General features: G+C 42.6%; 4 protein-coding genes, 1 long non-coding RNA gene and 2 pseudogenes across 15 annotated transcripts; 4 read left to right on the top strand and 3 right to left on the bottom strand.

Moving 5' to 3' along the window:
* Positions 1–37,390: 37,390 nt before the first annotated feature.
* LOC129044457 (ras-related protein Rab-1B-like) lies at positions 37,391–39,281 on the bottom strand (annotated as a pseudogene).
* A 12,456-nt stretch (positions 39,282–51,737) lies between these two features.
* FRMPD1 (FERM and PDZ domain containing 1) lies at positions 51,738–153,270 on the top strand. 2 transcript variants are annotated; one of them, XM_054500242.2, is made up of 16 exons: positions 51,738–51,878; positions 98,958–99,062; positions 113,726–113,883; positions 114,710–114,812; positions 117,650–117,695; positions 125,486–125,593; positions 130,731–130,826; positions 136,145–136,270; positions 137,399–137,518; positions 138,717–138,853; positions 139,892–140,018; positions 140,148–140,243; positions 141,968–142,150; positions 143,506–143,653; positions 146,487–147,293; positions 150,764–153,270. In XM_054500242.2, the coding sequence occupies exons 2-16, from the start codon at positions 98,962–98,964 to the stop codon at positions 153,133–153,135; spliced, it is 4,728 nt and encodes a 1,575-aa protein (XP_054356217.1). In that variant the 5' UTR covers positions 51,738–51,878; positions 98,958–98,961; the 3' UTR covers positions 153,136–153,270. The 2 variants fall into 2 exon arrangements, with proteins under 2 accessions (XP_054356217.1, XP_054356218.1); XM_054500243.2 differs by lacking the exon at positions 51,738–51,878 and adding an exon at positions 70,666–70,684.
* A 6,826-nt stretch (positions 153,271–160,096) lies between these two features.
* TRMT10B (tRNA methyltransferase 10B) lies at positions 160,097–185,527 on the top strand. Of its 4 annotated transcripts, XM_054500248.2 has the most exons (9): positions 160,122–160,162; positions 168,097–168,311; positions 168,771–168,879; positions 169,807–169,931; positions 174,260–174,412; positions 176,105–176,183; positions 176,835–176,902; positions 182,528–182,651; positions 183,853–185,527. In XM_054500248.2, the coding sequence occupies exons 2-9, from the start codon at positions 168,126–168,128 to the stop codon at positions 183,957–183,959; spliced, it is 951 nt and encodes a 316-aa protein (XP_054356223.1). In that variant the 5' UTR covers positions 160,122–160,162; positions 168,097–168,125; the 3' UTR covers positions 183,960–185,527. The 4 variants fall into 4 exon arrangements, with proteins under 4 accessions (XP_054356226.1, XP_063506219.1, XP_054356227.1 ...); XM_054500252.2 differs by lacking the exon at positions 168,771–168,879 and having other exon boundaries at positions 160,116–160,162; XM_054500251.2 differs by lacking the exons at positions 168,771–168,879; positions 169,807–169,931 and having other exon boundaries at positions 160,097–160,162.
* A 1,212-nt stretch (positions 185,528–186,739) lies between these two features.
* EXOSC3 (exosome component 3) lies at positions 186,740–192,158 on the bottom strand. Of its 2 annotated transcripts, XM_054500253.2 has the most exons (4): positions 190,992–192,158; positions 190,181–190,330; positions 188,254–188,405; positions 186,740–187,174 (listed from the first exon to the last, which is right to left on the bottom strand). In XM_054500253.2, exons 1-4 carry the CDS (start codon positions 191,313–191,315, stop codon positions 186,973–186,975), a joined length of 828 nt encoding a protein of 275 aa, XP_054356228.1. In that variant the 5' UTR covers positions 191,316–192,158; the 3' UTR covers positions 186,740–186,972. The 2 variants fall into 2 exon arrangements, with proteins under 2 accessions (XP_054356228.1, XP_054356229.1); XM_054500254.2 differs by lacking the exon at positions 188,254–188,405.
* A 3,198-nt stretch (positions 192,159–195,356) lies between these two features.
* On the bottom strand, positions 195,357–207,486 carry LOC129043585 (uncharacterized). Of its 3 annotated transcripts, none has more exons than XR_010123406.1 (4): positions 207,315–207,486; positions 206,629–206,853; positions 204,692–204,819; positions 195,357–197,546 (listed from the first exon to the last, which is right to left on the bottom strand). It is a non-coding gene; the product is annotated as an uncharacterized LOC129043585 (long non-coding RNA). The 3 variants fall into 3 exon arrangements; XR_010123407.1 differs by having other exon boundaries at positions 206,629–206,773; positions 207,315–207,477; XR_008504477.2 differs by having other exon boundaries at positions 206,629–206,760; positions 207,315–207,474.
* On the top strand, positions 206,727–274,208 carry DCAF10 (DDB1 and CUL4 associated factor 10). Of its 4 annotated transcripts, XM_054500244.2 has the most exons (7): positions 206,727–207,367; positions 224,574–224,687; positions 247,681–247,878; positions 261,305–261,507; positions 263,780–263,890; positions 266,594–266,739; positions 267,687–274,208. In XM_054500244.2, exons 1-7 carry the CDS (start codon positions 206,829–206,831, stop codon positions 268,053–268,055), a joined length of 1,680 nt encoding a protein of 559 aa, XP_054356219.1. In that variant the 5' UTR covers positions 206,727–206,828; the 3' UTR covers positions 268,056–274,208. The 4 variants fall into 4 exon arrangements, with proteins under 4 accessions (XP_054356219.1, XP_054356220.1, XP_054356221.1 ...); XM_054500245.2 differs by lacking the exon at positions 263,780–263,890 and having other exon boundaries at positions 206,729–207,367; XM_054500246.2 differs by lacking the exon at positions 247,681–247,878 and having other exon boundaries at positions 206,730–207,367.
* Positions 274,209–284,632: 10,424 nt separating this feature from the next.
* On the top strand, positions 284,633–286,047 carry LOC129044446 (bifunctional phosphoribosylaminoimidazole carboxylase/phosphoribosylaminoimidazole succinocarboxamide synthetase-like; annotated as a pseudogene).
* The last annotated feature ends 2,311 nt before the right edge of the window (positions 286,048–288,358 follow it).

Here is a 288,358-nt window from a genome sequence, read left to right as displayed (position 1 = left end):
AAAGGGACATATTGGGTCTTCCACAAGGAGCTCTGGGATTCAAAGCCAGAGACTGTTTATTCCTTACTCAGAGATTGTCCTTGAACAAGAAATGTGTGTCTGGGTTATCCATCTCTTCCCTCAGGTCTCTCGCAGTGGTGGGTGGAATTCCCTGGCCACTGCTTTAGTGCTTGTCTTTTGCACTGTGAAAGGAAGGCCAGCCGTAAGAAGTATTTAGGAGAGGTAATGCAGTTGCAGTAGAAAAAGCATGGGCTTTGGAGTGAAGGTTAGGTTTAAGTTCCACCTCCTCTATGAGGTTGTTTTGAGACCTTGTGCTAGACGCTTAACTTTTCCGGGCTTTAGTTTCTTCAACTGCAACAGAAGGATATAGTAGCTACTTCAAAGTGTTATTTAAAGAGTGAAATAAAATAATGTGCATAATGTGCCTGGCTTATGATAGACACTTTATAAATGGTAGCTACTACTAATAACAAGACATATTTTTTCAGTAGAAAAATTATGAATTGAGCATACTCCAAATGGAGCAAGTAATTTTATTTATTTATTTATTTTTAATTTTTATTTATTTATTTATTTTTACCACAACAGTATCTAAAAGGCCGGGCATGACGGCTCATGCCTGTAATCCCAGCACTTTGGGAGGCTGAGGCGGGAGGATCACTTGAGCTCAGGAGTTTGAGACCAGCCTGAGCAACAAAGTGAGACCCCATCTCTACCCAAGAAAAAAAAAATTAGTCATGGTGGTGGCGCACACCTGTGGTTCCAGCTACTCCAGAGGCTGAGGTGGGAGGATCATTTGAGCCTGGGAGATACAGGCTGCAGTGAGCCGTGGTCATGCCACCACATGCCAGCCTGAGTGACAAAGCAAGACCCTGTCAAACCCAAACCAAAAAACTCCCAGTATCTACTATCATTTGTCAGTCCCATTTGAATTATCCCTGGCCTCTGATTCACAGTAAATCTTTTTTAAAAAGTGGCAGAGCACGCACAGTGCTCTTTTCTTCACCTCTTATTTATTCTTTTTTTTTCTTTGAAATGGGGACTCTCTCTGTTGCCCAGGCTGGAGTGCAGTGGCGCGATCTCAGCTCACTGCAGCCTCCACCTCCTGGGTTCAGGCGATTCTCCTGCCTCAGCCTCCTGAGTAGCTAGGACTACAGGTGTGTGCCACCATGCCTGGCTAATTTTTGTTTTTGTTTTTTTGTTTTTGTTTCTGTTTTTGTTTTTAGTAGAGATGGGGTTTCATCATGTTGGCTAGGCTGGTTTCAAACTCCTGACCTCAAGTAATCCACCCACCTCGGCCTCTCAAAGTGCTGGGATTACAGACGTGAGCCACTATGCCTGGTCACCTCCTATTTATTCTGCAGCCTAAGGACAGGTTGGGCTTTTGGCCCCATCTGTTCTCTGAAACTCCTCCTTTGAGAGAAGTCCTTATTGCCAAATCCAGGAGATTCCTGTGGGCCTCAAACCCTCTGCAGCATTTGACACTATTCACCACATGGCCTTTTCAGGAAAGCTCTCCCCTCTTAGCCTCAGGGATACCACATTCTCTAGCTTTCTTTTCACCTCACTAGATGCTCCATAGCCTCCTTCCACACTCTTCCTTGGGTCACACTTAAATGGCAGCATTCTTTAAGGACCTCTCCTGGATCCCCTTCTCTGCTGTACCCATGGGTAATCTTGCCTGGCCTCAAATGCCATCTTTAGGCTAGTGATTTACCACATATGTCTCCAGCTCATTTCTCTCCAGAAACACAGAGGTGTATATCCAACCGACCTCCTAACTTCACTGTCTTCTCAGATGTCCCATGGGTACACACTTCACCTGTTCAAGGCAGAACCAATCCTCTTCCCATCTGTCTTAATCCATTTGGGGCTGCTATTACAGAATATCTGAGATTGGGTAATTTATGAAGAATGGAAGTTTATTTTCTCTCAGTTATAGAGACTGGGAAATCCAGGATCAAGGTGCTGGCATCTGGTCCAGTGAGGGCCTTCTTGCTGTATCCTCACATGACAGAAGGTGGGAGGGCAAGAGAATGCCCACTCCTGAAAGCCCTTTCATAAGAGCATTAATCCATTCAAGAGAGTGGAGCCCTCATGACCTAAATCTCCCATTAGACTCCACCTCCTAATACTGTTGCATTGGGGATTAAATTTTCAGCACATGAATTTTTGGTCACACATTCAAACCATAGCACTCTTCTAATCGATCTTAACTCTTATGCTGTCTAGCCCAATGACTGGTACTACCATCCAGTCATCCCTCTGGTTGTTAAAGCCAGAAATCTGGGAGTCAACTTGACTCTTGCCCCACCCATAGGCCCTACCTTGAATTAACCACTAAGTTTTGTTGATTCTATCTCCTTAATATCTCCAAAAGTCATAATATTCTTTCTGTTCCCACTACTACCACTTTTGCTCAGGCCACCCATTAATTGTTCTTCTTTATTCTGTCTTATCCTCGCTAGTGCATTTTCTACCTTGCAGCCTGAGTGATCTTTCTAAATATACATTTTATAGTGCAAAGACCCAAAGCAAAGAGTTTGGTGAGTTCAGGGAACATCCAGCAGATCAGTATATGGAGATAGAGGTGGGAGATTGAGTGGGAAAAGAGAAGAACAGAGTAAGAGTGAAGAAGAGGCAACAGGTTGAGGAAGAGAGTAAAAAGGGATGATGTTGGTGAGAAGATTGGTCTTTGCACATGAATTCTTTCTGATTAAAATTCCTTTTCCTGGCCAGGTGTGGTGGCTCACGCCTGTGATCCCGGCACTTTGGGAGGCCAAAGCGGGTGGATCACGAGGTCAGGAGATTGAGATCATCCTGGCTAACACGGTGAAACCCCATCTCTACTAAAAACACACACACACACACAAAATCCCTTTTTCTATCTCTTCATCTGGCTAATTCCTAATGTCATTCAGAGATAGCTGGGTGCAGTGGCTTATGCCTGTAATCCCAGCACTTTGGGAAGCCAAGGCAGGCGGATCACCTGAGGTCAGGAGTTCAACACCAGCCTGGCCAACAGTGAAACCCTGTCTCTACTAGAAATAGAAAAAATTAGCCTGGAGTCATAGCAGAAGCCTGTAATCCCAGCTATTGGGAGGCTGAGGCAGGAGAATTGCTTGAATCCGGGAGGCGGAAGTTGCAGTGAGCCAAGATTTCGCCACTGCACTCCAGCCTGGGCAACAAGAGCGAAACTCCGTCTCAAAAATAAATAAATAAATAAAAGAAATTACCTTAGATATCACCTTTTCCAAAAAGTCTTTACTAGTTTAGTTGATGGTTACTTGCCAGTGCTGGTTCCTTAGTTGTAACCGTGGTACCACTGTAATACAAGATGTTAATACTGGGGAGACCAGGGTGAGAAGTATGTGGAATTCTCTGCACTATCTTTGCAACTTTGCTATAAATCTTAAACTATTCTAAATAAAAAGGTCATGAAAAAAATTCCACTAGCCCTCCTGTGCTGGCTCAGCTGCTGCTTCTGTGTGCCTATGAGACCTGTGCCTACTCTTGTCCAAGCATCAAAACACTAAGCATAATATCATACCATTGTCTATGTGTTTTTCTCTTCCACCAAAATAAGGGTGGGAATCACATCTTGTCATTTTTGTATCTCTCATGCCAACACAGTGCCTAGCAAATGAGAACTGTTTGGTTATCTGCTAAGTAAATGTTTATTGTAAATAAATTTTAGGGGGCACTACCAAAGCTCTTATTACAGAGTAACCTGAAATTATAGGAAAAAAGAACCTAACAGTCTCAGATATTAGAAATGACTTGTAAGCTCTGTTTGCTTCTCAGCATGGAGGACTTGGCAGACCTGTAGTGATGGATATACTTGAACATCCTGTGCATCCCCACACACGATGTTTATGTTTCCGGGAGAGCCACGTGATCCGTGTTCCTCTGCAGGTAAAGAGTCCCTGGCCAGCTGAGCTGGGTTAGTTCACTCCAGGTGAGACTCACAGGCTGCTGCCAAATCCCAGGAGGGTGTGGACTGTGTGCGAGTGCAGGAAAGCCAACTAGGGCAGAGGGCAAAAGAACCAGTTGGAAGAAGAATGACACCACAGGGAGATGAATCTCCAGTTAAGCAATTCTAGTCCCAGCTCTTGCATTAATGAGCTGCATGACCCTGGCCAAGTGTCTATCTCTTAGTAGGCTCCAGAGTCCATATCTGTAAAATGAGGGCTTGGATTGGCTGGTCTCTACAGTCTCTTCCAGGATTGATGCTGGGATTTGGTGATCAGTGTGAAGACTGTGGACACTGGTGGAAGGAAGGAGGTAAGTGTGTGTTAGGAGCATACGGCAACTGAACCATTGGTTCAGGTTAGCAGGCATCGTGAGCAAAAAAACAAACAAAACCAAAAAAACGAGTTAGGTCAGAGATGTGTTTAAGTCATCCTGGAAGCAGAGACTTCTGGGACACAATAGTTCGACCGCTGTGTCTTAAGGATTTAACTCAGATCCATCAGAAGGAACCATTCCTAAGTACTGGAGTAGGGGAGGTGGGTGGCAGAGCAGTGGTGATTTATACTTAATAGAATGATCACATTTGGGGAGGTTTTCGTGTTTATTGGCTAATAGGTTTTTCGTTTTGTTTTGTTTTTGAGATGGAGTTTTGCTCTTGTTGTCCAGGCTGGAGTGCAATGGTGCAATCTCAGCTCACTGCAACCTCTGCCTCCTGGGTTCGAATGTCTCTCCTGCCTCAGCCTCCCAAGTAGCTGGGCTTACAGGTGTGTGCCACCACGCCCGGCTAATTTTTTGTATTTTTAGTAGAGATGGGGTTTCTCCATTTTGGCCAGGTTGGTCTTGAACTCCTGACCTCAGGTGATCCACCCACCTCAGCCTCCCAAAGTGCTGGGATTACAGGAGTGAGCCACTGCACCTGGCCTGATAGTTTTGATTATTTGCTTTTCACTGAAATTATCTGTAATTTAAGTGTTGGAGATCATGCAAAGAGTACCACCTGGAACTTGGCTGGGGCAGGCATGGCAGCAATGCAGTGTTTTTGAATGCAACTGTTAAGTGTGTGAATTAAAATTATTTGGAGTTTGAGGCTATATACTATAAAATCATAAAAATTCAGAATTTTCTTAATCTAAGTGAAAAAAAATCCAGTTTATTTCAAAGTTTACCTTTCTTGACTAGGTAGTACTGGCTTTGGTGATTATATTAAAGAAAAGTGTCTATTTGCCTAATTGAATAAATATATTGTAACCAATCATTACCAGTTAAGAAGATCTAGTACCTGGTAGAGAACTTAGGGTGAGTAGAGAAGAAAATAACAGCGTGATTGTTAAAAATCCTAAGAAGATTCTTTTTGTTCACTGGTATCAGAATTTCTGAGAGGTGGGTGGAAACACCCACTTTTGTCCCTGAAAGAACTGGAAATATGTAGTTACAAGGTATGCTTAGAAACAGGGGCTTCTGGCTCAGAGCAACTCCTTCCAAATCTGGTCCTCCTTCTGTGTGGACCAAGTTTTCTTTCCTTCTTAGAAAAATAGTTATGTAATGATTCACTTGTGTTCAGTGATGGTAGAAAATTGCTTAACCTCATAAAGATTTTGGATTTAAATCCTGATGGACAAGGCACCAGCCAAATGTTAGCGTGAAGATGTGTGTCCTTGGTCCTCAGCATTGAAGTGGGCCAAGAGCAAAGAAAAGACCCTCCTGAAAAATGAGGCAGCCAGCCAGAACCAGGGAGAATGAAGGGAAGTAGGCCAAGCATTAGGGCTGCAGGAAGAGGAGCCAAAACCCCAAAACAGTAATAGTTAGCATTATTGAGCATTTCTGCTGTGCCAAGCATGGTTCTAAATCATTGAATGTAATTCTCACATCAACCCTCTGAGGCAGGCTCTATTATTTCCACTTTACAAATGGAAAAGTCAGGCATAGAGAGGTTAAATATTCACCCAAGGATAATCAGATAGTACATTGTGGAGCTGGAATACAAACCCAGGCAGTTCCATTGTGGAGTTGTTGCTGTTAGTCACCGTGCTTCGGTGCATATATAACCTTTCAATGTTGTATATGACTTTCAGTCTGTGCTTCCAGTACCCAGCGTGGGGCTGGGAAGGTAATGGACTTTGCTGGATGTTCCTGAACTGAATGGAACCCAGCAGACTCAGCCTGTGCCCAAACCTGGTACCTGGAGTCTGTGGGAGGCTCTGTTTGGCTCAGCCCAATCCTTGGGAGAAGCAGAATGCTAGCCAGTCCCTGAGGGCTGGCAACAAAGCCCAACCCAGCCAGCTGACAGATCATGGCAGGACTCTCCGTTACTGCATTGAAAGGGGTAGGAAAAGCATGGGCACTCAAGAACCCAGAGCTGACAGAGATGAGAAAGCAGCCTGGTCATTCCATAGCACATACTGAGAACTCACTCTACACCAGCCCCTGCTCTGGGCACTAGCCACTGTCAATATAGAATTAGATTGTGTGTATTCTGTGCCCTAGAGGAGCCCTCTGCTAATGGTGAGAAAGGCCACCTATCTGATAGGACTTTGGAAATTGCCTTAGGACCTCTGTCCTGGTTTGTACAGCAGATAAGACTAATTCTAAATCATATTGTCATTCTGGTAGAATTTTATTTATTTATTTATTTATTTACTGACTGAGACAAGGTCTCACTCTGTCACCCAGGCTGGAGTGCAGTGGCATGATCATAGCTCATCACAACCTCAAATTCTTGGGCTGAAGGGATCCTCCCACCTCAGCCTCCTGAGTAGCTGGGACTACAGGTGCATGCCTGGCTAGTTTTTAAATTTTATGTAGAAGCAGGGTCTCACTTTGTTGCCCAGGCTGGTCTTGAACTCCTGGGCTCAAATGATCCTTCCACCTCAGCCTCCCACATAGCTGGGATTACAGGCATGAAGCGCTACACTCAGCCTTACAGAATTTTAAATATTCAGCTCACTGCCCACTAACCGAGATCAGGAGATGGGTTGTATAATCTGTAGACCCCTGGATGAACTTTTTGGAGCAAAGATGTAGGGCTAAGTTTATGGCAGGTCTAGGTAGACAGAATCTGCAACAGGACTCTGTAATTAAAATGGCAGTAGAGATGGTTGGATAAGAGAGGGGAGAAGGAAAGAAACCTGCTCTCGTATTCATAAAACAGTAGGGCATATTTATCCCGGTGGAAGAGGGCATTTATTCGGTGTGCTACCCATGGAACCATCTATTGGATCAAGCCTCTTGAGTGACGAAAAATTTGTTGTAGACTAGGGACTTATTTGGTGATGAAAGTGATGTCTGATTTGCTTGTTGTACTGGTGGCATTCTTTGTATTGCCTTGTTTCACTCTCAGAAGTATTCTGGGTTGGATGACAAACTTTATGGTCACACTGCCCGTGGACAAAAAGACATCTGTATTTTTCTGGTGGCCCTGAGTTCTAAATTTTAAAGCCAAAGAGAGGTTGGTGTATAAAGCACCTCTTGCTAAATAGCATTTTCTTCTGTCACCACCATGCTGAATATGCACAAAACTCTTTCCTTTTCCCTCTTAGCTTGGCTGGAAATATAAAACTAAAATTTACTTTAAAATTAATAGAAAACAAAAATGATTCCCTTTAAACCAGAAAAGTAGATACAGGATAGAAATTTCTTAAGTTCTTGCCACAGATCAGCTTGACTGGCTCAGTTCAGAATGATCAGTTCCTGGATTGTTTAGCTCTCCTCCACCTGGAGTTCTGGGACACACAGCCAGAGAGAGGCTGGATAGGGGTGTCCGCGGGGAACCATAGATGTAAGGGAGTCCTTGGCCCTTCACATGTCCTTCTGGGCTATGAGACCCTGAGGGGTTAGTCCTTGACTCCTGGGAGAAGGGAGAAGGGTTTTGCTTTTATTATTTTTTCACACGAAGCCACCGCTTGAAGCGTAGTGACAGTGAATGTAGAAATCATTAGAAACATGGTTGAGCACAGTGGCTCACACCTATAATCCCAGCACTTTGGGAGGCCGAGGCAGGTGGATCACTTGAGGTCAGGATTTCGAGACCAGCCTGGCCAACATGGAGAAATCCCGTCTCTAATAATAATACAAAAATTAGCCAAGCATGGTGGCTCGTGCCTGTAATCCCAGCTACTTGGGAGGCTGATGCAGGGAGAATCACTTGAACCCGAGAGGTGGAGGTTGCAGGGAGCCGGGATCACACCATTGCACTCAGGCCTGGGTGACAAACTGAGACTCCATCTCAAAAAAAAAAAAAAAAAAATCATTAGAAACAAAAGAATCCGGGGAAAGGAATGAAAGTGGTGTTTCATGAAGTTTAATTGAGCAATGACCTCCTCATTAGCAGCAGTCAGTTCAGTTTATGGGACCTCATTTAAGGAGAAAAAACAAGGATTCGGGGAAAAAGCACCTCCTTTGTGTTACTGTTCCTTCTCTCTCTCACTGGTACATCCATCTGTATCCTTGTGGTTGTGCTGCCATTGCTAAATTCATCAAACAAGGTCTGTGATTGTATGTGACCTTAGTCATCTATTTGTTACACAAGCATTTTTGGATTGTTTGAACCATTCAACACCTCTTTCCTTTGCATATAAATGGAGATTAGGAGGATTCTTAATAGGTAGTTATTGAGCATCAAGCCTGTCATAGGTATTAAGGAGAATTACAGGTTCAGGGATTTATAGTCAAAATTCAAAGAGATGTGAAAATAACAAGAAACCTCATGGTTTAGGTTTTGGTGTTAGAAGCTCGCTGCTTCAAAGATCTAGAAATGTGTAATAAAACCATACCAGCTCTCGTTTCTACTTCCCCAACATAAAACAGCTAAAGATCACTGAATAAATTAATAGATGATAGCAAGAGTGTGTTTCTTCAAGGGAAGTTCCTCTGAGAAGCTTGCTATTTCAGGAAGACATGGGTCGTGGCTTTTGTGAATCAGTTTTAAAAGGAGCCAGATAAACTTGTGGCCAGCGATAATATCTATAGCTATTGAAGGCGAGACGGGGTAGTCAGTTCTCATGCTTCATTCCATTTAAACCCTGTGTCACGAAGGCTACGTGAACAGGCTGGGAATGTCTTCCCCACAGAGTCCTTGCTGGTATTCAATTTCTCCTGATAAACTGCCTCATTCTCCATGTCAAACCCTTTTCAAAGCTTGACATAAATTCTGGGTTGATGAAGTAACATACTGATTATTTAAGAAACATGGCATAACTTATAAGGACTAGGATGCATGCCCAACTCTTCAAAGTTTTGAACTCTGGGGCCTAGAAACCAATTCCAAAGGCACTGCCTACTTTCTTTCTTTCTCTTCTTTCTCTTTCTCTCTTTCTTTTTTTTTCTTTCTTTCTCTCTTTCTTTCTTTCCTTCCTTTACATCCTTCCTTCTTTTCTTTTCCTTCCTTCCTTCCTTCCTTCCACTTTCTTCCTTCCTGAGATGGGGGGAGGGTAGTTGGTCTCACTATGTTGCCCAGGCTGGACTTGAACTCCTGGGCTCAAGTGATCCTCCTATCTCAGCCTCCCAAGTAGCTGGAACTATAGGCACTTGCCACTGTGCCTGGCAAGACTTAGTTTTCTTTCGCAAATCATTCCTGGGAATTGACACAGAAACAACTTATTAATCTTAAAAGCAACCATATTCATAACTTCATAGTAATGATAAAAATACTGAGAGTATTTAAATTTCAATAAGAATAATAGCTGAAATGTATTGGGGGCATATTATGTGCTAGGCCCTGTGTACACTGAAAGTTTTACATGGATTGTCTTGTTTAATCCTCCCAATAATAAGCATTATTATGTAGGTGTTATTATATTATCCCAGTTTTATAGATGAATATTATTACAGTCCAACCGTGCTCCTGAATTCCTGACCAAACATCCAACTGTCCACTCAACATCTCTGTTTGGATGTTTAATAGGCATCTCAGGCCGGGCATGGTGGCTCACGCCTGTAATCCCAGCACTTTGGGAGGCCGAGGCGGGCGGATCACCTGAGATCAGGAATTCGAGACCAGCCTGACCAACATGGAGAAACCCCGTCTCTACTAAAAATCCAAAAAATTAGCCGGGCATGGTGGCACATGCCTGTAATCCCAGCTACTTGGGAGGCTGAGGCAGGAGAATCACTTGAACCTGGGAGGCAGAGTTTGCGGTGAACCCAGATCACGCCATTGCACTCCAGCCTGGGCAACAAGAGTGAAACTGTGTCTAAAAAAAAAAAAAAAAAAGCATCTCAAGTTTAAAACGTCTAAAACTTGGCTCCTAATATTCCCTTCTCATTTCTCTGCCCCCAAGAAACTTCCTCCCCTTCAGTTTTCCTCATCTCAGGTAGTGGCAAGTCCAGCCTTCAGGTTGCTGAGGCCCAAAACCTTGGAGTCATCTTTGACTCATCTCTTTCTCTCAAACCCTGCGTCCAATCTGGTCAGCAAATCCTGTTGCTGCACCTTCATAAAGCATATCCAGAATCAGAGTACTTCTCACTCCTCCGCTGTTACTTCCCTGCTTCAAACCACCATCCTCTTTCACCCGGATGATTGCAGTAACCTTCCGGCCTCACCCCCTTCGATTCTGTTCTCATCACGGTAGCTAAAGTGCTCTTATTAAAATGCAAGTTCAAAACCTTTCAGCGGCTTCCCATCTGACTCAGAGTGGAAATCAAAGGCCTTACAATGGCTACAAAGGCTCCACAGGGGCCCGTGTCTTCTCTCACTGGCTGTCCTTCCCTCAGCCTTCCTCACTAGCTTCCACAGCTCCAGCCTCCTTGCTCTTCCTCGGGAAAGCCAAGCCCATGCAGGGCCCCAAAGTCTTGGCCCTGATTCTTCCCTCTGCCTCAACTGCTTTCCCCAACACCCTATCCACAAGCTTTGGAGCTGCCTCTCTTTCAAGTCCAATGTCACTTTCCCAGAAAGCCCTGCCCTGAAGCCCCATTTAGTTTTTACAACTCCCCCCAGCCAGCAGTCCTCATGTTTCTTCCCAACTTTAGTTTCTTCCCAGCACTTGCCACCATTGAACATACTACATAGTTTTCTTAATTTGTTGTCTCTTTCCCCACGATAGAATGTCAGCTCCATGAATGTGGAGATTTTTTTTGAATTTTGAATCATTATGGATACATAATAGTTGTACATAGTTACGGGATGCATGTGATATTTTGATGCAAGCATACAGTATATAATGATCAAATCAGAGTCATTGGGATATCCATCACCTCAAGCAAGGGCAGAGATTTTTGTCTCTTTTTTTTACTGCAGTATCCTTAGTGTCCAGAACAGTGTCTAGCACATAAGAGACACTCCATTTGTTGAATAACTGAAAATGAGGAAAGTGAGGTTTAGGACTTGCTTGACTTTATTTTATTTTATTTTTTTAGAGATGGAGTCTCGCTCTGTCAAAGAAACAACAACAACAACAAACAAATGGTATACTGTTTACACTGTCCTATATCTCTCTTTTTTCATTTATCATATCATATAGGTTAGAGATTGTGTTATATCAGTACAAGAATAACTTTCACATTCTTTTTTTTTTTTAAGACAGCATTTCTCTCTTGTTGCCCAGGCTGGAGTGCAATGGTGTGATCTCGGCTCACTGCAACCTCCGCCTCCTGGGTTCAAGAGATTCTCCTGCCTCAGCCTCCTGAGTAGCTGGGATTACAGGCATGCACCATCACACCAGGCTAATTTTGTGGATTTTTTTTTTTTTAGCAGAGTTGGGGTGTCTCCATGTTGGTCAGACTGGTCTCGAACTCCCAACCTCAGGTGATCTGCCCACCTCAGTTTCCTAAAGTGCTGGGATTACAGGCGTGAGCCACCAATCCTGGCCTCACATTCTTTTTTTAAACAAAGATACATTGTATTTTATGTATGGACATACTAAAATTTATTTAACCAGTCCCCTATTGATGGACATTTAGGTTGTTTCCAATCTTTTTCTGTAACAAATAATGCTGCAGTTAATACCTTTGTGCAAGCATCATTTCACCCATGTAAAAATACGTTTGTAGGATAACTTCCTAGAAGAGGAGATACTGGGCCAAAGGGTATGTGCATTTGTAATTTTTTTTTTTAACAAAGTCCAGCCCTCCAATCTAGCATTTGTAATTTTGATAGATATTGCCAAATTTCCCTTCTTGACCTTTGTACAAATTTGCATTCTCATCAGCAATGTATGTGAGAAGTTAGAAGCTCTTAACCTTGAGTTCACAGACCTTGAAATTGTATAAGCAATTTTTTTTGTGCTTATGCAAATCTACGTGTGCTTCTGGGGACAGCTACGGGGCTGTCACCAGATTCTCAAAGGACTAGAAATCTCCCAACAGGTTAAGAATCATTGCTTGCAGGAAGCCTTACTCTTGAAGATCTAATATAAAGAAGGGATTTCTTCAAATTACAAAATGATTTTGAAAGGATTCTGATTTTCAAAGGGAATCACTAAAAATGTTTTGTGCATTTACAATACAATGAAATTGATGAAATTAAATACATGCACTTATTTTATTTGGTAGACTCTTTTTTTGCCCAAGTGTATATTGGTTCTAAGAGGATTTGGAGCAAGTCCCACTACAATAAAAGCTATGTGTAACAAAAAGATATTTGAGCCTCCAGGTAATACACCCTTTATTTCAAATAATATTAAACCTGTATGCATAGCTTTGGGTTTATATGTTTAAGATGCTGTATTTGGAAACATTTTTGACATACCTTAGTGCACAGAGCTTAATGCAGAGCTTGGCACACGGTAAGCCTTCAATGTCTATTTTCTGTATTCTTTTTTCCCTTTACTCTTTATCTTAGAATGTGCAGCATTTCACAGATCTGGTTATAATGACATTGGACCTAAAGTGATTCTCTCAGCCTAGGAGAGAGGCCAGTGGCGATTCCCAATGGATCAGCCTGGATATAGGCTCTTGATTTCCTGAGCCCTCAGCTCAGTGGTTCTTTCCTCCACTCAGGCCCCAGCACATATGCAAAATACACTTAAGCCCTTGTCTTCTGCTTCATTTCCTCGACCATTTATAGGCCTAGAAACCCTGACCTATATCCCAGGGGTGTGATGTGGATTGACCAGTAAACCATTATTAATTGTGAAGTAAACATTCATTATTGTTAGCAGTGTTTCCGGTCTGGGTTCCTGACCTGGAGAGAGAACCTGCTTGCACAGTGGCTCTCTGTGGGAGTTCATAACACCCACAAACCTATGAGGGGTGTGTCCTCCTTTGAAGTATGCTAGGAGTACTTCAAAGTTTTTTTGTTTTTGTTTTTGAGACGGAGTCTCGCTCTATCGCCCAGGCTGGAGTGCAGTGGTGTGATCTCAGCTCACTGCAACCTCCGCTTCTCGGGTTCCAGCGATTCTCCTGCCTCAGCCTCCCAAGTAACTGGGATTACAGGCATGCACCACCATGCCCAGCTAATTTTTTTTTTTTTTTTTGAGACGGAGTCTTGCTCTGTTGCCAGGCTGGAGTGCAAGGGCACAATCTCAGCTCACTGCAACCTCTGCCTCCCGGGCTCAAGCGATTCCCCTGCCTCAGCCTCCCAAGTAGCTGGGATAATTTTTGTATTTTTGGTAGAGACAAGGTTTCACCACATTGGCCAGGCTGGTCTCGAACTCCTGACCTCAGGTGATCTGACCGCCTTGGCCTCCCAAAGTGTTGGGATTACAGGCATGAGCCACCGTGTCCAGCCTACTTCAAAGTATTTTAAAGGATTTGAGTTCACACTGGAGAGATATCCTGTTTTTAAGTGACTACGAGAACCTGGTCACTGTTCCCAATATCAGAAGGACTGCCATGGGGCAGAGGATGAGGAGTTGTCCTTCATGGGTCCAGAGGGCAGAACTAGGACCAGTTAGGGAGGTAGATGTTAACCTGAGAATGGGAAGAACTTTAATAGCTAGAGCAGGTCAACTACCACCAACTGCCTGAAAAAGCAAGAAGTTTTTTCCAGTTATGAAAACATTCAAGCAAAGGCAAGGTGATTTTTCATTTTCAAAAATAATTTATTGATTAATTACCTACCATGTGCAGGACATTGTCCTAAGTGCTAGAGGAGCCCAAATGTGAACTAGGCAAGTAATGTGCTCCTAGAGAGCTCCTGGTGTAAGAGGGAAGATAAAATTCATCTATCCATGCATCCATTCACTCAGTGAATATATACTGAGCACCTACTATGTATGTGACAGGCATCATAGCACTGCAGATAAACAGATAACGAAACAAAGATTTTTGTACCTTACAGGTGGTAGATGAGATTGACAGTAAGATTCCCTAAAGCAAGAAGTTAATGTTACCCTTTGAGAATGAAATTAGGAAAAGTTAATGTGAAATAAACCAACAAAATCAATTGGCTAACGGGAATGTAATTATAACTAAGAGAGCTTAAATACAACAAATCATATGATACTTTGCTGGCTCTTAGTGTAAAGGGGTTAGTCTGCCTGGAGCTCGAAAACAGAGAGGCAGCGGAAAAATATTTTAAAATTTGTTCCTAGCGTTATGTGAAGACAGGATAGTCAACCATGGACTGAAAACATCAGGCTGCCACAGCTCAGTGACACTGGCCACTGAGATCATTCAACTCACACTCTTTCAAGCACCTTTTCTTCTTCTCTTGGCTCCTATGTACCTTCAGGTTTAACTTAAACATAACTTTTCTGGAAAGCCTCTTCTGTACTCTCAGAGTACTATGTACCATGTACTGCTTCATGGCACTTATTACAGCCATAATTTATTAACTGTTTATTTATTTAGTGTCTGTCATCTCTCACTAGACTGGAAGCTGCATGAGGGCAGAAGCCCTGTCAGTCTTATCCACCCTTGCCTCCTACTGCCTGGCACATAGAGGCACTCAGGAAATATTTGTCAAATGACTGAATAAATAAATGAAAGACTGAATGAATCTGACTTCCCAGGAAGATTTTCTTATAAGGGAAGAATGCTGCCAGCAGAGAGGGGACTTTATTTCTGAGATTCTTGGAGACCTCTCTTATGACATCACTCTAACATAGGTAGAAAATGAACAGGAATGATCTATGGGACTTCAGAGATGGGGTAGCAATTATGGAAGTGGTTGTTGAAGAGTGGACACCTAGCCCAAGTCTTGAATCAAAAATGGGATTAGGCATGTGGGACTAAGGGGTAGAGGGAAAAGATTATTCTAGGCAGAAATGGACAACACAGGCAAAGATACCAAGTCTGGAATGCAGAGTGCATATAGGGAAGAAATGGGAAATAACATGGGGAAGGCAGGCTGGGATCCCAATGAGACAGGCAGGATGAAGAATATGGATTTATTCATATTCATCTGTTGGTAGGCTTTGCCATAGAGGGAATCCCTGCATTGCACGGGGGAGTCAGTTCCTTCTGTAGTGTTTCAAAAGGTATGGTGTGGACAATGAAATTGACTGAATGACTCCAGGGAAAGGCCAGCTGAAATGTTTCCCAAAAAACCTTCACAGTGGGGCATTACCTTAATGAAGTTACAGGGTCCAGGTTCTGGCCCTTTGCCCCTGAGGTTCAGAAGTCTAATTTGTCAGCAGTCAAGGGTGTCTAGGCTCACAAGGCTAATGTACATAACCAGGATGCTAGCTTATTTACAAGGAAAACTAGAATTGCTGAAGGTTTCAAATGTTCAAGGCCTATGACTAGAGCATTCTAGCCCAGTAAGTAGGCCACATGAGAAGTCATATAATCAGGTGTCAGTTTATTAACTCATGGTAAGAAATACAATTGCCAAGGGATGCCTAAGGCCAATGGCTAATGGATTTATTTCTTGTAGGTGGAGCTACATGAAGCTAAACTATAATTAGATTGCTTGATAAGTGTGGAATTAAAACAAGGGGAAGAAATTAAAAGAATGTTTAGAGGCATCTGGCCTAGACCTCTATAATAGGGAGATACCTGTCATCAGAATTACCCAAATCTCCTTCTTAACCAGAGCCCCTTTGCCAAGACTTGCTTGTCTGACCTTGCAGGGTTGCTACCTTTTCTAGTCTTTTCTTTCTTTTTTTTTTTTTGGTGACACAGGGGTCTCACTCTCTCACCCAGGTTGGAATGCAGTGGCGTGATCTCAGCTCTCTGCAACCTCCGCTTCCCAGGCTCAAGTGATCCTCCTATCTCAGCCTCCTGAGTAGCTGGGACCACAGGCATACCATGCCTGGCTAATTTTTTTGTATTTTTTGGTAGAAATGGGGTTTAGCTGTGTTGCCTAGGCTGGTCTCGAACTCCTGAGCTCAGGTGATCTACCCACCTCGGCCTCTCAAAGTGCTGGGATTACAGGCATGAGCCACTGCACCGGTCTCTAGCATTTTCTTAGCTCGTCAACCTCGCTTCTGATTGAGCTTTTCTTCTTTACCTGTATTAATATTTTCAATGAGATTTCATGAAGTTTTCCTGGTCTGAGAACCATTCTGTTTCTTTAAGGTGACTCAGCAAATCTCTACTCTAATACATTATGTGTTGATGTCCTATTTTAACTCTCAAGGACAATCTCATTTCTAATTCTTTCGGGATCACTCACTGTTGCCCTTAGTACTGACAACACTTTACAGCCTCAATATTTTAGGGCACCCCAAGCCCAGATGGCTTAGAGCAATCTTATTTAACATTGTCGGGATTTCCCAAACTAGATAAAACCTCAGTGATAATAACTCCTTCCATTCCATTCATGTGTTTCTTTGTAATCAAAACACATGATCACATCTGTTCTTTTTTTTTTTTTTTTTTTTTTGAGACAGAGTCTCCCTCTGTCACCCAGGCTGGAGTGCAATGGCACGATCTCAGCTCACTGCAACCTCCGTCTCCTGGATTCAAGCGATTCTTATGCCTCAGCCTCCCAAGTAGCTGAGATTACAGGCATCCACCATCATGCCCAGCTAGTTTTTTAGTGTATTTTTAGTAGAGACAGGGTTTCATCATGTTGGTCAGGCTGGTCTCGAACTCCTGACCTCAAGTGATCCACCCGCCTCGGCCTCCCAAAGTGCTGGGATTACAGGCATAAGCCACTGTGCCCAGCCCTTTTTTTTTTTTTTTTTTGACAGAGTCTTACTCTGTCGCCCAGGCTGAAGTACAGTGGTATAATCTCGGCTCACTGCAACCTCTGCCTCTGAGTTCTAGCTATTCTCCTGCTTCACCCTCTCGCGTAACTGGGATTTCAGGTGTGCACCACCACACCTGGCTAATTTTGTATTTTTAGTAAAGACGGGGTTTCACCATGTTGGCCAGGCTGGTGTCAAACTCCTAACCTCAAGTGATCCATCCACCTTGGCCTCCCAAAGTGCTGGGATTACAGGCATGAGCCACTGCTCCCAGCCCATGTCTGTTGTTTTATTCCATCATCCTAAGAACTCTTGAGGGAAAGGGCAGGGATTGGAGTCGCTCATGGTCACACAGTTAATAAGAGGTAGAGACAGAGCTCAGAGCCCAGGGCACTTTCTGTTGCATCGTGCTGTTGCACCATGAAAAAGAACAGAGTTTTCTTGTAAATTCCACCTGCACTGAGAAGAAATATCACATAATACTATTGTTAGATTTACCTACTTGAAGGTCAAGCACAGAAGTTAGATGTTGAGGCTTAGCACGAAACCATGATTGAAAAATCTAGTATCAGAAGTAGGGCTTGATTTGCAGTACTGTAGATGGGTCTAGTCCCTCTGTATCTCTAGGAGATAGAACAACAGGATTAGACAGACCCCTCAGGGCAGAGTTGGCAGGAGCAAAGACCAAATCATAGATTGGAAAGCACAACAGTGATCCCAGAGTTAGAATAAAGGGGGCTGGTGTTCCTGGGGTATATTACCACCAAGCTACAGGAAACATAGGGTTGAACGACCCCTCTTACACTCAGAAGTCTTTTCCTCTGAACACTGCTGGATGTACAAGGACCCATTCTTATGCATTGCTTGCTTTCCGCAGACTGCACACAGACCATGATAAGAGTCATTATTGAGCACCCACACCATTCCAGGCTCTGGCCTAGGTATGTGATTTTGCTCTTAATCTCTATCCTACGCCCAAGAAACTGTAACCTTTAGAGGCTAAGTAACTTGCCCAAGATCACTAATATGATGGAATTGGGTTTCTAAGCAGGTCTGTTAGGCTGCAGAACTAAGCTTTTCCCTTTACACCATGACGACAAACCTTCATATCTCAGAATGAGATGTTACAATTCAGGCCTCTTCTGTCCTCCAGTTCTGCTGGCTGGAGTGATGAGAACAAGAGACACTCTGACCTCAGAAAGGTGGGAGAGTGTTGCATTCAGTACATGCCAGAGCCAGACTGCCTGGTTTCAAATTCAGGCTCTACCACTCGCCCACTGGGATAAGTCTTACTGGCTCTGTGCCTGTTTCCTAACATGTAAAATGGAGAAATGATAGCACTCACTTTATATAATTATTGTGAGGATTAAATATGCCAATGTAGGTACAGTGCTTAGAAAAGTATCTGGCACATAGTAAATGCTCAGTAAAATTAGCCATTATTATCTTTTGATTAAATTGAGATCATGATCCCAATCCAATCTGACCACTTGACCGGATTCGGGAGACACTGTGTCCTCATTAATTCCCTAATTCTAAGCCATCTCTTGAGGTGAATTACTTTCTAAATGGATCATCTTAACCATTTTTAAAGATCCCTACTGATGTAATTATCAAACCTCATCTGGAATTCTTGTGTCACACTCTGGGTGGTCCCTACAGTTTGCCCCTGTTGTACTTTCCTTCCTACTTTCCTAAAAACGCCTGCCTAAAGTGACTCTGAGTTCACTGGACAGCTGCCCTTTTGTGGGTCCCAGCAGCCCTCTGGTCTTTAGAACTCTCCATGTGAGCCCATTCTTTGCATGCTTTGGAGCTCAGCAGCCTTCCTGAGTCTTCTCAGCTAGTGATGTTCAGATGACTGAGCTTGTAGAAAAGGGTGGGGCAGCCCTAGCTGACTCCAGAAAGGAAATGAAGTCTGTCCACATAGACAATCGCAGACCAATTAAAATGGTGCATGAGGTAATTAAGGACTGCAAATGAGGTGCCACTGCTCTGAGGTGCCACATAACTGCCAGATAATGATAGCCTTCGGCAGGGACAATACTGTGACTTGGAATCGAATGACTTTTATGACAGGATTAAAACAAAAAGGACAAGACATCTGCAAGACATAAATTCATACTTTCAAATTGAATCTTTAATACAGTTCAATCTCACAAATATTTATGAAACGGGGGGAACAGTGCTGGCTGTTACAGGGGACAAATGAATAGGTGACACTCAGCCCCTGACCCAAGAGTGGCAGTTCTCCCTCTCCACTGCTACTTCTCATCAGCAACAACAGCCTCTTTTACCTGGAATACTACGCTCATCCCGAATTGGTCTCCTTGTCTCTTTTCTCATCCACAATCCATACAAAACAACTTTGGGCACATAAATTTCCCAGCCAAAAATGCTTCCCCAAAATGAGAAGCATTTTTGAGTGGGAAATAGCCTACATATTGTCAATATCTTACAAGTACTGAAAGCCCCCACAGATTGGTCCAAATTAACCTTTCCAGGTTTTTTTCTTCCAATCATACACCTCTCCCTGACCATATACCCTATATGCCAGCCTCATTGGTTTACTGCAGTTCCCTCAAACACACTGTCTCATTCTTTCCCCCTCTTCTTGCCTTCTCTGAATCTGTTACAAAGCATCGTCTCTCTTTCGGTCTCTGACTAGAGAAATCTTGCTCACCTTTCAAAGCTCCTCTCAAATGCCACTTCTTCCCTAAAGCACTCCATGGCATTTGCCTCCTTTAGTGGGAGGAGGCAAATCTGTGTCCATGTCATCCTCTGTTGCACTTGGTTTATCCTTCTGTTGCGTAGCTTTCCTCCTGTGAGCTCCCTGCTGAGCCAGTCCTGGGACTGACTTTATCATTTTCCTCACCCACAGCACAGCCTAGCACAGGATTTATGTGGAGTGAATTATACTGAATGGAATGGAGGAGATAAACCCAGCCCCAAGTGACTAATGTAAACCGACATGCCATAAGGTTCTATGACAGAGCTCTAAAGTGGAATAGAATTCTGGTTGGAGTGGGGATGAAATTTTTTCCAAACAGGGAAAACTTGGGAATGTTTCCTTTTTTTTTTCCATGTAAACCTTTCCTGACATCTCCTCTGTGACATGCATCCCACCTGTAACTGTCCCCCTTTGTGATATTCACAACCCAGGACTATAACGGGAAAATCCTTGAGGTCAGAGATCTTTGTTATTTCCTTATACTTACTTCAGGGCTTGGCACATAGCAAGGGCCCAACAAATGTTTGTGGGAGAAGGGTAAAGAGGGTAAGAGGACGAAAAGAGAGCTGTATTAATGTAGAAATGGAGGAGGGCAAAAGCTGCAGAGAAATTGAATCAAGGCCAGTGCAGTGGCTCACGCCTGAAATCCCAGCACTTTGGGAGGCCAAGGTGGGTGGATCACCTGAGGTCAGGAGTTGGAGACCCGCCTGGCCAACACAGCAAAACCCCATCTCTACTAAAAGTACAAAAATTAGACAGGTGTGGTGGTAGGTGCCTATAATCCCAGCTACTTGGGAGGCTGCGGCAGGAGAATCAGTTGAACCCGGGAATTGGAGGTTGTGGGGAGCCAAGATTGTGCCACTGCACTCTAGCCTGGGCGACACAGCAAGACTCCATCTCAGAAAAAAAAAAAAAAGAAATTGAATCGAAAAAGGTTTAGTCACATATTATGTGGGGACCCTGCCGTATAGTCTTGGTGGATTAGCTTGATATAGTGAAGGTACTTACTAGCTATATACTGCTTTTTGTAGGTGCCAATTGACACTGAGTAGACGGGGGAAAAAAAAACCTGTATTCCCAGATTCATTTGTCCCCATCCTCCCCCACATCCTGGAGTTGGTGCTGTGATATATTCCCCAGTAGGAGATTACTGGGAGGCAGTTGGCAGCTGCGTTCCATCCTTACCCTGTAACAGAGGGTCACTGTGATAGCTAGAAGTTTCACTAACACAAAGACCAGTCCGATGCCCACTTAAGTCAAGGTGTCTCTTAAAAACACAAAAACCAAAGGCTTCCAGATGAGAACAGAATTCCATTTTACCCTTCACTTCTACACAAATAGGCAAAATTAGAAGTGGAACACTAGTGCTTATCTGCCTCCAGGTCAGAGCATCATAGCAGAGTAGAAGGAGCAGTGGCTTGGCATTGCTGAGAACCAAAAATAATGAGCAGTTTCGCCACTGACAAGGCACACAACTTGAGGCAGGTGCCTTAATTACCAAGGCTCATTTTCCTCATCTATAAAATAGGAATAAATAGCATATTCTTCACAGGGCTGCTGTGAGAATTAAATAACATGTACCATAAATCACTTAGTCCAGCACCGGGCATAGAGAAGGCCCTAAGTAAATGGTTGCTATTGATCATCATGATTTTTTTTAAAAAAATACTATCTGGGGTAATGTTCAAGGGCTTAGCATAGCAGACAGCTGTTATATTGATATTTCAGAAAGCCTGTTTGATGTTCCAGCTGTCTGGTGGAGCAGTCTTGGAGCACTGGGTTTTCCTTTCAACTCCTGTTTTTATTGTATCCTTTTCATGTGTCTGTATTTATATGCTATAGAAAGTATGGCACAGTTTTTTTTAAGCAATAATGAAATATCTTCTGGCCCTTGTTTATTTTCATCTTGTTTCCTGCTATTCCAGGCACTGTGTACTAGGAAGAGATGATAAAGCACCCTCTTTACTATAATATTTTAGTGGTGTGTATTTGCAATAGCATTTTGAAGAACCTAATTCCCAAGAGTCAGCCTTCAATGCTTTCTGTTAAAAAAAGTGCTAGGCTCATAAGATGATGTGACATCCAATATTTTCATTATTTATTGTAGTTTTAATTCTTTTCAGTTTGCATGTTACCTATTTTTGTATAGAAAATAAAAACATTTTCTCACATGTATCCAAAATGATAGCCAGAAATTGATGGAGAGGCAAGAAGGAAATAAGACAGAAGTAGTGACTGACTGATTCTTCATCACAATATTTCATATCAGGAAGGCAAAGAATGAGTAACTGTGGAGGATAAAGGAGGCAGGGGACAGGAAAGGCCTACACTAGGGTAGACCTTCATTAATTGTTTACTGAATAGATGAGTGAATTGTAACAGGGTGTTAGACTAGAAGTTTCCACAGAGAATTCAGACACAATAGCTATCAGATACCCAAAGTAATGGGACAGACCACCCAGAAGAACTTAAAACAGGATTTAGCAGAAAGTGGTTACGTGACTCTTGCACCGTCATCCTCAGCAAGGGTGGAAGGATAGAATGACTGGAAGCTTTTGAAGAGGATTTCTTTGGAGGAAGCAGCTGGTGTGCTAAGTGCCGCTGGTGGCCCCAGGGGATAAGGAAGGGGTGTGTGGGTGCCTATCTCACCTCACTTCAGCAGGACCACTCAGAGCTTGAGCTGTGTCTCCTGCAGTTGGGGCCCCAGGGGACTGGGTCTGACTCCCGCCCTGGAAATTTACAGGAAAAGAGCAGGGCTGGCTAATGCTTTGGCTGTGGAACAAGGAGGAGTAGCTGCTGCTTCGGGATTGGCCAACACTCCCAGAATTTGTTCAGGCAAAGAATGCTTCAGGGAGCAGATATGGGCCCCTATAGGGGAGAGCCAGTGTGGGAAGCACCTTAGATGCATTTACGTGGGAGTGAATAGGCCCCAGCAGATGAGAAGCTGGGTGAGGGCTGCTGGGATTTCTAGGGCCTGGGGAGAAACCTCCTGCCTGAACAGGATGCTTTTGCTCAGGTTAAGGGGTCCTCAAGCGAGGGCTCACAATAGTACCACGTAAGAGGAAGTCAGTTTGACACAACTGCTCAAATTCTCAGTCAGCTGTTCTGCTGAGAATGCATTCACACTCAGGTGTAAATCAGTTGCAGAGTTGGCTATATGATTGCTTCTGGGGACGTTTTTGCTTTAACAGTAAAAGTGCCTGAGTTCAAAGAAGTAATACTTTCATAGTGGATTATGGGCATCTGAAGCAGGCAAATGCCATGGGAGATTTCCTTAGAAGGAGCTCCCCAGCTCTCTGGGAGCCATATTGGATATGCCCCTGAGCTCTGGGCACATGGGTGGTGGCTGCTTATTTTGCCTGAGACGGTGAATGTGAATGCATGTTATAAACTATAAGGTGCTGTGCAAATGTAAGCCAGCACTGTTATCATTTTGCTTTAATAGCCGCAAAGAATTACCAATAGACATGTAAACTCTTAAAATGTTCGTTACATACACAGATGCTTCTGCCATCCTTATCAAATTATCTCATTAGAATTGGAATTTCTTGAGCATCCCAGAGGGTCAGAAGCAACCCTCACACATCAGAGAGACAAAGTTCTAAAAATCAAATATTTAGTCCCTCACAGGGCATTTCTTCTTTTTCCCTGTCTACTGCCACCTGTCCAGAAGCGTTTCTGCTTTAGATCCTATCAGTCCCACCTTGCAACTGAGGCAGAAACTCCAGCCTGGCCTGAGCTTTTTTTATGTTAGAAATGATAAGAAACAGCTGTCCTCGGATTAATGCCATCATCTCTGTTATGATTCAGCCATTCAGCTTGTGGCAGCAATTGCGTGTTAGATGAATGTCTTTCTAAATTCAATCACCCCAAAATAAATACATTGCAGTAGTCTCATTAAACAAAATTGGATGTAAGGAGAGGATGGGACTGACTGATAGGAAATGAGAAAAAAGTAGGATATTTCAAAGCTGCATGCAGCCAATTGCCCTTCAGAAACCTCTTCTAGGCCCTTGTTCAGCTTTAGCACATTTAGTTAGAAAAGAAAAAAAAAAAAAGAGAGATGCTTATTTTTGTGGTAATACTTTCTCCAAAGAGGGATCTTTTTAAAAATGACATATGATAAAATAATATATATTCATATGAAGGGATGATCATACAAAATAGGCAAATATGCAGATCTCATATGTGACATTTAGTATAGATTATCCTGCTGTTCAGTAGATCATTGGAATGTTTTAAAGTCTGACCACATGGTAGACACTGTGTTAGGTGCTGAGGGGATGCTACATTCATTGATGCATTCATTCGTGGAAGCTGTGTGTGCTGAGACCACTCTATGCTATGTCCTGTTCTCATTGTTAGGGGTACCACCATGAACGAGACAGCCTTGGGTTGGGAAAGGTGCCTGGAATGGGATATGGAAGAGGATGGACAAAGATAACTGTATGTACTGAGAAGTTCAATGTGCCAAATACCATAAGAAAGAAACACAAAGAGACTCATGAGAGTGTAGAAGAAAAAGCAGTTGTTTATCTCTTAAGGAAACAGACAGTCTTCAGGCAGGGGGCAGCCTTTTCGCTGAACCTTGAAGTCTGTGAAGAGTTTCAAAGTAAAGGCCCCTCTAGGCTAAGGAAAATGTGTGAACAAAAATGAAGATTATACATTTTGGCAAGGGGCTGGGGACTAGAGAGCACAGAAGACATAGGAGAGTCATAGATATGGCTGGACACACTGGTGAGAGCCCTGCATGCCGGGCCAAGGAGTTTGAACCCTATCCCTTACACACTTGAGAGTCATTGCAGAAATGATATGATTAGAATTGTGCACCAAGAAGCTTAATCCTGTAGCAGGCTATAGATAGAATTGATTGAAGGTAGGAGGCTTTAGAGACGGGAGTCTACTAAGACCATCACAAAAGTTCAGGCCAGGGATAAACAAGGGCCCAAGGTAGGATTATGACAGATAAGCACTGGAGAAACAAACATTAATTATTAAAAGGGAAAAAAATCAATGAATTTATGACTGTGGACATTTTAGGCTCACTATGTTCCTCAGGGTATTAGATTTATTTTTGCAGATTAGGGTGATGTGGGAGAGGTGCATATGGTTTGGGGCCCCAGCGGGAAGACAGGATCTAGCTGAGGTGGTTCAAGAGACAGTAATGAAGGCACTACTTGCAGAGGTGTGGGCCAGGTCAAGGGAACCAAGAGTAGGAAGCTGTTAACATCCGTAAGGGGAAAGGCAAGGAAGGCGTAGTACCAGTTTCTAGTGAGAGCTGGATCCATAGAGCAAGGGCCACCCAGCAGGTGCTATAGTCTAGGGAGGACAAATAAGGGAGCAGGAAAATAACTAGCCCTATGTCTCTTAGTTACTGTCCTTTATTCTCCTGCTGGTTCCTTTCACTGGTCAAACTCACCTGAAACGTGACTGCATAATGCAATTACAGAGGTGGACCTCTCAGGGCACACAGCAGGAGACAGGAGACAATGGGCAGAAATACACATGAGGGAAAGGGGAACGGGAAGCAAACGGAGACTAACCAACATAGAGTGCTACATTCTGCCATATTCTTGCTTTTATATTTCATGTCTTGGAGCTTCTTAAATCCTAAGGATTTCAAACAAAGGGGTTTCCCTCAAAACCTTATTCCAATTCACATTCTTGATAATAAAAGCTAGTAATAAAATCTAAATAATGAAGGGTAAGGGGACATAATTTAACTTTAGAATCTCAGTTTATCTGTAGAATGATAATATTAATTCCTGCTATGCCTACTCTCTATGATTATTATGAAAAGAAAATGAGATACAGGAATAAAACTTTTTAAAATTAATTTTTGGTGTGAATCACTGAAAGGATGTGAGGGATTGTTATCATCATCTGGGATCATTCCATTTTTTGCTTTGGTACTTTCCACCCTACCAGCACAGTGCCTACCCAGAGGGCTGCTCAATCAATGGTTATGGCATTGAATTAACTTGAAATGAATTCTGAACACATACACCCTTTCTCTTATAATCCAGGCATGATGTCTTTCAATCGGTTTTCTTACTGTGAGATTTTTACCTCCCTTAACATACTATACCCTCTAACAATATGTCAGAAAAAATTAAGACCACTCAGGGTTAAAGTAGTTGAGAAATATTTAACTTCTTTCATCAAAGAAAAATGTCTTCAGATATTCTTGGAGTGAGACATCATTAGTAGCTTTGACTAAGTATCCCAAGTCTGAACGTGGGATTTCTCATCTGAATGCACTAGTTTCCTTTCACAGCTTCCAACAGCTGCACACACTGTGATTTGGAGGAGGTAGCAGTTTGAAAGATAAAAAACCCTTCAAAGCTGTTTGAAATAGCTAAATCCCATGTGTGAAAAGACTCAGTTCTTGCACTGTAATTGCTTTTCTTGGTCTGATCCTCAGGGATAGGCCCTAAATGAGATATTAGGGTTGTTCCATCTCTAATACTGATGATTTTGCCTCAGAATTCAGGTCCTTGATTTTCTGAAGTCCGTTAGATGAAATGCAGGCAGAGAGCTCCCTGCCAGGAAGTCATCTGAGGGAAGTCTTCTGTGTTGCTTACTTCCTCAAGCATAGGTGGACGCGCAGGAGTGTTCCCCGTTTGCTGGTCCCAGACATCAGCACAAACAAATGAAGCCAACCAAATGACTCTGGGACCCTGGACAGTTCCTCAGTGCTTAGAGGGTCATCTGGTCATGGACCTGTCCCAGGGTCCTGTTGATATAATTGCTTTAAATTGCTTCCAAAGCCAAAGGACCTGGAAAAAATAGGTAAGGAGCTGAAGGAACTACAGGTGAAGAGCATGGAGAAGAGAGAACTGGGGTGGATGTGGGGCAGGATGCAGTTTTCACCCTGCAGCTATTTCAGGGGCTGGAGTGGTGCATCTCCTCCAAAGAGGAGCCCTCCTCCTGTCCACAGCTTTGCCCCTCCAGGCTCAGAGCGCTCCTTCCAACCTGGGTGGCTGTCTGCAGTGCCTCTCAAGGAGAGGTTTGCAGATCAGCAGCAGCTATATTACCAGGAAGCTTGTTAAAAATGTAAATGAGGGCCGGGAGCGGTGGCTCACGCCTGTAATCCCAGCACTTTGGGAGGCCATGAGACTAACCTGGCCAACGTGGTGAAACCCCGTATCTATTAAAAATACAAAAATGGCTGGGCGCAGTGGCTCATGCCTGTAATCCCAGCACTTTAAAAGCCCGAGGCAGGCGAATCACCTGAGGTTAGGAGTTCAAGATCAGCCTGGCCAACATGGTGAAACCCCGTCTCTACTAAAAAATACAAAAATTAGCTAGGCATGGTGGCACGTGCCTGTAATCCCAGCTACTTGGGAGGCTGAGGCAGTGAGAATTGCTTGAACCCCAGAGGCGGAGGTTGCAGTGAGCCGAGATTGTGCCACTGCACTCCAGCCTGTGTGACAGAGCGAGACTCTGTCTCAAAAAAATAAAAATAAAAATACAAAAATTAGCTGGGCATGGTGGCACGCATCTGTAGTCCCAGCTACTTGGGAGGCTGAGGCATGAGAATTGCTTTAACCTGAGAAGCAGAGGTTGCAGTGAGCTGAGATTGTGCCACTGCACTCCAGCCTGGATGACAGAGACTTAGTCTCAAAAAAAAAAAAAAAAATTAAATGAAGGGCTGGGCAGTTTGAGAGGCCAAGGCAGGCAGATCGCTTGAGCTCAGGAGTTTGAGACCAGCCTGGGCAACACAGCCAGACCCAGTACCTGAAAAAAAAAAAAAAAAGCTGGAGGTGGTGGCTTTCATCTGTAGTCGTAGCTACTTGGGATGCTGAGGTGAGAGGATCACCTGAGCCCGGGTGATAGAGGTTGCACTGAGCTGTGATCGGGCCACTGCATTCCAGTCTGGGCAACAGAGCGAGCCCTGTCTCAGAGAGAGACAGAGAGAGAAAAAAGTAAATTATGGGCTTTACCACATACCTACTGAATCAGAATCTTTGGGGTGTGGGGCCATGAAATATCTTTTTTAGCAGGCCCCTAGGGGATTTGTGAGCACTTTGAAGTTCGAGCAGCACTGGTTTAGAGTACACCTGCTTTGCAAATGATTGTAAGTGTGTCTTCATTCCCTTTAATGTAACAGAGCTCCACACATAATTGGGCTTTTGTAGTCATTGCCAGTTACTCCACCTTCCAGGCGATCTTTGCTGACTCAGGTTTTCCTGCATTTCCCCACAGCCATTTCTTTCGGCTCCCATGGTCCTGCAGAGGCATAATCTTTTCATGCTCCACTCTTTCAGCTCCAGTTTAAAGTCCTCTGCCTTCCATCTTTAGCCCCTAACCTCAGTTTCCCAAGTTGCAGAATTTCCCTCATCTTCCATGTTAAATCCCCAAGGCACCTACCTCTTTGCTTCCCCGTAAGTTTCATGTTTACTTTTTAATCCTCTACCTTCTTCAATTTCTGAAATAATAGCTCTCCTGACAAAATGTTATTTCTTGCTCTTTATATCTCTGGCACCTTCCTGCATCACTGTGCAAGTGAGTCTTAAGAGTTAGAGTCCTCTCCTTTCATCTCCAGTCATTGTTGGGATTATTTTATTATTTTACTTTATTTATTTTTGAGACAGGTTCTTGCTCTGTCACCCAGGCTAGAGTGTAGTGGCACAATCAGCTCACTGTAACCTCCAACTACTGGGCTCAAGGGATCCTCCTGCCACAGCCTGCTGAGTAGCTGGGCTACAGGCCCATGCCACACCATGCCCAGCTAATTTTTATTTTATTTTTTTATAGAGACAAGGTCTCACTTTGTTGCCCAGGCTATAGTTTTCATTTTAAACAGCTCAATTTTATTTTATTATGCCTTCCCCCAAGTGGGTTACAATTAATCCCTTTAGTTTTGGGATACTTGGTGGTGGAGGGTTCTTACTTAGGTGCTGTGATAAAGTTGCCAGACTTTGGTTGGGAAAATATATAGCCTATTCAGGCTACCAAGTAATGGGGAAAATGGGAGGTCCTTAATAATTGTCAGTGGGGCCTACCCAGGTTTAAATTCAACTCAATTCAACAAACATTTATTGAGCTCCTAAACAATGCAAAGGACATGTATTAGGTGCTCAGGAATAGGACCGTGACTTAAAATGGCACATTTAAAAGCAGAATAAGGCTCAGACAAAAAGGAAAACCTAGTACTGGCAGACCCCAGTTACTAGTGAGGCATGCTGTTTTGCACGTAATAGACATTTAAGAAAATCTGTGTTAAATGATAAAATTAATTTTCAGACTAACAAGTCTTTACTTGGGTATGCCTTTTCACCTAATTGCTGTGAATTTGGAATTCTGCAGAAGGCTTTCTGTAGTGCTTTATGTTGTAAGGCTGTGTGCACCAATACTTCCAGCCCTAGGTGTCTTTCTTCTGCTCCTGTGATAATGGATGAGGCAGTAGCAGGATGGAGTTTTACCGGAAAATGTGAAGGAAACACTTGGACTCAGGACAAAAGAGAACTTGTAAACATATTAGTCTTTGGGGAAATCTTACTGCAAATAGCTCTGAAGAATGTAGACAGAGAGAAAAAAGAAAAACAGAGAAAAAGAAAGGAGGAGGAGGAGGAAAGAGAAGTCAAGTTTTAAAAGCAAACAGAAATAATAGTTTTGATGGGATGGATTTGTTTTCTTAATAAGCCTAATGATCCCAGGAGTCTCATTTGATTATTAGCAACTGTATGTAAAATTTAAATATAAAACAAATTTTGTAGCTGCAAAGTGCTTATCAGACCCTAACCATGCCTCTCTGGGTTGGCAGCTAAGGGAATCTGCCTACCTGAGAGATGGCCACTTGATGTAGCATAATGAGGAGAAGGGACTTAGGCCTGACTTTACCAAAATCTTAGCGTGTGATCTTTCTCAAGCTCCTTCCTCCTTCCCTTCCTGGTGCTCCAGCGTCTTCCCTATAAAATGAATAAAGGAGATCAGGTCAGTGATTCTAAGTGTGTGGTCCCTGAAGCAGCAACATCAGCATTATCCAGGAACTTGTTAGAAATTCTACTATATCAGGCCAGGCGTGGTGGCTCACGCCTGTAATCCCAGCACTTTGGGAGGCCAAGGCAGATGGATCACCTCAGGTCAGGAGTTCAAGACCAGCCTGGTCAGTATGGTGAAACCCTGTCTCTACTAAAAATACAAAAATTAGCTGGGCGTGGTGGCACATGCCTGTGGTCCCAACTACTCAGGAGGCTGAGGCAGGAGAATAGCTTGAACTCGGGAGGTGAAGGTTGCAGTGAGCTGAGGTTGTGTCATTGCACTCCAGCCTGGGCGATAGAGTGAGACTCTGTCTCCAAAAAAAAAAAAAAAAATTTCTACTACATCAGAAACTCTGGGGTAGGGCCCAGCAATCTGACTTTTAACAAACTCTGCTGATAATTCTGATGCACACTCAAGTTTGAGACCCACTGGACAAGTCAGTCTATGTTTCTATAAATGAAGTAATTGAAGCTCACACAAAGCAGATGTAGGCAATTGAGGCAGATGTTGGTGCTGGAGGCCACTCATTCACAGCTGCTTGGTCATGGAGTGGAGTGGGGGCTGCTCTATATGGAGTGGACTGAGTTGCAGCCCCCAACCTTCCCTTCCTCCAGTACTAGATGACCCATTGTAGGCACACCGATTGCATGCTCAGGGCAGTAGCAACGCAGGGCCACCCACTAACATCATTTTGTCTGGAAAACTTTTGATACCTGACGCTTTCCTAAAAACATTTGATACCTGATGCTTTCCTAAAAACATTAAAGTAATCCTCACAGGAAATATCAGAACTTTATTGGACCTCTTTATACTTAGTTTATAGTTCAGTGCTTTTTAAAAAAATGTTGAAATTCTCTGGGAAGGAATGGGGACCTGGTGGGCCTGTATAACCTTTTCAGAGTTTAGAGTATTTAGAATTCCCTAGCCTGCTCTGCCTTCCTCCTGGCTTCTCTTTGAGGCATGCATTAAGCAACTTACTGTCTTAGTTTTTTGGGGCTGCTATAACAAAACACTGTAGACTGAGTGGCTTATCAACAATGGAAATATATTCCTGACAGCTCGGGAAGCTGGAAGTTCAATATCAGGGTGTCATCATGGTTGGGTTCTGGTGAGGACCTTTTTCTGGGATGCAGACTGCTGACATCTTGCTGTATCCTCATGGAGTGGAAGGTGCTAACTCCAGTCTCCTCAGCCCCTTCGTAAGGGCACTAAGCCTCTTTGTGAGGGCTTCACCCTCATTACCTAATCATCTGTCCTTCTAAATCCCCATCACATTGGAGTTTAGATTTCAACATGTGAATTTTGGGGGGACACCATCATTTGGTCCATAGCACTTGCCATACCTTATTGACTCTCTAAGAAGCACACCTTTTTAACCTCTGAGATTGGAATATGTCTTACAATTGATAGCGCCTTAGGTCCAATGAAATGTTGGCACTGTTGATGTTCCCTAGAAGCTATTCTATGTCAGGTTTTCTTTCTTTTTTTTTCTTTTCCTTTCTTTTTTGTTTGTTTGTTTATTTATTTATTTATTTATGAGACAGGGTTTCGCTCTGTCACCCAAGTTGGAGTGCAGTGGCCTAATCTCAGCTCACTGCAACCTCCGCCTCCTGGTTCAATTGATTCTCCTGCCTCAGCCTCCAGAGTAGCTGGGATTACAGGCATGGGCCCCCAGTCCTGGCTATTTTTTGTTATTTTTAGTAGAGACAGAGTTTCACCATGTTGATCAGGCTTGTCTTCAACTCCTGACCTCAAGTGATCCACCCACCTCGGCCTCCCAATGTGCTGAGGTGGTCAGATCACTTGAGGCCAGACTTTCACCCATAGCTTTTTCAGAAGTCTAAAACTTTCTTATGACCCCTGTGTCTGGAATTAGAGTTCACCATGGACAGTGTGCATCCTGGTTTAGGCATTCTGACAAACTCATCCAGAAGGTATTTAGTTGGTTCTTTGTAGAGCTCCCATGATTTTGGTGTCCCCTGTTATTCAGTGCAGGGATGAATAGCTTCCTTTAGATAACTTGACTTTTTCCGGGCAATGATTAATATTCTGGACAGTGTTGTGGATAGAAAAGGCCTTAGACTCATACCTTGACCTCAAGGAGCTCACATTCTAGTGACACAAATGTCAACAATTATAATGTAATGTGCTAAGTGCTGTAATAGAGGTAAATAGAAAGTCCTACAGAGGAAGGGAAAAATGAAGTCTGTCTGCACTTGTTGGGTGTCACTTCACAGAGGACGTGATGTCGCCTGAGTCTTGAAGAACAGGAGATCACTGCATGGAAAAGGAAGGGAAGAACAGCATGTTAAAAAGCACTTTGATGTTGAAAAAATGGTTAAAAGCAAGAAAATTAAAAACAAAATAACAAACTAAAAAATAATAAAGAAGCAAAAAAGCACTTACAGTATCCCTACAATGGGTGAATGGCATGGTACATAAATACAGATCTGGAAACCAGCAGGATAGGCTGTGAAGCCATGGGATTTGTTGTTATCAGTGAAACACTTGCCATCACTTAGCATTAAAAGTAACTCTGATTTTCTTGGCAGCCTGGGCAAAAAGAAATGTGTGATGAGTTAGATAGCTTTTATTAACTGATTAAGGGAAGCATGGAGGTTTGTCGAAAGAGACAAATACTTTTCTTAGCAGTAAACTCTAAAGCATTTCCAAAGTGCATCTTGATATTGGAGTCACTGAACAATACAGTTTAGAATAATAAATTCACAAATTCTATATTTCTTTCTTCTTTTCTTTTTTCAGAGATAAGGCCTTGCTCTGTCACCCAGACTAGAGTGCAGTGGCATGATCATAGCTCACTGCAGCCTCGACCTCCTGGGCTCAAGCATTCCTCCTGCCTTAGCCTCCTGAGCAGCTGGGACTGCAGGTGCATGCCACCACACCCAACTAATATTTAAATTATTTGCAGAAATAGGGTCTTGCTATGTTTCCCAGGCTGGTCTCAAATTCCTGGCCTCAAGTGATTGTTCCACCTTAACCTCTCAAAAGTGTTGGGATTATAGACATGAGCCACTGTGCCTGGCCTCCATGTTTCATTACACTAACTTGAGTAAAAGTTAAGATAATAATTTTAATGATTTTTTTCCTGATAATAGAAGTAATACATGTTCATTACAATACATATACTGGTCATAAAAAGAAGAAAAATTACTGTTCCTGCCAGTATCTAATGTTTTTATATACATAGATGGGCTATACGGCATGTACAATAATGGGATTATTTAACACATCTATTTAAACCTACATTTTTTTACTCAAAAATATATTGGGGATGTTTTTCCATGTCATTAGTTATTCTTCTACAATAAGGCATTTATTGTGCCACTTAATGGATATACCATAATTTAACAGTATCCTATTGTTGAACCTGTATTCAATTTCCTAATATTCTGTTCAATATGTTGATGAACATTCTTGTTAACAAATCACTAGGCCTATTCATGGTGTTTTCTGTATTAGCGCTCTTTAGGCTGTTAGTATCAGAAAACCAAGTCAAACTATTTTAAACAAAAATGGAATTTACTGTAGTAATACCTGAAAAATTCAGGAATACATTGGCTTCAGACATGGCTGGATTCAAGTGCTCAAGCAATGCCATCAAGTGCTATAGCTTTCTCTTTCTCTATCTCAGTTTTCCTCTCTTCTGTGTAGGCTTTATTCGCAGGCAGGCTCTCTCTCCACAAAGTGGTAAAGGTCGTCACTGGCAGCTGCAAGCTTATGTAGTCTTCATAACTCACGATTCTAGAGAAAAAACACTTTTTGTGACAGCTCCTGCGAAAGTCTGGGGGAAACACTGATTGGCCCAGCCTGGGTCACATGCCATCCTTGAACCAATCATTATAGCCACGGCTGCAGTACTCTGATTAGCCAAGACTGAGTCCTTAGTGCACCTTGTGGGTGGGGTCAGTTGCCCTCAAATCACATAGATAAACAAGATTAGTATTGAATAAGAAAGGGATGAGTTCTCAAAGGGATGGATGCTAGACAGGTTAAAAAAATCCCCACAAATTTCCTGAAGATAAATTTCTGTATATATATAATTTTTTTTCTTTTATATATATATAAATATATACATATATTTCTTTCTACATATATTATATATAAATATATACATATATTTCTTTCTACATATATTTTATATATATATATATATATTTTTCTTTTCTTTTTTTCTTAGATGGAGTTCTCGCTCTGTCACCCAGGCAGGAGTGCAGTGGCATGATTATGATCTTTGCCCACTGCAACCTATGCTCCCGGGTTCAAGCGATTCTCCTGCCTCAGCCTCCCAAGTAGCTGGGATTACAGGCACCTGCCACCACGCCTGGCTAATTTTCATATTTTTAGTAGAGACAGTGGTTTCACCATGTTGGTCAGGCTGGTCTGGAATTCTTGACCTCAAGTGATCCACCCGCCTCGGCCTTCCAAAGTGCTGGGATTACAAGCATGAGCCACTGCTCCTGGCCTATTTTTAAAATGCTTCTAATGCCTATAGTTAAATTTCTTTCTAGAAATGTGTAACAATTTTCACTTTCACTTGCAGTGTATGAGAAAGTTCTTTTTCTTAAGCCCTCATAAAAACTGGGCAATACCATCCTATTTTTTAAGTAGTTTTATTTGTATCAAAGTAATACTTCTATAAAAGAAACCAGTGAGAACCAGTGGTGTGCTGTAAACTAGGTCTCTGGGAAAGAAAAAAAGCAGCCTGGTGCAGTGGCTCACACCTAGTATTCCCAGCACTGTGGGAGGCCAAGGCAAGAGGATTGCTTGAGCCCAGGAGTTCAAGACCAGCCTGGGTAACATAGCAGGACCTTGTCTCTACAAACAAACAAACAAACAAACAAAAAAATTAGCTGGGCATGGTGGCATGCACCTGTAGTCCCAGCTGCTTGGGAGGCTGAGATGGAAGGATCATTTGAGCTTGGGAGGTTGAGGCTGCAGTGAGTCATAATCACATCACTGTACTCCAGCCTGAGTGACAGAGTGAGACCCTGTCTCTAAATACAGAAATAAATAAAAGAAAAAGCCCTGATTTGGAGTTTATTTCTGTGGTATAAATGTTCCCACCATAATAGAGGTGTTTAACAACAGTGTTTAAAAAGAAACAGCAGTCTCCTGCCCCATCTCTCTCTAACACTTTGTTCTTCTCCCCGGAGGGAACCACACTTAATTATTCTCTTTTCTATTTTATTTGCCTCCACATTTCTAAATCATATGTTTATACTATTATATATTAATTTATCAATTTTAAACATTACCTATAGAAATAATAGAAATATATTTCCTGCTATGGTAGGATGAGGTCTTAGTTCTTATACTGTCTCCCCACTCTCCACCTTCATCAATCGCCAGATTTAACTGCTTTTGTTGTTGTTGTTGTTCAGTTGATAGCCAGTGTTTACTTATTATGACTTTGCAAATTTCCTTCACTGCTATGCCAAGAAGTACATATCTTATACAACCCTTAGCTTTTCTTTTACAATCCTTAGCTTTTCTTGGTGTAATTTCTCTAGCGTTTTTTTCTCATTTGTTTAATTTTCTCTGTATTTATTACTAGTTTTCCTGAAGTGTTCCAAAATATATGTGATGTACCTATCAACATTTGGATTTCCGCTTAAACACACCAGTGGTTCTTTTCTCCCATGCAAACTTCCTTCTCATAATCCTTGTCCTTCCTGTGCTAATCTGGAATGGTTGTTTTCCAGCCCTGCTGCCATGCACAGCTCTTGTCCTGCCGCTTCCCACTTCCCTTCAACTCTCCTCTATTTTGCACTTCTGTTTTCTGAAACCCATATCTTTTTTCCTTCTTGGTTTACTCTCAATTTTTTACAGAAGCTCTTGCAGTTGTTTCCTAAGACAAGATACATGGAAGGTAAAATTTTGGAGATTTTTCTTCTTCTTTTTTTTTTTTTTTTAAAAAAAGGGATCCGTGTGCAGAACATGCAGGTGTGTTACACAGGTATACGTGTGCCATGGTGGTTTGCTGCACCTATTAACCCACCCTCTAAGTTCCCTCCCCTCACCCCCAAGCCCCCAACAGACCGTGGTGTGTGTTGTTCCCCCTCTGTGTCCATGTGTTCTTATTGTTCTGGAGATTTTTAAAGTATGAAAATATCTTGATTATGTCCTCCACTTGACCAATTGTTTGGCTGGCTATGAAATTTTAGGTGGAAAACAATTCCCTCAGAATTTTGAAGACATTGATCCATTGTCTTTTGACTCATTCTTACTCTTCAGATACTATTGAAATTGCCATTATGGCAGTGGAGAAATGAGAATTCATTTTAATTTGCATTTAAAATGAACTGCATTGTCCATGTATTGGCTGTCCTCTATGGGTAGCCTCTCTTTTAACCTTGCACCAACCTTGAAGAAAGCACTCAAAATTTCTTTATAAGTCCTCTCTAAAGAGAGCCATTTTATATACCATTAATGTTCAATCGAATTTATTTGATATTTTCTAGCGGAAACAGAGGTGGAGATTAGTATTGCCCAGAAGTTGGCATTCAATTTAATTCCTCATTAGACTTCTGACTCCCCCTTTTTTGAACTGGTTTGATGTTTTTTCTTTTTTTTTTTGTTTTCCTTGCAAAAACCCTCAGCTCACCCGAGGGCCAATGGAAATTTATGAATTTTTTTGTCCTTTTCCATCTTTCCTCAAGTGGCTTTTCCTTGAAAATTCCTGACATGACACCAGAGGGGAACCTGGGAGCGGGGGGCACCCCAAGGGGCAGCCCAGGGACTTAAATACAAGCTGGAGGGCAGGGCACAGGTGGGACAGGCAAGAGACAGCACGAGGGACATGGCTTCTCAGGGAGACCAAAGACTTGCTTTCCTGCAGGAAGCAGCTGTGCCAGAGGGCAGGGGACTAGGATCCTGGGTGCAGAGTGGGTGGGCAGAGAGGCCTCCAACCCTGGATGGAACCCACATTCCCCAGAGAAGTAGCGGCAGGCGATGAGGGCCTTCCCTGGTGGGCTCCAGAGACCGAGGGGAGAGTGAGCCAAGTGTGCTGCCTCGGGGAAAGGGAGGAGGTGTTAGCAGAGTGAGGGTTAAGGCTGGTGCCCAGCCTCTGGCACGGTGGGCCTTCCGCCTCCGCCTGACATGGGGACTGAGGGGCACGGTGGGCAGGCAGCACATGGGTCTGTCTCTGGCAGGGCAGAGGGCGGCAGCAGCAGACTCCCTCCAGGCTCAAGACACAGGCCCAGGGCCGATATCCGCCCACCTGCCCTCCTGCCCTAGATAGACTCAGACCCCACTGCAGCTGGACGGCTGGAGCTGGGAGTGTGTGAGGGGAGAGGAGGCGGTGGGGAGAGGAAAGGGTGGGCTGCTGGGCCCCTGTGGCCTCCGTGGCTGTCCTGAGGTCCAGCTCAGGGCCCTGGATCCCCTGGTCACACTCCTGGCCCTGGGCACTGACTGCAGCCAGGGCAGTAGAGGCTGGGGAGACCCTCAGCTCTTGGACAGAAGGACAGCAGGAAGAAGGGGAAGGAGAGAAACCCAGTGCAGCATACATGGGGGCGGGAGGGAGACAGACAGAAGAGTCCTTGTTCCAAAGAAAGGTGTGTAGGGGGGCATCTTGGAAAGTCACCTAGAGGCCTCAGCAGAGCAGGCCCCCGCCCTGCCTGGCCACAGGGCCTGAGTGTCCTCCCTTAGGGACCCTGACAGAATAGCAGCTCAGGGCAGCAGGCAGATGGGCCAGAGGGAGATGGGGAGCCCAGGACACCCCAAAGCCACAGACTCATATGCCCCAGGAGAGGAAGAGGGAGGCACCTCCTGCCCCCTCCAGGGACATCATCTGGAGAAGGTGCCCCCTCCTGTCCCACTCCATGTGCCCCTCCTAGCAACAACCACCTCCAGCCGGCTTTACAGGGGTGCTGTCGATCTTGAGATTGGGCCGCTGGCCCCGGAGGCTGCTCCGGGCCCCATCTGCTTTTTGATCTCAGCGGCCATGGTCACGAACGCCTGCTCGACATTGGTGGCGTTCTTGGCACTCGTCTCCAAGAAGGGGATGCCCAAAAAGTCTGCAAACTCCTTGGCTGTGGTGTTGTCCACCACCTTCTTGGTGGTGAGGTCGCTCTTCTTGCCCACCAGGAGCTTATTGACGTTCTCGCTGGCATAGCGGTCAATCTCCTGCAGCCACTGCTTCACGCTGGCCTAGGATTCCTGGTCACTGACGTCACATACCACGAGGATGCCATGAGCCCCCCGGTAGTAGCTGGAAGTGATGGTCCAGAACCGTTCCTGGCCCGCCGTGTCCCAGATCTGAAGTTTGATAGTTTTGCCATCCAGCTCGATGGTTTGGATCTTGAAGTCCACCCCGATGGTGCCGATGTAGCTCTCTGTGTACGTGTCATCAGCAAACCGCAGGAGCAGGCGTGACTTGCCCACGCCTGAGTCGCCAATCAAAAGCAGCTTAAACAGGTAGTCATATCCGGGGTTCGTGGCGGCGGCGGAGGCCCGCTCGGTCGCTCCCAGTCGGCTCTGCTCCGCCTCCCGTTCCGAGATGGTGGCCGCCGATGTTTTTTCAATTTTAGAAATTGAAGTAAAATTGCATCTAATAAAATTCACCCTTTTTAGTTCTGTGAGTTTTGATAAACATATACAGTTGTGTAACTACCACCACCACAGAGATACAGAATAGTTCCTTCAGTCCCCCAAATTCCCCCTTGCTTCTTCGTGGTCAACCCTTCCCCTAACCTCTACACTCTGGCAAGCAAGCACTAATCTGTTTTCTGTCCCTATTGTTTTGCCTTTGTTAAATAAATGGCATCATAGAGTATGTAGCTTTTGAGTCTGGCTTCTTTCGCTTAGCATAAGCATAGACTAGAAAAGTTCCAGGACCATCACTTAATCGCTCCAGTCCCAGGACTGCTCTTCTGTAAGACAGGAGCTATATCATCTGTCCTCTCTGCCTTTCAGAATGATTGTGAGGGTAAAAGGACATGCTAGGTGGGAAGGTGCATTGAGAAGTGTAAAGTGTTACACAAGGACAAATGGTTGCGTGGATAGTGAGTGAAAAAAGTGTGCAAGAGAGAAAAGAGATCACTGAGTATTAGCTTTTGAATAACACACAACAACGGTGGGATTTTAATTCTGATTTCAAAGGAAAATGGTGTATGCTTTTCTTTCTTTCTTTTTTTTGAGACGGAGTCTTGCCCTGTCGCCCAGCCTGGAGTGCACTGGCGCTATCTCGGCTCGCTGCAACCTCTGCCTCCTAGGTTCAAGTGATTCTTCTGCCTCAGCCTCCCAAGTAGCTGGGATTACAGGCATGCACCACCACGCCTGGATAATTTTTGTATTTTTAGTAGAGACAGGTTTCACCATGTTGGCCAGGCTGGTCTCGAACTCCTGACCTCAGGTGATCTGCCCGCTTCGGCCTCCCAAAGTGCTGGGAATACAGGTGTGAGCCACTGCGTCCAGCCTGGTTTATGGTTTTTAATGAAAGGACTTGCGTTATGGGTAGTCCATGTCTCTGTGGCCCGGAGAGCAGCCTGATAATGCCAGGGAGGTGGCTGCCCACCTGTCTGATTATAAAATTCTGCCCACAGATTTTCAGGAACTGATCCCATTTTAGTAAATCTTTGATGTATTAAACAACTTTTGTTTATGTATCATCCCAGAGAGAGGGGGTCTTATCTTGGGACCATGGTGCAGAAAGTCGAGGATGTCTCCTGCTTGCAACCTCATGGGAGATATTTTCTAAATTCTTTACTCTTCAAAGTTGATAAGAAAAGGAGGCCTTTTCAACTGGTGGGCTTACTAAAAATTCTGCAAGCTCCCCACTTAGTAAGATCTTGGGTGCTCCCAGGGAAGAGCCATTACAAACTGTTACAATGTGTTCTAGCACCCCTACTTTGGTAAAGCACCTGCTTCAAATGTTGGCTTTACTTCCTCCTCAAAGTCTATCCTGATCTTTACAGTTCCAGCTCTCCCCTCTCGAAGTGACTTCCTGTTATGAAATCCCTGAGAGCAGAGGTTCCCCAACTTTCTCATTTCATGGTACCCACAGTAATTTTTCGTAGCACCCCCAGGTAAAAATAAATGTGTAACAGTTCCATAGATTAAGTAGTTAGAGCCAAACAACTTAATAAGCATTGAAGTCCTAATAATTTAGTAGTTGTTTGAAAAAAGTGCACATACATTTTAAATATTATATTTTTATTTAATTTTAAAATAACCACGGTAAGTTACTAATGGGATGTGTGTGCCTCTTGGATGCTGTACAACTTCTCAAACCTTGGATCAGGTTGGACACATTTCCTGTTCCGTGTTGGGTTTTGTGCAAAAGAAGTGCTTGCTTTTTATCACAGCGACTAACAAAAACTCAGCTTTGCAAAGGTATGATGTCATAGGAATGCAACATGATCTGAGAACTGTGTGGAGCTAGCAGTTTGCACATGTCCAGTCGATTCTGGGTGTCGCCACGTTTCCCTTGAAAAATTAAATATCCCATTGTAACCCTGTGAATTTGCTGTGGCTCTGCAGGACACCTCAACCCATAGTTTGGCCCTAGAAGTTTTCTGTACCTCTGATGATAAAAAGCACATTCTACTTTCTATCACAGTTATTTGAAGACATACATTATGTCTCCTAGTAGAGCTTTTGGAAGGTCAGGACCATGTCTGATTCATCTCTGTATCCTCTGTAACACCTCTCAGTAAAAGTAACTAGCATTTTATGAGCACTTACTAAGGCCAGGATGGCCATACATCCATGGGCTGGGTGACTCCAGTGTCTATGCACTTCCCAGGACACTATTCCACCTCACTTAGCACAGTGCCTTACCCATAAGCTGGGAGCTTATGGGCTCAAGCCGTCCTCCCGCCTCAGCCACCCAAGGAACTGGGACTGCGGGCATGCACCACCAGGCCTAGCTTGCTTTTGTATTTTTTGTAGGGACTGTGTTTTGCCATGTTACCCAGGCTGGTCCTGGACTCCTGAGCTCAAGTAAAAAATAAAATTTTACTTGAATGAGTGAATAGAATTGCATATACTTAATCTAGGCCACACCTTGCAAAACAATTCATAGAACTCAGTCAGGCCAAGCAGATGCCTCTATACAGCCAGCATGAGTTTGGGGCATAGCACTGGGACTAAGCATAGCTCTGTCACTTACCTCTGGCCTCAAGCAAATGGTTTAACTGCTGGGTGTTCCTGTTTTCCTCAACTGTGAAATTGGATAACGATACCTCACTCAGGAGTATTATTATGAAGGTCAAATGAGATATTGTCTGCATAAGGGCTCCAAAGGACATCAAGGTGGTGAGTGTTAAGGGATTATGGTTCAGTGTAGGTAACACAGATACCATTAATGGCATACCCCTATTCTATGCCTGTTCCTGGTAGGGCTGAAGGAGGAGGGGGTGGTTGAACCGAGGACAGAGTTATGGGGGAAGAAGGGGTTATAAGTAGCTATTTCTGTTCCCGAAGTGACCATTCTCTAGGCACAGACTGAAATTCCCTCTGGAGCTGCACTAATGGACACATTAGTATCAATTGACAAAGTACCATATGCTCTGAAATGTTCTCCCATTAGGCTTCATAGGAGGTGGCAGGAATTCATGATCCATTGTAGGAAATCTGCCATGATTTTAGTCTTCAGTAAAGTATACTCCTAGGCTTCCTACACTCTGGAAGGTCGGGCTAGGCCTCCAACTACATAATGATGCACAAGACATTACTTATTTGAAGACAGGAAGTCTGTGAAGTAAGGTTATCTTTGTCTGTCAATAGTAGACTCATAAAATCATCCTTTATTTTTGAAAAAAAATTATGTTTTAACAATGAATTATTTTGTGAGTATTTGCTCTTTTGTTTCAGGTTAATCAGCATGTGTACTGGTCATTAATAAGGATCCAGATTATGAAAATAACACATAATGTCTTCAGTGGCATTAATAAGTACATGGTTTTTCATAAGTCACCATGTTATTTATTTATTTATTTATTTAGAGACAGGGTCTCGCTCTGTTACCCAGGGTGGAGTGCAATGGAGCCCAGTAAAATCTAGGCTCACTGCAGCCTTGACCTCCTGGGCTCAAGCCATCCTCCTGCCTCAGCTACCCAAGTAACTGGGACTGCAGACATGCACCACCAGGCCTAGCTTGCTTTTGTATTTTTTGTAGAGACTGCATTTTGCCATGTTACCCAGGCAGGTCCTGGACTCCTGAGCTCAAGTGATCTGCCCACCGCAGCCTCCCAAAGTGCTAGGATTACAGACCATGTTATTTTTATGGAAACTTCCTTTGCAAGAAGTATCATCTTTCTTAATACCAGTCAATTTGCCTAAAAAAGAATGAAGGGAAAAAAGGAAGAAAGAAAGACCCAAACTCCACCAATTTCAAAAGAAAAGGCAGACTTAAAGTGTCAAGATCTGGGAGTTTCAAAATGTATAACAATAGCTGCGATTTATTGAATGCCTGCAACACCCCAGAGCCTGTGCTAGGTGCTTTATCCTTACTAGTCAATTTAATTCTCACAACACCCTTCAAGGTCAGTATTATCTGTGTGTTAAGATGAGAAAACTGAGGGGTTACATTAGTTGTCCAAGGTCAGAAAGCTAACGAGAGCTGGCATTCAAGCTACCTCTGGCTCCACAGCCCAGATCCTTTCCAGAACATCCCCCTCTGATTCAAAGAACAGGCTGAAACAGTGTTGCAGTACACAGTACATAGTAACAAAACATGAATAAAGCCTTGTTTTTAAGAAAATCTAGATCATCCCTCCCTCTCCCTATCCTACACTGAAGATACAAGAGAAACCTTCCAAGACTTTCCCCTGCGTCTGGAGATTGTCCATGCACTGTTTCCAGAATTTAGGGAATGTTTTAGCTGGAGGGAGTCCAGGCTAGTCTAGTGCCTCCCCGACATCCCCCAGTTACTTTCATTCAGATTTACTCTGCTTATACCTGTCCTCTACAAGGGGCTTCTGTTTAGTAGGATTTGAGTTGAATATAGAGTCCTACCAAAGTTGGAAAAACACTGATACAGTCCAATTCTATGTTTTATAGGTGAAGATCTCTCAGACCCAGATCAGTCTTGACCAAAATAACCTAGAAAGGTAGGACAGGCCCTTTGCTCTTTAAAATTTTAATTTCTGGATCACTACAGCAAAACTATTGAGGTAAGAAAGACAATCACCATGGGAAATATGCTCCAAAAGCTGTTTTCACCTGTTGACAGAACAGAGGAGGGTAGCAGAACTCCCAGATTTAAATTCTGGTTCCATCACCAACACCAGCTATCTGGATGATCTTGAGCAGGTTACTTAACCATGCAGAGTCTCTTCATCTGCAAAAAAGACACATGATACTTGCTTGTTGGAGTTTTTGTATTAGTATATTAAAAATACATAGCATCTAATAGGTGTTCCTTTCCATCCTTAGAGCCTTCCCATAGGCTGTTCTCTCTGCCTGGAAGCTCTATCATCCCTCTCCCCTTCAGTAGCTGACTTGGACTTATTATTTAGTTTCTTTCACTAGATTTCTTGGATTTGAATCCAAGCTCTTACTAGTTGAGTGACCAGGGGAACATTTGGCCTTGGTTTTCTCATTTATAAAGTGGGGATATTAATATATAATTCATAGAGTTATTAAAATGAGATAAACCACTTAGAACAGTGCCTAACAAATATTAGGTCTCAATAAAATTTGGCAAGGACGATTTGTGGGATCCGTAATTCCAGAGGGTTCTTTTTCCTCCTTCGGTAAGCTATTCACATTGCCTGGAAGCTCATGACATTTACTCTTTATTCTTGGAGTTCAGAAATTTCACCAGGATATATTTTTAAATATCCATTCTGCCAATCTTTGTCTTTTAATTGGTGTATTTAGATTATTTACGTTTAATATAATTATTAAAATGTTAGCACTTAACTCTGCTATGTTGTTATTTCTTTTCTTTCTGCACAGGGGAAAGTCTTGGAAGATTTCTCTCCCATCTGTTTGTTCCCCATTTCTCACTCCTCTTTTTTCTTTTTCCTGCCTCCCTGTGGAGTACTTGGGCTTTTTAAAGAATTCTACTTTGATTTATCTAAAGTATTTTTGAGTGTATCTCTCTGTATAGTTTTTAAAGTTGTTGCTCAAGTATTAAATCATACATAAATAACTTATTACAATCTACTGCTCCTGACATTTTACCCTTTTCAGTGAAATGCCCAGGACTGGAAGTTCTAGGTGTGTGTTTTAAAATTAATACAGTGTAGAAATTAGAGTCTTTTTTACTTGATAACTCAAGTCCATACATTTTAATGTATAGGTAATTCCAGTGCATAAATTTTATCTGATAATTCAAGACTATGAGCTTAGTCATTTTTTCTATTATTTTTTGGTTATTGCTTTGCTCCTTTGTTATTTTTTTGCTCCATTTGGTACTATTATTTGCATATCTTCTAGATATTTCATCAATGTTTTAAAATCCTCTGACTCATAATTTCTATTTCTTTTTATTTTTGGCTTGGTACTGTGGGGTAGTTCTCCTTTTTCATCTTTCAGATCATTAAATCAGTTTTCAGTGGTGTTCATTATATTTTTCATTTCCACAATTGCAAATTTAAAAAATTGTGTATTTAACTTTCAAAAACAATTTTTCCTCATTTTGATCGTTTCTTTCTAGTCTCTGCTTGAATCTCCTTACATTTTTGATTTTAAAAAGTTAGTTTTTCTTCTATTAAATTGATCTCAATGTGATTCCTCTCTTTTAGTTATTTGTCTTGATTGTGCTCCTTCAAACTATTGACTCCCTTTAAATAATCTCTGATCTGCTTTGGCTTCTTATATCCACAAGTGGGCAAGTTGGGCTTTTGTGGCCTCTTGGGTACAATAGTTCAGCGATCATGAAAGGAAGGAAGGATGCTTCTCCAGTGGCCTGGTGGTGAACAAAGCTACCTGGCTGGGTCCACCAGGCTGAGGTGAGGTGGGAGAGGCTTTTAGGATCTCTGGACACTCCCAGAATTAATAGGGTGGGGTTGGGCTGCTGTGTGCCATTGTGTAGTTTGTTTATTGCAAGGGCATCTGGTAGAGAGGATTAATAGGAGCTAACATCCACTTGCTGAGCTGTGTACCCTGGTGTGGAGCTACATCGGCCCAAAGGAAGGAAGCATATTTTCTCATTTTCACAAAGGTATCTGAGAGGGTAAGCTTTTTTCTAACCCACATAAAGATGCTGTGTGGGCTAGGTGTGACCCTCAAGGGATAGTTTGGCCCACCTGTGACATTCCGTTCTATAGAGGCAGGTCGTGACAGAGTCAGGGGTCTTCCCACAGAGCTATGTGCAGGAAGTGGGCAGGGACAGTTCTTCCTCACCTGTTGAGGGGTCCTGCTCAGTTGGGGTCAGCTGGGCCCCTCAGGTAGCCCAGGATTGAAAGCCTTCATTGCAGACTCACTAGAGAGGCTGACTACTTCTCAGGCTCCTGGGCCTTTGTCCTTCTTGCAATTGTGGACGGTGTGGCAGCAACACCGCCCTTTGCCAATCCTGCACTGGGATTGTCTGTGTGGGATTGGGCTCCAGCTATAGGCAACAGTGTCCTATGCCCCATTCACTGTATGGCTCACATTTTGGGTCCCCTCAGCAGGGAGCTGGGTAAGAGAAGGGCTTGGAAGGCGGCCCCCCATCTTCAGAGAAGCCTCCTGGGTAGGCACGCTAAGGTGATTTAGGAAGTTTCTCTATAACACAGTTCTAATACAGCCATCTTTGCTCCCCCACAATAGAGCTCTGTTTCCCAAATAAACCTGAATCTGAATCCCATTTACCAGCTCTGTGATCTCATACCAGTCGCTTGAATTCTCTGAGCTTGCCTCAGTTTCATCTGTAAAGTGGGGATTGTCATGTGTGTCTTGCGGAACTCAAGCAGCTGTTGAGAGAATAAGATGAGATGATTTCTCTGTTTGGTGTTTTACAAACTGAAAAGTCTACGCAAAAGTAAAGAGATGAAGAAAATAGTGCTAGAGAGGGTGGCATCTGCCCCCGGGGGCTGTGGGGAGCACGGTGGTGGTGGGGAGTTGCAGTCACCCAGCAGATGCAAAGCAGAATGAAGCCTATGGGAAGTGGCCAGATGTAGTTGTCAAGACCAGGGTAGGGCCGCACTTGATGCTGGTCACAACCTCAAAACATGCCTTCTTCTGGGGAGCTGATCTCCCAGGAGCTGAGCCAGCAGGAAAAAAAAAAAAAAAAAAAAAGAGAGAGAGAGTTTTAAAAGGAGATAAAAAGGCAAGAGTAATAGATGCTGAACCCAGTCCTATCTTTTCAAAGCTGCCTCTCAAAACACTGAAAGATTTATCACTTAAGGAATGAGATAAAAATTCATCTGACAAGAGGCATAAAGAGCTTGAATATTTTTTAAAACTTGTGATAATCATTCCCAATTCTATACAAATATCTTATTGCCTTCCTCTGTTTCTAACTGAGTCATTATGTCTGTTACATTAGCAATAGATTCGAACACCAGTTTTATCAAGGAGCAGAGAATGCGATTACGAACAGGAAAAGAAATATAAGCAGACAAGGTTTAGATGAGAGCTAAGGAAGCAATCCAGAAATGAGACATGTTTTCCATCCTCCTGCCCTACCACTAAAGAAAAAGGTAAAAATAGATCATCTTTGGGAGAACGACTATGATAAGCAGTCAAGCAAGGTTTGGAGGGTGTTGGGAGACTGATCTCTCTTCACCAGTACACAGATAATGAACTTTCTAGCTCAACTCCCTATTCTTAGTATTACACAGTGAGTTGGACAATTCATTTTTAAGAAGTGAGCAGTGAATGTCTGCTTCTGTGTCCTAGAATCTTGGGAGTAAGAACATATTGTTTTTCTGTCAAATTTTCTCTCTGTAGAGCAACAATCTAATTGTCCCTAAGAGGTAATATAATCCTCATGATAATCACCCAATTTCTTTTGCCAACAGCAGTACTTCTCTTCATGACTGATAACATTTTAGCTTCCTTAATCTCAAAGAATCATTTGGTTTAGAGCTCAGGGAACATTGGTTGTCATCAGGTATCATTGCCTCTTCTTATAGAGGAGTAAAGTGTAGCTCAGAGAGGTGATGCGACTTTCCCATAGCCACATAGCAAGAGAGGGACAGAACTAGGGTCTAGAACTCTAGGGCACTGCTTTTCTACAAGTAGCTCAGCAGAAGTGCTGACATAGATATCAGATAGGGCTATTTTTAATAACCCTCTTGCAGTACTCCAGTAGTCCCTGAGTCTTGGCTCACCGAAGCCTTGATGTAACTGTCTCATTATATTTCTGCATAAGACCTTGAATATTAAGAACATACAATCAGTTTATGTGGTGTAATAACACTCTCTTAACCAAACCATTTCATCCCCTATCCAATGTGGATTCACTTCAGAAGGCTTAAGTCTGTAGTAGGCACTCAACAATGTTGACTGAATGAATGAATAACCACTTAGAGGCCCATTAAGGAATCATGTCGTTTTAGATCTGAAAGAGACCTGGAAGGTCATTCTGGTCCCATTCTTCCATTCTGCTGAGACTTGAAGAGTGAGGGGACTTGGTGGCAGAGCACTCCTAGAGCTCCTTTCCCCTCTGCTTCCCCTACAGTGTTCTTTCTTTCACCCATACTGCTTCTCATTAATTTGATCTGGAGGCATTAAAATTGCCAATTTACTTGTGTTCAGGTAAACAAAATAAATATTTCTAACATCGAAAACACTTAAAAACATTTAAAAACACTACTCCATAGAAAATGACAGGGTCGAGTTTTTTTTAACCATAAGGAATTTGATCATTCTGAAGAAGAACAGAAACTTGTCCTAAATCACTGCAGACAGTAAAGCTGAAATTTGAAGCAGTAAATGATTCTATTTTGGGAACAATAGATATGAAGTCAGGAAGAGTTAGGCATTCTAAGAAGGAAATTGTATAGAAAAGCTAACTATTAAGTCAGCTCTCAGAAGTATTTGAGTGCAAAGGAGATTAATACAGGTAAGGGGAAGGTATGGGCACTTAGCAGATGACAAATGGCATACTCATTGCCATAGAGAAAGCAAACTTTTAGCTGAAATGGTACTTATGGGAAATAAATTCGAATCTCAGATGTTTGAGTCAGGAAGTCTCATTAGGATGCAACACAGCTTGTCATTATGGGCTATTACATAGTGTCACTAAAAAAAGGAGAGACTCAGAGAGGGACAAGACACAATCACATAGCAATATGAGAAATTTCATTCTTGCTATATCTTGTTCTATATTAATATTAGATCACTTGATGCTACCCTCTCACCAAAAATGACTCTTCATAGTGACAAAAACAGAGATTAAAAGTAATCTAGGCCGGGCGCGGTGGCTCACGCCTGTAATCCCAGCACTTTGGGAGGTCGAGACGGGCGGATCACAAGGTCAGGAGATCAAGACCATCCTGGCTAACATGGTGAAACCCCGTCTCTACTAAAAATACAAAAAAAATTAGCCGGACATGGTGGCGGGCGCCTGTAGTCCCAGCTACTCTGGAGGCTGAGGCAGGAGAATGGAGTGAACCCAAGAGGAAGAGCTTGCAGTGAGCCGAGATCGCACCACTGCACTCCAGCCTGGGCAAAGAGCGAGACTCCGTTTCAAAAAAAAAAAAAAAAAAAAAAAAGTAATCTATATCCAAATGACAGCTGTTAGGGTAAAACTTGAAAAACATATATATTTTATTTGTTGATTTATTCATTCATTCAATAAATATTTATGGGATTATAGGAAGGCAAAAATAAATAAGACATTGTCTTTCTCAAGAAGGTCTCAAGAAGACAGACGTGTAAACAAATCATTGTAATGGGTGTGCTGGGTGCTTTATTTGCTGTATGCTGTACATAAGTATAGCAGAGGCTCAAAGCAAGGACTGGGAAGAGTTCATGGAGGACAAGATATTTTTGACCAGGATTTAAAGGAAGAAGAAAAGTTTGTCCAACAGGTTGGGTTAAAGGTTAGAAAAACAAGGAAGCAATAATAACTTCTGTAAAGTATTTAGCAGTATAGGATTTAGAATTTCATATGAATCCCAGTGCAGCTATTTTAAAGCTGTGGAATCTTGGGTAAGCGACTTTACTTCTTGGAGCCTCAGTTTCCTTCTCTGTAAAATAAGTAGGGTAATCCTCACTGCATATAATGATTAGAACCATTCCTAATAGTGCTGGCTAGCAAGTAATGAATGCTGTTTCATCTCCGGGAACTCTTATTTTTTAGAACACTCCTAGGTTGTGGGTATTCTTATTATGCTTCCTTTGCAAAGGAAAAAAACCGAGAACTGAGAGGTTATGGAACTTTTCCAAAATTACATAGGTTAAAAAGCAGCAGCATTGGGATTTGAACCTAGGCAGTTTGGCTCAAGAGTACATTTTTTTTTAACACTATGTTATGTGTCTCTTACTACATAAGGTACCCTGAGAACATAAGGTGTTTGGTGTGCAGGTGTGGGGTGAGGTAGAGATGGGGCCTCAGGGGTGATAGGATAACTGTGGATTCACGTGATGCTAAGGAGTTAAGACTTTGCTGCACGATCAAGAAGGAACAATGGAGGTGTCTTCAGCAGGAGAGTCACTGGTCAGGTCTGTGGTTGAAAAAGATCACTGGCAGTATGTGAAGGATGAAAATAGGAAAGACTGGAGGCGGTTACTACAGCCTTGGCAAGAAATGGTGACGCTCCAACGAAAGCAACGGCAGCAGGATGAGGGGGAGGAGACATGTGTAAGAGAAGTTAAGGAGACAGAGTTGATTGGACTTAGTGGCCAGTAAAGTATGAAGGCCAGGAAGAAGAAAGAGTCTAGACTGTCCCTTTGGTTTCTAGTTTAGGTGCCCAGAGGAAGGAGGTGCCACTACCAGTTGAGATAGGGAAGCAATGCAAAAGGGGTAATTTGGGGGTAAGATGTGGGTTTGGTTTTGGCTGTGTTTAGACTGGGGCACCTGAGGGACATTTAGGCGATGTCCAGCAGGCAGTCGTGTCTCTGGGTTTGGAAGACAGAAGGTTTGGCTGAAACCATGCAGCTGATAGAATTGCGCGGTGAGAGTGAAGGGAGAAAAGAGGCCGAGGAGGGACATGAAGGCAATGGCAAAGGAGGCTGAGGGGCAAGAGGGACCAGAATGAGAATCTGAGGAGAGCGGGGTCAGGGGCTGGGTCCGGCACCTAGAGAGGCTGACACTGACGCAGGTAGCTAGGCAACGGAGGGGGACAGGGCAAAATTCCATGGGGAACATTTGTACTCACTGGACAAGAGAATAGTTCTTATCTTACTTTCTGACAAGTGCTATGCTTTTTGGTGTTTAACTGCCTTGGAGAGAGTAATTTGATGATTAATCTTTATCTACAAAATAATTTTTAAAAGTAAACTTTATTTTGAGAAAATTGTAGATTCACATGCAATTGTAAGAAATAATTCAGAGAAACAGAATACTTGATTTTTAAAAAGCTTTCATTATTTCCACTATGGCTTCAGAATCTTCCACCCTTACGGTGCTTCTGTCTCCTGGGGCAGAACTTTGTATACTACAAAGACGGGTGAGGAAAGCAAAAGGCTCACTCAGCCCGTGGATCTGGGTGGCAGAGGGCTGGGGCACTGAGAGAAAAGGGAGCTTTGGGTGCAATTACGTAGGAGGTCTTTCAGCGATGGAGCCACTCAGGAGTTTCTGGACGGACTCCTGGATTTGGAAATGAAGGTCACAAAGGAGGAGCACCTGCCTTCATCCAGACGATGTTGGCTCCAAAGTGCTGCTAGTCTCCCCCCACCGCCCTTGGATGAAGGATGCACTTGTTAACATCTGCCTGTGCACCATCCCAGAATGATCTAACATCCCAATCTGATGGTGCCTCATCCCTACTCAGAACTCCTCCCATGAACCTGCCAGTGCACTGGGAACACGGTGCAAACTCCTTGACCAGGAATTGGCCCCTGCTGACTCCCCTGCTTTATGTCTCAACTCCTGCCACTCCCTCTGTGGGATCTCTCTCATCTTGGGGTCTTTGTTCCTGTGGTCTCAACCTGAAAGGCTCTCTCCACACTCCTCCCTTTCACTGGCCAATTCCACTGGCCTTTCAGGTTTCCATTTAGAGCATGCCCTCTCCAGGAGGCCTTCACTCAGTCAGTGCAGGCCTGAGTGGTGCCCTCGGCCCCGTGGGATTGGGTTATCGTTACAGGAACTGGACTGTATTTTAATAGTCCTAGACTGTACATTCCATGAGGACAGGGACTGCTTTATTAAAGGTGTATTGTATCTCCAGTGTCTAATGCACGATATGGACCTCGTAGGTGTTCAGTAGAGTTCGGCACGGAAAATAGTGCATAGACACATGCATTTGGGTATCATGGTCAGAGACGCGGTAGGACCAGAACCAGCGGAGTGGGTGAGACGGCTCAGGGGGTTAGAAAACGGCTGACTGCAGAGTCCCAGGGCGCTCCAGCATTTTAGAGTTTCTGGTTTGAGGAACCCTCAAGGAGACCGAGGGAGTAGCTGGAGAGGGCCGAGGAAAGCTAGGAGAACACAGTTTCCCAGTGCGGAAGGAGTTTGCAGAGACAGGGGAGGTGGTCCACAGGGCCTAATGTGGGCCCACGCTTTCCCTCTCCCTTCAGCCGAACACCTGCGGGGCGTGGGGGTCAGGGGGCGAGTCCCCCGGGGCTCCCCATAGCTGGGGCTCTTCCTGGGGAAAAGGAGGCGTGAGAAGGGGGTCGTTTTGGGAACTCTTCTGGGTTCCAGTTTTGGCCCAACCACCGCCGGTCTGGGTGACCTTGGGGAGTCCCTTTCCTCTCCCAGCCTCAGTCTCCCCCCTGGGTACTCAGCGGACGCTGCGTGCCCCGGCGGTGAGCTGAGGCAGGCGGCGGAGGCAGGGCCCGGGTGGGAGCGGGACCGCCCACTGCGGCGGGCCGGGACCTCGGAGCCAGCGGAGGCGGCGCGCGGGGCTCCTCCCCCGGGGCGGGGGTCGCGGCGCCGGCAGCTGGCGGCCGCGCAGCTGCAGCCTCAGCACCTGCCGCCGCCAGACGGCGCGGGCGCGGCCCGGCCCGGCCACCCCCTCCGGCTGCAGCCTCGGCGCGGGAGGCGGAGCCCGAGCCGAGCCGGAGCAGCGCTGCTTCCCCAGCCTTGGCCGCGACCGTGCCCGCCGCTGGGCGGGGCCGCCCCTCTCCGAGAGCGTCTGCCCGCTAGGTCCTTGTCCGCGCGGGCGGCACCTCCTCTGCAGGTAAGGGAGGGGTCCCGGCACCGCGAAGTTTTGGGGAGACTGTCCGCCCCCACACCCCGGGCCTGCGCCTCGGCTTCCTCCGCGCCGCCCTCCGCCTGCACCACCAGTCCCGGGTGACCCGCGCCCGCCTCCGGTCCTCGTGTCCCCAAGCCCGGCTCGGGGGCGCGTCCGTGGGCTAGCTCAGGACCTGCCATCGTGAACTGTTTGCACAGTAGCGATGTGTGCTTAAGTTTCCGAGATCTGCATGGTGTAGTGAGTGGAAAGAGCGGTAACGCGGGAGGGGGAGAGACCTGGGTTTAGGTGCGGCCGCGGCCGGCGCCAACTTTCTGAGTGACCTCAGACCAACCCTCTCTGTCGGTCCTCGATGGCCACACCTGAACCAGAAGGGGTTCGCCAGGGACGATCAGCTGCAGCGCCAATGCCTGTGTTGTCATCTTTTGAGTAGAGGGGCATCCCTGAGTGTCTCAGCTCCAGAACTCATTGCGGGTGGAGAGGAATGAGCCGCAGAAGTCAGTCTCCGGGGTCGCGTCGCTAACTTGCAGCAGCTTTGGCTGAGCTTTAGGAGGGGCGTTGAGTCAGCCTCGGGGAGCAGGGGATGCCCCTAGGGTTAGGAGTCAGGACTCTGGCTTCTGGTGGCTCCTCTGCCATACACCCACTGTCTGTGTGACCTTGGGCAAGTGCCCCCTGCTTTTGCCAGCACCTATAAAATAGGGTGGAAGTCGTGTTCACTAGTTGTTCGCTGTCTCTTTCAGCTGTAAACTCTGGAGAAGCGGAACCTCCGGATCTCTGCATTTAGTCAGTTTGGGTGGAGGCAATATTTCACCAAGAATCCATCTAGCACTTGCAAATGAGCGTTTAGAAAATAAAGGAGGCATTTGCAGTTTGCTTTGGAAATCCCAAAATAGACACGGGGAGGACTGGTGAACGCTCAGCTCGCCTTCTTCAGTGCTTTGGACCGTCATGAAATATTCAACGACATAATGATTTGTTTTCAAAGTGGCTTATAGATCAGGAAGCGTTTCTGTTTGTGAGTCGGTTATTTTTGTAAAAACCTCAGAATGGTTGTTTGGGAAAAAAAAAAATGCACTGTTCTAGGGGTCCTGACCTAGAGGCCAGCATCTACTTGTTTCTAGTCTAAGATGATGGTTGAGATGATTTCCAATCAAGGCAATTTCGGGCATCCTTTGGTCGGTGTTGAGTATGGTTACGGTTAAGGAACCAAGTTCATCTTTTCCAGGACTGGTGCATTCTCGCGCAGTCACAGCAAAACAAGCACGAGGTAGTTAACTGTGACATGCTAGAAAGCGAACTTTATTCTTTTGCCCAATATCTTGTTCCCCTTGTGCTGCAATTAGTGGCTCCCCAGTGTGTGGGTGAAACGCATTACCATGAAAGGATTCTCACAGAAGTGATTTTATGATTTTATTTCCTTCCTCGACATCCTGGTTTTAAGTTTCAAGCATTATGAAATCAGAGAGCTGGTGAGGGTGTGCTTGGTGACCAGAGCAGAGTTGTGGTACCTAAGTTTGTCTTTCCTGAATGAGACCCCATCCTTGAAGCTAATTTGTCCAGAGCCTTTTATCTCTCTGATGCATTCAAATGCCACCAGTCTTTTCCCTCTTCATTTTCTATTGGTTCATCAAGCACTTTCTCACTACTCATTTGGGAGGACACAAACATGAAAATTACCAACAGGCCCTACCCTCAAGGAGCTTAGGTTCTGATGGGGAATAAAGAGGCTTCTGCCACAGGATCTTCATTGTGGGCTTTATCGCCTGGGATTCCTGTGAACACTAAGGAGGGTGAATTCCAAGTGGAGATACTGGAGAAGGCTTTACAATGGAAGGTGGAGGAAGAAGAGGATTTCAACAGGTGGTGAGGAATAGAAAGGCCATGTGTAGGTCAAGGAGCTGGTACGAGCAAGGAACTGGTGAGAACTGGGAGAGCATGAGACAGATGAGAACAGTGAGCCTGGTGGAAGCACAGAGAAGGCAGAGCACACAGAGAAAGGGCAGCGGGAAGAGGCTCTGGAGGCTCTGAACCTGGGCTGGAATCCTCGCTGGCTGTGGAGTATTGGGCCTCCAAGCCTCACTTTTTTTATTCGTAAAACGGGAATAATAATAATTCCAAACTCACAAGATTAAATGAGATCATGTATAACAGTGTCTAATAGGATGTTTGCATGTAATAGGTGTTGGATAAAAGTCAATTCTTTTTATCAGAGGGTTCATGGGCAAGCTGAATAAGTGTTTGAAGGCACCATTGGAGTAAATAGTGCTTTTGGTTTAAGCGTGTGCATTGATTTAGAACCTCACCACCAGCATAGAGTTCTTGTGACAATGTGATGTGTACTCGAGGTGCCTCTTGATTCAAGGGGCAGGGGCTTTTTGTTATTTGGAGGGTGTTCAGATCAGATACTAACATCAACAACAGGCAATGCCCTGTAAATACTGTTAGGTGGTGGGAGGTCACAGAAGACTAATCAGAAGGCTCAATCCCTGCATCACACAAGCTTATCACTATGTACTCAAGGACCCAGATTGGTGGGGGAGGGGGGCAGATTTGACAGTCAGACACAGCTCTAAATGTATCAGCTTTGTCCATATAGCTGGGAGCGGGGTACTGGCTCCCTTCTGTCTTAGATTTGCAGTGGTCAAAGAATAGGACACAACCTGGGTAGCATAGTGAGACCCCATCTCTACAAAAAATTTACAGATTAGCTGGGTGTAGTAGGTGTGCACCTGTGGTCCCAGCTACTTGGGAGGCAGAGGTGCTGAGGTGGGAGGATCACTTGGGTCTCACTCGAGACTGCAGTGAGCTATGATCATGCCACTGTACTCCAGCCTGGTCAAAAGAGTGAGACTTCATCTCTAAAAAAAAGAAGACGGAGGGTGAAGAATAACATTGCCATACCTTATGACCCTGTGTAGCACTATGTAGCATCTATGGTACTGTCCTTCATTTTTTCAATCAATGGTTATTCATAGAACACCTGCTCTCTGCCAGAAAATTGTTCTAGGTGCCTCGAGAATACATCGGAACAAAAGGCAAGGTCTCTACCTTCCTGGAGTTTATATTCTAGTTGGAGAAAACAATGAACGAGTCATTACATAAATAAGGTAATTACAAGTTGTGCCAAAGGCTGGGAAGAAAATAAGTGGGGAAATGTGAGAGAAAGTAGTAGGAGTGGGACTCCATTGGAGGGTGGTCAGGGCAGGCCTGTCTGAGCCAGTGAGAGCCAGAGGAGAGAGGGAGTCAGTCTTGCCTGGAGCTGGGTGAGGGTCAGTGCAGCAGCTCTGTATCTGTAAGAGGTAGGGTAGTTTTGTGTATGAGATGCAGACTCGGGCCACACCACCTGGATTTGAATACTTGCCCCTTGGCTAACTAAATATACTCCACTATCAGGTTATTTAATCTTCTGAGCTTCAGTTTTTTCATCTGTAAACTAGGGATAATAACAGTACCTCCTTGAGAGGGTTGTTGGAGAACTGAATGAGTCGATACATGTAAAGTACTTAGAATAGTGCCAGTTATATAGTAAGCACCAAATAAAAGTTCAATTGAGGGTGAGAGAAGGAGGAAACTGTTCTAGGCAGAAGGAACAGCAAATGCTAAGGCCTGGAGGCCTGAAGGGGCTTGGTGCATGTACGACTAGACAGTCTGTGTGCACAGGTATTATCCTCACAGTTATCGGGGAGACTTCTGAGCAGGCTATCTGCCCCTTCAATACAGAATTATATATTTTAGGAATTTTGAATAAATGACCACCCACAGCACTTTTCACTTGCAGGATCAGGCCGAGTGGTGTGGTGAGCTGCTGCTGCTGCTGCTGCTGCTGCTACTGTTTCGGGGACATTGCACAGTAGACCCTTTTTTAGGATCTCTTTCCCTCCCTCCTTCCCTGCCCCCAGAGGTGCTCATTGATGCATAAAGGGAAAGCAGGAGTGGAGCTGAGCCCCTGGTGCCACCAGCCCTGGTACCAAAGTACTGGCTGTGCCCGCTTGCTGTGGGGTACCCTTCAGCCATCATCCCCTCCTCCTCCCAAGCTGGAAACTACAGCAGGGGAGGCTAATTGTCTGTGCCTTCTCCCTTGTTCCCTCCTTACTGAAATCTACTCAGTAAGGACCAAGTGACCTTGCCCTGTAAAGTAACAGTGACCAAGCCCTATTATTTTTACTTCCAAAATCTCTCTAATATGCCCCCATCTTTCCATTCTCTCTGAGCATCAGGCTTCGGTGCTCTGTACTGTAAAGTGTGGCTCTGATCTCATCATGCTCCTCCTCAGAGCCTTTCAGTGGGTCTTCCCTGTATGGATACCGAAGTCCCGAGTCCTCAGCCCAGCAGGCATGATGGGCTACCTCCATCCTTTCTCTCACACCCCCTCCTCTGCACCATGTCCCCACTCTTTTTTTTTTTTTTTTTTGAGATGGAGTCTTGCTCTGTTACCCAGGCTGGAGTGCAGTGGTGCGATCTCGGCTCACTGCAACCTCCGCCTCCCGGGTTCAAGCAATTGCCCTGCCTCAGCCTCATGAGTAGCTGGGACTACAGGCACCTGCCACCATGCCCAGCTAATTTTTGTATTTTTTCGTAGAGACGGGGTTTCACCATATTGACCAGGCTGGTCTCGAACTCTTGACCTTGTGATCCACCCACCTCGGCCTCCCAAAGTGCTGAGATTACAGGCATGAGTCCCCGTGCCCAGCCTCCCAACTCTTAATCCCCCTAGCCTCAGGTCTCTAGGCCTTTGCTCCCCCGTCTAGCCCCTCTGTCTAGCATGTGCTTTAGCCTTCGTGGTCCTGCCTATGCCTGAAGGCTAAGCTCAAATCCTGCCACCCCTAGGAAGCTGTCTTCCAGATCCCCTCATCCCAGGGATTTCACTATTCCCTGATACTTGGTACCTCTCATGGAGAAGTCATTACTGTCAGCCTTGAAGGATTTTGTGTGCGGTCACTTGTGTATGTGGCCACAGCTCACAGAAAGCCCTTGGGAGGGCCGGCACAATGTCCTTCTTCTTTCTACCCCACAGCGCTTTTCACAGAGCCTAGCCCTAATGCAGGCTTGATAATGGTCTATATTGGATTGACAAAAGCCTGTGATTTTCCTGATATCTGAAATGATTTGAGTCAAGCCAGAAATATGAGGCTGACGCTTAGGGGTTGCATATGCTTCTCAGCTGAACTCACTCGTGGCATTCTGATCCCTCAAGATGTAGCTCCTTCATTTGATGATGGGTTGATGCAACCTCTAAGATGAGTCTGAGTTTTGAATTTAGCTTTTCAGTGTGCCTATTTTAAAGGAATATACTATGTAAAATTTGAACCTTGAAGCTTTTGACATTGTTTATATTATAAAAGTGTTCCTTACTGTAAAAAAGATCAGTATAGAAAGCTTTCAAATGCCAAATATACCTACGCACTGAACACCAATCAATGTATAAAATTTTGGTTTATCCACAGCTATTGTAGTTGTACTTTTACTGTATCCTGAGATATACACTAAACTTAATATATGTTCATGGAAGCAGTACTAACAGTGGCTTAAATTTGTTTTGGTAATTACAGATTACATTATACAGGTTTGCAAATCTGAGACTTTTTTTTTAGTTAACTATCTGCCTGAAGGACAGTGGGAAGCCGGACTTGGTGCTTGGCAGATTGATATGAGGGCAGAAGCCATTATTTTCATTAAGTGACACAGTGTTTTCAGGAACTCACCTGATGTTTAGAGACCTTTTTTCCAGCAGTTAGAAGTGGTTTGGGCCACCAATCATTTCCCAAGCTGGCTGCTAAATGGTATGTGGCCTTAATATTAGTTGTTTTGGTGAAAAAGAAGAAAAAAACACTAATTACAAGTTGGAAAAGGTAAGATGGTAAATTTAAAAGTTCTTTTGACCTCTTTCAAGGAATGATCTGAGAATCTCAGCTGCTTCAGTAAAAGGGTGATATGGCAAAATTTCAAAATCCTGAATGGAAAGAGCTTCAGAGGAATTCATCTGGATGCAACAGTGCATCATTCTCTGAGATTTTTCACTTACGAGAAGACAGATGTGCAGGCAGCTGAGAAATGCTGTGCTTCCTGTTCTTTGAGTATCTAGAATATAGGGTGTAGGCTACAGCTTGTATTAAAACCAATGATAACAATCCCACCTCCCCTGCCAATTGAAACCCCTGTCTGATGCTGACTTGTAACTATTCACATGTGAAGCTTCTGAGTTACTGCTTTGTTGTTTTCTTTGCTCCAGTGTAGAATTCGGAAGGATGCAAAAGGAAAAACAATTATTAAAGATGAGGATGGCATTTATTTGTTCTTATAAAAATAATTTATTTGGTAGCTGCAGTCTCTGTTCTCTCTGGCTTTCCCTGGAAAAAGACACCAGTCCAGACTGTCCAGGGCTCCCCTGGTACCTGTGAATGTGCTGTTAGTTCCTGGTCTGGTTAGAAGATGATGTCTTTGTGGAGATACATACTTGGCCTCTTTCTTTCTCCCTGAGGTGAGGGACATTTTGTGTATAGGCGATGGAAGAATAGATGGTCTCTTTCTCAAGCTCATTCCTGGTTATTTTCAGTACTTAGCTCTTTGCAAAAGCTGCGTAATAAGTGTCTTAGTGAGAGTGTGCCTTGTTTATGTGCTGAAAACCTAGATTCACACATGTGTTTCCAGATATTTTAGCTACCAGTCATAGACCCTCAAACAAGACTGCCAGCTCCGGAGATGATCAAGTACAGCCTTTGTGTGGTGCAGGAATTCCCCTAGCATACCCAGCCTCCCTCTGCTTGGACCTGCCAACCCCCACCACCTTCCTATTCCATCCTCAGTTGGCTCTGGATATTACAAAGTTCTTCATTATTCCAAGCCAAAAATCTTCCTCTCGGCAATGGTTGCCCCATTGGCCCGATCCTGCCCTTTGAAGCCCCACACAAAAAAAAATCCATTTCTTCTTCCCTATGACAGCTAGTTAGGCCACTTGGACCTTCAAAGACAGGGATCAGGCCCCCACATCTTCACTTCTTCAGGCAGAATGCCCACTTTATCTGGCCCCCTGAAAAGCTAAGAATGGGACACTGCTGTGCAGGTGGGGGTCTGATCAGCCCAGACAGGAGCAAGCCCACTGCAGCCTCACTTCAGAATCTATATTTGCGTTAGCACGGCCTGAGGCCAGTTAGCTCCCAGTGGGTCCCCCTTCTGGGCCGTGCACTGGGCCACTATGGAACTGCGTGCACTTTGGCGTCAGAGAGACCCGAGTGTCCTGGCCCAGTGGTTGATGTGGGGTGGCCCCGGGTGAGTTAGCCGCCTCTCTGGGACTCATATCCCTCATCTGTCTGACTACTTCTTAGGTGCTGTGTTTTTTCCTGTCAATGTAACGAATCAGCACAATCTTGGCTTAAAACAGCAGAGCTGTGTCCTTTAACAGTTCCGGAGGCCAGAAGTACAAAATCGAGATGTTGGTAGTGCCGCTGTCCCACTGGAGTCTCCAAGGGGAATCCTTCCTTTGTCACTTCCAGCTTCTGGTGGCCGCTGGCATTTCTTGACTTGTGGTGGCATCACTCCAGTCTCTGCCTCCCTGGTCACATTGCCTCCTCCTGTCTGTTTCAAATCTTTGTTTCAGTCTTATAAGGACACTTGTCATGAGACTTAGGGTCCACCTGGATAATCCAAGGATAAGCACCTCATCTAAAGATCATTAATTTAATTATACGTGTAAAAATCCTTTTTCCAAATAAGATCACATTTACAGGTTCCTGGGATTGGGACTTGGAATTTTTTATTTATTTATTTATTTATTTTTTGAGACTGGGTTTGGCTCTGTCACCCAGGCTGGAGTGCAGTGGCATGATCAAGCTCACTGCAGTGCTGATCTCCTGGGCTCAAGTGATCCTCCCACCTCAGCCTTCTAAATTGCTGGGACTATAGGCGCACACCAGCTGGCTAATTTTTAAATTTTATTTTTAGTAGAGATGAGGCCTTGCTATGTTGCTCAGACTGATCTGGAACTCCTGAGCGTAAGCAATCCTCCTGCCCCAGCCTCCCAAAGTGCTGGGATGACAGGTGTGAGCTACTACATCCAGCCAAGACTTGGATATCTTTTTAGGGTGGCCGCCATTCAGCCATTGGCTCTCTACTTTCTCTACTTTTGCAACTCCCTTTTGTTTCGATTGTATTTGAACCCAGCTCTCTAGGGTCACTGGCCTCAGATCCTCAGGCCGCATGTCTTCTGTCTCCTCCTTCCTTCAGCATCCTGGCTGCTGCTCTGAAGGGTGCCGGGGCTGTTCTGATCACTCCTGTTGTACAGATGTGGGTGGGGCCCTCAGGGATTAGGCTGCCTAGGAGAAAGCTCAGGTCTTTCTGGTGTATACCCTCATTTCCACCAGCATGCTGTGGCGAGTCAGTGGAGGTTTTATCAGTGGGAAGGAGAAGCTGTGGCTATTAAAATATTCATTTCCGGTTCTCAGACGTAGGGAAGATCCCACAGTGAATGTGCTCTGGACAAAGAAGGGACACATAGTGGAAGACTTGTGTCCTGACATTTTCCCCCTAATTTAGACTGAGATTGGCTCACTGAATTTCAGGGAAATTATATTCTTAGTGCCCAAATACTCTAAAAAATCAGGAAATGCTCCTTGGCAACCCTGTAAGAGCGTAGTAATATCATCTTCTTGCCCTACAACTAGCCTGTTTCAGAAGTTCCATGGTCCTTTAAGTGTGATCTCCAGTCTGCTGCTGGCTTCTGGGCTCTCCAAATGCAACTCCCACTAAAATGTGCTTTTCTCCACAAAGAGAGTACGCTGCTTTGTTTGCAGTTGACTTTTCAAGCACTGAAAAAAAAAAAAAAAAGCTGAGGGGCAAGCAGAAGAGCTGCATCTGGTGAAGCTAGTAGTGGAGCTGAGAGAAAGCAGGGGGAGGGTAGTGGCCTGGGAGGGTCTGGACACTGAGCAGCTCCAGACTCTCCGCTCATTGCTGCCCCCAGGATTCCTGTCCGACAGCATCCTCTTAGATGGCTGCTCCACTCATTTCAATGTGCTTTGCTAAGAAAGGCCTGTGTGGGGATGGGGGCTGGGGAAGAGAGGCGGGGAGGGAGGAGAGAGATGGATCAGACAGTCCCTGCCCCGCCTGTGGCTGGAAGTAAGTCAGTGCTGGGCAGGGTGCTTCACTTTGCAGAGACCCTTGGGAGCCTAGCAAGGGCTGGCCATGCCTTGCAGGGAGATCTAGGAGGGCTTCTGGGAGGGACTGGCATTTGAACCGAGCCCTAATGGGTGACTAGGAGATAAAGAAGAGAAAGATGGATAGAACAGTATATCCAAAGTTGACCTCAGGTGGCCCCCTTCCTGGTCATCATCCGATGGAGCTGCACTGGAAGAAGCTCAGGTCTTACAGGGACGTTAAGGACCATCTAGTAAGGAAGATATTCAGACTGCACTGCTTAGAGATCTCCACTTCTCATTTCTGTTAAAGAACAATGATTTTAAAGTGGGTTTAAATAGTGGGTTTAAAGAACAGTGATTTTCCATTTTGACAAGGCTTGTTTGGTGTAGCCACTTCAAAATATCCCCACATCAAAATATGATGCTTTATCTGGGATATCTTTTCCAGACTTCGGGAGCCTTCCCTCCTGCCCCCTCATTTCTGCAAGACAATACTCCCCAGACTGTGTGGTCATGGGGTGTTGCTGTGTAACCTTCCCCACTTGACTGTGAGCTTCCTGGGCAGGGACTGAGCCTTGCTGCTCATTCAGTACAGAGCCCAGAAGGAGGCCTGGGGGGTACAGTGTTGACCGATGAATGAATGCATGACTATGACTACTTCCTTAGCTGCATCTGGCTCCCAGCTGCCTTCATTGGTCTCTACAGTCATCAGTAGTATCCTGGCTAAGTCAAGAACATATGTGGGCCTCTGTGTTTCTCCATCTTATATTCTCTCCCGGAGTTGGTTTGCTATATCACCCAAGTTAGTAGGGACTTGAAGGGTGGTGCCCCCTCTCTACACTTTCAGAGGATGGGGAGGTGGTGGACCTAATGTCCAGCCCCTGTTGTTCTGCGACATGGCCAGACTGACCTGGGAACTTGCTTACTCGGTCCAACTGGCTCTTCTTGGTGCCTTGTAGTCTTACTACTACAGTCACAGAGGCAGGAGGGTGCAGGGAGTAGTGCCAAGGCCTTTGACTCCATCAGGCCTGAGTTTACCAGTTGCATGATCTGAGACCCATTGTTTACTTGCTCTCTTAATTGATTATCTGTGCATGTTAAGCTTACAGAAAGAAGATACAAGGAGGATATAATGACCCCTGTTTTCTACCTACACATGGTAAATATTCAATAAATGTTAATATTCTTTTTATATTATCTGAAGGGCTGTCCTGGAAAAGAGAGATAAGATTGGTTCTGTGTGTTAGAGGCTATCCAGAACAAAGTTTAGTTTTGCCTCAAGTTCTCATCCTTTCCAAATTTCATAAAGCCCCTCAGTGTCCTAATTCCTCAAGCTTACGGCATTCCTGACATCTTTGTTTCTCATTCTCTTCCACCTGCAAACTACCACCACCTCTCTGTGTGAATTTGAAGGTTGCTTCCCCTTGTCTGAGCCTCATTTTCCTATCTGTGGGCTAGGTTATAGCCAAGGTCCTCTACAGCTTTGACACTACATTTAATTTCACAACATAGATAGATAATCCATGTCTTAGACTGTTTTGTGTTGCTCTAACAGCTTGTTTGGAGGTTCCAGCAGGGGAGCACAGCTACTCGTATACCCTTGACCAAAGACCAGTCCTCCTCTGTCGGGGATGGCTGTCCTCTTTGACCAAGCAGGCAGCTTCGGGAGGGATGCACATGGAGCGGTGAGGGAGGAAGGGGACACCTGCCTAGCCAGCCAGATCAGCTGAATCAACCCTGGTGACCAGTGGGGTGACAGATGTCACAGCCAGATCGCCCTCACATCCATGTTGCTATAACAGAATACCACAGACTGGGTATTTATAATAAATAAAGTTGTATTGGTTGTGGCTCTGGAGGCAGGGAAGTCCAAATCAAGAGGCTGGTATCTTTCATGAGCCTTCTTGCTGTGTCATCCCATGACACAAGGGCAAAGAGAGGGCAAGAGGAGTGAACCCAATCCCGCAATAATAAACCCACTCCTGCAATAACAGCATTAGTCTGTTCGTGAGGGTGGTGCTCCCATGTTCCAAACATCCCCTATTAGGCCCCACCTCCCATCACTGCCATATTGGGGATCACAGTTTCAGCACATGAACTTTGGGGGATACATTCAAACCATGGCCATTCATTATTTGGAAAGTGATGTTCTAGGCCCCAGAGCAAATACAGTTGGAGTTACAGTCCTTGGCCTTACAGAGGTCACAGCCTAGCGTGGGGACAAATAAGAAGTCAGCATCATGAATGCTGTGGTAGGGAATACAGGGCTGAGGGATCCGAACCAGAACAGGGAGAGACTAGCCACTTGGTCAATGTATGGGCCCATTGCCCTCCGGGAGGAGCCATCTAGAAATGTTTGTTACTACATAAAAACATGAATGATGGAGACCAGGTCTTCCCGGGTGGCACTAGGATTTTTTGCTTTGAATTGGAATTATCAGTATGGAAAATCCCAGCAGAGATGACCTATGTGAGGGACCTTCTTTCCTCTCTTATTCTCCTGCCTTCTTGGAAAGAAAAAAAAAAAATCCAAGTCTTCAGAATAGATTGACCTTTATGTACAGAAGCTCTTGGGACACACAGCTCAGTTTAACAAGTACTGTTTGTGTGCCTGAGAAATGTCTGGGAAGATGCAGAATTACATGCATAAAGAGAATTAATCTACCTTTTGCCATGATTGTGTTCAGAAGCTGATTTTCAAAGACAGTTTCAATTTTCCTAGCTGTCTGGGTGACAGTTAGATGCATACAACCTGTGCACACTCATCCCTCTCTTGTATTTCGTCTGCCCAATTTAATTTGTTTAGATTCCGTAGGCTTTTATTGATTGCCCCTTAGAAGTTTAGCCTAGTGTTGACAGCCTAGGGGTATGAGAGACATCAATAGCCAGAAATTTCTTTTGTAGCTGGACTAGTAAGTCTTATACCCAAGAGTCAGTGAACAGAATGATCTGTTCACTGGGGATTGCTGAGTAAATTGGTGTGAGTGCCAGGATTTCTGCCCCAGGCTGAGAGATCTGGATAGATGGATGCTGAAGATGGTTCTTCAGGAAGTCTTTTGGAGGAGTCTGCATTGGAGATGGGCCAGGTGGGGATTGCATGCCAGAGTGGAGATGCAGGGGGAGGGGGCCGATCAGCAGGTGGACTCAGGATGGGAATTAGGCTTGAGCTAACTTTTCAGTCTCATCCTCAGCCCGTTGTTCTCATGCCTTGATAATGAAAACATTTCTTCAATGCACAAGACTAGCAGGCCTCTGGATTTTTGTTCGTGCTATTTCCTTTGCTTACCCTCTCCACTGCCCCACTCCATCTACCAGTAAAACTCCTAGTTATCTTTCAATTCTAGTGTTCTTCTGCTGTTCTAACCTCATGACTTTGCCTCTCCTGGTTTCTCGTAGTGTTTTGTCTATGTAGTCATCCTGCAGTATCCCATAGGGGATTGGTTCCAGGACCCCACTGCAAATAACAAAATCCATGGGTGCTCAAGTCCTTTATATAAAATGGTGTAATGTTTGCATATAACCTATGCATATCCTCTTGTATACTTCAAATTATCTCCAGGTTACTTATAATACCTAATAGAGTGTAAATGCTATGTAAATAGTTGTTATACTGTATTGTTTAGGGAATAATGACAAGAAAAAGTCTGTACATGTTCAGTATAGACACAACCATACATCTTTTCCCCAAATATTTTCAGTTCAAGGTTCGTTGAATCCACGGATGCGGAAGCCACAGATATGAAGGGCTGATTGTACTTCTGTTTCAGTGTGGTACCTGGAGCATGACAGACGCCCAAGAGCTATCACCTGAATAAATGAATAACTGAATAAATGACTGATTATTAGGTTCTGTGTCTGACTCACCTGCTGGAACTGTGAAATGTTTCCTGAGAGATGAGTGGAGGGCACCGAGATAAAAATGTGGGTGACAGATTCAGAGCAGGGAGACCACTGGGCTGCCCTTGGTGGTGGGGTGGGGGAGATACCCTTTGGAGGGGATGTAGGACATTGACATTTATGTATGTATGTATGTATGTATGTATGTATGTATTTTTACTTTAAGTTCCAGGATACATGTGGAGAATGTGCGAGTTTGTTACATAGGTATACGTGTGCCTAGTGGTTTGCTGCACCTATCAACCCATCACCTAGGTTTTAAGCCCCACATGCATTAGCTATTTGTCCTGATGCTCTCCCTCCCCTCACCCCACCCCCACAGGCCCCGGTGTGTGTTGTTCCCCTCTCCGTGTCCATGTGTTCTCATTGTTCAACTCCCACTTATGAGTGAGAACATGCGGTGTTTGGTTTTCTGTTCCTGTGTTAGTTTGCTGAGGATGGCTTCCAGCTTCATCCAAGGACATCGACTTTTTGATGAATAGAAGCACACAGTAAAAATAGTCTCTAAGATATGCTATGGACACTAAACATTCGGGGAAAATCCTGACTCTGGAATAATCAAAGAACTACAAATAAAATCAGCAATAAAAGCAAAGAAAAGAACTGCAAACATAAGCCCCCTTATAAATCTAATAAATTAGGGGTGACTGAGTAATTGGGGGAAGTAGTTTTCCTACTGACTGAGGGAGCATAATTGGGATAGCCTTTGTGGGGGGCAATTTGGCTATATCAAAAGCATTAAAAACTTGTATAGTCTTTCACCCAGCAGTGCCATTCCTAGGAATTTATCCTAAGAGAATAATTACAGATGTATTTTCAGAGATGTTTATCTCAACATATTTGTAATACAGACATCAAAAATAAACCAAATATCCAGCAATAGGGGCTTACCTTTAAAAATGGCACTCTTATCTATAGCAAATAAACAATAATGTTGTAGAATAATAAAGACACAGGGAAATGTTTACAGTGTATTTTTCAGTTTAGAAACCACCATATATGGTAAGTTCCCAATTATGTTGAAATGTGTCTTTTCACACAAAAAGACTGGAAGAGTAATTAGCAACTTATAGCTTTTAGTGAACAATTTTTATTATCTTCTCTCTAAAAAAAAAAACTTTCAAAATTTTCTACCAGCCACATGTATTACTTTTATAAGAGGGGGGAAATAAGTGACAATTAAGAAAAAGAGATAAGCTTTTGGGGAGCATTGTTTGAGCATCACTAGGTGGAAAACTAAATGGGTACATCATTTATCTTGCAAATTCCAGACAGGTAGTGTTTTCAGAAGGAAGAGCGGTCTTAGGTTCATTTGTGTGAGTATATTTATAGAAGTGAAAGCTTTGGGGGAAGGAAATAGATTGATTTTTTTTCCCCTTGAACTTTTGAAATTATTTTTTCCACTCCATTTGTAATTGAGCCCAGGGAGCTATTCTTATTTCTTCCTTTCTTGGGCACTGCGTTAGACCTAAAAATGTTAACTGGCTTAGGATGTGGGTTTTGCTAAAATGATTCCCCTTGAAGTCTTCACTGGGCTTTCTCATGCTTAAAAGTGGGGTCCCGCAGAAGATCACTTTCTACCTAATGCACTTTGCTCCTGAATTCTTTGGCAACGTTGGGGTGGTCAGAAACCACTCCTGCCTTATGGTTCTGGACCCTATCAGCCACATGTGAGGGCTCAGCAGTATGCACCTGCGTTGGCACTGTCTGTTGGAGAGGTTTATTTAGGGGCCAATCTGGCATCACCTTATCCTGTGGACGTAACATTAGTCTGCAGAAAAAGAGATCAGAGCTGGGTAGAATCTCTTTAAATATTAAAGATAGTGATGCCTTTTGCCACACATCTCCAAAGAGCTCTGAGCATTTCAGACATTACCTCATCGTTAATTTTCACAGTGTTCTTGGGTGAGAAGCTGATGGCAAGTGTTCCCTGGTCTCCGTGTGGAGCAGAACATAGCAAATTTCAGGTAGGTAGTAGGAGTTCTCCTGACTAGATATCAATTGGTAAAAGAAAATGGGGGCGTTTTTTGGGTGTCTTCTTCACAGTTGTTCTGCATTACTCAGAAATTAAATTGCCTTCCTGCATTTTGCCCCACTAACACTTATTGAGTGTCTACTGTGAGCAAGGCACAATGCTGAGTACTGTGGCTAGGAGTGAAATGTAAATGTCCTTAGTCCCACACTTAAGGCCTTTGGTGATCTGGCTTCTTCCACCTGCCACTCCTACCCCGATACCTCCACTCTACTTCACATACCTTTTATGCCTCATCGTCCTCATGCTAAGCTGCACCTTTGGTCTTCAGGGTAGCCCAGTGCCATCTCCCTTCTGTGCACTTTATGCCCTTCCCCAGGTGTGCCCCCATTGCCTTTCTCCCTACCCCTACAGGTCTTACTCTCCTGTCCTTCATGCTCTGCTCACCTCCCGCACAAAGCCTTCCCTGATAGCTCGCTCTACTTTATCCACAGCTGGATGGGATCTCCCACCACCAAACTCCCAGGCGTCCTACTAGCCTCTCTGCACTGGTCCTTACTCTTTTTTCCTTTGTATTTCAGTGATTTATGTGCACTCTTTGATGACTTTTCAAGCTTCTTGACTGAAGAGATGTGCAAGTACTCAATGCATAAAGGAATGAAATGGGCATAATTTCAGGCTAGCAGTCACCAGTTTGTGCCTAGCTTTCTGAGGTACAGAGTCACTGATAGAACCCTACTTGGCCTCGCCTCTCCTTTGATCCTTCCTCACTGAGGCCCTTTGCTGCCTCCCAGTCGGTTCTGTCCTCACCTTGCATCAGTGCCCATACCATCTTTCAGTTCATAGCTGTGTATTAAAAAGTATTCCTCTCTTATGGTGTTCTGGGGAGACATGGGAAAAAAGAGACAATTGAAGCATGCTTTTTTTTTTTTTTTTTTTTCCTGAGACAGGGTCTTGCTGTGTCACCCAGGCTGGAGTGCAGTGGAGTGACCTTGGCTTACTGCAACTGCTGCTCCCACAGGCTCAAGCGATCCTGCCACCTCAGCTTCCCAAGCAGCTGGGACCACAGGTGTGCACCACCAAGCCCAGCTATTTTCTTGTATTTTTAGTAGAGACAGGGTCTCACCATGTTGGCCAGGCTGGTCTAGAACTCCTGACCTTAAGCGATCTGCCCGCCTCAGCCTCCCAAAGTGCTGGGGTTACAGGCATGAGCCACTGTGCCAGGCCTGAAGCAGTTTTAAGGTTACCCCTGTGCTGGCCACAATGGCTCACTGAGGCACAAGAATTGCTTGAACCCGGGAGGCAGAGGCAGAGGTTGCAATGAGATGAGATCTCGCCACTGCACTCCAGCTTGGGTGACAGAGGGAGACTCTGTCTCAAAAAAAGAAAAAAAAAAAAAAAAAGAAGGTTACCCCTGTGCTTATTTCTTTTTCAACCTCTGTAATGCAAACCACCCACATTTCATGGGATCCTAAAATTGCAAAGGGCTTTATCCAGAGTATTCTTTGTCCATGAGCTGGCACGAGGGCTGAGATCATCTCGTGCTCTACCTGTGGCAGGCTGTGTGAGGCTGGGCAAGTTATTTAATCTTCCTGTAGCGTCATTTCCCCATCTGTTAAGGGGGGATAATGTGCTTAGGGGTGACCTACCTCCCTGGGATGCTGCGAGGCTTAGTGAGCTAATGCCATTGCTATTAACTTTAACTGAACACAACTGGGCAGAACTAGCAGGAGACCAAGTATTATGTGGCACAGAATAAACTCTACGACTATAAAATGGATGCATCATGAGACCTTGGGTGTCATCTTCTGTGTTGCCCTTGGCACAGAGTAAGCCAGTTTTGCCAATCAAGGACCTCTAGGGTTTCCTTTCTCGACTGGCTCAAGTGGTTGAGGTCTTGAGGATGAGAATGCCATCTGCAGGACTCCTGTGCCTGTCGTGCTGAAAGGAGAGAAGCCAGACATGTTGAGAGGCATAGCTGCAGCTGCCCAGTATCCGCAGATGAGGAGGGTCATGGTCCTGTGAGGAGGGGGCCCGTGCCACAGAGATACCACCCAACTTTGCCCACATGGCCTGGCAGTCAGTTTTACTTGGGCTTATCGATGAGCTATGGGAAGGTCATTTGATATGCACATTCTTGTGGCCGCAATGTTGGGAATGTGGCGTTTTATGTTTAAAAATAGCTGTGTGCCGGGAGGCCCGGGAGCAGTGTCCTGGGATGGAGGGGAGGTGCCAGCAGGGGGAAGAGGTGTGGATTTCTTTCCGTGGAAGAGTCCCTTCAGCTCTGTGCCACTGGTGAGCTGGTGTTTGCTCATTCTGTAACGTGTGCTGCTTTCTCTAGACTGTTCTTGGAAAGGGGGCTGTTTTGGTTCTTCTCAATTGTGATATCTTCTCCATACCTTAAAAAACCCTGTTTCCATGGTATATTTGTTCTTGAGCACTTATCCTTTATGAAACCTGTTTGATTAAGATTCTTTCAGTGTTCATAATCGCAATTTATTTATTATGGGTCCTTCTCAAATTTAACTGGTAATTATTTCTCACATTTGTTTTGTGTTTTCAAAAGGCAGCATCCTTAATCATTTTATATATAAATAGGATAATCATTAAATACTTTTGGAACTAACTTGCCAACAGGTTTTCAAAATTGGGGGATCATAGGATGTGAGACCCCAGGCTAGAGACTTTCACACTGAATAAATCCCTGTTTCAGATGGTGCAGTGATGTCCTGAGAGGATAATGAGCGATCTTTGGTTACACAGCTAACTAGTGACAGAATCAGGACTTGGATCCAGGTCCCCTAACTTCCTTGTCCATGCCTCTCTGGTTAGCTCTGTAGAATTTAGCCTCTGAATTACAAGTGAGTGAGAAGGGGAAGAAAAAATCACTACCTAATTTAACTTTTCCGTATGTCTTAATTAAAATGAATCTTCTAGTTTTAGAAATGCCTATGCCATATACCACAGCTGATCCCTTGACCTTGACTCGCTTGATTCCTTTGATGGTCTGCATTGAGGATTCTTCAAGTGTGGTCCCCACCTGTATTCTCTGAGAGCTTGTGAGAAATATGAACTCTCAGCCCCTCCCCAGACCTAGAGAAACTCTGCGGGTGGGGCTCAGCAGCCTGTGTTTTAACAAGTCCTCCAGGTGATCTGATATGCAGTGAAGTTACAGAACCATTGCCTGCCATGGCTTAAGTCATCCTCTCCGTGTGTTTGACACCCAGGGCAGTGACTCACTTTGTTTCTTTTGTGGATTCTGAGTTTTCTTTACCGAAGAGAAAATTCTCTGTTGCTGCTGCTAGCTTTGAATAATGATTCCCTTTCTCTGCTTCTCTGCATTACTACTATACGCACACACCTAGCAGGAGTGAAAGATAGGTGGGCCAAAAATGAAAGTAAATAGGCTGGGCGCGCGGTGGCTCACTCTTGTAATCCCAGCACTTTGGGAGGCCGAGGCGGGTGGATCACCTGGGGTCGGGAGTTCGAGACCAGCCTGACCAACATGGAAAAACCCCAACTCTACTAAAAATACAAAATTAGCCGGGCGTGGTGGCGCATGCCTGTAATCCCAGCTACTCAGGAGGCTGAAGCAGGAGAATCGCTTGAACCCAGGAGGCGGAGGTTGTGGTGAGCTGAGATCACGCCATTGCACTCCAGCCTGGGCAACAAGAGCAAAACTCCGTCTCAAAAAAAAAAAAAAAAAGAGAGAAAGAAAAGAAAAGAAAAAAGAAAGTAAATAGGGGATTTCAACAGAAACAGGTTTGCAGGCAGAAAAAAACGTCTCAACCACTGAGGTATGTTTTCTGCGTTTAAAACTTGCTACTTCTCTAAGCACACTGATAAATTAGACTGTGTCTAACTGTATTATACTGGGTTTTCTATCATTTATTTGTTATTTTATTCATTCATTCTGCAGATTTTTTGTACGTTGTATTTGCATGGCTCATGTTAAATGCTGGGGGAGATGTATTCGAGTTTATCAGGAGGTAGAGAACATGTTCAAAAATAACTATAATCCAAGCTAGCCAGTGATAAATACAGGAGAATCATCTTTAGTAAAAGGGTTGTGGAAACCTAGAGATGGTAGAAAGCGTGTGTGAGGGAGGAGGACAGCAGGGAGGACTTCATGAAGACAGCAGCATTTAGACGAAGCTTAAAAGGAGGTGGAATTTGACATTGAGAGTTTGGGCGTGGGTAAATAACATTCTAGGCAAAGGTGCAAAAATATCAAAGCATGGCGGGAGGCTCAGTGCAATTTGTTAGGATGGGGGATATGTGAAGCTGATTAGAAAGAAATGAGGCCATGTAACTAGGTCAGTGTCAAAAGGAGAAGGATCTTCAAATACTCACTTAGGAGTTTGTTCTTTATCCTGAAGGCAATGGGGAATCATTGAAGGGTTTTGAATAAGGGGGAGGTATGACCAAGCTGTGCTTTCAGTAAAGTTAATCTGTCATCAGCATGTGAAGTAGATTGAAGTACGTGAGAGGGAGACTTTCGTTGTTTTTATTTTGTAACTGCTTTGCAGCAGTTTGTTGATAGATTGAAAAATTGTCTTAATGTTTAATTGGGAGGTAATTGCCTTTCTTCTGGTGATGACTGGATTTTGAAATAAGCATCCAGGGCATAGTTTATTGTCTGGGGAATGCAGCTGTAACATTATAATGGGGAATCTGCAGGAAAATAAGAATCACTTATCAGAATGGCTTTATAGGAAACTTCCAAAACTAACTTCTTCCTTCCTTCTTTTCTTTTGAACATTTTCCTTTAAACACAATGTGTTCATATTCATTTTATCCAGTAATGACCTGGTAATTCTAGATCACATAAAATCTGCAAGTATTGAACAGCTAAAGGCTATTGAACACCTAAAGGCTCTTTCTTGCCTTTTCCTACTCAGCCTCCAGAGCTGTTTTCCCTCTCACTCAAGGACTTACTTTGTTAAAGTGCCTAAATCAAACGCATTTTGCAAGGATCTGCCTTATTTCAGTGGTGGCTGTAATGGGAATAGTTGTAGGTAACTTGAATGTCATGAATATTTAAATATGTTATGACTTCTAGTATTTGCAGTATAGAGAAGACTCTGTTACTATTGATTTTTTCAGTAGGGCTGTCTTTATAGGGCCTTGGCTTTGGCTAGTTAGCACCATTGATTTTAGTCATTCAACCAGTATTTAGTGAACATCTATTAGGCACTGAAAAATCATGGTGAATCAGACAACCACGGCCCTGCTCAATGTGGAACTTATATTCTAGCAGGGGATATATACAAGTAAATAGTCAAATATAGTCTGAGAGAGGGAAAATACTGGGTACTGTGAAAGCACCAACCCAGAGTAGAGGTCAGAGAAAACTTAACAAGTGAGATATAAACTGAGACCTGAAAACTAATTGGGTGCTGGCACGGTGACTCACTCCTGTAATCTCAGCAATTTGGGAGGCCGAGACGGGTGGAACACCTGAGGTCAGGAGTTTGAGACCAACTTGGTCAACATGATGAAACCCCATCTCTACTAAAAATACAAAAGTTAGCCGGGCATGGTGGTGGGCATCTGTAATCCCAGCTACTCAGGAGGCTGAGGAAGGAGAATCACGTGAACATGGGAGGCAGAGGTTGCAGTGATCCGAGATTGCGCCACTGCACTCCAGCCTGGGTGACAGAGCAAGACTCCATCTCAAAACAACAACAGCAAAAAACAACAAGCAAGCAAACAAACAAAACGATTGGGGTAGGTTAGTTAGCCTAAGCTTGCGGGGAGACAACTAGGGGGAAATGGACTGCTAATGAGTATGAGGTTTCTTTCTTTTTGGAGTGATGAAAATGCTTCAAAATGGATTGTGGTGATGGTTGCACAACTCCATGAATATACTAAAAACCATTGACTTGTGTACTTTAAGTTGGTGAATTGTATGCGATGTGAATCATATCTCAATAAACCTATTTACAAAGTCAGTTGGAGAAGCCAGCAGCAGGAAGGGTGTACCTGGCAATGAAACAGCACATGCAAAGGCTCCATGCCGTGAACAAAAAAGGAAGGGATTCACTAGGTCTGGAACCTCCTGGGAAGTGGAGAGCAGTAAGACAGAGGAAAGTGAAGAGGCTTGAGAGGGGAGTGGGGCCTGCACAGGTAGGTCCTTGAAGTCCTGTAAATAATAACAGCAGCTACCACTTACGAAGAGCTTATCAAATGCCTGGTACTGTTGTAAGCTGTTTACATGCATTACCTCATTAATTCTCACAACAACCTTATGAGGTAGGTACTATTGTTATTGGCATCTTATAAGTGGGAAAACCAAAGCACAAAATTGTGAAGTAACCTGCCCATAGTCACAGATCTAGCAAGTGGCATGGCTGAGATATGAGCCTGTATTAGTCTGTTTTCACACTGCTGATAAAGACATACCCGGGACTGGGAAGAAAAAGAGGTTTAATTGTACTTACAGTTCCACAGGCTGGGGAGGCCTCAGAATCATGGCAGGAGGCGAGAGGCAAGAGAAAATAAGGAGGAAGCAAAAGCGGAAGTTCCCAATAAACCCGTCAGATCTCATGAGACTTATTCACTATCATGAGACTAGCATGGGAAAGACCAGCCCCCGTGATTCAATTACCTCCCCCTAGGTCCCTCCCAGAACATGTGGGAATTCTGGGAGATACAATTCAAGTTGAGATTTGAATGGGGACACAGGCAAACCATATCATTCCGCCCTTGGCCCCTCCAAATCTCATATCCTCACATTTCAAAACCAATCATGCCTTCCTAACAGTTCCCCAAAGTCTTAATTCATTTCAACATTAACCCAAAAGTCCACAATCCAAAGTCTCATCTGAGACAAGGCAAGTCCCTTCTGCCTATGAGCCTTTAAAATCAAAAGCAAGCTAGTTACTTCCTAGATACAATGGGGGTACACGTATTGGGTAAACACAGCCATTCCAAATGGAAGAAATTGGCCAAAACAAAGGTGTTACAGGGCCCATGCAAGTCCAAAATCCAGCAGAGTAGTCAAATTTTAAAGCTCCAAAATGATCTCCTTTGACTCCAGGTCTCACATGCAGGTCAAGCTGATGCAAGAGGTGGGTTCCCATGGTCTTGGGCAGCTCCGCCCCTGTGGCTTTGCAGGGTACAGCCTCCCTCCCGGCTGCTTTCATGGGCTGGCGTTGAGTGTCTGCGGCTTTTCTAGGCTCCTGGTGCAAGCTTTTGGTGGATCTACTATTCTGGGGTCTGGAGGATGGTGGCCCTCTTCTCACAGCTCCAGTAGGCAGTGCCCCAGTAGGGACTCTGTATGGGGGCTCCCACCCCACATTTCCCTTCCGCACTACCCTAGCAGAAGTTCTCCATGAGGGCCCCACCCCTGCAGCAAACTTTGCCTGGACATCCAGGCATTTCCACACATCTTCTGAAATCTAGGTGAAGGTTCCCAAACCTCAATTCTTGACTTCTGTGCACCTGCAGTCTCAACACCACGTGGAAGCTGGCAAGGTTTGGGGTTTCCACCCTCTGAAGCCACAGCCCAAGCTGTACATTGGCCCCTTTCAGCCATGGCTGGAGCAGCTGGGACACAGGGCACCAAGACCCTAGGCTGCGCACAGCAGGGGGACCCTGTGCCTGGCCTATGAAACCACTTTTTCCTCCTGAGCCTCTGTGCCTGTGATGGAAGGTGCTGCCATGAAGGTCTCTGACATGGCCTGGAGACATTTTCCCCATTGTCTTGGGGATTAACATTAGGCTCCTTGCTACTTATGCAGATTTCTGAAGCTGGCTTGAATTTCTCCCAGAAAATGGGTTTTTCTTTTCTATTGCATCATCAGGCAGCAAATTTTCTGAACTTTAATACTCTGTTTCCCTTTTAAAATGGAATGCCCTTAACAGCACCCAAGTCACATTTTGAATGCTTTGCTGCTTAAAAATTTCTTCTGCCAGATACCCTAGATCATCCCTCTCAAGTTCAGAGTTCCACAAATCTCTAGGGCGGGGGCAAAATGCTGCCAGTCTCTTTGCTAAAACATAACAAGAGTCACCTTTGTTCCAGTTCCCAATAAGTTCCTCATCTCCATCTGAGACCACCTCAGCCTGGACCTTATTGTTTATACTGCTATCAGCATTTCAGTCAAAGCCATTCAACAAGTCTCTAGGAGGTTCCAAACTTTCCCACATTTTCCTGCCTTCTTCTGAGCCCTCCAAACTGTTTCAATTTCTGTTACCCAGTTCTAAAGTCGCTTCCACATTTTGGGGTATCTTTTCAGCAGCACCCCACTCTACGGGTACCAATTTACTGTATTAGTCTGTTTTCACACTGCTGATAAAGACATACCTGAGACTGGGAAGAAAAAGAGGTTTAATTGGACTTACAGTTCCACATGGCTAGTGAGGCCTCAGAATCACGGTAGGAGGCGAAAGGCACTTCTTACCTGGTGGCGGCAAGAGCAAATGAGGAAGAAGCAAAAGTGGAAACCCCTGATAAACCCATCAGATCTTGTGAGATTTATTCACTATCACGAGAATAGCACAGGAAAGACTGGCCCCTATGATTCAGTTGCCTCTGCCTGGGTCCCTCCCAGAACATGTGGGAGTTCTGGGAGATACATTCAAGTTGAGATTTAAATGAGGACCCAGCCAAACCAAACCGTATCAGAGCCCAAGAGGTCTGGCTTTAGAATTCACACCATGGGCCCTAAAAAATGATCCTAAAAGTTATGGGGTGACACTATAGAGTTGTACACAGGAAAGTGACAAGGTCAAACTTTCATCTCTGAGAAAGATCACTCTGTGGTGTGTGGAATAGATTGGAAGAGGAGCAAGACTGAAGGTAGGGAGACCGGGTGCCACAATGATCCACATAAGAAAGAGATCATGGTGGGGTATGGTGACTCATGCCTGTAATCTCAGCACTTTGGGAGGCTGAGGTGGTTGGATCACTCTAAGTCAGGAGTTTGAGATCAGCTTGGCCAACATGGTGAAACTCCATCTCCACTAAAAATATAAAAATGAATCGGGGTGGTGGCACACACCAGTAATCCAGCTACTCAGGTGGCAGAGGCACAAGAATCAGTTGAAACTGGGAGATGGGGGTTGCAGAGAGGGGAGATCGTGCCACTGCACTCCAGCCTGGGTGACAGAGTGAGACTGTTTAAAAAAAAAAAAATACAAATCATGCCGGCCTGAATGTGTGTGATGGCGGTGGGGATAGAAAGAAGTGGAAACTTGAGAGATGTTAAGGAGGTCACATTTACAGGAGTTGGAAAGTGGTTGGATATGGGGGGAGGGTACGAAGACTCTCAGGTGGATGCCTGGGTTCTGGGCTTGGGAAGTGGGGAGAGTAGGGTGTTTAATGGTGCTCATGATGTAGGTGCCACAGGTGTGTCCCAGCATGGGCTGGTCAGTGCCTGCAGATGAGAGAATAGATTAGACCTCTGATCTGACCTCTCCACCAGTCAGAATTATGAACTTGGAGGTGGCAGGGGCCTTAGAATCCTTCTAGATCTAGAGATGGAAATGGAGGTATTAGAAGAAGAGACTTGCTGAGAGCCACACAGGGTGCAGTGCCAGGGCAAAACGAGGTGTGCACCTGCTGCTGCTCGAACTGGTGTGTGTTCACCTGTCCTGTTGCCACTCCCTGGAGAACTTTTGCTTCAACCTGTAAAGCTTTGATTCTCTTCTGAGAGATCATCTCTCTGATCCTTAAAAGAGGTATCATTGCTGTACAAACAGTAACAATGGGAATTAAAATAGAAACAAAAAGAATTGGCTGCCTAAACCCAGCATCCATCAGATCAAACTTGTTGTTTTGTGTTCTTGCCTGTCTGTGCTCCGCATCACTTTTACAGTTGTACCCAGAGCATAGATACAGCTTTATGGCCTGTGGTTTATACTCTACATTAAATCCAGAAAAGGCTTTTTCTGGAATGTTACATGGTTTCCGGTTCTCATTTTTTGGAAATTCAAGGAAGAAGACATGCTGTAACTTACCTAAGCATGCTTCTGTGGCCAGTTCTGTTTTTCATTCCTGGAGCTCGTGTCTCGGGGAGCATCTTGCTGCATAGTGTTTTCCTGTTTTCCTTAGGCAGAACTCCCAGCCCTGATCATCTCTATGTACTTTTAAAGTGGGGTGACTCAAACTGGACACTTTTCTCTACTGAGGTTAGGGACAGAGGGCAGAGTGCTTAATTAGGACTGAATTTCTGAGTTCCTGGGTCCTGCGGTTTTCGGCGATCTCTGAATCGAGTTGGCGTTCATTCACAGCTGTTGGTGCCACTCCTACTGGCTGCCACCTCCTAACAGCTGACCCGGCTCCCTGAATTGTTTGCTGTAAACTGGGCAGCTCTACAGGAGGGAGAAGAGGTTTCCGGATAGAATGCTTAATTAGGGCTTAATTAAGACAGCCAGAGTGGCCCGTTGGCCTGAACCTTTGCATAGGGTCCTGATTGGCAGGCGGCACCTGGCATTTTTGGCTGCCTGACAGCAATCAGCCGTTCCTAAGTCCCATGCAGAGATGAGCAAGACACACACTGCCCTGCTGTTGGCAGGACTCTTCCTAGACTCCTTATAGCATTTTAGACAGCCCGTTCTTATGGGCTCCGCTCTCTGCCTTATATTGGTTAGGAGTTTTCCATGTGGCTTGTCTGCTCTATAACACCATGAGCACCCGAAGGGCAAGGGCTGTGTCTGCTTAATCTTCATCTTCTCTACCACACTCAGCACAGATCCCAGAGGAAAGAGGATCTAATGCAACGAATTGCATTTACTTTTGGACCAATTCCCTTGATTTGAGATGGCTGCAGACCTGTAAAGTGGAGTCTAGAGTCCAGGGACTGGAATTGAAAAATGCAGAGTCTAGGGGCCCGCAAACCCATGGCCAGCAACAAGTCTATGAAAAGGGTGAGGATTTTCAGGGAAGGAACCTCAAAGTCAGGACAGAGTCTTGATGTCATAGTCGTGGGCAAGAGCTCTGCGGGGCATGTCCCGGGCCCAGCCCTGCAAGCCATTCTTGGTTGCTTGTGCTGTGGTGGTGGTTGTTACTGTTTATTAGTGTGATAGGTTTGTAATCCTGCCTTCCTTCCCCAGACACAGAAATGTGGAGTCAAATCTCAGCCCACCAGGGTGGCAAGCAGCTTCATATGGGCTAGAACTCTGGGAGTCTAACCTTCTGAAATGAAGAATAACATCATAGCTGCTGTCATTGAGGACTTTCTTTGTGCCATGCATTCTGGTAGAACTTCACAAATATTATCTAATTTACTGTGGGGCAGGTGAAGTCAGCCCCATTTCACACATGACAGTACAGGCTCAGGGAGGCTAAGGTAACTTGTCCAAGGATGCAAGGTTAGTGAGAGTCGGGGTTGGAACCAGGACATGACGAGGCCTGTGCTGTTGACATGAAAGGTCACTGGGGAAGAACTGTGAGTCCAGTAGTGCACTGTGAAAGCTTGGAAGGAGGAATACCATGATGTGACCACCAAACAAGATCATCTGCCCATGAGAGTGCTTTGAAAACTATAGACCACGGTTCAAAAACCTTGCAACTTAGTCTGAATTTCCCAAGTACTGTAGTTGCTGTGGGTTTTGTTTTTGGTGTGTGTGGTATCAAACATGCCCAGAGGCTGTTGAAAATTAGTTGGTGTGTAATGACATTAGATGAATCATTTGATAGTAAAAAAAACAAATCTAGACTTTGAATTCACATTCTACAATTTTGTTGAATTATGCCCAGATGGTTGTCCAGAGAATTTTAACAGATTCAGGGCATTTGTAACAACCAAAAAGCCTATGGAGAGGAAAAGAACGTCACACTGAATGGCAAAGGAGCACTAAAGACCACCAGATTTTATAACCTCTGAGCTGGAAAGGCCCTAGCAGGCTTCTAGCCCAGCTCCCAGCTACTTTGTGCGGCTGTACAGTAACAGGAGGCACCAAGGAGAATGTGTTATCTGAAGGTCCTAATTGCCAAGTCTGTGGACCCTTTTCCGATGGATCTTTTGGCCGTCTTGGCTGTATTTGACATGGTTGGTTATGTACTTTTTTATGGTAAAATACGTATAACGTTAAATTTACCCTTTTTAAACCATGTGAAAGCGTACAGATCAGTGGCATAAAGTACATTCACAATGTTGTCCAACTATTACCACTACTTAGTTCTGAAATTTTTCATCACCCCAAAAAGTAATCCCATATCTATTCATCATTCTCCATTTCCTTCTCCTCCAATCCTTGGCAACCATGAAGCTGCTTTCTGTCTTTATATAGACTTGTCTCTTCTTGATATTTCATATAAATGGAATCATGTAACATGTGACCTTTTGTGTCTGGCTTCTGTCACTCAGCATGGATGTTTTCGAGGTTCGTCCATATTGTAACATGTATCAGTATTTCATTGCACTTTATGGCTGAATAATATCCCATTGTATGGATATATCACAAGGAGTTTATCCTTTCATCTGTTGATGGATGTTTGGTTTGTTGCCACCTTTTGGCTATTGTGAATAGTGTTGCTATGAACATTAGTGTACAAGTTTTTGTTTGAACATCTGTTTTCAGTTCTTTTGGGTAGGTACCAAGAAGTGGAAAAGCTGGGTCAAAGTTATTCTACGTGTAACTTATTGAGGAGCCACCAAATGTCTACATAGTCTTCTGAACCTTTTTTTCTCCCCAGGCTTCTTTGGTTGTTCTCAGGCCTCTCTAATCATTCATTCTCAGTTTCCTTTCATGGCTTCCTAGGTTCTTCAGCCCCTAAAATCATGGTGTCACCGTCATTCCTTCCTCAGCTCTGCTCATCCTACCCTAATGGTTCTCAATGCTAGCTACACATTACAATTACCAAGAGCTCCTGTAAGAAACCCTGCCCAGGCCCCTGCCCAGGCCCCACCCCAGTTGAGTTGAATCAGTATCTGGGGGTGGGTGGGTGGAACCTGGGCATTGGTCTTATGTAAAGGGCCCCAGTTTTGATATGCAGCATCTCATAGGATAATTATTCATTCTCACAGTTACAACCTGATGACTGTCAGATTTTTATTTTTAGCTCCAACTATCTACTAGACATGATGACTGTCCTTCAGTACTGCAAATTCAGCATTTCCCAAGCAAACTCTTCAACTTACTTCTTGAACCCACTCTTCTCCTAATGTTTTCTTTCATGGTGAAAGGGACCACCATCCCCAGCCACCCAAACCAGAAACCTGAGAGTCGTCCATGCCTTTTCTCTCTCCCTCATTCCAATTTCCAGTTGGTTGGTTGATTGATTCATTCATTCAGTAATTCATTACCCAGTGGTTAGGACTGAGGGCAGCTGGAGAGAAATGCGGTTTAGGAATTGAGTTAGGAAGACAAAAAAGACAGATGAAACAGTTAAGCTTCAAGAGGATAACCTTCTGAAATGAAGAGTAACATCATAGCTGCTGTCATTGAGGACTTTCTTTGTGCCATGCATTCTGGTAGAACTTCACATATTTTATCTAATTTACTGTGGGGCAGGTGAAGTCAGCCCCATTTCACAGATGACAGTACAGGCTCAGGGAGGCTAAGGTAACTTGTCCAAGGATGCAAGGTTAGCACAAGGTTAGTGAGAGTCGGGGTTGGAACTAGGACATGACAAGGCCTGTGCTGTTGGCATGAAAGGTCACTGGGGAAGAACTGTGAGTCCAGTAGTGCACTGTGAAAGCTTGGAAGGAGGAATACCATGATGTGACCACCAAACAAGATCACCTGCCCATGAGAGTGCTTTGAAAACTATAGACCATGGTTCAAAAACCTTGCAACCTTTGCTCACACTGCTAGCAGATCACTTCCTTTCTTTTGCTTTGAATTCTGATTAGGTGTGTATGTGTCTGACTTCTCTGGTGAAATGCAGGCTCCTTGAGGGTGAGAATTGTGCCTGCTTATCTGTGTCCCCCACAGCCCCCGTACTTGGCATATTGTTGATGATCATTGAGTGTTTCTTGAATCTGTGGATATTAGCATTGATTCAGAGAGGAAGAAATGGAAATAGGACCCATGGTTACATTTGTCCAGATGTGTCGTGGCTAAGCCCTTGGCTAGAGATTTGACTCAGAGAATTGGAAAGAAAGGGCAGAACCCTAGAGTTCTCTGGAGATATGTGTGGGAGATCTCAGAGTGATTAAAATTCTGCCTACCCGTGACCTCCAGCTTCAAGGCATTGATGCTGATTCTCTCTCTTTTCCCCTCTAGTACTTACCACTTTCTTTTTTTTTTTTTTTTTTTTTTTTTATATGGAGTCTCAATCTGTTGCCCAGGCTGGAGTACAGTGGTGCAATCTCGGCTCACTGCAACCTCCACCTCCCAGGTTCAAGTGATTCTCCTTCCTCAGCCTCCCAAGTAGCTGGGATTACAGGCATGTGCCATCACGTCTGGCTAATTTTTGTATTTTTAGTAGAGACGGGGTTTCACCCTGTTGGCCAAGCTGGTCTCAAACTCCTGACCTCAAGTGATCCACCTACCTCAGCCTCTCAAAGTGCTGGGATTACAGGCACGAACCACCACACCCGGCATACTTACCACTTTCCAACAGTCTTAATTTCCTTTTTTGTTCATTGTTTCTTGTCTAGTGAGAACCTGTATTAGAATGTAAGCTCCACAAGAGTAGTGATTTTTGTCTTTTTTGCTCCTAATGACTCCCAAGACCTAGAACAGTGCCAGGCACATAGAGGATACTGAATAAATACCTATAGAATAAATGAAGGAAGTGAAGGTATCACAAGACCTGGAGTCACTGCAGAGTCAGCTGCACCTCTGCCATCAAAACACTTTCCAGGAACCTAATGTTCTGTGTGAGCCTCCCAAGTCAGGGCAGGGCCCAGAATAGCCCCAGATAGACCGCACTTGGCCTGGGCCCTTAGCTTTTCCAAGTAGGCTACACAGGCCCCATGGTCCTCATCAGCCTTTTAGGGCCCAGCACAGGTGCTTCTGGCATGGAGAAGCCTCTAATCTCGGTGCTCCCCTGACCTAGAGGTGATCTCCCTTCTTCTGAGCCCTTCCCCTCCATGCAGCCCTCTCTCACGGTCTTGCCATCTACCGTGTGTTGGAGCCCCTGGTGGGCAGACACTGTGGTTGCATCTTCCTGCTCCCCACAGACATTGGCATAGGGCCAGATGTTTGTTGGGTGAAAAACATCTTTTGAGAGAGCAGCAGTCTGCCCAAAACTGATGAGAAGTCTGGTGGCCAGAAGCATTTGGGGAACTATAGTTTGTTTAAAGAAAGTCAGAAACTTCTGGTTTGAAAGGGCTTTGAGGTCATGTTTCTAACCCCATCACTTTTCTTTTTCTCCTTTTATGGCATTTGTTTTTGTAAAACACCTTTATTGAGATATAATTCATATACCATGCAATTTACTCATTCAAAGCATACAATTCAGAGGTTTTGGTATATTCGCAGATATGTACTAACATCAGCATAGTCAACTTGAGAACATTTTCATCTCCCCTAAAAGAAGTCTTTTACTCTTTCACTATCACTCCTCCATGCCCTGATTCCCCAACCCTAAGCAACCACTAATCTCTTTTCTGTCTCTACAGAGTTCCCTACTGGACTTTCATATGAATGGGATCATAGAATATGTGGTCTTTTGTGATTGGCTCCTTTCAGGAAGCACAGTATTTTCAAATTTTATCCATGTGTAACTCTTACCTTTACAGGTAGGAAAACAGACACGGAGGGAAGGGATGTGACTTGGGTCACATGTCCAGTTGGGAGCAGAGCAGGAACCTGATTGCTGTTCTCCTGTCTCCCTGCACAGTGCTCTTTCTCTGCACCAGGGTGGAGACAAGGGGTTCAGCAGCCACAGCTGACTCAGCAATGTCATTTGCCATCCATCACTGAGGCTGCTTGAGGGTAAGCAGTAAGACAAACATGGTGATGTGAGGCCTTACAGGTCACATCAACAACACCAGTGTTGGCATTGGTGTTCGTTTCAGCCCTTTCCCACATCCTTTCTAGGGATACTGTCTATCTGGTAAAGTGGATGACTTGTGTGACCAACTTCCAGTCTTCCACTAGGAGTGGCCTGGGTCCCCATCCCCTCAGATCCCTAGCAAGAGAAAGGCACAGCCTGGATCCCCATTAGATCTGCCTGTTCCTGTTGCCACCCTGTAGCTCTCAAAGGGCCATGCAGAGACCATCTGTACTGAGCTTGATAAGAGGCTAAGCCCTTTCTAAGAGATGTCTAATCCTGTTAGGCAGATGGGAAATCTGAGGGGCATGACGATGCCCTGAACTAGTGTTCCCAAAGGCTTGTCTTTGTACCACACGACACTCAAGACTATTTTAGTGGATATGTGAATGAGTGCTTTTTGTTTAAATTGCTATATATTTATTTTAATGTGCACCAAGAAAAAAACATATCCAGCATGATCAAACCTGTGGTTGAATGAATACTATTGTCTAGGATGAAGCTAAAACGGGAGGCACTGTATTATAGAATCTGTTTTATGCAGACCATGTTTTGCAGGTGTGGTGGTCTGGCAGTTTGTTGACATGGCAAAAGTCAGGAGGGCAGTTTGAGGTCAACTGTCTTTGGGGAATGCCACCCTGGGGTGATGGGGGTCCAGGATGCTTTCCCACCTCCTGCATCTCCTTTTCATCTGGTGTGCAAGGCAAGGTGAGATGGCAGAGGATACAGGCAGCCAGAACTTCTTGACATGAATGAAAGGCTCAGAAAACCTAGAGAACCAGCTGTGAGCATTGTTTTTTCTCTGGTCCATGATAAACCGCCTTTCAGGTATTCAATGCCCTTTTCTATAATAAAAAGAGGGGAGGGGTTCCTGTTGGAGAGAGAGGCTTAAAGGAGGGAAGGGAAGATGGAGGAGGAAGAAGAATGATATGTAGTGCCATCCCAAAATAAGAAATGAAAAGAAACAATTTGGGCTGGGCATAGTGGCTCATGCCTGTAATCCCAGCACTTTGGGAAGCCAAGGCAGGTAGATCACTGGAGGCCAGGAGTTCGAGACCAGCTGGGGCAACATAACAAGACCCCTGTCTCTACTAAAAATATAAGAAAACTAGCCAGGCGTGGTGGCACGTGCCTGTAATCCCCGCTACCCTGGAGGCTGAGGTGAGAGAATCACTTGAACCCAGGAGGCAGAGGCTTCAGTGAGCCAAGATGGGGCCACTGCACTCCAGCCTGGGAGACAAAGCCAGACTCTGTCTCAAAAAAAAAAAGAAAGAAAAGAAAAAAGAAAATAAACAATTGGCTTTACCTCAGCTTCTTATGGCCACAGGTGAAATGACGTGTGAGGTTAAAATATCAGGGCCTGTGTTGCTGTGAAAGACTTGACTGAGATCCCTGAGTAGGGAAGAGAGGTTTGAAACTCCTTCCTGGGGTCCTGGTTGTAACTGCACTTTGAGGAATAATCATGTGGTCTAATAGATAAGTCCCCCTTCCTTCCTTTCTAAGAATGTCATTTTTCTGATAAAGTGTCATAGCAATCTGAATTCTTTTTAAGAAATTCATGCAGATGTGTGAGCCCGTTATCACTCACTAAGCTATGATCACGGTAATGAACCAAGGCAACATCAAATGATTGACATTAGAAATGTAATGTGAACTTCCCTAAAATATCTGCCAGTAGCTTTTCCTTTGGGCTTAGAAGGTTCCATAGTTATAGCTGCTTATTGTTCTGGGGTTCTCATCTTAGCATAGCATTTCAGACATCTGTAACTCGCCGTTATTAATTCAACAAATCTCAATTGAGCTGAAGGCATTCTGCTAGGCTCTGCAGGGATTGTAAAGAAACAGGGTACTTTTCTCCCCTACCCTCAAGGAGTTTACAATCTGAGGGACAGAAAACAAGACCTGAATCCATATGAAGTTAGAAAACACAAGACAAGAGCATAAAGGAGATGATCACAGGCTGTATGGAAGAGCAAGACTACACAGCAGCTCTGTGATTGGGGAACCTGGTGAAACATGGTAGGCGGGTGGCCAGGAACTCATCCTAAATGTGGTGGGTTTGAGCTAAGTGTTGACAGTTACATAGGATTTGAATAAGTCCCAGAAAGTGGAAGAGATCAGAACAAAGACACAAGAAGAGCTACCTAGGGGTTTTTTTTGAGAGGCAGAGAAGCTTCAGAACAGAGAATTACTTGACAGGAGAAGGATGGGCCTTGGGTTCCCCTTGGCCACTTTGAGGAAGTTTTTTAACCTCTCCAAGCCTCAATGTCTTGTCTTCCAAATGGAGTTACGGATTCCCACTATGTGGGGTTGTCATGAGGAGTGAATGAAATCTACAGGTGAAAATGTTAGTTTCCCTCCTTCCCCAAATTGGCCAAGAGAGCAGTCTTTTGGGGGCAATAGTGGGAGACAGAGTTGGACATCCAGGAAGATGTTGGATTTTAGGGATGGGGATCCCTGGAAGACTTAAGTGACAAGATAATACAATTTTACAATTGGCAGATACTTAGAAAAATGCAATGTTAAGATAAAGGGATAACCAGAGGCTTGACAACTTGTGCAATTCTAGGATTAATTAAAGGCAAAGCCAGGAAGGAAACCAGGTCTCCTGATATCTAGTTCAGTGCTCTTTTCAGCATTCCCTAGGTTTTATCTGGAGGGAGGTTAGAAATGCAAATTCTTGGGCCCTACCCTAGACCTCCTGAAGCAGAAACTCTGTGGCTCAGACATCTATGCTTTAACCAATCTTCCAGGTGCTTCTAATGCTTATAGGGTTTTACTAAGAAAAAATGGTGGAAAGATGAGAAAAACAGATTCCTTACAGAGTTGGGGTTATTACTTACTGGCAAGCAAAGGAGGACAGAAGGGTGAAGCTGGGCACCAGAAATAAACATTTTTTCTTTTCTTTTTAAAATTAAGATACAATTCACATACCATCAAATTGACCCTTTAAATTATACAATTAGTGGTTTTTAGAATATTCACAAAATTGTGCAGCTATCACCACTGTCTAATTTTAGGACATTTTTATCGCCTTAAAAAGACATCTCTCACCCATTAGCAGTCAGTTCCCATTTCCCTTCCCACTGCCTTCACAACCACTAATCAGTTTTCTATCTCTATACATTTACCTGTTCTAGACATTTCATATAAATGGAATCTGACATTTATATGAAATCATGTAGCCTTTTGTGTCTGGCTTCTTTCACTTAGCGTAATGCTTTCAAGGTTCATCCATGCCGTACCGTGCATCAGGACCTCATTCCTTTTTGTGGCACAAATAGACTTCTTCTACTTCAAACTTTTGCCACACACAAATTTGGTCACACAACTGAGCTCACACTGCCTCAGAAAAAGAGATGTTTCTTGGGCATATTTCCGTAGAACTTTATAGTTTTCAAAGCATTGTCACAGCATAATGGAATGTAAGCCTTACACCAACCCTGATTGATAGGCTGGGCAGGGGTCGTTATCATTGTTTTTGCAGATGAGAAAACAAACTGGAGAGGGGAGTGTTCTGTGCGAATCCAGTACACTACTGTGCCTGTTCATTGAAGTGCGAGTAGGAATTTGATGGGTGTGCAGGCAGGGAGTATGGACTAGGCAAAGGAACAGTATCTGCAGAGACACGAGGGCATGAGAAACCAAAGTCTTTGTGGGGAACAACAGGTAATACAGTTCTGCAGAGTGTTGTGTGAGGGAGATGAAGTTGGCGGGTAGGCAGGGCCAGATCACAAAAGGCTTTGGCTGCCATCCCAAGGCCGGGGGGAGGCAGTGGGATGGAATGGCTGAGTCCAGCTTCAGAGACAAGCAAGCTAATCTGATTTTTAATTCCAGTTCTGCCACTTCTTTTTTTTTTTTTTTTTTTTAATGGTGAAAATATTTTTAATACAAAGGTTTTATCTATGTGATTTTTTGTTTGTTTGTTTTAGTCTGTGTATGTGACGCCAAAAATTGGCCTAGCCCTGAGGGAAGAAGGGCTAGGGCGCGCAATGAGCCACCAAGGAATTCTGCCAGGGTTGGAGTTGGAAGGACAATTCGTTGGGGGCCTGAGATGAGAAGGAGGAGGAGGAGGTGATTGCCGCCAGTCTTCTGCAGTTGCTCTTTTTTTTTTTTTTTTTTAAATTTATGAAATATTTATTGATGATTCTTGGGTGTTTCTCGGAGAGGGGGATATGGGAGGGTCATAGGATAATAGTGGAGAGAAGGTCAGGAGATAAACACATGAACAAAGGTCTCTGGTTTTCCTAGGCAGAGGACCCTGCGGCCTTCTGCAGTGTTTGTGCCCCTGGGTACTTGAGATTAGGGAGTGGTGATGACTCTTAAAGAGCATGCTGCCTTCAAGCATCTGTTTAACAAAGCACATCTTGCACCGCCCTTAATCCATTTAACCCTGAGTTGACACAGCACATGTTTCAGAGAGCATGGGGCTGGGGGAAAGGCCATAGATCAACAGCATCCCAAGGCAGAAGAATTTCTCCTAGTCAGAACAAAATGGAGTCTCCTATGCCCACCTCTTTCTACACAGACACAGCAACAATCTGATCTCTCCTTCCTTTCCCCACACTTCCCCCCTCTTCTTTTCAACAAAACCGCCATTGTCCTCATGGCCCGCTCCCGATGGTCGCTGTCTCTTCGGAGCTGTTGGGTACACCTCCCAGACAGGGCAGCCGGGCAGAGGCGCTCCTCACCTCCCAGACAGGGCGGCCGGGCAGAGGCTCCTCGCTTCCCAGACGGGGCCGCCCGGGCAGAGGCGCTCCTCACCTCCCAGACAGGGCGGCCGGGCAGAGGCGCTCCTCGCTTCCCAGACGGGGCCGCCCAGGCAGAGGCGCTCCTCACTTCCTCCCAGACCGGGTGGCAGCCGGGCAGAGGCGCTCCTCACCTCCCAGACGGGGCGGCCGGGCAGAGGCGCTCCTCACTTCCCAGACGGGGCCGCCCAGGCAGAGGCGCTCCTCAATTCCTCCCAGACCGGGTGGCAGCCGGGCAGAGGCGCTCCTCACTTCCCAGACGGGGCGGCCGAGCAGAGGCGCTCCTCACTTCCCAGAGGGGGCGGCCGGGCAGAGGCGCTCCTCACTTCCCAGACCGGGCGGCCAGGCAGAGGCGCTCCTCACTTCCCAGACGGGGCGGCCGGGCAGAGACGCTCCTCACTTCCTCCCAGACGGGGTAGCGGCCAGGCAGAGGCGCTCCTCACCTCCCAGACAGGGCGGCCGGGCAGAGGCCCTCCTCACTTCCCAGACTGGGCGGCCGGGCAGAGGCGCTCCTCACCTCCTAGACGAGGTGGCCAGGCAGAGGCGCTCCTCACTTCCCAGACGGTGTGGCGGCTGGGCAGAGGTGCTCCTCCCTTCCCAGATGGGGCAGCCAGGCAGAGGCGCTCCTCACTTCCTCCCAGACGGGGTGGCAGCCAGGCAGAGGCGCTCCTCACCTCCCAGACGGGGCGGCCGGGCAGAGGTGCTCCTCACTTCCTCCCAGACGGGGTGGCGGCCAGGCAGAGGCGCTCCTCACCTCCCAGACGGGGCGGCCGGGCAGAGGTGCTCCTCACTTCCTCCCAGACGGGGTGGCGGCCGGGCAGAGGCGCTCCTCACCTCCCAGACGGGGCGGCCGGGCAGAGGTGCTCCTCATCTCCCAGACGGGGCAGCCGGGCAGAGGTGCTCCTCACTTCCTCCCAGACGGGGTGACGGCCGGGCAGAGGCACTCCTCACCTCCCAGACGGGGCGGCCGGGCAGAGGCGCTCCTCACCTCCCAGACGGAGTGGCCAGGCAGAGGCACTCCTCACTTCCCATATGGGGTGGCGGCCGGGCAGAGGCGCTCCTCACTTCCCAGATGGGGCAGCCGGGCAGAGGCGCTCCTCACTTCCTCCCAGACGGGGTGGCGGCCAGGCAGAGGCACTCCTCACCTCCCAGACGGGGCGGCCAGGCAGAGGTGCTCCTCATCTCCCAGATGGGGCAGCCGGGCATAGGTGCTCCTCACTTCCTCCCAGACGGGGTGGCAGCCAGGCAGAGGCACTTCTCACCTCCCAGACGGGGCGGCCGGGCAGAGGCGCTCCTCACTTCCCAGACGGGGTGGCCAGGCAGAGGCACTCCTCACCTCCCAGACGGGGCGGCTGGGCAGAGGCGCTCTTCACTTCCCATACGGGGTGGCAGCCGGGCAGAGGCGCTCCTCACTTCCCAGATGGGGCAGCCGGGCAGAGGCACTCCTCACTTCCTCCCAGACGGGGTGGCGGCCGGGCAGAGGCGCTCCTCACTTCCCAGACAGGGCGGCCGGGCAGAGGTGCTCCTCACTTCCTCCCAGACGGGGTGGCGGCTGGGCAGAGGCGCTCCTCACCTCCCAGACGGGGCGGCCGGGCAGAGGTGCTCCTCACTTCCTCCCAGACGGGGTGGCGGCCGGGCAGAGGCGCTCCTCACCTCCCAGACGGGGTGGCCAGGCAGAGGCGCTCCTCCCTTCCCAGACGGAGTGGCCAGGCAGAGGCGCTCCTCACCTCCCAGAGTGGGCGGCCAGGCAGAGGCGCTCCTCACTTCCCAGAGTGGGCGGCCGGGCAGAGGCACTCCTCACTTCCCATACGGGGTGGCAGCCGGGTAGAGGTGCTCCTCACTTCCCAGATGGGGCAGCTGGGCAGAGGTGCTCCTCACTTCCTCCCAGACGGGGTGGCGGCCAGGCAGAGGCGCTCCTCACTTCCCATAGTGGGTGGCAGCCGGGCAGAGGCGCTCCTCACTTCCCAGATGGGGCAGCTGGGCAGAGGTGCTCCTCACTTCCTCCCAGACGGGGTGGCGGCCAGGCAGAGGCGCTCCTCACCTCCCAGACGGGGCAGCTGGGCAGAGGCGCTCCTCACCTCCCAGACGGGGCGGCCGGGCAGAGGCACTCCTCACTTCCCAGACGGGGCGGCCGGGCAGAGGCGCTCCTCACCTCCCAGAAGGGGCGGCTGGGCAGAGGCGCTCCTCACTTCCCATATGGGGTGGCAGCCGGGCAGAGGCGCTCCTCACTTCCCAGACGGGGTGGCGGCCAGGCAGAGGCGCTCCTCGCTTCCCAGACGGGGTGGCGGTGAGGCAGAGGCGCTCCTCACTTCCCAGATGGGGCGGCCAGGCAGAGGCGCTCCTCACCTCCCAGACGGGGCGGCCGGGCAGAGGTGCTCCTCACTTCCTCCCAGACGGGGTGGCGGCCAGGCAGAGGTGCTCCTCACATCCCAGACGATGGGCGGCCGGGCAGAGGCGCTCCTCATCTCCCAGATAGGGCGGCCGGGCAGAGGGGCTCCTCACATCCCAGACCATGGGCGGCCAGGCAGAGATGCTCCTCACTTCCTAGACGGGGTGGCGGCGGGGCAGAGGCTGTAATCTTAGCACTTTAAGAGGCCAAGGCAGGAGGCTGGTAGGTGGAGGTTGCAGCGAGCCGAGATCACACCACTGCACTCCAGCCTGAGCACCATTGAGCATTGAGTTAGCGAGACTCCGTCTGCAATCCCAGCACCTCGGGAGGCCGAGGCAGGCAGATCACTCGAGGCCAGGAGCTGGAGACCAGCCCGGTCAACACGGTGAAACCCCGTCTCCACCAAAAATACAAAAAGCATTCAGGCGTGGCGGCGCGCGCCTGCAATCCCAGGCACTTGGCAGGCCGAGGCAGGAGAGTCACAGGAGCCCGAGGCAGGGAGGTTGCAGCGAGCCGAGATCGTGGCAGTACAATCCAGCTTCGATAACAGCGGGAGACCAAAAAAAGAAGGAGAGGGAGACCGAAGAAAGGGGAGGGAGGGGGAGGGGGAGGGGGAGGGGGAGGGGGAGAGGGAGAGGGAGAGGGAGTTCTGCCACTTCTTTGCTGTGTGCTCTTAGCCAGGTTACTTAACTTCTTCATGCCTCAGTTTCCTTTTTTTGTAAATGAGAATTGTTATAAGCATTAAATAAGATAACCTGTGTACATTGATTAGCTAGTGCATGGCACATAGTAAGTGGTAATATTGTTAGCATAGTTATGTTATTGATATTACTATAATTCTTGAGCTCAGACTTTATCCTAAAGATGAAGGGGAACCACTGGGGGATTTTTGAAAATAAAAGTGATGTGATTAGAATTACATTTTATATCACTCTGGCAGTCACATGGAGGACAGATTGATGAAGAGTAAGGAGACTGGCTGGGGGTTATTGTAGCACTTCAGATAGAAGGTTTGAACTCAGGCAGTAGCACTGAGAAAGGAGAGGAGATGAGAGATTAAGACAATTGGGACCAAGGTCAACAGAATTTGGTGACTGAATCAATGTGGGGCACAAAACAGGGAAAGAGTCAGTCATGATTCCCCAATTTTTTTTATTTTTGAGACAGGATCTTACTCTGTCACCCAGGCTACAGTGCAGTGGCACAATCATGGCTCACTGCAACCTCAACCTCCTGGGCTCAGGTGATCCTCCTACCTTAGCCTCCTGATTAGCTGGGATTACAGGTGTGCACTACCATGTTCAGCGAACTTTTTTTATTTTCAGTACAGACAGGATTTCACTATGTTGCCCAGGCTGGTCTCAACTCCTGGGCTTAAGCAATCCTCCCTGTTCAGCCTCCCAAAGTGCTTGGATTACAGGCATGAGCCACTGCACCCAGCCGAGATGTCTTTCAAGAACAGTGTCTCAAGTAGCACTTGTAAAACTTTTACATCTCCCAGAGAGAAAGATAATGAACTTGAGTCAATACCTGAATAATATGCTGCAAAATACGTGAACATAATCTTTCTTTTTCAAATGATCATTCTCTTTTCCTTTTTTAAAACAAGTTTTAAGGATGATTCTTTAATCTTTGCAGTTTAAAAATTTGAGTTGATATGTGAAGAGTCTTCCTTGTGGCATACCTGAGAGTGTTGTATTTTGTGTTCTTTATTTTTGAAACATATTTTTCAGCTTAATAAATTTGCCTTTCGGCTGGGCGCGGTGTGGCTCACACCTGTAATCCCAGCACTTTGGGAGGCCAAGGCGGGTGGATCACAAGGTCAGGAGATCGAGACTATCCTGGCTAACACGGTGAAACCCTGTCTCTACTAAAAATACCAAAAAAAAAAAAAAAAAAAAATTTAGCCAGGCATGGTGGCGGGCGCCTGTAGTCCCGGCTACTCGGGAGGCTGAGGCAGGAGAATGGCGTGAACCCGTGAGGTGGAGATTGCAGTGAGCCGAGATCGCGCCACTGCACTCCAGCCTAGGCGAGAAAGCAAGACTCTGTCTCAAAATAAATAAATTAATAAATAAATTTGCCTTTCATTATTTCTTTGATTACAGTTTTGTGTGCTCCTTTTCCATTTTCTCCGCTAGCCCTATTATTTGTAAGTTGAAATCTTCAATCTGATTCTGTGCCTGACAGTTTTTCTTGAAGCGCTCTCTAGTTTTATTTACAATTTCAATTTAGCGCGAGTGATTTTGGGCACTTCAGTTTCTTTTTTATCCTTTGCTGCCTCCACTGATGTTTTCATTTCTCAATAGATTGTGCTAGTTTCCTGAAGTCTTTTATTATCACATTTTGTATCCGTTTTGAAGGGTTTATAACCTTAATTGTCTGTTTGCATTTAAAATAGCTATCACCTTGACATATTTAGTCTTCTTCTCCATTTACAAAATATTTTGAGAGAGTTTGCGTTTTTATATTCACATTGTTGCAGGCAACCAGAGTTGTGTTCAATTTGAGGGTCCATGCCTTTTAAGATATTTTTCCAAGTTGATGTGTGCTCTAAAAAGATCTTACTACAAGGAACTGTTGAAGGAGCTGAGGATGTTTAATTTAGGGCAAAGGAGACTGAAAGGCTGAAAGATTTCTATGTTTGAATCCAGAAAGGGAGCTGATTTATTCTGGGTGGTGGCGGTAGGAGTGGCCAGAGGGCAGCATTGGTGTGGAGGACTGAAGCTGCAGACGAGTGGAATTCAGCTTTATGTAAAGAAACTTTCTAACAATAAGATGGGTCCAACAGGGAATGACAGAACATAAGAGGCCAGATGACTTCTTGGCAGTGGGACTGTAGAGAAGATTCAAATGTTTTGGATGATGTGGACATTTACTTCCTTCCATTAGCCCAGCAATGCAGAGGCTAACATTAAAACCATTAGCAGGTCATTCGCTTGACTTTAAACTCTCCTGCTCAGACCTTGCTGAGTCAGGGAGCACTTTTAATGGCTTGGTTGATGTAGGCATTTGTTTAGTCTTTGGGGATCCCTGGATGAAGGTACCTGCCTACCCACAGTCCAGATATATAACACAAATTAATTCTCTTAATTAGAACCATGTATGTTTATAGAAACCAATTAGCTAAATTATATTTGGCAGCAGTTTCTTAAAAAGTAACCACTGTAGTTTGAAGACCTTCAAAAGGCGTGGAAAGGCTCGATGGCCTTCAGTCCTGTGGATATGTTCGAGATCCCTGACAACTCTGCAATCATGTGGAAACTATAAGAATGTAGAGATCAGACATTGTGCCTCTTCCAGTGCTGTACTTACTTCAGGATTTCCAACTACTCTCGGTAATGTGGGGCTTTGAAGTTTGAGACAGACTGCAACAGATACCATCTTGCCTGGCTCTGAGATCTAGTGGAGACCTCAGATTGCATGAATGGAAGGAACTGTAGAAGTCATCTGTTCCATGTATTCCATGGATGTGTCCCTCTACGCCATCCTCGTGTCCCTTCTGCTATATTCATGCAGTTTATGCAGTATCCCCTGGAATACCTTCAGTGTCCAAGATCTTAACAATTCTTGAGGAAACCCATTCCATGCTTGGATCTACCAGGAACATGAATTTCTTGCCTTAGTCTGAGCTGGAGTCCCCCACACTGTGGCATTTCCCCATTAATCCTGTCTCTAAATTCCAGAATCATGTGGAATATGTGTCTTCCACTTGGTGGCCCTTAGGCTCTTTGTGAACCATGATCGTGTGGGCCACCCCCAAGTTTTTATTTAATAAACATTCTTTGATTTTTCAATGTGTTTTCATATGACTTGCTTTTAAATCTCCTTTCCTAGACCCCATAGGAAAGCGTGATGCTCAGACATAAGACAGACCAAGTTAATATCAATATCCTAGAATTTCCAATGGACTTGATCCCAGAGGGTGCCCGACTGGGGCAGTTGATATTTCAAAACAATATCCCATGGGTTTTGCTAGATATTTATTCTGCTGTCTTCTGTGTTTTGTCTCTGTTTTGTCAGGACACTATAACCTACATTCTTGATCCTCCATGGTAAGTCTCAAAGAAATATGATGTTATTTTGTGTTCTTGGCAAAGGAACATCAAATAATCCTTATTATAAAAGAGCTTTTACAAATTGGCGACAAGAAGGCAAACATTCCAGCAGAAAAATAAGGAAAAATCAGACAGTAAAGTAATAAGAAATAAATATAAATGGCCAAGAGCACATGAAAAATGTTGAGCTGTGCTAGTAATCAAATAACTTCCAATCACAGCTGTAATGAGTTCTGATCTGGAAAGATATACAGGATACATTTGCAGGTTAAAAAATACAAAGTGCAGACTGCTGAGTATAACATTCTATTTTTGTAGAAAAGATGTGTTAATATACATGATATAGGTCTCTATTAATTCAGGACAAAGATAGTATGAATACATACCAAATTGTTAACTGTGTTAACCTCTAGGGGAATGGGTTGGATGCTTGAAGTAGGATGCTTATTTTATATAATTTTCAGTGTGATGGATTTATGTGTGATATTTAATTTTTAAAATATTTTCCTATATGTACAAGAAATATATTTTTATATGGGAAACATATATACAAGTATATACATTTCCTATTTATAAATACATATTTAATTATATATAAATATATATTTAAGCCAATAATTGAATGCTGCTTTCAATCCCATTAGCAAATATTTTAAAAAATGACAATGTCTAGTTTTTATAAGAATATGGAGGATAATTTACTTTTGTCTTCTGTGTTTTTCAAAATATGAATCTTTAAGTCAATAATTTCCGTCCTATTGGCAAAGTTTTTTTAAGTGATAATATTCAAAAGGTCTGTCCTGGCAGGAGTGCAAACTGGTAACTTCTTGGAGGCAATTTGACAATATACATCCAAATTCTTAAAAGTGAACATATGTTTATGTCCAATAATTTCACTTCTAGGAATTTATCCCCCCAAAAATATCTGGGAAGTAGCCATTTGCCATGAATAAAGATTTTATTGTAAAGCTTTCATAATAGTGAAAAATTGGAAACAACCCAAATGTCCAATGATAGATTTATTAAATAAATTATGATATGATCAGAGAAAATAATACCATATAACCATTTTAAATGATGGTGTAGATGCTTAAATATTAATATGGAATGATGTTTATGAAATCGTAAGTGGGAAGGTATAATTTTAATTAAGAAACATATATACATGTGTAAGCATGAAAAATGATGAAAAATTAACTTGCTGATTGGGAGGTAGTGATTGTAGCTAATTGTAAGTGATTTTATTTTCATTATTTTTTCTGTGTATGTTATTAGAAGAATATATTACTTTGGTTTTTAAAACTAAGTTAAAAATTATTAAAAATCATTTAATAAAATAGCATTAAGGGTTTATAATAGAAATCAGCATTTCCTGCCCCACTCCTCCTCACCCTTGAATTTCTCTTCTTAGAAGCTCTTTCAACTCTTCTAGCCATTTCCTCTGGTATTTTCCTGCATATTTCTTAGAAATATGCTTGCATTCTTATTTTCTAATGTATTAATTTTGGACATTATCTAATTATTATGATAAATGAGGATTTAGCTCTTAGGCTACTACACCTGCTTCCCTTCACCATATCATTCCAATATCATTACATCACTGTTCTTGAGAAACCATTTTTCAGTGTTTACATTATCATGATAATGTAAATATTGTTCATTGTTGAGCCAAGCAGTGAACTATAATTTTATTTTCTTATACAACTTTTTATTTTCCTTGGATTTCATAATTCCCTCTGTTTTTGATCTGCTTAGTTTTTCATGTACTTATTGCTAATTCTCCCATACCCTCCAACAGCCTCTCAGTGAAATTTTCTACACAAACACATCAGACAACTTATCTATTTCTATTTCTTTTCCCTAAGACCTCTGTCTTCGTGCATCTCAACAGTTGCTCTCTAGGTCTTTTATACAGGTGTTACCTTAATGCATCCCTTCACAGTCATCTGGGATGCTTATTTTGCCTCTTATCTATATTCCATCCCTAATATCCTGAATCTCATTTCTTTTTTCCTTACTTCCTTGTTTTGGAGGAGCACATCCTCTGTCAGCATCCTGAGAAAGGATGTGTGAAAGGTAAATTTTTAGAGACCTGAACATCTAAAAATGTCTTTTGTACTTGATTGGTAGTTTGATAGGGTATCGAATTCTAGACTGAGAATGCTTTTCCCTCAAAAATTTGAGAACTTCAATGGCTCCCAGCTTCCATTGTTATTACTGAGAAGTTTAGTGCCATTTTTAATTTCATTTGTTTGTATGTAATCTTTTTTTTTTCCTCTCTGGAAGTTTAGAAGATATTTTCTGTTTCTAGTTTCTGAAATTTTACAATGTTGTTACTTGATGTGGGTCTTTTTTCATTCACTAGGGTGGGCAATCAGTATATATTCTTAATTTGCAAATTTAAGTTCTTCAGGAAATTTTTATTGAATTATTTGGCAGTTTCCTTACCTCCATTTCCTTTATTTTCTACTTCTGGAACTTCTATTAGATGAATATTACACTTCCTGGACAGATACTATACATTTATTGTCTTTTATGTTTTCTCTGTCTTTGGCTTTGGTTACTCTTCCTACAGTCTTTCATTGACTTTATTTTTCTGTTTTTATTAATAATTGAATTTTTTATTCTAGCTGCCTTATTTTTAATTTCCAAATGTTCATTCTTATTCTCTGATAGTTTATTTTTAAAAAATCCTCTTCTTGTTTCATGAATATAATACTTTATCTTTTTGAAGATTTAAGTTATAGATTGAAATTTTTTTCTTCTGTTTTCTACATTGTCTCTGTTTCTTCTGAATTTTTCTATTTGTTTTGGTCTGTTTTTTATAATGCATGCTTTCCTTAAATATTTATTCATAAGTAAGAGTAAAGCAGTAAAACAAATAATTGGAAACTTTGTATGATGGGTCTGGCTCATTGATTAATACATTTCAATGCATGGTGATCTGGCAGCAAGTTACCTTTTCCCTGCAGGGATCCTGAAAATGTCAATATCTGAAGGTCTTTTCTCTGGTGCTATTCAGTTCTCCAGAGAAGGATTCTCTAATCTTTTGCTTGGGACATGTCTTAGTCTGTTTTGTGTTGCTATATAATATCACAGACTGGGTAATTTATGAGGAAAAGAAATTTATTTCTCACAGTTCTGGAGGCTGGAAAGTCTAATATTGAGGTGCTGGCATCTGGTAAGGGCCTTCTTACTGTATCATCCCATGGAAGAAGGTGGAAGGGCAAAAGAGCACACAAGAGAGTGTGGAAAGAGGCCAAAGTTATCCTTTTATCAGGAACTCACTCCCACAGTAATGGCATTAATCCATTCATGAAGACACAGCCTTCATGACCTAATCACCTCTTATAAGTTTCACCTCTCAACCCTGTTGCAATGGAAATTAAGTTTTCAACACATGAACTTCAGGAACACATTCAAACCATAGCAGGATATAAAGTACTCGCTGACAGTATTCAGAGAACTGGGCACAGGAAGAGGTCTTGTCATTCAGTTAGAAGAGTTTTACTTACTTCTTCTGTTTTAATTCCTGTACCGTCTGTTGTGCCAAGTCTCCCCAAGCTTCTCTTGTTCGTTTTCTCCAGAAAATAAGCCTCTTGTCTTCAGTAGGATGGGAAAGAGATAGTTGTCTAGGTGGGTATTTCCATATTTTCAACCTTATGCTCATCCTTGCTTTCTCCTGTACTTACTGCCCCTAATTCCTGAGCCACTGGGCAAATCAGCACCCCTAGATTGGATCATGGTACAGAAAAAGCACATTAGTGAAAAACTGGTAAAATTTGAACATAGTCTATAGTTCAGTTAATAATATTATACCAATGTTAATTTCTTAATTTTTACAAAGGTAAAATTATTATGTAAGATGTTACTATTAGGGAAAGCTGAATGAAGGGATATGGGAACCCTATATTATCTTTGCAAGCTTTTTATACATCTAAAAGTGTTCCAAGATAATTTTTTTAAAAGAATAAGACAGTCTGGGTGTGGTGGCTCACGCCTATAATCCCAGCACTTTGGGAGGCCAAGGCGGGCAGATCACTTGAGGTCAGGAGTTCAAGACCAGCCTGGCCAACATGGTGAAACCCCATCTCTACTAAAAATACAAAAATTAGCCAGGTGCAGAGGCATGTGCCTGTAGTCCCAGCTACTCGGGAGGCTGAGGCAGGAGAATAATTTGAACCCGGGAAGTGGAGGTTGCTGTGAGCCAAGATCGTGCCACTGCACTCCAGCCTGGGTGACAGAGCGAGACTCCATCTCAAAAAAAGAAAAGAAAAGAAAAGAAAGTCTGTAAGGACAAATGGAAAACAAGAGCAGTGATTACGTATGGGCATGGGAACTGGGTGGGTAGGAGCAAGGAAGGGTATAAGACAGACTTTTCACCGTCTACATATTTTTTATTATGATAAGAACACTTGAGATCTACCCTCTTAAATTTTTAAGCACACAATACAGTAACTGTCTATCTTTTTTATAAGCTAGTGTTGAATTATGTAAGTGAAATACTTATTCAAAAATTAAATAGAAAAGATTGAACAAAAGCAGCAGCGCTCAGAGGAATCTGCACCATGTGATGAAGAATGCTTCCATGTTCATGGGGTTTCTGATGCAGGCCAAACTGAACTGCATTGTCCAGGGTTGCACACATAGTTGGGAGAGGGAAGGACGGTGTCACATGGTAAGGTGTATCTCTTCCTATGGGGCACAGTCACAAAGTTTGAGAAACGTTATCTATTTTACTCTCTCATCCTTATGTTTAACTGTTTAAGATACAAACCCAGTCTGTTTGCTGCAAGATTGAGGGTTGCTAAAGTTGTTCACTCTGTGAACACTGTTTATGTTGATTTTAGACAAAAGGAGAACACTAGTTATTCGATCAGCATGTCTTACAATGGGCAAATAAAGGAAGCATCATCCTGATTTATCAAAATCCTCTTTAGAATATTTTGGTTAGCATCTTAAGAACACTCTTCTTCCTTTTAGGTAAATGGAAGAGCTGGAGACCAGTTTATTCCAGACACGGAAAGCACATAGAATAGAACAAATGGTGGCAAGATGGCTTCGGCGCTCTCGGGACAGCTCGGCCCGGTAAGCCTCCTGGGTTTGCAGAGATTTCTATCTATAAAGGTCTGGTGTCCCAGGGGGAGGAGCTTGTGCTGGTCCTGGCCACACCTTGGGATTGCTGTCTCCGGCTTGCTTTGTTCCTACACCATATGGTGGGAGCAGTGTGAACAGGTCAGCAATTTTGCTGGAGTGCTTTTCCCTGTACCCTACCCCCAACATGTACCTACACACAGACAGACACACCCCAACTCACACACACTTACAACATTTACAAACACACTGACAGACATACACACAGAAATACACTCATACATACTCGTACACACATGCATATACACTCTCTGGAGCACACATACATACACTCTTTTGATCTCTCTCTCTCTGACACACACACAGACACACACACACACACACACACATACACACCTCTTGTCTTAGTACTTGACATGAAAGTCTGGTAATCTGCTGTTTATATTCTTTCTGTGTCTTCGTTTCCAGCAGCTGTTCCTTCCTTGCAGTCCCTATGTCATTCTAAACAAAATAAAATGAAATCAAATACAGATCTGATTTGACTGCTACAGGAGAACTTTCAAATATGTTCTGTTTCGAAGCTTTCATTTTTGCTTGGATTTCCCATCTGGCCCTGCCACAGAGATGAAATATCATGTGTCAGGTGTTTCTGAGACACACATTCTTCCAAAGGAACTGGAAACAGCTGTTCTGCTGCCGAGTAATAAACTTTGCTCAGGGCTCCACTGCCCTGTGGCCAAGTTCTCTGATCCTCACACACCGAGGTCAGATAAAATGGGGCTCCCTTTTACAGATGAAACACCTAAGGCTCACAGAGTGACTTGTTTAGGACCACTCTTACCCCATGCTCAGAAAGCTTGGATGGGTCCCCATTTATTGTAGAAGCAAGCTTAAACATTTTTGGTCTGACGTTTCAACCTGCAATCCTTTCCAGCTATTTGTCTTACTACTCTGCTTCCTTCACAATGTGCTCCAGCTAAAGGCAACACTTATTGTTCTACCACAAGCACCCTCTCTTCTCTTTCACCCCTTGGACCTGGGCTCCTGGGCCAGATCCCTTCCTGCCATCTCCATGTGGCCAGAACCCCCCGCAGCTTAAGGCTTGGCTGAAGTGCTGGGTCTTCCATGAAGCGTTCCTCTGTCTAGAGTCAGGATGAATTTCTCCATAGCACCCCATAGTATTTTATTTGTAGCATTGGCACTGTGCTCCCCCTGGTGCGTTCAACTTTTCGAGCCCATTAATTTCCTTTCTCCTAGACCTGCCTTCTGTGAGGTCAGGGAAAGTATTGGCCTCATCTCTATGGCCCAAAAGTGATTGTCTTGCATGAGTGTTGTAGGTGGTCAGGTAGTGCCTGATGAATGAATGGAAAAACTGCTAAGCACATTGTTTCCCACAGTGGGGTGTGCAAAACCTAGTCCTGTGTGATGCTGCTCCATTAAAAGAGATTCTGTGGCCATACATATTTGGGAAATGATGCATCCTGTATCCTACTGCCTCCCCCGACTTGGTGATTTATTATACACATTATGCATGTAATACAGATTAAAGGCTCTGAGAAGTCCCGCAGAAAAAGAGACCTGTTTAACTTGATGTTACCTAGATATTTGACCTTGGAACCCTCTTAACATCTTGCCTTCTCACAGACTGTAAATGAAAGGTGACAACTATCACTACTATCTAATTTTAGAATATTTTCAATACTATAAAAAGAAACCCTGTGCCCCTTAGCAGTCACTTCCTATTCTGCCCTCTGCCAGTCCCAGGTAACCACTAATTTACTTTCTTTTATTCTGTTTTGAGACAGAGTCTCACTCTGTTGCCCAGGATGGAGTGCAGTGGTGCGATCTCAGCTCACTGCAGCCTCTGCCTCCTGCCTCGTGTCTCAGCCTCCCGTGTAGCTGGGACTGCAGGCACGTGCCACCATGCTACTGTCTATCTCTATAGATTTGCCTATCCTGGATATTTCACATAAATGGAATTATACAGTATGTGTTCTTTTGTGACTGGCTTCTTTCGCTTAGCATAATATATTATTTTACTTACCATAATGTGTTCTTCTTTTGCTTATCTTCTTTTGCTTGTCATACTGACATGGATCAGTATGACATGTCATAGTGTGGATTGGTATTTCATTCTTTTTTATTGTCAAATAACATTCCATTATGGAATATTTTCTTTGTTCATTCATCAGTTGATTTAACATAAACATTTGGGTTGATATATAAAGCCAAATAAGAATGGATAGATAGATAGATATGTCTGTGATATGAACATTTGAGTTGTTTCTACTTTTGGGCCATTATGAATAATGCTGCTATGAACAATTGTGTAAAAGTTTTTGTTTGAACATATATTTTCAGTTCTCCTGAGTGTATACTTAGGAGTGGAATAGTTGGGCCACATAACAACTCTGTGTTTAGTCTTTTGAGGAACTGTCAGACTGTTTCCCAGAGTGGCCATACCATTCTACATTTCCACCAGCAGTCTATGAGAGTTCCAGTGCCTCTACATCTTTGCCAACACTTGCTGTTATCTCTTTTATTGTAGCCATCCTAGTGGGTGTGGAATGGTGTCTCATTGTGGTTTTTATCTGCATTTCCTTGGTGGTTAATGATGTTAAACATCTTCCCATGTGTCTAGGGAGTTTTGCTTTCCAAGTGCTTGAGAAAGAGAAAAACAAAGAGAGAAAGTTTCCTGTCTCTGCCCATGGAAGACGTAATTTCCATGTTTCTAGGATAAATCATTTGTAGCCTTATGTGAATTTCTTCTCATCTCTAATCCTTGGTGTCCTCAGATTACTAGAAAATGATCAATAACTGAAAAAGCTGAGTGTGGGGTAAATAATTTCATTTCCTAGGAATAGACTAAATGGTACCACCTACCACCTTGTTGCCTGGTCAAGAAACCTGAGCATCATCCTGACTCCTTGAATCCCCTGCATCCACCCCATCAGCAGCTCCTATCAGTTTGCCTTCAGAACTGTCCACCTCTCTCTCCCTGGGACCCCTGCAAGGATCACTCACTTGCTTTTTCCCTGTTCCAGCTGATTCTCTACTCTGCAGCTATAGTGGACTTTTCAAAATGTAAAATGTTCCTGTCCCATGCTAGCTCCCAGCTCTACCCCACCCCAAACCATTTCAGTGGCTCACCTGCCATTTTGCCCTGACCTGCAAGTCTCTTCACAATCTCTCACCCCAACTGTCCAGCCTCACCTTGTTCCTCTTCTTTCCTTGCTCACCGTTCTCCATTGTTTTGCCTTTTTTTTTTTTTTAATATCTAGAAGTCATCGAGCTCTTTCCTATCTCAGAGATTTTGCACTTGCTGTTCAGTTGGCCTGGAAAGTTCTTTTACTTCCTCTTTTTATGACAGGTCCTTCTTCATCAGGTTAAATTTAAACATCACCTTCTTTAAGAGGCCTTTCCTGACCACCCAAGGCACAGGGAGTCCATTCTCTTGCTTGTTTCCTCCAGGGTACTTACATGCTCATCACGCTTTATAATTATGTATATATTTATTTACCTGTTCATTATCACCTCTGCCATCATATGGCTTTTCTCCCCCAACCTTCCTCTCATATATGAGACCAGGGACCCTGACTGTTTTGTTTCACAAAGTATCCTCAGCCCTAACAGAGTCCATAGTATGTAACGGACATTCAATAAATTTTTACTGATTAAGGGCTTTTATAGTAGGGGACCGTACTATTCATTGAAATATATTTAAAATGCCCATCCCTCCTTCTTCCAAAAGGAATTTTTAATGATTACAGTTTTAAAACATGTGGGAAAATTAAAATAAGAAGTGTTAGAAATCGATTGCGAACCAATGAGACTTGCAAACCAATAAAATAGATTGCAAACCAATAAAATAAGGATTTAGCATTTGAATACTAACATTAGCCCTGAATTTCCTGGTAGCTGGGGCAAGAAATCAAGGAAGTGTATTGAAATGTCCTCTATAGTGCAGAAAGAAGAAACACAGATATGCATCTGTAGTCACATAATTTTACATGCATATTTTAGCAGTTCTGTTTTTTTCTGACTTTTAAAAACTCAGTTGTTTCAGCCAGTTGTACTTGCTTTACTTGTCTTTGGCATTTTTTTCCCATAAAATTTGAACTCTATCTGTGGCTCTAAGTGAGCTGTCTAGGAGTAAATTAGTCAAAAATAACCATTTCCATTTCCAGGCATTACTAAACAAATTGATAACTTTTATACACACAGGGTAATGTTAGAGCTTTATAGAGAATCTTAAACAGGTATTTTACTGAGGAATAGTGTCAACTTTCAAAGTTCCTGTGATTTCTTAAATTTTAGATTAATTTTCAGTAGGTGGTTATTGTTACAATCATTAGTCAAATTCAGTTGGTAGCCCTTAGTTTGAATGAGTGTCCCCGTTTGGGTAGGAGTAAACTGGTGAGACCTATAATTACAGGAATGGGAAATTGTACAGATATGATAAGGATGACTCCTCTGTTACCACTCGATTTCATATTCCAACAGAAAAATAACATTTACAGTATCAATGTTCTTTTAGAAATAGCTAACCTCGGCCAGGCGCAGTGGTTCACGCCTGTAATCCCAGCACTTTGGGAGAAATCCCGTCTCTGCTAAAAAAAACCAAAAAAAACCAAAAAAATTATCACTTTGGGTGAAATCCCGTCTCTGCTAAAAAAAACCAAAAAAATTATCCGGGCGTGGTGGCGGGCGCCTGTAGTCCCAGCTACTCAGGAGGCTGAGGCAGGAAAATGGCGTGAACCAGGGAGGCGGAGCTTGCAGTGAGCCGAGATCGCGCCACTGCACTCCAGCCTGAGTGACAGAGCAAGACTCTGTCTCAGAAAGAGAGAGAGAAAAAAAAAAAGAAATAGCTAACCTCCCAAAAGGTCTCTGTGACATGTTTTGAATTTCTGTGTAAATAACGCAATGCAAACTGCTTAATAAAAGCTACAACACAGTGACATTACATCATAAACTAATTAATTTTTAACCTTTTGTTTTCAATCAAATTGTCGTCTTCTTTATAGCTTCGTATGACTACAGAAGTGATAAAATGACAAAGACTTGATGATAGTATATTTTTCCACTTAATATTACCAATTTTTCGGCTGGGGGTGGTGGCTCACACCTGTAATCCCAGCACTTTGAGAAGCCAAGGTGGGCAGATCACAAGGTCAGGAGTTCGAGACCAGCCTGGCCAACATAGTGAAACCTCGTCTCTACTAAAAATACAAAAATTAGCTGGGCATTGTGGCGTGTGCCTCTAGTCCCAGCTACTCGGAAGGCTGAGGCAGGAGAATCTCTTGAACCTGGGAGGCAGAGGTTGTGTGAGCCAAGATCATGCCACTGCACTCCAGCCTGGGCAACGGAGTGAGACTCTGTCTTAAAAAAAATAATAATACCAATTTCTTGTTTCCAGAAGTTTCCATTTTTACATAGTTAAATGGGATTCTTTTCCTTCGCAATTTCTTTCATTGCTTCTAAGCTTACAAAAATCTTCATCCAATACAAGTTTTTCAATTCAATAGTTTAAAATGTTTACATTTAATTCGTTAAGTTGGAGTTTATTTTAGTATATGCTAGGAGATGACGATATAATTGGATTTTTTTTTCCAAATTAGTAAGTAGTCATTCATATCACCATTAACTGTGAGTGATCTTTGCCTTCTTGATTCATTCTTTACTGACCCCTCCTTAATTGTATGTGAAATTCTGGCGTCTGTGAGTGGGAGATTGGACCTGTTTCTGGGCTGGCTATTCTGTTCCATTGATCTAACTGCCTACTTTTACACAGCTGTATTAAAATTACTCACGTTACAATAGTATTATGCATCTCATTATCTTTTTTTTTTTTTTTTTTTTGAGATATAGTTTCCCTCTGTTGCCCAGGCTGGAGTGCAGTGGTGCGATCTTGGCTCACTGAAACCTCCGCCTCCTGGGTTCAAGCGATTCTCCTGCCTCAGCCGCCCGTGTAGCTGGGATTACAGGCATGCACCACCACACCTGGCTAATTTTTGTATTTTTATTTATTTATTTTTGAGATGGAGTTTCACTCTTGTTGCCCAGGCTGGGGTGCAGTGGTGCAACCTCGGCTCACCACATCCTCTGCCTTATAGGTTCAAGTGATTCTCCTGCCTCAGTCTCCCGAGTAGCTGGGGTTGCAGGCATGCACCACCACGCCCGGCTAATTTTTGTATTTTTAGTAGAGACGGGGTTTCTCCATGTTGGTCAGGCTGGTCTCGAACTCCCGACCTCAGGTGATCCACCCTCCTCGGCCTCCCAAAGTGCTGGGATTACAGGTGTGAGCCACCACACCCGGCCTAATTTTTGTATTTTTAGTAGAGGCAGTGTTTCATGTTGGCCAGGCTGGTCTCGAACTCCTGACCTCAAGTGATCCACTGGCCTCAGCCTCCCAAAATGCTGAGATTACAGGCGTGAGCCACCGTGACCAGCCTCATTACCTATTAAACTAAGCTTTTATTACTCTTCATTTTCAATGCTTTTAGTCTTACCCACCTATTCTGTCATATGAACTTTAGAATCATTTTATTATACTATTAAAACAAATAAGCATGAGATTTACTGAATTCTCTCTGTCTCTCTCTCTCTTTTTTTTTTTTTTTTTGAGATAAGGTCTTGCTCTGTTGCCCAGGCTGGAGTACAGTGTTGTGATCTTGGCTCACTGCAGCTGGCACCTCCCGGGTTCAAGTGATTCTCGTGCCTCAGCCTCCTGAGTAGCTGGAATTACAGGCATGCGCCACCACGCCTGGCTAATTTTTGTATTTTTGGAAGAGATGGGGTTTCACCATGTTGCCCAGGCTGGTCTTGAACTCCTGATCTGAAGTGATCTGCCTGCCTCAGCCTCCCAAAGTGTTAGGATTACAGGCATGAGCCACCACACCCCACCAAGATTTACTAAATTCTCTTATGCTTAATCTAGAAATGTTAGTTTTATAGAGCAAGATCTAAAGAAGCATAAAGAACTTAATGTGACATCGTGCTTTCTTCACTGCTTGGTTGTATCCTCAGGGCTTGAAAAGATGATTTCTTTTAACTTATCTTGAATGTTAATACTAATGAACATACATGCTTGTCTACACACACAATGACACAAGGCACATACATGCATACATGTGTACACACCCACGCATGTGTGCACACAGGCACACACATGCACATGTATGCACGCGCATACACACACACATACACACACACATATACACACATTTTGGCATCTTAGTGTCAGAAGCCCTTGCTGCTGGTTTTACACACTTTCCAAACTTACTTGGTTATTACAACTATAAGCAGTCTATGTACTAATTTTAAGAATGGTTTTGTTAAAACCTTTCTAATACTGTTGACCTTTCTAATACTATTAATGGTGTAGAAAGACCCTTTCAGGCACCAATTTTCTTTTATTGTGTCTTGACCCATAGGCAAAAGTAGAGAGATTTGAGGGTAGTCTGGAAGGCTCCTGGACTACATCTGCAGAGTTGCCATTATTTCCTGAATCCTGTTTTTAAAGTAATAATGGAAAAATTTCTCCTTTCAACTGTAGGAGCGCTACCCTCACAATCTCCACAGTGAATGGCCCGCTAGAAATTGTTACAACCACAAGCACATTCCTATGATTGTGATTACATGCTACATTTCCTTCTGGTACAGACTGATGCCTCTATTTCTGGTTTCTCTGAATCGTCTTTACACATTATGAAATCCAGTTTCTACCAGATTTAGCTTTTAAAATCACTCAAGTTGAACATAATAAAGTGTTTAAACATAGATTCAAAATTGTTTCTCCACATCCTGCTGGAACTCGGAGGTGAATTCTTTGTTGTTATAGGATAGAGGTAGAATATATTTTCCAACATATCAGAGAGCAGATAAAAAGCCAGAGAATATGTGAAGTGCAATCAGTATCCATCTGGTAGTTTTCCTTTTCAGTGTTATTAACCAGCTCAATATAAACTTATGAGCTATGAAAAGTAGAATTCATCTATGTGAGACTGTTTTCATGATAAATGTAACATGTTTGTTCTGGTTCTACCTTAGGGGAGATCCAGTTATCTGGAAGGAATTTCATTAGTGTAACTATAGGGCTTCTGTTCTTCCAGTGTTAAGATCACAGAAATGACCTCACATTTATGGTTTGAAACGATTACAAAGGCAGCAGAAACATGTTTTGAGATCAGTGCTTAGTTTGATATTTATAAGATGCTTCAGAGGAGGAAATGTTGTTACAGAGATCATTTCCTTTAGCTTACTGTCAATATTAAATGTTCTCTATGAGGAGAGGCCACGGTTTGGTCATGTACTTAGGTTAATCCCTTTCCAAACAAAAGCTAGAACATGGCCTTTGGGGAAAATGTCAAATCCAGACTTTGGGCCAAAGCCGCTGACACTGTCCAGGGATTAGTCAATACAGTGCAATGTCATTTGTCCACCATTGTGGAGGACCGCACTCTGCCAAATGGAAGATAACGGAGCCTACCCATTTGAAAAGCATCAAAATGGATTCTGTTGAAACCTGGTAGTAAGGTTTGTTCTTTCTTTTGTTCTTCAAACAATTATTAAGCCCTACTCTATGGCTGGTACTGAGTTCAGCACATGGGACAAGAAATACGTGGTTCTTGCTACACAAACTAGTCCAGAGAGGACAAGAGACTTTGCACTGGTCTGTAGGTGCATTTTGTAGGAGATATTTCTGCCAAAATCAGAAGACTGAGTAGGAGTTGGGCAGGTAGACAGCATGATTGGATATGTTGGGGAAATTGTGTGTGTGTGTGTGTGTGTGTGCATGTGTGCGCATGTACGTGTGTGTGTGTGTGTTTTGGAAGCAGGTGAGTTATTCTAGACAGAGGGAAGAGCTTGTCCAAAGGCCAATGTGTTTGAGGAACTTAGAGTAGGCTAGTTTGACTGGAACAAAAATATCAAAGAGAATGAATGACTTGGTCCTAGAGGCTGGAGTGATGGGCAGGAGCTGTATTAAGCCATATTCAGGATTTTGGATTATGCCATTCAGTCAGGGGAGACACATGAACAGAATTGTGTTTATAAAATCAGTCTGGCTGCTAGATGGAGAATCATTCAGGAAAGACGAGAATGGAAAGTGGGGAGACCAGTTAGCAGCCTAGTAGAAACCTGTCAGTAGGGCTGGTGATGGGGGCCTGAAACAGAATGGTGGCTGTGGAGATGGAAAGAAATGGACCCTTTTTGAGATCTTCTCGTGTTGTGAGTGATCTGAAGGATAAGAGTGGGGGAAAGTCAAGGATGACTCTGGGATTCTGGCTTGAGCAATTGTCATTATCCTTATGATACCATTTACTGAGCTCTGAGACACGGAGAAGAGAAGTTCTGATTAGGGCAATAGTCATAGGGTTGAGCTATATATCGAGTTAAGCAAACATAAAGGAAAATGACAAAGTTTCATCTCTGTTACTTATATTCAAATTGCTGTTTATTACTGGTTGTATATGCATTTTCACTTTTTGCTAATTATATTAGAGGTACAACTACATTAGCAGTAACATATTAGATATGTACAGTATTTTGCTTATTTATTTGCCCAATAAGCACTGATGCTTCCTGTGAGCAAAGATCTTCACTAGACAATGTGAGGAATACAGAGGTGGATAAAATGTGGTTCCTGTTTCCAAGGAATAAATAGTCTGTTAAGGGTAACAATATATGGAGTCAGATAACTTTAAATAAAGGTTTGGATGCTCGGGGCCATAAGAGAGGGTCAGAGCTCCAAGATGAGACAACTTACGTCTGGCTAGGAAATCAGAGAAAGAAGATGTGACCTTTGAGCTGGACCTTGACTTGGCCTCACACTTTCTGCAGAGGCAGTTGTGTGAGCTGAGGCCCAGGGGTAAAACTGTTAGAGGTAAGATCAGTCTGGAGTGAAGGCCTGGGAAGGGGAGTGGTGGGTGGATGCTGGCTAGGGACTGAAGCCTCAGGACACAGGTCCACGAAGGCAAGGTTGAGGAGTTTGGCTTTTGTTCTGTGGGTGGTGGGGAATTATTAGGAGGAGAATAATTCCAGTTCTCACTTAGGAAGGGTAAACCATAGCTTACACAGTGCTCTGGAAGGGTATTTTCTAGGTTGTGTTTCTTTGTATGTCTGAAGCTTATAGGCCCATAATACTTTTTGATGTAGAGTCTTCGAGGTCATTCTTTGTTGTGTTTGGTTTATCTATTCCCTATCGGGTTGTTTTGAGTTTTCCCACTATTCTAAATAAAGCTGAGATTGATATTTTTGAATATTTAAGAGCCAGGGTTTATTGAACTCATCCTCTGTTCTAGAACTTTACTAGGCATGGGAGACACGGAGATGAATGGGCGCCACCCTTGTCTTCTAGGAACTCATGGTCCAGGATAAATAATATGATATTTTTTCCTTTGTGGTCATCACTTCAAGGAATACCAGTCAAAATGGTAACAGAAGATCAAATTTAAAATTTAAATTCATGTTACAGTTTCACCAATGATTTCCTAGAGAGATTGAATTGCCAGTTTGTATTGTCATTCTTTAATCTCAGGACTAGTACATGTTGGGCCTTATTATTTTTATTCATATTTGGTATGACACATAATAGTACTCCATAGCCCTTTCAGTTGTGCTTCTTTAATAAGGTTGTACATTTTCTGTGTTAATTTCCAGCTTGCTTTCTTCATGTGAGAGTTGTCAATTCACATGCTTTGAGCATGTGAAATGTGGGTATCTACTATGTGTGTTTATGCCCATTCTTCATTATTTGTATTATAAGCTTTCCCCACTTCAGGATTTTTTTTTATTTACTTATTTTCAGCTGCTTTATTGATAGATAATTTACATACCATACAATTCACCCATCTGAAGTGTACAATTCAATGGTTCTTAGTGTATTCACAGATCTGCAACTGTCACAAGTCCATTTTGGAAGGTTTTCATCCCCCACAAAAGAAACCTATACCTATTAGCAGTGACTCCCAAACCTCCTAAACCTCCCTCCCTGAAGCCTTGGGCAACCACTAATCTGCTTTCTGTCTCTATAGATTAGTCTGTTCTAGATATTTCATGTTAATGGAATCATACAATACGTGGTCATTTGTGACTGGCTTTCACTTAGCCAGCTTCATCCATGTTTCATTCCTTTTTATTGCCAAATATTCTGTTGTGGAATACGGTATTTTATTTATCCATATCATTAGTTGATGGACATTCAAGTTGTTTCCACTTTTGGACATTTACAGAAAATGCCGCCATAAATATTCATGTGCAAGTTTTTGTGTAGACATTTATTTTCATTTCTCTCTGGTACATACCCAGGAGTGGAATTGCTGGATCATGTTGTACACCATGTTTAGTCTTTTAAGAAACTTCCAGACACTTAAAGGACTTTCTAGAATTTCTATTCAGTTTCATTGGTGAAAGCCACACTATGCAGTTTTGATTATTGCCTTTGTCTGAAAGGAGTGCTTACTTTTCAACTGTAACTTTTCTGAAATCTAAGTATTTCTGATAGAAATTTAGAGTTCAAATTGATATGTGCTGTAAGTGTAAAATAGACACTGGATTTCAAAGAAGAATGCAAAATCTCTCATCAATAATTTTTTGTATTAATTACAAGTTGAAATGATATTATTTTGGATATATTGAGTTAAATAAAATATATGTTATTAAAATTTATTCCACTTATTTTTTTCCTGTTTTTATGTAGCTATTAGAAAACTTAAATTTACGTATGCGGTGTGTATATTTCATTTGGACCGCACTGCTCTAGAAGCAGCGCTAGTGTGCCTATTGAAGAAAGTAGCCCCAATTTGAAACCTGCTTCCCAGCTTATGACTTTAAGCAAGTTAAAATCTCTCAGAGCAAGATTTAGTCTTTTCACCTATAAAACAGGAATAATAATTGTACCCACCTCACAAGTTTGAGGGTTGAGTGATATATATATATATATAATGTTAAATCACTCCCTAAAATATAGTTAGTATTCATAAATGTTATTATTATTGTCATTATTGCTGTGATTACCATCAATTTGTGAAGTTGTTTTTTAATCTGGAAGAATTTTTTATTTATATTACATTAAATCTCTATTTAATTTAGAACTTTTTTTTTTTTGATACTTAGTGTTTCCATCCAGGAACCCAGCATAACTTTAACCCAGTTATTGTGTTTTCCTTTATTGCTTTAAGGAAAGTTATATTATTTTCTTTAAATAAATCCTTCTTCCCCTGAATTACATTAATACACATCACTAGTTTTGTTACTTGAATCCTTTCTTGGCATTTTCTAGATATTTAGCATTCACTCATTAAGAATGCTTAACACCGAATGTACATTCAGCTAATCTGCTTTTAATGAGTTGTTTAATGCTTTTTGTGGCTGTGTTTTGTGTTTTTATCCTGCATCTCCAGTAAACTTATCTTTTGGCACTAGAAATTTTCTTTGTTCATCATTTTCTGTGTGAATGTCATCTGCTACAAAACAAAAAATAATAAGGTGGTACTTTTCCATTCCTGTGCTCATTATTCCTCTTGTAATTTTTCCTTCCCTGATAACTATGATTAGCATTTATCCTACTACATTAAATAAAACACCAAATTGTTTGTTTGTTTGTTTGTTTTTGAGATGGTCTCGCTCTGTCACCCAGGCTGGAGAGCAGTGGCGTGATCTCAGCTCACTGCAACCTCAGCCTCTTGAGTAGCTGGGACCACAGGTGTACATCACCAAGTCCTGCTATTTTTTTGTATTTTTAATAGAGACAGGGTATTGCCATGTTGCCCAGGCTGGTCTTGAGCTCTGGGACTCAAGTGATTAGCTAGCCCCAGTCTCCCAAAGTGCTGGGATTACAGGCATGAGGCACTGCACCTGTAATGTCAAATGTTGATTTTTGACTTTTAGTATAGAGTGTTATTTATTGCATTTAGAAAAACCTTTTTATAGCTTTAAATGTTTTTTAAAAAATCAGGAATAGGCTGGGTGCGGTGGCTCATGCCTGTAATTCCAGCACTTTGGGTGGCTGAGGGGCAGATCACCTGAGCTCAGAAGATTGAGAACAGCCTGGACAACATGGTGAAACCCCGTCCCTACTAAAAATACAAAAAATTAACCGGGTGTGGTAGCGCGAGCCTGTAGTCCCAGCTACTTGGGAGGCTGAGGCATGAGAACCACTTAGAACCAGTGAGCTGAGATCATGCCACTGCACTCTAGCCTGAGTGACAGAGTAAGACCCTCTCTCAAAAAAATAAATAAATAAATAAAAGAATGAAAAAAAATCGGGAAGAGCTACGGGCTTTATTTAGTGTGAATTTTCAGTTTTCTGTTTCTTCCCTCTCATTAGGTCTCTCTGCTGCTCCAGCTCGGTATTACCTGCATGCTGTCCTAGAAGAAAGACTCCCTCTGCTTCTAGGTTGTGTGGGCTGGGTCATCTATTCATACAGAGCCTAAATTTGCTCTAAGTCAGGGCCTGGGGGGGATCCTTGGTGGATAGTGTACACGAGACTTTGGACTTGTGCTTGTCACTTACATTTTGGCTCTGTGAGACAGTTTTTCATATTTCTGGATCCTTGTTGAAACTGGAGATGATTATAAATGAGAGAGAGATGATTTTCAGATAAGTGAGAGCCATTGCATTAGGCAGGGCTCCTGAAAGTGTTTGGTAAATGGATGAGAATAAATGATAGACCTTAACCGCAGAGCCCCAAGACAGCTGTTACTCCTTCACATTTCTGTTGTTTATAATGACAATAAACACCTCATCCCATCACTATTTGACCTTCCTCAGAAAGAACCACTGACTGTTAGAGGGAAAAATCATTTGCCACAGACAAATGAAGAATAGCTTGTGACTCGCTTTGTGGTTTCTCTCTTTGAGAGACAGAAAATATTACTTTCCTGCTTTTAAGGAACATACATGTTTTAAAAGTTGATATAGAGGGAGACCTTGCTATCCGAGATTTTATATTGGAAACCTTGCAGTTACAAAGCTTAAAGGGAAGCAAAATTCATCATAAAGAAACAAAGAAAAAAATCACCAAAGACAAAATCTTGCTATAAAATTATCCGTCATCAAACATCTGAACCTGACAACTCCTTGTTTCTGCTCACCGTCCATGTTTTTCCTCTCCTATACCTCTGACTCCAGCAGTACGTCCTGCCTGGGATGCCCGTCTGCCTGTTCTTCTGTCAGTCCATCCATCCATCCATCCATCCATCCATCCATCCATCCATCCATCCATCCACTGATTCACTCAGCAGCAGTTATTGAATATCTTCTGTGTGCCAGGATCTGGGCTGTATAGTTATATCCTAGACATGTCTCAGAGTGTAGCTCAAATACCACCTCTTCCAAGTACCAGATGCGTCCCTGATTCCCTATTCCCTGCCCTACAAAGGTGAAACTGCTCTCCCCCTTCTGTGTGTCCATAGCACTTCATGGGCGCTTTCTAGATATTTAGCATTAGCTCACTAAGAATGCCTGGCAATATGACTTTTCTTTTAGAGGACAGTCCTAAGTTCTGCTAGTGGCGTTTGTGTCTTATTTGTCTCAAGAGTAGAGTTGGTGTCTGCTCAGCTCTGTGTCTTTCTCCATGATGCTTAGGGCTGACCCAGTTCATGACCAACAACTAGAGTCTTCTCTTTCTCTTTTTTACATACTCCTTCTCTTCCAGGGCTAAAGTTGCTGCAGCTGATGGGCCCACCAGGAACCCAACTCAGACCCTCATCCCTGTGCGACACACAGTAAAGATAGACAAAGACACCCTCCTCCAGGACTACGGATTTCACATTTCTGAGAGCCTTCCCCTTACAGTGGTGACCGTCACAGCAGGTAGGAGGTGACTGGGAAATGAGAAAGTTGTTTAGTTTCTCAAGGGGAAATAGCCCCGAATCGCCCCAATCTCTCTATCCTATAACAAAATGCAGAAAATCCTACCTGGGAAGTTAGAAAAGGCACACCTAATTCTGTCTTGGGCTTTGCACCTTACTTTGATGCTGGGAGGGAGGAAGCCTCAAGTGCACTTGCCGCTCCAAACCCCAGGCTGCCACTGGCCTTGGCTAGGGCTTTGCCCACCCATGGCTCCCGGGGTGGTCTCAGGGGCAGTGAAAGTATTTGGCTAAGCTAGCCCTCCTCTTTGAACCCCACATGCTCCTAGCTGGGGATACTTCCTGGTCAGACAGTAATAGAAACCATTGATTTGTTTTCACTTGAACCTTGTGAAATAGAGGCTGTACCAGGGTGGAGAGGAGTAGGTGGGGAAAGTCCAGTGCTTGTTTTCATAATTGAGGTGTGTTAATCTGGGATTCATTAAAATGTATTGATTTCTATTTACATACACATACACACCAGAGTTTTTTAGAGATGAATGGAGTAGATTTACTGGCCAACTCTGTTGATTTAGAAGGTTTCTGCTAGTTTTCTTTCTCAGGACAGTCTTCTAACATCCCTGGAAGTTGGTGATACATGATAGGTACATTAGCCATGGTTTATAAACAGGATAATTAAGATCCACATGAGCCCAAGCCTGATTGAAGGCGGGGGAGTGAGCCAGTGCCGCTGGGGACTGGATCAGGTTGCCATTTAACTGTGCCGCTATTACACATAGAGTCTGGGTCCTCCCGGCATGAGCACCAATTACTTATTTTCTGTCCAACAGGAGGCTCTGCTCACGGCAAGCTTTTCCCTGGTGATCAGATCCTCCAAATGAACAACGAGCCTGCTGAAGACCTTTCCTGGGAACGAGCAGTCGATATTCTCAGGTACTAAGTGGTCTTCCATCATCTGCAGAATTGCACAGATTATCAAAGAACAAAGATGGGCAACAGGAATGGCATAACTGATCCCCTGATTTTAATAAGGCTAAGTCTCCTTTAAAGCAGCAAAAATAGCCTCGTTTTAGAGTTCCATCTATTAAAACGGCTTCTTGTTAGTGGCTGTTACAGTCCACTCTCTCTCACTTGCCTACAAAAGAGCTTGGGAGGCACAGAGTGCTGTATTTGTCAAAGCCCTGCTATGCCCAAGACACCATGCTAAGCATGCAGGGAATGTAATGATCATAAATAACCCATAGGCCCTACCCTCTAAGGATTTATAGGCACATCGTAACATATGCCAAAGATTGAACTAAATTGTTACCAAATATGTTCTTCTTTATCCCTCTTGATATATCTTCTTAAATATAATTGCAGGTGCATCTTGGTTGGCATATATGTAGTTTCATTGATGTAGCACCTCCAAACCTTCTGTCTGGTGTCATTGTGACTTATGAAAATGCCTCGCTTTTTACCTAGACAATGATTTCCTGAGACCAGGGCTCAGTGGGTGCTCAGTTAAATGAGTGAATATGGTTAGCACTGGGAACTGGCAACCCAGACTTTAAGATGGAGGAGTGCCATTGATAGGAGTGAAGAAGACAAGCAGACATTTTAAGGGCACATGAAGCTTTGGCTTTTAAATTTTTCACTCAACATTGTTCTAATGACTAGTATAAAGACAGATGAGAAGCAGAGGTAGGTGAAAGCTAACTTGAAGATACATACATAATTCAGTTTGTGCTTTTTCATGAATGGCTGATCTGGCTTTGGGGTGGTATTAATTGTTTTTTTTTCCCTTTTTTTTGAGATGGGGTCTTGCTATGTTGTCCAGGCTGGTCTCAAACTCTTGGGCTCAAGTGGTCTTCCCATCCCAGCTACTCGGGTGGCTGAGGCAGGACAATCGCTTGAACCCGGGAGGCAGAGGTTGCAATGGGCCACGATCGTACTACTGTACTCCAGCCTGGGTGACAGAGCGAGACTCCATCTCAAAAAAAAAAAGAAAAAGAAAAAAAAGAAAAGCCGAGGAAATACACTGTAAATGCTGGAGAGTCCTCCAACTTGGGCAGAAGTTGTAGGCTGACAAAACAGAGAAGGGCCCAGAAATATTTCAGTTGTGTCTTTAATGCTGGGTAAAATTTGGTCCAAAAGATGGAGGTGAAGGGTGATTCAGGCAAAGAGGCAAACAGAAGCAACCGGGTGGGAAGTAGGGGCTGCTGAGCAGTTCAGTTTGCCTGGAGAAAAGTTCTAGGAAGTGAAGTCCAGATGATAGAGGGTCTTGAATGCCAGCACAGCATGTTTCAGAGTGATTCTCCCCCTGGAAGGGCAAGCAGTTGAAGGCTTCTGAGCAGGGATGCATGACTTGAGGTGTGCTGTGCATCTGTGCCCTCTGCTGTGTTCGCATGTGAGAATCCCAGGACGCCTTACTTTTTTTAAGCTTAGTTCCCAGTGTCTAAAACCAGTATGTATTATTCAGTGTCACGTGTAAAAGGTAAAACACAAAGCAAAACAAAAAGATACAACAACAATGCCAAGAAAACATCTCAGATTCCTCCAAATAGCTGTGAGGCCAGTATGTCCTTTTAGAGCACTTGCATTTGGGTTTATTGTGATTTATCTCAGAAAAGGCCTGTTCTCATTTAAGATGGAAAAGAGGAAGTCCCTAGACACTTAGACATCTTGGGTTGAGTTTATCCATTTGAGGAAATAACACACCAGCAGCAATTGGCCTAAATGTTCATATTGCAAGAAGTCAAATGAAATTATTTTGCAAACTGCTTCTCCATGGTAGCAGTGGCAAAGAGAAAGGAAAATATGATCGATTTTCTCTGTTCTGCCCGCTAATACAAAGTAGAGGTTAAGCAGTTATCTGCTTGATTTGATCACTTTTGAAATCTAAGAGATAATGCAAGACAAAGATGTCTACTATCTTGATTATATGATTGGGCTCATTACACTGACTTTGTGTGCCCAAACACCATAAACTCTTTGGCTTTTATCTGATAAACGTTATCCACAGACATTCATTCTATTTAGTGAAATGTTTAGCCTGAGTTTTCTGAAATAGCAACCTGAGTTATCTGTGTTATTGCCATATTTTCTCCTAAAAAATTTTTTTGGGTTGGGCACGGTGGCTCACACCTGTAATCCCAGCACTTTGGGAGGCCGAGGTGGGCAGATCACGAGGTCAGGAGTTTGAGACCAGCCTGACCAACATGGTGAAATCCCATCTCTACTAAAAAATTAGCTGGGTGTGATGGCAGGTGCCTGTAGTCCCAGCTACTCGGGAAGCTGAGGCAGGAGAATTCTTTGAATCCGGGAGGCGGAGGTTGCAGTGAGCCAAGATTGCGCCATTGCATTCCAGCCTGGGCAACAGGGCAAGACTCCGTCTCAAAAAAAAAAAAAAAAAAAAAAAATTGGGAGACATAAATCTAACTAGTAGTCACTGGATGAGTTCTTCATTGTATAGGACTAAATTAAGGCTAAGTGCCTTAATTAATGTTGTGGCTGTAGATATAAACTAGATGGTGGAGGTGGACATATGAAGATTCCCTCCAGGTGGGAGGAGCTCTCTGGGTCAGCTTAAGTTCCTTTGCAGGTTGCTGCATTTCCCAATATCTTTCTCAGTTTTGCTGAGCCAAAAAAGCTAAGGCAAACGTGGCTGCTTTATACTCATTCTGCCAGTCTTTTTGACCCTAACACACATGCTCACACACGTATGCATGCACGTGCATCCATCACACAGAACGACTAAATGTTTTTGTCTTTATTCTTTGTTTTTTCAGGGAAGCAGAAGATTCTCTTTCAATCACAGTTGTTCGCTGCACGTCGGTAAATCTCTTTCTATGTCCTGTGTGTTAGTTTCACCATTCTTGGCCCTAAGACCCTGTTCCCCCAGAGGATATCCCTCATAAAGTAAGCGGGGAAGGCAAAGGGTGGAGGGTGACAGCTGCCCGGCAGTGGGTGGCCAGTCAGTCCATGTTATCTGAAGACCTCCTCCATGCAAGTACTGTGGAGGAAACAGATATGGTGCAGGCCTCAAGAATTTATGGTCCAGCTGAGGAGATAGACCTATGGCTAGGCACAGTAGGATGATGGTAAGGGCACCAAACTGGAGTTTCAAGACAGGTTTGAGTGGTATGACTTTGGGAAAATCATTTAGTTTCAGTTTTCACTTTTGTAAAATAGTGGTCATGACAATAACTGCCTTGTCTGTTTAATGGGTTGTTAGAAGGACCAAATGAGATGTTGGATATGAAAATATTTTATCAGCTCTGAGGCTCACCACATGGCAAAGTGTGGCATAGATGATGCACAGGGAGGAAGCGGCAATCCTAAACCACCACAGGCCGAGGAGCTCCTTATGTATTATTTAGGGAAAGTATATAACCAAATTTTCAAAGGAAAAACTACTAAGGAGATAGTTTTTCAAAAGTTGATAGAAAATTTTCATTGTGAGAAACTTTAATATGTACTTCTTAGCCTTGGCCACAAATAGACCAAAATGAAAAAAGAGGGGCATAGAGAATTTTAATAATGCATTTAATAATCTAATTTAATTGACCACATACCAGGCTACCAAGAAAACTCAATAAATTCCCCAAATGAAAAACCGTCCAGGTCCCTTTTTCCGAATATAATAAAATAGAAGCTAATAACTATTAAAAATTCAATTAAAAACCATATAGCCATTTGGAAATAAAAATGTAATTTCCTAAGTAAAGATTGGGTGAAATAGAAAAAGCAAAACTATCATTATAGACTATTTAGAAAATAATTGAAAATTAAAACTGTACTTCTTTTATTTTTTCTTGAGATGGAGTCTCGCTCCCGTCGTGCAGACTGGAGTGCAATGGTGTGATCTCGGTTCACTGCAACCGCCACCTCCTGGGTTCAAGTGATTCTCCTGCCTCAACTTCCCAAGTAGCTGGGATTACAAGCACCCACCACCATGCTGAGCTAATTTTTGTATTTTTAGTAGAAACAGGGTTTCGCCACATTGGCCAGGCTGGTCTTGAACTCCTGACCTCAGGTGATCCACCTGCCTCGGCTTCCCAAAGTGCTGGGATTACAGGCATGATCCACCATGCCCGGCCAGAACTGTACTTCTTAAAACTAATTATGTGCAGTTGAAGCTATACTCAGAGTAAAATTTATAGCCTTGAGTGTTTTTAGCATTTAATACAGAAGTAAGTCAATTAAATATTCAGTGCAAGAAGTTAGAAGAAAAGATTAATAAACGTAAAGCAAAATAAAGTAATAAAAATTAAAATAAAAATGATCCTCTGGAAAACAGATTGTAATGCTGTTAAGTCCAAAAGCTATTTCTTTAAAGACAAAAGTTATGTAAAATACAGAAACCTTAAGGGAAAGAGATATGGGAGTCTCATGTGGAGGAAACTAGAATATTACTGACATATATTAAAAAATAACATAAAAGGAGATACATACTATGCTCCTTGATGGGAAGACTAAGTATTATTAATATATCAGTTATTATATTAGTATATATACTTAATACAAATTCAAGCAAACTCTTATGGGACTTTCATTTGGATTTAACAAAGTATATCAAAGTGAGACTTATCAAGAAAACCTTTTTTAAAAAGGATAATGAGGATGGCCTTGATAGGCAGATTTAAAAACAAACAAAGCTACAATTATTAAAACAGTATGATATTGGTGAAATGTTGAACATGTCAATGTAATCAGATAAAAAGTTCAAGAGTAGATGCTGTATAGGAACATAGTATGTGAGGCTGGGTGCAGTGGCTCATGCCAGTAATCCCGGCATTTTGGGAGGCTGAGGGTGGCGGATAGCTTGAGCTGAGGAGTTCAAGACCAGCCTGGGCAACATGGCAAAATCCCATCTCTACAAACACAAAAACAAAAACAAAATGATTATAGCTGGCAGGGGCTTAGGTGAGAGAATTGCTTGAGCCCAGGAAGTCGAGGCTGCAGTGAGCTGAGATCGCACCACTGCACTCCAGCCTGGGTGACAAGGTGAGACCATATATATATATATGTAGAGAGAGAGAGAGAGAGAGACCATATATATAGAGAGACCATATATATATGACCATATATATATAACTATATATAGTGTGTGTGTATATATATATATATATATAGTTTGTGAAAAACAGCATTCAAAATCTGTGGGAGAAAAGGCAATTATTCAAGAAATCAAACTTGGACATTTGTTTAAGTATTTGGAAAAAATACAGTCTCAACTCTAAAAATGCAAACAATATGGATGGATGTCTGTCTGGTCATAGGCTGTAGAAAGGTTGCCTACGCATTTAGGGTGTGGAAGGAAGCACAGTGGAACAAAGGTGATTTGATTACATGAAAATATAAACCTTCTGTGGTCCAAACACTTCATAAACTAGAAAGCAGAGAAATTGTTGTCTCCTCTCTGTATTTGACAAGTGTTATCTTTTGTTTTTATTTCTTGGAAATAGAGTAGGAAAAAACCTACCTAATGAAGATGAAGATGTTTGCCATAAATATATCAGACCAAGTATTTTATGTATCGATAAATGGAAGTTCTTCTATTCTTAACAGAATTTGTCTATTAAATAATATGAAACCAATATGGAAACAGGGAAATCTAATCAGTATAAATGGTAGTGAAGGTGTTAGGATGTCCTTTTTATTTAGCTGGTTATCATCTCATTGGAGAGTATCTTAATCTTAATCAGGCAGGTTTTTTCCTGATCTGTTTCCAAGAAATGAGCAAAAGAAAATACTTAATGTAGGGAGCAAGGGCAACAGCATAGAGCTGAATCCTTTAAATAATAAAAAGTATGTGAAGGTGAAAATTGGTATGTGTCCAGTACCACTCCTGAGATTCCTACAAGATTTCCAGGAAGAGAGGAACGTGCTCTGAAGGTCTCTCAGGGAGAACTGGCATTAGCCCAGTCTGTGGCCACCAGTGCCTCTGAGAAATGCCCTAAATATTGGCTAGCCTGCTCCTGGGCCTCTCACCAGAACTGCTCCGAAGAATTCTATTTATTTTATTTATTTTATTTTATTTTATTATTTTATTTTATTTTATATTTTATTTATTTTATTTTATTTTATTTATTTTATTTTATTTTATATATTTTATTTTATTTTATTATTTTATTTTATATTTTTTATTTTATTTTATTTTATTTTATTTATTTTTGAGATGAAGTCTTGCTCTGTCACCCAGGCTGGAGTGCAGTGGCGTGATCTTGGCTCACTGCAACCTCCGCCTCCTGGGTTCAAGCAGTTCTCCCACCTCAGTCCCCTGAGTAACTGGCATTACAGGCGTGCGCCACCATGCCTGGCTAAGTTTTATATTTTTTGGTAGAGGCAGGGTTTCACCATATTGGCCAGGCTAGTCTTGAATCCCTGACCTCAAGTGATCCGTCTGCCTCGGCCTCCCAAAGTGCTGGGATTACAGGTGTGAGTCACTGCGCCTGGCCCTGAAGAATTTTAAAAACATTGCAAAATGATCATATATGTCTTGCTTTAGCAAGGAGCCTCATTGTTGTCGTGGTAGATTCTTGGAGTCCTCAGATTACTTGAAATTGATTAGGAATGATAAAATCCACAGTTGCAACATTAATTACTGCTTCCCTAGAACACAGAATTTTATGAAAAAAGTTCTGGTTTAAATTTGTAGATCTGTATTGTCTATATTCATTGTCTATAATACGTTAATTATTCGTAATAATATTAATACCAGTATTTAATGTCTTATTTAATTTGCACCAAAAGGAAATGCTAGGAGGAAGATACACTCATTATTCCCCTTTTACAGATGAGGATGCCATGGGCCTCACACGCCCATGGTCTCACATGCAGAAATCAGTGAAGCTGGGTTGTTTTCCAGGTAGACTCCGGAACCGACATTCCTTAGTGTTATGCTGTTGTACCTCTGTAAACCCTGCTGCTTTCGTGAGTGACATTGTGTAGCCCAGGGCAGAGGGTATTGCCAAAAGATACAGGAATGTTTTCCAACGTGTCCCTTTCAGTGCCCTTTTAAACATTAACTCTTAGTTCAGCGAAAAACATGCACAAAGAGATTTTATCAGCTGAGGTCTGCTGCTTTCTGATGAATTAATTTAGAAGCCAGGGAGAGCTTAGAAGTTCTAGAATAATGAGTAGCTCATAGCCTTTGAATTGTCTCTTTAAAATATTAGATGGCTGAAGTGGATGTAAGTAGGTGGTTTATAATATGCTCTAGATGCCAAAATATTCAGGCTAGCAGAGCTGATGTTCAGGTATAAAAGTACAGGAGCCACAGTGGGGCCTGTGTGTTGGGCATTTTCATGTCAGCATGTTTTTTTTCTCAAAGCAGCCAGTTTCATGGTTGGGTGGTTCCAAATGTAAGAATGGCCCTTCTTCCCCGTGATTCCCACCAAGAAGTTGAGAGCAAGTCCACTTTGTATGAAATGGCGAAGATTTGGAAGAGTGACCTTCTCTAGGCTAAACAACTGTGCCGTTGACCATTCCTCATAGATGGGTTTTTCTGAATTCTCACTTCTCTGAGAGCTTTCGGGACAAGAGTCCAATTTCATGTTGACCCTCCCAAATAGTGGCACCCAGAAAGGAACCCAGTTCCACCAGTGACCAACCAATGCTGAGTACCATGGGGAGTGGACATGCACCAAGAACGCTAGTAAAACCCAAGCTTGGGTTAACATTTTCGCAGGCTCAGTCACACCGTCGGCTTGGATGAAACTGGTGACCAACTAAATACTGAGCTGGTTTTCAAAGGAACAGCTTCCAAGCCACGTCCCTTCAATTCCATGCTTGTGCAATTGAATTGAATTCTGTGCAATTGATTTTTTGGATGCTCAACACCACACTTCACATTAATCTCTGTCGTGTTGCTTTTGCCCACTGTTCTGGCATGCTGAGATTTTACAGTCAGGGAATTGTGGGGCTGAAAGGCTTATTTGTACAGTTGACAGCTGTAGTCATTCTCCAATGACTTCCTGTCAGGGAACCTCCTCTTCCTAAGTCTACTCCAGTTCCTTCAGTTTCCTGCCAGTTGATTTTCTTGAGCATGATCCAGCTCTGGGCCTAATTCTTTCAGGATTTATCTCCCGAAGGTGAGAGACAACAGTGTTTTCTTCCTGCAGATTCCTTTTCTCTCTGCATCTCTCCTCTGTTCTGCCGCTGATTTTTTATTCCTTTGAGTCTTTGGGGGGGTGGTGGTTGTACCTGTTGCTTTGACCACTCACTTTATCTTGTTCCCTGCAGCTCTTGACAGCCCAGCTCCTTATACCCTCTTATATTTGTTTTTAGTGATTTCCTGGCCTTTGACCCATAGCTATCTCTGGTCCTTAAGTTTCTCATGTACCCTCTTTTAGATTCCCAGTTCCTTGACCTTGCCCCCCAAATTCTTGCTGCCTGATATCTGATGACACCTTGCAGCTCTGTCCTTCACAGGTTTGGCAAGTTCACTGTCTCTGGCTTCAACCAAGGCATTGCTAAATATCACTGTTGAGGATTGAGACTAAGTTACTTAGTTAGAAATCAGGACTATTTTGAGTATATATATCAACTAGTTTATGAATCCACCTAATGGCACTGCATCTGGCCTTTTCCACAGGGGAATTATAGGAGACCTTATCAAATGCTTTGCAAGAATGAAGGAATACTACTATATCCATAGAACCCTGGTATACCAATATGGACTCCTATCTTCAAAGGAAAAATGAATTTGATTGGCTCTGACTTGTTCTTGGTAACTCCATATTGGCTGTTAGTGATCACTGTCTAAAAGCTCTCTGACCATCTCTTATCTTGGATTTTGCCAAGATTATATATATATGTGTGTGTGTGTGTGTGTGTGTGTATGTATGTATATATATATATGTGTGTGTGTGTGTATGTGTGTATATATATGTGTGTGTGTGTATGTGTGTGTGTATATATATATATATATATATATTTTTTTTTTTTTTTTTAAGATGTAGTCTTGCTCTGTCATCCAGGCTGGAGTGCAGTGGTGCAATCTCAGCTCACTGCAACCTCCACCTCCTGGATTCAAGCAATTCTCCTGCCTCAGCCCCCCGAGTAGCTAGGACTAAAGGCATGCACTACCACGCTTGGCTAATTTTTGTATTTTTAATAGAGACGGGGTTTCGCCATGTCGGCCAGGCTAGTCTCGAACTCCTGGCCTCAGGTGATCTGCCTGCCTCAGCCTCCCAAAGTGCTGGGATTACAGGCAGGAGCCACTGCACCCAGCCTGATTTTGCCAAGAATTAACGGCAAACTTACCACTATGTGTTTTGCTAAATCCTCCATGTTCATTTTCCGGAAAACTTGATATTTGACCATCTTTAGTCTCCTAACATTTCTTCCATTCTCTGTTCCGTGGATGATACCAATTGTTACATATTATAGGTCCACAAGCCCCCTAGATTCAAGTGGTATGGGAGTCTTCAGCTCATTCGAAGCAATCTGATAGTCTTATCACTAATTCTGGGTTGGAACTTTTTCTTTCTCTTATTCCTCCTATCCCTTCTGTAATTTCTACAGGTGTACTTCTTCTCTGCAAACATTATTATTTCCCTGCTTTTCTACTAATTTTTTTTTGTTTTAAAGCAAATTATATATTTGAGATGTTGACTCATAGTCATGAATCCTGTCATGCCAAGGTTCTAGTTACCCATGAGAATCACATTTATCTTTTTGCATTAAAATTTCAGGGCAACTTGTTCACTTCATGTACTTCATGGCTTTGGTCTGTTGGTATTTGAGTCTACGAACACTGTTTCCAACAGTTTCCCTGAGTGTTGTTATGTATCTCTTCTCCCATCTTCACAGAACGTGGCCCAGAGTTTCATCTTGGTACTCTTACATGTGGAAACATTCTAGAGGCTGGCCTAAAGAACTCTCCACACCAAGGGAACATAGGATGTTAGGCTGGAAAATAGTGTATCAGGATTTCATCCAGGAAGGTCACAGCCTCTTGCTCTAGAAGATCACGTAAGATGCTATTCAGCAAGTGTCACAAGTTGGCCTGATACAATCTAGTCCAAAGGCTTCACCATACACTCATACCAACCTGTGATGACTCTCTTTACTTCCTTGGGAAAAGAGGGTACCTCCCAAAAGATAAGAGCAAAGTGGGGCCAAGGGCAAGTCATAAGGGTCAGAGTTTCAGGGAACCCCGTCTAACTCCTATATTGTGTAGACGGGAAGACTCTGAAGGCCAGAGAGGGGCAAGGACTGGACCAAAGTCACACAGTTATTTTGTTGTGCTTTACACACGTACCTGGTTTTCTTTCATAAGAATTTGAGTTTGAGATAGTTCTCACAACTATTGAGCAGTAAAATATGAGTTGGAATTCAGATAGTCCCATTCACAGGCCGGAACTCTTTGTCTTCATCGTATCACAGCTATTTTGCTATCATGTTGAGTGTCCAACTATTCTCAGGTACACGAGAACATTATCTGGCTTGGGATCCCTAGATTTTATGAAAATACCTATAATGGGATATCATCCTTTCCTGTGGGTTTAAATTGAATCTGCAATAGCTATCAAAGTTTCTGTTTTTAAGAAATGAGTAGATATACTTGGCTTTTATGAAAGCACTGTTCCAAAATGCATCATGTTAACGTTTTTCAGGGAGTCCCTAAATCGTCCTTCCTGACTGAGGAGAAGAGAGCCAGACTGAAGACCAACCCCGTGAAGGTGCACTTTGCTGAAGAGGTGCTCATCAGTGGACACAGCCAGGTGTGTAACTAGTCAAGGGACTGAAATTACTCTTTATGAAGCTGGTGAGCTGCCTTCTGGCACATAACTCCCTGAACCTCTGGAATTCCACAGCACAGAGAGGGTGCAGAGGAAGTGCAGTGTGTTTGCAAGAGGCTTTGTGCACCCTCCCAGTCAGATGCCTGCAGACCCTGGACTGGGATTGCTGGTGGGAGCTCTGGGCCATGGGTGGGGACTGGGAAGAAGAGCACCGGGTTTGGCCCGCTATAGTTCTGTGACTCCATTCTTCTGCCCATGAAATTTCGACAGATTCCAATAGTTAATTTCTCATTATGCATCTTCAAATTTATTATCCTCTCTGAAGGTGATCTATTGATAATCGTGCTGGTGGCGATGGGATTGCTTTTTATTTTTAAGAGTCCATCATCTATTGAACCTCTATTATGTGACCTAAACTTTGTGTGTACAGTCCTTGGACATCACAATACCCTGCAAGGGAGGTGTTTTAACAAAAGAGGAAGCAGAGACCTAGAGAGATTAAGAGACTTAATCTCTAAGATCACATGGCGAGAAAATGCAGGAGCCCAGGTCCATGTGACTTTGGTTCTTTGGTTTTTCACTATGATGTGCTGTCTAGTCCTTTTTGATATGGAGAGACCCAGGGTTGGGGGTTCAGAAGACAAATTTGTAAAGGGAAAATGTTGGCTAGAGTTTGATTTTAATGTGGAGTGTTGGATAAAAGGCTCATTTATTCATAATTTATACATTTTCCCCCAGTAGTCTATAACTATTGCCATTCTGAATTTCTTAATATTAGACTTTGAAACTTTAAAGTCGAAACTTGTCCTTTTCTGGTCTTCTCACCATAGAGACCAGCAAAGGACGGGGGAGTCAGAGGGGGTGGGGGCTAAGGCCATTTTAACAAAGGATCCAGGTGACCTGGTCCACATCTACAGAGCCCTTATTTTCTACCTGCCCTGCTACTTAATAGAGCACACCTTTAGATAGACTTGAGTGAGAAAGGTAGACTTGTTCAGGAAGGGGCCAGTGGGAGGCCTAATGCATGACTTAGAAAACACCTGTCAGTTGGCAATATTTGAGTCATGTTTGTGAAATTGGATTGAGTCTCTTTAGAAAATTAAGTTTAGATTCTTCTGGGCACGGTGGCTCACGCCTGTAATCCCAGCATTTTGGGAGGCTGAGGCAGGCAGATCTCGAGGTCAAGAGATCAAGACCGGCCGGGGGCGGTGGCTCACGCCTGTAACCCCAGCACTCTGGGAGGCCGAGGCAGGCAGATCACAAGGTCAGAAGATCGAGACCATCCTGGCTAACATGGTGAAACCCCGTACCTACTAAAAAATACAAAAAATTAGCCGGGCGTGGTGGTGGGCACCTGTAGTCCCAGCTACTTGGGAGGCTGAGGCAGGAGAATGGCGTGAACCCAGGAGGTGGAGCTTACAGTGAGCCGAGATTGCGCCACTGCACTCGAGCCTGGGCGACAGAGCGAGACTCCACCTCAAAAAAAAAAAAAAAAAAAAGAGAGATCGAGACTATCCTGGCCAACATGGTGAAACCACATCTCTACTAAAAATACAAAAATTAGCTGGGCATGGTGGTGTGTGCCTGTAGTCCCAGCTACTTGGGAGGCTGAGGCAGGAGAATGGCGTGAACCCAGGAGGTGGAGCTTGCAGTGAGCCGAGATTGCGCCACTGCCCTCGAGCCCGGGCGACAGAGCGAGACTCCATCTCAAAAAAAAAAAAAAAAAAAAAAAAGAGAGATCGAGACTATCCTGGCCAACATGGTGAAACCACATCTCTACTAAAAATACAAAAATTAGCTGGGCATGGTGGTGCGTGCCTGTAGTCCCAGCTACTTGGGAGGCTGAGGCAGGAGAATCACTTGAACCCGGGAGTCAGAGGTTGCAGTGAGCCGAGATTGCGCCACTGCACTTCAGCCTGGCGACAGAGTGAGACTCCGTCTCAAAAAAAAAAAAAATTAAGTTTCGATTCAACACATGACTCTTCATTTCAAGAGTCATGTACAGTGATGAGTCGTGAGGGTGAGAACCAGCTAGCAGGACAGGGACAGAATAAAGGCACGACAGGTGTGGACAGGGTCACCTGGTTGATTTGTTAAAATGGCCATGACCTCCCATTCACTGCTGTCTATGCTGAGGGGACCAGATAAGGACAACCTTCACCTGAACTGGCTACAAAACTGGCTCAGAGTTTTGGTGGGGTTCGGGAGTTTAAAGGAACAGGGTTCTAAAAAGGTGCCTCCAGGAAGACTTGGAAGGTTGGGGCACCTCGGGGAATCTTTGGGAGTCTGCATCAGCCACATAAGGCAGAGATAGCAAAAGAAGTAAGAGTTCATCCCTGTGACCTGTCTATTCATCCTTTCAAGTGTTTAAAAGATGATAAAATTGCCTGTTAAACTTTTCCCCTTGGAACATGATAAGACTGCCTTAGATACACAATCACTGTATTAAGAAGGATCTGAGATAGTAAACCAACATTTGAAATATGTTTGACTTTGCTCACAGTTAAACAAATACAAAGAAAAAATATTAAAAAGTAAAACTTTATACTTAGCAAATGAGCACAAATAGAGAAAAAATGTAAGCCCTGATGCTGAGAAAGTAATTACAGTCATGCACTACTGATGGCTTTATAAATTGGCTTAAACTTTTTTGAGTGGAAAAAAACAAAATTTAATGACTGCTATAAAAAATGACCCAGAGATTGCATTCCTGTTAGTCTATACAATAATTTAAATGTGAAAATCCATATATTTAAAGATATCTATAGTATCAACATTTTAAATAGCTCCCAAAATGGAAAAACATGCTCAATTGTCTAGGGCAGAGGAATTGTGAAATCAGTTCTGATATTTCAACTCAATAGAATATTATAAATCCATTAAAATTATGAACATTAAGCCCACCTAAAAATTGTATATGAAATGCATATTGGGTAGAAAATGAACATAGAATCACGCATATTAAATTATGGCAGCTCTCTAAAAACTATTTGCAGATATAGACAAAAATTGGAAAAAGCCTTAGGGAAAAGTAAGTGGTGGTAGTTATGTAATGTTGCTATGAATATATTCTTTGCAAACCTTTTAAATCACAAAGAAAGTACTAAGGAAAAAATTTCCCACTTGGGAAACCCCAAAATTAAGATTTCTAAACACTCAGAGCCAGAAAAGTAAGACGGCAGCAGAGTAAGCGGTCTGAAATCACTCATCCTGACGTAGTGTGAAGTGGCACTGGAATATGAACATCTTCCTTTTTCCTCCATAAAAATACTGTGGTTTTTTAAAACAAGTTATAGACCCAGGAGACAGAGGCTGCAGTGAACCGAGATTGTGCCTTTGCACTCCAGCCTGAGCAACAGGGTGAGACTCTGTCAAAAAAAAAAAGATGATTGTGAGTCTTGCTTAGAAGATACAAACACCTTTATATTTAGAAGATTCAATATTCTCATCTGAAAAAAGTGGAAGTTTTTTGTTTGTTTGTTTAAGATGGAGTTTTGCTCTTGTCGCCCTGGCTGGAGTGCAGTGGTGTGATCTCGGCTCACTGCAACCTCCGCCTTCCAGGTTTAAGCAATTCTTCTGTCTCAGCCTCCAGTGTAGCTGAGACTATGGGTGTGTGCCACCATGCCCGGCTAATTTTTGCATTTTTAGTAGAGACAAGGTTTCACCATGTGTAGGCTTTATACCCAAACTCTTTATAGAGATGAGTGCAGGGGGGCAATTCTAGCTCAAATCTTGGGAACTCTAAAATCTCTCTGTGCTTCTGGAGGACACCAGCCCCAAGGGCCCTTTGTATTTGCAACCAAACACTCAGAATCACTTCTTACAAGAGCTGGGAGATTCTCCAAAACCCTCTCCTGCTCCATCCCAGGAGTTCTAGCTGGCATGGGGCCACCCAACACAGACCAGTCCTGTGCCTTTTCCCCAAATAGCCCTACGAGAGTGGCAGAGTCCCTTAGGGGACCTCATGCATCTAGGGTGATAATTGGGGTGAATGTAGTGGAGAGCATCCCTCTGCCCTTTGGTGATATTTCATTACAGGGAATGCAGCAATAAAATGAGGGTAGGAGAGGCTTCCCTACCCTCTCCATCCCACCCCAATCCTACAAGTTAGAGTCTAAGAATCTCTGAAAGGCCCATGTTGAACAGTGTGCATGCTGGTCATCTGGCTTGCCAAATTGCATCCCATAAGGGTACAGCCAGCAGTAAAATGTGAGCTGATGGTCATGAGACATTGCACAGGCTCGCGCAGTGCTATCAGTATGCTCGTGGAAGGGCTCACTCTTCTCCACCATTTGTCATATCTAACAGTCCTCATGGGTATCCCTTGACAAAGCATGCCTGTGCATTGGAGAAATTCCCAAGTGCCAAGAAGGAACCCCTGACATGGTGAGGAGGTTATGGGAGGATCCTACTCTCCAAACCAGGCAGGTCCAGACAGCCAAGGATTTGTCATACCCAGGGGCAGGAAAGCTGTGACTGGGATACAACAGGCCAGGCATGGTGGCTCACGCCTATAATCCCAGTATTTTGGGAGGCCAAGTCAGGCGGATCACTTGAGGCCAGGGCTTCGAGACCAGCTGGCCAACATGGTGAAACCCTGTCTCTACTAAAAATACAAAAATTAGGCTGGGCACAGTGGCTTAAGCCTGTAATCCCAGCACTTTGGGAGGCTGAGGCAGGTGGATCACCTGAGGTCAGGAGTTCAAGACCAGTCTGGCCAACATGGTGAAACCCCATCTCTACTAAAAAAAAAATACAAAAATTAGCTGGGCGTGGTGGTGTGCGCCTGTAGTCTCAGCTACTCGGGAGGCTGAGACAGGAGAATTTGCTTGAACCAGGAGGTGGAAGTTGCAGTGAGCCGAGATTGCACCACTGCACTCCAGCCTAGGTGACAGAGTGAGATGCTGTCCAAAAAAAAAAAAAAAAAATTCGCCAGTCGTGGTGGCAGGTGCCTGTAATCCCAGCTATTTGGCAGGCTGAGGTGGGAGAAACCTGGGAGTCAGAGGTTGAGTGAGCCGAGATCGTACCACTGTTCTCCAGCCTGGGTGACAGAGTGAGACCCTGTCTCCAGAAGGAATAAAAAAAGACAGGGATACAACAGTACTCTTGTGTTTTCCAGGGTAATTCTCTGCTGTGTATGCCCAACGTGCTCAAGCTATACCTGGAGAATGGACAGACCAAAGCTTTCAAGTTTGAGGCAAACACAACCGTGAAGGTATTAAGAATAAACTTGAACTTCTTTTCCCAAGAGAATGTTCTGGCTGCTAGGACCCCCCCCCCCCCGCAGGCATCTTGCCCTGCATCTGCCTTGGTGGTCTCACAAACACCATGGTCTGAGCCCCTGTAATAATAAGCCAAGTACCATGTTATCTCATTTAGTTGCACAACCACCCAGAAAGATGGTCTTTTTACCACCATCTTAACTGGGTGGGGGTTAAGGGGTGGGAATCAGGACTTAGAGAGATGAAGTGACTTGCCCAAAGGTCAGATTAGAACTCCTAAGCCTTCACCCATAACCACCAGGCTTCCCTGCCATTTGTCTGTGACTCTACCTGCTACGCCAAACACTAGAGCAGCCGAAAACCCAGGTGAGATGTCAGGAAAGGCCCAGGCGCTACCTATTCTGTTCTTTGTTAAAGTCAATTGAACTTATACTTCACAGGTTTCCCCATATGAGATGATCTGAGAGGGGTTACTGAGCTTAGTCAGGGGTGGTCTCTATCCAGGAGCTTGCAGTCTAGTTGAGGGAGGGTGGACATTCAGGGAATGCTCGATTGTCCAAGGCAGGATGAAATAAGGGCCAAGTGCAAGGGGAAGAGTACCATCTCTTCCAGCCTGTCCAGACATCAGACAAGGCATGGGAAAGAAGCTGGACCTGTGCTGAGCTTTGGAGGACAACTAAGATTTCAACAAGGGCCGGTAGGGACAGGGCAGTTGAGGGTAGGGTACATATCAATCAGAGAGTCACGTGAACTAATGCAGAGAGCCAGAAAAATGGCAGTTGCCCAGGAAATAGCAAACCATCCAGCAGGACTGGGGCACAGGCTGTTTTGTTGTGGAAGGAGTGGCTGTGGAGGGCCTCAAATGCCAGGCAACAATAGAGCCTGAGTTTTATCCATAGATAATAGCATATGGTGGTAGCAGTTCTTGAACAAGGGAGTAAATAGTGTTAGAGTGAGGCTGCAGTGAAGAAGCAAAGTTGTTCAAACATTAAAAACCATGTAAGAGGAAACACTGAGCCCAGCTCTTCTCGTACAAGGGGAGAGCAGGTTCAGGAGGGCCAATGCAGCTATAGGGGACAAACAGTAGCCAAGACACACATGCACACACTCATCTGCACGGTACATTCACACACATGCATATCCACCTGAACGCACACATCTAGTGTTTCTCTCTGGCACCTTCATTTGGCAATTCCTACAGCTGCTCCAAATGCTCTATTCTATTTCTTCCTAAATGTGAGTTAGAAGAAGCTGGAGAAGGGCTTTCTGAACCTGGGGAACTCCAAGCCCAGAGGAGGAAGGCAAGGGAGGAATAGATTTTAAGTGTTTACTACATGCCAGGCACTCTTCCTGGGCACTTTCTTGTATACGATCTCATTTAATGCCCTAGCAACCTTGTGAAGTAACTAGTGTTATCCCCACTTTGCAGATGAGAAAACAGGCCCAAGAGGCCCAAAAGCTGTCAAGGTCAGCTAGCTCATAACTGGCTTCAAACTTGGTCTGTTTTTGAACCCTGTGCTGGATCTTGTCACTCTGCCATTCTGCAGAAAAAGGAAGCTTTGCAAATGGATTAGACAAGAGTTCAACTTTCCTCATCTTTGATCAAAGTGGACTGGAATAGAAGGGTTGATTTTTTTAAAGCAAGTCTCCCTTTGGTGGCCAAAAGGACTTTGAGGTAGTTTACAATAAAGGCCCACATTACAGGGGAATTAAACTCAAGATGATAGAGAGAGTTGGGGAAATGAACAAGGACTTAGCCAGTATAATACTGGTTAATCTTATTTATCTATAATAGCCAAATTTTTTAAAGCAAAGTCTTTAGCTGTTTACGACACAGGGAAAGGTGGATATAAATAAATCTTATGAGTGAAAAAAGGAAAAATTACTGTCAACTCATCAGTGACTTCTCTTCCCCTTTCCCTTACTAAGGGAAGAAAAGTTCTTATATTAGAAAACCCTCTTTCTGTAAATCAAGAAAAAGAATATGTCATTTGACCCAGTAAACATTTGTTGACACTTTTTGTGTGCCAGGCATTTCTGTATCACCAACAACTTGGCAATAAATTACCCAGGGGCGGGTGCAGTGGCTCATGCCTGTAATCCCGGCAGTTTAGGAGGCCGAGGTGGGTGGATCAACTGAGGTCAGGAGTTTGAGACCAGCCTGGCCAACATGGTAAAACCCCGTCTCTACTAATAATACAAAAATTAGCCAGGCATGGTGGTGCAAGCCTGTAGTCCCAGCTACTTGGGAGGCTGAGGCAGGAGAATTGCTTGAACCTGGAAGGCAGAGGTTGCAGTGAGCCGAGACCATGCCACTGCACTCCAGCCTGGGCGATGAGAGCGAAACTCCATCTCAAAAAAATAAATACAAATAAATAAATAAATAAATAAATAAATAAATAAATAAATCACCCAGGGTTATACTCTTAGGAAGCCTGAAGTCTCGGGGTGGGGCTAGGGTGAGGAGATGAGACCTGGGGACCACTCACAATGAAACGAGGTACCAGTGTGCCTAAGACCATGAAAGCGGGACAGAAGCCGTGTGGTACAGGCTCAGGGGAGAGCAAACTTCCAGCTGGGTGCCAAATAAAGGCCTCTGGGGGAGTGGAGTGGTAGCCTGTATGGTGGACTTAGAAAGATAGATTGGCTTTTGACTGGATTGGGCAAGAGTGATGTGTGAAGGCAACATCCGGGCATGGCGAACAACACCAACAAAGATCCAGAAATGGGCAAGTTTGACAAGTGTGTGGGGCTTGTGGGCAGAGTGCATTGGGATAAGCAGCAGAAGATAAAGTGGGAGAAGTGGGTTGGCACCTGATACCTTGAGAGTCTTGAATATTAAGCTAAGGAGTTTGGATTTTGGCCAGTGAGCCATCAAGAGCCACTGAATGCTCTTGAGCAAGGGAGAGCATGCCCAGTACAAGGCTTAGACAAATTCCTCTAGATCAAGAGTCAGCAAACCTTCTGTAAAGGGCCAGATAGTGAATATTTTAGGTTTTGCAGGCCACAGGGTCTCTGTCATAGTTATTCAACTCTGCCATTGTAGCAAATACGCATGGCTACATTCCCATAAAACCTTAATTACAAAAACAGGCAATGGGCTGGATTTGCTCCACAGGCTACGGTTTGCCAACCTTAGCTCTACGTGCAAGTTGGAGAACAGATGGGCGGCAGGAGGGTTCACAGGACATCCCTCTACAAAGCCAAGAAATGCATGAGCCCAAGCTGAGGTAGACATGGGAGAATGGAGAAGAAGGGACAGAGTCAAGAGACAGGCTTTCCATTGGGGCCAGCACAATGCCAGGCACACAGGCAGCACTCAATTAATGGTGTGGAGCTGCAGAAGCAAATGGACCCTTCAGGACTAGTCACTGGGTAGTTATGGGAGGTGATGAACAAGTGGAGAGAGGGTTCCAAATCAGGAGTCATGAGGAGGGAGTAGCACCTGATGGTGCGAGACTTACTACGTTTGAGGTTCTGGCAGGACATTTATGATTTTTGTTTACTAACCAAGTGAAAGTTTGTGTGCATCTATTTTGTGCCAAGCACTGGATATACTGCATAACAGAGCACAGCGCAGGCAAGGCCCACATCCTCAGAGAGTTTAACATCTAGTGGGGTGAAAGATAATAAGCAAGAAAACAGAGATTAGCAGTTGGCATGCATTGAATACTTAACCATCTGCTAGGTGCTGTTCTAAGTGCCTTCTATGGGGAAATCAATTCAATGTATGCAACAACCCTGTGAGATAGGTGCTAATATTATTCCCATTCTACAGATGAAAACACTGAGGCATAGAGAGAAGAAGCAATTATAGCTAGGAATTGGGAGTGGAGGTCTAGAACCCATTCCCTTAACTTTACGATGGCTGTTAATTGAAGAAAATAATATTAAATAATGGTGAGGGAAATAAACAGGACACTGGGACAGAGAATAACAGGGATGATTATATTTATGTATGCTGGCCAGAGAAAGCCTCTCTAAGAGGCGACATTTGGACTGAAACTCGAAGGAAGAGAAAGAAACAGACCTGGAAAGAGTAATGGGGAAAGTATACTGGGCAGAGGGAACAGCATGTGCGAATGCTTCGAGGCAGCAAAGACCTCACAGAGGGCTGCTCTAGTGAGCAAGAAGAGTGTGGCGTGGCAACCAGAATGCCTCAGCGCAGCATTCACGACCATTCCGTCCTGTCAGCCACACTCAGAATTAGGCATTATTGTCCTCTATTTGGAGAGGAAGTGACTGGGGTTCAAAAGTGTCCCTCAGTTGTGGCTGGACGTGGTGGCTCATTCCTGTAATCCCAGCACTTTGGGAGGCTGAGACTGGCAGATCACCTGAGGTCGGGAGTTCGAGACCAGTCTGGCCAACATGGTGAAACCCCATCTCTACTAAAAATACAAAAATTAGCTGGGCGTGGTGGCACACACCTGTAATCCCAGCTACTTGGGTGGCTGAGGCATGAGAACCGCTTGAACCCAGGAGGCGGCGGTTGCAGTGAGCCGAGATCGCAGCATTGCACTCCAGCCTGGGCGACAGAGCGAGATTCCGTCTCAAAAAAAAAAAAAAAAGTTTCACTCAGTTGCATAGTGAGTGGGTGGTGGGATTCTGTCTAGTAAGCAGTCAAAGATACAGACTGGGAGCCTGGCCAACGTGGCAAAACCCTGTCTGTACTAAAAATACAAAAAAACTAGCTGGGTGTGGTGGCACACGCCTATAATTCCAGCTCTTTTGGAGGCCAAGGCAGGCAGATCACTTGAGGTCAGGAGTTCAAGACCAGCCTGGCCAACATTCCAAAACCCCATCTCTACTAAAAATACAAAAATTAGCCAGGCATGGTGGCATGTGCCCATAATCCCAGCTACTCGAGAGGCTGAAGCAGGAGAATTGCTTGAACCCAGGAGGCAAGGGTTGTAGTGAGCCAAGATCACGCCACTGCACTCCAGCCTGGGTGACATCCTGGGAGACCCTCTCAAAAAAAAAAAAAAAAAAAAAAAGATAGAGACTGGGAACTCTAGAGAAAGAATAAGTCTAGGGACACAAGAGAGAGGCAGAAACCTGCACTGGATGGCTTCAGCCTTCCAAGTAAAGCAAGACAGGGTGGCTGTATGGATGGCGATGGAACTTGAGGAGAGGGCAGCTGTGCTGCAGGGCCATAAGGGGCCTGATGAGTGGGACCAGACTCTGGGCTAAGTCAGCAGTGGGCCTGTCAGTGCAGGCTTTTCTCTCCCTAGCTGCACTGAGGAATGGCAGGAAGGCCAGGGAAGTCCTCCCTGTTCCTTGAGTAACCCCTGCACCTCTCTGTGCCTGCTAGGACATCATTCTCACTGTGAAGGAGAAGCTGTCCATCCGAAGTATCGAGTACTTTGCACTGGCCCTGGAAGAGCAGTACAGCATCTCCCGGCTGCACCTGCTGCACGAAGAGGAACTCATCCAGCAGGTAGGGAGGACTGACGGCCTGTTCCTGGGAGGCATGGGCTGGGCTGGCTGCACGCCTCAGCCAGAACCTCTGGGGACAGGGCTCAGCACATCTGCAGGTTTGATGCACTTTCTCTTGCCCCAGAAGGCACAGAGCTCACTCAGCCTGGCGGTTATGGGACAAGAATCAGCCTGATTTTCATCGCTAGTATGAGGTAGGCAGGACACAGATTTAAGGTCCCCATTTTGCAGATGTGGAGACAAAGGCTTAGAGAGGTAAGGTGACTTTCTCAAGGTAACACAGCTGATAGAACCCTGATTTTTGCTTCTAGCTCTCATGATCTTCCCTTGCACCTGCTGCATTTGAGCCATTAGGGAAGCATTTGTTGCTGTGTCTAAGCCCTTCTTGTGGGACTTACCCCCGATATGGTTCCTGATGGCAGAATAGGGTAAACACAGCCAAACAGTCTATACCACTCAATCTCCCAACCATTCAATAATATGTTGTACCAACTTTTTAAAGCTAAACACAGGTTAGTTCAACAAATCTTTGTGAGTCTGTTACAAAGATGAGGAGGATTTTAACAGTTGGAAATGAGTAAGACATAACCTCATAAAAGCTACCCTGAACATTCCTCTTTGCAGATGAATTCTTACCCAATGCACTCACTGATTAGAAGGTTTACTGCTTGCAGACTTTTTAATTACTTCTATTCCATTTGCATTGGGAAAGAAAATCAAATTAAATCCCTAAGATAGTTTAAGTGAAATAAAGTAAGTTGTAGAATGGTATGTATACTATATTATTATTTGTGGAAGATAAAAGAATAGACTTATACTGAAGCATGAATATACATAAACTGTCTCTGGAAGGGGCACACAAGAAACTGAAAACAGGAGTTTCCTCTGGAAAGGGAAACTGGAAGATAGGTGAGTGGGAAATGCTGCCCTTTTGAACCTTTTACATTTTGTACCCAGGAAAAAGAAAGTCAAATTAGGAGTAAAGGTCTATGGCTGTCTTGGGAAGCACCGGAATTGAAATCTCTGGGAGCTGTCTTTCGCTGTCTGTGTTTTATAGAGTAGTTTTGTGGAATGACTGCAAGGACAAAGGCAGTTAGGAGATTAATAGTATCTCCCTTACCCATCGCAGGTGGTAGAAAGGGAGGAGTCACATGACTACCGCTGCCTCTTCAGGGTCTGTTTTGTGCCCAAGGACCCCCTGGACCTCCTGAAAGAAGACCCCGTGGCCTTTGAATACCTCTATCTGCAGGTGACTGGGTCTGTGCTTCCTAAAATAACAGTGGTTGTTCTCAAAGATGGCACACTGGGTGATTTTGAACGTGAGCTTGAGGTCATTAAACAACTCCCTGGTAGGGATTCTCTTTATCTGAAGGATAATGGGCCTGATCATCGCTCAGAATTCCCTTTTCCGTCACTGAGTTGCTGTTTTAGCAGATGTGCAATATCAGAATGAAATTCAGGCTCAGTCCTCAATGTAGATGATACATTTTCTAATACCATTTTAGGATCTTTAGAATTACAGTTTTTATTGCCAAAAGGGGCCTTAGTGCTTTAAAACCTCATTTTAGAATGATGACACTGAGTCTTGGAAAGGTCATGTGATTTGCCTGGGTCACTCACTTAGTGGCAGAGCCAAAACCTGGTTCTTGATCTGTGGCCTGGTGCTCCCCCTATTCTACCTCCTTAGATGAGAGTGATTATGTCATTTTTATTCTGATGAAAAATAATCATTTGGAGCCGGGTGCGGTAGCTCACGCCTGTAATGTCAGCACTTTAGGAGGCCGAGGCAGGTGGACCACTTGAGGTCAGGAGTTTGAGAACAGCTTGGCCAACATGGTGAAACCCCGTCTCTACCAACAAAAAATTAGCCGGGCGTGGTGGCACATACCTACAGTTCCAGCTGCTTGAGAGGCTGTGGCGGGAGAATCACTTGAACCTGGGAGGTGGTGGTTGCAGTGAGCCAAGATCATGCCACTGCACTCCAGCCTGAGTGACAGAGCGAGATTCTGTCTCCAGAAAAGAAAAAAAAAAAAAAGAAAAAGAATCATTTGGCAGATATCACCATTTTACAGATGAGATAACTCAGACTAGGTGGATTGCACTGTCCCAAGTCTTACAGAAATGGTGGTGGAAAATAATAATAATAGCAATAACAGTGCCATCAATACTTTATATTTGTATAACACTGTGTGCCTTATACCTGCTTCCATATGCATTATCTAATTTAAGTCTCACAGAAACCACGTAAGGTAGATTTTACTATCCTCATTTACCAGACACCAAATGCTCAGAGAGTCTTGGTAATTTAACCAAGGTCACACAGCCAAGAACTGTGACAGCCAGCTCTCAAAACGGAGCTCCTGGTCCTGCTGCCTTTCACCCGAAAGAACGAGGGGACACAGTATGTCTGCTTTTGTTTCCCATCTGCTCTATTTAATCTCTTCTAGAGCTGCAGCGATGTGCTCCAGGAGCGCTTTGCTGTAGAAATGAAATGTAGCTCTGCACTCCGACTCGCGGCTCTGCACATCCAGGAACGGATCTACGCCTGTGCCCAGCCACAGAAGATCTCTTTAAAGTATATAGAGTGAGTGGCAGGGGATGGCAGCTGCATTGCATTTATAACTTGCTGGCCCCTGGCCAGGAGGGCCAGATACCACAGAAAGCTGATAGTCACCCACGTACCCATCTATCTGTCTGTTGTCTTTCCATCCATTTCCCTCTGCACCCTCTCTAATCTGACCTGGCTCCCCCAGATGTCTGAACCTGGCTGCTCTCTCTGGGACAGAAGCCAACTCCAGATGGAACGACACAGGATCCCCTTGTAAATTCCCTGTTCCTGGGAAGATGTCTTGGGAAATCAGTTGCCAGCATCAGTGTTAAGCTTTTCTAGGGGTGGGAATGCCTTGGAAATTAATTTTTCCCATGGATATGAACCAGTTCCTATTGCATTATGTCTCCACTAGGGCAGTTTCAAATCCTACGATTCCGGCACCTTCTGATTCTTAGCTTAGAATTGTTCTGGACAGCATCACTCAGGTTTGCTAAGCCCCTCCCCAGATCTCAGCTCTGTCCTGCCTGAGCATCAGAATCAGATGGGGAATCATATTTTTAAAAATACAGCATATCCTTGGCCCTGCCCCTGATGTACTGAGTCCAATCTCTAGCAGCAGGGCCTGAGAATCTGTAGTTTTAGCAATTTTCTGGGGGATTTTGAAGCTGCTAGGCTGGCACCATGCTGAAGCTTAGCCTAGGGGATTCACAGGAGCTCTGCATTGCCCCATGAGAATGTCTTGTACTCTCTTGTGTGCTGTCATTATTTGCCATGTATTTTGTAGTGAAAAAGATTCAGAATTCCTGCTCTGATTGATAGATTGTCACACCACACCAAGAGTAATGAGCTCCCAGAATGATCAATGGGGTTTAGTTCCTGAATGCCTGTGGGGATTTTTGTGGAGAGTGTGTGTGTATGTGTGTGTGAGAGAGAAAAAGAGAGGAGGAGAAAGTGGCTCGTAATTGCTGTATTATGGGAATACTAAGTACTGAATCAAACGTAATTATGCTCTTCATTAGAGCCAAGTACCCTGTAGAAATGGGCCTCCTTGTCTCCAATGTCTCATGGCAGGAAAGACTGGGGAATAGAGAACTTTATATCTCCAACTCTACTCCGAAACATGAAAGGCAAAGACATCAAGAAAGCCATTAGCTTCCACATGAAGAGGAACCAGAATTTGCTGGAACCCCGACAGAAGGTAATGAAGGTGCCTCTGCCGACCCACTCAGCTGTCGTCTGTGAAACCTTAGGAAAAACATTTTCAACATTGCCTGGATTTTAGACCAATGAATAACTCTGACTTCAAGTTTTTTTTTTCTCTATTAAGCAACTTATTTCTGCTGCCCAGCTACGTTTAAATTATCTACAGATCCTCGGAGAACTCAAGACATATGGTGGAAGAATCTTTAATGCTACTTTAATGGTATGTATTAGAGAACTGTGAAATCCTACTCACGTAAGGGACCTTAGAGATCCTCTGAAAATCAATGTGTCTTTTAGCCTAAAATTCCTGAGGACTCTGTCATGTACTAGAATTTGTTTGGTAAACTAAATAGTACACCACTGGAAAATATTTATCACGCCCTTGCTTGGTGCTACCCCTGTGATAGATGCTAGGGGAAGCAGGGCTGAATAAGATGTGATTTCCATCCTCGAAGGATGAAACAAGCTACCCAACAAAATGAAGCAAAGCCGTGAGAGGTTCAGGCCTATTGCTGTGGAGTTTGGAGACAGAAGGTAGCACTGCTTGCTTCAGGGTAAGTATAGGAAGGAGAAGGGGTTAAGGAAAGAGGCAAGAGGAAGCCTGAATTTGGCCAGACTTCAGTAGAGAGGAAAAGGCATTCTGGGTCAGAAGGGGATGGTAAGCAGTTCACTCTGGAGCTTTGGGTATATGAAGGTGAAGAGGAAAATTGGAAATCATGAAAGAAAAATAAGAGTGTTTGACTGCCAAGCTGAGTCTCTGATTGTTCAGAAGGGAGGAATGAGGGGTGGGCCTGAGAAGAGAAAGGAGAAGCAGAAAAGCCCTCTGCTCTCTTCCCATTTTCCTGCCTGCTTCTTTTTTGGAGCCTAGGCCTAGAGCTTGTGCCTTTCAGCAGTCAGTGTCTCGGGGGGTGTGGTTTCAGAGAGCTTTCCTCCAGCACTGTCAGCCCCAGGACTCTGCAGCACAAAACCAATTTACCAATTAGAGTGGAGTTTTAAAAAAATATTAACCAAAGTCCTTTCAAAAGATTTGGCATACATCTCAGTCATTTACAGTGATGGGCCAATGTAATCAGATTGCTAACCTAACAATGTAGATGGAAGAAGAGAATCAGTGTTTTGAAAGAAAGGAAGAGCATCAGATAGTTAGGGGAATGGGAAACACAGATGGATTCTTTAAGTAGAAGACCCAAAAGGTGGGAAAGAGACTAGATCACAGAAAGGAAAGTTTTGAAGGTACAAGAAAAACTTCCCAATTTTTCTAAGGGCTAATTCTAGCCTCTCCCAGCTGTCCAGTTCCAGTCCCCAGTCTCCCTTTACCTTTCTTGTCTAAGGAAAGAACTGGTAGTGGGAGAAGCAACCAGCTACATGGAACAGGTTCAGGGTGCTTTCTGGGCACCGTGGGTTACAAATAGAGATAAATGCAGACTCTGTTGTCAAGAAACTTAACGTGGAAAATGAGACTTAATAAAAATAATTAAAATAAAAAGTCATAAGTGTTCAGTGCTAGTAGAGAAGTAAGAGGAAGTGGTACAGGAACAACAGAGAGGAAAGGGAGATTTCTGGCTTAAGGAGGCTGAGATCAGGCAGATGCTTTCCATAGGCAGTAGGTTTTGATGTATGCTTTTAAAGAAGGATCGGGATTTAAATGGGAAATGATGGCAGGGAAGGGATTCAAAGAGCAGGAAGATAGGTACATAGATGTGAAAATACAGATATGTTTATGGCTGTGGCTTAGGGCTGTACTGGAAAGAGTTTTGGGGAGATAAATTTACACTTTGATTTAGCTGTTGATGGGGTCCAAGTTAGGCAATAGTCTGGAGGAGTGGTGGTTAGGATCTAAAGTAGGAATCAAGGAGTTTGCAGGGAGAGGTATTATTGCTTACATGGGAAATGTATTTTCACTCGCTTGCGAATGGAGACTAATTCCCCTTCCACCCTCTGCAGTTACAGGATAGAGAATCCTACATTGCCCTTCTAGTTGGAGCCAAGTATGGGATTAGCCAGGTTATCAATAGCAAACTCAACATCATGTCCACATTGGCAGAGTTTGCAAACATCAGCCGTGTAGAGCTAACAGAAGAGTCTGAGAAAGTGAGCGTGGTCAAAGTGTATCTTCAGGACGTCAAGGTAACACAACGGGGAGATATTCTGAATTCAACTGCTGGAATTTGGGGCCAAATAGGGGCCAGGCTAGTTTATATGAATTTTAAATAATAATAAAGTCTAATGTCCAATATCTGCTTAAGAGGACGAATTGTCCATCCTGTTCTATCAAAGGGAAAGTGGTAAATGGTACATTTTCCTGAAGAGGTCCTAAAAGGTTTTTTTGCACAAACTGAGATGGACCATGTGCTTTCCTGTTGGGTTTAGAAACGTAGATGGAGAACACCAGAGGATTTTTTTTTTTTTTTTTTGAGACAGAGTCTCACTCTGTTGCCCAGGCTGGAGTGCAGTGAATGATCTTGGCTCACTGTAAGCTCTGCCTCGCGGGTTCACACCATTCTTCTGCCTCAGCCTCCCAATTAGCTGGGACTACAGGCGCCCACCACCACGACCGGCTAATGTTTTGTATTTTTTTGTAGAGGTGGGGTTTCACCGCATTAGCCAGGATGGTCTCGATCTCCTGACCTCGTGATCCACCCGCCTTGGCCTCCCAAAGTGCTGGAATTACAGGCGTGAGCCACTGCGTCTGGCCTACCAGAAGATTTTATCACATGAATGGGACCAGATTGCTGCTCAAAAGCTTTGAGTGGTGGGCATTAAAATGGGTAAATAGTGGGCCAGGTGTGGTGGCTCACACTCGTAATCCCAACTACTTGGGAGGCTGAGGCAGGAGAATCACTTAAACCCAGGAGGCAGAGGTTGCAGTGAGCAAAGATTGCACCATTGCACTCCAGCCTGGTAACAAGAGCAAAACTCTGTCTCAAAAAAAAAAAAAAAAAGGTAACTAGTGCAGGGTATCTCCTGAGCCTGTCTCGAAGGTCTTACTTTTATTCTGCCCTCCTTTGATTTAATCCCAACATACTCAATATTGGTGCTTTATTCTTCTTATCACCCTCTCCCTCATTCTCCATATGTTCTTGCTCCTTTTTCTTTTTTAAGTTCAGTCTTGCAAGTCCCTCTTGCAGGAATGAACAGGGTGGGATGGGGCAGTTTGGATATGGCGCTAGGGTAGAGGATGAGGAGCCAGAAGACACTGTATAGATTAGGTGGGAAGAACCCACTGTGTGTGTGTGAGTGTGTGTGTGTGTGAGTGTGTGTGTGTGTATGTGCACACACGTGCACGCGATGGTGTCTGTATGAGTACATGCATATCCTCATTTAAAGCCTTGCAAGTGAGGATATGGGGCACCAGGAGACCTACCTGTGGACCATGGCCGGATTTACCTGGAATCTCTTGTTGGTCCCACATGGCTTTGTTGTCAGTCTTTAGACTGTCCCTTGGTCCTTGATAAACATGAGATTTCTATTTGCTTTCAAAGGTTCTGACTTTGCTGCTGGAATCCAACAGTGCAAAAGACCTAGCCTGCCTGATTGCTGGGTACTACAGGCTGTTGGTTGACCCAGTTACCTCTATTTTCCTCTGGCCTGGAAACAAACAACAAGCACACCGGGTATCTGCAGAAGAAGGTGAGGCGCTGAGTCTTGCCCCAATAAGGACAGGCCCCTTTCGCTGGCCTTGTAGGTAAGGGCAGCCTAAAGGGAGGTGGTGAATTGAACTGAGCCGAGGCTTCAGCTCAAGTGGATGAGAGCTATTGCTCTGTTTATTTCCTAGTAAACAATTGATCTTTCATAAATACTAAACAAAGAAGCTTTCTTTGTATCTGAAATTTTCCTGAAACCAAGGAATGCTGTGGAAGAGCTCTAGTTCCCTGCAGTATTTCCTAAGATTGTCTCTCAGATCCACTGCATTTTATCATTATTTCTCAGCCAGCCATGGTGGCTTATGCCTGTAATCCCAGCACTTTGTGAAGCTGAGGCAGGTGGATCACCTGAGGCCGGGAGTTTGAGACCAGCCTGGCCAACATGGTGAAACCCCATCTCTACTAAAAATACAAAATTAGCCGAGCATGGTGGCACATGCCTGTAATCCTAGCTACTTGGGAGGCTGAGGCAATAGAATCGCTTGAACCCAGGAGGTGGAGGTTGCAGTGAGCCGAGATTGTGCCATTGCACGCCAGCCTGGGCAACAAGAGCGAAACTCCATCTAAAAAAAAAAAAAAAAAAAGATTATCATTATTTCTTATCAAAAAGAGATGTCACTTTGTCACTTATTTGTTCAGGAAGTAGATGACCTGGCTTCTCTTCCTTACCTATGCACTCTTTTGCAATCTCTTGAAGTATAAAAGAACTTCTCTGCAAGGCAGGTAAGACAGTTTCCTAGGCCAGCTCCCAGTTTCTGCCAGGCTTTTGCTTCAGCACCGTTGATGCAGCATGTCCCCAGGCTATGCTGATAAATGCTTAACAACTCCCTGCAGGGGGACAAAAAACAATTTGAAGGAATTGCCCAATTCCATGGTGTCAACATTCTCACGATGGCTAATTTCAGGCTACCACGATATGATGTCACTGAATGTGGAGATGGGCAGAGGTGATCAGTAGCACACCATTGTAGAGTGTTTCCTCTATATGGATAAAGTAGAAATCAGCTCAAGAGAATAGGTACTAATACAATAAGTAAAGCAGTTAGAAAGTGATGAGTTTGGAGTATCTGTTACCTTTGTTTTTATTTTTATTTTTTTTAGAGGCAGTCTCTCTCTGTCACCCAGGCTGGAGTGCAGTGGTGCAATCTTGGCTCACTGCAGCCTCCACCTCCTGGGTTCAAGTGATTCTCCTGCCTCAGCCTCCCGAGTACCTGAGATTACAGACACCTGCCACCACGCCCGGCTAATTTTTGTACGTTAGTAGAGATGGGGTTTCGCCATGTTGGTCACACTGGTCTCGAGCCCCTGACCTCAAATGATCTGCTCACCTTAGCCTCCCAAAGTGCTGAGATTACAGGCATGAGCCATGGCGCCCGGCCTGTTACCTTTGTTGTTACACAATGTATTTATGAACGAGGGATGACTCCTCAGAGTCTGCTCAGGGAGACAACACAGAGTGGCAACAGGGCTGTTGTGGAGGGGTTGTCGGGGGGGACTGCTGCTGCCTGTCAGAGAAAGTTCTCTAGAGGAAGAGGTATTGGAAATAGATCTTGAAGAACATGCTGGAGTTAACCAGGCACGGAAAAGGAAGACAGATCATTCAAGGCCGAGGGGGCCTGGAGGAATGACCCGAGGAAAAGGCCATGACCTGAAAGAAGCTCTCCCTATGGGTGGCTGGAACGTGGCAGGGAAGGCTGCCATTGGGGGACTGGGTGCCTGAGGAGGGGCTGGACCATATTGCGAGAGGGGAAAAGGGAGATGGTGAAAAGAGATAGGACCCCCACCATGAGAAGGGCAGCTAGACTACAGAGGAGACCTCAGCGCCATTCTATGAGGGAGACACTAGACTGAAGGGGAGGTGTCAAGACCATCCCGTCGTGGGGACTAGACTGCGGAGGAGGGTTCAGGGCCATCCTGGGAGAGGGGAAGAGCCTGCAGAGGAGGCCTTAGGGCCGTCCTTTGAGGGAAGGGAGGACTAGACTGTGCATGAGGCGCCATGCCCATCCTGTGAGAAGGGCAGCAAGGCCATACCGTGAGAGTCTGTAACTGTTGTGGGGGAGGCCAGGCTCTTCCCCGTAGGCAGGGCAGCCATCAGAGGGTTTAAGCAGGGTGTGTTGAGGTCAGAGAGAAGTTTGAGAAAGATCACTCTGGAGGCTTACAGGAATAAAGAGATTGCAACCTGGCTCAGTGCTCCCCACCCTCCTACCATTAATCCTTCCTGAGAACCTGCCGCTGGATGAGTTTTCACTGTCCTACAAAGCCCATAGCACCCATGGATCCAGAAGGCCAGGCTTTAGAATGGTCCCAGCCTAGCAGCCTTGTACTCTTCATAAAATTGCTAAAAATACAGATTCTCAGGCCCCACTTCTAGCGATCTGACTTAGTACATCAGGAGTAGGGCCAAGGATCTGTTGTATTTTTAAAATATGATTCCCCATCTGACTTTGATGCCCAGACAGGATAGAACTGAGGTCTGGGGAGGGGCTTAGCAAACCTGGGCAGTGCTGCCCACACAAAGAAGAATCAAAGTAAATACCACATTTCCATGAACAGACAGTTCTCCTTGGAGGTGGGGATGGAGTTAATCCAGCCTCCTTTAGCTCAGAGAGATGTGGGACAGGCGGTCTGATAGCATGGGGAGAACATGGAAGTTGGAGTCCCTCGGATCCCGTGTTCATCAGTATAGGACGGTCTTAGGCCGGCCACCCTCTGGCCCTCAGTTTTCTCGTCTGGCAGGCTTGGGTGGGGGTCAGGGGGCTAGAAGGACACACAGGCAGGAGAATTCTGTTGTGTAACTGTTGCTGTACCCTGTGTTGCAGGCTATGAATCCAGGGCCTGCAGTGACTCAGAGGAGTCCTCTGAGGTGGACTGCGTACTCGAACCTCTCTCTGACAGGTGCCTGGTGAAGCTGGCACCCTGCAGGTCACTCATAAAGGAGGAGCAGCCTCCTGGGAACAGCCCCACACCTGAGGTGGCTAGGAGGGGCCCCAGCACCTGCGGGGCCAGCAGCACGACAGACAGTGCCGAGTCTGAGGCGTCCGACTCAGCCAACACTGAGAGCCGCGGCTACAGGACCAGTGGCTCGAGTGAGTCCATGGACGCTCTGGAAGAGGATGACTTAGACACCTGCTCCTCCAGCAGGTCCACCTTCTTCCACTTCGGCTCGCCAGGCCTCCCAGAGAGCATTGACTCTGACAGCCAGGAGGAGAGAAGCGGGATCGAAACCAGTGGCTTCCTCTGTCTCCTGGACCTGGCCCAGAGAGCCAACCCCCAGTGCCAGAAGACAGAGTTTTCCGATAGTGCTGCTTTGGAGACATTTGGCTGGGCACCAGAACTGAGCACAGTCAGGCTGGACCCCAGGCTGTATGAAGGCAGCCACGCCGACTACTACAGCCTGTGTTCCAGTGTCTCCCCGGCCAGCTACCTGAGTGACAGTTCCGAGAGCACAGCTTCCCGGCAAGGGGGAGCCCCGCCAGCCTGGGGTCAGCAAGGCTGGACTGAGGTCCAGCCCAGTTCCATGCTGGAACCCCTGGCCCTGCACCCACCACTGGCCTTTGAGGATGGCAGCTCAGATGAGGAATACTATGATGCGGCTGATAAGCTCACTCCCCCAGGCCCCCCATCAGGTGAGCCGTCCCTTGCAGGTCTGCAGACACAGCAGGCAGCTCCTGAGTGCCTCCTGGGGGCCAAGGCCTGGGGCCAAGCTTGAGAGGAAGGCACATGAGTGAAACAGGGTCCCTGTCTACTTCTGAGGAGGTAGATGTGGATTCCATGGACCAAATTTTAAGCATTGTGGCCGGCCTGCAAGGGAGGTTTAGAGAACTGTGGCAAGCAGATGGGAGGGACTCGTCCAACAGTGGGCATCAGGGAAGGCTTCCCAGAAGAGGGGGCAAATGGGCTGGGCCTTGTGGGAGGGACAGAATTTACAAAAAAGAAAAGGGCTTGACAGGAGTGCCCGGCAGAGCGAAGTGGCTATGTCATCACTGATCCTGAGGCTGCATTAAAGGAGGCCTTGAAGCAAGAAGAACCAGACGGACAGGCCGTCTGTGGCCCTGCAAGGCCTTCTGGGGTCCAAGGGACCCTGACATCAGAAGGTAGGGGATCTGGTGGCTGTGTTTCTATCAGGTTCCTTATACATTCCTCCACCGAGAGTGTGGAGGGTCTTTCCAAGCAGAACTGAGATCCTGGCAGGACACACACACACACACACACACAGCATTCTGAAGGAAACATATTGGAAAAGAGCACATGGATGTTGGAGGTGACCTGCCAGGAGCTGGGAGAGCTGCAGCCCTTGTTCCTGTCTCGGCAGTTTCCTGCTGCTCTCTGATCCTCTATTCCCAGACCTCCTGTGCTCTCCCACTGTTCTGGAGAGAAAGGCCAGCTCCTCTGGGAGCCCTGTCAGGCCCTTTGAGGCCCTCTGTGACATGGCCTCTGCCTGTCTCTCTCCCTCCTCCTGCATTCCTGCCATACAGACCTCCTTGCCACTTTCTACAAGTGCCTGTTGTTTCCCCCTCCTCCAGCCTTTGCACATGCTGCTCTTTCTGACCAAAACACTCCTCCCTCGATCGTGGCTGATGGTGCCCATCCATCTATCAGATTCCAGTTGGAATTCACTTCCTCAGAGAACATTTCCCAGGCTTCCCAGGCCAGGGCAGGTCTCCCCATCTCTGTCACATGTTCTTGCATTACCTGGGGCTCTCCCTGTCTGGCACCTTGCACAGCCTGTAAATTACATATTTACTTGTATGATTCTGTGTTGATGTTTCTCTCCATCACTAGACTGAGAACTCCTTTGAGCGTTAGAACTGTGTGTTTCTCACTATGTCCCCCGCACACAGTGTCTAGCAATTGTTGCTAAATGAATGAATGAAGTCTCCACCATCTACACTGAGTTCAATTGACTGTGCCTCTAAGGAAAGGAGAAACCATGGCCAGACTGCTTATTGCTCCGCAAAGTACCCAGACAACCACTTTCCATGCCCCCAGCCTTGCCCTGCAGGGCCAGCCATTGTGCCGGGGGCAGGACGGAAGTGTGGCAGAAACCATCAGTCAGGGCCCTTTTATGGGAGTCTAGTCAGGAACATATGGGGTTCATACCAGACACTGTTTCTTTTTTTTTTTTTTTAGAAGGAGCCAGTGTGGTGCTGAGAAAAGAGCCAGAACTAGGATTCCTCAGCCTGGGTTCTGATTTGGCCCCTGACTGACTATTGGAGCCTCTTCGTCTTTGGGACTTAGAAACTCCTTAGTCGGTGGCTGTCAGTAGCCTAGGGCAGTCAAATGTGACTGGGCATCAGAATCACCTGAGGGACCTTGTTTAAAAACTACAGATTCAGCCGGGCACAGTGGTTCACACCTGTAATCCCAGCACTTTGGGAGGCCAAAGCAGGCAGATCACCTGAGGTTGGGAGTTTGAGACTAGCGTGGCCAACATGGCAAAACCATATCTTTACTAAAAATACAAAAATTAGCCAGGCATGGTGGCATGCACCTGTAATCCCAGCTACCCAGGAGGCTGAGGTAGGAGAATCACTGGAACCTGGGAGGCAGAGGATGCAGTGAGCTGAGATTGCACCACTGAACTCTAGCCTGGCCAACAGAGCAAGATTCTGTCTCAAAAAAAAACAAAAAACAAAAAAAACTAAACCTTATAGATTCCTAGGCCCTAGCCTCAGAGATTCTGACTCCTCAGAGATTCTGGGGAGCAGCCTAGGACTTGATAAGGTTTCTAATAGCATACAGCCAGGTTAGAAATGACTGGTCTGACTACACAAGCTCTCTGATTCTCAAGTGCTAGGCTCTGATCCTAATTCCTTCTGGCTGATTCCCAAGGGTTCTTTACAATAGTGCCTCTCCTCCCAGAAAGATCCATCCTGGGATGCACAAAACTCAATGCCTGTGACAGAGTTGTGGCCCCTTTACATTCAGACATGAAATGGCAATAACAAGAGCAGCTTCCTTTTAGTGAATACGTAATGAGGCAGAGGCCTTGTGCTGGGTGCTTTATAAAAATGCACTAATTCATTTAACCTGCACAGCAGCACTGATTGGCACCACTGGCACTAAAAGACTTGGGTTAACATCAGCACAAAGAAAAAGTGTTAGGAAGTAAGATTGTTTATAGAATTGCTGGCAAGCCTGAAGACCTGCGTTCAGAAATAGACAGCAACCAGGCTAAGAGTCTAGTTACAGGATTCCCTACCTGTATTATCAAGCTATTGTGGTTGGAAAGAATGGCTCTGCTTTTTTTTTTTTTTTTTTTTTTAATGTCCTTGGGTTTGGAATTCTGGGGAATTTGTAGCTGATTGGCTGGCGTGGACAGAGCATCTTCGTGAACAGTTCCAGCAGACTCTAACCATTGGGGAGATGTCATTCCCTAAACAGAAGTTGAGGTGCTGTGACCAAAAGACAATTAAATGGATCTTAGGCATCCAAAAATTTAATAATGTCTATCACAGCTGGGTGTGGTGGCTCAATCCTATAATCCAAGCACCTTGGGAGGCTGAGGTGGGAGGATTGCTTGAACTCGGGAGTTCAAGGCTGCCGTGAGCCGTGATCGCACCACTGCACTATAGCCTGGGGGACAGAGTGAGACCCTGTCTCAAAAAAAAAAAAAAAAAGTCGGCCAGGCGCGGTGGCTCATGCCTGTAATCCCACGCCTAGGTAGGCGGATCATTTGAGGTCAGGAGTTCGAGACCACCCTGACCAATATGGTGAAACCCCATCTCTACTAAAAATACAAAAATTAGCCAGGCATGGTGGCAGATGCCTGTAATCTCAGCTACTCCGGGGGGATGAGGCAGGAGAATTGCTTGAACCTGGGAGGCAGAGGTTGCAGTGAGCCGAGATCACGCCACTGCACTCCAGCCTGGGTGACAAAACGAGACTCCGTCTCAAAAAAATAAAAAAAAAAATCTGTCACAATTATTATCCCCATCTTTCAGATGAGGAAGTTGAGGAGATCAGGATTGAACTTGCTCAAGGTTACACAGCTTAGCCAGAATTTAAACCCAGGCAAGCCCAAAGCCTGAGCCCAAGCTCTATTAACCTCTTTTTTTTCTGCTTTTTAATGTATTTTTTCTTTCCTAACTCCCAGGGCCCAGAGATGTTTCTACTGCAGAACCCAGTGCCACAAGCTTGCAGAATAAGGCCAGCACTTCTAGCCCTGAGAACAGCCTGCCTTGTGGAAGACAGCCAAGCAGGAGGGGAGGGGTGAAGAAATATGCCAAGACCCTGAGGAAAAGAAGGTCTTTCCTACAGACCGACTACACGTCTCAGGTCTCATTTCCCCTGGTGCCATCAGCCTCCCTGGAGAGTGTAGACACCGTGTGCTACTATGACAGGGAGCCCTACCTGGCCCTTGGTGCACCCTCCCCAACTGTGTCCTCTCTGCAGGACGTGCAGGGTGAGCCTGGCCTTCTGGAGACTAAGGCCTTGGGGCTGCTAGCTCCTCTGAGGGAGACCAAGAGCACAAACCCAGCCTCCAGAGTCATGGAGATGGAGCCCGAGACCATGGAAACCAAATCAGTCATCGACTCTCGAGTGTCTTCTATTTCTGCCATTCGCTTCCGGATTGACCCCAACAATAAAGAGAATTCTGGTGTTGTCCCTGTTGCCAGCTCCTCAGCAAGCACTCCTCACTGTTCTAACCCAGGTTCATCTGGCCCAGATACTGCTCAGGCAAGGCCTTCCCAAATCTTATCTCTATCTCAAGACCTGGATGGGATTGCCCCCAAAGAACCGACCATAGAGCATGGAGACAGCTCCTTCTCCCTCTCCAGTAGTGACCCTAACCCAGACAGAGGCTGCCTGGCCAGCAACCCAGGACTAAATAATGTCTCTCAAGGAGACACACTAGAGCTCCAGTTGGAGCCCCATGTCCAGTCGGAAATGGGATTGGAATCTTTTTGTACAAATCATATACAAGAAACTGCCCGCAAATACACAGAGCCTTTGTTGTCTCCTAGAGATGAGCCTAGAAGTGATGAATGTGGAATAAATCCAGGAGAGAAGATAGCTTCTATCCCTACAAAGGAAGAGCAACAAGGACAACTATCTCTGGAAAAAGACAGAGAAGTTACAAACAAAAATGGCACCAACATATTTCAGGAGGAATCTAGGAAGGATTCAGGTGACTCCCCGGGTGATGTGTCAAATAATGTTTCACAGACTCTTGATATTAGCTCTCCAGCTGGTAAAATAGTAACCTCCCTTTCTTTAGATGCTCCTGTACCAGAGACTGAGCAGATCCCACCACATCCCCCTAGAGACCCTCAAGGACAGAGCAGAGAACCCCCAGGGCAAGCCTGCCAGGCTCAAGAACAAAAACTATTCGTAGAGTTGGATTTAGACCCTGATTTATTTCTTGGGAAGCAGACAATTTCATCAGCCGTCCCTCCAGAGGGGATCAAGGCAGAGGCACCTAACCATGTGACAGGGGAAGCTATAGCCCCTAGGGACAGCCCTGAGTGGGTCTGTTTTAATCCTGAGCCTTCCCTGCCAGAACCACTACCATGTCCACAAGAGGATCCTCACTTAGAAACTTCAAACCATTGCTTATTCTCAGAAGGCAAAAGTGACAGCTCTAGCATCTGCCTTTCTGCTGAGAAGCCTTTTCTGTGCTTTGCCCCAGAAAGCCATCCTGAAGTCTCTGCCAGTCTCAGGGTGGCCACATCTTTGGGTTTTGCAGGCATGAATGAGATGGTGGCTCCCAGGATAGGGATGGACCAGTGCAGCTGTCAGTTCTCCTATGCCACATGCTTCCGTGGCCCGCAGCCTGAGACAGAGGAAGAAGACAGGGACTTGGAAGCACACCCCACGGCCCCCCTCACCTCACCGCCCTCTGCGGGAAGCCCGGTGGTTCTGCCCTGGAGGCCCGCCCGAGCCCACAGCTGCAGCACCGCGGCCCTGTCGAGGAAAAGCCACATCTGGCCAGAGTACTGCTCCAGGGCACTGAGACAGCTGAAAGCCACCCCAGCCAGCACCCCTGAGGGCTTCATCCAACTCATGGAGAGCTTGCTGGAGCTACAAGACATTTTAGAAACTTCCTGGGGGGTTGGAAACAAACATCCCCCAGAGAAGTGCACCTGGCACTTTACCGAAAGCCGGAGCCGCCTCTGCATGGGCTCCCAGAAGCTCCTGTCGAGCTGTCAGCATGTGATCAGAGTGGACCAGTCCCCCGAAGAGATGCAGGGGGCCGTGCGTGACACCTTCCAGCACCTGGTCCAGCTGGCCGGCCTGTGCTTTCAGTTCACAGACTGTAGCCGCTGCTCTGCCCGGCACAGAGAGGCAGCAGGGAACCTGAGGGATGTGGTGTACACCTACCATCAGTTTGTAGAGGCTGCTAAATCGACCTGTGAGAGAGGCTACCACGACCCAAATGTGAAACTCCTGGCCCGTCAGTGCACGGCCCTCACGGCCGCCGTGTTCTGTTTGACCCAGAAGTTCCGGGCATCCACGGCCCTGTAAACAGGTCAACGGCCCAAGGGCCTCCTGCCCTGTCCTGCCTTGGACACTTCCCTGAGAAGCCCCTTCCACTCTCCCACCCACCCTCTTCAAATGTTTACTATATAGAGTATTCAAATAAACTGCTGCTTAATCTTGGCCTGAGTCATAGAGTTTGGGTTAAAAGCATTCACTTATATTCCTTCAACAGACATTCACTGGATACTTCCTTTGTGCCAGGCCTTGGGATTTACAGATGAGTAAGACAAGTCTCTACCCCTGGTCAGGATGCTTATAGACTCTCTAGGGCACAGATTAGTTAGATCACTATCAGCAAAGTGTTTATCATAAAAGGAGCGTACCCAAGGAGTGTAGAAGCAAAAGGAATACTCAAGAAGGCAGCGGTGAGGGAGAAAGGTGGGGGTCACTGAAAAACAGTCTTGACTTCTCATATAACACTTATTTGGCAATAACCTTTGCAAATAGGAGTGAATACCGGTGATATTTGATAGATTCGACCTTCACAAGTTATGGTTTGCAGCGCCTGCACCAGGAGGCCTGGGATTCTTGGCTGCCCCACTGCAGCAAGCATAGGTTGCCACTAGGTGGCAGGAAGTTCTTTTGTTGCAAGGCCACACGTGCTTTATCTGAAATTGATTGCATCCCTGAATCTTGCACCTTATTCCTGTTTTAAGTATATAAAAAGTCGAACATTAAAGACTTGAATTAGATTTGCTTTTTTAAGAATATTAAAGCAAAAGAAATATATTGGATACCTTTCTTACCCCAGTTGAGCCAGTTAATCCCAGTTCATCCTGGTGGACCTTAGACAAGCCACTTAACCTCTCAGTGCTTTGGTTTTCTTTTCTGCAAATTGGGATACTAATAGTGCCCATTTTATGGGATAGAAATCCAGCAAGTACTCAATCTAGTAAGTGATAAATGCTAGTAATAACCCTCAGCTCTTATGGACGTCTCTTCTAGTCTGAAACCATCCCCTGTATTTTGTTTTTAGACCCCAGGGAAACTGATTTTAAGCCTCCCTTGGGGTGCCTCTTTGCCTGTCTTCTCTGTCCAGGCCAAAGGTGGTTTAGTCACTCACCTTAGGCTATTAGAGTTCGTTAAAGGAGTCCCTTGTCCCTCTGGTGCGCCTGACCAGTTGTGAGCTCAGTGCTGCCCCTGTGGCCCTTCTCTAGGGCTCCTTTCCTCCACCCAGCAAAAGCAGGAACAGAGAGGAAAGTCTGAAGTCACACACCTCAGCTCTCTCCAAACAGAAGGAAAACAATACCTGAGAGAAGACATGAAAAGGCATCCTTCCCATCTCCTGTTACCAATAACTTATTAATAACTAAAAACCAGTTAACCAGTACTTGTGCCAGGAAAAGACATATTTTCTCAGAGGCCTGTTTCTTTTCATAGGATACTTTGAATAAAATTTAAATGAGGCTCTTGAACACAGATTGGAAGCAATTTCATGGCAATGAAAAATAGGAACTACAGGGCACCAAAATAATAAAAATTGCCTAATGTTAAACAAGACTTGAAACTTTTGCCAGCAGAAAGCTATGAAGAGGTAAATCACTCATTTATGTGAACACAACCTATGTGTTCACAAGTTTAGGGGAGGAGCTCAACAAGAATTTTTTTTTTTTTTTTTAGATGGAGTTTCACTCTTGTTGCCCAGGATGGAGTGCAATGGTGCGATCTTGGCTCACTGCAACCTCTGCCTCCCAGGTTCAAGCGATTCTCCTGCCTCAGCCTCCTGAGTAGCTGGGATCACAGGCATCTGCTGCCATGCCCAGCTAATTTTTGTATTTTTTTAGTAGAGACGGGGTTCCACCATGTTGCCCAGGCTGGTCTCGAACCCCTGACCCCAGGTGATCTGCCCACCTTGGCCTCTCAAAGTGCTAGGATTACAGGGGTGAGCCACTGCACCTGGCCTCAATCAGGATTTGAATGCTGGCTTTGGCCTGTGTTATCAGGCATTTCTCTGGGCCTCGGTTTCCCCATATGGCAAAAGGAAATAATACTCCTTTTCATTTAATGAAGGCCTAATATGTGGCAGATGTCTTATTTAGATACCTTGAATGCATTTTTCTAATACAGCCAACACCCTAGAGATTGTTGAACAATATATATTCAGCATTATTGTGAAGAATAAATAATCATGGAAGGCACAAAGAAGACTGAAGTTTCCAGCTCAGAACTCAATAAATGTTTATTTCCTTTTTCTTTGCTTCTCCTCCCCTCAAATTCATTAAGTGTCTTGAGTTGCTACTGTATGGAGCTGCTGTTTTTCTCTACAGTTCCCATGAGGAGAACTAAGTCCCAGAAGTGCTGGGAAACCTTTCACTGTTTGTTGAAAAGCTAAAGAAGCAGGGGAAATTGCACTGTTTAGCACTTTCTTTGAGTCATGCAGCCTCCAACATGAGATAGGCAGAATGGGGACTTGCTACCCTGTAATGCAAGAGTCAATTGTTCAGTGACTAAGAAACGATGGGACATTTACACCCTTCCTTCCTTTTCCCACCCACCATCACATTGGCTGATTCATTTCTTTCAACAAACACTCATGGGTTGCCCATGCCAGGTGATGCCTGATGCAGCATTATGAATGTAAATAATTGAGGAAGAATCTTACTATATTTTGAAAAGCTCCTGAGAGAGATTAGGTGACACGTGAAGATAGAGGCTTACAACATAAGGGGCGGTTCACTCAGGGCCTCCAAAGAGAACAGATAAGGTGCTGTGAGGGGTCTAAGGAGAGAGAGAAGTCACTTTGGAGTAAGGGGCAGAGCAGTAATCAGTGAAAGCTTCCTGCAGAAATCAGCATTAATTAAAACTAGCGTATCAAGAAGTATTTATTGAGTATCCACTGTGTGTCAGGTCCTGGATCTGATAGATAGAATTTGGATATGTCAAGAATGTAGAAAAAAATCATTCATTTATTCTGCCAACAAGTATATACTATGCAGTGGCACTGGGAATACAATCACGAACACGGCAGACATAGTCTCCTCAAGGAACTTATAATTGTAGGAAAGACACAGAAAAAAAAATCCATTACTGACTGAGAGGTGATACAAAGAAAAAAAAAGATGCCAAGACAGGGATAGAATGAACCAATCTTGCCAAAGTGGTCGTCAGGAAAGGCCTTTCTGAAGAGGGAATGCTGAAGCTGGGGCCTAAAGTAAAAGAAGACAGACATGGAAAAGTGAGAGGAAAGGGAATAGTGTTTGCAAAGGCTCACAGTGTGTTTGAAGCATTTCAGGATCAGCGCAGCTGGAACATAGCAAGCTGGAGGAAGAGTGATAGGAGATGAAGCTGGGAGGGGCATGCAGGAGCTGGGTTGTATAATACAAGACCTCAGGCAGGGGGTTAGCTTTTACATCAGGAGAGACACATAATCATATGGCAAACAGATGGAGTGGGGATTGGGGAAAGCAATGAGACCAGCTAGAAGGTCTTTTCCTCCCACTGGAAATGGCTATGAGCTTATTCAGAGGCAAAGGACACAAGAGCGGTGGCAGGGAGCGGGGGAAAGTGTTCAGTATGGCTCAGTGTGAGGCGCAGGGACTGGTAGGTGTGGTGTGAGCTAAAACCTGAAGGCGTCATTGAAGATCATTTAAGCCACGGTGCAAGCTCCACTGGGGCATTTCAGCAGACAGTTGGAAGCCAGGGCCATCTCCGAGCAAAGCAGAGATGTTAAAGCTGGGCTTTAGAAAAAGCCTTATGGGAGCCGGAGGGCCGGGCGCGGTGGCTCACGCCTGTAATCCCAACACTTTGGGAGGCCGAGGCGGGCGGATCACGAGGTCAGGAGATCCAGACCATCCTGGCTAACACGGTGAAACCCCGTCTAAAAAAAAAATACAAAAATTAGCCAGGCACGGTGGCGGCCTGTAGTCCCAGCTACTCGGGAGGCTGAGGCAGAATGGCGTGAACCCGGGAGGCAGAGCTTGCAGTGAGCCGAGATCGCGCCACTGCACTCCAGCCTGGGCGACAGAGCAAAACTCCGTCTCAAAAAAAAAAAAAAAAAAAAAAGAAAAAGAAAAAAGAAAAAGCCGTATGGGGCGGAGAGTTGGGGGGGTGGGAATGAATTTTTAGTGTTAGTATTTTAAAATCGCAGCCGGGCACAGTGGCTCACACCTGTAATCCCAGCAATTTGAGAGGCCGAGGCAAGCGAATCCCTTGATCCCAGGAGTTCAAGACCAGCCTGGGCAACATGGTGAAGCCCCGTCTCTATTTTTTTTTTTTTTAAGAAAAAGAAAAAAAATTGTAAAAACAAAACAAAACAAACAAACAAAAAAAAAATCGTCCTGGAAGCTGATAAAGGATGGATTGGAGCATGGATTGGGGATGGCTCGTAGGTGCTGGAGGAGCTGTGGAAAGAAAAGTCCAGAGTGGGGAACTGTTGAGCCAAGGAGGAATCCAACCAAGCTGTAGTTTCTTGAACGGGAGATATTTCCGGCTCATTCAGGTTGGAGTCTCTCTGAATGGGTGAGACCCCTAGGACTGCAGGAGTAAAGGAAGAGTGGCTGATAAAGAGGCCAAGGCTTGGGCAAGCCGCTTCGTGTCTTTGATGGAGGAAGAAGAGTGCCCAGGGGCTAGAATCATCCTGGTCAAAGCCCTGATATCTCTGTTGTAGGCTGGGGCAGTGGAGAGGAAGGTTGTGTACTCAGGAAAGGGTTGTGTCAGCTCGAGGGCTCTGCTGGCTGTGGCAAAGCCTGGGGAAGGGCAAGGCTGTGGGATGATGGGCCGTCCAAATTTGGTTTCACCTGTTAACGAAGGGGAAAAAAGGTGCTAGACTCAGTTAATCTCTTCAGAATTGGAAGGGCCTGGGAGGGGAAAGATCTAGTTAGGTTAATAGAGGTTTTTTTCCAGATGCAAATCCCTCCTGCACCCTCAACACAAAACAGCTTTGCAGGGGCCATTTCAAATTATGGCAATGAAACATATTTTGGGGTAAAAAATTTTTCTTTCTTTTTCTGTCATATTGAGAGGTGACAGCATGATGGCAGCCCTCGCTGGCTCTTGGCGCCCACTCTGGCCACGCTTGAGGAGCCCCTCAGTCTGCCACTGCACTGTGGGAGCCCCTTCCTGGGATGGCCGAGGCTAGAGCCGGCTCCCTCAGCCTGCCAGGAGGTGGGGAGGGAGAGGCACGGGGGGAACCGGGGCTGCTGGCAGGGCGCTTGCGGGCCAGCTAGAGTTCCGGGTGGGCGTGGGCTTGGCGGGCCCCGCACTCGGAGCAGCCGGCCGGCCCCGCCGGCCCCAGGCAGTGAGGGGCTTAGCACCCGGGCCAGCAGCTGCGGAGGGTGCACGGGGTCCCCCAGCAGTGCCAGCCCACCGGCGCTGCTCTTGATTTCTCGCCAGGCCTTAGCTGCCTTCCTGCGGGGCAGGGCTTGGGACCTGCAGCCTGCCATGCCTGAGCCTTCCCCCCACCCCCACCTCCACCTCCACCCCCACCCCCATCCCCATCCCCATCCCCATCCCCACCCCCACCCCCACCCCCACCCCCACCCCCACCGTGGGCTCCTGAGAGGCCTGAGCCTCCCAGACGAGCACTGCCCCCTGCTCCACTGCGCCCGGTCCCATCGACTGCCCAAGGGCTGAGGAGTGTGGGCACACGGCAGGGGACTGGCAGGCAGCTTCACCTGCGGCCCCAGTGCGTGATCCACTGGGTGAAGCCAGCTGGGCTCCTGAGTCCAGTGGGGACTTGGAGAACCTTTATGTCTATCTAAGGGATTGTGAATGCACCAGTCGGCACTCTGTATCTAGCTCAAGGTTTGTAAATGCACCAATCAGCACTCTGTGTCTAGCTCAGGGTTTGTAAATATACCAATCAACACTCTGTGTCTAGCTAATCTAGTGGGGACTTGGAGAACTTTTGTGTCTAGCTCAGGGATTGTAAACGCACCAATCAGCACCCTGTCAAAACGGACCAATCAACTCTCTGTAAAACAGACCAATCAGCAGGATGTGGGTGGGGCCAGATAGGAGAATAAAAACAGGCTGCCCCCCCCCCCCCCCCCCCCCCCCCCAGCAACCAGCGGCAACCTGCTGGGGTTTGCTTTTTAGGCCGTGGAAGCTTTGTTCTTTGGCTCTTTGCAATGAATCTTGCTGCTGTTCACGCTTTGGGTGCATACTGTATTTGTGAGCTATAACACTCATCGCGAAGATCTGCAGCTTTTTTCCTGAGGCCGGTGCGACCACGAACCCACCGGGAGCCAACAAACAATTCCACGCGTGCCGTCTTAGAGAGCTGTAACACTCACCGCGGAGGTCTGCAGCTTCACTCCTGAAGTTAGTGAGACCACGAACCTACCAGAAGGAAGAAACTCCGAACATCAGAAGGAACGAACTCCAGACACGCCGTCTTTAAGAATTGTAACACTCACCGCGATGGTCCGCGGCTTCATTCTTGAAGTCAGTGAGACCAAGAACCCACCACTTCCTGACACAATGTGATATCAGGTTGGAATTCGATATCTTAGTTCTACAAAGGTTCTGTTGTGTCAGTCCCCGTTGGGCCTAAACTCCGAAAGCAATGGGATATGATATCAGTGCATGTCCAACCGCCGCGCCCCGGCTCTCCCCGCTCCGCTCCCGCTTCCCGTGATGGCCATAACTAGTTTTTAAGGTTTCTTTAGAATTCCTTTGGCGGAGAGGGAGGTACATTCAGTTGGGTGCCGGGCTTAGAATTTTTTTGCTTCACACACCCCAGTTTCGCAATGTCCAGCCCTTGACAACCAACAGAGCACCTGCAGGAGCCCTGTGAAGTTGGTAAAGGGTTGGGGTTGTAATAGCTGTCCAGCAGATGGGGAGACCGGGGCTCAGAGAAGGTGGGTAACCACCACAGCAGGACGCAGTTCCCTACGGCCAGGGCTGGGAGTAGAAGCTGCAGCCTCCGCTCTGGCCCGGCCCCACCAGCAGCGTGCAGGTGAAAAACTACGATTTCCAGGATGCCATTCGCAGCGGGGTTAGGAAGCGGAAGCGAGACCGGAGGCGGAATCCGATGCGCGCCGCTGCCGCTGCGTGGGGGTGAGGGGATCAGGTACGCCGTCCGCTGGTTAAGGGGGCTGGCTGGGGGCTGCGGGGTCCGTCCTGGGACGACCGCCTCCCTCGCGGGTGGGGCGGACTTTGAGAAAGTAGCGTTTAGCAGTCATGTGGCCTGTGGTACTCCACCTTCCTGGTGCCTTCCCTTCCTGCTTCCACTCGCACGCTCAGCCTGTGGGCCGGGAGGGACCCGCAGGCGGGGTGCTCTCGGGCTGAATTCGATGTGCCATCACTTAGCGGCAGTGTAGGTGCCCATCAGGTGGGACTTGGGCTAGCAAAGGTCTGAGGCCTCTGCCAACCTAGGGTGGGGGTGCGGAGTGGAGGATTTATGAACTCAGCAGGTATTTATTGAGCATCTATAAGCAAACAACACTTGCCTACATTGAAGGGATGGAGGAGGTTCCGACAAGTAAAATAGGTTATGTTGGATAGTAATCTGAATGAGGGGAGGAAGGTAGTCTGTGACTGTCTTAGGGAAGAGCATTGAGAGTAAAGAGAACGGCGAATGCAAAGGCCCTTGAAGGGTATGTTTGAGGAACAGTAAATAGACCACGGAGTGCAGAGGAAACGAGAAGGTAGACCTTAATGCTCTGCATAGGTCATTGTATGGATTTGGGCTATTTACTGTCAGTGAAATGGAGAGTACTGCAAGGTTCTAAGCAGAAGAGCGGTGATTATTCAAACACTTAGGATGCTAACAGGGCTTGGTACTAAGTGTGTACAGGTGAATTCTTCCAATTCTTCCCTGGGTTTATAATCTAGTGGGGAAACAGGTAGACAGCTGTCATGCAAGGCTGGGTCAAATAATTGGAGCCCCATGAAAGCAGAACGAATGTCATCCCCAAGTCCCCAGGATGTACTATTATGTCAGGTGCTTAGTAACTTTGTTGAACGAAAGTAATGAATAGTCCCAATATTCAGCATCGGACCCATAATGGAGGCTCAGAAAAGATGTTGAATAAAGAAATGAAAAATAAATGAAATCTCACTTCTTGATACTGTTACAATGGCAATTAAGTTTCAACCTGAATGTGAGAGGGGGACAAACATTCAAACCAGAGCAGCACTCAAATTCATACAGATAGGAAATACAAAGGTGCTGCCAGGATTGGGGAATGGAGAGTTATATAAAGGTCACAGGGCCGGGTGTGGTGGCTCACACCTGTAATCCCAGCACTTTGGGAGGCCCAGACAGGTGGGTCATGAGGTCAGGAGATCGAGACCCATCCTGGCTAACATGGTGAAACTCCGTCTCTACTAAAAATACAAAAAAATTTAGCCAGGCATGGTGGCCGGCGCCTGTAGTCCCAGCTACTCGGGAGGCTGAGGCAGAGCTTGCAGTGAGTCGAGATCGCACCACTGCACTCCAGCCTGGGCGACAGAGTAAGACTCCGTCTTTTTAAAAAAAAAAAAAAAAAAAAAAAAAAAAGTTAGTTTCACTTTACGAAGATAAACAAGCTCTGGAGATGGACAGTGGTGATGGTGGCAAACAATGTGGATGCCCTTAGGTGTGTTTTTAACTGCACGTTTAAAATGGTTAAAATGGTAGTTCCTATGTCCCAAAAAAAAAAAAATGCTAAATCTGGGCATAGGTAATGTCCCACACAGATTGAGCAGATCTCTGCTTCTGTGATGTCCAACTTCACCTTTGCTTTCTGAGGAACCCTAGGTGGCAATCACCTAATCAGTATTTATTGAGCTTCCATTCTGTGCCAGGCCTTATGCCAGTCAACAGAGAAACAAAGATACAAAAGAGGTGGGCCCTGCCTTCAGGAGTGTTAGCTTGTTCTATTACTCTTCTGGTGGTGGTTGGAGTTGTTTTTATTTGATTTTTAAGATTATTGCATCCCAAGTTCCTGGTTTAAGAAACATTCTCAGGGACTGTAGATATTTGGAGAAGCATGAGGTAAAAGGAGGGGAAAAGAAAGGAAGGGAGTGGGGTGGTGGTGGTAAACTTCAGTTCAATTAAACAAAAAATAAACACTGCTGTTTTCAAGGTTCTATACTGTGAACTCTTCAGTGTTTAGGTAAATGTAGGTATAAGCCCTCCTACAAAGGAATTCAGTTTGATAGAGAAAATACCAGCACAGACTTTCCAATTTTTGAAAACAGTGGAAGTCTGTAGCTCCTAGGATCTCCTATCCTAGATCTCTTTTCTCCTCTTTAGCCAGACTTCCTCCAAAGAGATCTCTAGATCCATTGCCTCCCAGTCATTCCCCAACAGACCCCGGCATACAGTAGGAGCTCGGTGGAATGTTTATTAACTAATGAATAGTCAACACAGGTAAAAATACAAAATGCTATGAAGTTTAAAGGAGGAAGAGAACACATGACTATTAACTAGCATTTATTTAACAAATTGGTGTTGGTTTTCTCACCCTAATACAATGAAGTTGTCAGTTAAAGATTAGTTTATCTTAATGTTTTCATTTGTTATTTTCTGAATGCCTATATGCAGGAAACTGCAGATGACTCTGATGGTATAACAAAGTCTGTTCATTCATCTAAAAGAATGTCATAACAGGGGTCTAGATATCTTTTGTTAAAAAATATATGGGCTGGGTGTGGTGGCTCACTCCTGTAATCCCAGCACTTTGGGAGGCTGAGGTGGGTGGATCACTTGGGTCAGGAGTTTGAGACCAGCCTGGCCAACTTGGCGAAACCTGATCTCTACTAAAAATACGAAAAAATTAGCGTGGTGTGGTGGTGCGTGCCTGTAGACCCAGCTACTCGGGAGGCTGAGGCATGAGAATCGCTTGAACCTGGGTGGTGGAGGTTGCAATGAGTGGAGATCATGCCACTGCACTCCAGCCTGGGTGACAGAGCAAGACTCTTATCTCAAAAAAATAAATAAATAAATAAACCATATATATATATATATATATATGTGTGTGTGTGTGTGTGTGTATATATATGTGTGTATATATATACATACACACACACATATATACACACAGACACATATACACACACACACATACATATACAGGTGTGAGGTGGCTCACATCTCTACCCAGTGACTGGGAAGCTGAGGTAGGAGGATGGCCTGAGGCCAGGAGTTCGATACTGGCCTGGGCAACATAGCAAGACTTATCTCTTAACTTTTTTTTTTTTTTTAATGTGTAATCAATTTCACTGTTCATTCATGTGGAGTGCTTCTGAAATGTTTAAGAATAGCTTGGATTTTTTGTTTTGTTTTTGAAACAGGGTTTGCTGTGTCACCCAGGTTGAAGTGCAATGGCACAATCATAGCCCCACTGGAGACTTGATCTCCTGGGTTCAAGCGATCTTCTGGCTTCAGCTGTCCAAGTAGCTGGGACTACAGGTGTGCATCATCATGCTCATCTAATTTTTTGTGGAGGTGGGGTCTCACTTTGTTCCCCAGGCTGGTCTTGAATCCCTAGACTCAATTGATCCTTCCTCCTCAGCCTCCCAAAGTGCTGCAATTACAGGCATGAGCTTCTGCGCCCAGCCAGCTTGGTATTTTCCTCATTTCTCTGGAGATACACATTATGAAATTTTATGCATGCCACTAATTCTTTGTGATAGTCTGTATGTAAATACATTTAAAAATTTGTACTGGATTTTAAAGGATTTCTAAGCAGAAATAAACTTTAGCCTAGGCAGACAAATGGACACAAATTTCAAATCTATAATTTTGAAAATCTAGAAGGTAATTTACTTGGTCATCTTCAGGAATATATCTGGTGGTCACATGTTCACATAAGTAATGAATAACCAAAACTGCTCAGAAGATTTACCTTCTAATAACAACTGTAAGAACAACACTGAAGGGGTTTTGAATAGTAGTTAACAACAGCAAGTATTTCATGAGTACTTGTTTTATATCAGTAAGTGAAAGGTATCTAATTCTTGCAACAATCCTGTGAGGTCGTTTTATCCCATTTCGTGGAGAGACTCTATGGCAGAGACTTAAATCCTCTAGCTATTGTCCCATTACTCACAAGTGGCAAGCTAGGAAGTGTGTCTGAATTCTAAGAATGCTATTTTCCCGCTTAAACCTATTTAAGTGTGTCTAAACTGAAAACAAAGTTTGGCCCAATTTTGAGCATTTGATGGAGTACAAGAGAAAAGGCAATATGAACTCAACACTAGAAATGTTTCCCAAACACAGGAGTCAAAATGGAAAAGAAAACATAATTCTAGGACACTAGCCATCTCTACAGTGAATGATACTTATGGAGTTATAATAATATAAATGCAGTTTACAGCCAGGTGCAGTGGCTCACACTTGTAATCCCACCACTTTGGGAGGCTGAGGCAGGCGGATTGCTTGAGCCCAGGAATTCCAGACCAGCTTGGATAACATGGTGAAACCCTGTCTCCACTAAAAATACAAAAATCAGTTGGGCATGGTGGTGTGCACCTGTAGTCCCAGCTACTCATGAGGCTGAGGTGGGAGAATCACCCGAGCATGGGAGGTCAAGGCTGCAGTGAGCTGTGATTGCACCACTGCACCCCAGCCTGGGCAACAGAGTGAGACCCTGTCTCAAAAAATAATAGTTTACAAATTTGGTTTACACATTTTAGAAAATACCATGGGGATAGACAAAGCACTTAATTGTTTTGTCAGGGCAAAATGTAAAACCTACCTTGACCATATAAAATTAAAGGCTCAGTTGGAAAATTAAAGGGGGAACAGAGATAGAAATATAAGGGTGTTTATGTTCACAGCCTAAAGATATTGGGGAGTCAGAAATACTATAACTTGAACAAGAAATAGAAGTTTTAAAGTATTCTTAAAAGTAATAGACTCCTGGTAATTGTCATGATAGAAGGAATGGGTATTGGACTTACCTTCCTACAATAAACTATAAAACTGGACAAAGGATATGAAGAAGTTGTTTTCAGGTATTGGGCAGTAGTCACGACAAGACTGTAATCCTTGAGGGAAAAGAAACACACAAGCTAAGCCCCACAGTCACCCTGGCTTTCTACCTGAGGGTGCATAGTGACACGGAGCCCATACAGAGTACGTCTTTGTCACTGGGTGGAGGAAACAGTTGAGTTTAGGGCTGCTGAGATGGCTGGATACAGCAGGGAGGGAGTGGTGTAGCAAACATGTGTCCATAAAAACACATCTATGAAAATGTTCATAGCAGATTTATTCCCCAAGCTGGAAAAAATCTCAAATGCCCATCAACAGAATAAATTGTGATATATTCATACAATGGAATGCTACTCAGCAATAAAAAAGCAACTACTGATACATGCAGCAACATGTATAAGTCTCAAATATTTTGAGGGGAAAAAAGTCAAGTGCTAAAGAGTACATACTGTTTGCATCTATTTGTATGAAGTTGTGTAATAGATACAGCTAATCCATGGTTATAGCAAACAGAACAGTGGTTGCCTTTGGCAAGTTGTGGGAATGGGATGAAGACTGATTTGGAAAGTGGAGAAGAAAGTTAAACTTTCTGGGGGGTGAGGCTGGGTGTGGTGGCTCACGCCTGTAATCCTACCACTTTGGGAGGCCAAGGCGGGTGAATCACTTGAGGTCAGGAGTTCGAGACCAGCCTGGTCAACACGATGAAATTCATTTCTACTAAAAATACAAAAATTAGCTGGGCATGGTGGTGTGTGCCTGTAGCCCCAGCAACTTAAGAGGCTGAGGCGGGAGAATTGCTTGAACCCAGGAGGCGGAGGTTCCAGTGAGCCAAGATTATGCCACTGCATTCCAGCCTAGGCAACAGAGTGAGACTTCATCTCAAAAACAAAAACTTTCTGCAGTGATGGAAATGTTCCATATCTTGACAGGATTGTCAGTAACACAGGCCCTATACATTTGTTAAAACTCATTGAGTTAGTATATTTTACCACATAAATTCATTAAACTGTACCCTTAAAATGTTTGCCAAAAAAATGTAAAGATCAAGGTAACTTGATCTCAAATTTCAAAATCAAGGTAACTAATGAAGAATTAAAAATAATAGGCCAGGTGCGGTGGCTCACACATGTAATCCCAGCACTTTGGGACGCCAAGGTGGGCAGATCACCTGAGGTCAGGAATTCAAGACCAGCCTAGCTAACATGGTGAAACCCCGTCTCTGCTAAAAATACAAAAATTAGCTGGGCCTGGTGGCTGGCGCCTATAATCCCACTGCTGGGGAGGCTGAAGCAGGAGAATTGCTTGAACCTGGGAGGCGGAGGTTGCAGTGAGCTGAGATTCCAACACTGCACTCCAGCCTGGGTGACAGTGTGAGACTCCATCTCAAAATAAGTAATTTAAATAGGGGTTGGGTGGGTGCGATGGCTCACGCCTGTAATTCCAACACTTTGGGAGGCCGAGGTGGGAGCCCAGGAGTTGGAGACTAGCCTGGGCAACATAGGGAGACCCCTATCTCTACAGAAAATTTAAAAATTAGCGAAGCATGGTGATACATGCCTGTAGTCCTAGCTACATGGGAGGCTGAGGCGGGAGGATTGCTTGAGCAGGTTGAGGCTGTAGTGAACCATGATTGTGCCACTGCACTCAAGCTTGGGTAACAGTGAGACCCTGTCTCAAAAATAGTAATAATATGGACTGATTTAAGCGATTTTAATTCTTATGTTTCATAGGGAGTCAATACATTCAAAGCTTATGAATCATGAAATAATGATGTAAGCACATGATTTCAGTTTAAGGAGTTAATTACCAAAAGAACGAAAAACTGGTTAACAAGGGTTGCCACTAGAGGTGGAAGGGATAGGAGTGTGGATTGTTACTTTTCATTATAAATAGGTTTTTTTTTTAACCATATACATGAATCATACTACATAGACTTAACACTTTTTAAGATACATTTTTCATAAAAGTGGTTGTGTGACTACACCCAGAGGACCAGCCATAGGTAATGGTCACATCATTCGTGTTCTATGACACTTGACCATTGACTAAAGCATTTCTGACTCATATCGTTCTCAGATTTTGAACTCCACTTTGAAATTATGACATCATTTGTTAAGTGTTCTGTAAGAGTGCTTGTCTGTAGTTTTCAACTCAGCATTTCTGAGGGATATTAAACATTTTCAGTGGTGACTGTGGCTTTCTACTGCAGTGGTACTCAACTGAGTTGGAGGCAATACATAGTTTAAAAAAAAGTCTGATACATACCAACAACATAAAAGAATTCTTGGTTTCGTGTCACTCTACTATATATTTTGGTTCATTCTCCCAGGATGTTCTAGTATAGTACCTTACTTATAGTAGGTATTCAATAAATATTTGCTAAAGGAACGATTTTGAAAATAAACTGGTTGAAACATAATGGGGGAGGTGAAGTGGCTTTTGCAATCTGTCTTACCCTCAAATCATATAATGCATTTTAAAGTACACAATAAATAACTTGGTTATCTGTGTCACTGCAGCAATGGATAATCATTGATTGCTTGGAGATGTCAGGTGTTGTGCGTGTCCTCTAAGAAGCGTATCTGGGGTCAGGTGCAGTGGCTCATGCCTGTAATCCCCACACTTTAGGGGGCCGAGATGGGTAGATCACTTGAGGTCAGGAGTCCAAGACCAGCCTGGCCAACATGGTGAAACCCCATCTCTACTAAAAATACAAAAATTAGCCGGGCTTGGTGGCAGATGCCTGTAATCTCAGCTACTCAGGAGGCTGAGGCAGAAGAATCACTGGAATTCAGGAGGCAGAGATTGCAGTGAGCCGAGATCACACCATTGCACTCCAGCCTGAGTAACAAGAGCAAAACTCTGTCTCAGACACACAAAAAAAACTTCTTACTACTGAACTGTTTCTCTGCTGAATAATTTATCTGGAAGACACATGCTTTTCTCAGTCCAGTAAATCTGGTTCAGTATTTTACACACTTCTGATCTTTCAGTAACACAATAACACTTTGTCATTTGGATGTAGGGAGATACCTATGTTAGTGAAATAATGTAATAGCTCACATAATTGTGCCTTTTTCCAGTGTGGTTGAAAGGACAGAGGACTAAGTCCATGGACTGGAAATTGGAAGGGAGTACTCAGAAAGTAGAGTCACCTGTGCTGCAGGAGCAAGAAAGCATCCTAGAGGAGACAGGTGAAGATGGACTTCCTGAAGCCTTCCAGCTTCTGCAGATCGATGCGGAAGGCGAGCGCCAGGAGGGAGAGATCCTGGCCACAGGCAGTACGGCATGGTGCTCGGTGAGTGCGTGAATTGCCTGGCCATAGGCCTTGAATGATGGAATGTCTCAAGACACCCGTTTTAAAGATGGATACTGGTAGTGAAAAGAGAGACGGAATGAGTTTTGTGTATTCTGAGTGATGAATTTTCTGGTAACTGGTTTAAAGTTTTAGTTTCATTTGAGTCATAGGAAAAGTAAAGTTCAAAAGGAATTTTTGATATACCTCTGAAGGGTCAGGAAATCTAAACTCCAGGCCCTGTCACTAATGAATTTTCTGTGACCTTGACCAGGTCATGTCTCTTTCTGGGGCTCTGTTTTCTCTAAACACGATCCAGTCTAGGTTTGTTTTTAAGAGTAATTCCTTTTTCTCTCCAAACTTTATATATAAATGAGAAAAAAGCAAATGTTTCTAATGTTCATTTTCCTTTTTTGGTGCTTATGAAGTTCTCAAACAATTTTGTTTTCTGGATAATATAAGAAAAATGTCCAGAGAAAACAGACACACTGGGAAAAGATAGTTGCAGCAAAGAAGAGCAAAAGAAAGCAAGAAAAAGAACGAAGAAAAGCCAATCGTGCAGAAAATCCAGGTGACAATAAATGAGACTGTTGGTATAATCATATTTATTTTTTAGCACACATGTCTGCATGTCCCAGTGAGAGTAGGAATTTTGTATAAGTAAAAAGCATCTGGGATGTGGGACCCACTGTCCTATTTTCTTGGAAATCAAAACATCAAAGAAAGCAAAATTTGTAGCTGGGCGCGGTGGCTCACACCTGTAATCCCAGCACTTTGGGAGGCCGAGGTGGGCGGATTTGCGAGGTCAGGAGATCGAGACCGTCCTGGCTAACACGGTGAAACCCCATCTCTACTAAATAAAAAAAAAAAAAACCGGGTGTGGTGGCACGCACATGTAGTCCCAGCTATTTGGGAGACTGAGGCAGGAGAATCGCAAACCTGGGGGGTTAGAGGTTGCAGTGAGCCGAGATTGAGCCACTGCACTCCAGAGCCTGGGTGACAAAGTGAGACTCCGTCTCAAAAAAAAGCAAAATTTAAGGCTGCTTTTCAAATATAAGCTATCTAACTAACATGTGTTTATAAGCTCAGAATAGAAGGAGTGATACCAGCAACAGCTAATATTTATTCAGTATTCTGTGTTAGGTTCAGTTCTAAGAATTTTACATGGATTACCTCAATAGAGAGGAGCTGTTACTATCATTCCCATTTTGTAGGTGAAGAGACTGAGGCTTAGAGAAATTAAGTAACATAATTATGCCCAAGATAATTTAGCTAATCAATGAACGAACTGAACTTGGATTTAAACCCTGCTGTGTGCTCCAGAGCCCATATTCCTCACCACTCTATGTGTAAATCTTCTAATGAACGAATATCTTACACCAGTATCAAGTTTCTCTTTATATGCAAAATAAATACTCACCTGGCTAAGAAGATTTGTTTCTTATATAATATTCCTCTGGTTTTCCACTTTTCTTTCTTTCTGATATTTCTGCTTTAGGCATTTGCCCCCAGCACAGCAAACGTTTCCTGAGAGCTCTAACCAAAGACAAACTTTTGGAAGCCAAACACTCAGGACCAAGACTGTGTATCGATTTGAGTATGACCCACCACATGTCAAAGAAGGTAGAACATCCACTAAGCCTGGAATTCCTGCTCGCATGAGGGAGGCCCAGAAGGGTACAGCTTTCATGAAGAATATGGCCAACTCCAGCTTCTGGGATTCCTTAGTAAACTAGTAAAGTGTTTGCTTTTCTATACTGGGTTACTAAGTTCCAGGGTGGCTGTTGTAACGAACCTAGAAGAGAATATATATAGTTTGGTTTAGTTTGCAAATTTTTACCTTGTCTTCTGTTTTAAGCCCAACATCTTTGCCTCTCTGTTCATGATATCTTCAGTCTGGATGGAACCTTTCAGGTTCAGTTTTCCAGACACTAAATCTTTGGGAAGAGGAATATTTGCCTGGGAGCATGTTGCGGGAAGATTACCTGGTGGAAGAACTTTTTGCAATGTGTGTGTTTTTTGTTTTTGTTTTTTTGAGATGGAGTCTTGCTTTTGTCACCTAGGCTGGAGTACAGTGGCACAATCTCAGCTCACTGCAACCTCTGCTTCCTGGGTTCAAGCGATTCTTCTGCCTTAGCCTTCTGAGCAGCTGGGATTACAGGCGCCCGCCACCACACCCGACTAATTTTTTTTTTTTTTTTTTTTTTTTGAGACAGAGTCTCACTCTGTTGCCGGGGCTGGAGTGCAGTGGCTCAATCTTGGCTCACTGCAAGCTCCGCCTCCCGGGTTCACGCCATTCTTGTGCCTCAGCCTCCCACGTAGCTGGGACTACAGGCTCCTGCCACCATGCCCAGCTAAGGTTTTGTATTTTTAGTAGAGATGGGGTTTCACCATGTTAGCCAGGATGGTCTCGATCTCCTGACCTTGTGAGCTACCGCGCCTGGCACGCCCGGCTAATTTTTTTGTATTTTTAGTAGAGACGGGGTTTTGCCATGTTGGCCAGGCTGGTCTCAAACTCCTGACCTCAGGTGATCCACCTGCCTCGGCCTCCCAAAGTGCTGCAATTACAGACGTGAGCTACCGTGCCCAGCCTCAATGTATGTGTTTTAACTGATGCTCATTCACCCCATTGATGAGAGAGGGATTCCCACACTAGAGTTCTGGGAATGGCAGAATGCATGACACCTGACACTGGACAGATGAGATTCACAGCAGTTCATGAGTCTCATATACTTACAGCCCAGGGGAGGAAGATACTGTATACCATACAGGGCCACGTGGGGATTGTAATCAAGAACAGAATTAACAGCAAGGGGCTGTGTGAAGTGGGCTTTGTAGTATCCAGGGGTTGAGGTGCCCCCTGGTTACTATAGGAGGATGTGATTGGCTTGTTTGGAAAATTCCATGGGCTGGCAGGGAACCAAAACTCCTTAGGGATAAACAGAGACTATGCCTTGGACCCTTGATAAAAAGGATTTTTTTATTTATTATTTTTTAGGGTACATGTGCACAACGTGCAGGTTTGTTACATATGTATACGTTCGTCATGTTGGTGCTGCACCCATTAACTCGTCATTTAGCATTAGGTATATCTCCTAATGCTATCCTTCCCCCCTCCCCCCACCCCACAACAGTCCCTGGTGTGTGATGTTCCCCTTCCTGTGTCCATGTGTTCTCATTGTTCAATTCCCACCTGTGAGTGAGAACATACGGTGTTTGGTTTTTTGTCCTTGCGATAGTTTGCTGAGAATGATAGTTTCCAGCTTCATCCATGTCCCTACAAAGGACATGAACTCATCATTTTTTATGGCTGCATAGTATTCCATGGTATATATGTGCCACATTTTCTTAATCCAGTCTATCATTGTTGGACATTTGGGTTGGTTCCAAGTCTTTGCTATTGTGAATAGTGCCGCAATAAACATACGTGTGCATGTGTGTTTATAGCAGCATGATTTATAATCCTTTGGTTATATACCCAGTAATGGGATGGCTGGGTCAAATGGTATTTCTGGTTCTAGATCCCTGAGGAATTGCCACATCAACTTCCACAATGGTTGAACTAGTTTCCAGTCCCACCAACAGCGTAAAAATGTTCCTATTTCTCCACATCCTCTCCAGCACCTGTTGTTTCCTGACTTTTTAAATGATCGTCATTCTAACTGGTGTGAAATGGTATCTCATTGTGGTTTTGATTTGCATTTCTCTGATGGCCAGTGATGATGAGCATTTTTTCATGTGTTTTTTGGCTGCATAAATGTCTTCTTTTGAGAAGTGTCTGTTCATATCCTTTGCCCACTTTTTGATGGGGTTGATTTTTTCTTGTAAATTTGAGTTCATTGTAGATTCTGGTTATTAGCCCTTTGTCAGATGAGTAGATTGCAAAAATTTTCTCCCATTCTGTAGGTTGCCTGTTCACTCTGATGGTGGTTTCTTTTGCTGTGCAGAAGCTCTTTAGTTTAATTAGATCCCATTTGTCAATTTTGGCTTTCGTTGCCATTGCTTTTGGTGTTTTAGACATGAAGTCCTTGCCCATGCCTATGTCCTGAATGGTATTGCCTAGGTTTTCTTCTAGGGTTTTTATGGTTTTAGGTCTAACATTTAAGTCTTCAATCCATCTTGAATTAATTTTTGTATAAGGTCTAAGCAAGGGATCCAGTTTCAGCTTTCTACATATGGCTAGCCAGTTTTCCCAGCACCATTTATTAAACAGGGAATCCTTTCCCCATTTCTTGTTTTTGTCAGGTTTGTCAAAGATCAGATAGTTGTAGATATATGCAGCATTATTTCTGAGGGCTCTGTTCTGTTCCATTGGTCTGTATCTGTTTTGGTACCAGTACCATGCTGTTTTGGATACTGTAGCCTTGTAGTATAGTTTGAAGTCAGGTAGCATGATGTCTCCAGCTTTGTTCTTTTGGCTTAGGATTGACTTGGCAATGTGGGCTCTGTTTTGGTTCCATATGAACTTTAGTTTTTTCCAATTCTGTGAAGAAAGTCATTGGTAGCTTGATGGGGATGGCACTGAATCTATAAATTACCTTGGGTAGTATGGCCATTTTCATGATATTGATTCTTCCTACCCATGAGCATGGAATGTTCTTCCATTTGTTTGTATCCTCTTTTATTTCATTGAGCAGTGGTTTGTAGTTCTCCTTGAAGAGGTCCTTCACATCCCTTGTAAGTTGGGTTCCTAGGTATTTTATTCTCTTTGAAGCAATTGTGAATGAGAGTTCACTCATGATTTGGCTGTTTGTCTGTTATTGGTGTATAAGAATGCTTGTGATTTTTGTACATGGATTTTGTATAAAAAGAATTTTTTTTTTAAATCTAGGAGACCTTATATACGGGAGCAGAGTTGGGAGGGGAGCTTACTATTAGGCTATTTGAAGTATTCCCAGTTTTGACAGACGTCAAGGCAGTGCATAATACTGGGCCTTAATTTTAGGCCTTATATCGCAGTATGTAAATTGTAAACTCTTTTCAGACATCTGTTGTATGTGCTAGTGTTTGCATATTTTTCAGATAAGTTAAGAAAACTGCAGATCTGAGGTTCCTACCTGAAACTTCTAACTCTAGTCCTCTGAAAATGTTAACCAAGAATTTCCTACCATTAGGCTGGGCACAGTGGCGCCTGCCTATAATCCCAGCATCTTGGGAGGCCGAGGCAAGAGGATCACTTGAAGGCCAGGAGTTTGACTAGCCTAGGCAATATAGGAAGACCCTGCCTCTAAAAAATTAAAAATTAGCCAGATACGGTGGCCTGTACCTGTAGTCCCAGCTACTCAGGAGGCTGAGGTAGGAGGATCACTTGACCCCAGGAATTCTAGGCTGTAGTGAGCTATGATTGTACCACTGCACTCCAGCCTGGGTAACAGAGCCAGACCCTGTCTCCAAAAAAAAAAAAAAAAAAAAATCCATATTGTTGAATTAAGATAGCAGATTAAATCAAACCCAGAGTCTTTTTCTCCTACCCAACAAATCAAGCCAAATTGTGAAATTGCTTTTATATAAGACCATTGTCTGTGATTCAGGGTAAAAAGTTAAAACTTCCAACCCTATTGCATCTCCTGAAGTTAGGAAGAAGGTACCAAATTTATTTGATGTTCTATAAACATTTCTGTATATTAATGAAACCTCTTTAATAACTTAAATAGTATTACATAAGATTTTAGATAAAAGCTAAAATAAGAATTTCATATATTAAACATTTAACAGCAGGGCCAGCAGGAGGGCAAATTCTGTTTTATACTACCTCACTGTTTCCGGACTCGTATCATTATCTTTTGTCTGTAAGGTGTGATGCCATAAGGTATAATACACGCACACATGTACTCCTAGTACATGGGGTTTTCTGGAGTAGCGTTCAGTGAACTTATTGTAGCCATTTCTTGCTAGCTAATTTAGAGTGAGTTGGCATGTTTTTTCCCTGAGTTGTTCTTATTTCTTTGAAGGAATTAAGTAGACTGGCTGGACAGATTCGAAGGTTGTATGGTTCAAACAAAAAAGCTGACAGGCCATTTTGGATCTGCCTCACTGGATTCACAACAGACAGTCCCCTTTATGAAGAGTGTGTGAGGATGAATGATGGATTTTCTAGTTACTTGGTAAGTCTCTTTTTGCATATTATTTGAATTGTCATCTGAAAAGTTATTGTGGGTAATAGTAATTTTTTTTTACTTTTTCATATATATGTTACATTTTCAGTATTGAAGTCTAAAAAAATTCAGAACCTCTCATAAGTTCTTACATTTAAAATTTTTTCTCATCCTCCTACTGCATTGGCAAAGTACTGTTACCAGTGTCTAGGACTGTATTTTGTATCCTGTATATTTTATGCTAGACTGTATACTCCAGGAATATTTTTGGGAAATGCCATGACTCCTTTCTTGTTCTCATTAATGGTGAATTGGGAAACATGAGTTTTGGGAGAAGAGAGGGAATCCTTTATGAAGTAATGCAAATTTAAGATAAGTTTTAGGGAGTACTAAGGTACTTTTCACCTCTCTCTAGGATCTCATACATTTAGTGATACACATACATGCAAGAATCCAGATGAGTTTCTCAAATGTCACTGAAAATGCCCAGTGTGTTTGCATTGTGTAGCTGAGACTGAGCAGTTGTGGCCTTCCCCAGGAAGGTCCATAGAAGTGATGAATGTGAAGGGTGCATTGCGCAGGGCTGCACAGCCGTTTTGCTGTGACTGTCTTCACAGTCTCTGTAGTGCAGCTAGTTCCAGTTTTCTTCTGTGTAGTTGTTTTAATGATTCTTTTACATAAGCCAAACAGTCCTTTTTACAGGTCCACATAGTTCCCTTACTTTCCTGTCTTCATGCCTTTCTTAGTCCCTCAGCTTTGAGTTCTTCTCCTTTTGTCAATATTAATCTATTTTGAGGCTGGGCACGGTGGCTTATGCCTGTAATCCTAGCACTTTGGGAGGCCGAGGCAGGTGGATTGTTTGAGCTCAGGAGTTCGAGGACTAGCCTAGGCAATATGGTGAAACCCTGTCTCTACTAAAAATACAAACATTAGCTGGGTGCAGTGGTGCATGCCTGTAGTCCCAGCTACTCAGGAGGCTGAGGCAGGAGGATCACTTGAGTTTGAGAGGCAGAGGTTGCAGTGAGCCTAGATTATGCCACAGCACTTCAGCCTGGGTGACAGAGCCAGACCCTGTCTTTAAAAAAAAAAAAAATCTCCTTTCAGAAACCCAGTTCCAGCATTTCCTTCCCCAGAAGGTCATCCTGATGTTACTCACTCATCTGTAGTCCTGGAGCATGCTCCCCGTACCTCTGTCAGAACCCCATATCGCTGTCTCATTTCATAGGTTTGAATGTCTGTGTCTACTTTCCCTCCTAACTAGGTACTTTCTGAGAAGAAGCTGTCAAGCTGTCACACATGCAGTTCCTTGATAAACCTAGAGCCGTGCCTGATAGAAACGTGAAGCCCAGTAACCTAGTCATTGAATTTTGAGCTTTTTTTTTTTTTTTTTTTTTTAAAGACAGGCTGGAGTGCAGTGGCATGATCTTGGCTCTCTGCAACCTCTGCCTCCTGGGCTCAAGCCATCCTCCCACCTCACTCCTAAGTATTATAGCTGGGACTACAGGCACATGCCACCACGCCTGGCTAATTTTTTTGTATTTTTGGTAGAGACTGGGTTTCACCATGTTGCCCAGGCTGGTCTCGAACTTGGGAGCTCAAGTGATCCTTCCACCTTAGCCTCCCAAAGTGCTGGGATTACAGACGTGAGCCACTCCACCCAGCCGTGAGCTGTTTTAACATTAGACTGTTTGCATTTTCCAGTTAGACATAACAGAAGAAGACTGCTTTAGTTTATTTCCTCTGGAAACCCTTGTGTACCTGACTCCTGACTCAGAACACGGTATGTAGTTGAATGCATGGATTCGTATAGCCCATTGTTCCTGTGTTTCATTATTCCCCGTGGCAGAATTTATTAAAGCCGCTCAAGAAGGACACCCCTCCCCTCAAAAAAAAGTAATGCACATGAGCTGTGCTCCTCTTAGTGGCAGGGGCCCCGCTGGATGCTTTGATGTGTCTTACCATGGCTCACAGCTGCACAGACTTAGGGTTTCCATCCTCATCTGGGCCTTGTGTAGTGCCTGCCAGTCTTTCCCAGTGTCCTTGGTCTGCTACCCAACTAGTCCTTCTTGGATCAATGTTAGATCTATTTTTTCCTAGAAAATCATTCATTTCACATACTTTTCAAATGTATTGGTATTCAGTTGATCCTAGTATTCTCATCTAATTATTTCACATTCTTCTGCGGTCTTAATTGAGTTTCCTTTCTGAATCTAATGTTGATTTGGGTCTGCTACCCTTTTTCGTGATTAGCTATGCCAACAGTTTGTTTTATTGGCCATTTTAGAAAATTAGCTTTTGGTTTTATTGAGCAAGTTTCTTTTTGTTTTCTACTGAATTTCTACTTTTATTGTTAATAATTCTTTCATTTTGCTTTCTTTGGATTTAGAAATTATAAAACATTTGATCTCATTGACCTTCATTTTTTCATTAGCTCTTGAAGATGTTGATCTAAACAAAGTTTACATCCTCGGTGGGCTTGTGGATGAAAGCATTCAGAAGGTAAGTATACATTTCAGCCCCAACATCTGTGTTTTAAAAAGCAGTGCTTGCTTTTAGAGGCATGTGCCCTGTCATAATCTCATCTAGAGGGTCTAAGAACTTCAGGGAACAGGAAGAAAGAGCCATCCCCACCAGGTTGGCCCTCTGGCCGGTGAAGTTCCCTCTGTCCTCATGAGCAATGTCAGCGAAATCAGGAGTCAGGAACTGGACTGGGCACTGTTTGGTAATTACATAGCCATTGTTGAGTTTCTCTCTTCAGTTCTGCAAGGATAACTCTGATATTGACCAAGTGTAAGCATCAACTCAACATTCTTACTAGCTGTTTGTTCTTTGAGGGAGTAGTTTGCTCTTTCTAAGGCTGATCTCTGCTGAAACAGTCTTAGCCCAAAACCTCAAACTCCTAGGATTATCCAGATTTTTTTTACTGGAGTTTTAGAGGAATAATTGGGGTGTCACTGGAATTTTGAAATGTTATATAGCTATTTAAGATAATTGTTAATATTTACTAATTAACATATTACATAGATAAGTTTAATAAAAGTTAAAGATTAACATATAAATATAAAAGAGTAGAGTGAAAAATAAGTCTTTCCTACCTTTGTCTCCCAATTCCCCTCCCCTGAGGCAACTGATGTCAAGTTTTCTTATGTATCCTTCTTGAGACATTATATGATCACAAAGTATGTGTTTGGGTATATTTTACATATAGGCAGATGTGTTCTATGTTCCTGTATGTATTAGATGTACGTATATTTAACACAGATGATAGGCTAATTTAATTGAATTTATTTAAAAAATATTAGTGTTCCATGACTCCATAGTGATCATCTAAAATATGAGCAGGGGCTATTTACAGAAGAATGCCAGCTAATAAGGAATGCATAATAGAATTAGAAAATCATCATTTTGTCACTCCTAATACAATTGTTGACTCAACTGAAAGAGAGGTTGTGGAGGAACCGGCTATTTACATGGTCTCAAAGTATCACCCTACAGATAACAAAGGCAAAGATTTACCATTATAGTAAAGCATTCTGGTGGTCACCATCTTATCCAAACTTGATCAAACTTAGTATCACCCATACAGGTACAATCTCTGCCTCCTGAGGTGTAGTATTCTTGACAGAAAATGTTTTTTTTTTCTTCTTTTGAAGCAGGGCCTTGCTCTGTTGATGCAACCTTGATCTCCTGGGCTCAAGCAATCCTCCCACCACCTCAGCCTTCTGAGTAGCTAGGACTACAGGCCCATGCCACCATACCTAGCTAGTTTTTAATTTTATTTTTTTTTGAGACATGTTCTCACTCTGTTGCCCAGGCTGGAGTGCAGTGGTGTGATCATGGCTCACTGCAGCTGCAATCTCATGGGCTCATTCGAACCGCCCGCCTCAGCCTCCTGGGTAGCTGAGACTACAGGTGTGTGCCACCATGCCCAGCTAATTTTTATATTTTTTTGTAGAGACAGGGTCTCGCCATGTTTCCCAGGCTGGTCTTGAACTCCTGGACTCAAGCAATCTACTCACCTCAGCCTCCCAAAGTGCTGGGATTACAGGCATGAGTCACTGTGCCTGGCCTAGTTTTTAAATTTTTTTTTATAGAGACAGGCTCTCACTTTGTTGCCCAGACTAGTCTCAAACTTCTGGACTCTAGCAATCCTCCTGCCTCAGCCTCCCAAATTGCTGGGATTACAGGTGTGAACCACTGTGCCCAGCCTCATTTTTAAAATTTTTTGTAGAGACAGGGTCTCACTGTGTCCAGCCTCGAATTCTTGGACTCAAGCAATCCTCCTACCTCAGCCTCCCAGAGTGCTGGGATTATAGGCGTGAGCCCTCTCATCTGGCCCAGAAAATGTTTAAGCTAAATTTAATTGTGAGGAAACAGACAAATCAGAATGTGGGACATTCTGCAAAACAACTGGACTGGACTTAACTGAGGCAGGAGGCTGTTATAGATTAAGAGGTTCGTCCAGGCACAGTGGCTCATGTCTGTAATCCCAGCACTTAGGGAGGCCAAGGCAGGAGGATCACTTGAGGCCAGGAGTTTGAGACCAGCCTGGGCAACACATTGAGAACCTATCTCTACAAAACAATTAGGAAAAGAAAAAAAGGTTAAAAAACCATAATAGCCAAATGTAGTATGTGAGCCTTGTTTGAATTCTATATTGAGAGGAAAGCTTTATAAAAGACAGTTTGGGGAAAGTTGAGGAGATTTTAATGTAGATCGTGTATTAAGTGAAATTAAAGTTTCTTTGAAGTGAAAATGGTATTGTGGTAAGGTAGGAGAATGTCATTGTTCTTAGATGCATGCTTAAGTATTTAGTGAAGAAGTATTGTGATGTCTGTAGCTTACTTTGAAATGGTTTGGCAAATTATTTTTTATTGAGACAAGGTCTTGTTCTGTCATCCAGGCTGAGTGAGGTGGTGCGATCATAGCTCGCTGCAGCCTTGGACTTCTGGTCTCAAGCAATCCTTGCGCCTCAGCCTCCTGAGTACATAGGACTATAGGCACATGCTTCCATGGCCAGCTAATTTTTTTTTTTTCTGTATTTTTGTTAGAGATGAAGTCTCTTGATGTTGCTCAGGCTGGTCTTGAACTCCAGGCCTCAAGCAATCCTTCTACCTCAGGCTCCCAAAACACTAGGATTACAGGCATGAACCACCTCGTCCAGCCCAAAATATGTATTTATATACAGAGAGAGAAAAAGCAAAATATTAACAACTGGTGAGTCTAGATTACAGGAATGAATATTGATTGTATTATTGTTTTGAACTTTTCTTAGGTTTAAAATATTTCAAAGTAAAAAGTTAGGGCTGGGCGTGGTGGCTCACACCTATAATCCCAGCCCTTTGGGAGGCCAAGTCAGGCAGATCACAAGGTCAAGAGATCGATACCATCCTGGCTAACATGGTGAAACCCTGTCTCTACTAAAAAAATAAGAATTAGCTGGGTGTGGTGGCGTGTGCCTGTAGTCCCAGCTACTCAGGAGGCTGAGGCAGGAGAATCTCTTGAACCAGGGAGGCGGAGGCTGCAGTGAGCCGAAATCACACCACTGTAGTCCAGCCTGGTTGACAGAGCGAGACTCTGTCTCTCACACACACACACACAAAGTCTGGAGGGCTGGAGGACTACTTCAACCCAGGAGTTAGAGGCTGCAGAGAACTGTGGTCACACCACTGCACTCCAGCCTGGGTGATGCAACACAGTGAGACCCTGTCTCTAAAAAATAATAATAATTAAAAGTTTATTAGTCTTACCTGCAGCAGGGTGACAGCCCGTCACCCCCCCCCACCCCCCCAAGACAGGGCCTTGCTCTGCTGCCCAGGCTTGGAGGGCAGTGGCACAATCACAGCTCACTCCAGCCTCAACCTCCCAGGCTCAACTGTTCCCCCTATCTCAGGTTCCCAAGTAGCTGGGACTACAGGTGAGCGCTACCACGCCCAGCTAATTTTTTGTTGAGTTGGGGTTTCACCATATGGCCCATGCTGGTGTCGAACTCCTGGGCTGAAGTTACCCACCTGCCTCAACCTCCCAAAGTGCTGAGATTGCAGGCATGAGCCATGGTGCCTGGCCAACAGTCCCTTTTTCGAGGCAGTTAAGTTCAGAGGGTCAGTGAGCAGTGCATGACTTACAGATGTGCAGTTTTAACATATTATCTGTCCACCAACATTTAAACTGAAAAATAACTGGAAGATTTGTGAGATGTTTAGAACTTTTTGGTTATTGGAGCTTGGCTTCTTCACAGAAATAACTGGAAGATTTGTGAGATGTTTAGAACTTTTTGGTTATTGGAGCTTGGCTTCTTCACAGAAATAAGCTAAGAACAACATTTCTTCAAGGAGAGTCATTTTATTATGAATCATTGTGCAAAGAACATAAACTAAATTGTAAGCTCTTCTAGGGCAACACCCAAATATCCTACTAATCTTCAAAGTGATTATAAAGGAATAAGATTTTTTATAAAACAAACGTATCATATAGCTTATATATGCAAAGGAGTTTTATCCTTTCAAATAAGTCCTTGTATCGCTTAAAACATTTTTGGAAGTTCTATCTAAAATTTTGTTTTATGTGAGTGAGAGGCAGGTGTCAGCACCGAAAAAGGTACTAGGTCCACTTCACACTATTCCACCTGGTTAGACCATACTCATGATGGCCAGTCAGTTATGGGACTGTAAACAAAATGATACTGACTAGCTTAGAACAAGTTCAGAAGAACTTGTCCTGAATGATGAAGGGACTTGAAACTAACTCATAGTCAAAGAAGAGTTGACAGAACTGAGGCTACAATCTGGAGACCAGAGGATTCCTAGGGGGCATGATCACTGCCTTCAAGTTTCTGAATGGCCGTCTTTTGGAAGGGCCATCTTACTTGCATGGTCTGGCCTTGGGGGAATAGACCGAGGATGAATGAGTGGAAGTCTCAGAGAAAACAGAGAATCTTGCTCAAGATCAAGAATTTCCTATCAGCTGGGTACTATCAAAGTTGGAGTGGGTTGTCCCAGGATGCATGAACTCCCTGTCACAAGAGCTGTCCATTGAGTGGCCACATGGCCTCTTGGAGAAGTCATAGAGAACAGAAAAACAATGAATGGGTGGTTAGAGTGATATAGTTAACACTATTGAGACCCCTTCCAAGCCTTGGCATGTTAATTTTCCTAGTAATCTGAACCTTTCTCTTTAATCCTGAAGTCTTAGGTAGAAAATCTTTCCTGGGCTTCTTACAAGGCAGCAAATGTAATTTGACTGAGTCATGACTCAGTCTGAGGGACTTCATGACTGAGGAACATCTTATAAAGGGACATCAGTTTCTGTACTCCAATACTAAATGGCCTCAAGTTGATGGACTTCTTGTGACTCCTTTTTGCAGTTTTCAGAGCCCTTTTATTTTTATTTTTGAGACAGGGCCTCTGTCACCCAGGCTGCAGTGCAGTGGTGCAGTCACAGCTCATTGCAGCCTTGATATATGTCCCAGGCTCAAGTGATCATCCAACTTCAGCCTCCAGAGTAGCTGGGACTACAGGCACACACCAGCACACCCTGTTAATTTTTTTTTGTTATTTGTAGAGACAGGGTCTCCCTATGTTGCTCAGGCTGGTCTTGAACTCCTGGGATCAAGCAGTCCTCTGGCCTTGGCCTCAAAGTGTTGTGTGAGGCACTTCACCTGGCCCCTTTCTTTTAATTGGGCTCTCTCTTCTCACACCTTAATGCCACTTGTTGCAGTGGTGCAGTTGTCTTGAATCTTGTCTACCTTTTCCTCTAATTTGATGCTGCCTTTCTGTAATGAGCTGGAAGTTCCAGATATCCAGAATTGGGTCTTACTGAGTTAGGGCTCAGAATGTGCTCTGATTGATTAGACTGCTTGGGCCTTTTGATGCCTACTGTAGCTGCAGATGTGCCTCTTTTGCTTATTTCTCTCTTGGTTCTAAGTGGTAGTGAGTGAAGGACTGTGGATAAGTGGCCCCCCAAAAAGTAAGATATTGTCACATAAGCTCTTGAGACAGTTAACTCATTATTTGCAGTTTCTTCCATTCCACAATAGGCTACTTATTTTTAATGCTGTATGTATTACATTGAGAATATACTCATGTATAATTTTTATAAGAAAAATATTTAACTGTATATTTACAGAAGGTGACATTTCAAAAGGCCCGGGAATACTCTGTCAAGACCGCACGCTTGCCAATCCAGGAATACATGGTCAGAAACCAGAATGGGAAAAACTATCATTCAGAGATACTGGCCATCAATCAAGGTACGTCTTACACGGCCCCCATCCAGGGTGTGTGAGTTCTGGTGCTGCTGCTTTGCACTGTGTTTAAGTGGCCTTTGAGTCAGTCTCCTCTGTGACTAATGTGTGTGGACTTTATTGCATGTATGTCATGACATGTATTCTGGCCACTAAGAGGCATTTTTGTTTTCTTTGTCACCAACTATGTTAAAGATAGTTGAAATTGTCCCCTTGGCCAGGCACGGTGGCTCACGCCTGTAATCCTGTAATCCACTTTGGGAGGCCGAGGTGGGGCGGATCACCTGAGGTTAGGAGTTCGAAACCAGCCTGGCCAACATGGTGAAACCCCATCTCTACTAAAATACAAAAATCAGTCAGGCGTGGTGGTGCACGCCTGTAATCCCAGTTACTCCAGAGGCTGAGGCATGAGAACCGCTTGAATCTAGGAGGTGGAGGTTGCAGTGAGCCAAGATCATACCACTGCACTCCAGCCTGGGTGACAGAGTGATACTCTGTCTCAAAAACAACAAAAAAAAAGCTGGGCACAGTGGCTCACACCTGTAATCCCAGCACTTTGGGAGGCTGAGGTGGGCAGATCACCTGAGGTCGGGAGGTCGAGACCAGCCTGACCAACATGGAGAAACCCCGTCTCCACTAAAAATACAAAAATTAGCAGGGCATGGTGGCAGGCGCCTGTAATCCCAGCTTATCTGGAGGCTGAGGCAAGAGAATTACTTGAACCTGGGAGACGCAGGTTGCGGTGAGCTGAGATCGGGCCATTGCACTCCAGCCTGAGCAACAAGAGTGCAACTCTGCCTCAAAAAAAATAAAATAAAATAAAAAATAAAAAAATGTCCCCTTCATCTAGAATGCCCAGCTTTTAACCTCTCACTGACCACTGAATTCCTGTTTGATCTTCAGGGTTCAGTTCAGGAGCATCTTGGCCCTTCCCCATCCCAGGCCATGGCAGAGCCCTTCTGTGTTCCCATTTTACTGTGTTCCTTTCTGTTGCACCCTATCCATTCATAGGCCTGTATCTTTCAGGGTAGGCTGAGGTCCTTGAGAGCAAGCAGAGTCTGTGTCCTTGCCTCTCTCCCCCCAAGACCTTAGTACCACATATGGTGCAGAATAGGTTTGTTGAATGAAATATTATAGAACATCCTTTTCATTTACTCGTTCTTTTTTTCCTCTGTGGTCACTGTGTTTTCTGTTTACTCTCTAACAGTGTTTGATATCCTGTCCACTTACTTAGAGACTCACAACTGGCCTGAAGCATTGAAGAAAGGAGTTTCTTCAGGAAAAGGCTATATTCTTCGGAACTCAGTGGAATGATGGGCCTAAGATTGCAGCTGCGTGGCCAGGTGCTCACGCCGTAATGCCAACACTTTGGTAGACCAAAGTGGGCAGATCACCTGAGGTCAGGAGTTCGCGACCAGCCTGGCCAATGTGGTGAAACCCTTCTCTACTGAAAATACAAAAATCAGCCAGGTGTGGTGGCGTGCACCTGTAGTCCCAGCTACTTGAGAGGCTAAGGCAGGAGAATCACTTGAACTCGGGAGGTGAAGGCTGCAGTGAACCGAGATTTCACTAGTGCACTCCAGCCTGGGTGACAGCAAGACTCCATCTCAAAAAAAAAAAAAAAAAAAAACAGCTGCAGGCGTGAGGTGCTTAGAGGCACCTTGACCCAAAGAGCAGGGCAGAGGGTGGCAGTGGCACATAGGCACGTGTCTTTGCATGACATCTTCTCAGAGCTTCACAATAAGCTAATGTCAGGGACCACATTTAATGCTTTTTAATCTCCCATAGTGCCTGGCTCACAGGAAGTGCTCAGATATGTTAAGTAATAAAAAGTTAACATGGTGGATGCAGTGGCTCACGCCTGTAATCCCAGCACTTTGGGAGGCTGCGGTGAGTGGATCACAAGGTCAGGAGTTCCAGATCTGGCTAATATGGTGAAACCCCGTCTCTACTAAAAATACAAAAATTAGCTGGGCATAGTGGCGTGTGCCTGTAGTCTCAGCTACTCGGGAGGCTGAGGCAGGAGAATCGCTTGAACCCAGGCAGCAGAGGTTGCAGTGAGCCAAGATCGTGCCACTGTACTCTAGCCTGGGCAACAGAGCAAGACTCTTGTCTCAAGGAGAAAAAAAAAAATTATGTAACAAGGAATTAGCCTCAAAACCACATGGCTTTGGATGTGCTAATTCAACTTTTGTACATCTATTTGTGAGAGACCTCTTAAAATTGTTTAAATGGTTATATCAAGAGTTTAATATTCACTAAACTGGCATCATAAAATTGTATGACTTTCTCCAGCCTTGTCTGATCATGCTCGTCGTTGCCCAGCTTGGTAATAAACTTCGCAGGATCCAGCCTGTTCTGACCTATCCCTACTGAGTCCCCATAGCATTATGTTCCCTCCTGTGGCTCTTACCCTGTTCCTTGCAGAGTATGGGCATGGAGGGCTTCTCTTCCTAATCCTTCCTAATGTAGGATCCTAACAGGACAAATCTGTGTACTTATCTTTCTATCCTCCCTGAGCCTGGTACTAACTAGATTCTTCATATGTATTTGTAACAGATTAAATTGTAAAGCAAACACAGTATTGATAAAAGTCTGTCTTGAAAATAGCTAGAAAGTGTTAGACACATGAACAGATTAGACAACCTACTTATTACACAAATCTCATGTTCCTTATGTTCCAGTTGGACATATTTGCTTCAGTTACTCTGACGGTTTGGGTTAACTTGCTAGTTAAGCAGCTAGCAAATTCGGGAAATGTATTCAGTATCTCAAAAGAACCAATAGATTACTTCTCTGCTCTGTCCCCTCCCTTTCACAATTTAATTCCTAAGGAACTGTGTTCACCTAATAAATTATATCAGTGCCTTTCTATTTGAAAACTGGCTAGACAGTTCATCATAAAAGAGATGGGACCAACCTAAGTACCCATCAGCCAATGAATGGATAAAGTGTGGTATATGTATCCCATGGAATATTACTCAGCCATAAAAAATAACAATGTCTTTTGCAGCACCTTGGATAGCATTGGAAGCTGCTATTCTTAGTGAAGTAACTCAGGAATGGAAAACCAAATACCAAATGTTCCCACTTGTAAGTGGGAGCTAAGCTACAGGTAAGCACACAGAGTGGTATAACAGACACTGGAGACCCAGAACGGGGAAGGGGAAGAATAAAAAACTACATACTGGGCACAGTATATAGTACTCACGTGACTGGTACACCAAAATCTCAGACTTCACCTCTATACAATTCATCCATGTAATCCAAAACCACTTGTACCCCTAAAAGCTATTGAACTAAAAACTGTCCAGTCCTTAGAAAACATCATTAGAAACACACAAAGCTCCTTGATCTTTATCAATCAACAAACAATGAGTTCTATAATCTCTTTGATCCAAAAAGGACTTTCTATGGATAGGCTTCAGGGGATCTGTATCTCACGTATTCTCAGAGGTCTAGAAACCAAGGATCACTGATGCGGATCACCTGGCACACTCTTTACCTCTAAAGGTTTTGGTTAATATACTAAATAGCATAGAAGAGTTTTCTATGCTTAGCTCCTAGGAAATGATTTTAGCAAAAGAAGACTTGGCCAGATTCAGATTCAGAAATCCTCATAGTGTTATTTATATAATGATAAAACTATATCAAAAATATCCTGTAACATGAAATATGACTAAAGTTGTGAAATGTACCATGCTGTTTGAAGTAGACAAAAGCATATTACAAAGTAGCATATAAGCTATAATAATCTCAATTTGATGAACACAGAGAATGTAGGCCAAGTTAAATTCTGTGCCTCAGTTTCAATTAGGATAAGTGTCTTCTGCAGTTAGTAAGAATAAAGGAGTTAATCCATGCAAAACACAATACTTGGTAAATGAAAAACACGGTATTGTTATATACTCACCCACTGAATAATGGGACTACAAGTGACATTTCTTTGCTGCTTTATACTTACGTATTCTACATTTCCTCTGGTGAACCTGGCTTACTGTTATAATCACAAAACTATTTTACTGCTGACCTCCAGTTAATTATGGAAGCTGTAGCAATTACTAAGGGAGTTAACTCCAAATAAACCCTAATACTGTTTTTTAGTAAACTTTATTGTACCAAACAAAAAAAATATGATTTTGCAATGATTTTTCTCTCCCACAAAAGCGCAGGTGAAAACCAGTAACTTATAAAAATACTTTAGGACTCTAATTAAGATAATACGTACATTCACACCTTATCTTCTGAGTATTTAAATGGGGGGTGTTCACCTGAAAAAAACCCATAGTTTTTTGCCTCAACTGACCTGTAAAAAAGTCCACCTATATCAACTTTCTGCCAATCTGGAGAAGATCTGTTTTCTTTGATCTGACGTCATGTGTTCACAAGCTTCTAAAATGTTTGCCAAAATTAAAGTCTGCTGGATGGTTTTTGCCTTAACCCATATTCTTCCATTCATTCCAAATACTATCTCCAGTGGATAGAGTTTTCCCACTTCCTGTATGATTTCACAATCTGGAGCCAATAGCCTGGTGGGAAGAGAAAAGAAAATGAAATTTAATGAAGTGGCAAAGGTGTGTCCGGAGTCTCCTTTAGAATGTGATTCCTTTTCTGAGCAGTTCTCCATAGCTGTTCAACAAGAACAAGGTACATGATGACATTTGCTGCCTCCTTTTTTCCAAGAAGAAACTTTACACTGCTCAAAGGTATACTAGAAATCACAGGTGGGCTATGCCTTACAAAGAAATCAAACTCCCTAGGTTACCAACTTTGTAAAAGTCATTCCCCTAGATTGTCAGAGCACTTTAATTCTAGACTGGGAATCGTAACTTTTTTTATCTACAGTGTTAAGACACTTTAAACTTATTTTCCTGGCCATATTATTATCTTGTGTTAAATTCAGTACTTGGAGAGAAACACTGGCTCTTTCAAACCATAAGGGTGCTGCTTGGTTAATAACATGCTTCTCTGATGTCCAAACTTAATTCTTCAGATCTTTAGGATATGTAGCAAGGAGAGGCATACAAGATAGCTCTGAACTTCACTGGCTCTAGGAGTAAAGCCCCTGAATATGGCACAGCTTTGGGTGGGTAAAGTTCTAAACACCAAAAAGAGAATCTGCCTCAGTATGAACTATTAAACTTACCAGGACCGAGTGTCAGATGCCTTCTGTGAATGTCTACATAACCTTGAACATCATAATCTAAGCTGCGTGTGACCCCCATAATTAGAAAAAATTGGTAATTTTGTACAACTGCAGATGGTATCTGTATTCAAGTGACTCAGAATGGGAAAGGCCAGTTTTCACATTTGGGCTGAGTCAAATAAGCAACAGGCCTGGGAGGGAAGACATGAATACAGAGTAAGAGCTTAAAGCATGAAGTATTAGCCCACCAGAAACTACACAGCCAAACACATCTGAATTTGATATGTTTCCAAGAAGATAGGATTAAATTCATGAGTTTCCAAATGTGTTAAAATGGATACTGATTTCTAACTTTGAGGAGAAATTCAAATGTTACAAAGAATCTGAATCCTGAAGATTAACCAACTTTCCAAGAATGTATAATTATAAAACGCAGTCAAGCCAGCAGACATCAGGACTTACTTTCTAATTAAGCCCAGAGTCACTTTAAAAAGCAGACCATCCTGTCCAATGACACCCATTCCATTGGCTCGTCCACAGCTGTCAATACAGACCATCTCTGGTTCCATGTCTTTATTAGCAACCACAAATTGGCCATAGATGAGATCTCCAACCTACAATGATATTAAAAACTAGTTCATTTCCTCTCAGCAAACTACAGGTGCTACTATTGGTTCTTTCCCACAGGCATCAATGCCAGCCACCTACAGTTCTGTGGCTAAGGGACTGACTGCACTATAGGATTCCTACAGTCACTTTGGAGTTGAGTCTTGGGAAAAAAAGGAACACATGTATCATTCCCTTTCACCAACCAGGAAATCACAGACAAGGAGCCATCTCAAGGCCAGAGAACACCTCTAGGATTGCACTGTCCAATATGGTAGATAGCCAATTGTTTAAACTTACATTTAAATTAAAATTATATATTTAATTTCCTGAGTTGCATTAGCCACATTTCAAGTGCTCAACAGCTAGTGGCTACCATACCAATCAGTGCAGATACAAAACAGCATCACTGTAGAAAGTTATATTAGGTGGCACTACCCTAGAGAACTACAGATTCACAGAGAAAGGAAGGAACTCCGGCATGCAAATTATTCAAAGCAAAACCAAACAATAATCCACTGACACTTCTCCCTGCAAGATTTACTTATTAACCTCACAGAGCTAAACTTCAACGGGATGAAACTGAGCAAATGGAGAGTGAACTCGTTCTGTTCACTCAACAAAACGTATTAAGTACCTACTGTTTGTTGGTGACTATGTAAACTAGAAAGGAACAAAACATTCTCTGCTTTTCAGAAGCATTTGGTCTTGGAGGGCAGCGGGGAGGTACATATAAACAAACCTCAGTAGAGGCTAAATCCAGTAAGCGCTAGAGCAAAGATATGAGAAAAGTGACAACTAGAGATGGCTTTACAGAGGTGGTCATGTTTAGCCTAGGTCTCAAAGGATGAGAATGTGTTCCATAGGGTGCGAAGGGATAGTGCAATCAAGACGGAACAGCATGTGCAAATAAGGGCAGGAAATTGAGTTTAATGGCGTTTGGTGTGATTTGAGTATGGCTGTATGAAGGATATAATTAGGGATGAGGAAAGACACCTGGAGTGTAATGCCAAGGAATTCTGTAGATTTTGGAGAATCTTTTCTTTTCGAGAAAGTGACCGTGTGAGGATGTCAGCTCTCAAAACCCTGGATGGTGAGGTAAAAGCATGGAGGCAGGGATTAATGAAGAAGTGACTGAGACCAGTCAAGAGGGAGCTGAAGCCTGAACTTGCGAAGTGGAGATAAAGGGACAGACATGCCAAGGATCAGAGACAGAATCAAATAGGATCAAAATAGGATTAAGCAACTAAATTTGCATGAGAAGTGAATGAGAAGAGGCGAAAAAAATCACTAAATTTTGGGCTGGATAGACAAGAAGAGTGTGGCTATGCTACCTGAAAAGCTCAAATTGAAAACCTAAGGTAACAATATTACTCCTCTATCAGCTCCTAGGACCTACAGCCAGGATGGATGGATAGCTGATAATGTCAGTTTGTACCACCTGTCCCTCCTCTAAGCCTACAGCGGACATCCTTGTCCAGAGGATATGGACATAACAAATAATGGCGATGACAGATACAACCTTTCAACTCAGTAGAAATGAAACATCCCAAGAACAAATATGGCCAATGTAAAATAAATTGTAAATGTAAAAAAATAATAATAATAATTATGTGGCTCTGATCCTGGAGCATCTGAAGAAACTCTTGGAGCCTGGGGCAATTATATACATGCTCAGAGATCTAGGTCATGCTTTGGAGACAATTCAGATAGCCTTCTGGATATTTGAGTGTTCTAGGGAATAGATGTTTGTTTCTTTGAAACCAAAGGCTCCCATAATTACCTGCACATTTGGTCTGTTTCTTTTAGTTGCACCTTCAAATGACAAGTAAGACAAAGAAGCTGGCTCACTCCCTCCAACATCAACTTTGAATATATCTCCAGATTTAGCTGTCACTATGCCAATCACATGGTCTCCTTTTACTGGAACATACTACAAAAGGAAACAGAATGAGAAAACAGCCATAAATGACAAGATACCATTGGAAGATACTTTCAGCAAGTCCTTTGTGGTTACTTTATTGTCATTAAAGAGAAAGAAATCTGATCAAATGCCACTTTTGGTAAAAGAAAATCACTTCATAAAGTGTCGGGTGTGCAGCTTCTGGTAGTCTGTTGAGTCCAAACCCCATTATCTCTTAGGCACCCCAACCAGTAAGTCTCTAGCTTTGTGGCATAAGTCCAGTGGCAAAGGAATCCTTATAACCAAGGAAGCCCATTCCATAGACAATTTTTTCTATATGAAATTCTTACCTGTTCTAGGATAAATTAACTCACTATGACATCCACTCATTGAGCCTAGTCCTGCCCTCTGAGACGCCAAAGGGCAGGCCTGCTGTGGGGTTTTGAAGACTATAATCATGACTCACGTTCTCCAAACGTTTTTCTCTCCTGGTCGCCCTTCTCAGGCTATGTTCCTATTGTTCACGGTCCCTCTAAAAGATATGCAGAAGTGGGCACAAGACTACGGTGGCTCTAGGTTTGCCCGAACAAAAGAGGGCCTCAGGGTCCCATCTCTTCTTCTTTTGGGAGGTCTTCTCAAAGCAGGGCTACCACTCTCACTGCCGCACCACCCCTCCGGAGTCCCAGCTCACCCGCTTCTGCTGAGAGTCCACCCAGTAAACACCGCCGCCGCTGCCACTGCCGGGCTCCTTGTGACGGAGGCGGCCGCACTTGGTGACCAGCAGGCGGTCCCCACAGCGCCGAAGGCCGGGACCGCATACAACGCGCACCCGCGAGCGCGCTCCAGCATTCAGGCTCAACGGTCGCTCCACTGCACCCCCAGGGCCTTCCGCGTCCTCCTGTTCCGGCAGGAGCAGCTCCTCACCCGGGAGCACCACCTGACCTAGTACTGTGCGTGCAGCGCGCGCCCTGCTGCCCGCGAGAGATTCAGCCGCGACAGACGCAGCTTCGGCCATCGCGGGCGCCACCAAACACCGTTTCCGGTACCCGCCTTCCGCTTCCGCTCCGCTTCCAACACCCGCCCTTGAGGACTTTCCGTTTCCGGCAGTAGCGGTCCGTTGGATTCTGACCAGTTTATGAAGCTTGATGGCCGTCAGCTCACGGGTCCCTGTCCAAGGTGGCAGTGATTGTGTCTGTGGCCGGCCACCTATGTTACAGCCTGGCCGCGGGTCGGTATGAAAACTGCGCAGCTTTGTCCATCGAGAAGCCTCCACTTCCAGTGTCTTGGGTCGCGTGTTTTGTGACCGGTAGCATCGTGGGGATACGAGATACTCCCACTTAAGAGTTTCTTGGGATCTCTGGAAGTTGAGCAGAGGGGCTTTGAAAATTGGACGCCGGGGCCGGGCGCGGTGGCTCACGCCTGTAATCCCAGCAGTTTGGGAGGCCGAGGCTGGTGGATCATTTGAGGTCAGGAGTTCAAGACCAGCCTGTCCACCATGGTGAAACCCTGTCTCTACTAAAAATACAAAAATTAGCCGGGCGTGGTGGCACGCACGTGTAATCCCAGCTACTGGGGAGGCTGAGACAGGCGAATCACTTGAACCTAGGAGGCGGAGGTTGCAGTGAGCCGAGATGGTGCCACTGCACTCCAGTCTGGACGACAGAGTGAGACCCTATCAAAAAAAAAAAAAAAAAAAAAGGTGGGGGGGGCGGGAAATTGGACGCTAGGTGGATTCATAGGACCTTCTTTCCGACTCTGCCCTCAGAAGAGTGGCTGACCTTTTAACAGGAAAAGTAGTTTTTTTCAAAATAAATAAAACCTTCTTGGTTGTTAGAGATCTAGTCACATTTAGAAAACACAGAGAAAAATAAAAGAAGAAAATAAACGATGTTTTAGTCTTGCCCGTTTTTCTCCCTTGCTACACTGTAGTTCTGATTCTTTAGAGCCCAAGGTGTGGCATGAAATAGGTAATACCTGATGAATGAACGAATGTATTCCTTTGGTGTGTATTTCTCCCTAGACTTTTTCCCCCTGCAAATATACATATTTCACATGCTTCTGATAGCTCTACATGGCCTGGAATATCAGTAACTCAAATTTCCCTGGAGCACACTTAGTTGCCCACGTGAGAAGCAGTTGGATTCCAAACCCAAAGAGATTCCAATCATCTGACTTTTGGGGTTCTTATTTTAAATCACCGTTTTCTCTGTCAACTCGAACCTTCAATTAGTGCTTGATCAGATTCTCCAGCAGTGGTAGAGTTCCTAGGGTCTGGGAGGCCGTGACTGACCGATGGCATTTAGCTGCCCTCCCTTTCTACTGCTCATCTCTTTGAAGCACCTGCTTCCAACGTAATTTTTAGATTCTTTTTTTTAGACGGAGTCTCGCTCTGTCGCCCAGGCTGGACTACAGTGGCACCATCTTGGCTCACTGCAACCTCCGCTTCCCAGGTTCAAGCAATTCTCCTGCCTCAGGCTCCCGAGTAGCTAGGACTACAGGAGTGGGCCACCACACCTGGCTAATTTTTGTATTTTTAGTAGAGACAGCGTTTCACCATGCTGGCCAGGCTGCTTTTGAACGCCTGACCTCAAGTGATAGGCCCACTTTGGCCTCCTAAAGTACTGGGATTACAGGCATGAACCACCGCGCCCGGCCGAATTTTTAGATTTTTTAGGATGATTAAGACAGATCATCTCTAACACACCCTCCAAATTTGGCAAGCCATTTTCCCCTGGGTATAAAAAAAGGCCAACAAATAAAAGGAGCTCCCACCTCCAGGTTAGTTTCCCTGGCAAGAGTGGGAGCTCCTGTGGCAGGGACAGCGTAAATTGTGCTCTCTTCCCCACTCCAGAACTATTCGGTGACCACGCCTGCCTCAATCTTGGCAGGCCCAAGGCCATGGCTCAAGGGCGCTCAAGGACCTCACATTCCGGCCAGGCAAACAGGCAGGTCGGGAAATGTTGTCTGGACCGTCCTTGATACACCCCATGTAGGTAGTGAAATCTCTGGAAGAAACTCGGCCCAGATCTAGCGGAGGAGCCCTATGAGGCCCACTACTCTGTGGGGGCCGCACGTGGCGAGCGGTGTAGGTCTCTCGCGGGTCAAGGCAGATGAAACAGGGAGGCCGGGAGGAGAGTCTTCTCACGACCCGAAGGTGGTGGCTGGGCGGGGCTCCACTCCTGAACACCTACCAACCTGACACGCCCAGAGCGGGTGGGGAGCGCGGGACCGCAGCCTGCCCACCACGCCGCGCGCAGCCGAGGAGGTGTTTCGCCACCTGGCGGTCTTGAGCCCTGGCGAGAGTGAGCACCCGGTCCTGGGCGGCGGGAGCCCTAGGCCGCGAACGAGTGTCTGGAACCCGGCTTCAAGCCGTCGAGGGCGCGCGGGTCGGTTCTAGCGTCCCATGGGTCGCGGTTCGCCTTTTCGGGCAGCGCGTGCCTCCTCTCCTGGTTATAAAAGTGGGAAAAGTGCAACGATTGGGGAATGCAGAGGAGACCAGAGCCCGCTGCAGGCGGCGTGCGCGCTTTGCCCTCTGCCGGTGCGTCTGTTTCCTTGCCAATCGCGAGGTGGATTATGCCCGTTCTCTTTAGAGGGTTTCGAGCCGAAGCAGTCGAGACTGCTCACCTTTCCAGTGCCTCTGGCCTACGTCTCCCCATTCGGAGTGTAACCAGGCCCCTTCAGATTTAAGCACTCTGGCGTTTTTAGTAACTGAACTACTGAAAATTCCGTTTGGTGTTTTTTTTTTTTTCCTTCTGTTTTGCTTTGTTTTTTGTTTTTGAGGCAAAGTCTCGCTCTGCCGCCCAGACGGGAGTGCAGTGGTACGATCTCGGCTCACTGCAACCTCCACCTCCCAAGTTCAAGCGATTCTCTTGCCTCAGCCTCCCAAGTAGCTGGGATTACAGGCATGCACCACCATGACTGGCTAACTTTTGTATTTTTAGTATAGACGGGGTTTCGCCATGTTGGCCAGGCTGGTCTCGAACTCCTGACCTCAAATGATCCGCCTGCCTCGGCCTCCCAAAGTGCTGGGATTCCGGACGTTAGCCACCGCGCCCGGCCATAGTGAAAATTCTGATCAGGCCCTTGCCTGCATGCACAGAGTGAGCGCTCCCGTTTTGCCCAATATCTCTTGTTCCCACAATACAATTATAAACTGCTGTGGTCCTGTTTCTTTGTCTAGCAGGAGAGATAACCTCAGGGTCATGAAAATATTTTGCAAAAGGAATGAATGCCATTAAGGACTTTTTGACTAGCTGCTGACACCCATAAGTCTGGTTGCTCAAAGTTTTATCTGAGACTGTAGAAGCACAGACTTTTCCCCTCTGTTCCCGGAAACTCTCCCTCCCCTCATACCCTACCCCATAAAAACGCCTGCTGTCATCTCTTTGTTAAGCAACATTTGAGAGATCTCGCTCTTCCGCTTTCTCGCTTTGGCCCAATTGAACAAACCTTTCTCTATCTCCAAGCACCTGTGTCTTAGCATTCGGCTTCAGCTCTGCATCAGGTACATGAGCCTGAATTTGGGGTTACACAACGTTAGTATGACACTTGGGGAAATTGCCAAATTGACCTTTGGAAAGGTTGGACCAGAGTGTAGCTTTCTGGACTCCTCCCAGAACGTCCTCTTCATAACTAATCTTTGCTAGTTTAGAAGTTAGAAAGGTGGCTTCTCACGGTTGCTTTTCTTTACCGACTGGTGAGGTTGGGCATTTGTTCCTTTTAACCAACACTAGTTGAGCATTTGCTTTCAGCCAGGAATTGAGCTGGGGAGGCGGCTGAGTCCTGGTCCCTGCCCTTGGGGGAGTTCACTGTCTCCACATGAAGATAGCAAGTGTTAAGGTGGATGCAACAACCTGAATAGAGTGTCAGCCCTGAGGGTACAGAGGATGAAATAGTTATCTCTACATGGAAGGAAGGCAGGGGTCAGGATAGGTGTTACAAAGGAAGTGATAATTTGAGTGAACCTTTAATATTTTTTAGTTTACTAGTTTCTAAAATTATAAATGAACTGCATGCTAATTTACATACTGAAATTAACCATAAAAGTCCATGAAAGTATTGTTAACATCTTTATTCAAATACAGGATTTAATCTAAAAACATAAATGCCCACAGTTATCACTGCACAAATGAGAGACTACTTGCTACAGATATTTTTACACAAGGATCATAACTTCTCAAACAGGATTTATTGTAAAAAGTAAAAGAATACTTTTTTTTTTTTTGAGATGGAGTCTTGGTCTGTTGCCCAGGCTGGAGTGCAGTGACTTCATCTTGGCTCACTGCAACCTCCGCCTCCCAGGTTCAAGCGATTCTCCTGCCTCAGCCTCCCAAGTAGTTGGGACTACAGGCATGCACCACCACGCCCGGCTAATTTTTGTATTTTTAGTAGAGACGGGGTTTTGCCACATTGGCCAGGCTGGTCTCGAACTCCTGACCTCAGGTGATCCGCCCACCTCGGCCTCCCAAAGTACTGGGATTACAGGCGTGAGCCACCACACCTGGCCCAGAACATACTTTTTTCTTACCAACTACTGTTTTAAATGTATTAGCAATTCCATAAAATATAGTTTCCTCACCATCATTCCCCAAATCTGAACTACATTCTGTTGGCTAGATTCTTATGTGGAATAACATTCAAGTTTGGTCTTGGTGTATCACAATACAGGATTGATTTTAAATACTCAAAATTACATGGTTTTCTGGTTTCCAACAGCTTTGCCATTTATCTGCATTTCTCAAATAAGGAAACATCTTTCTAGTTCATGTTTATTTTCATTTTGTAGTGTGTGTGTGTGCCTGTGTCATGGCACCCTTTGTTAGAGAAGAGCCCCAACCTCCTAGAGAATAGCAAGAAATAACAAGACTCCAATGGAGATGACCAAGAAAGCAGGTTCACCAGCCACAACTCCATTGGTACCAATGTAGATGAGATTCGGTGGATCAGATGAAGAAATTTATTATTCAACACAGCCTACAGTAGGAGTACCAGCATGGTAGCACTGGTTGGCCTGTCCTCAAGTCTTATGGAGTAAATGCAATGGGCCTGGACAGTGGTTGCACATGCAGTGGTTTGCACCATGACTGAGGGATCCAGGGCCAAGGGCCTAGCATCTTTTGTAGCAAGTGGCAAACAAACCAGCCTCCTTCCCTGAGGGAGTGAGCTGTGTATGGTAGTTATGCTGTGGTCATCTTAACCTAGTTAAATGCCGATGTGACTAGCTAGAAATGGTTCAGTATTGGGGAAAGTTAGGCCTTGTGTTTGGCATACTTAGCAAGCACATGCAGAGATGCTCAAGGCCACAGCAAACTGCCTTTCCCAATAGAAGTCAAGGCCTGTCACCATCTGACTCTAGTTTATCTTTGCAGTGTCATCTCATGCAATTTTTTTTTTAGCGATCTAAGTTTTTTATCATTCTGGACTATTCATCAAGGCCACTTCAGCTGTTGTATTCTTCCAGCTACTGATTCTCTCCTCTTATCTCCTGCCACACAGCAAGATTCCTGAGCACAGACAATAACTACTCAATAAATGTAAGGATGAAAGGGCCTGAAATTGTGACAACCACATAAGAAAACTGTGTGTCATGATGCTATTAAGGGACTGTATTCATTGAATTCCTTCTATATACAAGGTCCAGGCATAGATGGACCCATGGAAAAGCTTAAGATATCTTCATCAGTCAAGGTCTAATCAGGAGACAAACCATGCTCATTTGAATAAAGACAGTTTAATATATAAGGAATTATTAGCTATAACAGGGTATTGGAATAATGAAGCACTGGCTAATAAGAACTAGAGAGCTTTAAAGAGTATAGCAATAGCAGATATAAGGAACAGCTGCTACTCTAATGCTGTGATAGAGTTCCCAAGGAGGAGCCTCTCGCCTCCAGCCAGGGCCGATTGAGACCCTTTTGAAGAGAGTGTGGCTATGGCTCATTAAATGGCAAGAAGTCATTGGGAATCTTCCAGTGGAACTTTCCATAAATCCCCCTCTAGAATTTTCTGGCACTTTTAGGTTGCTGAGGAAACGTATTCATGGAGAGGGGTCTCCTGGAAGCCTCTGCTATAAAACTGCCCAGTAGGGTGCTAAGGAACACTGCTGGCTGCTGAGTGTTTCTGGCCACCAATCAAAGCAGGAACAGATGCTGGAGAAGCTGCTGTGCTGCAGAAGTGTGCCAGTGAGCACAACTGGACCAGGAAGCAAGACCCATTCCTCCTGAAATGCCTCTTCAGGGCCTTCTACCTATAAAGCATAGAATCACGAAAGAGAACAAAGGAAAAAAAATTTAAGGCTCAGATCCATTTTCTCAGAGCAGTCAGTGAAGGATGAATTTGGACCTGAGAGACAATACATTGATAACTGGCACAAGGTCTCATGAGGTGGTGTATTAGTCCATTTTCATGCTGTTGATAAAGACATACCCAAGACTGGGAAGAAAAAGAGGTTTAATGGACTTACAGTTCCACATGGCAGGGGAGGCCTCACAATCATGGCGGAAGGCAAGGAGGAGCAAGTCATGGATGGTAGCAGGCAAATAGAGAGCTTGTGCAGGGAAACTCCCATTTTTAAAACCATCCGATCTTGTGAGACTTATTCACTATTCTGAGAACAGCACAGGAAAGATCTACCCCACAATTCAATCACCTCCCACCAGGTTCCTCCCATGACACATGGGAATTGTGGGAGTTACAATTCAAGATGAGATTTGTGTGGGGACACGTGTGGGGACACAGCCAAACCATATCAGGTGGTAATATCAAACTCATCAGTAATAGCAATAAGGTAGAGTCTGCCCATTCCCAGATGGCTTCACTGGTGAATTATACCAAACATTTAAATAAGAATCAATACCAGTTATCACAAACTCTTACAAAAAACAGAAGAGGAGGGAACACATCCCAATTCATTTGATGAGGCCAGTATTACCCTGATATCAAAACTAAAGACATCACAGGAAAAGGAAACTATCCTTTTCCTTTATGAGTCAATATCCTTTATGAATACAGACACAGAAATCTTCAACAAAACACTAGCAAACTGAATCCAGCAACATATAGAAAGGACTGTATACTGTGACCAAGTGGAATTAATCCCAAGTATGCAAGGTCTTTTAACATCTGAAATCAACTAATGTATTATGCCATCTCAATAGATGCAGAAAAAGCATTCGAGAATGTCTAACACCCTGTCGTGATTTAAAAACAAAAACAAAACAAAACCTCAATAAATAGGATTAGAAAAGAACCTCCTCCATTTGATAAAAGGCATCTATGAAAAACCCACAGATAACACTTAATAGTGAAAGACTGAAAGCTTTGCACTTAAGATGGGGAATAAGACGAGGAAGTCTGCTCTTGCCATTTCCATTCAACATTGTACTGGGGGTTCTGTCCAGGGTAATTTGGTAAGTAAAAGCAATAAAAGATATCTAGATAGGAAAGGAAAAATTAAAACCATCTATATTTGCATGTGATGTGATCTGGTATATAGAAAATCCTAAGGCACCCACCCACCCACACAAACACACACACACACACACACACATACACATACACAAAACCATTAGAACAAACTAACACTAACAAGTTCAGCAAGTTTGCAGGATATACAAAAATTAATTATATTTCTGTACCCTTGAAATGAACAACCCAAAAATAAAACTTGGAAAATAATTCCACTGTATAGCATCAAAGAAAAGAAAATATTTGGGAATTAATTCAACAAAAGAAATGTCAAACTTTTTTTTTTTTTAATTTGTAGAGATGGGAGTCTCACTATGTTGCTCAGTCTGATTTTGAACTTCTGGGCTCAAGCAACCCTCACATTCTGCCTCCCAAAGTGTTGGGATTACAGGCATGAGCCATTGTGCCTGGTCAGAAATGTCAAACTTAAACTCTGAAAAATCACAAAATATTGTGAAAGGAAATTAACAAAGATCTAAATAATTGAAAAGGCACCCCACCCCATTTTCATGGTTCAGATGATTTAATATTATTAATGGGAGGTCATGGGAGGACGACTGCTTGAACCCAGGAGTTCCTGACCACCCTAGGCAACAAAGTGAGACCACATCTCCACAAATAACAATAATTTAAAAAAATATTTCTAAGATAACACTATTCCCAAAATTGAAACACAGATTCAATCCAATTTTTCTCAAAATCCCAACTGCCTTCATTGCAAAAAATGACAAATTGCTCCTAAAGTTTGTATGGAAATTAAAGAGACTCGGAATAGCCAAAACAATCTTGAAGAAGAACAAAGTTCTTCTTTTGTGAGAACAAAAGAACTTATATTTCTGATTGCAAAACTTACTACAAGGCTACAGTAATCAAGACAATGTTGTATAGGTATAAGGATATAGATTAATGGAATAGAATTAAGATACAGAAATAAACCGTCATCTTCAGCTAAAAGTTGATGGGAAAAAATATTTTTAAAAAACCCTTCATGCTTACAGTCAGCTGATTTTTTACACAGGTGCCAAGACAATTCAATGGGGAAAGATAATGTTTTCAATACATGGTGTAAGCACAACTGGATATACATATGCAAAAGAATGAAGTTGGATCCCTATCTTAAACTATATAAAAACATTAAATGATTGAAAGGGCTAAATCTCAGAACTAAAATTATAAAACTCTTAGAAGAAAATGCAGAGGCAAATCTTTGTGACCTTGGATTTGACAGTGGTTTCTTAGATATTATACCACCAGAAGCACATTCAGGAAAAAATTGAAAAATCTGACTTTATCAAAATTAGAACAGATAACTCACTGAATAGGAGAAAATATTTAAAAATTATATGTCTGATAAGGGACATGTATCTAGAATATATAAAGAACTTTACTACTCAATAATAAAAAGATAGATGACCCAATTTAAAGGTGGGCCAAGGATCCAAACAGACATTTATTCAAAGAAGATATATGAACAACCAATAAGCATATGAAAAGATACTCACTATCATTAGTCATCTGGGAAATTCAAATTAAATCACAATGAGATATCACTTCACCTCCACTAGGATGGCTACAATCAAAAAGACATTATAACCAGTGTTGTTGTGGATATAGAAATTTCGGAACACTCATCTTGCTGGTAGAATTGTAAAATGGTACAGCCACTTTGAAAACTAAAAAACAGTTTTGCAGCTTCTTAAAAAGTTAAACATAAAGTTACCATATAACATAGCTATTCCAGCCAGGGGCGTGGTGGCTCATGCCTGTAATCCCAGCACTGTAGAAGGCTGGGCAGGATGATCACTTGAGCCCAAGAGTTTGAGATCAGCCTGAGTAACAGAGACCCCATCTCTGAAAAGAGAAGGGAAGGGAGGGGAAGGGAGGGGAAGAGAGGGGAATGGAGGGGGGAGAAGGAGGAGGGAAGAGAGGGGAGGGGAGGGAAGGGAAGGGAAGGGAGAAAGAAAGAAGGGCAGGCAGACAATTCTACTTCTAGGATATACCCAAGAAGATTGAAAGCTTATGTTTACACAAAAACTTAGACATGAATGTTCATAGCATAATGATTAATAATAGCCAAAAGTATAAATAATGCAAATGTCCAGCAACTGATAAATGAATAAACAAAGCATGGTATATCATATAATAGAATATTATTTAAACCTAAAAGGGACTAAATGCTAATATGTGCTACAATGTAAAGTTAATCTAGGAAATATTACACTAAGTAAAAGGCCACATATTGTATTATTCCATTTATATGAAATGCCTTCAAACCATGGAGATAGAAAGTTGATATTTAGTTGCCAGAGGCTGGAGAGACGGGTCAATGAGAGTCATTGTTTCACGGGTACAGAGTTTCAGTTTGGGAAGATGAAAAAGTTCTGGATATGGATGGTGGTGATGGATGCACGACAATGTGAATGTACCTAATATCACTGAACTGTATACCTAAAAATGATTAAAATGGTAAATTTTATGTTTATGTATATTTTACCACAATAAAGAATTATTTTCACAGAAAAAGCAGAGAGAGAGAGAGATGAATTGAATGTGGCAAAATCCTAATAATGGAATCTGGATGATGGGCATATAGTTACTTTTTTAAATACTCTTCTAATTTTGTTTGAAATTTTTTTTATAACTAAAAACATAATATGGAGACAGGCAAAATAGATGTCTTCTTGATGACAATTCAGCCTGATGGAAAAACTTGTTGCAAAACAAATAACAAACACAGCTTTGACCATGCCTTTCTCTTGCCTGAAAGCCCTCTGAGAGCATCGTATCACCTACAGGGAAAAAAGACTCTCTGTGACCCTCTCCTCTGCTCACCTTGCCACCTCATGCTGCTTATCCCTGACTTCCATTTTTTGAGCAACACCAAATCCCTTGTAAATTTCCCAAACATGCCCTGATCTGTGCCATTCTTCATGCCATGTATGCACCCTGCTTAACAATCCAGTCTCCCTCCCTCTGCTTAACCTCTCCTTAAAAACTGGCTTGATCACCAGCTCCTCCAGGGAGTATCTTCTGACCCTCTGTTGAACTGTCCCTCATCTGTGTTTCCATAGCTCACTGTCCATAATTTATCATAGCATCAAACACACCAGATTCAAACTACCAAATTTGTGCAAATGCACATACACACTCAGATCCCGAGAACCTAGAAACCGGTATATCAAAGGCATTGTGCGAACTCTGTGAAGGAGTTTCTGTACCAGGGAAAGCTCCACTAACTTTTAAACTTGCTAGGTATTTCTCCAGCTTTATGAACATTTAATGTCAGATATCCCTGCAGAGACCACTTAAAAGTTTACTTGTGCTCTAAGCTGAAAACAGTATACCTGAGGAAAAACAGTAACATGACTTACACCTTAGAAAATATCCACTTTTAGTTTTCACCTAAATAGTGCAGGTAATTTTGAGGCTACAAGGCTTCTGAAAAAGAGCAGTGGATGCCAGGTGCTTGGGAGTAGGGGTTAGAGGGTGGAAATGGGATTTCATGCCTAAGTATACGAAGTTTCAGTTTGAGAAGATGAAAAAATTCCTACCCATTGCCACCCTCCAGTTCCCATCTGAAAAGACAACCACTTTCATCTACAGCTCTTTTCTCTGCTATTTTACCTCAATGTTTAAATATTATTATATTTAACTACACTGATATTGCTTGATTTCTTAATTTTAAGAGAATGTGTTGACTTCCTGACAAGGTAGATGTGGTTTTGGCTCTTCCTATTTCCACACTCATCATCCCTCCCTCTCCACGCTTTGCTAACACACGGCATAGTTACAGCACAATTTCTGGTTAAATCAGAAGCCATTTTTTACAATATTACCAGTGCAAATATTGTTATCTGCCTTGACAGATTGTACGTTTTACGCAATCCTTTATTTTTCATGGAGTTGGTGATTGCCTCATTTCAGTCCATTGCTTGTTATTCTATATACTTTGTTAATTTCTTCCACTACTCTGGCATTGCAGTCTTTGGCCTCACCTTAATAGATTCCAACATTCCATTTCCATTTTTCCTCTGGAGACTTCCCACTCTGTGCTCCTCCCACTTTGGTGGGGGCTGCTCTTCAGGACTGCTGCACAGCTGTCTTTTCATTAATTGTGGTAAAATATGCATAACAAAATTTATCATCTTAACCATTTTTACATGTACATTCAGTACATACATAGTGTTAAGTATATTCATACTGTTGTGCAACCATCCATCTCCAGAACTCTTCTCATCTTGCAAAACTGAAATTCTGTACCCATGAAACAATACCTCCCCATCCCCACCTTACCCTAGTCCCCGGCATCCACCATTCTTCTTTCTGTCTCTGTGAATTTGACGACTCTAGGTACTGCATAGAAGTGGAAACATACAGTATATATATCCTTTTGTGACTGGCTGATTTCACTTGGCATAATGTTCTCAAGGTTCATACATGTTGTAGCATGCATCATATTTCCCTCCCTTTTTGTACACCTGTCTTTTATACCTTCCTGCACTGCTCTCCTTCTTAGATCCACTTAGATCACTTTTATTCCACTTTCTTGCTTTACCTGTCCATTTTGCTAGAGGTCCATAACCTCCGGTATCTTCTTAAATAAAGAGAATATGAGGCTGGGCACAGTGGCTCATGCCTGTAGAACAGAGTGACTGTCTTTTCTCAAAGATCTACTGATGGCCACACAAGGCATCTCCTTGCTGTGTTAGGTATATCGTCCTACGTCCTATTTCTTGTGGCATCATTGAGCCCACAGCAGGCCTCATTTTGAACTTCCACATGTGGCATTTTTTGAAAAATCTGTAGCTGTGGCAATACTGAGCTTGCATTTCCTCATAGTTGCCAAGTTATGGCTGCCCCCAGTAAAGGGAAATTTAGAGACAATGCTTGCAAAGCTCCTACCAATAAGCCTGGTGAAGCACTTACTCAACAAACGGAAGTTGTTCTTTTTCATGGGATTACAGTTATTCAAAGGTTCAGAATTTAAAAGTGTTCAGAATAAAAGGGGAGCCAGACCTGATATTTGTAGATTGGCTTGGATTTGGAGGTTTTTAAAAAATACTATTGAGTTGCCATCCTTGGCAAGGAGCTTGTATGTACAGCGATAGCTGTAGATCCAAGCCAATCTACAAATGTGTGTGTAGCACCTGGTTATGAGCATGGAACCTGGAGCTAGATTGCCTGGATTTGAATCCTGGCTTTACCACTCTCAGGCTGACTTTTCTTTTTTGTGTCTGTGTTTTCTCATCTCTAAAATGGGGATAATAATCGTGCCAACATACCTTGAGTTTTGAGTTAATATATATGAACCAGCTTAGCATAATATTAGGCACATACTAAACATTATATGAACGTTTGCTTATTATTTTTCAATAAGCTTACATGATAGGATCACTTTACTCAGCATAATACTAGGCATATACTAAACATTATATGAATGTTTGCTTTTTATTTTTCAATAAGCTTATATAATAGGATCACTTTACTCCTTGAGTACATTGTTTTCTTTGGGCTACAGAAGGCTCCCTGGTTGAAAGGACACATTTGTTTTCTTGGTTGTCATTCCAATTCTTTTTTTTTATTTTTGAGATGGGGTCTCACTCTGTTGCTCAGGCTGAAGTGCAGTGGGGTGATCATAGCTCATTGTAACCTTGAACTCCTGGGCTCAAGGGATCCTCCTGGCTCAGCCTTCCGAGCAGCTAGGACTACAAGCATGCATCACCACACCGGAATGATTTTGTTATTTTTTCATAGAGAGACAGAGTATCATGATGTTGCCCAGGCTGGTCTCAAACTCCTTGCCCTCAAAAGATCTTCCTGCCGCTTGAGCTTGGGAGGTTGAGGCTGCAGGGAGCCACAACTGTATTACTATACTCCATCCTGGTCAACAGAGTGAGACCCTGAAAAAAAAAAAGATCCTCCTACCTTGGCCTCCCGAAGCACTGAGATTAGAGGTGTTAGCCACTGTGCCTGGCCCTTGATTCTTCTTGTCAGTGCATAAGTCCTGGTTCAGGTATTGTGAAATCAAGTGATCATCCCACAGGAAACTGAAACTGAAATTGAGCAACCATCATTCTGGTACCTCAGGGACTCTGCAGGAAGACCCTAGGGGGACTCTGCCAAGAACAAGTCTAACCTGTTCTGAGTCTGTCTCTTTTTATGTATCTGTATCTCCTCCTACCATCAACCTTCTTTCTCACCCTCTACCCCAAGTCTGTTCTCTCATGGCTGCTGCTTTCTCATGATTTCTCTTACTCCTTTGGTTTGCTCAGGACTCCAGTGGCCTCACTCTGCCTTATGACTTTTCAATCCCAACCACCATGGCCAACTGCCTCACTTCTGATTTCCCAATTCAAATTCCCAAGAGCATGAGTCTGTATGGGCAAAGACTTTTGGTCTGGCAGCCTCCTGGACCAGTGGCTAATCTATAGCCTGGTTACTCAAATAGTTGTCCTACCCTGGCTAGTAGGCAAGGAAAGCTAGGTAACAGCTACAAAATTTGACAGCCTAGGACTTCTAGGATGGGTTCAGTAGAATATACGTGCTGACATACACATGAAGAGTGTGAACGCCAGGCAAGTAGGCTGCTACAGTAGATTGGACCCATCCAGGGGGTCTCCAGAGAAGTAGAACCAATAGGAGATATAGATATAAGAGAACATTTAGTATGGGAATTGGTTCATATCATTGTAGAGGAGTCCCATGATCTGCAGTCTGCAAGCTGGAGAACCAGGAAATCTGGTGGTGTAATTCAGTCCAAGTCTGAAGGTGTGAGAATCAGAGGAGCTAATGGTATAACTCCCGGTCCAAGACTGAAGGCCTGAAAACTGACGATGAGTCCCCAAGACCAAAACCCGCAGAACCGAGTTTTGATGTCTAAGTACCAACTTAAGAGAAAGTAAAATCACCCTTCTGCCTTTTTGTTCCTTTTCAGTCTTTAATGAATAGGATGATGCCTGTCCACAATGGTGAGGGCAGATCTTCTATTGATTGAAATGCTAATCTGTCCTGGAAACACCCTCACAGGCACACACAGAAATAATGTCTTTCCAGGCTATCTGGGCATCTGTTAGTCCAGTCAAGTTGACCCAGAAAAGTAACTATCACCTATTTGCCATCTTTCATTTAAGCCCAGATACACAGACTGGCTATCTCAGCCATTCCTTGGGTAGCACATCCAAACCTGTTTCCTCTCAGTCTCTCCTTTGCCTTGTGACAAACAGGTTTTGGAAGAAGTTGCCTGTGGTCACCCCGAACTTGTTGCGCCTTTAACAGTTGGGCATGCTGGCCAGGCGCGGTGGCTCATGCCTGTAATCCCAGCACTTCGGGAGGCCGAGGAGGGTGGATCACGAGGTTCAAGACCAGCCAGGCCAAGATGGTGAAACCCTATCTCTACTAAAAAATACAAAAAATTAGCCGGGCGTGGTGGTGGGCGCCTGTAATCCCAGCTGCTCGGGAGGCTGGGGCAGAGAATTGCTTGAATCCGGGAGACGGAGGTTGCAGTGAGCCGAGATCGCGCCACTGCACTCCAGCCTGGGCAACAGAGCGAGACTCCATCTCAAAAAAAAAAAAAAAAAAAAAAAAAAAAAAAGAGTGGCATGTCACCTATTCTGTGTGGCCTGCACGTAATGCACTAATTCTTAATCCCTCACTGATCCCAGTGTAAAGTGGAGACACCACACATACTCAGCCTCACAGGACTGACTGGTCAGGCCACTCATCCCCAGGCACGCGGCCACCGGTCACTGACAACTACAGACCGACTCTCTGCCACCCAGATCAGGTGCCCAGATGCTAACGCCCCATATAGCCCAGCCCCCGGCATCCTCAGTCGCTCATACAGGTAACTACTCCCTCCCTACCTCGGTTCCCGGGGCTGTGGCGCCCCAAGCCCGGCGGTGTCTCAGCTTTCCCGGTCCCCGGTGGACGGTGGCCGAGGGGCGGCGCGTGTTTCCAGCCGGTGGGGTTAGGCCGTTGCACGCCGGAAGTGGCAGCTGAACGGGGGCACTGAGGTGTCGGCCGGCGGGGCAGTGGCCCGGAGCGGGGGGCGGGGGCGTTGGTCATGTTTCCCTTTGGGCCCCATAGCCCTGGAGGGGACGGATCGGCCGGAGCCGGGGCTGAGGAGCCGGTGCCCCACGAGGGGCAGGCAGCAGCCACCAGGCCGCCCTCGCCGCTACATCCCGGGGCTGATGCGACCCATCCCCCTCCACCCTCCCGGAGCCCTCGCCGCCCCGGCGCCCCATCGCTGTCCCCGGCCCCGCGCTCCGGAGAGCTAGGGCTGCCCGGAGCTCCGGAGTCCTCAGCTGCCTCCGCCCCGGGAGAGCCGTCACCCCCCTCCCCTCCGCGCCGGCGGCCCGGGCCAGACTGCAAGGCCGACAGCCGGGGCCGACACGGCCTCGGCGCGGGCCTGGTCGGCCCTGGCGCCAGGCTGTTCGGGTGGCTGAAAGAGCGCAGCCTGGGCCGAGGGCTGTTCGTAGACCCGGCGCGGGACAATTTTCGCACCATGACTAGCCTCTACGGTTCCATCCACCCCGCGGACTCGGTGTACCTCAGCACCCGCACCCACGGCGCCGTCTTCAACCTCGAGTACTCGCCCGACGGGTAAGCGCGGCCCCTCGGAGGGCGGGCGCCCGCCTCCGCCCGGCTCAGCTGCCAGCGGACGGCCGTCCTGGGCTCGCTCCCCCTGCCCGGGCCGAGGTTAGCGAGGCCGTTTGGGGCCGCTGGCCTTCGTGCCTCCTGGCACTTTCTGAAGCGCATTCTCGCCCTTGGAACCCCCAGCCCAGCTTTTTGAGGCAGGCAGGCGGGGCCCCACTTGCTCGCCTTCAGGACTTGGGCTCTGTGAAAGAGAAATGCCCGAAGCCACACAGCGGACCTGTCAGAGCCAGCCCACAGCTAGGGCTTTCTGGTACACAGTAGGTGCTCAGTAAATACATTTTGAATAAATGCCCACTTTCTCCCCATCATCCTAGGCTCGCGTTTTCCTACCTAAACCTGTGTCGGGGTAGGAAGGCTGTAGATTCGTTGCACTCTGTACCTGAACTTGCCATGATGGGGCAAATGCGTTCCTTTGCTCAAGGAAGATACAGTACTAAGACACTGTAGAGACGTGGCTCTCATGATTTGGGTCATTTGTGAAGTCCCCAGGCTAGACTACAGCCTTTTTCTTGGCTGATTAAATATTTATTGTATGGCTTTGCTTTAAAGGGAACTTTCCAAAATCGTATCTATTTAAAACTTTGTCTTGTCAGTACACAAGTCCGCCATCAAAAGAAAAAATTTGCACAGTTCCACCATGAGGTGACATAGTTAATCTAATTCTTACCCCATCAAAACCTCTCGGTTGCTAGTTGTTTACTCAGTTGTTTATTCATTCATTTTCTCATTCGGCGTATATTTGTTGAGCACTTGCTATGTTCCAAATGCAGGAGTAACCGTGCTGAGCAAAACAGCTAATGGCACTGTGTTCACTGAGCCTGGGACTTAATGGTTCAACTAGATAGTAGATAGCCTTACTAAATAATGCATAAAATATATTTGTTAATTGAGATAAAGTCTTGAAGGAGCCTGTTATGGACACTGTGTTCACGGATTCCCTGAGGAAGTGGCACCTAAATGAAAATAAAAATGAGTAGGAAATAAATTAGTCAAGATAGGGTTGGGAAAGGGATAGAAGTATTTCAGATGGAGATGATTGGTATGTCAAAGGTCGTAGAAGGGCAGCATGTCATGTTACAGAAGGTGAAAAAAAATAGGTTTACAAAGCAAAAAATTTTACTGAAGAAAGACCTGAAGTTGCTAAGGAAGGAGCAAAGGAATAGAAGCAGCAGTTACTGTGAGCAAGTAGACTCTATTCTATTTCAGTGATGGAAGTGCTTCCTAATCACACGTGGTGCTGGGGTCTCTGGGGTCTCAACAGCAATTGGTTGGAGCATGTAGCAGTGGATGCACACCTGAATAAGGTGGAAAACTGATGAGAGGAGAAACTATTTTGCTGAAACTTATTCATGGAACCTCGCAGCCTCCTTCCTTCAGCCAAGCCCTATTCCTAAAGTTTCCCTCAAAACACGAACAGTCTGTCCTCAAATATTCAGTTTCTCTCTTCATATCCCGGCCCCTCTCCTCCTAGCCTCCTACCGATACTTTCAGGAATTCAGAAGCAGCTATTTCTACTTTTTGGATGTGGGATTTTAGGTGGGAGTATAATGAGAAGAACAGATTTTAGAGCTGTTAGAATAAGGGATATATTGCTTAGTTTTTGTTTGAATCTAGAATGTATTTTCTCATAACAGTTTTGTAAAAGGTGGTTAGGAACTCTTGCACTTAATTCAATAATTTTAAATTACACAATTAACATATATGCTCATTGTGTGAAACCTAGGCAATAAATGAGCAAAAAAATACCTAAACATCGCTTATGATCCCAGAGATTAAATGGATATCTAAGGAAATTTTTACTTTGTGTATGTTTATTTTAATATAAACATGGAATCACTGTTTTGGAGCTTGCTTTTTTTCTTACAGTATATTGTGAACTGCTTATGTTAATATATTTCTACAACATTAACATTTTTCATTAGTTTAAATAAAACCTCTTTGAACAAATATTTTGTATTTATATCTTTGGGATAAATCCCTAGAATGAGTTATTGTTATGAAGATTTTTATACCTATTGTTAAATTGCCCTCTGCAAAGATCATACTAATTCTCATTACTATATTCTGATTCCTACATTCTAGACACATGCCTCTCTCCTCATACCCTTGGCAACACTGCATACTGCCATTCTTTTTCATGTTTATCAGGGTGATGAGTGAAAATACTTCAGTGTTTTAATTTTTCAGTCTTCTTACTTCATCTAGTATGCCCTACATTTGTGTAGGACTTAAAGTAATTTTACAGATAGATGACATATCTGTGTTAAATGAGATAATTTCTCATATCTTTCAGTTAAATATGAGTTAAATCAGCTTACCAGGTAGCATAACCACTCTCACCCTCAAGGACTTCTCAATACAGAGACGGAGGGGGTGACACAGAATGTAAAAATTAAAATTATGAATTTAATAGAGACCAGAATATAAGGAATTTGGCAATAAAAAAAGATAAATGGATTAGGAGGTATTTTCTAAAGAATTCAAAAAATGTTTTAAGTGATAGAAACATTGTCAAAACAAGTGTATCACCTTCTAAAATAACATTTTGAAAAAGGAAAATTGATAATGTTAATAAATTATAGTATGTCAGACCCTGTCAAACTGTCCTCCGTGAGAACACATTAGGCACAGCTATAGAGATAATTCACATATTGGAAAATAGAAGCAAAGAAACTAACTAGAATACAGACCTGGAAAACACAGAGATTGAAAATATGAAAAGGAGATTTAGTAACACAGAGCATAGAGAGAAAAAGCATACCATATAGTTAGCCAGAGTTCCTAAAGAAAATAGTCCCAGTTTCTTCAGGAACTTTGGCTAACTATATGGTATGCTTATACCATATAACATATCATATGGTATAAGGGGGACTATTTGAAGACATAATAGCTGAGAACTTTCCAGAATTGAAGAAAGGCACCAAGCCATGATTTAAGAAGCCCAACAAACCCAAGCAAGAATTCTTTCTAGACATATTGTAGTGAAACTGTGGGACAACAAATATAAAATCTTAAAAGATAGAGGAAAAAGGGGCCGGGTGCGGTGGCTCACGCCTGTAATCCCAGCACTTTGGGAGGCTGAGGTGGGTGGATCACCTGAGGTCGGGAGTTCGAGACCAGCCTGACCAACATGGACAAACCCTGTCTCTACTAAAAATACAAAACTAGCTGAGCGTGGTGGTGCATGCCTGTAATCCCAGCTACTCAGGAGGCTGAGGCAGGAGAATCGCTTGAACCTGGGAGGTAGAAGTTGCAGTGAGCCAAGACCATACCACTGCACTCCAGCCTGGGCAACAAGAGCAAAACTCCGTTTAAAAAAGAAAAAGTAGAGAAAAAAGGCCTCAAAAGAGCAACTATGACAGTGATAGCCAATTAGTCTTCAACAATAATATAAATTTAGAGACAGTGGTAATTATTTTCAATATGCTAAGAAAAAAACCTCAGTCTAGATTTATACCCAACAAACATAGGTTCTTTGTCCTTGCTAAGAACAAAGATGAAATAAATACATATTCAGACAAGGAAAGCTGAGTAAGTTTGCCAGCAGACCTCCAATAAAGGAATTCTCAGTTCAGAGAGAAGGAAATTATTTTCAAACGGAAGGTCTGAGAAGCCAGAAGGAATGAAGAACAAAAAGTGTTAAATATGTATGTACCTGTTAATCTGATAATGTCTTTTGGGATTAATAGAGATGGAATAAAAATAGAAGACAATAATAGCATATAAATTATGAAGTGAGGCTGGGTGTGGTGGCTTATGCCTATAATCCCAGCACTTTGGGAGGCCGAGGCGGGCGGATCACTTGAGGTCAGGAGTGTGAGACCAGCCTGGCCAACCTGATGAAACCCTGTCTCTACTAAAAATACAAAAAAATTAGCCTGGTGTGGTGGCATACACTTGTAATCTCAGCTAGTTGGGAGGCTGAGGCAGGAAAATCACTTGAACCTGGGAGGCAGAGGTTGCAGTGAGTGGAGATCACATCACTGCACTCCAGCCTGGGTGACAGAGTGAGACTCCATCTCAAAGTAAAATAAAAATAAATGATAAGGTGATATTCTAAGTTTTTATGTTTTTGGGGGGATAATTATGTATGTTAACTTTAGGCTTTAATAGGTATTTAAAATTTTCAAGGAACCAAAAGACAAGAAAGATTATAATTTCCAGACTAGTAACAGAATAAGAAAAAAATTCCAAAAGAAGGCAAGAAAGGAAAAGAAAAAAAGACAAGATATAATAAATAAAAAGCACAAAGAATAGCTGAAAATAAATCCAAACATTACTAGTTGCAATAACTATAAGGTACTAAATATTCCAATTAAAAGACAAAGAGTAGCTTGGCGCAGTGGCTCACGCCTACAATCCCAGCATTTTGGGAAGCCAAGGCAGGTGGATCACTTGAGCCCCGGAGTTTGAGACCAGCCTGGGCAACATAGGGAGACCCTGTCTCTACAAAAAGTACAAAAATTAGCTGGTTGTGGTGACGTCCCCCTTTGTCCCAGCTACTCGGGTGGCTGAGGCAGGAGGACCATTTGAGCTCAGAAGGTGGAGGCTGCAGTGAGCCAGGATTGTGCCACTGCACTCTAGCCTGGGCAACAGAGACCCTGTCTTGCAAAAAATAAAATTAAATGAAAAAATAAATAAAAGAACAGTACCTCTGAAAATCTTACTCTTAATGGCATTTGTAGACTACATTCAGGCCTGCTATTCAGCTGATGCTGGTTCAGCCATACTAGTTGTTAAAATATTGATATATCCATAGTGGTTGGACAGTTACTGCCCCAAGCCTGTTAAGTGTCATCTTCATGCTTCATCACCTTCCTTGGGACTTCCTATAGTGACCAATTCTATAGCAACTAAAGAGTTAAGAACTAGGACAGCAAGAGACTGTCAGCAAACATCTCACTGGAGAACTACAGGGCAGCAGCCATTCTAATTACTCCTCACCCATGCCTGGCACCCTCCAACACACAAAAAAATCCATAGGCCCAGTGACTGTCTGGCTTGCCTAAGAGTAGGGCTGCCCGCCTTTCTCATGTCACTCTCACGTGGCCCCTCTGGGAACTGCAGCCCCGGGAGATCCAGAAAGAAGAGCAGTCAAATGAGAGTAATAGTATTGTACTACCGCAGGCACCATCAAAATATATTCATTCTCTTGGCACAGTATACACTCCCATGGCAGGATAGAATCTACAGCAGATGATCGAGGCCTGTGGGGACGGTTTATGGATGAATGACTTCTGGGATGCACATCCTTAGTTTTATCATTCTTGTTTAATTTCCCCATTATTTAGATAGGATAAGTGTGCCAACACCCAATGAATACCTGCCTACAGTAGGCATTAATGACACTCATGTTATAAATGAAAATGACTACCAAAATACATCTTTTTCTGTCTACCAGACACATATAGTTGGGGGAATTAAGAAGCAGAAAGTGTATTAAATGAAGGTTCTGTACCGTGGTGTATGCTGTTAACTGCTGTGTTACATTACCTCTCACCTGGACTGAGGGATTAGGTTTAATATAATTAAGTATATCAATAAATTATTTTTGTGACTTAGTTATTAATATATTTAAACAAATATTGAATATATGAAACTAACAGCAAGCACTTGAAGGGCTAAAAACACTTTTAAATATACTTATTGTTACTTCAGCAAAAGCCAAAAAGAGGATTCAGCTCCCATGAACGATTCTGTTGATGTTAAGAGTGATTTCTTTTTTTTAGGCCAGGTATGGCAGCTCATGCCTATAATCCTAGCACTTTAGGAGGTTGAAAGTGGAGGATTGCTTGAGCTCGAGTTCAAGACCAGCTGGGGCAACATAGGGAGACGTTGTCTCTATAAAAAATTTTAAAAAGAGTGATTTTTTTTTTAACGTATCATGACTACAAGTTACTTAATGACTATACATTTAATGTGGACATTCTTAGAAGGGCTTTATCTAGTTTCCTGTGTCAATTCATGGTTCAGACAAGGGCATCTGTGTCAAATAAAAGATTGTGGCTACAATTTCCAAAAATTAATAAATGATTGAAAATTACTAGAATGTTTTAATGAACAATTTGAGCTACAATGGTTATCACCTAGTGAGCATTTTTATAATCTATATAGGTTAATTTATTTAGAAAATGTTTTTAAATTTTATGTTAATTTATATTACCACTGAATTTTCTTTTTTTTCTTTTTTTTTTTTGAGACACAGTTTCATTCTTGTTGTCCAGGCTGGACTGCAATGGTGCGATCTTGCCTCACTGCAACCTCCAGCTCCTGGGTTCAAGCAATTCTCCTGCCTCAGCCTCCCAAGTAGCTGGGATTACAGGCATGCGCCACCACGCTCAGCTAATTTTGTATTTTTAGTAGAGATGGGGTTTCACCATGTTGGTCAGGCTGGTCTTGAACTCCTGACCTCAGGTGATCCACCCACCTCAGCCTCCCAAAGAGCTGGGATTATAAGTGTGAACCACTGTGCCTGGCCTGAATTTTTAACCTCTTTGAATATCACACTTAACTGTATGTAACAGCCGCTTCATCCTTATATTTTTCAAACACACGAGGAACATTTATAAAATTTTCACATATTATATATAATATATATATAATATATATTCACATAAAATATATATTATATTTATATTATATATTATATAAAATATATATTTATATAATATATATTTTATATTTTTATATTTAAAATATATAAATTTAAATTTTATATTTTATATATTTTATATTTTTGGAAGTCAAGAGACAAGTATAATTAAAAAGATAACCAGAGGCCTGGCAGAGTGGGTCACACTTGTAATCCCAGCACTTTGGAAGACTGAGGTGGGAGGATCTGGCAGGAGTTCAAGACCAGCCTGGGCAAGGAAGAGAGACTGTCTACAAAAATTTAAAAATTAGCCTGGTGTGGTGGCATGTGCCTGTGGTCCTAGCTACCCAGGAAGGTGAGGCAGGAGGACTGCTTGAGCTTCAGAGTTTGAGGTTGCCACTGCATTCTAGCCTGGGTGACAGAATGAGACTCTGTCTCAAAGAAAAAAAAAAGAGATAACTAGAAAAGTCTCATACATTTTCAAAAAGAATTGATAAATTCATGGGTCAAAGGGGAAATTATAATGGAAATTAGAAATGTTCAGAACTAAATGGTAATGAAATCATATGTCTCAAAACTTGTGGGATACAAGTAAAGCTGTACTTAGTAGGAAAATTATAGTCTTTAATAAACTGATAAGGAAAATTAATGAGCTAAGTACTCATCTCATGAAAGAGAATAGCAAAGTTATCTGCAAATAATAGGAAAATCAATCTAAAGAGAGCAGAAGGAAATATAGTAACAAAAAAAAAAAAGGTAGAAATTAGTGAAATTTTAAAAACCATCAGAAATACTGAATAGGGACAAAGTTTTGTCTTTGAAAACACTTATAAAAATGAAAAACATTCATGGTACTAAGAAAATGCACAGACAATTTTCAGAATAAAAAGGGGGACATAGGTTGGCACGGTGGCTCACACCTGTAATCCTAGCACTTTGGGAGGCTGAGGCGGGTGGATCACCTGAGGTCAGGAGTTCGAGACCAGCCTGGCTAACATGGCGAAGCCCTGATTCTACTCAAAATACAAAAATTAGCCAGGCGTGGTGGTGGGTGCCTATAATCCCAGCTACTCCGGAGGCTTAGGCAGGAGAATCGCTTGAACCCGAGGGGCGGAGGTTGCAGTGAGCCAAGACTGTGCCACTTCACTCCAGCCTGGGCAAAAGAGCGAAACTCTGTCTCAAATTAAAAAAATAAAAGGGTGGGGGGTGGTGGCGGGGCGGCCGTGCGCGATAGCTCAAGCCTGTAATCCCAGCACTTTGGGAGGCCAAGGCGGCTGGATCACCTGAGGTCAGGAGTTTGAGACCAGCCTGGCTAACATGGTGAAACCCCATCTCTACTAAAAATACAAAAAAGTAGCTGGGTGTGGTGGCAAACGCCTGTAATCCCAGCCACTCAGGAGGCTGAGGCAGGAGAATCGCTTGAACCTGGGAGGTGGAAGTTGCAGTGAGCGGAGATTGCACCACTGCACTCCAGCCTAGGCAACGAGAGCGAAACTCCGTCTTAAAAAAAAAAAAAAGTTGGGGGGGACAATTTTACATGCAAGAGGTAGATGGTTTGGACCAAACCTCCAACTGAGAATAATCAGAAAAGCTAGAGAAATATTAAATATTTAATGTAAGATATAGAAAGCTTATGTTTGAGGGGATTAGAGCATTATCAGGGCAATGAAGAAATTGCAGGGTCAAGTTCTAAAAAATAGGAAAGCCAGTGATGCGAGCCCGATTTGAGCTCACTTCTCTGAGAGGCATCTGTCAATCTCAAAAGCAGCAGCAGCAATGAGGCTGAATGGTATTTCTTTCTTTCGTTTTTTTTTTTTTTTTTTGAGACGGAGTTTCATTCACTCTTGTTGCCCAGGCTGGAGTGCAATGGCGCGATCTTGGCTCATTGCAACCTCTGCCTCCCGGGTTCAAGCGATTCTCCTGCCTCAGCCTCCGGATTAGCTAGGATTATAGGCGCCTGCCACAACGCCCGGCTAATTTTTGTATTTTTAGTAGAGACGGGCTTTCTCCATGTTGGTCAGGCTGGTCTCGACCTCCCGACCTCAGGTTATCTGTCCGCCTCGGCCTCCCAAAGTGCTGGGATTACAGGCATGAGCCACTGCGCCTGGCCTCTGAATGGTATTTCTAATGGACTCATGGGTGGGATAGATGAGATTACAAGAATTGCAATTTAGGATCCGCAATTTAGGTTTGGGATTGAAACTCCCCTCACCCAATATACCCTAGGACTAAAGATGAATCCAGAATAGACAATACTCATGGGGACTAAAGGTCAGCTTGAAATAATCTCATTCCCTACATAGATTAAGAAGACCTCAGATTGCCGGCACCTCTACTCTAGCTTACTTGCCATAATTAAATATGAATCTTCTATGGAAGAAGAAAATATGCAGCTGAGTGCCGTGGCTTACACCTTTAATCCGAGTTCTTTGGGAGGCTGAGGAGGGAAGACTGATTGAGGCTGGGAGTTGGAGACCAGTCTGAGCAACATAGCGAGACATCCCATATCTGCAAAAAATTTAAAAATTAGCTGGGCAAGGTGGTGTGTACCTGCCATCCTAGCTACTCTGGAGGCTGAGGTGGGAGGATTGTTTAAGCCCAGGCGTTTGAGGTTACAGTGAGCTATAATCACACCACTACACTTCAACCTGGGTGACCAAGCAAGACCCTGTCTCTAAAGTTTTTTAAAAAGATAATATATCATCCAGTGCTTTAAATTATCCCTATAATTTTTGTATACAGTGACGAGCACTAGTACAAAGAGATTCGTTGTCTGAAAAACCAAGAAAATCAGCAAACAATAGAAATAGACCCACAGGAGATCTGACATTAAAACTATTTAATATGTTCAAGGAATTATAAGATGGAGAAATTTAGCAGAGAACTAGAAGCTAAAAAATAAAACCTTAGAACTAAAAAGTACAGTAACTGATAAAAACTCACTGGATGATTTAACAGCAAATTGGACACAGCTGAAGGATTTGTGAGCTTGAGAATAGATGAGAAAAAAATATACAGAATAAAGCTCAGATTTACCAAAATGGGACATAGAGATTAAGATATGTCATAAGATACAGGGAAAAGATCTTATAAATGGAGTTTCATAAAGATATTAAAGAGAATGAAGATAAATCAATATTTGAACAGATAATGGATGACAATTTTAAAAATTAACAAAAGATATTGTAGATTCAAGAAAGGCTATACATCTCAAGCAAGAGAAAGACAAAAAAAGCAGGCCAGGCATGGTGGCGCACCCCTGTAATCCCAGCACTTATGGAGGCTGAGGTAGTTGGGTCTCTTGAGCTTAGGAGTTTGAGACCAGCCCGGCCAACATGGCAAGACCCTGACTCTACAAAAAAATACAAAAAAATTAGCCGGGTGTGGTGGCATGCGCCTGTGGTCCCAGCTATTCAGGAGGCTGAAGAAGGAGGATCACTTGAATCTGGGAGGTCAAGGCTGCAGTGAGCTGAGATTGTGCCACTGCATTCCAGCGCCACCACACTCCAAACCTTCTGAAACAACTGCTTCAAAAACAAAAAAAAACCTTCCAACTGCTTTAAAAACAAAAACAAAAATCCCTACCAACTGCTTCAAAAACAAACAACAAAAAAAAAAAAAAAAGAAGAAAAAAGAAAGATAAAGCCACACTTAGCTACAAGAGTAAAGCTGCTAAAACTAAAATAAAACATACATGCACAAAGACAAAGAAAATCTTAAAAGCAGCTAGAGGAAAGAGATAGATTACTTTCAAAGGAGGCTCAAAAAGAGAGCTAAGTTCACTGCAGAAACAATGGAAGTCAAGAGACAAAGATATTTCCAGACAAATATTGAGAGAATTTGCCACTATCAGATCTACACAGAAACAGGTAACAAAATTATTCTTTAGGAGGAAGGAAAAAGGTGGAAGTTCAGAGGTACAGGAAAGAATGAAAAGAACAAAAATAAATATGCGTGTAAATCAAAATGAATGTTAACTTTTTTTTTTTCTTTTTTTTAGACAGAGTCTCTCTCTGTCATGCAAACTGGAGTGCAGTGGCATGAACACTGCTCACTGCAGCCTTGACTTCCTGGGCTCAAGTAATCCTCTTGCCTCTGCCTTTTGTGTAGCTGGGACCACAGGTGCATGCCAGCATGCCTGGCTAATTTTTTTATTTTTTGTAGAGACAAGGGTCTCAGTTTGTTGTCCAGGCTAGGAATGGTATAAAACATGAAAAATTTTAGTAGAGCATTATATTTATATATAATTATATCTAAAAAATTAAATACTAGGATGGGATAAAGGAAGTTGAAGTGAGCTAAGGTTCTTGCATCATCCAGGAAGTAATAATTATGTACTTCACTTTAAAAAGTTGATGCATGATGTTAGCTCTTTAGGTATTGGCTAAAAGAATAGTAAAAATATATTTAACATACTAAATAGTGGATGGGGAGATATCAATAGCAAATATATATATATATATTCTTAGAGATGGGGTCTTGCACTGTTGCCCAGGCTGGAGTTCATTGGTGCTGTCACAGCTCATGGCAACCTCCAACTCCTGGGCTCAAGCAATCCTCCCGCCTGTCTCCTGGGCAGCTAGGACTGCAGCCATAAGCCACTATGCCTGGCCATTTTATTTTTTTATAGAGATAGGGTCTCCACGTGTTGTCCAGGCTGATCTCCGACTCCTGGCCACAAGCTATCCTCCTGCCTTGGACTCCTAAAACACTAGGATTACAGGCATGGGCCAATGTGCCTGGCCAAAAAAATGTTTAAAGCAACTGAAAAGGGACATAGAACAGACAGGACAAATGGAAAGTAAATTCTAAGGTGACAGATTTCAACTCAAAGATGGCTAGTAGTTACATTAAATGTAATTTGACTGAGACAATGATTGTCAGATCAGATTTTTAAAAACTGCTTACAGAAGACATACCTGAAATGTAAGGATACACAAAGTTTTAAAGTAAAAGGATGTCAAGGCATACCATTGCTAGCATTAGCTAAATGAAAGTTGGTGTGTTATGTTAATATCAGACAACACAAAAAGCAAATTCATACAATTTCCAAGCATTGAGATGGAGCAGTTTGTTTTTCAATGAAAGCTCAGGAAATAAATAACTAGAAAATCTCTTTATTTTTGGAAATGCTCTTTTAAATAACTTGTGAGTCAAAGAAGAAATCACAGTATAAATATAAAATATTTGAAACTGAATGATGAAAACACTATGAAAATTTGTGCAATTGCAGCTGAAGCCATGTATAGAGGAAAATCTTAGATCCCTAAATGCAGATATTAGAAAAGAAGAAAGGCCGAATAGTCAATAAGCTAAGTAAGCATCCATCTCAAGAACTTTGAAACAGAACAACAAATTATACCCAAAGAAGGAATAGAGATCAGAGTGCAATTGAACCACTTTGAAACTATTTGTCACTATCTTTTTTTTTTTTTTTGAGATGGAGTCTCACTCTGTCACCCAGGCTGGAGTGCAATGGCACAATCTCGGGTTACTGCAACCTCTGCCTCCCGGGTTCAAGTGATTCTCCTGCCTCAGCCTCCTGAGTAGCTGGAATTACAGGCATGTGCCACCGTGCCGGCTATTTTTTTTTTTTTTTTTGTATTTTTAGTAGAGATGGGTTTTACCATGTTGGCAAGCCTGGTCTCAAACTCCTGACCTTGTGATCCGCCCGCCTCGGCCTCCTAAAGTGCTGGAGTTACAGGCGTGAGCCACCACGCCCGGCCTTCAATTTTTTTTTTAAGAGGCAGGGTCTTGCTGTGTTGCCAGGCTGGTCTCAAACTCCTGGGCTCAAGTGATCCTCCTGCCTCAGCCACCCAAAGTGCTGGAATTATAGGTGAGAGCCACTGTGTCTGGCCTTTAAAGTTTAAAAATAGAAACAGAAGATATTGCGAACAACTTCATGCCAATAAAATTCTGAAGTTCAATGAAACAGGCTAATTCCTAGAAAAGTAGAAATTACCAAAACTGACATTAGTAAAAGATTAGAAAGTAGTATCATAACCAATAATACTGCATCAGTAGTTAGGTCTAGATGGTTTTATAGACTAGCACTACCAAATTTACAAGAAATAAATAATCCCAATTTACATAAACTATTCCAGTGTATAAAATAACAAGGGCCAGTCTTAACTCATTCTATGATGTTAGCATACACTTTATACCAAAATCTGACATGAATAGCACAAGAAAGCAAAATTACCGTGCAATTTCATTGAAGAATAAAGATAGAAAAATCATAAACAAAATATTAGCCAACCGAATCTAGCAATAAGGTAAAAATAAAAGACTGATTTGAAATTAGAAAGTAAATTAATGTAAATAACTACATTAATATATTAAAGGAAAAATATAGGAATAGCTCAATAAATGCTGAAAAATCTCTTACACAGTTTGACATATATTCATGAAAAGAAAGCTTAGCAAAATTGAAACAGAACTTTCCTTAATCTAATAGTAGGAATCTGCCCAAAAAACCTACAGCAAACATTGTACTTAATGATGAAATGTTGAATATATTCTTGAAGATCAGGAACAAGATGAGTGCCTGCTATTAACACTTCTATTCAACATTGTTCTGAAAGTCCTAGTCAGTATAACAACCAAAAAGAGAAGGAAACAGGTTTTTAAAAAGAAGAACAGTCTGGGCATGGTGGCTCACGCCTATAATCCCAGCACTTTGGGAGGCTGAGGCAGGTGGATCACTTGAGGTCAGCAGTTCGAGACTAGCCTGGCCAACATGGTGAAACTGTGTCTCTACTAATAATCCAAAAATTAGCTGGGCATCATGGCACACTCCTGCAGTTCCAGCTACCCGGGAGGCTGCGGCAGGAGAACCACTTGAACCCGGGAGGCGGAGGTTGCAGTGAGCTGAGATCATGCCATTGCACCCCAGCCTGGGCAACAAGCGCGAAACTCTGTCTCCAATAAAAAAAAAAAAAATAGAAAGAACAAAGCAATTATTTTTAGATGGTATTATTATCAACCAAAAACCCCAAAATAATAGAATAGTAAGATTGATTGATAAATAATCAATATTAAAAAATCAGTTACATTTCTGTATACCAGCAATAAGCAAAGCCAAAAAAATTTTTTTTGAGACAGGGTCTTGGTCAGCTAGGCTGGAGTGCAGTGGCATGATCATAGCTCACTACAGCCTCAACCTCCCTGACTCAGCTGATCCTCCCACCTCAGCCACCCAAATAGCTGGGACTACAGGTGTGCACCATCATACCTGGCTAATTTTTAAATTTTTTTTGTAGAGACAAGATCTCACTGTGTTGCACAGGCTGGTCTCAAACTCCTGAGCTCAAGTAATCTTTCCTCCTTGGTCTCCCAAAATTCTGGGATAACAGGAATAAGCCACTGTGTTCAGCACAAGCAAAAATTTTAAAAGAACATTTGTTCAAATATAAAAAAAAATCAAGTGCCCAGGAATAAGTTCAACAGAAGGTAGGCACAGGCCATATGGAGGAAACTATACAATTTTATTGAGAGAATTACAGAAGATTTAAATAAATGGAGATAGATTAAGTTAATGGATTGGAAGATTCCATATTGTAAAGATAGCAGTTCCATTACAACTTTTTGGGCCAGGCGCCATGGCTCACGCCTGTAATCCCAGCACTTTGGGAGGTCAAGGTGGGTGGATCACCTGAGGTAAGGAGTTAGAGACCAGCCTGGCTAACATGGTGAAACCCCGTTTCTACTAAAAATACAAAAAATTAGCTGGGCATGGTGGCACATGCCTGTAATCCCAGCTACTTGGGAGGCTGAGGCAGGAAAATCGTTTGAACCCAGGAGGCAGAGGTTGCAGTGAGCTGAGATCGTGCTATTGCACTCCAGCTTGGGCAACAAGAGCAAAACTCTGTCTCAAAAAAAACAACACAACCTTTTGGTATTAATAGATTTAATATAATCTCAATTAACATCTGCACCTGGGGGGTGTGTGTGTGTGTATGTGTGTGTGTGTGTATACATAAATTGATATGTTGATTCTAATTGTATAAGGATGGTCAAAGGTCCAAGATTTGCTCAGATACTCTAAGAAAATCTTTAATGTGTGGGAAAATGTGCATATTACTGTATGGGGTAAATCAATATTGTATCATGTAAATTCTACCTAAGTAATCTGTAAAGTCAGTGCATTTCAATAAAATTTCAACAGAAATTTTTAACAGAACCTGACATGGTATATATAAAATTTACTTGAAGAGAAAGCATAGTATTAGCCAAGAAAAAGTGTTTGTAAAGCAAATGAGGGAGTCTTGCTTTGCCACGTAGCAAATATACCATAAGCCTTCTAGAAATTAAGATAGTGTGGTGTTGCATAGAATACCAATATACAGTCAAAGAACAAAACTTGTATGTAGTGAAGATGGCATTATAAACCAATGTAAATTAGATCAGCCTTGATATTGGGACAAATTGTGTACCAGCAATAAACAAAGCAATATGTATCTTTTAAACAAATATGTATCTTTTAAAAGATACATATCATACCATGTACAAAAATATACTATAATTTGATTCAAACAAAACAATAACTAACAGTTTTATAGATCCCTTTTATACAATCTTCAAGATTAAGAATCTCCCAGAGGTTGGCTTTGTGTGGTGGCTCACACCTATAATCCCAGCAATTTGGGAGGCTGAGGCAGGAGGCTCACTTGAGGTTTGTGACCAGCCAGGGCAACACGGTGAAACCCTGTCTCCATTAAAAATACAAAAATTAGTGGGGTGTGGTGGTGGGTGCCTGTAATCCCAGTTACTCTGGAGGCTGAGGCAGGAGAATCACTTGAACCAGGGAGGCGGAGGTTGTAATGAACTGAGGTCGCGCCACTGCACTTCAGCCTGGGTGACAGAGCGAGACTTCGTCTCAGAAAAAAAGAATCTCCCAGAGTCTGGGACTGGTGGTTCATGCCTGTAATCTCAGAGTTTTGGGAGGCTGATGTGGGAGGATCACTTGAGGCCAGGAATTTGAGACCAACCTGAGCAACATAGTGTGATCCCATCTCCACCAAAAAAAAAAAAAAGTCTCCCAGAATCATTGATTTACTACTTATGCACAAAAGGGAAAAAAGTTCATTTCAGCGTTCTTCTGACTTACAAAAAGAAATGGCTATTTATATGTCTTCAAAAATTACAAATATTAATTTGAATATTTTTACTCCCAATGACTAGCATAAAAAGTTTCAGATGTTATTAAACTTTGAAGTCCAAATGTCTTAAAAAAGGGTTTATGCAGACAAGTCCATGATTAGTAAATATAGAAAAGATTTCAACTTTTTTTTTTTTGAGACAGAGTCTTACTCTGTCACTCAGGCTGGAGTACAGTAGCGCAATCTTGGCTCACTGCAACCTCCGCCTCCTGGGTTCAAGCAATTCTCCTGCCTCAGCCTCCCAAGTAGCTGGGACTACAGGCCCCCACCACCACGCCTGGCTAACATTTTTTGAATTTTTAGTAGAGACAGGGTTTCACTATGTTGGCCAGGCTGGTCTCGAACTCCTGACCTTGTGATCCACCCACCTCGGTCTCCCAAAGTGCTGGGATCACAGGCGTGAGCCACCGCACCCGGCCAAGATTTCAACTTAATAGTTGTTTTTTAATCTCCCACTTTACCTAAAAAGTTTGTTCTGAATAGAAAAGTTTTTGGCTATTTATTCTATCTTATGTACGTTCATCTTAGTTGTATAAAATACTCAGGATTTCATTTGCTAGAAATGAAATGAATCTGAAAGAGCAGGGCCCACAAAAAACTTAATCAAAATAAATAAAATACAATAGATTTTCACAAATCAAAACAAGGTTTGTAAAAGGTTTATAAAAATATAACTTTGCAGTGGGGAAGGCCTGAAACAAGAGACAAACCTAAAAAACCATGAAGGAAAAGACTGATCTATGTTTAACTGCTCTGATAGGTTATATGCCAGATATTTTCCAGTATGTTTTATTGACAGTGATGAAGAAATATATAATTTGGTTGTATATGATTTTTCCCCTAAGTTGTCTCATCAATGTACATTTTTTTGGCAACCACCTTTTTTATTTAAAAATATGTTTTGGAGTTCTTTCATATTCATATAAAGCTACCCCTTTCTTTTTAACTTCTCTACAGTATTTCAAAGTATTGTGTACTATGGCTTGTATAATCAATCACTCCCTCTGTCATGTACATTTAAGATACTTTGAATTTCTCCTTTTTACAATGAAGCATATCTTATATGTCTCTTTGTATTTGTAAGTAATTAGTTCTCTAGATTAAATTCCCAGAAAAAATTGCTGAGTCAAAACATATGCCCATTTTAAATTCTGATACTTTAGAGGTGCTGTCCAAACATAAGTTGTACCAGATTATACTCCACCATAATGTATGAGAGTACCATTTCCTACTACTCTTGCCAACCACAGATAGTATCAATCTTTTAAACATTTGCTACTAACATGGGCAAAAAAAAAAAGTTATTTACCTATAGCTTGTGTAATTATAAATAAGTGAACATCAATAACCAGCGAATGCTAGAAAAACTAAACAAGATAAATGTGTCATTTGCTTTCAGGTCAGTGCTGACAGTTGCTTGTGAACAAACTGAAGTTCTGCTTTTTGACCCTATATCTTCAAAGCACATAAAAACACTTTCTGAAGCTCATGAAGACTGTGTAAATAATATCAGGTTAGTATTATAGTGAAAAAGTGAACTTTATCAGTGTGGCCCAAAATGTTCTGTTTTGGAAGTTAGTGAAAATGAAAATGTTTAATGCCTTATCCAGCACTGCTAGATGATCCACATTGTGAATTGTGAATCTAATCCCTTATAAAACTAATCCTTTAATTATAAAACTTACTCTTAGCTATGTTGGATTGGAATGTTTCTGAAATACATTTCTAACTTCTATATAATCTTACCTTTTCATATATTAGGGTCATGATTATGAACCTCAGCCATGTGTTATGCTAGTCCTGTAATGCCTTTGTGCTAATGGTTTGTGTAGAATGATGGCAGTCCCATTGCTTAGCACCTCTCACTTCCACCCCACCACTCTCTGCAGAAATACAGACTGTTAAGAGGAAAAAGTACATGCACAGACAACTTCTTTGTAGCATCATTGGAAGCTCCTTAATTTTCAGTAATGTGGGAAGTGAATTATAATTGAGCAGTTTGGTGATTAAGATTCAGTCATTAAAATGATGGTCATAGAGACTACAAATGCTTCGCATAATACGGGGTAAAACTGTGATAAGAGTTATACAAATAGGAGATGATACAGAAGAAAAAGATTAAAAGGAAATATTTTAAAATTCTAACAGTAGTTAGAATGGATGGATTATGAGTAATTTTCTATTTTTTCTATGTAATGAGATTATATTACTTTTATAATTATTACTTTTAATTTTCTAAAAAAAGAAATAGGGAAATTACTAGTCAACGTAACATACTGGGTGTTTTGATGTAACTCCTATGCTCCAAACACACAGAACAATAAATTAAATAGCACAAAAAATATAGCCAAGTTCTGAAACAACATAAACATCTTTGTGGGCCAGAAATGAAACATGGACACAACGTTTTAAACAGGGCTGAAACCACAGACCAGCTGGCTTTCAGTCTAGCACTGACAGCTAGTAGTTTTGCTCCTGTCAGGTAAAAGGATTAAGAAGTGCTTAAGTGTTTCATGCGAGGCAGGAACCAGAGCTAGAATCACTACATGAAGCCTGGGGTCTGGTTAAAATATCTGTCTTATTTATGAAAGGCTGAAAAGAGAAAAGAGCTATTCACTACCCGAGACTATAAGTTTTAGCTGATAAAAACACAGCCTCATCAATAGCTATTGAATGAAGCCACTTGCTGAGTCAGTAACTGAATGTGTATTTATGATATTTCCAATATCATGATTAAAATGGAGCCCCGAAATGTCATTATAAGGCCCAGTTGTGGACTGGGGGCCCAGATGGCCAAGTGCGAGCAACTCTGAAACCATTAAATAGGAGGAGAGAGAGAAATTAAAAACCTTTTCTACTCAAAAGAAACCTATAACCCAAATTCTAAAATTTATAAAGACATATAATATTAATATAATAAAATCAGCCACCAAAACATTCATTTCTCTGGATGAAATTAATTTTATGGAGCAGTTCGACAAAGACTTTATTTTAAAAAATAAATTATGTATTTATTTTTGACTAGTAATAGATGCACGTAGGACAAAATTCAAAGGTACAAAAAGGGTAAACAGTGAAAAGTAAGTCTATCTCCACCTCTTTCACCTAGCCACCCAGTTTCCCTCCCCAAAGGCAACCACTGTTACCCATTTCTTGCTATCCTTTCTAAGATAACTGTTGCACATACAAACATATATATATATACACTCACACATATGTACATTTTTATATAAATGGTAGCATTTACACCTATTATTATTTACCTTGCCTTTTTCACTCAATAACATGTTTAGAGATCATTTGATATTAATACCCATGGGATTACCTTATTCTTTTTAATAGCTGCATGGTATTCCAATGATTGGGAGAAACTTTTAAGCCTTTAACTTTTACTTTTAACTTTAACTTTTAAGGATGCTCAGAGAAATAAATTAAGGGATACGTTCCAATTAAAGAGAGCTTAAAAACTGAAACAAAAGAGATTGAACAAGAAGAAGTCAATGTAGTAAAGAACTAGCTAGAACTCTTAGAAATTAAAAATGTCAAGCTGCCCAGAAATAAATCCAAATACTTACAGCCAACTGATCTTGGACAAAGCAAACAAAAACATAAAGTGGGGAAAGGACACCCTTTTTCAACAAATGGTGCTAGGATAATTGGCTAGCCACATGTAGAAGAATGTAAGTGGATTCTCATCTCTCACTTTATACAAAAATCAGCTCAAGATGGATTAAGGACTTAAACCTAAGACCTGAAACTATAATGAAAAAACCCTTCTAGACATTGGCTTAGGCAAGGATTTCATGACCAAAACCCCAAAAGCAATTGCAATAAAGATAAAGATAAATAGCTGGGATCTAATTAAACTAAAGAGATTTGGCATGGCAAAAGGAACAGTTGGCAGAATAAACAGACAACCCACAGAGTGGGAGAAAATCTTCACAATCTATACATCTGACAAAGGACTCACATCCAGAATCTACAACAAACTCAAATCAGTAAAAAACAAAAACAAAAACAATCAATCCCATTAAAAAAGTGGGCTAAGGAAATGAATAGATAATTCTCAGAAGAATAATTCTTCATATGGCCAACAAACATAGGAAAAAATGCTCAGCATCACTAATGATCAGGGAAATGCAAGTCAAAACCACAATGCGATACCACCTTACTCCTGTAAGAATGGCCATAATCAAAGAATCAAAAAACAGTAGATGTTGGCGTGGATGCGGTGATCAGGGAACACTTCTACACTGCTGGTGGGAATGTAAACTAGTACAGCCGCTATGGAAAACAGTGGCGAGATTCCTTAAAGAACTAAAAGTAGAACTACCATTTGATCCAGCAATTTCACTCCTAGGTATCTACCCAGAGAAAAAGAAGTCATTATTTGAAAAAGATACTTGTACACACATGTTTATAGCAGCACAACTCACAATAGCCAAATCGTGGAACCAACCCAAATGCCCATTAATCAGTGAGTGGATAAAGAAACTGTGGTATATATATATATGTGTGTATATATATATATATATATATATATGTGTGTGTATATATATATATATGTGTGTGTGTATATATATATATATATATATATATATATATGTGATGGAATACTACTCAGCCATAAAAAGGAATGAATTAACAGCATTTGCAATGAGCTGGATGAGATTGGAGACTATTATTTCAAGTGAAGTAACTCAGGAATGGAAAACCGAACATCATAGGTTCCCACTGATATGTGGGACCTAAGCTATGAGGACATAAAGGCATAAGAATGATACAATAGACTTTGGGGACTTGAGGGGAAGAGTGGGAGGCTGGGCGAGGGATAAAAGACAACAAATATGGTACAGTGTATACTGCTTGGGTGATGGGTGCACCAGGGTCTCACAAATCCCCTGTGCTAAAGAACTTACTCATGTAACCAAATACCACCTGTATTCCAATAACTTATGGAAAAATAAAATTAAAAAAAAAAAAGTCAAGCTGGGCTTGGTGTCTTGCACCTGTAATCCCAGCAGCTTGAGAGGCTGAGGCAGGAGGATCACTTGAGCCCAGGAGTTCAAGGCTGCAGTGAGCTATGATTGCACCATTGCTCTCAGCCTAGGTGACAGAGCAAGACTCTATAAAAAGAAAGAAAAAGAAATTATGTAGTTGGTATATAAAAAACTCAATAGATGGGATAAACTTTACCTTTTACACTATTGATAAATGAATTAATGAGTTAGAATATAGCACTTAAAATTCACACAGAACACATAAAAAAGGTTAAAATATGAAAAAGTAGTTGAAAGACAGGATTGAGAGATTACAGTGTATAGTTATAGAAAAATATTGGTAGAAAACTAATTTTTGAAGATAACAATGGCTGAGAATTTTTAGCGCTGAAGGGCCTGAGACATCAAATCAAAAGTGAACTTTATAGTGTTTGCAGTTTAAATAAAGATAAATCTGCATCTAGACAGGTTGTGGTGAAACTCTAGAATACCAAAAGTCAAGAGAAAATCTTAGAAGCCACCAAAGTTAGAAGCCAGATTACCTACAGAAGTACAGTAATTACAGAAACAGGTTTCTCATTAGCAATAGTTGATATCAGGAGAAAATGGAGTAATATTAATATCTTCAATATGAAGGCAAAATAACGTTCAATACCATGTTATGTCCAGGGAAACTGTTAATCCAGACTAAAGAATTGTAATTAGATAAAATGTTAACTGTTATTAAGAGAAAAGAATTTAGGAGTTTTTTTTGGGGGGGGTACATGTAAAACAAAATAAAAACTAAAACTCTAAATTAGCACTATCCAATAAAAATGTAATGCTAATCACATATGTAATTTTTAATTGTATAGTAGTCACATTAAAAAAGAAAAAAGAGGTAAAATTAATTTTTAATAATTTATTTAACCCAGTATGTCCAAAATATTATCATTTCAACATGTAATCAATATAAAAATTATTGAGATATTTTACTTTCATTTTTTTCACGCTAAGTCTTCAAAATCCAGTTTCTATTTTATACTTAGAGCACATCTTTTTTTTTTTTTTTTTTTTTGAGACAGAGTCTCACTATGTTGCCCAGGTTGGAGTGCAGTGGCGTGATCTCGGCTCACTGCAACCTCTGTCTCCTGGACTGAAGCAATTCTCATGCCTCAGCCTCCTGAGTAGCTGGGATTACAGGCATGTGCCACCACACTCAGCTAATTTTTGTATTTTTAGTAGAGATGGGGTTTCACCACGCTGGCCAGGCTGGTCTCGAAATTCTGACCTCAAATGATCTACCTGCCTCAGCCTCCCATTGTGCTGGGATTACAGGCATCAGGCACCGTGCCCAGTCATTAGAGCACATTTTAATTCAGACTGCCTGCCTATCAAGGACTCAAAAGCAGATGTAGGTAATGGCTACATTACCAAATTGGACAGTGTGGTTCTAGATAGTAACAACAAATAGATTGTATGCATGGGGGAGTTTTGTTAAGTGGGAAGGTATAATATGTTAAGGCCCTCTTCATGTTCAAGAGGAAGATAAAAATATTAAGTAATTCAGACTCTTCTAGAAAAATGTATAATTAAATATATGTGATAAAAAAACAGAAAAGATTTAACTAAAATAATGGAAATACAAACCATTATAGCTCTCAAAGCAGCAGAAGGGCAAAAGAGAATATTGAAAACTTAGTTCAGTAAAAGACAGGATAGTTTAAAAAAGTTAAAAAAAAAATTTAAATGAAGAAAAGGGATGATAAATAGAATATAGAAAATGAGAAGTAGAAAGAGTTCCAAATATATGAGTAGTTCAAAGTAAATATAGATTAATTTTCTTTGTTAAGAGTCAACAATTTGAATAAAAAGCCAAATTATTTATCCATTGCTCTATCGATAGATGTTTAGCAATATCAAAAATAAAACCACTGAGAAATGGGAAAAGAAAACTGATAGAAATTATCAATATCAGACAGATGAAAGACCAAGGGCTTGAATAAAGATAAAATGAAACAGTACACATTAATAAAAGGAAAAGTCTACCAAGAAGATATAATAATTATGAACCTGAATGCACCTTAAATATAGCCTTAAAATACACAAAGCAAAAACAGAATTATAAAGAATTAGAAGTCTACAATTATAGTGAGATATTTTAATACAGGTCTGTCCAAAACTGATAAATCAAGCAGATAAAAATTAGGCAGTAGAAGATTTTAAAATATCCTGAACAAATGGCTGTTATTAAAAAGTCAAAAAAATACAGATGCTGGTGAGGTTACGGAGAAAAAGGAACACTTACTGTTGGTGAGAGTGTAAATTAGTTCAACCATTGTGGAAAATAGTGTGTTGATTCCTCAAAGCCCTAAAAACAACTACCATTCGACCCAGCAGTCCCATTACAGGGTATATACCCAAAGGAGTAAAGACACATGCATGCATATGTTCATTGCAGCACTATTCACAATAGCAAAAACATGGAATCAACCTAAATGCCCATCAATGGCAGACTGGATAAGGAAAATGTAGTACATATACACCATGGAATACTATGCAGCCATAAAAAAGAATGAGATCATGTTCTTTGCAGGAACATGGGTAAAACTGGAGGCCATTATCTTTAGCAAACTAATGCAGGAACAGAAAACCAAATACTGCATGTTCTCACTTAGAAGTGGGAGCTAGATGATGAGAACACATGGACACATAGAGGGGAGCAACAGATGCTGGGGCCTTCCAGAGAGTGGAGGGTGGGAGGAGGGAGAGGATCAGGTTAAATAACTAATGAGTACTAGGCTTAATACCTGAGTGACAAAATAATCTGTACAGCAAACCTCTATGACACAAGTTTAGCTATATAACAAACCTACACATGTACCCCTTAACTTAAAAATTTAAAAAAGTGGCTGGGCACAGTGGCTCACGCCTGTAATCCTAGCACTTTGGGAGGCCGAGGCAGGCGGATCACCTGAAGTCAGGAGTTTGAGACCAGCCTGGCCAACATAGTGAAACCCCATCTCTACTAAAAATACAAACAAACAAACAAAAAAATAGCCAGGCTTGGTGGCATGTGCCTGTAATCCCAGCAACCCGGGAGGCTGAGGCAGGAGAATCGCTGGAACCCAGGAGGTGGTGGCTGTAGTAGAGCCGATATCGTGTCACTGCACACCAGCCTGAGTGACAGAGCGAGACTCCATCTTAAAAAAAAAAAAAAAGTTTAAAAAAGTGGTATATTTCTTTATTAAAAAAAAAAGGCAATATGAACAGAGTTAATGCATAGCTGAACAAATGAGAAAAGGTATTTCAATGTTAAAAGCTGACAAGGGATTAATGCTCAGAATATACAAGGGACTCCTGCAAATAAAAATCAGGAGGGCAACCCCAGTAGAAAAATGGGCAAAGGATATGGACAAACAATTGATAGAAAGGAAGCCCCTACAGCTATTATGCATGTAAAGAGAAGCTTAAAGTTATTAGTAATCACACAAATGAGAATTAGAACAAAATGGCACTTTACATCTACTGGACTGCAAAAATTTAAAAGCTGGATAAGCCAAATGTTGGCATAGATGGGTTCTGTATCTTGATGGGCTGATGGGGTGTGGATGCTATAGCCTTTCTGGAAGGATCTAGGGCTACTAACGCTATGACCCAGCAGTTATGCTACTGAGTATATAGTCCAGAGACATTATCATAGGATCCACAAGAGCCCACAGGTTTGAGGTTGTTTGGTGTGGTGTATGTAGGTGGGAGAGCACTGGAGCCAGCTGAGTGCCCACCATCAGTGAGAGAATGCACAGGTGAAATGTGGCAGATGACGCCAGGGTGATGTTCGGCAATGGGAACCCAGATTAGATATGCCTGTGCCACATGTATGAGATTTCAGAACCTAGCAGTTTTTTAGAGAGAAAAAATAGTAAGAAGCAGAATATGTAATACACTATCATTTATGCAAATAAAACATACACCCAAATACCACAATACCTTTTTTTTTTTTTGAGATGGAGTTTCGCTGTTGTTGCCCAGGCTGGAGTGCAATGGTGCGATCTCGGCTCACCACAACCTCTGCCTTCCCAGTTCAAGCAATTCTCCTGCCTCAGCCTCCCAAGTAGCTGGGATTACAGGCATGTGCCACCACGCCTGGCTAATTTTGTATTTTTTAGTAGAGACAGGGTTTGTCCATGTTAATCAGCGTGGTCTTGAACTCCCGACCTCAGGTGATCCACCTGCCTTGGTCTCCCAAAGTGCTGGGATTACAGAGGTGAGCCACTGCGCCTGGCCACTACAATACCTATTTTGTAAGAACACCAACATACAGAAACAACCACATGCGATCAGAACAAAATCCTGGCGTAAATGGGTAGGGGAGGAAATGAAAGTTGGAGGTGGGGATAAATGGAAACAAATGCTTAGACAACAAAGTGACCTTGGAACCTTGCACAGATTGGTGATGAAAATATGCTACAATAGGATAAAAGTATGATTAACTCCACCTTCTGCATCTGGGGTCTCAAAAACAAGCAAGCAAACAAGCAGGTAGAAAACAAAAACAAAAAGAAAAGATGCAAAACAGAGTTATCAAAATGGTGGTAGAGTTAATGTATTTACATTAAACAAATATGTTTTTAAGAACAAAAAATATCCTGAACAATGTTTCTAATTAAAAACAAATGCTGGATAAAATGTAATATATATATATTTTTCTAATATGTAGTTGAGCTTATAAGAAAGACAGGAATCCATGGGCCAAAAATGAAATGGAATCAGGAATGCAAAGAAGTAAACAGGTGTTCAGTTGGCTTTTACCCTGGAGGCTTCTGCCAAGAGCTGGTGACCTTGAGCTTCTGTTTTGACAAGTATGAGAAGGGAACAAGAGAGATAATTCTAGAACCAGTTTAAGGTGAGGAATTTAGTAGAAAGTGACTCTGCATAAGGCTGGGACCCCAAAAGTGCTTACTTTCAGCAAAAAGGTGATCTAGAGATAAACCACCCTGTTCATCTAGGCTGTGGCCTTGGGGACAGAAGTAGCTGAATATCTTATTTTATTTTTATTTTAGAGAAAGTCTCTCTCTATTTTAGAGACAGAGTCCCACTCTGTTGCCCAGGCTGGAGTTCAGTGGCATAATCATAGCTCACTGCATAGCTCAAGGGATTTTCCCATTTCAACCTCCCGAGTAGCTGGGACTATAGGTGTGTGCCACCACCCCTGGCTATTTAAAAAAATTTCTTTTTGTAGAGACAGGGTCTTGCTATGTTGCCCAGGCTGGTCTGACACTGCTGACCTCAAGCGATCCTCCCACCTCGGCCTCCCTAAGTGCTGAAATTACAGACATGAGCCACTGTGCCTGGCCCTCCTCTGTGAATATCTAACCACAATCCAGCACTCATGCATGTGTGGGACCCAAATTCACACTACCATATAGTTCAAAATCTCCAGCCAACAATTTTCTATTGGATTCAGGTTGGAAGCACTGTCATGTATCTGTAAAAACAAATATAAGTCTGCCAGGTGCAGTGGCACACACCTGTAGTCCCAGGTACTTGGGAGGCCAAGGCTGAGCCCAGGAGTTCATGGGAGGCCAAGGCTGAGCCCAGGAGTTCATGGCTAGCCTGAGCAAACTAGCAAGACCTGCTCTCAGAAAAAAGAAAAAAAAAAAAGGAAAACAAATTCAAATCTTCTCTGGAGGCAAAAAGTCAGCATCATAAAGAAGTTGATTCTCCCCGAATTATTCCATAAATCCAGTGCAGTTTTAGTTAAAATACCAACAGAGTTTTTCATAAAACTTGATTTTAAAACTTATATAGAACAACAAGAGCGAGGCGTGGTTCATGCCTATAGTATATAGTCTTAAAACAGGAGTAGATTAAGTGACAATGGAATATCCCAGAAACAGACCTGTGTATCTATAAAAATGTTGTATGTGATAGCAGGGGCATTATGAATCAGTGGGGGGTGGAAATGGAAAAAAGAGGTTTGGCTATATATATGAAAAAATAGAATAAAATTAGATCTCTACTTCACACCATAAGTGAAAATAACTTCCAGTTAGATTAAAGATCTAATTATGAAAGCAAAGCTTTAAAGTTTTAGAAGAAAGTATAGAATATAGTTGTGTTCTAAGTGTAAGAAGGATTTTTTTAGATACAAAAAGCATAAATCATTAAGGATTGATCAGTTCAACTGCATAAAAATTTTAAACTTCATTGTAACCAAACGCATCATAATAATGTGAGAAGATAGGCTATAGTTGGTGGGAGAAGGTATTTTCAATGTACGTAACCAGAAAAGTATTAGTATATAAGATAATAACCCTTTAGCAAAAGAGGCAGAGAATCACATAAGATAAACTACAATGAAAAGGCCGGGCACGGTGGCTCATGCCTGTAATTCCCGCACTTTTGGGTGGATCACCTGAGGTAGGGAGTTCGAGACCAGCCTGACCAACATGGAGAAACCCCGTCTCTACTAAAAATACAAAAATTAGCCGGGCATGGTGGTGCATGCCTGTAATCCCAGCTACTTGGGAGGCTGAGGCAGGAGAATCACTTGAACCCAGGAGGCGGAGGTTGCGGTGAGCCAAGATTGTGCCATTGCACTCCAGCCTGGGCAACAAGAGCAAGACTCCATGTCAAAAAAATAAATAAATAAAATAAAATAAAACAAAAAACTACAATGAAGAATAACTACAGAAAGATGTTCAAGCTTATCATTTATTATGGAAGTGCAAATAAAAATAACAGTAAATACCAAGTATTGGCAGAAAAATACTTGGTATTTCTCTTGGCAGCGAAATGTTGAGAAATAGGCACTCTTAGATATTACTGATGAAGTATAAATTTATAACATTCTTTTGAAGAGCAGTTTAGCAATATATGGTAAAGCTGAAGATTAATTTTTTTTTATAATTAATGCAGGCTGGGCATGTTGGCTCATACCTGTAATCCCAGCATTTTGGGAGGCTGAGGTGGGAGAATCACTGGAGGGCAGGAGTTCAAGACCAGCCTGGGCAACATAGTGAGACTCCATCTCTACAAAAAATGTAAAAATTAGCCAGGTGTAGTTGCACGTGCCTATAGTCCCAGCTACTTAGAAAGCTTAGGAGGAATGCTTGAGCCCAGGAGTTTGAGGCTGCAGGGAGCCATGATTGCACCACTGCATTCCAGTCTGGGTGACAGAGCAAGACCCTGTCTCTTAAAAAAAGAATAAAGAAGAAGAAGAAAGAAATTAATGCATATGTGGACACGGAGGTATATGAAGAAGGTTCATTATAGCATTGTTTGTAATAGAGAGAAGTTGGAAACGAACGTCTATCAAGAGGAAATATTAATAGATAAATAAATTCTGGTGTACTCATACAATGAAATACTATACATCAGTTAAGATAAATGAACTAAAAGCATCAGCATCTGATACACATCTCAGAAATTTAAAGTTGAGGTAGAAAAGAAAAAAATGTAGAATGAGCTTTATAGTGTGATACCATTTACATAAAATTTGAAAACATTACAAACATAAGCTTGGTGAGGGCATGTATTTGTTCTGTGCTCTATCCCAGCATCTAGAATTGTGCCTAGCATATGGTGGGTTCTTATTAAACATTTACAGAGAAAAAGCTGAATGCAAAACAATACTATAAAGTGTTTATGGTTACATACATATGAATTCATGGTATTAAAAATTTACATGCGAATAACAAAACTTTTGGATAGTGGTTCCCTCTGGGGAGGAAGAGAAGGGAAGGGATTGGGGAGGGATACACAAGGCATTTCAACTGTGTTTGTAATGTTCAAAAATATGTGAAAGATAAAATGTTAAAATTGATAAAGCTGAGTGGTATCACAGATGTTTGTTATATTTTTCATAGTTTTCTCTATGTTGCTAATATTTTATAATTTAAAAATTTCTTATCTCAGAAAGATAAGACTTGTGCCAAGTTGTTTGCCTTTACTCAAAACAACCTTTGGCTAATCCGCTATTAGAATGTATTATTTATCAATGTTAGCCTTCATTTGCTGCTGCCAGTATGCCTGCCATAGCAACTCATGCCTACAAATTTGAATCTGCTTCTTCTGATCTGTTGATTAGAGAAATCGATTTTGAAGCTCGTTTAGAAGTATACATAACTTAAGAGTTATGGCTGGGCGCAGTGGCTCATGCCTGTAATTCCAGCACTTTGGGAGGCTGAGGTGGGCAGATTGCCTGAGGTCAGGAGTTCCAGACCAGCCTGGCTAACATGGTGAAACCCCATCTCTATTAAAAATACAAAAATTAGCTGGGCGTGGTGGCACACGCCTGCAGTCCCAGCTACTTGGGAGGCAGGAGACTCGCTTGAACCCAGGAGGCGGAGGTTGCAGTGAGCCGAGATTGTGCCACTGCACTCCAGCCTGGGCGATAGAGCGAGACTCTGTCTCAAAAAAAAAAAAAAAAGAAAGTTTTGAGTGAGGATCTGAAGAGTCTTTGGTGCATGAGCTCAAGTGTGCTTTATTTATTAATAATACTAACTTCCATTTTTTGAATGCTTTCTATGTGCCAAACCTTCTGTGAAGCACTTTTTATACATTACTTAATCCTCACAGTATCCCTCTGTGAGACAGATATTGTAGCTATTTAAGGAATAAAAAACTATAACTCAAATAAAGAGATTTGCCCAAGTTCTTAGATATAGTAAGTGGTGGAGCTGGAATTCATACTCAGTTCAATTAGATCACCTCACTGTACTGTTCAGAGACAGGGGCATGCATTTTCTGGTTTGAATCTAGACAGTCATTGTGTACATACTTGGTAATGTCTTCTAGTTCATTTCTTAGTTTTGTAGTTTGCTTATTATCTTGTAAAATAAAAAAATAAAAAACATTGGTAGTTATGGAGAATATTTTCTGTTACTTCATATTTTGGGAAAGTAGTGGGAAAAGTCTGTAATTTAAATACTTACACCCATTATACAGGCTCACTTCTCATTGCTGAGGGATCTGTATGTGGATTTAGAGTTCATTTAATAATCATTAGCTGGGCGTGGTGGCCGGCACCTGTAATCCCAGCTACTCGGGAGGCTGAGGCGGAGAATTGCTTGAATCTGGGAGGCAGAGGTTGCAGTGACCCGAGATTGTGCCACTGCACTCCAGCCTGGGTGACAGAGCAAGACTCCATCTCAAAAAACAAAAAAAAAGATCTAGGTCCCCCCAGTTATGAAGTTGCAGGGAGAAGCCCGGAGGTCATCATAAGAATATTTACTTAGTGATATTACATTTAAAAAATTAGTACCTATTTAGTCGGGCATGGTGGCGGGTGCCTGTAATCCCAGCTACTCAGGGGGCTGAGGCAGGAGAATCTCTTGAACCATCTCAAAAAAATAATAATAATAATTAGTAGCCATTTAGGCTGTGCACGGTAGCTCATGTCTGTAATCCCAGTATCTTGGGAAGCCGAGGTGGGCGGACCACCTGAGGTCAGGAGTTCGAGACCATCCTGGCCAACATGGTGAAACCCCATCTCTACTAAAAATACAAAAATTAGTGGGACATGGTGGCGGGTGCCTGTAATCCCAGCTACTCGGGAGGCTGAAGCAGGAGAATCGCTTGAACCCAGGAGGTGGAGGTTGCGGTGAGCCGCGATCACGCCATTGCATGCCAGCCTGGGCAACAAGAGCGAGACTCCGTCTCAAAAAAAAAAAAAAATTAATACCCATTTAAATATATCCCAGGATCTATTTCTACCTCCCACTGTCTTTGTTGGCGTGCTGCTGATTGTTAAATTTCAAACTATATAATGCAAATGTAGTGCTGTGTCAGTGGGAACATGAAATTTCTTATCTTACAAACGATGCAGAATTTTGCAAAACCCTGAAAATTATGTTAGAGAACTGGTCAAGTAATATAAAATCACTGGCAGATAATGATATCATAGAATTAAGAGTAGTGATCAATTAGATAAAAGAAAATGACACCAATTATGACATGATAGACACCTCAAAGCATTATGTGAATATCTCACAGGACTAAGGAAAAAGGCTCTTGGGAAAATTGATGAGGCCCTTGAATATTTATACAGAAATGACTCTCTGTTTTAGGTTTTGTTTTTTGTTTTTGTTTTTGTTTTTTGACAAGGTCTTGCTCTGTTACCCAGGCTAGGCTGGTGTGCAGTGGCACGATCATGGCTCACTGCAATTTCTGCCTCCTGGGCTCAAGCAGTTCTCCTGCCTCAGCCTCTCAATAGCTGGGACTACATGCTTGGCTAATCTTTTGTAGAGATAGGGTTTCTCTATGTTGCTGGGGCTGGTCTGGAACTCCTGACCTCAAGCAAGCCACCTGGCTCAGCCTCCCAAAGTGTTGGGACTACAGGCGTGAGCTGAAATGACCTTCTTTTTTATTATACTACAAATTCAAATATGAAGTAAGGATGTCATATTCTGCTATCATTATTTCATTGGGAAGATTATGTAAAAAATGCCAAACAATTTATTCTTGTTCTGAGAATTTGCATATGCAGATGCTCTTCAACTTCTGATGGGATTATCTCCCAATAAACCCATTGTCAGTTGAAAATATTGTAAGTCAAAATAAATTTAATACCCAGATAAACATCATAAAGTCAAAAAATTGTTAGTTGAACAATTTTAAGTGGGAGATCGTCTGTAGTTAAATAAACAGGAAAATGTTATTTTCATGAGTTTTCGTTTAATATTTTTTTTAAGATGTAGACTCAACACTTTCATTTATACAATGAAATGTTAGTACCCATTTTAATAGAATTCACTTCAGTTTCTTTTATCCTTTACCATATCATCTGACAATGAAGACCTTGAATTTGTCCAGATGTCAGCTTACCCATAGCTGTTACAGTCATGTATGCTGGGGCTTGATGGGGACATTTGGAGAAGTTCTGTGATTCAGAGACATAGATTTCAGTGTGTTTGAAGGGTTGTCTCTTATTTATTGGGGTCTGTGGAGTTATAAATATTTTACAATTATTAACTTATTAAGCTAGACTGAGTTTTGAGAGGACTAGGCCCACATATCCAAGGATTTGTCTAACGCTACATTCTCTGCATCTGTTGATTTTGGGATAAAAATTGTTCTAGGTGCTTTATCTCCTAGTGTACATTCTTAATATTCTACAATTTTTTTCTCTTTATCAGTGATTTTCCAATACCAAAGTTTTTTTTGTTTGCTTTGCCGCCTAGGCTGGAGGGCAGTGGCGCGATCTCGGCTCACTATAGCCTCCGCCCTGCCAGCTCAAGTGATTCTCCTGCGTCAGCCTCCCGAGTAGCTGATATTACAGGCAGGCGTCATCACACCTGGCTAATTTTTGTATTTTTAGTAGAGATGGGGTTACATCATGTTGCCCAGGCTGGTCTCAAACTCGAGCTCAAGTCTGCCCTTGTTGACCTCCCAAAGTGCTGGAATTACAGGAGTGAGCCACTGTGCCCAGCCAACTTTTTTTAAATTTATGTTTTACTAAACAGCAACTTCCAATATCAAAGTTTTTAATAAGTAATATTTTGAGGCAAAAATGAGCCAATTAAAGTCAAAGTATTGAATTTCTCATTAAACTTATTCAATTCAAAATTATTAGCTTTTATTCCAACTTTATATTTTTCTATATTTTTGGTATTAAAATATCCTTTCATGCAACAATTATAGTTTTTTAAATGACCTTATTAACAAAAATTAAAAAGCTAATCCCTCTTTTTATTTTTTATGAAAGTCCAACAGTCTGGAAACCTAGCCAGTTCAGAGATCTTTCTGAAGCTCTCATTCTAATAATCTCTCTTCCTTAAAACTCTCAGACCACTGTGGCCTACAGCAATATAACCCCATTGGGGTTTTATTTTTTATTTAGTTTTTTTATTTTTATTTTTTCATTATTATTATTATTATACTTTTAAGTTTGAGGGTACATGTGCACAATGTGCAGGTTAGTTACATATGTATACATGTGCCATGCTGGTGCGCTGCACCCATTAACTCGCCATTTAGCATTAGGTATCTCCTAATGCTATCCCTCCCCCCTCCCCCCACCCCACAACAGTCCCCCATTGGGGTTTTAAATCCATCTGTGCATTAAGTATTTTCTGTAGACTGAATAAAATATCTTTGTTATTTTTTAAAAACTTTTCAAATGTATGAATATGCTCAATTTATTTTAAAACTTTAATTTTCCAGTAGCCTTTTAGAAAATATTTTTTGTATGTATTTTTCTCAATCACGTGCTTTTTTTTTTTTTTTTTTCGAGACAGAGTTTCACTCATTGTCGCCCAGGCTGGAGTGCAGTGGTGCTATCTCGACTCACTGCAACCTCCGCCTCCCTGGCTCAAGCGATTCTCTTGCCTCAGCCTCCTGAGTAGCTGGGACTACAGGCGCGAGCCACCACACCTGGCTAATTTTGGTATTTTTCGTAGAGACGAGGTCTCACCATGTTGCCCAGGCTGGTCTCAAACTCCTGAATTCAAGAGATCAGCTGGCCTCGGCCTCCCATAGTGCTGGGATTATGGGTGTGAGCCACTGTGCCCAGTCTCAGTCACATAATTTCTGTCAAATATAGAAGTCATTGAACTAGTTTTACTTTAGAAAGCATCATCAGGGCCAGGGCAGTGGCTCACACCTGTAATCCTAGCACTTTGGGAGGTCGAAGTAGGCAGATCAGTTGAGGTCAGGAGTTCAAAACCCGCTTGGCCAACATGTTGAAACCCTGTCTCTACTAAAAATGTAAAAAAAAAATTAGCTGGGGCCGGGTGTGGTGGCTCACGCCTGTAATCCCAGCACTTTGGGAGGCCGAGGCAGGCAGATCATTTGATGCCAGGAGTTTGAGACCAGCCTGGCCAAAATGGTGAAACCCTGTCTCTACTGAAAATACAAAAACTAGCCAGGCGTGATGGTGGGCGCCTGTAATCCCAGCTACTCCGGAGGCTGAGGCAGGAGAATGACTTGAGCCCGGAAGGTGGAGTTGCAGTGAGCCGAGATCGCGCCACTGCACTCCAGCCTGGGAGACAGAGTGAGACTCCGTCCAAAAAAAAAAAAAAAAAAATTACCTGGGCATGGTGGCGGGCACCTGTAATCCCAGCTACTTAGGAGGCTCAAGCAGGAGAATCGCTTGAACCCGGGAGGCGGAGGTTGCAGTGAGCTGAGAATCACGCCATTGCACTCCAGCCCTGGCAACAAGAGTGAAACTCAGTCTCAAAACAACAACAACAACAAAAAACTTTATCAGTAAAGGTAAACCTATAAGGGAAAAATGGATTTGACAATATAAGAATTAAAATTTTATATAATGTGTCTGGTTCATCAGAGATTGTTATCACAGGTTTGGTCAAATCCTTTGGAACATCGACGTGTAGGTTTGAAAACTGTACCCACTTCATATTGGTACTGAGAAGAAAGCCACCATTTTTGGCTGTATAGCCCTTAGAACTGTTTACAGAAAAATTCCCCAATCCCTGCCAGAGGCGCCGGCACACGGTCCCAAACGCCGTCCGCGCCGCCACGGTAAGGCTGTATTGGACAGTTAGGAATATTTTGCTGTGCTTGCTGCTAAAGAACTTGGTATCTCTATTAAAGTACACGAACCTCCAAAGAAAACAGAGCGATTTACTCTTCTCAAATCAGTGCATATTTACAAGAAGCACAGAGTTGAGTATGAAATGAGAACACTTCACAGATGTTTAGAGTTAGAACCTCTGACTGGAGGCACAGCAGACGTCTACTTGGAATATATTCAGCAAAACTTACCTGAAGGGGTTGCCATGGAAGTGACAAAGACACAATTAGAACAGTTACCAGAACACGTCAAGGAGCCAGTCTGGGAAACACTATCAGAAGAAGAAGAAGAAAGCAAGTCCTAAAGCCTCAGGGAGGCCATTTTTGCCTGAATTTGAAATGAGGGTGGGCCAGATGAGTATGTTTAAGTGGAGAGTGCTTCCAGCTGAGATGATTTGAGTCTGCCCTAACTGCTCCACTGAGTTCTCGTGCCCTCATCAGCTGAGAACAGGGAATGGAACTTTAATGGAAGAACCACTTTTATCTATTCTTTTTATACATGTCATTGTTTCAGTTCTGATTTCAACAAACATGAGCAAACCACTTTGACTCAAAGTGGAAAGAGTGAAAATTCTATTTTGTTATGCTACTGGTGTTCAATTATTAGTTTGTACCATTTTTAATTTATGTCAGTTGATGCATCTGAAAATAAGTGCTTGAAGTGTTCACACCCTTATTTATTTATTTTTTTTTCAGATTCCTAGAAGGAATCTTTGGTTAATTCAGATTGAGCAGTTAAAGTTTTTGCTATTTACCTTTGTGCAGGCTGGCATATGCTAATTTGGGGGTGGTAACCAACCAATTTTATCTCATTTAAGCATTACATTTTGAAGACTGTGAATATACTTCACAGCAGATTAAACACATTTATGGCATGCACTGACTTCTTCTTGGAGCCCAGAACTTTATAGAGTTGCCTACCAGGGTTACTGTAATGGAATTTATGATCTTAAGAAATTACTAGTTGTATTATTTATCCTGTGATTCATTCATTCAATAAGCTTTTACTGCATAAACTTTGCATCCAGCACTGTAGTAAGTACCCAAAATTGAATAGAAATAGTGGCTTTTGAAAATTGCGCAAAGCAGACCGGGCATGGTGGCTCACGCCTGTAATCCCAGCACTTTGGGAGGCCGAGGCGGGCGGATCACGAGGTCAGGAGATCGAGACCATCCTGGCTAACACGGTGAAACCCCGTCTCTACTAAAAATACAAAAATTAGCTGAACGTGGTGGTGCACACCTGTAATCCCAGCTACTCAGGAGGCTGAGGCAGGAGAATCGCTTGAACCTGGGAGGTGGAGGCTGCAGTGAGACGAGATCGTGCCACTGCACTCCAGCCTGGCAACAGAGTGAGACTCCGTCTCAAAAAAAAAAAAAGAAAAGAAAATTGTGCAAAGCATAGGTAAATATTTTTCTTTACTAAGCTTCTCACTGATAAGCCCTCTTTCTTTTGGTAAACGTCACTCTGTTAGGCGATGTCTGCTTTTACATGAAATGAAATAGTGGCTAAAGCCCTGAAAGAGGCAAGACTACAATGGGCTGAAATAGTTGGTATAGCAACCCCAGAGAAGTGCTTCATTTTCTTTTTATAGTAGAAGCAGGTCCATGTCTTTTGTGGTTTCCTTCACATCTTTGGAGTAGTTATGACTTCTCAGTTTTTCCCCCATTAAACTGCATTGCCTCTTCTCTTTTCCTGACATGCTGTCAGGTATCAGTGTGTTGAATACATACTGCTTGTGTGTCAAAAAAAAAAAAAGAAGGAAAATTTTGATTAGCTGGGCATGGTGGCGTGTGCCCATAGTCCCAGCTACTCAGGAGGCTGAGACGAGGAGGGTTGCTTGAGCCTGGGAGGTCAAGGCTGCAGTGAGCCATAATCATCACTGCACTCTAGCCCAGGCAACAGAGCAAGACCCTGTCTCAAGAAAAAAAAAAATTAAAATTTCGATATGGTAAGAAAACATAAACCATATAAAAGATAGAAATATGTTGAAAATATATGCAATGCACAGTATTTGAAAAACTGATATATTACCTTTAAATTTTTTTTACAACTCAGTAACTAAAATAATACTGCAGTTATAAAATCAGCAAGGAACATGAAGAGCAAAGAAATATATTTTTCTAATAAATGTGAAAAAGTTTCAACTTTACTAAAAATAAAAGTTTCAACTTAAAGCAAGATGATTTTTTTCCTAGCACTTAGGAGAAAGTTTGTTTAAAGACCTATGTGGCAAGGATTTGGGAAAATGGACACTCTCCTAACTGCTGATGGAACTCCATATTGGTATTTTTTTTGGAGAACAATTTGGCTACATTAAAAAAAACTTACATTAAAAAAATCTCATTTTACTTTGCAATATGTTTTTCTGGGAATATACTTAGAGAAATACATAGGGATGTGATTAATATTTGGCTGTAAGTATGCTCATCTTAGTGTTTTTTAGTTGTAAAAAATTGTAAGCATTCCAAACACCCAAAAATTGCATATTCATTTTAAAAAGAAGCCGGGCACGGTGGCTCACTCCTGTAATCCCAGCACTTTGGGAGGCTGAGGCAGGCAGATCACCTGAGGGTCAGGAGTTTGTCACCAACCTGGCCAACCTGACGAAACCTGTCTCTACTAAAAATACAAAAATTAGCTGGGCGTCGTGGCGGGAGCTTGTAATCCCAGCTACTCTGGAGGCTGAGGCATGAGAATCACTTGAATGTAGGAGGTAGTGGTTGCAGTGAGCACCTGGGGCATAAAGCGTGACTCTGTCTCCAAAAAAAAAAAAAAATTAAAAAGAAAAAAGGTTTCAGTTTCTTCATACAGTGAACACTATTCATCCATTAAACATGATTTTGTCAATAAATCTTTAATAATGGCAATATGTTTTTGAGATAATATTAGGTTTAAAACATAGAAATTAAGCTAAACATCAATAAAGTGGTTATTTTTGGTGATGGATTTTTTTTCTCTTTTTTTCTTTTTTTTGTTTTTTTTGAGACAGAATCTTGCTCTGTGCCCCAGCTGGAGTGCAGTGGCATGATCTCAGCTCACTGCAACATCCGCCTCCTGGGTTCAAGCAATTCTCTGCCTCAGCCTCCGAGTAGCTGGGATTACAGGCGCCCGCCACCACGCCCAGCTAATTTTTTTTGTATTTTTAGTAAAGACAGGGTTTCACCATCTTGGCCAGGCTGGTCGTGAACTCCTGACCTTGTGATCCACCCGCCTTGGCCTCCCAAAGTGCTGGGATTACAGGTGTAAGCCACTGCGCCCAGCCGATTTTTTTCATTAAAAATATTTTCAATAGAAATGTTTTTTGTTATTGTTATTTTTAAAATGAGCGATGGGGTTTCGTCATGTTGCCCAGGCTGGTCTCAAACTCCTGAGCTCAAGTGATCCATCCATCTTGGCCTTCCAAAATGTTGGGATTATAGGCATGAGCTACCACGCCTGGCCAGGAAATGTATTTTTATAATTAAAAAATAGTTACTGGGAATCACCATAGAATAAATCCATAATGTATTCCCTAGTCATATCTACTTTCCCACACACAGCACTCCTAACTGCTGCTTCTCAGAGGGCACCATCCGCTCACATGCCTGTGTATCTTTGCTTAGTAACCCTGACCACTTAGGGAGCTCCTGCTCATCTTTTATTCAGTTCAAATGATAACATCATGAAGTCTTTCCCAGCCACCCTCTTTGCTTATTCCACACAATTATTTTGTGTAATTATGTAGTTACAATGTCTTTTCTGCTAGGCAGTGAACTCCTCTTTCATTTATTTTGTAAGTATTTGTTGAGTGCATATGTGTCTGGCACCATGTGTATTGTATACTGCAGATCTAACCATGACCCTAGGCAGACAGGTTCCTTCTGTCTTCAAAGAGTTTATAGTAAAGTTGTTCCTTACAGTATAATATTAAGTATTATGATAGAAGCTCCCAGAATGCTTTGGGAGCTCAGAGAATTGGTAGGTCTACTAGGCTGGTTAAACAAGGAAGGCTTCCTGGAGGGGATAACAGCTGAATACAGTTATATGCCACATAACAACGTTTCAGTGAGTGACACCATATACAACAGTGGTTCCAGAAGATTATAATGGAGCTGAAAAATTCCTATTGCCTAATACTTACTATGTTATACTTTTATTGTTATTTTAGAATGTACTCCTACTTAAAAAAAAAAAAAGTAAACTGTAAAACAGCCTCAGGGAGGTTCTTCAGGAGGTATTCCAGGAGAAGCCATTGTTATCAGGAGATGACAGCTCTGTTCCTGTTATTGCCCCTGGAGGCCTTCAAGTGGGGCAAGATGTGGAGGTGGAAGACAGTGATATTGATGATTTTTACCCTGTGTAGGACTAGGCTAATGTGTGTCTTTGTTTTTAACAAAAAAGTTTAAAAAGTAAACATTTTAATAGAAAAAAGTTAATGAAATAAGGATATAAAGAAAGAAAATATTTTTGTACAGTTGTACAATGTGTTTGTGTTTAAGCTGTTATTACAAAAGAGTCAAAAGTTTAAAAAATTAAAAATTCATGAAGTAAAAAAAGTTATAGTAATCTAAGGTTAATTTATTATTGACGAAAAATTTTTAAACTAATTTAGTGTAGCCTAAGTGTACAGTCTTTATAATGTCTACGGTAATGGACAGTAATGCCCTAGGCCTTCACACTGACTCACCCCTCACTCACTGACTCACCCAGAGCAACTCCCACTCCTGCAAGCTCCATCCATGGTAAGTGCCCTATACAGGTATAACATTTTAAATCTTTTATACAGTACTTTTACTGTTTTTTCTATCTTTCAATATACAAATACTTACAATTGTGTTACAGTTGCCTACAGTATTTAGTATGGTAACATGCTGTGCACATTTGTAGCCTATGAGTGATAGGCTATATACCATATATACCATATAACCTCAGTGCGTACCATCTAGGTTTGTGTAAGTTCATTCTATGATGTTCACACAACAACAAAATCACCTAAGGACACATTTCTCAGAATGTATTCCATCATTAAGTGACACATGATGGTATTAAAAAGAAAGCAAGAATTAGCCAGATCCAGGGGCAGGAGGAAGGTTGTTTCACCTAGCAGAAACAACCTGTGTAAACGCCTGGTATTTGAAAACCGTGATCAATTTTAGGAAGGTCGTTATGGTATTTGTGGATATTGAGGTTGATTTCTGACAATTATATGTAAATTTATCTTAGAAGAAGTACCAGAATTCATTTCTTCTGTAAGAGATTAGGATAACAGCATGTATTACAGAAAGCATCCTAATGTTAAACGAAAATTCAAGTGTGAATAGTAGTTTATTTTTTAAGTATTTGTATTAAATATATTCTCACTAAGGATTGAGAAGTTAGTGTAAAATAATAAAAAGTCTGAATTATAGAGTATTTTAAGTCTATTTTGTAATCTTGATTGGTCCTAATAAAATGTTGCTAAGAGATTATTTGGGAAATACCTTTGAGTTAAAAGATTTAAAATAATGGCAATTTTTACAGCAATGTTTGTATGTAACTGTGTTCTAAATAGAAAAAGATGTTCCTTGTAGCAGAGCAAATATTTCTTATGATTTTTATTATGTGTAATGTGTCCCTCTCAGCAATCAAGTCTTCAAAACTTCCTCTATCTCCTATTAAATTCTCTCTCATCATTTTTGTTTCCTATAGAGATTCTGAAGTTCTTTTTTTCCCTTCTGTCACTGTTTTCCAAACACTTACCCCTATTTCCAATTTCAAATAAAAATCAGTAATTTAAAGCAAATGGATCCAATTGCAATGTGACTGTCATTAAATCATAGTATCCTGGCTCTGTGATTATGCAAAGTATACTTTTTATAGTGTATCAGTCATTGGGTTTACATAGTGAGTGTGTAGTCCTTTTTTTCTTTCTTTCTTGACTAGGTAATATAGTGACTGTTTCTCAAATCAATTTTCCTTTAAAAAGAGATTAAATGAACCAGGGTTTTGTTTTTCTGCTTTTATAGATTTCTTGATAACCGGCTGTTTGCTACCTGCTCTGATGACACTACAATAGCACTATGGGATCTGAGAAAATTGAACACCAAAGTATGCACTTTACATGGTCACACTAGCTGGGTGAAGAACATCGAATATGATACTAATACAAGACTCTTAGTAACATCAGGATTTGATGGAAATGTCATTATTTGGGACACTAACAGGTTTGTGAATAGGAGACCATGTTAGGGTTATGAACAAAAACATTTTTTTAAAGATGGTGAACAAAGTCAGTGCTCTGTCCTGGCCTCGAGAAGGAAACTGGCTTTAGGAAAAGCCACCAAAAACTGATGATATATTTTGTTAATCGTACCTAGTCATATACTGCAACTAAAAATTTTGGAGAAAATTACACCGGAAGGAGACCAAGTAGTATAGTCAATGATGAAAACTGGCGTATAAAAAAAGAGTTTCCTGAATTTAAGGAAAAATATTTTTGTTATTTCTCCCGTGAAACTAAACTGTTTCTCACTTTTTCTTCCCTCAATTCTACATATATTTATTTTGTAATTTTTGTTCTTTGTTTTCATGCATTAAAAGAGTAGTTCTCATTTGGAATGGTACTGATCTCAAAGGGAATGTTTAGAAATAAAGCGTGGGGCAGTTTTGATTGTCACTGTGGGGGAAGAGAACTATCTACTAGCATGTAGTCGGCAAGGACCAGAGTTTCTAAACATCCTGCAGTGCACAGGTCAGTGTGCACAGTGGACTAGTTGTCCCACCTAAAATGCCAGTTATGCCTCTGTTGTGCAACATTCCAACAAAATGTCTCCTTGTAAAGAAATTGATATTTAAAGAGTTGAAGTTTGAAAACAATTAAAATATGCCTGCTTTGCTAGCCATGGTGAAATGATAATATAGTAAACACACCATGATCATTTCTGTGTATATTTGTTTTTGTTGTTGTTTTTGAGACAGGGTCTCGCATGGTCACCCAGGCTGTAGTGCAATGGTAGTCACAGCTCACTGCAGACTGGATCTCCCAGGCTTAAGTGATCCTCCTGCCTCAGATTCCTGAGCAGCTAGGACTACAGGCATGTGCCACCATGCCCACCTAATTTTTTATTTTTTGTAGAGACAGGGTCTCGCTATGCTGCCCAGGCTGGTCTTGAACTCCTGGGCTCAAGTGATCCTCCTGCCTCAGCTCCCAAAATACAAGGATTACAGGCATGAGCCACTGTGTGTGGCCATCATTTTCGAAATATTCTTCTTAAAGGTCATATGTAAAAAGAGAGGGGCTATTCTTAGAGATTTCTAGCTACCCATACTCTTTGAGTGGAAGGCAAAAACTATTGGTTATCTTTAGACAAAGACAAGCATACCTACTAAATGAATTTGTTTACTAAAATTTAGAAATAAAATTTGAATAGAAATATAAATGATAACTTCCAAATTAGTAGAGGGTAAAAAACTAATAAAACATGATCAATCCCATAGAAGCAGAGAAGGGAAGGAAAAAGGATAATTATTTAAAAGAACAGGTAAATTAGGAAGCACAAAACTAGTCAAATACTGCAACTAAAAAGTTGGAGAAAATTATACAGGAAGGAGACCAAATCGTATAGTTCATGATGAAAACTGGCTTACAAAATAAATTTCCTTAATTTCAGGAAAAATATTTTTTGTTATTTCACAAAGCATAAAACTAGTAGGCAGATAACTAACCTAAGCTTCAATCCAAATATTAATAACTATGATAAATGTATACGGACTAAACTGTCCAGTTAAAAATAGACAGTGTTAGATTAGATTAAAAATAAAACAGAACTGTATTTTCTTTGTAAGGGACACAGTTAAAACATACAAACCTAGAAAAGTTGAAAGTAAAAGGATGAGAAAAAACAAACAATTATACATCAAAGACAAAACAGTTGTAGCTACATTAATAGCAAACAAAATAAAGTTTAAGGCAAAAAGCATTACTGATAAAAAGGTACTATAACAAAAGATTAATTCCACTAAAATATAAAAGCTTGTATGCACCTAAAAACATGGCATAAAACCATAAAAAGTAAAAGTGGACAGAATTACAAGAAAGAAGTGAGAAATCTCCATCTCAGTGGAAAATATTAACAGCATTCTCTCATTTACTTATGTAGATAAGACAGACAAAAATGGGCCGGGCATGGTGGCTCACGCCTGTAATCCCAGCACTTTGGGAAGCTGAGGTGGGCAGATCACTTGAGGTCAGGAGACCAGCCTGGCCAATATGGTGAAACTCCGTCTCTACTAAAAATACAAAAATTAGGCCACGTGTGGTGGCTCACACCTGTAATCTCAGCACTTTGGAAGGCCAAGGTGGGTGGATCACCTGAGGTCAGGAGTTCGAGACCAGCCTGGCCAGCATGCGGAAACCCTATCTCTACTAAAAATACAAAACTTAGCCAGGCGTGGTGGCTGGCGCCTGTAATCCCAGCTACTTGGGAGGCTGAGGCAGGAGAATCACTTGAACCCAGGAGGCAGAGGTTGCAGTGAGCCGAGGCTGTGCCACTATACTCCAGCCTGGGCCACAGAGTGAGACTCTGTCTCAAAACAATAACAACAACAACAACAAAAATAAATAAAACACAAAAATTAGCAGGGCCTAGTGGCACACGCCTGTAATCCCAGCTACTTGGGAGACTGAGGCAGGAGAATCGCTTGAACCTGGGAGGCGGAGGTTGCAGTGGGCCAGCCTGGGTGACAGAGTGAGATTCTGTCTCAAAAAAGAAAAATAAAAACAACAACAACAAACAAAAATGGATAAGGCTGTGGAAGATTTAAATATTATTAATAAGCTTGATGTATGACACATATTTGAATTCTGCTACCAACAACTAGTGAAAACATCCTCTGAAGCAAACTTAGAACCAGTACAAAAATTGAGCATGTACTGAACTACAAAGTAGGTTTCAGCTGGTACCAAAGGACTATTATCACACAAACCATTTTCCCTGTTCTTAGTATCATTTAGTTATTAATTTAAAATTCTCATGTTTAGAGACTTATAAACTCACTTTTAAATAATTTATGGATCAAAGAAGAAATCATACTGAAGACAGGTTGAAAATTGATGAACTAAGCATCTTACTCAAAAAACTGGAAAAAAGTTAAAGGATAAACCCAATGAAAGTAGATGTATGGAAATGATAAGTGTAAAAGCACAAAATTGATGATGTCAAAAATGAAAATATAATAGAGGATTTTTTAAAGCCTGCTCTTTGAAAAAAGCTAATTGAATAGGCAATTCTCTGGCAAGATTCATCAAGAGAAAAAGGACATAAATAATATCAGCAATAAAAAAGGAGACAACAATATAAGATGATAGATGAGCTTTATCCCTATATACTTGAAAACTTTGATGAAATAGGCAGTTTACTAAAAAATACACCTTAGCAAAACTGGCCAAGGAAGAAATAGAAAACCTGAAATAGACCTATTACTAGGACTAATATTTAGCCAATATGTACTGGTTCAGCTGAAGTACTGTTAAAAGACTGAACTTCTTCCATACGAATTCGTAAATAGGCACTGCCCTGAGTTACCCTCTGACACCGTCTGACTACCCAGGCCCCTCTTCTATAGATACCTCCCTCATTGCTACCTCCATGATTCAGTAGCAAAAGCCCCCCTTACACAATATTGCGATTCCAGGACCCTGTTCCAGCACAGCCATCTGCATCTATTCTGACTGGCAAGTGTTCATGCGGTGCTTGTTATTTAAATATTCTGAATATCACCTCTGCCACAGCCATTAAAGAAATGGAAAAAATGAATTAAAAACTACCTACAGTACTAATAGAAGAGCAGGTCTGTCAGTTTTACAGGTGACTTCTACCAAATATTGCAAATAAGAGAGAACATCCTAATTTTATTAAACTGATCAGATTACTGAAAAAGAGAATTCTTACATCATATATAAAACTAGTATGACCTTGATACCCGAACTTAACAAATATTAAAAAAAAGAAAGACCAATCTGTAATATGAATGTAAATACAAATATTCTAAATGCAAAGAAATTGAACCCTACATTATAGTAAATATCATGACCAAGTTGGGTTTACTCAAGGAATGAAAAGATGGTTTATCAATAGAAATTATATTAATATAATTACCCACATTAACAGATAAAATGGGTAAATCTGTATGATTGTTTCAAATGAGGAATAAGATTCAACATTTAGTCATAATTAAAAACAAAAGAGAGGAGATATCATAACCAACCTTACAGAAATTAAAAGGATTAATAAGGAGTACTATGAGCAACTTTATGGCAACAAATTAGGCAACACAGATGAACAGATAGACACCTAGGGAGTCACAAATTACTGAAATTGACTTAAGATAAATAGAAAATCTATTGACTTATAGACCTACAGCAAGTAAAGAAATCGAATTGGTAATTTTTTTTTTTTTTAAGATGGAGTCATTGCAACCTCTGCTTCCCGGGTTCAAGTGATCCTCCTGCCTCAGCCTCCTAAGTAGCTGGGATTACAGGCATCCACCACCACCCCTGGCTAATTTTTGTATTTTTAGTAGAGACAGGGTTTCACCATGTTGGTCAGGCTGGTCTCAAACTCCTGACCTCAGTGATCTGCCCGCCTCGGCCTCCCAAAGTGGGGGGATTACAGGTGTGAGCCACTGTGACTGGCCTGAATTGGTAATTTAAAAATACTCCCACAGTGAAAAGCCCAGAATCACATGGCTTCACTGATTAATTCTATCAAATATTTACATAGTAAATAATAACAATCCTTCACAAACTCTTCCAGAATATAGAGGAGACAGGATATTTTCCAACTCATTCTTTGAGTCTACTATTATCCTGATACTAAAACCAGACAGACACCATAAGAATAGAAACTACAGGGCTGGGTGTGGTGGCTCATGCCTGTAATCCTAGCATTTTGAGAGGCCAAGGCGGGCGGATCACTTGAGGTCAGGGGTTCAAGACCAGCCTGGCCAACATGGTGAAACCTCATCTCTACTAAAAATACAAAAATTAGCTGGGCGTGGTGGCGCATGCCTGTAATCTCAGCTACTCGGGAGGCTGAGGCAGGAGAATCGTGTGAACCCAGAAGGTGGAAGTTGCAGTGAGCCAAGATCACACCATTGCACTCCAGCCTGGGGGACAAGAGTGAAACTCCATCTCAAAAAAAAAAAAAAAAAAAAAAAAAAAAAAGGATGGAAAAATCCTCAACAAAATATTAGCAAATCTAACAATATATATAAACATTTTTATGTCATCACCAAGTGGAATTTGTCCCAGGAATACAGGGTTGATTTAACTCCCAAAATCAGTTAATGTAATACATTATATTAATAAAGGTCAAAACCCATATGATAATCAAGACAGAGAAGCACTTGACAAAATCTCTTTGTGATAAAACTAGGCATAAAAGGGAATGTATTCAACAGCTAAGAATCTTGCTTAACATTAAAAGACTGAATGCATTCCCCCTAAGATCGGAAGCAAGGCTCTCACCACTTCTATTTGAAATTATACTGGAGGTGCAACATTGCACTGGAGGTGCAATCAGGTAAAAAAAAGAAAAGGCATTCAGATTGGAAAGGAAGAAGTAAACTGTCTTCATATGCAGGAGATATGTTTCTGTATATAGAAAATAGTAAGGAACCTACCAAGAAATCCACTAGACCTAATAAACAAGTTTACTAAATTCACAAGATATACAATCAATTGTATTTCTACTTATAAGCAATGAACAATCCAAAAATGAATGAAGAAAATAATTTAATTCACAATAGCATCAAAAAGGGTAAAATACATAGGAATAAATTTAACAAAAGAGGTATGAGATTTGTACACTGAAAACTATAAAACATTGCTAAAGGGAATATAAGAAGTTGTCAATAAATGGGGAGATAGTCCATGTTCATGGATTGGAAGACTCCATATTATTAATTAATAACAAGTATTGGCAAGAATGTGGAGAAACTGGAACCCTGATTGCTGAAACCCACATTGCTGGTGGGAATGTAAAATGGAATAGCCACTTTAGAAAACAATTCGGCAGTTTCATAAAATGTTAAACATGGAGTTACCATATGATCCACTAATTCCACTCCTAGATATCTATTCAAGAGAAATGAACATATATGGCCACACAAAGACTTGTACATGAATGTTTATAGTAGCACTCATAATAAGCAAAAATGGAACCAATCCAAATATCCAGCAAGTGGTAAATAGATAAACAAAATGTGATGTATGTATGCAACAGAATACTATTTAGCAATGAAAACGAACAAATAATTGATACATGCTATGACATGGATGAACCTCAAAAAATTATGCTGGGAGAAAAAAGCCAACTTGCAAAAGACTACTTACTGTACGATTCTATTTATATAAAATATCTAGAATAGGTAAATCAATAGAGACAGAAAGTTGATTAGTGGTTGCCTGGAGCTGAGAGTGGGAACAGAAAATGATTGCTAATGGGCAGGAGGAATCTCTTAAGGTGATGAAAATGTTCTAAAACTGGATTGTGTTGATGATTGCACAACTCTGTAAATTTACTAAAAAATTATTTAATTGCGGCCTGGCGTGGTGGCTCACACCTGTAATCCCAGCACTTTGGGAGGCCGAGGGGGGTGGATCACCTGAGGTCAGGAGTTTGAGACCAGCCTGGCCAACATGGCGAAACTCCGTCTACTAAAAATACAAAAATTAGCAGGGCGTGGTGGTGGGCGCCTGTAATCCCAGCTACTCAGGAGGCTGAGGCAGGAGAATTGCTTGAATCCAGGAGGTGGAGGTTCCAGTGAGCCAAGATCACGCCACTGCTCTCCAGCCTGGGCGACAGAATGAGACTCCATCTCAGAAAAAAAAAAAATACTTAATTTACACCTAAAATGAGTGAGTTTTATGGCATGTAAGTTAAACCTCAGTGAAACTCCTGAATCATTAATTAACTAGAGATAGAAGGAAATTTATCAAAAGTATATACTAAAAAATTATAGCACATTTTAAAATGGTGAACCTTAAGAAGTTTTCTCCTTAAAATCTGGAAGGAGAGCTTGCTCACTGTTACCACCACTGTTCATCAGTGCCATGGGGTGGGTGAAGCGGGGGAGGGTACTAGTTGGTGCCATAAAAGAAGGAAGAAAACAATTACATATGGATTGGAAAGAAGAAAACAGTATTATTCACAGATGATATATCAGGGCTTGGCAAACTATTTCTGTAAAGGACCAGGTAGTACATATTTTAGGCTTTGTGTACTACACGGTCTCTGAGCCATCATAGATGATACATAAATGAATAGATGTGGCTGTGTTCATACAAACTTTCTTTACAGAACCAGGCAGTGGTCAGGCACAGTGGCTCATGCCTATAATCCCATCATTTTGGGAGGCCAAGGTGGGAGGACTGTGTGAGCCCAGGAGTTTGAGACAAACCTGGGCAACATAGTGAGACCTCATCTCTAAAAAAATTTTAAAACATGGCCAGGCACGGTGGCTCATGCCTGTAATCCCAGCACTTTGGGAGGTTGAGGTGGGCAGATCATGAGGTCAGGAGTCCAAGACCAGCCTGGCCAATATAGTGAAACCCCGTCTCTACTAAAAATACAAAAAAATTAGCCAGGTGTGGCGGGTGCCTGTAATCCCAGCTACTCAGGAGGCTGAGGCAGGAGAATCGAACCTGGGTGAATTGAACCTGGCAGGCGGAGGTTGCAGTGAGCCGAGATCGCACCACTGCATTCCAGCCTGGGCAACAGTGCAAGACTGTGTCTCAACAACAACAATAACAACAACAAAAAATTTAAAACATTAGCCAGGTGTGGCCGTGAGCGCCTGTAGTCCCAGGTACTCAAGAGGGCGAGACAGGAGGACCCCTTGAGCCCAGGAGTTCAAGGTTTCAGTGAGCCATGATCGCGCCACTGCACTCTAGCCTGGGCAACAGATTGACACCCTGTCTTTAAAACATAAAATAGATAAAAGTGGGCCAAATTTGGCCCATAGGCCAAAGTTTTCTAATCCCTGATCTATATAGAAAATCTTACAAATTCCTCAGAGAAATTATCAGAATTAGTAAGATTTAACAAAGGTCATTAGATATAAATTATGGAAGACAGTAGGGAGGTTCCTCAAAAACTTAAAAATAGAACTACCATATAAATCCAGCAATCCTTCTACTAGGTATATATCCAAAGGAAATTAAATCACTATGTCGAAAAGATATCTGCACTCTCATGTTCATTGCAGCACTATTCACAGTAGCCAAGATATGGAGTTAACCTAAACGTCCATCAATGAATGAATGGATTAAAAATGTTGTAATATACACAGCAAAATACTATTCAGCCTTAAGAAGGAAGGAAATTTTGTCATTTGCAACAACACGAATGAGCCTGGAGGACATTATCTTAAGCAAAATAAGCCAGGCTCAGAAAGACAAATATCACTTACATGTAGAATCTAAAAAAGTCAAAAACTCATAGAAGCAGATAGTAGAATGGTGGTTACCAGGGACTGGGGACAGGTAGGTGGAGTACAGTGGAGGGAAACTTTGGTCAAAAAATACAACATTTCAGTTAGGAGGAATAAAAGTTCAAGAGATTTATAATGTACAACATGATGACCACTGTTAATGACAATTTACTGTTGTTATTATATATAATTGAAATTTGTTAAAAGTAGATTTTAAGTGTTAGCATCATAAATGCTAAGTCTGTGAGGTTTTATATATATATATAATATATATAACCTCACAGACTTAGCATTAACGATGCTATATATTATATATATAATGATGATGCTATATATTATGATGCTATATATTATGATGATGCTATATATTATGATGCATTATATTATGATGCTATATATTATATATTATATAATATATATACATATATGTATATATATACATATATGTATATATATACATATATTATATAATATATATGTATATACAATATATATTATATAATATATACGTATATATTATATATTATATTATATATACATATATATTATATATACATTATATATAATATACACTATATAATATACACGTTATATATTATGTAATATAATATACACGTTATATATTATATAATATAATATACACGTTATATATTATATAATATATACACGTTATATATTATATAATATATACACGTTATATATTATATAATATATACACGTTATATAATATATAATATATACACGTTATATAATATATAATATAATATATACATTATATATTATGTATAATATTATATATACATTATATATTATGTATAATATTATATATACATTATATATTATATATTATATAATATATAATATATTAATTATATAATATATAATGTATATATAATATATACATTATATAATATATAATTATATACATTATATATTATATATAGTATATTATATATACATTATATATTATATATTGTATATTATATACATTATATATTATATATTGTATATTATATACATTATATATTATATATTGTATATTATATACATTATATATGTATATATGTATATTATATATGTATATATGTATATTATATATGTATATAATATATAATATGTATATAATGTATAATATATAGCATCATAATATAATGCATCATAATATATAGCATCATCATAATATATAGCACCATAATATATAGCATATATAATATAATATATATAATATATTATATATTATATATATATAACCTCACATACTTAGCATTTTTATATATATATATTAATTAGCTTGATTTAGCCATTCCACAATATATACATATTTCAAATATCATGTACACCATTAAAAATTTTTATTTTTTTAGGCCTGGCGCGGTAGCTCACGCCTGTAATCCCAGCACTTTGGGAGGCCAAGGCGGGTGGATCATTTGCGATCAGGAGTTCAAGACCAGCCTGGCCAACACGGTGAAAGCTTGTCTGTACCGAAAATACAAAGATTAGCCGGGTGTGGTGCCACACACCTGTAATCCCAGCTACTCGGCAGGCTAAGGCAGCAGAATTGCTTGAACCTGGGAGGAGGAGGCTGCAGTGAACCGAGATAGTGCCATTGCACTCCAGCTTGGGTGACAGGGTGGAATATAGTGGCACAATCATAGTTTACGACCACCTTGTCCTCCTGGGTTCAAGCCATCTTCCTACCTCAGCCTCTCAAGTACCTGGGACCACAGGTGTGACACTCTGCCTGGCTACTTTTACATTTTTTCATAGAGACAGTGTCTCATTATGTTGCCCATGCTGGTCTCTAACTTCTGGCTCAAGTGATCCTCCCACCTCGGCCTCCCAAAGTGCTGGGATTACGGGCATGGGCCACTGCACCTAGCCAATAAGCAAATTTTAAAATAAAGGGCATAAACTGCCTGGGCACAGTGGCTCACGCCTGTAATCCCAGCACTTTGGGAGGCCGAGGTGGGTGGATCACTTGAGGTCAGGAGTTTGAGGAGTTGAGCCTGGTCAACATGGTAAAACCCCATCTTTACTAAAAATACAAAAATTAGCTGGGCGTGGTGGCAGGCGCTTGTAATCCCAGTTACTCGGGAGGCTGAGGCGGGAGAATCACTTGAACCTGGGAGGCGGAGGTTGCAGTGAGCCAAGATCACGCCACTGCATTGGGTGACAGAGTAAGACTCTGTCTCAAAAAAAAAAAAAAAAAAAATATATATATATATATATATGAAAATAGATATTGCAAAGTTACCCAGAATATAATATGAAAAAGATATTGAAATGAAATGAAAAGATAGAAAATATAAAGAAGCAAGTTATAAGAAAAGGAGAGTCAAACATGAATGTTTCATACATATATTTGGAGCTCTAAAAGAATAGAGAAAATCTGTGAGAGGCAATATTGGAATAATGACTGAGAAACTTTCAGAATATATGAATAATATGAATCTTAAGACTTGGAAAGTCAAACGAATCCCAATAAAGATAAAAAAAAAGAGATCCAAATTTACATATACCAGTGAAATTGCAGTACTCTAAAGACAGAGAAAAGATTAACCAGAGGGGGGAAAAAAGATAAATTACGCAAAGTAACAGTCAGACTAATAGCAGACTCACAAATAGTAACAATGGAAGATAGAACTCTGTGGAAAATTATCCTAAATATTCAGAAAGAAACAACGACCTAAAATTATATGCTCAGCTAAACCTTTATTCAATAAGATGAGTTGAGCTGGGCATAGTGGCTCATACTTATAATCTCAGCACTTTGAGAGGCTGAAGTGGGAGGATCACTTGAGACCAGGAGTTCAAGACTAGCCTGGGCAACACAGCAAGACCCCATCTCTACAGAAAATTTAAAAATTAGCCAGGAGTCGTGGTGCACACCTGTAGTTCCAGCTACTTGGAAGGCTGAAGTGGGAAGATCCCTTGAGCCTGGGAATTTGAGATTATAGTGAGCTATGATTATGCCACTGCACCCCAGCCTGGGCAACAGAGGGAGACCCAGTCTCTTAAAAGAGAGTGAAATAAAGATTTTCAGAACAGGCTGGGCATGGTGGCTCATGCCTATAATCCCAGCACTTTGGGAGGCCAAGGCGGTGGATCACCAGAGGTCAGGATTTTGAGACCAGCCTGGCCAACATGGTGAAACCCCGTCTCTACTAAAAATGTGAAAAATTAGCTGGATGTGCTGGCAGGTGCCTGTAATCCCAGCTACTTGGGAGATTTATAATGTACAACATGATGACCACTGTTAATGACAATTTACTGTTGTTATTATATATAATTGAAATTTGTTAAAAGTAGATTTTAAGTGTTATCATCATAAATGTTAAGTATGTGAGGTTATATATATATATATATATATAAGTTAGCTTGATTTAGCTATTCCACAATATATACATATTTGAAACATCATGTACACCATTAAAAAATTTTATTTTTTTTAAAGGCTGAGGCAGGAGAATCGCTTAAACCCAAGAGGTGGAGGTCACAGTGAGCCAAGATTGCGCCATTGCACTCTAGCCTGGGCAACAAGAGTGAGACTCCGTCTCAAAAAAAAAAAAAGATTTTCAGAACAATAAAAAGCGAGAGCATTTACCTCAACCAAGTCTAACTTTTAAAAATTCTGGCCGGGCATGGTGGTTCATGCCTGTAATCCCAGGCATGGGTGTGGTGGTGAGTGCCTGTAATCCCAGCTACTTGGGAGGCTGAGGCAGGAGAATCGCTTGAACCCGGGAGGCAGAGGTTGCAGCGAGCTGAGACAGTACCATTGCACTCCAGCCTGGGTGACAAGAGCAAAACTCCATCTCAAAAAACAAAAAACAAACAAACAAACAAAAAATTCTGAGGGATATACTTCAGAAAGAAAGGATCAGAAAAGGAATGTTGGAAATGAACAAAGGAATGATGAGCAAAAAGACTGTTAAGCATGTATGTAAATCTCAATATACATTGACTGTAAATTCTATTTTTTTTTAACAGCTGGAGTTTTACAACTTTTTCTTCTGTTACTCATTTTCATTATATTCTCTCATAGGGTGGTGCAATCATAGCTCACTGCACCCTCCACATCCCAGGCTCAAACCATCCTCGCACCTCAGTCTCCAGCTAACTTTTTATTTTTTGTAGAGACAGGGTCTTGCTATGTTGCCCAGGTTGGTCTTGAACTCCTGGGCTCCATCTGTCCTCCCGCCTCAGCCTTCCAAAGTGTTGGGATTACAGGTGTGAGCCACCACCCCCAGCCTACTGATCATTCTTATTGGCATCAAAAATATGCATGTAAACTGACATTAATTTTAAAAATTGTTTTCTGTGACCACAGGGCTATTAGTGTTACATTTCTTCTGGATTTAATGATCATTACAATATTATTAGTCCACAATTGATTAAAACAACATGTGTTATTTTAAATAATAATTATTAACATAAAAAGTAAAATTTATTGGAAAGACATCTCATTTTTGAAGTTTCAATTTTTTTTTTGAATAGAGACAGGGTCTGTCTGTCTGTCACCCAGGCTGGAGTGCAGTCGTGTGATCATAGCTCACTGCAGCCTCAAACTCCCAGGCTCGTGTGATCCTCCCACCTCAGCCTCCTAAGTAGTTGGAACTATGAATGCACACCACCATACTCAGCTAATTTATTTTAATTTTTTTAATTTTTGTAGAGATGGGGTCACCCTCTTGCCCAGGATGGTCTTGAACTCCTAGGCTCAAGCAATCCTCCTGCCTTGGTCTCCCAAAGTGCTGGGGTTACAGGCATGAGCCACCATGCCTGGCCTCAAATATTTTTTAATTGACACATTGTAACTGTACATATTTATAGGGTACAATTTGATGTATTGATACATATATGTTGTATAATGAGCAAATCAGTGTTAGCATGCACTTATCATTCCTTTGTGGTAAGGACACGTAACAGTCACTCTTCTAGCTATTTTATAATATACTGTATCTTACTATTAACCATCATCACCCTACTGTGCAATATTAATACCCTAGAACTTATTCCTCCTAATTGTAATTTTGAGCCCATTGACCAAGCTCTCCTCATCCTCCCTACATTTTATTTTGAAGGGCAAAAAATATGATTATTACTGAACCGTTATATTTATGATAACTCTAGATTTTGTTGGCTTGGTTTCTCCTGTAGGTATACAGAAGATGGGTGTCCACATAAGAAATTCTTTCACACACGTTTTCTCATGCGAATGAGGTTAACACCAGATTGTTCCAAAATGTTGATTTCAACATCCTCTGGATATCTCTTAATTTTGCATGATCTTGACTTAACTAAGTCTTTAGAAGTAGGCAGCTATCCCATTTTAAGAGCAAGAAGAACTACTTCAAGTTCAGGTAAGCTTTTCTTTTTTGGTCAAAAAGGTTTTTCTCAAGAATCTCAAACATAGAGATGATATAGGTTTCTTTTCTGAGAATGATAGCAGGAAAAGGGAAGACAATTTTTTAAAAGGCATTCTTTAGAAAGCTCAGTGATGGATTTTTATCTACGCAAGTATAATGATATAATGATTTGTATGTATCTCTGACATATCATTCATATGTACCTCTGAATCACAAATGGACTAGGAGGAATAACTGCTGACCCTAAAGTATTTTCTTTTAGCTTTATGCTAGCCACAGGATCTTTTCATCAGTAATTTTGAATCATCACTATCTCAAAAATTAGTGATGGCACAAGGTCTTAAGTCCTTCTGGAATCAAGCAGAGCTTTTATTAAATTATGGTCAATATAGAGTTTTAGTTTTATCTGTATCCTAGACTTACAGATGTCCAGATACAGGTAGCTGGTGCCATCTTATCTCATTACTCTCTAAACACTCTCTTGCTAAACTCTGTCTCTTCTCCCATTGCTGATTTTGTTAGATTTAAGCAAATTTAGGGTTCAGAAAAACGTACGTATTGTATTTTATCAACATTATGTGATTTTAAAAAGACTACATTTCATCTACCTTTGGGAAAGAGGGGACTGGTGTGGGGACATACCCATCATTTACATTATAAACAAAAATCCAGGGGAAAAAAGACAAGCATTTGGAACATAGAATGCTAATAAATTGCTATTAAAAGGCAGCTTTGAATGGTTGGGGCCAGGTGCGGGGGCTCACACCTGTAATCCCATCACTTTGGGAGGCCAAGGTGGGAGGATCGCTTGAGCCCAGGAGTTCAAGGGTAGCCTGGGCAACATAGGAAGACCTCATCTCTACAAATAACTTAAAAATTTAGCCAGGTGCAGTGGCTCACGTTTGTAATCCTAGCACTTTAAGAGACTGAGGTGGGCAGATCGCTTGAGCCCAGGAGTTTGTGACCAGCCTGGGCAACATGGTGAAACCCTGTCTCTACGAAAAATACAAAAATTAGCCAGATATGCTAGCATGCATCTGTAGTCCCATCTACTCAGGAAGCTGGGGCAGGAGGATCACCTGAGCCTGGCAGGTTGAGGCAGCAGTGAGCCCTGATTCTGCCCCACTGCTCTCCACCCTGGGCAACAGAGAGAGACCCTGTGTCCAAAAAAAAAAAGGAAATGAAAAAAAAGGTTGGAACCTTTCTCCTTGTTCACAGGACCACTTCTGAAGATTCCTTTGGGAAAGTACAGACATCATTGTACTGCAGTGCCTGGTATAATTGTTAAAAGTAGAAATTTTAAGTTTTACCAACTTACTTGCAAACAAGGGATTTCATAAATATACGAGTATAATCCTTTGAGATTCAAATTTGCCTTTTAAGTTAAACATGATAAGCAACTCTAACTTAGTGAGAAATAGTGATTTTGAATGTCTAGATGGCCTATTTCAACTCAAAAACCAACAAGGTTTTCAGTTTTCTAATGGTAATTCTGATACTAAATAACATTACAGGAAATTAGACTAGTAAGACTTCTTAACATAGGTATGGGACCACTAGCAAAATGTGGTGATGAAATAGACATTGCTATTTGGAGTAATATATCAGACTCCACTACCTGATACTCATTTTATTTTTTTCAATGTAAACTTTGTGTCACATTTCACAGTATTCACATAAACTTGGCACAGTGGCACATGCCTGTAGGCCCAGCTACTCAGGAGGCTGAGGCTGAGGCAGGAGGATCACTTGAACCCAGGAATTAGGAGTCCAGCCTGGGCAACATAGCAAGATCCTTGTCTCAAAAAAAAAAAAAAAAAAAAAAAAGACTATTCACGTAATTTCCAGAATGATAATGGAAGTTTTTGGTATAAAGAAGAATCTCTTCATGTTTCTGGTAATGGGCCTGTTGTTTGGACCCTATTTTAACATAAAACAATAGGCTTAAGAGCTTAGTTTTCATTTTCATGGAATTTTTGGGTTCCATTTTAGTACAGAAATGATGAGGATCCAAAGACACTCCTATGATTATTTGGTTTTTCATTTTTATTTCATATAGTCAAGTTTTTGATATAAAAGATTCAGAAAGGGACTAGATCTTAGAACACTTCAAAGAGCTGTCTTGCCTTCATCAGTCTTATAGGCCAGTGATATATGAGCATTTTTTTAAAATTTTAAAACTATGGTTCGAGTAGAAAATTAAAAAGTTAAGGGCCACTACCAGAGTTATGCTAGGTTTATTGTCAGAATTTTTTATATTTTTAAGATTTGACCACTTCATCAAGTTCATCTGGTCCTAGAGTTTCTGGCTCACCTTGTCATCATAGTGATTCTAATTCTTCTGAGAAACACATGTCACGAGCCTCTCAAAGAGAAGGTAGGTTAAAAGTTGGATTTTATAATCTTGTAACAACAGATTATGCCAATCTGATTAATTATTGATTAAAACCAGTTTTATGGTTTTAATCCATGAAAATAAAAGCAATGGAGATGAGGTGATTTTTCCCTCAGTCATCATCTTCAAAAAGCTAACCGAGAGTCCCTGGGGTTGAATATCTTGAGTTAAATCTTAATGGAACTTGAGCTTTGGTTTTATTAGCTGGACTTAGTTTGGTCTAGTTTGGAGAGGAAGTAGTTCAGAAATACAGATTTCAATCAAGATTGTTGTGAAAATTAAATGAGATTATGCATGTGAAAGCTCTGTATAAATATAAGGCATGAATTTTCAGGTAATTGTGAAAGTCACCTGGTTACCCTCAGACTTTTTGCCCTGCCATTTCCTTGTCTCTACAATGCCTGACAGCTTCAAAGGGTTTGTAGGATAAAGTGAGCTACCATCTGGCTCCACTCTGTATTTCCCAGGTTTTTCCTAGCCATTCTGGCAGAACTAGTTGCTCTGCCCTATACCTTCCACCACACGCCCCCCCAGTTGAAATGGTTTCTGCCTATACAAATTCCACATACTGTTCCTCTTCATACTAATTGACATATAAGCTCTTATACCATTCATTGTTTATTCTTCTCTTTGTGAACTGAGTATTAAGAGCCAGATATGGCTTTTTTTTTTTTTTTTTTTTGGTCACTTTTGGAGATAGACATTTCTCTACCTTGGTATTTTGGGCAGAGACTAAATCTTAGACTTCTAATTTGTGTTTTCACTGGGTGGCTTTGCCTAGTAGATGCTGGTTATCTTGCATGGCTACTTATGTCAGTAGAATGGTTTAAGAGCTCTTTCTAACCTAACCTATGGGCTATCCACTTGCCTCTGGATATTGAAGTCTGTGATATTTCACTTTAAGGTTAAAGGCTCCTCCTCTTAAAGATTTAGGCCCAGAAGTATAACATTTTTCCTTTGATTTGTAACACAAACATCTTTTGCAGATTCTTCCTGTTCTCCTTCTACTTGTGCTATGGGAAACAAGTCAAGGCTTCTAATAATCACTGAGAAAAATCTTTATTGGTTGACTATACCGTCCACAAGAAAAAGAAACTTAATTTAAGAAGAAAAGAATAGTTAACATGCTTGCTTGTTATTGACCAGTGGTAAACACACAAACATAAATATACAGCAGTTCTATGCCACAGAGAGTTGAGAATGAGGGAAGAGATGATATATGAGGAGGCTGGGAAGAAGAGGAAAATGAGAGGGTGAAAAGAGAGGGAAAACGTGGGAGAAGGTGGGGCTTATAGGTGAAGTTGCTCTAAATGTTGGAAATCCTGGATCTTCAGATGTCAGAGTATGTTAACACCATCCTTTGGCAGATATAATAGCTGTATAGAGCAGGCTTTCAAATGCATTTCAGCATTAGAACTCTATTTTTGACATGAAATCTGCTGTGGATTCTTAGAGATGTAGCACAAATAAAATCAAAGTAGCTCTGGTTCAAGAAAAATTAGGGAGGCTCTTGACCCTCCAGCCTTCCCCACTCCATCTACACCTCAGCTCACATGTGGTTCCCCACTTTTGCCATCTCCTGAGGAACCCCAAAGGAGCACAGTTAGCAAACCACCTACTTAGAATGCATTTCTCGTCTGGTTTTGTTATAGGTTTTCCAAATTAATTCTTAAAATAAGAGTATATTTTTCTCTAAAATTGTTAAAGTTCAATCACATGTGAAATAGTTATTTCAGTATAGTTTTGTTATAGCAGTGTAATTTACAGCTTCACATGTTTCTGTTAATAATGTAGTAATCTAAAAGGAATCTTTAAAAAGAAGGTAACACATCTGCTTGACAAGCAATTCACAAAGGATCTGACAGAGGGAGCTCAATACCTTCAAAGTAACTCCTTCCACAGTCAGAGAAGTGTTGAAATATTTCTCTTGCTATTAAATTTCTAAGTTGCTTCCTTACAGTGTCTATGAAAGTGGTTTTTCACGCACCTGAAGGATATAACATACTCCTATTATTAACAGTGCCTTACTCCAGCGGTCATTTTCATTGAGAGTTAGGTAGAAGGAAAGGATGAAGCATAGTAGAATCACCAGGAAGATGTATGATTGACAATGTCTCCCATCCCTTGTTTTGACATGCCTTTATGTGAGGTGTCCTTCCTTACCTCCAACATTTTATTTTTTGTTTATAGTGTTGTTTTTGCAGGTGCTTAAGTCCTGATCTTTTTATTTGCTTAAAAGGCAATCCTCATGGCTTCCAAGTATTTCCTTCTCTGGACCAGAAAGCACCAGGACCAATGAGAGGAGAATTGTTACCTTTTACCTTTCTAGAGTCCTTTCATGTCACATAACTTTGGTTCTTACTTAAATAAAGAGCTTTCTGAGATGTAAGATCCAAATAAAAGAACCCCTAGTCAGCTTCTATGCCTTAGCCTTAGGTCAGTGATGATTACTGCTGTGGGAATTTGGATCTTTTGTTCTATTTATACCCTTTCCCCACACCTTCATCCCGCCAAAACTCACACACCATACATCGGGGAGTACCACGCTCTTTAACATATGGTAGCATAAGGGGCAGACTAAGGAATGATGGCATGGGAGGTGGCTGCCAGAAATAAAAAGCTTTGATGAACTGCCTTAGTTTTTTGATAATACAAATCCCGCATCCTCATTTTCTTATATCTCAGGAGTTTCACCACGAAATAGTCTTGAAGTCGTAACCCCTGAAGTTCTTGGTGAGAGTGACCACGGAAACTGCATCACGTCCTTACAGCTGCACCCAAAAGGCTGGGCCACTCTTCTTCGGTGCTCAAGCAACAGTGATGATGAGGAGGTACAGGCAGCAGCACTCCACCTTCAACAGGGCTCATTGGACAAATTGCCATTGCCGTGTGTGCAGACCTTAGGCCGATCGCTGACTGCAGTCTCTGCCTTCAAGGGCATACTGCTAGAGATCCTGCTTCTCGACTCTCCTGTTTCTGTCCTCTCTTGTTTCATATGGTATCATTATCCCTTCCAAACTCTTCTTATTCCTCTCCTGCTGGGGTTGAGCAAGGTGGGAGGTACTTTAAAGGCCAGCATCAGCTCAGATTTTGCCCAGCTTCTTAAAATCCTGCCTCTTTCATCTCACCCTAAAAAAACAAACAAACAAACAAACAAAAACTCCTTGTATAATAAACATAGGTCTGAAATGTTTCAGCTAAGCTGGCTAAATGTGAGATTTTACTAAGCCAATTGAGTATCATAATTTTCTTTTTTTAAAAACCAGGGGAAACTCTGGGAAAGGAAGGGACTATACTGATGACTAGGGGGAAAGGTGTTAAATGACTTTATGATTCTCATCACTCTGGAAAGCAAGAGTCTTCCAAGGATCTCACTGGTCCTAGAGGCCACAACTGAAAGGAGAGAAGAGAAGAGCCTTTGAATTGTGTAGGGGAAGAGGTAAGATACTCTAGGGCTTGGATGTACTCCAGGAATTTTTAAAATATCAACATTGTTGTTGCCCTTAGAAAAGAGAATGTATTACTACAGAAGTCACAGGCAGCCTCAGGGAACAAAAGGCTTTAAAGCATCATAACACAGAATAACCTCAGCTTATGAAGATAAGAAAGTATGGGGCCTACAAGGTTTGTTAGTTGGGAGGGGGATAGCATTATTCTGAGTGATTTCTTGTAAAAATTCTGTGGCTTTGGCAATCTGTTGAGCTTTTTAAAAATAAGGAATATCTGTAGCACTATTTGGGCTCTGTAACCTTGGTTTGTCTCCCTTCTCTCCCCCTAGTGTACTTGTGTCTATGAATTTCAAGAAGGAGCTCCAGTACGACCTGTCTCACCTCGCTGTTCTCTACGACTGACTCATTACATTGAAGAAGCCAATGTAGGCAGGGGTTACATCAAAGAACTTTGCTTCAGCCCCGATGGACGAATGATTTCTTCCCCACATGGCTATGGGATTCGCTTGTTGGGATTTGACAAACAGTGCAGTGAACTTGTTGACTGCTTGCCCAAAGAAGCCAGTCCCCTGCGGGTGATCCGTTCTCTGTACTCTCATAATGATGTGGTACTGACAACAAAGTTCTCTCCAACACATTGTCAGATTGCCTCAGGGTGCCTTAGTGGACGGGTTTCTTTGTATCAGCCAAAGTTTTAGGCACAACTTACATCAAATAAGGAACTCTTCTGGTGTTTGACTTAGGAATTGCTTCAATTTAGATGAAGTATTTTCTTTTTAGAAGACCTTATAAGTTTGGGTCAAGATCCTGGTTCTTATGGGTCCATGAACACACTTGTGACCTTAGTACTTGGTCATCCAGCATCATACAGGCATCTCCAAGTTAGACTCTATGCAGCATCATCTTTTTCAGCATTCCTCTGCTCCTGCTGATCTGTGCCACTGAACTCCGGTTCTTCTGGTCATTTTGCATGGTAGCTCTTGTCAAGTTCCTTCCTTCCTCACTCTCTATTTCTCTTTCCCTCTCCCTGTCCCTCTCTTTCTTTGTGTTTTTTGATTTTGGTGTCAATTTTGTGGACATTTGGCAGGAGTTTTGACTGGGGTAGGAGAAACCCAGGACATTAGAATTGAATAAAACCTAGAAGTTGGATATTGGCATATTGGTTGTTGAAAATAAATTTCATCCTCACTTATGAGTATACTTGGCCTTTTAAAGTTACTCTTACGTTTATCTATATTGAGCACAGATAATGGCATTATTCTTATAATTGTAAAGATAGTCTTGCAACAAAATGTCTTTTAAGTTTCCTGTTAAAATTATAAAAAGATTTTCATGGTGAGAGGGATTTTATTGTGAAATTCTAGAAAAAAATATTACCACCTCTCTTTGTAATTTACTTTACTTGTATGAATTTAACATCTCTAGCATGTATCCTTACTTGATATTTTGTTCCTATCAACAGCATTAGAAAGGAAAGGAGACAGAATGAGCTTTGGTTATTTCTATTGCACAGAAAAGGATTTTTAAAATTAGATTAGTATAATATCTGGCCATAGAGTGATAAGAACAATATGACTTAGATTTTCTGTATTTCATTTGCCAGATTATTTGAATCACACAGGATGATGTGTTAACAGTATTAGGGTGGAAGAGGAATCAAGAGTAAAGGGGTAGGGGTTTACTCATTTTTCTTCCCTGAGCCAGGTGTCACAAGCCAACTCTGTCACCATTAGTGAGGGGAGAGTTGCAGTCCTCTTCAAGCTGTTATCATAAGTACAGTAGTCAGTGACTTGGATATCAAGACTAAGTGCTGATATGAAGACTTGCCTTTGTGTTTTGTTATGAAACACGCAAGCATAAAGCAGGACTCAAGCACAAGGCTGACTGTTCTACTTTGAATAACAGCATCCTTGCAGTCTCCTCCAAATGGGTGGCACTGTGTTTAGAAGGGATTACCAAAGGCTGGAGCAATTTAAGCTATGCACTAGCCTTGCCCTCTTAGGTTGCATTCTCTTTAGGCCACTAGTTCTCAAACATTAGGGTGCATTGTAACCATTACAGAGCTTGTGAAAAGTGCAGAAACCTGAGCCTCACCTTATGAGATTCTGATTCAGCCAGGGGGAGGACAGCAATCTGCATTTTTCATAGCAACCTCAAGTAATCTTTATTCTGAGGGTCTCTGGATTGCAGGTTGAAAAACACAACGTTAATCAGCAGTAAATTCTTCTCTACTCGGCCAGGCGCAGTGGCTCACGCCTGTAATCCCAGCACTTTGGGAGGCCGAGGCGGCTGGATCACAAGGTCAGGAATTTGAGACCAGCCTGACCAACATGGTGAAACCCCATCTCTACTAAAAATACAAAAATTAGCCGGGCGTGGTGGTGCACGCCTGTAATCCCAGCTACCCAGGAGGCTGAGGCAGGAGAATCACTTGAACCCGGGAGGCGGAGGGTGCAGTGAGCTGAGATTGCGCCACTGCACTCCAGCCTGGGCGACAGAGCGAGACCCCGTCTCAAAAAAAAAAAAGAAAAAAATTCTTCTTTACCCATTTGGGCTTAAGACAATTCCCAGAAAGTGTTTTCATTATTTAAAAAACAATAATAGTAAATGAAAGCAATTTTAGAGGTGGAAAATACCTTAGAATGGAATCACTTGCATTATTTGACAAATGAGAGAAGTGACATGACTTGCCTAAGGTCATCCTGCAAAGTTAGTGGCAGAGTTGGGACTTGAATTCCAGTCTTCTAATTCCTTGGTCAGGGCAATTTCTACTGTGTTATGCTGTCTGTTAGACACAATGACTTATGGACAGTTTGTCTTTAAGTTGTATTATTGTGAATACCCTTAAACTGGCCAATAGATTTTAGAAAGGCAGGCATGGGAGTAGATGCGGAGAGTTCTAGCCATAAGAAAAGTATTTTAAATCTTACAGAAATGTTTAAACAACCCAAAATACATGAATAAAAATGACATTTCTTTGTAGGACCTGCCAACTAACTATTCACACACATTTATAGAGGTTATAAGGATCTTGCTCTAGAACAAATTTTTGAAATTAGATCATTTTACCATGGATGTTAACAAAATTGGAAATTTTTTGTCATTGAGAAAATTACCACAAAGCACAGTAAATACATATACTTGCCATACATTTTGTAAAAAACACATTTTTTAAAGAAAATAGGGATGGGCATGGTGGCTCATGCCTGTAATCCCAGCGCTTTGGGAGGCCGAGGTGGGAGGATCGCTTGAGCCCAGGAGTTCCAGACCAATCTGTGCAACATGGCGAAACCCCGCCTCTACCAAAAATACAAAAATTAGATGGGCATGTTGGTACACGCCTGTAGTCCTAGCTACTCAGGAGGCTGAGGTGGGAGGATGGTTTGAGCCTGGGAGGCGGAGGCTGCAGTGAGCCAAGATTGCACTATTGCACTCCACCCTGGGCGACAGAGCCAGATCCTGTCTCAAAAAATAAAAATAGGCTGGGCATGGTGGCTCATGCCTGTAATCCCAGCACTTTGGGAGGCTGAGGTGAGTGGATCACTTGAGGTCAGGAGTTTGAGAACAGCCTAGCCAACATGGTGAAACCCTGTCTCTACCAAAAATACAAAAATCATAGCCAAGCGTGGTGGCAGGTACCTGTAATCCCAGTTACTCAGGAGGCTGAGGCAGGAGACCCGCATGAACCTGGGAGGCAGAGGTTGCAGTGAGCCGAGATCGCACCACTGCACTCTAGCCTGGCCAGCAGAGCGAGACTCCGCCTCAAAAAAAATAATAAAATAAAATAAAATTAGTTTTGGAGGTGAAAACACCCAAACTATGTTATTATTTAAAAATACCTACCAAGTACTGTGGTCATATTGATATTCAAAAGAAGTTTCATAAATCGTATCAACTCTGGAAAGAGTTCCATGTCAGATGCTAGACCAGCAAGTTGCCCAACTCAAAATTCAGCCAATGATTCTTTACTATAGAGTACCTATCATGTGTCAAATAATATACAGACTTCACTACTAACCCTCACAAAAACTTGCAGGGTAGGTGGAATGAGCCCCAGTTTAATTTGGAGGTAATAGTGGGTCAGAAAGATTAAATGACTTGCCTTAAGTCATAGAGTTAGCAGTGAGTGGCAGCACTGGGATTCAAATCCAGGTTTGTGTCTTTTTGTCCAAAGCCTGTGCTTACTGCTTTACCATTGTGCTCTTTAGTTTGTAAAGTATGGTAAGCTGGCCTGTTATTTGTTTAGTATCTTCTGGAATTTTTTTTTTTAATTATAGAGCTAGCTTACCATGTGTATCATGTAAAAAAAATTTTATAAGATTAACAATTTCCATGAGAATATCATAAACTCAGGGCACACATTCTGGCCATTCCTAACTAAAAAACTTCAAGCAGAATAAGCAGCTATAAAATAGAAAAGAAAAATTAAGGATAAGTGGCATTGTGAAAAAAACAGAGCCACACAGATGAGAATTAAAAATTAACAGCCAGCAAACTCAAAAGAACCTTTGTCCTCCTTGAGGTATGGTGATGATCAAAAAGTTATCAAGGAATATTAATCAAGGAATTAAAGGGCATTAGGAATGCTATCGTATTAGAAGAAATTACATCTTAACATTTCAAAGCCCCATTTCACTTAAGAGTATAAACTCTAATCTGATGTTTTTTACTCTGAATTTTATTCAGTAATTTTTATTTATAATTCATGATAATTGGTAATGTAGTATAATTGTGAATAAATGCAGTACAAATTGTTCTGTTTTAAAAAGTTTTCTGCAGAACAGTGCATTTATGGCAATGCTATGTTTAATGAGTTAGGGACATCAAATATATAGTAGTTCCTTATTTTCAATTTTGAAAATGAAACGGCTAAAGCAGAAGAGACGTCTGTTTTAGTCTTTTAAAAATGTGTGTGGGTGGTCTTTTTTCCTCAGAAGCCCAAAGCACATGTATATTTTGTTATTTCTCCTTGCTATATTCCTGAGACTATACTAAAGACTTTAAGAAAAGGAACAAGAAAAAGGTAAATTCATGTGTTCCCCACTGCTGTGTCTAGAACCAAGATCACATTATATCATTGTTAAAATTGTGTTATCTAGAAAGTGCAATATAGGGAAAACACTCTGAGAATCTTTTAAAAGCCTAGTGTTTCCCTTATTTGTCAGAATATGTGGTACTGGCATCCATAAGTATCTTTTAACTTGCATTTAGCAGGACAAATAGTGTGATACTTATACTGATGACAATCATCCCCATTTAATGACCAGCAGTCACTGAGTGCTGTGAAAATTCACTCAGTGATACGCCGTGTTGGTCTTGAAGGAAACCGTACATATGAATTTTTGGATAGCTAATGTGTATCTCTTAAGTGCCAACATTTAAAACTTGTAATTATTTTTGATGTATTTCAGGTATGTTAGTATACCTTCCTGCCTTCTTCTTAAACATCATGCTCAGTATAATTCACATTTTCATGATGAAAAGTTAAAGTTATATTCATAATGTATTATTATAAGTATCCAGCTCTGATGTATGTAAAACACTTCATAAAATGTAAAGGGCTATAACAAATATGTTATAAAGTGATTCTCTCAGCCCTGAGGTATACACAATCATTTGCCTCAGACTGCTGTTGGATTTTAAAATTTTTTAAATATCTGCTAAGTAATTTGCTATGTCTTCTCTCACACTATCAATATGCCTGCTTCTGACAGGCTCCCCACTTTCTTCTAATGTGCTGTTAGGAGCTTTGGACATGAAACCGTGCCTGTTCAGAGTGTCTACAGTAAAGAGTTGGACAAACTCTGGGGGGACACAGTCTTTGAGACAGCTCTTTTGGTTGCTTTCCACTTTTCTGAAAGGTTCACAGTAACCTTCTAGATAATAGAAACTCCCAGTTAAAGCCTAGGCTAGCAATTTTTTTTAGTTGCAACTAAGTAAGATATACTACAAACTAAGGATGCTGCTAGATTAAGGAATAAACAGCAATGTACCAAAGTACAGCAAAGCAACAACAAAGGCTCTGTATTTGCAAAGGGGTCTATCATGCTTTTAAGAAAAAAGAAGAGTACAGGAAAAAAATTCAGATAGACATAAGAGTATTTTGGATGCCATTAAACTTTGTCAATAACCATTAAAACATAGGCTTAAATTATCATGTATTGTTACAAAGACACAGTTTTGTCTCATTATAAAATAAGATTATATGAAATTTATATTCTAGAAATGATTCTAAATCATGTCCTAAGAATTTCTCCCATTCAAATGATAATGGAAATTACTATCAAAAGGAAAATCTCAGAGTTACCATTATGCTGCTTTCTTTAGTTGTAAATGAACTAGGGATAAAGATATGGGTTTTATCAAAAGCCCCAAAGAATATATCTCACATACACCTCCTATATGTATGTGTATATAAATGCCACTATAAATGAAAATGTCACCCAGAGATAATAAAATAATTTTTAAAGTTTAAATCTGGTCCAAAGTCTTTAAAATAGGTAGAATTTTCAGCTTTCTTAAGTTTCTCCCTCATTTAGATTTCACGGTTTTTACATAAAGGGTGAATATTTGAATTTTCTTTTAAATTTCACTGCATCTTCAATTGCCCAACTGTGTTTTCTGATAAATTTTAGATTGACATTTTTAGGAAATCTGGAGTACTCCAGACAATATACTAGATACCCAGAAACTTTTCTCAGTAGGTTCTGAGGTGTTTTAAGTTCTTATGCTAGACTGTAAGCTCCCTGAGGGCAGAGACTGTTTTATTTATTCTTGTATCCTCAGTGCCTGGTACAGGACTTGACACAGAGTAGTTGTTCAATAAATATTTGTTGAATGAATCAAATGAACCTTCACCATATGTGGCCTCAAGCTCTCATGAAGCCAGCAGAATGCAGTGTGTAGATTATTACGTAATAGAGGAATCCATCATTTATTATTATAATTAACAGACCATATTCATCAGGGTAAGATTTGTTCTGACCATAAGCAAGCAAACATTTCTCATTGACTTGGAAAACTGCAAGTTAAGACTCAGTTTTTCATTCAATGAACATTTGAATCCCTATTATATGCCTAGTTTAGTACTGGGAACTCAAGGGACAAAGATAACTATCGTCTTGGTATTCCATAGCTGTAGTTGAAAGAGACTTAGATTCAGGGCTGGCTTTAAAGGGGTTGTACATGTGCAGTTACATAGCGTCCCACGCTTAGAAAGGTTCCAGGTAGGCTGGGTGCAGTAGCTCACGCCTGTAATCCCAGCACTTTGGGAAGCCGAGGCAGGAGGATCGCTTGAGCCCGGGAGTTTGAGACCAGTCTGGGGAACATAATGAGACCCCATTTCTACGAAAAATGAAAACACAATTAGCCAGGCATGGCAGCATGCACCTATAGTCCCAGCTACTCGGGAAACTGAGGTGGGAGGATCACCTGAGCCCAGGAAGTTGAGACTGCAGTAAGCTGAGAGCACACCACTGCACTCCAGCCTGGGCAACAGAGTGAGATTGCCTCAAAAAAAAAAAAAAAGTTGAAAGGCCTCATGCTTACTTTAATGCTTTGCTATAGCCATCCTGAAATTCTCTGCTTTTTGAACAAAGGCACTGCATCTTTATTTTCTACTGGGCTTGCAAGTTATGTAGCTGGTCCTACTTAGATGTAATCACTTTGACATGATGGGTACAAAGTAATAAAAGAGTTATAGTATCTTTCACTTACCTTCTAATAAAGATATTCACATTCATTGAGAATTAGCTATAAAATGTATAATTTAGTAAAATAACTTCTAAAATTAAAACCACCTCCTTCCCACAAATTTTTGGACAGATCAAATGTTCTTCATTTCAGAATTACAAAAGCTTTCTAAAACTATAATTGGCTTTTTACCTTTTTAATTGTTTTGAGTCTTTCAAATGGATGAATGTAGAGTTGTAGATGAGTTTATTTTATCTATATACACACTTACATAAAAATATAAGATTTTAATTAAAAAAACCTTTATATTATAAATGCACTGAATATGTGATATGTCTACCTCATAACATGCTTTTTTAAAAATAAATGCTACTTTGAAACATTTGACACACTTTTTGTGTGTGGTTAACCTGTTTAAAAGGTTGATGGCAAACTTGATTTAGTAATTGCTGGAGATTTTTTGTTTAAACTACCTATATGTGTATTTTTAGACCAAAATCAAGCACAAGGCTATGACAATGGCAGCGGCTTGGTAATTCTTATTAGTGACATTCTGGACTTTTTCAATCATGCACTCTCCATCAGAAAAAATTTAAGATCCAAATTTTGATTATCTATAAATGATGGGTATACTATTGTACTGATCTGTTGAGTACATTATAAAACATACGCAGAGGAAAATTGAAAGTTTAAAGGATACGATTTTTAAAAATTAAAGTTCTAAATTTCTTCCTGTACCTCCAGGGATAAACTGGGCCTCAGCTGGTATATGGACATTTCATCTTAGGAAGGCCACTATCTAAAATTAGAATTGGCATTTTACACTAGAAACACATTTACTAAGATTGCATTCTTTCACATATGTTCAGTAACGTTCTAGCCATTTACAAGTTTATTTGGTATGAATATGTTTGTAGAGTTTTTAAAATTAGTTCTTTATTCAGTGAAAATTGTATTATCAATAGGAAGCATCATTCATAGATTTTTACTTTTGTCAAGCTGTTTACAGTGACTGAATCTTATATAAGAACTTAGAACATGATATTTTTCAGTGTTCTCTACAATTTCATTTTCTTGTTGTATTATTTAACAGTGTGATTGATGGTTCATTTTACCAGATTATTTTCATTCACCAGAATATGATAATCATATTTGGGATACTCTTTTTGGTAAATCATTGGAGACTAAAAAAGGAGTGAATCCCTTTGAACTCAAATTATTTTGTGAAATTAATCATTCAGAAAAACTGATTTAACTAACCATAGCAGTAATTATCACTATTTCGCTCTCTATGACTGACATATTTTGGGCCATTTAAAAATATATTTTTAATTGAAAGGGAAATAATTATTTGGCATGCATTAATAATGAGGAATCAACAATGTATATTTGTTTTCTATTGCAGCTGTAACAAATTACCATAAACTCAGTTATTTAAAACAACAAAAATTAATGTTCCAGTTCTGGAAGTCAGAAATGGATCTCACTGGGCTAAAATCAAGGTGTTGATGGGGCTGTGTTTCCTCTGGGAGCTTAAGGGGAGAATTCATTTCCTTGTCTTTTCCAGCATCTAGAGGCCACCTGCATTCCTGGGTTCATTGCCCCTTCTTCCTTCAAAACCAGCAGAAAAGCGTGTTCTTTTTTTTAAGAAAAGTACTTAATTTTTTTATTTTTGTAGAGGCAGCGTCTCACTATGTTGCCCAGGCTGGGCACAAACTCCTGGGCTCAAGTGATCCTCCTGCCTCAGCCTCCCAAAGTGCTGGGATTACAGGTGTGCGCCACCGTGCTTACACTGACTTTCGTGATTACACTGGGCCCACTGCATAATGCAGGATAATCTCTCCATTTTAAGGCCAGCTCATTAGCAAACTTAACTCCATTTACAACCTTAATTAACCCTTGCCCTGTAACATTACATACAAGTTCTGGGTATTAAGGATGTGGACATCTTAGGGGCTACTGTTCTGTTTGCTTACTGTGTGCTAGTGTTGGGTACTAGCCTTAGCGCTTCACAGGCACTATTTAATCCTTAAGGCATTCTTATGAAGTGGGTACAGTTATTCCCATTTTACAGAGGAAGAAACTGAGGCTTAGATTCGTTTTCCTAAAGTAATATACCTAGTGAGTTTCAGAGTTAGACTCCTACCTGGTTCTGTCTGACTTCACAGCCTAACTTCAGTTGCTATATACAGCTTTGATAATTCAGTGAAAAAATGTTTACTGCTTACAAACTATGTAGAACATTGTGAATACAGGTGTCACACTGTAACAGAAATGTATTGCAGCTTTATCCCATAATCAGGTAAAATTATTCTGATATCATTGTGAAAAAGTTGAAAAGCTTCCGCTTATGTGTATAGGGCCAGTAACATTTTCAGAGTTGTCTTGTAACACATAAGTGCTTTTATTCCCTAGACCTTTATCTACTAGGGCTTAGCTGTTTTAGTTTATAGCTGTCATATGCTACTTTTAAAACAAATAATGCTGGACGCAGTGGCTCATGCCTGTAATCCTAGCACTTTAGGAGGCCAAGGCGGGCAGACTGCTTGGACCCAGGAGTTTGAGAACAGCCTGGGCAACGTGGTAAAACCCCATCTCTACAAAAAATACAAAAAATTAGCCGGGCATGGTGGCATGAGCCTGTAGTTCCAGCTATTGGGGTAGGTGGGGGGGAGGGGCAGGCAGTGAGGTGGGCGGATCACCTGAGCCCAGGAGGTTGAGGCAGCCTTGATCATGCCACCAGCCTGGGTGACACAGTGAGACCCTGTCTCAAAAATAAATAAATAAAAAAAACCTAATAACTATTTAGGATATCAACTTGAAACAGGTATTTAAAACATGACACGTACATTTATAGAACATTATGTACAGTTGGTTGCTGCATCTCAAAAACTACATACCAGGCTGAAAAAAAATCCACAATATTATTAAAGGGCAAAGATAAGCAAGCTTAAAACTTTTTAAGGTTTATTGCTTCCAGAGCCATATTCTTAAAGTTTTTCTCTTGATCTGTGTGGCTTCAACCACATATATTTTTTTCCACAATAATGGGATAATTATAGGATTGCCTGGTTCCTGATGGAGTAAAGGTGGATGTATTAACAGACACGTTATCAGTCATCAGTAGTTATCTGGTGTCTATGCATCATCTCTATTTGGCAGTGTGTCCCAGTGAGTATACTGGGCAGAAATAGACTGCCATTTTAGGCCTTAGAATCAGGTTCTTATCCCTGACTCCCCCTACAGGAGTACTCAAGACCACGGGCAAGCACTCTTGGGAGCTTTATCATTGTCCGCTCACCAAGCATTAGAAGCATCTGCTGTAATACCGCATTAATTGGCTCTGACTTTGTCCTAGTCAGGGAGTGTCATTCTCATTCTTTGGAAAGACTTCATGCTATCCCCTACCCCATGGCATTTCATCCCCTCTTGGGAAAGTCCAATTTTGGTATAACAACCACTGGGCCTGTCCACTGAGTTTTCCTCCAGGCTCCTCCCTTTTGGCAAAGGACAAAAAAAAGTGGTGCTCAAAGTTTACTGTGCATTAGAATCACCTGGAAAATGTGTTAAAATACAGATTGCTGGGTCCCCATCCAGAGTTTCTGATTCTGTAGGTCTGGAGTGGGAGCCCTAGTTTTGCATTTCTAATCAGTCCTCTACTGATGCTGTAGGTCTTAGGGACCACAGTTTGAGAACCACAGATGTAGAAAATGCAGTTAAGATTTAGATCTTCCATGGATGACAGATGCCATGGATCTCTGTGTAGATAACAGAAGTTCATTTAGAGAACCTCCTACCTTTTTGAGGCTGATATAGAACAACAATGTGTCCCTTCAGCTACATCATTTTCAGTACATTATCAGGTTTGCACTTCTTGAACTAGAGCTAAGAGTTCTCTGATTAAAACATGATATTGGCCGGGTGCAGTGGCCCATGCCTGTAACTGCAGTACTTTGAGAGGCCAAGGCAGGCGATCACCTGAGGTCAGGGGTTCAAGACCAGCCTGGCCGACATGGTGAAACCCCGTCTCTGCTAAAAGTACAAAAATTAGCCAGGTGTAGTGGCGCAGGCCTGTAATCCCAGCTACTCGGGAGGCTGGGGCAGGAGAATTGTTTGAACCTGGGGGGTGGAAGTTGCAGTGAGCTGAGATCGTGCCATTGCACTCCAGCCTGGGCAACAAGAGCGAAACTCTGTCTCAAAAAACAAAACAATAAAACAAAAACATGATATTTACACTACTGGGCAGTTAAGTAAGCTAAGATGATCTTACCTTCTCAGGAACAGACCTGGTGCTGTGTAGCTTATGTTTTAACTCAAAATGAGAGAGCAGCTACAGAAATATGCGCTCCCTGGTATGAGCTGTAAATAGCTGCCACTGTTGCTAACAATAGCAATAAATCCAGAAAAGGCACAACTGAAACTTTAACCAGGGCATACACAACTCAAAACACTTTTTAGCCTTAAAAAAAAGTTGTTTTTTTTAAAAAATAGTTGTTTCCGGGGAGCCGGGTGCGGTGGCTCACGCCTATAATCCCAGCACTTTGGGAGGCTGAGGTAGGCAGATCACCTGAGGTCAGGAGTTCGAGACCAGCCTGGCCAACATGGCAAAACCCTGTCTCTACTAAAGATACAAAAAATTAGCCGGGCGTGGTGGCGCATGCCTGTAGGCCCAGCTACTCAGGAGGCTGAGGCAAGAGAATCACTTGAACCTGGGAGGTAGAGGTTGCAGTGAGCCGAGATTGCACCACTGCAAGCCAGACCCTGTCTCAAAAAAAACAGTGGTCTCCTTACAAGTTGTTTAAATTATGAGTACTTTAGAATGCTTTATTGACATTACTTGTTAAAGTTCTTCTCTATAAAAGGTTAGTTTTTGTTGGGGTAAAATGAAGGATCCAAATTTAATTGTGATCCTTTTTTTAATTGTGGTTACTTTTTAAAAGTTAAAATACAAAGCATCAGATTTGTTCTAAACACATTGCGTTTATTCTTAAGCAGTTATTACCTAAATAGTTTTTTTTCTTGCGTACTTAATAAATGTATGTAATTAAAAGAAAGATTTCCTGGAGTTTATTGAAAGTTGCAGTGTATTGCAGGAAAATCATAATTTTCCTGGTAGCCTGGTCCCTGCTAGTCAGGAGGTGGGTAGACCCCTTATTGCTGGGCAGTCTTAGGAAAGAATTTTTGTTGTTGTTGTTTGTTTGTTTGTTTTGAGACGGAGTCTCGCTCTGTCGCCCAGGCTGGAGTGTAGTGGCGTGATCTTGGCTCACTGCAAGCTCCGCCTCCCAGGTTCAAGCCATTCTCCTGCCTCAGCCTCCCAAGTAGCTGGGACTACAGGCACTCACCACCATGCCCGGCTAATTTTTTTGTATTTTTAGTAGAGACGGGGTTTCACCATGTTAGCCAGGATGGTCTTGATCTCCTGAACTCGTGATCCGCCCACCTTGGCCTCCCAAAGTGCTGGGATTACAGGCGTGAGGCACCGTGCCCAGCAGGAAAGAATGTTTGAAAGATTGGCCTCTGTTTTAGCCACCAGCCCTGTCACAATCAGGAGGGGATAGTGGGACCTCAGTGGGAGGGAACTGCCATATTATCATCATTAGTGGGGAAGACAAGTAAATTTCTAGGCCACAGGCTTGTGTTCCCTTCTAGCAAGTATTTCAGTGGTATCTTATAACTTCATAGCAATCTAAGAATAGCATACTAAAAGAGCTAAACTGAGTTTCTCAATTATTCAGCAATAATGATAAACCCCCTAATACTTTTTCCCAACATTTTATTATGAAAATGTCCAAACAGCAAAGTTAAAAGAATTTTACAGTGAACACTGTTTACCAAGGTTTTACCATTAATATTTTATTTGTTTTATCCCTTAACTAACTCTGTCCATCAGTCCAACTTATTTTATTTATTTTTTTGAGACGGAGTCTCTCTGTGTCGCCCAGGCTGGAGTGCAGTGGTGCAATCTCGGCTTACTGCAACCTCCGTCTCCCAGGTTCAAGTGATTCTCCTGATTCAGCCTCCCAAGTAGCTGGGGTTACAGGCACCCACCATCATGCCTGGCTAATTTTTGTATTTTTAGTAGAGATGGGGGTTTCACCATGTTGACCAGGTTGGTCTTCAACTCCTGACCTCAGGTGATCCACCTGTCTCAGCCTCCCCAAGTGCTGGGATTTACAGGTGTGAGCCACCGCACCCAGCCTAATCCATCTTAATTTTTGATGCATTTTAAATTGCTGACATCTGTACCCATCCTTCTAAAAGTCCTCACATGACTAGAGTTTAACATTTTTTTCTTTTGTTGTAAAATTTACTAGAATTAGGTACACAGATTAACTCTACATTACTTAAATTTATATAAATGTATACAACTGTGTAACCCAAACTCCTGTCAACATATAGAGTACTACCACCATCCCAGCAAGTTCTCTCCTGCCTCTTCCAGGTGAACCTCTGCACCCATCCTCCCAGAGGGAAACACTGTTCTTTTTTTTTTTTTTCAGCTATAGATTTTCCTCTTCTAGAACTTCATATAAGTGAAATTATCCATTATGTATTCCTCTTGATGATTTCTAAAAGAAATTCTTAAGAAATTAAAAGTGTTTCCGAAACAAGGAGAATAATTGATAAAGAAAATATCAGAGATCAGATTGACTACTTCATTAAATGTATTTATTATGAGGACCTCTAATCTGTGGATACAGAAATCTGAAAGACAGACCCTGCCCTCAAGGAGATCACACTGTCCTGGCAGATAAAGTACAAACATGCAGTTAGAGACAGGCAAGAAACAGTTATCACTTGGCACAGAAGGGGCCTAATCCAGCCTGGGAGGCAATGGAGAAATCAAGACACATTTACATTTTTACTTTGGAATTTGTCTCAGGCAGCCAATGCTCTTTATTTTCCATTAAAGTCTAGAACCTCTTAACTCAAAATGATTTGTCCTGAAATGGCAGTTTTACAATACCGAGTAGGTGTAATACAAATTCGCTAAATAAAATAAATGAGGAAAAAACTGTAAAAGGCACAAATTGAAATTATTGGGGATTCTGTTTTCCTCTAGTTCGAGTTGAAATAGACTCAAATAGATGTGGTATTGCTCCCAAACACAAATAACATGCATTCCTGTTCTTGGATCACAAATGGCAGAAGCTTTCAAGAGCTCTAGCTAGCAACAGCAAAACTTTAATCTTCTTGGACTTCCCTTTAACTTTCTCAAGGTATATAAAACCTGTTGCTGGTTGGGCATGGTGGTTCACACCTTTAATCCCAGCACTTTGGGAGGCTGAGGCGGGAGGATCACTTGCGGCCAGAAGTTTGAGACCAGCCTAGGCAACATAGCAAGACCCCATCTCTACCAAAAACCAAAACCAAATCAATTGTATATTCAAACTGAGGCCCTCATCTCCTAATTTTTTTTACTCTTTACTTCCATATTTTACACACAGATTTACAAATGAAAGATCCTCAGTTTCCATCTGTACCCACTTTTTCCTACTGGTGGTCCTTCTCAGAACTCTATCACTGTTATTTAGTGAGGAGGGGAAGCTCGATGAAACCTGGCAATTTGTTTAGCCACACTTTCCCCAGAAAACTGTGAGGGCTAAGGAAAATTCTGAAGCTTCTTTTGCCCAAGGAAATGAGAAAGCTACTTACTATAAACCACCCATTACAGATATGATGACCCTTGAAAGAGAAAGTTTATTTTTCTTCATATTATCTGAAACAGAGAGCATCTCAGTCTAACTAAATGCATTTTTTAGTGTACATCAGAAGGAATTGCTTAATAAAGAGTACCTGAACTGAGTTTATTTCTGTTGATCATGAAAGGTAGAGCAGCTATAGAGGTGAGCTGCCCTAAAACAATGTAAACAAGTCACTGCCTTAATGGTGCTTCTAACAGTAACAAAGCAGTGCTCCATGACAAACTATTCTAAAGAATACTTTCTTCTTGCTCTTCCTAGTCAATTTCATTCAATTGAGTTCCACAATTCAGAAACAGTGCCAGGAGGGATAAGAAAAATGGAGTGCCTGTACCTCTGAATCCTGACTCATGCGCAAGTGTTTTATCTCAAATTGGCTAGACATTTCTCAGAGTAAAGGATCGCTGGCAGTGTTTGGAAACTAAAGGAGAATAAAGAACAGTCTCATCAATCATGGAGCTTATGTTGTGGACTGAATTCATATATTGAAGCCCTAACTTCCAATGTGATAGTGTTTGGAGGTGAGGCCTTTTGGTACTAATTAGGGTTAGATGAGGTCATGAGAGAGGTGCCCATGATGGGATTAGTAATCTTATAAAGATAACTAATTTATAATTACTTATAAAGGGCTGAGATTAGAACTTTCGCTCCATTATGTGAGGATATGGCAAGAGGACAGCCCTCTGCAAACCAGACAGAGGGCCCTCACCAGGAACCAAATCTGCTGGCTCCTTAATCTTGGACTTTCCAACCTCCAGAACCATGAGAAATAAATGTTGTTTAAGCCAGTGGTCCCCAACCTTTTTGGCACCAGGGACTGGTTTTATGGAAGACAATTTTTCCACAGATAATTGGAGCGAGGCAATGGTTTTGGGATGAAACTGTTCCACCTCAGATCATCAGGCATTAGATTTTCATAAGGAGTGCACAATCTAGATCCCTTGCATTTGCAGTTCACAATACGGTTTGCATTCCAATGAGAATCTAATGCTGCCACTGATCTTATAGGAGTCAGAGCTCAGGTGGTAATGCTCACTTACCCACTGCTCACCTCCTGCTGTGCAGCCTGGCTCCAAACAGATGGGTACCTGTCCATGGCCCAGGGGTTGGGGAACCCTGATTTAAGTCATCCAGTCTATGGTACTTTGCTATGGCAGCCCAAGCTAAAACAATTCAGTACTTTGAGATCAATGTAAAAATTACCTTTTCCTTAAATGACCTCTATGACCCATTAACAAATGGGTCATTTGGTCATTTCATAGGATATTCCAGAATGCTGTGATACTGAATATCCATGTGTCCCATCATTCTTGATTCTTTTTTTTTTTTTTTTTTTTAAGACAAGGTCTTACTATATCGCCTAGGCTGGACTTGAACTCTCAAACTCCTGGGCTCAACAGATCCTCCTGCCTTGGCCACCCAAAATGCTGAGGTTGCAGGTGTGAGCCACTGTGCCCTGCCAGGACTGGCTTTTTAAAGAGGCAACAGGGCCAGGCACAGTGGCTCATGCCTGTAATTCCAGCACTTTGGAAGGCTGAGGTGGGTGGATCACTTGAGCTCAGAAGTTTGAGACCAGCCTAGGCAACATGGTGAAACTCTGTCTCTACAAGAAATACAAAATTTAGCTGGGTGTGGTGGCACACACCTGTGGTCCCAGCTACTGGCAAGGCTGAGATGGGAGGATCGCTTGAGCCTGGGAGGCTGAGGCTGCAGTGGGCCAAGACTGTGCCAGTGCACTCCAGCCTAGGTGACAGAGTGAGAATCTGTGTCAATAAATAAATTAAATAAATAAATAAATAAATAAAAATAAAGCAAGAGGTATCAAATAACCACAACAGAGATTTCTGCCTCTCAGCATGGGTGCAACTCTCATCCCACTCAGGATAATGGTGAGAGCTGAGGTACCGAACATTGCTAAAAAAACTATGTGAGGGTAAAACAAAGGAGGTCTATGAATTGCTTGTTAGACAGGCCAGGAAAAGTCCTCCTGCAATCTAAGGACCAGATTACAGCAGGAAATGCAGTCAGAATCACCTGGAAGGAAAAGCTACAATCTCAAATAAAATTACCAGTTGCATTTTTCTGTTGTTACAGGAAGCAGGTATTAAAACTGCTTTCACCAGAAATTGTGAGGAGACAGCTTTCATTGTGCCCCAGTGTGAAATAATTCCAACTGAATGGTTTGCAGAATAGCAACTGGTTCTTTACTCAAAAGAAATCCTGGTGTCAAGGAAGGATGAGAGTTTTACCCACCTAAAGTGGAGATATTTTTCAAGGATGATGCCAATCATGACCCACAGTGGTCTAGGGAACAGCTAATTAAAGCAAAATTTGGCTTTGCTGCACTTGGTATAAAACTGAAGTGGATATCATGAGTCATGCCGCATAGGCTGTTTTTGAAATACCGGAGAAATCCCAGTTGCACCCCAGAACTGTACACTGGTTGATATGAAGATAGAATTTGGTGTTGATGTGACCGGCGAAGAAATTGTTCTCACTGATGTTATTGATAATCATTCCTAGAGACACTGACCATCAGGAGATCAAAGCCAATAGAAAGACAGTCTTTTAATCATACTTTTAAAAACGTTATTTTAAAAAAACAGCCAGTCTTGCCGTGTTGCCCAGGCTCAAGCAATCCTCCTGCCTTAGCCTCCCAAAGTGCTGGGATTACAGGTGTGAGCCACCACTCCTGGCTGAAAGTCTTATCAAGGCTTCAGTGTAACTCCTGAAGGGTTCCAAATGGTAAAGAAAAACTTTGTGTGGTTTGTAGAGAGTAGAGTCGCTTTTGAAATCAGAAAGTCAGTGCAGTGTTACAGTACTGATGGGTTCTACTTCTGATCTTAGTCACTGTGAAAAAAATCAAGGCCTGTGGAAATTTTGGCATTCCATGTAGACTCTGAGTAACATCTGCACAAAAAAGACCAGAAGAAACGCTGAGGATTAAAGCTGAGTATGAAGGGGTGGCAGTCGTACTGTATTTGTGGCAGTGGCAGGCAGAAGCAATGGTTTGGGATCAGTGATGTTTGGGAACACTACACATCCAGTTATCTGCTGTCCTCCCCTCCCACCAGACTGAGGAGTTCAGGATGTGTGGTCTTCTCTTCAACCACCCAGTGGTCTCGGCTATTCAACCATACTTTCTCCAGAAGGATCACCTCAGTTTGCTGCTCAGATATTTGGATTAAACAACCGTTTATTATGGGGCAAACTGCAAGCAAGCACTTTGAACACATGGATTTCCTGGAAGAAAGGTGACAAGAGAATCAGAGAAAGAACATCATTGCATTTTTAGGGGGAAAACTACAAATTTCTAATTTAGCTGCAGAAAAATTAAGCAAGATGAAAAAATAATTAGAGAACACAAATAAAATGTACTAGTGAATACATGCTTCTCTAGACCCAAACAAAAACATTTGCAACGTAATTAAAACAGGTAAATGCTGTGAAAAATAGAAACATGGTGACATAGGAAGAGCCTGATGGGGGAACCTAACCGAGTCCTGAGAGTGTAAGCCAGCTTCCCCAAGGAAGTGACATTTCAACCGAGATCTGAAGGACAGCAGTCTATAAATGAAGTAGAGAAAGGCAGTGCTGAGGGCAGAGGGCACCTGCATGGGCAGAGGCTGGGAGCAAGATGAGTACAGTGTGCCCCAAGTAATCAGGAAGTGCCGGTGGCTGGAGTGCAGAGACAGCAGCACAGTTTTAGCTAGAGATGAGAGTAAGGGAGGCAAGGGCTGGATCATCCTGTCTCCTGCAGGCCACAGCAAGGTGTTTGGTCTTTATGGCAGAGAAAAGGCATTTATTGAAGTGACATTTTAAAAAATTACTGATGGCCGGGGCGCGGTGGCTCACACCTGTAATCCCAGCACTTTGGGAGGCTGAGGCAGGTGGATCACTTGAGGTCAGGAGTTTGAGACCAGCCTGGCGCAAAACCCTGTCTCTACTGAAAAAATATAAAATTTAGCCGGATGTGATGGCGGATGCCTGCAATCCCAGCTACTCAGGAGGCTGAGGCAGGAGAATTGCTTGAACACAGGAGGCAGAGGGTGCAATGACCCAAGATTTCACCACTGCACTCCAGCCTGGGCGACAGAGACCATGTCTCAAAAAAAAAAATATTGACAATACGAAAAATAGATAGAAGGGAGATAAGAATGAGATAAATCCTATTTTACCTTCAATTTCTACTTTAAAATCAGATACACTCATTTGGAGAAAAAATTTCCTAGTTGGGAACGTCAGATAAATAGATTTAAGGCAGTTTTAGCTAGAGATGAGAGTAAGGGAGGCAAAGGCTGGATCATCCTGTCTCCTGTAGGCCACAACAAGGTGTCTGGTCTTTATGGCAGAGGAAAGGCATTTATTGAAGTGACATTTTTAAAAACTACTGATGGCCGGGCGCGGTGGCTCACGCCTGTAATCCCAGCACTTTGGGAGGCCGAGGCGGGTGGATCACCTGAGGTTGGGAGTTTGAGACCAGCCTGACCAACACAGAGAAACCCCATCTCTACTAAAAATACAAAATTAGCCAGGCGTGGTGGCGCATGCCTGTAATCCCAGCTACTCAGGAGGCTGAGGCAGGAGAATCGCTTGAACCTAGGGGCCGGAGGTTGCGGTGAGCCGAGATCATGCCATTGCACTCCAGCCTGGTCAACAAGAGCGAAACCCTGTCTCTAAATAAATAAGTAAATAAATAAAAAGATTTAAGATGGGAACCAGTCTCTTGGGGACTGGGAGTGCTCTGTAGCTATGCAGAGATCCCCCAGGGCCCTTCCTGGTCACACCTACTCCTCACTCTGGAGGTCTAGAACTCTACAGTGGCTGCTATGGGTGGGTTAAAAGATTTCATCAGATGATATGATGATTAAACACCCTTTTTATCAAATCTAAATTTACAAGTTCAGGATATTGCACTTTCTCTTTATGATGGATTTCAATCCAAAACAGGACTTTTAGAAGCAACTGCTCCTTTACCTTGCTGTCCTTATCAGGCAACCTCAATGATCTCTAAAGCCAGGAAACAACCTAAAACTTAACATGCAAATTCACAATGTGGCTAAAACTTCACACTCTCCTAACCAATGAGCTACAACAGAAAGGAGCAGCTCTGAAGGCAAAAGTAGATGTTAAAACAAAACTAAACAAAAAAACTGAAAAGCACAAACATCCAGACCATGTAACTTGGGAGTAAACATTACGTGAGGCTACTCTATTACAACAGAAAGTACTGATAAGCTAAACCAAGAAAGTTTAAACTCAGTAGGGAAGGTTATTAAACATGAGGAAGGCCTTTAAGAAATAAAATGTGGCAGGCACAGTGGCTCACGTTTGTAATCCCAGACCTTTGGGAGGCCAAAGTGGGCGGATTGCTTGAGCCCAGGAGTTCAAGACCAGCGTGGGCAATATGGTGAAACCCCATCTCTACAAAAATTAGCTGGGCTTGGTGGCACGTACCTGTAGTCCCAGCTACTTAGGAGGCTGAGGCGGAAGGATCGCTTGAGCCCAGGAAGTCAAGGCTATAGTGAGCCATGATCATGCTACTATACTCCAGCCCGGGCAATAGAAACCCTGTCAAACAAACAAACAAACAAACAAAAAGCTTT

Source organism: Pongo pygmaeus, chromosome 13, assembly GCF_028885625.2.
Source record: "Pongo pygmaeus isolate AG05252 chromosome 13, NHGRI_mPonPyg2-v2.0_pri, whole genome shotgun sequence".
NCBI classification, from domain to species: Eukaryota; Metazoa; Chordata; class Mammalia; order Primates; family Hominidae; genus Pongo; species Pongo pygmaeus.
Note: the sequence above shows the minus strand (reverse complement) of the source record. Positions and strands in the feature narration are given on the sequence as shown.

What these genes read in the sequence shown, in the direction of transcription:
- EXOSC3 (XM_054500253.2), bottom strand. Translation starts at nt 191,315, where the DNA reads ATGGCCGAAGCTGCGTCTGTCGCGGCTGAATCTCTCGCGGGCAGCAGG. An exon ending in GAAACAGACCAAATGTGCAG is followed by an intron (nt 188,406 to 190,180) that starts GTAATTATGGGA and finishes ATATCATTGTAG; the next exon opens with GTTGGAGATCTCATCTATGG. An exon ending in ACTCTGGGCTTAATTAGAAA is followed by an intron (nt 187,175 to 188,253) that starts GTAAGTCCTGAT and finishes TCTTCCCACCAG; the next exon opens with GCTATTGGCTCCAGATTGTG.
- TRMT10B (XM_054500248.2), top strand. Translation starts at nt 168,126, where the DNA reads ATGGACTGGAAATTGGAAGGGAGTACTCAGAAAGTAGAGTCACCTGTG. An exon ending in ATGGATTTTCTAGTTACTTG is followed by an intron (nt 174,413 to 176,104) that starts GTAAGTCTCTTT and finishes TGCATTTTCCAG; the next exon opens with TTAGACATAACAGAAGAAGA. An exon ending in GACTCCTGACTCAGAACACG is followed by an intron (nt 176,184 to 176,834) that starts GTATGTAGTTGA and finishes TTTTTTCATTAG; the next exon opens with CTCTTGAAGATGTTGATCTA.
- DCAF10 (XM_054500244.2), top strand. Translation starts at nt 206,829, where the DNA reads ATGTTTCCCTTTGGGCCCCATAGCCCTGGAGGGGACGGATCGGCCGGA. An exon ending in CTCGAGTACTCGCCCGACGG is followed by an intron (nt 207,368 to 224,573) that starts GTAAGCGCGGCC and finishes ATTTGCTTTCAG; the next exon opens with GTCAGTGCTGACAGTTGCTT. An exon ending in GACTGTGTAAATAATATCAG is followed by an intron (nt 224,688 to 247,680) that starts GTTAGTATTATA and finishes CTGCTTTTATAG; the next exon opens with ATTTCTTGATAACCGGCTGT.
- FRMPD1 (XM_054500242.2), top strand. Translation starts at nt 98,962, where the DNA reads ATGGAAGAGCTGGAGACCAGTTTATTCCAGACACGGAAAGCACATAGA. An exon ending in AGGCAAACACAACCGTGAAG is followed by an intron (nt 130,827 to 136,144) that starts GTATTAAGAATA and finishes TGTGCCTGCTAG; the next exon opens with GACATCATTCTCACTGTGAA. An exon ending in AAGAGGAACTCATCCAGCAG is followed by an intron (nt 136,271 to 137,398) that starts GTAGGGAGGACT and finishes TACCCATCGCAG; the next exon opens with GTGGTAGAAAGGGAGGAGTC.